Source organism: Anguilla anguilla, chromosome 2 (genome assembly GCF_013347855.1).
Source record: "Anguilla anguilla isolate fAngAng1 chromosome 2, fAngAng1.pri, whole genome shotgun sequence".
Taxonomy (NCBI): domain Eukaryota; kingdom Metazoa; phylum Chordata; class Actinopteri; order Anguilliformes; family Anguillidae; genus Anguilla; species Anguilla anguilla.
The window spans coordinates 43,441,446-43,684,027 of record NC_049202.1 but is presented as its reverse complement, the minus strand read 5'-3'; the positions used below and the strand labels follow the sequence as shown (position 1 = coordinate 43,684,027).

Below are 242,582 nucleotides of genomic sequence, written 5' to 3'. Positions count from 1 at the left end.
CGTGAAGATTAGGCAAATTAGCCCACTGACGCATGAAAAAGCGGCGTTGTCGTCGGTCCATCTGTCATATGATTTCTTCTGTAACCCCATACTACCACCGAAGTAGCCTACATTATTTTCTAATAACCGGGACAGCCCGGAGGGGTTTATTCCACTTATATACAACGAGTTACCAACAAGGACTATATATGGTTACTTTTGTATTTATTGATTTTTATCGATTTAATCACATGGAATTTAAATATTCTTCTGCAGCCGTTTGGGCATATTTTACCGCTGTCAAGCAAAACTGTCGTTGGTAGTTGAACTTGGACCGTTATGCAACAAATAGGATATAACAGGCTAATAGTCAGATTGTAACTGTTTTATATATCCTCTCAAATACATTCATTATGTTTTTTATGCGAACATTCGCTTTCATGTCTTGACATCCGAAGCGACAGAATGCATTCACATTTCCAATATAGGCTAACTGGCAACAACAGCAGAAAACATGCACACGTTGTAAACAATTTGCTGTTTGATTACTTTCTCATCATCAATTCCATATAGGCTAATCGCAAAATGACAAGAATAGAACGAAAACTCGGACTTGCGTGAAAATTTAAATTAGTAGTGGTACAGCCACCGTTTGTTTTCCTTCGAAGTTACTGCTAGCCGAGCAGCGAAGTGTGCCCTCCAGATGCGAACCATGCACCATAAATTAGTCCATAGTCTTCCTGGTCTTTTTGTGGAATTGAAGAATGGCAGAGTAAAATTACAGCAGTCTGGTACGATTACTAGAATTAACCTGTTATTTTACCCTGACAAAAAGTGCGGAAGGTGATTTCCAGTTTGCTTTTACTGTATCACCAATGTGAATTACGCAGAACTACCGCACACCTCACATAATGGTATCAAACGTTTTGAGTCAATTACAACGGGCTAAGAAAATCCGGAAGAAAATATTCAGCAACCGAATTAATCCGTTTGAATGTTTTAGTACGTAATATGCTGTCCCAGCACGAATGCTTAGCATTTTATAAAACGAATACTAAAGCAAGAAAAGAACAGAAGAGCACACGTTATAATTCCAAGACGTTGGCAGGCTATAACCAAAAGTAGGCTACCGCGCCGCATAACATACAAGTTTGATTTGAAGTTATTATGAAAATAAATTGGTTTGCGCCTGCATATTTTCAAACATGGCGCCTGAAAATAGACACAAAAAAATCCCGTGAGTACTCGACCAATCAGAAATGTTCAGCGCTGCAAGCTCCACCCAAAAGGTTCCTGTACTTTCGGAAAGTACTACCCCCCGAGCAGGAACCTTTTGGGGGGTAAAACAAAGCCCCCAGAACTAAATTTAGACCCTAGTTCCTGCGGTGGAAACGCACTGAGTTCCTCAAAAGGTTCCTAGTTCCGGGGTATAGTACCTGCGGTGGAAACGCGGCTTTAGTTGTCTTTGAGGTTGTTTTTCAAAGAAATGTCTGGGCCCTTCCTTTTCACTTGCTGCATTATTTGTGTTATGCACTCAGGGCCGGCCGTAGGATTTTGGTGGCCCTAAGCAAATCTGTCCGATGTGGGGGGGGGGGGGGGGGTCGCTTTATAAAATCCTTCTTACATTACATTGTTATGAAATGTTTGGTTGCCATTTCATTTAAAATTTATACCGCTAGTTCCACGATAGAGGATGAATAACGTAACTGCAAAACCTTAGATAGACCTCACCTTAGATAAACATTGGATTGTGTGGCCCCCCCTAGCAGTTGTGGCTCTATACAACCGCATAGACCATTTATGCCACAGGCCGGCCCTGCACTGACTGCAAATACAAGGAGATGAGAGTGATGAAGACGGAGGAATTGAAATGGTGCTCTACGTGATATGACTAGTGTAGCCTATATGGTGGATCTGACAGATCCACCACATAGGCTATAAATAGCAGCTCCAAATGACTATGTTAATGATACATATACATATATTGATTCAACTGTAATATGGACCACTAAAGAACACAACCTTTACTTTCACTGAGAAATCGGTAATATGCCTATAGGGAGCTATAAAGAGCTAGCTAGCAAAGTTAGCATTAGGTAGCGCAAGAGCTAGAATCATATGGCTACTAATTAGTGGTATTGAAATTAGCGGTATTACTCCATCCCTCCACCAGTTATAATGGGTCCTATGCCCATGACTGCATACATTCTCAAAACATTTCTTAATTTAGGTTCTTTTTGTGAAGGTCTCTTCAGCCGTAAATGCAAGGCTTATCTGTGGCTAACGCACACCCCCCGCTTACTTATATTTGTGCTATTAAGGCACCCAGTGTCTTTTTTAATGACCTGTTAAATGAAGTCAAGGCGGATTCTCCTTTATCCTGCTGCCCCAGGTTGCACCATGTGTGATGCAAGGCTCTGATGTTTGTGCTTCATGAGCTTTGAGGGCTGGGGGTTATGAGAGCTGCCCTGCCATGCCTGCCTTTCCCATCTCCATCTCTCTTTCCTCACTCTATTTCAAACACTTTCTTTCTATTGAAAAGTGCAGCAATATTGATGTGGGGATTAATTTTCTTATTCAAATTATTCACTGCTGATTAGCATGTGGGTTTTCGCCTTGTTGACTCAGCTGGTTCTGCATTTTACTAACAGGCACAAAAATGAAATTCCTAAAGAGCAATAACAGTTATTTTGCATCCCCTCTCACATTTGCTGAACTGTGTCCTTAAAATTCAGACTGATGATGTTCCAGCTTTAGTTTGTCTCTGCCGAACCAGCATTGTGATAGGACTGCTAGAACTATTCTCACTTTGCCACATTTGAAACATGTGAAAAACAAAAATGAGGTCAGAGCTAAAGTCAGATTCTATTGACCAGACATACAGGCATATCCACCCGGCTGGCTTCTGACAGGACAGTTTTACAGCTGAGTCCAAACAGAATGGGCCCTGAGTGCCTCTGCTTATTGCTCGGCCTGATATACAATTGGAAGCATGCTGCAGGGAGACTTTTAAGGGACTGAATCTATGGACCTTTCTCCCCATTATGGGAAGGAGGGCTGCAGCTGAAGGCTAGCATCCATACACTGCGTGTACCTCTGTCACTCCAGTGCCTGCAGCCTGGCTCTGTAAAACACATGGTCGACCATCACAGTGCAGTAAAATCTCAAGGATGTCAAACATGTCTCAGCTCTACTGCACACCCAGCAGGGTGAGTCACCAGATGCATCCAGCACTGGCACAGTGCTAATTCCTCATGAATATGTTTGTGGTTAAAAGTCAGTGAAGAGTCAGTGAAACACTGTCTAGGTATTCAGCTGAAAATCTGGCTACATTTAGTTGAAAAGTGAAAGTTTTCTAGCTGGCTAGGATGTCGCCTGGCTATATCCAGGAAAACCTGAGATATACTGTGGTTAACCTTGTCTATGATAAAACATCTCTCAACCTAGATTTCTGCCCCTCTAGACGTCTAGATTCCGGCTTTTACTCATTGGGATATAGCGGCTCCTCATGCAAATAGCAGCTCCGGAAAGTGGGTCTGATGCTGACTCACATAGAGAAAGAACGACGATATCAACGGAAGGAAAATTTTAGTTATGCAAAGCAACATAATCAAAATGTGCAAAACGTATTTTAAAACAATCCTGTACAGAAAGGGTTTATGATGATAGTGGAGGCTGACAGCATCAGATAAACAAGAAAAAGAACATTAATAACCTTACTGACCAGGGCAGCAAAATTTGTCAACACTTCTCTTTTTGCCTGCAATCCCATCAGACACTTATCACAGTAATATTACAGTATTTGGAATCCAGTACAATGCCAATTTAAACAACAAACATAAGTTCAATTCTGATTATTAAAACCTTTAATAGCTATACATTTCCTCAGACCACTTCCCAGCTAGTGGGGAAACATGCTAATACCTTTGAATGATGTGTTTGTCCTCTGACAGAGTATGCCAACATTATCCTTTATAAAACCTCTAATACCAGGCAACCTCTAGAACTACTGACCGGGATGCATGTCAATTATTCCAGAATGAAATCTGCTGGAAAGCAACTCCACACATTTGCAAACAAATGCCCATATGTTGGGCTTATTTATAGAGATGGTGTTCAACTATCTTTAAAAATAAATGGCTATTTGGGGCTTGGTTTGGGGTGCCAGGCATTGTGGTACCAGATGGCTTTTCTACATAAGCCTCTGGTTTCTCACAAGAGCCATCATCCAGAAAAGAGAGAGAAAGAGTGTGAGAGAGAGTGTGTGTGTGTGTGTGTGAGTGAGAGAGAGAGAGAGAGATACATCTTGCCTGCCAGGCAGTACTACAGCGTTCTTCCTTTGATATCTTTTCTTGGAAGGACCTGCCTTTTAAAAGATACTCTTGTTTTAGTCAACAGAAATCAATTGACAAAAGCATGTGATGATTCAGACAGGGGCACTATAAAAAGGTAGCAGAGATACTTTATTTTCCTCATGAGATTTATGTTACCAAATTTTTTGACAGCAATGTCATTAAGGAGAAACTAAAAGCATTGCCTGAGTAAGAGGTTTTCATCCATTTGAAATGGATAACAAAAATTTTTTTTTGGCTTTTCAAATGTTCCTGGAGACCGGTTTAAACCACAGAACAATGGAACACAATCTCAAATTGATGTTCTGGATTTAATACATCTTGGAATACATCACTTGAAGATATGACGGGGCTTTTAATGACAAAAAACCCACAATGACAGTACAATGACATCCTAAATAGTGCTGTAAGAATATGCATCTTAATATTAATGTCTTAATATTTTATTGCCCCAAGATTCAAAGCCCTTCATTATGACTGTATTTTTCAACCTTTTTTCAAGGTTTTCATTTTCATTGGGGTGTTTTCTTCAGTCTGAGGCGACTGATATATCTGAGATCAAAGAGAAGGTCCGATGACCTTCTGTTTCCTGAGGGCAGGTGTGGATTCGCACAATAGACTCCCTTTCTGCAAGAGGCAAAATAGCGTTCCCTTTTCTTTCTCGCCTGCTCCCCCTCCCGTGCTTACCCTTGTTCTCTGTCTTCCTTCTCTCCCCTTTCCTCTCCCTCTCCCTTCCAGATGCTGAGCTGTGTGCGCTCTACTTACGGTGTGCGGTAGGGGACAATCCAAGGACACTCATTGAGTCCCCCAGCCTTCAGTGACGCAGGGCAGTGGATGCAGTGACGCTAGCATGCGCAGGGGTGTGCGCTCAGAGGAAAACTGGGAAGCTGAAGGTAAAGGAGGGTATAAGGACTGACCCGAGGTTACATGCCCCCCCGCAGCGTGGCACAGCCTATTCCACTAGAGGGGGAATGGTCGACTGTTACTTCTCAGTTTTCTCAGCTTTCCGCAAAGATAAAAATGGAAAACTAGGCATCCTTCACTTGCGGCTATCGAGGCCAGTGCTTGACACTGTGCCGGATACAGATAAAAAAGAACAGTAAAAGTAGACCAATAATAAACCCTCTACTGGGAATAGGGTAAAGATAGCCGGAGCATCTAGACCTCGCTCAGACAGATGGTTGTTTTTTGTAATAAATCCAGTTCATCCCATTTTTCCACTTCATCCAAAGGCCTCTACTTCATCTTACTGATTTTTACACCCCATCAAATGCTTGTCTTCTTCTGTGTGTTGTAATTGTAATTTATTTACATTACTTCATTCATGATTTTCTTGCACAAACATATTTTAAAATAGTCTCTCTCATCTCAACGTATGCATCAGTGTGTTCTCTATGAGCCCAACATGACTCTTTATTCTGACTCTTCTGCCTGATCTGAGTTTCCTATTCCAAATGTGCTGAGTCCCATAGGGGCGGCTGGGTATTTAACTCAATCAGCTCAATCTTCTCCATTAATTGCTCTTGGCCGAGCCTTGCCTTTGGTGCGGGCTGAATTGCTGGCGCAGTGTTGTTTTGAATGAGTGGGTTCATTGGAGATTAATGAGGGGGAAGGCAGTAAGTGCTGAGGCCCAGCTCCGTAGATGCCAGTGGTGGGGCTGCTAATGGGAATAACAGGCAGGTCGTCCTGCCTCATGCAATCTCTCCGTGCCAGGCCGTTGTCCCCAGCAACATCACAATAATGGCCCATCCATTCTCCGTATCTCTGAGGTATGTAGGCACAGTTCACTGCCTCAGATTTGGCTCACAGTGATCCACTCTCTGGGCCAAATTTAAGAGAGGCGTCAGAACCCACAGATGACTGTGCCTCTTGTGAAAAATTATGCCTGTTGATGTGGTGTGCTGGGGCTCACGCTCGTACCCCTGGAAGCGGAAGCCTACGCAATGGTGAAAGGCCTAGCACAGATATAGAAAGTAATTGGGGTATCCTAGGTGCATGTTCTGTTCTGATGTTATCAGGTAATAATTATGTATAGCCACTTTAAAGATGGCGATGACACACATATACATTCTACACATAATCTCAAATATGAATTGCACGAACACATGTATATCCGATGCACACTGGGGTGGACTTAATCATCTTGTTTGAATATCTCCACAAGGGACTTTGGCCATATATTCAAATTATAGCTTCTTATGTGTGTATATCATCTCTTTTGTTTCCACTGTCTTATTAATGTTTGAGGAACCAATGGAGTTGTGCGTCACTGCTTCAAGGCCATGCTGACCTGTGGTATGATAGCAGGCACATGAACATAATTAGCAGGGAGCGTTGCCCAGGGAATGGGGCGTTGTTGACATAGAAGGTGATAATTGGTGGATAATGTTTTATGGGGTATTGAGTTTCAGCCAACCATAAACCATAAAGGTGGATGTGTTAGGAAGTTCTTTTGAGTTCTCTTGGACTGCCCTTGAGATGCTCTCCCTGTGTGCATTGGGTAATAAAGTGTCACTTATTGGACCTGCTGGCACTGTCTCATCTTTTGGGTCCCTGGAGTCTGTTCCTGGGGTGTTGGTCACCACATAATATGTTATGGTTCTCAGGTTAGCAGAGTATAAACTGAAATAATGAAGTCACTGAAGATTCTGTATGTTGTCAATTTACATATCACCAGCTGCTTTTCACAGCTATTTTTCCAGGGAGGATGGCTTGGCAATGGGTGTCATGATACTGGGGTGTATGGGGAATCAAAATGAAAGTGCAATGGACTATGTCAATAAGGTTCAATTTGAAAGCAATACGAATCCAATAGCTCAAAACATACTGTGCATTGTAGATGATAATACCTAGTTAACAGACAGCCTCTGTCTCCCAGCACCTCTTAATGTGTGTACATACTGTGTATACATACTGTACCTCATAGCTCACTACTGTTTTAGTACTCTGAGTACTTAGAGGTAATAGGGGAACACTGATATGATGAGGTGCAATATTTATAAACTGGCAGTACAGAGCACACCAGCACCTATTTGTTATTTATTGTTTTATGTGATGTATGTGGATTTTAACATGGACGAAGTCACCTGAATATTCTACAGCACATATTAATATGCCTATTCTTGACAATCGAGAACAAGTGACTGTTATAATATTCAGATGCATTTGGAAAAAAACATAATGAACATTAATGAACTTCCAGACAGTTTTTCTTTGCTCTTTGTTGCTATGCTTGCAATGAAAGCAACAAGCAGGACAGGTTGAGAGTAAGAGATTCACAGAGGGTACCCACTGGTAAATAATGTCAAAACATTGTCCAGAAATGCAGACAGACAGAAAGAGGCTATCAGTGTGACACTTGCACTGAGAAATAATTGGTTGCCGTGGTGACACACATTACCCTGACCCATTACTGTGTGTGCGTATGTGTGTGGGTATGTGTGGATGTGTGCGTGTGTGTATAGGTGCATGTGTTTCTGTGTGAGTGTGTGTGCATGTGCGTGTGTGTGCGTGTGTGTGTGTGTCTGTGCATGTTGTGTTTCAGGTTTATGTGCTTCCTGACAAAGACAGACTGCTGGTGAAAGCTGAGACATGTTTAGTCATTATAACACTTTGGCACCTCACAAAACAAGCAGCACCTTGGACCAAGGGGAAGAAATAAGAAAATATCAGCTTTCAGCTCATATTATCCTGTTTCTTCCCCATGTGCAGACTCAATTAAATGTGTCCCTATATCAATCAGACTGAGAGCAATTCAGTGCTCCGTCCAATTATTTTTTTATATTTTAAAATTAATGCCTCGCTGTCTTTGTTTTTTCAACACGCTGCTGGGTCAGGTACTGACCCGTGTCCTATATAGCATTTCCAACACACAATTTCATTTCTACCTCTCCCATTTTCTCATACCTTACATTGTTATTTTGCTTAGCATTCTCCCTCATCTTGGGCTCAACATACACTACATTTCCAAAAGTATGTGGACACCTGAACAACACACCCATATGTGCTTGTTGAACATCTCATTCCAAAAACATAGGCATTAATATGGAGGGGAACCCTCCTTTGATGTTGTAACAGCCTCCACTCTTCTGGGAAGGCTTTCCAGTACATTTTTGAACATGGCTGCGGGCATTCGCTTCCATTCAGCCACAAGAGCATTAGTGAGGTTGGGCACTGATGTTCGGCATAAGGCCTGGCTCATAGTCGGCATTTCAATTTATTTCAAAGGTGTTTCATGGGGGTAGAAGTCAGGGCTCTGTGCAGGCCAGTCACGTTCTTCCCCATCACACTCAGCAAACCATTTCTTTATGGACCTTGCTTTGTGCACAGGGGCATTGTCATGCTGAAACAAGAAAGGGCCTTTCCCAAAATGATGCCACAAAGTTGGAAGTGCACAATCCTCTAGAATGTCATTGTATGCTGTAGCATTAAGATTTCTCTTCACTGGAACTAAGGGGACTAGCCCAAACCATGAAAAACAGCCCCAAACCATTATTCCTCCTCCTCCAAACTTTACAATTGGCACTATTTTGGCCAGTACAGTTGGCACTATGCATTCCACCAAACCCAGATTCGTCCGTCAGATAGTGAAACTTGATTCATCACTCCAGAGAATGCATTTCCACTGCTCCAGATTCCAATGGTGGTGTGCTTTACACCACTCCAGCCAATGCTTGGCATTGCACATCTTAGGTGATCTTAGGCTTGTGTACGTCTGCTCAGCCATGGAAACCCATTTGAAGAAGCTCTTGACAAACAGTTCTTGCTCTGATGTTGTTTCCAGAGGTAGCTTGGAACTCTGTAGTGAGTATTGCAACCAAGGACAGATGATTTTTGCACACTACACACTTCAGCACTCAGCGGTCCTGTTCTGTGAGCTTGTGTGGCCTACTGTTTCATGGCTGAGCTGTTGTTGCTCCTGTATGTTTCCACTTCACAATATCAGCACCTACAGGTGACTGGGGCTCTAGCAGGGTAGAAATTTGACGTGTTGGAAAGGTGGCATCCTATGACTGTGTCACGTTGAAAGTCACTAAGCTCTTCAGTACAACCTTTCTACTGCCAATGTTTGTCAATGGAGATGGCATGGCTTTATGCTTGATGTTATGCACCTGTTAGCAATGGGTGTGGCTGCAATTAAAATTTACAACTTACAGTTGCCCACAGGGAATTTGAATGGCATTACTTAATATACACCCTGAAAGTAATCAGTAAGGCAGCTGTGGAAGGAAGCATCTGTGATTTCCCTCTGCCAGAACCAGAGTTGCTTTCTGGAAGAATGACATTGCTGACATTGATGCACTACAAGGACTTAAATAGCACACAGAGAATTATGAATATGGATGGTTAGCCCTGCTTGTCAAAGCGTCAGTTTGTTTAAATGATGCATATAAAGCAAAGGCTAGTCCATTGATGGAGGTCCTAGTCAACACATCACAATCAGCTGCTGTCAGTCCAACTTTTATATTCTTAGCACAAACGTACAATTCATTCATGTTAATCAGTTACCCCATAGCAAGGTATATTGGTTTTCTGTATCACTTCACTTTGTGCTCTTTAGGTTGTAAAGATTCACAGAAAAGAGTACAATGCAATACAATACAATAGACAGTTTGTGATTGGCTTATAGAACGCAAACTTTCTATCACATTACTTTGTCTGAGGGTAGAGAGTACTCAATGTGTACTCAATCAACTCTAAGGGGCCAGACAGAGCCAAATGAATCCACCTATATCTCAGGTGAATATTACAATTATGAGCAGGTTTCACAAACCAATAACTCTCAGCTGAAAACTGAACTTGATGTACAGTACACTTGCATTTTCAAAGCACCACACACATTTGTTTTCTGTGTTTTTTTTTTTTTTATGCTTTAAAAATTCTGCATCCTGCAAAATATGAACTACTTTGTCTAGCAGGACTACTTTGAAATCTTTGACAGTTTTGTCATAATCACTGCTCTTGACATAAACATGCTTTTCAACAATAGCATAGCCCACTGTAAAAATCAATTTCATAAATCTGGAAGGTTTTGAAATTGGTTTTATGCAATGTCTCTTTTTTTCCACCTAGGTTTTATGTGATGTCTCTTTGCTATTGGCCAGCTTTAGGTTTTATTGATATGACATGACTGAGCAGAATGAGACTGCAGGGTAGTATGTGTGCTGGCTTTTCCCCTACTGGTCTGAAAGTACTCAGAGCAGTAGACAAAAAAGGTCTGAGGCAATTCCATTTAGGAACCGATCATTCAGGGATATTAGCAACACATAATGACAGGCAATCTAATGGATTGGTACTCCAGTAGATATCAGGGCTTCAAATTGCCCTCCTATCAAGGTACCCCTGTGGCGCAGTTATTTTCAATGCACGTTTTGGCAGGAGTCAGGCACTGATCGCCCTTCACCGGAGTATTTACCAGGCAAAAGTGTCAAAATCTATTCAAAGGAGGAATCCTTTCATCTGGTAGATAATGGTTTTAAATGCACTTCCATTCATTTGGCCAAAAATCTCTATGTCTGCCATTCCACGACCAGTGGTGACGATGTATTTTTTAACTTTTAAAAAAAAATTTTTTTTTACATGGGAACAGTAATACCCTCTCCGCCCACAATTTAAATAAAAAGGCAAATTCACCTGTTTTACACTGCTCTTAAATAAAGCATTATAACTTTACACCAGGAACATGGATGATGCCATGGATGTTGGTTTGAAGGGCACAAGTGTACCAACAAGACTAAAGTATCAGAATGAGGAATTATTCATGGTACACACACATAACGTACTTAAAAATATAAAAAAGCACCTTCATAGACAATATATTTAGATATTTTAATGAATACGTAAGTACATTTTTTGGTTTGGTGCTGAATAGATCTGCTTCATGTACTACAGTGCACACATCAGCGTGCACTACCCTATCTAACTGGATGCATGATACATCTCCCCTACTGAACAGGAGGAATACCAGAAACCTCCCTGGTTCCTTGAACCAGATCCAAACAAGAAGTGGAAGCTGGGATGGCGGAGGGTGAGTGAAGCATGCAAAGCAGCGCAGCCAATAAGCAGCACTGGATAGATCTGACTGTTGGCTTAAAAGGGTGCTCCATTAGTTGTGTGCGCATGTGATTGGATGGATATGAGAAAATGTGTTGTGTGGATATGGGATTGGTTGATTATGGAAATGTGTGAGATTGTGATGGCTGAGGATAACCATTGGTTGGTGCAGCAGGAGTTTCCTTACCAAACTTGCTCTGCGCATTTTATGAGTGATGCTCATTCAGTCAGTGGCTTTATGGTTTTAAAATTATGGTTATGGTAATAGCATTAACCACTAAGGGGACATTTATTGACTAGCTGTAGCAATCAGCATCGTGGTCGTTCTTTTTCTCTATTTTTCACAAGTGTGGCCACGCTAAGCCATGAAGCTAACATGGTATTTTAGCTTCCAGAAATAGGCCAATGATCCCAGTATATTTTGCAGCACATCTTCACCTTGCTCGGTGGAAACATTTGAAGCTGACTACACATATACACAACACTTACAACACTCACACTAATATTTTTTCATGTAAAGTTATATGCAACAATGTAACTGTAGAAAGTATTTTTAAAAATACATTTTTGATGTGGTTTAAAGTGTAATGGGCCATTCAGGGATGAGGAGGCTTCTTTGTTATATTTCCCGAAGCTAAAGAAGAGATTAGGGAACGAATGGCCTGGTTAGCTTCTCCAGGTGGCTCCGAATGCAAATTTTTAGTGTGTTTGTCCAATTTATTTTAAAATCTTTGCATATCTGACGAGTCCAAATTGTGTGGGCGTCGGCGCCCAGATCACTAGGGAGCGGGGAACCAATATTTAAATCCCCAAGATTTCATAAACACATCCAGTAGATGTTAAAATATAATTGAAAATATTAGCATTTTGTTATTTACAGTTTTACCACATTAAACTGTTTGTTTAAACAATAATATAACACACCTTAATTTTAAATAGACTGGTGACAAACTAAGTTTCTATTTGGTTGTTGATGAAATGAGAATTTTTAATTGAATCCTCAGCAGCTTGTTCAGTGGTGAGGTTATAAGAGAATTTTATGTTCCAAACCTTGGGGCGACATAGCCCAGGAGGTAAGAGTGGTTGTCTGGCAGTCGGAGGGTTGCCAGTTCGATCCCCGCTCTTGGCGTGTCAAAGTGTCCCTGAACAAGACACCCAACCCCTAACTGCTCTTGAATGAAAGGCATCAATTGTAAAGCGCTTTGGATAAAAGCGCTATATAAATGCAGTCCATTTACCATTTGTTAGTGTAGAGGTCAAGATAATGGAAAAGGTGTTTGTGTGAATTATTGATTCATTTATTTATTTGGTGTTCCCCATTATGTCTCACTTAACATGTAGTTTATGGGTTAAATTTTTATTTGTTTTTTTTCTGGGGGGGGTGGGGGGGGGGGGGTGGTTGGCGGAGTTAATGAAATTTGGTATCACGCTGTGTGTTCCTGTAATGCAGTCCCTCAATTTCTGAGTGAGAACTGCATATTCGCCACCCTTTGACACTCCCCAGTCTGTTGTCCTTAATATAGAATGATTTTCCAGTGTTAATTAAACAATTAACACATCATTAGACTAGCATGGTGTGTCACAGACTTTCATTTAGCATTTGTTCCCTGACTAAGTTAACTCTTTCCGCTTAAAATGTGATATTAAAGATAGGGTTATTTTTCAGTGTGTTACTTTGAATAGTAAAACCGAGCTTTTAAATATGGCCACTTTTACAATTGCGACATAAATATAGTCACTTACCCTGCTTAATGCTCAGTCTACAGTAAATGGGGATACGATCTAAAAAAAAATTGTTTATGGGTCTTTGCTATAAATCAGAGGTGCTATAAATATCAACATGTGAATTTTAATCTTCATGGCATGCAAAGCTATTTCTGACATAACGGCTTAAGAGGGAAAATAATCCCTCATACGAAAAGCACCTAATTACTGTTAGAAAAATTTGCAGCTTGTTAAAATTATGGGATTGCGATTGTGGTTGGAAGAAAAAACCTGCATACACAAGGGGGATTGGGAACCACTGCTCTAAATCAACCAATGATTGTTTGATGTGCAGTCCTGGCTCAGGCATCCTACAATGACTAGTTGAGGGTGCACAAAATGGCATCCTATCCTAACGTTAGGAGAGACCACAGTGAACCTCAGCCTAACAGACCCACAGTGAAGGGAGAGAGTCCTCTTCCAGTTCATTCAGCGTCGTCTGCTCTCCTCTAACAAACTATTCAAGATGGGTTCAGCCCTGAAGCAGCTAAAGTAGAACATCTTTTCAGCTGCTTTTTTGTTATGCTCCCAGGGGCCTCCAGAGTCTGAGCCAGCTGAATAATGAAGTGACTCACTTGGCAGTACAAGTTGTGGCTGTAAAACAAAAATAACTCCGTTGATGGAGCTCCTACGTCATGAACACTGACGCGCACACAGGAAGCTTTTGTCAGGGTACAAAAATTTAAATAAACCCCCCCTCTCAGTAATATTCAAGAAATAGTAAAAAAGGACGATAAGCGTGCAACCGGCATTAAAACACAATTGTTAAAAATGATAATCACATCCCCTTTTGCATCTCCTTTAATAGGTCATTTGTCAATGAATGAAGCGTAATTTCTTTGTGCTTCCTTGTACCTAAAACTAAAAACGCCCTTTTAATCTCTGACTATTCACAGTGTGCCCAGTCAGCAACTCTAAGTGAATTTTCATACACACACGCATGCATAAAATCATGTGATATTTCTTCAAAAATGTTCCTTCATAGCCTGGGAAAAATTGAAGACTGAGCTAACTGAAGATGCACTTACTCGGACTGTCCTAATGATGTAATAGACCACCAGAATCAGACAGCAAGGAGTGTGAATCTCATTAGTATGATGCTCATAACAGATGCCTCGGGCTCGTGAGACCAGTTTACTATCTCTGTCAAATGAATAGTTTATTCCTCATCGGGTCCTGTTGCACAATGCATTGCACATTTTCTTTTTTATGCAAATTCCTGTTCATAAATTTCATTGTGCAAATTCAGTCCCTTCCAGACTTTTAAGGATGAGCAAACACCTTACACGCTCATTTGCTTTTTTATACACTCATGCTGTGCTATTTATCAAAGTTTGAGACAAAATGTATCAAATCAGGTTGTACCACAGCTATTTAAATAAAAAAACTGCTGTAAATAGCCAAGTAGGGGTACAGTGTGTCCTGAATTTGTATAGTCAAAAGAATGTCAGAATTAAGGAATAAAACCGGCCGTCGGTCTCCTGTCAAGCTAACAGAAAGAACACAGCTTCAGCCTGGCAGAGACGGGGTTGCTTACACAAGGTAACAAAAGTGAAAGACCTGATCTGTGGAATCGGATTCTTCATACTGAATCTGTTTCTAATTAACATGACCTTCAAGGGTTTCTTCTACCAATGGCTTTGACAGGTCCTGACTGGAACCTCTGAAGATCCAATTTAATGAGGTTTGTGAACCTTACTTTCCTTCAAAATTCATTAACAGATGAGTGGATCAGGCTTGCATTAATCAGCCGGCTTAACCAAGTGACAGAGGCAGGCTGAAAGGCCCATTTTAAATTCTCTGTACAGTAATGCTGTTTTATAGAATGTACCCATCATACCGTACAATAAGGTTTTAGCTTTGAAAGATGAACTTGAAAGGTGTCACATCGGCAGGCAATATTGCACAACTCATTCATCACCAGCACATTTGTGTGGTAGCGGATCAATCCAGGATTTTAATTGGCTCATCAATCACAATCCTCTTAGCACAACATTTTCTCAGCCAGTGCTCCGATGTCTCTCTCCATAATTAGGATATTCACGTTTTTCACATTGCATGAACCAGTTACTATATTTCACCAGTGATACGTATGGCACAATTAAAAGACCACATTGTAAAATAATAATGTTCATATTTCAACGCAAATAATTCAAAGTTTGGTTCGCTTTTCTCAAGCATTTCAGAATAATTAGCTCTTGCTGATAGACTAACTCTTGAAAATAAGGAAAGTACAACGTTATGTTTATCAAGCCTTCACGGTATAATCAACAATTGGAAAGTGAGATGGCAACTTAACTCTGGGAGCATTCCCAGGTATAAGAGAGCTTTAAGTATCTAGTCTTGGTTCCAAGCTTTTGATTGCCTTTGGAGACTGTTATTGGCATTTGTCAGATTTGTGCCAATGAAAGTCAAGAAAGCTAACACGAGGCTGAGAAATAAGAAAAAAAACAGTCAAAGACACAGGCCAAACCTTAAGCTTACCAAAGTCAGCTGTTTGGAACAACATTAAGAAGGAGAACACTGGTGAGCTCAGTAATTGCAGAGGGCCTGGTAGGCAACAGAAGACCCCTACAGTTGATGACTGAAGAAAAAACCCCAAACACCTGTCTGACAGATCAGAAACACTTTTCAGGAGGCAGGCATGCCTTCTTCTTCTTCTTCTTCTTCCTCCACAGAGGACTCAACATGAAATTGAAATGCTCTGACCACTAATACTGCAGCACTGTCTATGGCTGTGACTAAACTGTTCGATTTATGCCAGTAATAACTACGTGAAAAATTACTCAATCTGCTCCCAAAGCATCAAATTAACAGGGCAAACACATCCATTTAATACATTGGTGTTGATTTACAGAGAGCCAGTCATATCCTGTGACTGAGTGTTGTGTGTCAATGGAAGAGTTCCAGAATCCGCATCATGTGTCATGAACTGTCCTGCCGAGTGAAAAACAACCACCCCAGCAGGGGGTGCCTATTTCTTTTGGAACATAAAAATGCTTCTATCAGGGAAAGCAGGCCAATTAATACATCACTTCAAATGCCAACCCCTCAGTCCACTACTAGCACCCAACTGATTTGGACAGAGGAAAATAAAAACAGAAAGAGCAAGACATCAGCAAAATTCAATAACCCACAGTCATTATAAATATCAAATTGATAATGCTGACTTATGGGACTGGTGAATACACTGGTGCAACAAAAGGCATGCAGGGAGTGAGATGGTACATGGACAAAAACATCTTCATTAAAGTGAGCAATTGTACAACTGAGCAATTTGTCAGCCTGCCCATTGACAGTCAGGTCCAGAATTACTGGTATCCTTAATAGAGATTTTCATAGTCTATGGAAAACAAATAACACCATCATTGTGATTAATACTTGGTACAACCTCCCCTGACTAGGATCACATCACTGGACCATTTTATATAAAGTTTGGTTAGGTTGGATAACACTTTTGGATGGATCTTGACCCATTTGGCCATGCAGAACCATTCGAAATCCTTCATATACGCATATGAACTGAGCTCTTATTCAGACCACAGGTTCCCACAGGGTTTAAGTACAGAGGCTGTGGTGGCCATTGCAAAACACTGATTTTGTCAAAATCTGTAAAAATGCTATACAAATAAAATTGAATTTCACTGAATGTCTTTTTGGAAGGTCTACCTACAGCCATCTCCTAGCAGAGGTGACCAAGTTTTTGAGTAAAATGCCCAGGTATGCGGTTTGAATTTATTATGCCATCAGTCTTAACAAGATCCCCTGGACCACTGGCAGTAAAACCGCCCCAAACCCAAAGCATCAATGATCCACCACCATATTTAATTGTAGGTATGTGGTGTTTTTCTTGTATTCATCCCAATTTTGATACCAAACATGCCAATGGTGTACATGGCCAAAAAGTTCAGTTTTGATCTCGCCTGACCATAGCAAATGATTCCAGTCATAGTCCAGATGCTTGAATTTGTTGGTTGCTGTAAGTAAGGGCATTCTGTGTGCAACCCTTCCAAAGAGGCTGTTGGAGTGGAGTAACTAAACTCTGCAGTTCTTGGATTGTGATGGCTGGGTTCGTCTTTGCCTCCCTCACCCTCTTCCTCACTGCACATCACTCTTTTCTCAGCCTGCCCCCTAATCATCCCCCGGTTTAATTGGCCCCTTAAGGATGAGATTAAGTTAAAATATCAAGTATTGCACATTTTACTTGAGTTCATTTAAAATGAGCATACAATAAAAATATAGCTCATAATCTTTGTTTTTAATTTTTATTATTTTTTTAATTTTATATAGCCTTTTTTCCTCATTTTCAACAAGGATGCCTGACTATACTTTGTTAGGATTTGACAGATCATTGTGAGCAAAGTTAACACATATAAATTGATATAAATTGATTTAATTTGCTCTCTCACTTTACTCTCTGTGCATCTGGAGATCTTTGGAACCCTACTAAATTTTATTATGTATAATTATTACATATATTAATTATTATATATAAATTAAAAGATTAAATGATTGGGAAAAAATGCATCACATGATTCCCCTGATATGTCTTCACTTGGTTTTCCCTCTTTCATATATTTTGTGGAGCAGCAAGAGTATAGTCTGTGAAACTCTGTAGCCTATCCAGTGCTGGATGCTGGCCCTGGCCACGAGCAGATCTGATGAATGGCAGGATGGCATTGCATCTGCTAGGGCCAAAGCTGTCAGGAGGGAGAGAATGTGGGTGCTTTTCAGATTGGCATTGTGTGAAGTGTAGAATTATGATGCTTTGCATGAGGTCATAGCCCCTTCTGTCACCCTACACCAGGGCAGACCAAGGCCACTATCTGTTAGTGTTCAGTGTCCTGCATGAGAACCATTCAAATATTTTAGGAACACATGTTAATAGTCTAAAGCAAAACGTTATATGGGCTGGCACATCTTTGGCAGTTTTCATAACAATAATAGAGCTCTGGCCAAGGAAAAGAGAGCTGTGTCCTTCTCAATCTTATAAAAAATGGTGCCAATGTGAGCTCCTCTCTGTTCTTGTTATCAGCCAGGCCATCAACTCCAGCTCCCGACCATTCACTTGCCAAGATCATATGATGAATTGTTGTTACTGTGGGCTGAAAGCAACAAAGATACTAATTAACTACTAATTCTCCCTGTTGTTGTCGCAGTTTCCAATGCCATGTGGCTACATCGGTAGGCTTTCCTAATAAAAAATAGGGGATGATCTCTTGGACAAAACCAGAGATCAATTTCTACTGTCATCCCCTTGCTCTATAAACAAAATTTAATTCATGCTGCACAGCTGCAATCATTTCCTTCTCATTATGCAAATGTCTCATGGGGTAATTAAACACAGTGAGGCCAATTAAGGCCAGGAATGCTGCAACATAATACAGGAGCCCTGCAGTCCAAAAAGGCATTCCTATAGCTAGGAGTATTGTTGGGCCAAAGAATCCTGTTTCTTCAACATGTTGATAGTCTGATTGCCATTTGGGTAATTAAAGCCACTCACTGCCCTGTTTGGATTTATTTTTGATAATTTTTCCCAAAACAAACAAAAACAAGAATCATAAATTGCATGAAAGAGTTAATATTTTAAAAATTGAAGAAGCTGACATCCTTAACAGATGTAGAGTCTTTAAAAAGCACTTTACCATGTTCAGTCGGAGATTTCTAACAGCAAAGCTGAAAAGCTTTAAGTGATTTCTGAAAAAGAAATCTGGCTGCTTTTTTCAAGCATATTTTATTTAAAAAAATATTTTAGTCAACAAGATTTTCAGTCAACAACTTCTCAGTCAACAAATCAATGTCAGAAAGCAATCACTTGCATATTTCCCAGCAGTCAAGGAACTAGTACGCAAAGGTAAATAAATCCCTTCAGATCCCTTTAGCAAACTGAGTTCATTTTTTTTTTGTTTTTGTTGCAAGGATAGTGCAGCAGTAGTGCAGCCACAGGCCGGCGTGAAAGGGTTAACCGGTTGGTGCTGAATGGTCAGACATCTCAGCCCCTCCAAGTGAAACACTGTGGGCCGGTGCTTCAAAGCACGCAGGGACGATAAGCTAGCCAGATGGAGGCAGGGCTCCCTGGAGTGGGGCTTATTAAGCAAGATCACGGGATTCATAAAGCTCCATGCCTGCGACTGTCAGTCTTCTGCTACCGTTACCCCTCGCTCCTGCGCCGATCAAGCGGCAAAGTCCTGCGCCGCCGCGGAAACACGCCGCTCCCTGAAGGCTGTTCCCAGCTTTCCTTTGAGGACATATTTCCCCCAGCCTGCACCACAGCCTGATCACAGCAAACGGAAATAGAGGGGGTTAGGTGTGTGTGGCGAGGTGGGGAAGAGCTGTGAAACTTCTTTGCTTTTTGCATGGTTGCACATCACCAGACTGTCGCACCCTGTTTCTGTGTAATCCTCTCCGGGTAATTTGGATGCCTCAAACAACAGGCTTTTATGAATACAGTGTATAAAAGTTATCAGTATGCACACACTCACAGGCATGCTTAGTATTCCAAGGAGTGACTGGGAGCAAGCCTTTGGATGTGATTTTGGAATTTTGGAAACCGAGTGCTTCCCAGTGAGTTGCTATGGTGATAGCAGCAGGCAGACACTCTCTGGCCTGAGCCCCTGTTTGAATTTCAGAAGTGAATTGGGCTTCTTAAAGACACAGAACTGACATCACTCTCTGCTGTGACCAGATACATCTGTTAACCACAGATCCACACGAACCACATAATTTCACAGGTCAAATGCTCAGTTGATTTAGTCCTTAATCTACAAGACCATGGTTGCAAATAGCCATTGAACGCTTCAGTGGACTACCAAATGAAGGCATTTTCTTTGTTGAAAAGCCTCATTCCCCCTGTAACCTAGAAGTATAGTGTACAACATTCAAGAAGGCTAATGCTTTGAGAACACTTGCCGCACAAGCTCACCATTAGAGGTGTTCGAGACAACAGCGTGGGCTCGGGTAGTACTGCACAATCTACCAGCATGATCGCACATGCAGCTTTCGAGTGCAAGAGGATTTCCTCATTAAAAGGGCAGGAGCTCTAGTGTGAGTGCTGTTTAAAGGTTGCCTTAAATGTCACGAAACTTAAAATTTATTGCTCACTCTCAAACCTGCGCACAAACACGTACATTCATGTGTATTGCTGTTCACATCTCATGGTAATACGAGCTGTATAGATGAATAATGTCCATGTGCCCATGAAAGCCTCACAAATTTACATGAACACAACATCCTCCTGTCCTTTTGTCTTTGAAGGTATATTAGAATTGCCATTTAATTTTATTTATGTACCTCTGTTAATTTATCGGTGGTAGCTTTTACCTGAGTTATAAGTTATAACCATGTCTAATTTAACCTTTGCTATGTTTTGCTCGCATGTGCTTAAATGCACTTTTAGGTCAGAATACAGGTAAAACATTGAACTATCTGTACTGTACTTAAACCAGGTGAAAGGGAGCATTCGACCCCCACAGAAAACTTGGAAGGAAAAACAGAGTTTGTTCCCACTAAATGGAGTGATCCCACAAAGAATTTATTCAGTGCCGCAGCTGCTGTGTGGGTCCTCGTGGAAAGAAAACCAAAGTAGCTGTGAAAGGAGACAAATATCAGTTGGTCACGATCAGTGAAGGGGAATAGAATCATCCCTCAGTAGAACCCAGCTGTGATTTGACAGTAGAGGCAGCAAGGATTCTTTTCAGCGATGTGAAATACAAGCATTCACAGTTCTCACAGTTCTATAGCTGACAAATTGTGGAACGCCCGCCAGCAGTTGGCCACCACTGGCGCTATCTTTGAGTGGTGCCATCGCATTGAAACCTGTTTGTATTTCCTGCTTCCCATTCAGATGTGTGATACCAGCTATCTTTTTCCCTGAGGAGATGAAATAATTAACAGGCCTGCCTAATGTTACCAGATCCTAGCTCCAATACCGAAAAGAGGAGAGAGCACATCAACATTCTCTACATTCACTCAAACTGTTTCTGCAAATCTAATTATCCCACGCCTACTCTCAAAATGCACAGGCCACTTAACACCCAGGTAATTAACACCTGTTTCTGGAATTGTACAGTAGAAATCATTGATACATGTCTTTCAGCATGATCTTTCATGGACAATTTAAACTGTGTGCTTGCTTCATATAATAAATTCAGTACATTACCAAAAGGTAGACCTGATATGACAAAGATACATTGAATCGATTAGATTCCGAGCTTCTGGGGATGTGTTGTAGTGAAAGGTTTTATACTGTTGTATAGCTGAAAAACAGGGACCAAGTTAACCCCAGAAAAACAGGAATAGTGGACAGTCCAGTAGTGAGTCTCAGTTAGAACAGAGAGACAGAGTTACACAGAACCACTGTAAAATGCCTTTTGGTTAGAATATGGAACAAAATTAATATCTCAAGGCTACAGTGAACTCTGTCTCTGTCCAGCGAGCGACATACGGTGTAGAACAGCTGTGGCAGGAATGGGCTCAGCATTCCTGCCCCTCCCAGAACTAAAGGAATCCAATGGCCATGGGCTTACTTAATACAGCTATGTGTAGAAAAAAAACCTTAATTCCCCATTTTTAAGGTCTGTGCTCATCATATCAATGTCACAAAGTATAATCCCACAAGAGATGAGCAATCACACAGGAGAGGCAATGACCCACATTGTTCGAAGGTAGCGGGAGCTATAGGTGAGCACTGTGTTCCAGTTTCCAATTTAGCGTCCTTATGACTTTCTTCAGCTGTGAAAATATACAACTAAAATGTGGTGGAGCCCAGTTACTAATGATTCTCATTCTTAGTGTCACATTCAGATTGCCCTCATTCTCATCTCTTCTTTTTAAAGGAACAGATAAAACTATCCACTGATGTGTTAATTGGGCTTTCAGCAGGCAGCCAGGCTATTTTAACAGTCTGCACGACATTAAGGGGCAAAGACATTCAAAATGTGATGCATTTTTAATTACTTACGCTGATAAAAGTGGAGGGCTTGGTGGTTAGAGGAACACTCATTTCAGAACATTCAACCTCTTCTGCCAAACGCCGGGACAATAATACACATGCAAATGAGCACTTTAGCTATCACAACTTTAATTCTGGTCTGCTTCAAAGGCTACAGAGAACCAACACACTAACAAAATCAAAATAAAAACACTAAATTTTAGTACAGTTTGTAAAATGGAACCTTAGGCATCCTTAATTTTCTTTTCTAGTTTTAAGGTTTCTAGTATATAACAGGTCTACATATGTATATTGTAAATTAACATACATATTCACAGGTGAAAAACAAGCTGAGTTGGTACAATCAGGACACAACTGAGGTAAACAGGTGGTCACCACAAAATAGTTAATCTATCCCTTGTCATCTTCTATATTATTGCACTATTTGGAAACACCAAGGCCTAAGGCAGAAATAGCACATATTCCTAAAACCCTGCAGGAGCGTGAATGGACAAGCAAACACAAGCAGGTGGCTGGGAGGACAGCTGGCACTTTTAAAAACTGAAACAATGAAGTGACTACAGAACATGAGTGAGGATGGCAAAAACTCAAAGAAAAGTGATGGCATGCATGCTCACATGCACGTAGACACACACTCAGCCCACACCAGAGCCAAAGGAAACAAACTCCACGATCATTCTCCAAGAGATTTCATATTTCACATCGTGGGCCCTGTTTTAACAGTCAAGGCGCAATTGTCATACGCTAGCCCAAACACAAGATGCTGGTGCATTAGGCCGTATCCAACTCAATTTAGGTAATTTTGTGACACCAAGCTTCAGTGCAACTATAGCGAACTTGTGAAGAAGCTGGTTCAATAGGAATAAATTAACTGTGGGGGCGATGGAGGTTTGGTTTCATTATTGCCAATCAGAACGCCCCATTTCTTTCCCTTTAAAAAAAAGAACATTACCGCCAAGCCAACTGCTAATTTCACCATGACTGAACAGCGAGCGGATTATGAGAACCTGAAGGGATAGTTCACTTTCCAAGGGCTTTAAAAAAAATTTTTTATTTAGATATTTCATTGGCACAGACACGTTTTATGTGTGATGAAGGACATTTCAGACATTTACAGAAGTTTTGGATGACACACCAGGTTTAAAATGGCAGGTACAGGGCATTTGGGGCTTTGTTGTCTAAAGCAAGAAAATTCAAGGAACACTTCTAGGAACTCCACAGCTTGCATTGACAGTATGCCTGCAGAGGTTCTATATAAAGTAATGGCTCAAATTATGGAAACACTACATACAGAGTTTGACAACTAATGCAACATTTTGGAACAGTCTCTCTTTTTGGCATAATAAATGTAATATGTAATAAATCTAATATCAACATAAAACTAAAATTAAGAAATTAGTTGCATTTGTGTTATATTAATTTCCTTTCCTATATGTATTAGTTCATGCCTACATAATTGAGCAGTCTTATTTATCTTACTGTTGGAAATTTTATAATCAGCTTTTACATTTATTTCTTTGTACAGTATTTTTCTAAATAAAATGATAATATTGATACAAAGAAAACCTTTTTTGGCTTGTATATTTTACCACTTGTGGTCAAGAAGATAACTATCCAAAATATATTTTTACAGATGAAAATAGCTCTGAGAAGCAACAACAGAAGACAGGGCACAGGTTTGAGAGTACTGAACTTCTTTAAGTGCAGTGTTTCCACTATTTGCGCCCGTAATGTATGTATACGAGTTGATTATTTTTCAAGACATTATGCTTAAAATCTTTGGTTGGAACTCTTTCCTTCTGCACATGGAGCTTGAATGCGCTCAAGGAAAGAACTACCGACACAGCATAAATATACTGATATTTATGTGTATAAATGTGAAAACATATTATAGTTCTGTTCCTATGTACAGCCTGGAAATACAATGCCCCTATACCTGCCATTATAAAGCAGAGAGGTCATCAGAAAGTGAATATCTAAAATATCATTCACTGCACATAAAACCATCTGAACAACCAAAAGAAAAAACATACACAAAAAAAAAATCCTGGAATGTGATCTACCCTTTTATGTTCTGCAAAGCCATAAACAGAAGTAGAAATCTCAGATGTCTAGGAAAAAAAGAACATTTCAGAACAGTGGCAAAGCTTTCCAGACATGAGGTGAGATCGCTGTCCCAGGCCACGGGGGAGGGGGGGGAGGGGGGGGGGATGAATGATGGGAGGACAGATGGGAAAGTGAGAGAAAAATCAATGATGAGTCAGACAAGGTGGAATAATGATCTGAGCTGCAGCTGAATGAGCTCATGTTCAGGAAGACAGGACAACAGGAAACATTAAACCAAGCTGCTTTTCCCAAACCCATGGGGTGACTTGCTTATTTTTTGTGACTCCTATCACCTCCTGTCCATCACAACTGTTCTCTGCAGGCTGCTATTTCTAGTAAAACAAATGATTAACAAATGTATTTGTCCTTCCTTGTGTAATGTTTTAATATACATAGCCAGTACTTGTTTTTGCTACATACAGTGCATTTTTCTGGAAATCATCCCAAAACCCCACCCTCCCCTTTATCCCACCCTTCCCAGGTACCCATATCTTCTACTTCTAAGACACTAAAAATTTGATACTACTCCAGAGGTACTCCAACACAGCTGCTGTATTCTAGGAAGGAGGACCTACTGACTCTGTCCGTCCATGTGAGAGTTGCTAACAGATACTCCACAGCCTGTGATGAGTTTTTAATGGGATTCCAACTGTGCCTTTTCTATCCTAATTTACAAATGCATTTCATTTTGATCGCTACACATACAGTTACAGTGAACAGCGCTACAGCAATGTAAACTCCAGTGGGTTTGACTATTCGTTTTCATAAAATGACAACGCATGTAATAACGGCTGTGTTTAAATGTAGCAAATGACTAGGGCCAGAAGTTCACTGTCCCAGAAAGAAACATATGGTAGGGTATAGAGTTTTAGTTTTGAGGGTAGGAAGTGGTGAGGGAGTAGGCAACTCCTTAAAGAATTTTTCATTACTCCAATTGCTTGTGCTTTACAAATCATTTTTGCATACTAAAACTGACTTTGGTCACACTCACTCATTCACGCACAGAGTAAACATAATTAAATTCCCTTATCCAAAATTGATGCCCCTGTAAATCAAGGGGAAAAACAGAAGGATAATTCTGTTCTGAGTGTGTCACTCAACAAGATACAAACATATGCTTTTCTATACTGGGAGATACAGTAGAACACCTCTGAGGCACAAGCCTGCAGTACTGATTTAGCAATGAGCAGTTACTGTACCTAACCACTGAGTGCGCATATACAGGTCTTTGTCATAGTTCCTTTCTCAGACAGTAATGAGATAACAGGTAGAACAAAGAACCCCAGAACAGGAAGTCTGCCCCTGAGTGCCGTCCTGAGATTGGTTTGACGTGATCAAACAGAGGAGAGCCTTATTTGGGTGCACATAAAACAGTATCAGAGCACAAAGGACACAGCGGACAGCTGTCTCCTAGGAAACTGCTACATTTGCGCTTCATGTTGTCGTGCCCCATTAAAACCATCCCTTTCCGTGAAGGTTTTCCTCATCTGAAAGGTCCACTTGGTGGTTGGCTTGGAGATCGTATGGACGCCGTTTTATCAGTCAAAGTCAGAGCACCCCTGGAATCACTGGCCTTCCAAACAGTGGCATGCATTGTGGAGTACTTTACATGACCTAGTTAAGAAAGGCCTCCCCAAGGTGCAAGTCTTTATAGAGTAGAGTGCGTTTCTTTAAAACTCTCCTCTAGAAGTCCCCACTTGTAGGCAGGAAGTGTGGTTAATCAGCACACGCAGATTATTTGGGGATGAAGATTCAAAGGCATGTAGAGAACATTTCATATCATGATAAACTAGCATCAGAAACAATGGGATGAACTACACTCTCAGAAGAAAGGGTTCTTTGGCTTGTCTTCACAGGGGAACCCTTTTTAGTTCTTTACACGACCCTCCACAGCTCCCAACAGAGCCCTTGCACTACACGGGCTCTATGCCGACACAGAGGAGCCTTTTGGAACCCTTTCTTCTAAGAATGTATCAAGCCAGCATGATGTTCCCTTCCCTGTTGAACAGATACTTTGAAGGGCACACCGTTTTGAATTCTAGCTGTAAGAAGGTTCCTACTGCAGACCCTGATGCCGCTACCCCTGAACCCGCCCTAAACCCCGCCCTCTCTGCTGTCACACACAGATCTCGATTGCTGTAGCCATCACCACCTGCCCTTTGCCCTTCTCCTGCCGCCCGGGGGAGTGGTGCAGGCTGGGGTCCAAGCGGGAGGAGTGAGGGTCCGAGAGGACGGTTCTCTTGAGGGGGGCGGGCCGGAGGCAGGAGGAGGAGGAGGCGGGCGGGGTGGAGGGCTCGGGGTGTCTGTGGCCGGGGCGGGAGGAAGAGGAGGAGCCGCTGCCGCAGGAGGCCACGCCCCGCTCGGACCGCTTGCCCCTGCAGGAGGCCCGGCGGCGCAGCTCACTCATCAGCTCGTACTTGATGAAGTAGAAGACGTCCTTGACGCAGCAGCGCTTCTCGGGCTCCACGGCCAGCAGGCGCTGGAACATGCGCAGCGCGTCGTCCGTGAAGCGCCGCCACTGCGAGGGGAAGACGCCGGGCCGGCAGGGCCCACGCTGCCACCGCCAGAACTCCTCGTAGAAGGCGTCGGAGGGCAGCGCCGCCTCCCAGGGGAAGTTGCCGGTCAGCATGCAGAAGATGAGCACCCCGAAGGCCCACACGTCCAGGCTGCAGTCCACCAGGAAGCCCTCGGAGCGGCTGGCCTGGCACACCTCGGGCGCCGTGTAGGGGATGGTGCCGCTGATGCGCTTCACCCGGCTGCCCACCCGCCGCGTCATGCCGAAGTCGGCCAGCTTGATGCGCCGGCACTCGCGGTCGAACAGCAGCACGTTCTCCGGCTTGACGTCCCGGTGCACCAGGCTCTTGCTGTGCATGAAGTCCAGAGCCAGGCCCAGCTGCTGGATGCAGCGTTTCACCATCTCCTCCGGCAGGCCAACCTGGGGGGGGCGGAGCAGAGGGGAGGGGCATCGTGATTACATCGGCCTCATTTACATTCAGCCATCTCATTCTCTCCTCCAACACACTGGCCTGCTGCATCATTCTGTAGTCATGTAAGTTCATAGCAAACAGAAACAAACTGACTGCTTTAATATCCTTATTGCAATGCACACAAAATTGGGTGTATGGACAGAACTCATTTCGGACTGAAAAACAGACAAACAGATTATACGGATTACAAAAAATGACAAACAGATAATATATCAGCATTATATTCAGAGTGTTGTGATATTCAGTAAGATGATATTCACTGGAACGATCTATGGTGTATGCTTAATAATGACATTGGCTTTAGCATTTCCAGTCCCTGGATTCCCAATATGATGTGACATAAAGACAATCCCTTACACCTGAGAAAAGACTACTAGGCAGCCCCAACAGACTCATTAACTAAAGGGTGCAGCTGTACTGTCAAAGGATCCTCCTGGGTTATCAGAAGCCAGACATCAGGTGATATGAACCTGCGGGGATGAGCTGTACCTGTGGGGGGATGATGTCAAACAGGTCTCCAGCTGGCGCGTACTCCTGGCCAAACACATAACTCTCTTCCGTCTCGAACAGCACGTCCAGCACTTTTATGATGAAGGGGCTGCAGCTGAGGTCGCTGGTTATGCTATACTCTCGCAGGAAACTCTTCAGCTTGGTCTTGTTCTTGTTGACAAACTTCAGGGCCAGCTTGGTACCTGAGGCACACAAACACAAAACGCCGATAACCAGAGCCGCTCGGCCACAATGCAAACACCGACCCACATTTCTGGCGAGACTGTTACCGGCAAACACCTTAACAACCTGAAAGGCCAGGGGAGCCATTAGAGAGCTGGTGGGAAACTACTTATTCCACACAGCCATCCTATTTGTCGGCGCGATGAAAGCGAAGCAAATCCTAAATGCCATTACGCTCGCAGCGCCGCCGCCGCTATTGGATTGCGAGGCGGAGAGAAAGATCCCCACTGACACGGGCCAGCGTCGCCTCCTTCGTCAGCTGTCACGTTCGCCATCTGCCGCTGCTTCGGAGCGGCTAATAAGGTGCGCAGCCGCCGGCGCGGAGGCTCGGGGAGAAAAGGTCCTGTGCGCTAACGCCGCGCGACATCGCCTGGATTGCCATCAGCCCCTGACAGCGCCTCCCTTCCCTTAACAAATATCACAGGGGTCCGTCTTGTCACTACGGATTCCGCCGAACATGAGGAGGAGGAGGAGGGGTGAGGAGCGTTGCAGGACTGTCGCGCCCCGCTGCCTGTTACCGCCACCGTCCTCTCACTCGAGGGTGGGCTGACCTCCCACAGCACAGCGGAAATCGAATCGCTCTTTCCCCCTACGCCTGCCGCGTTCGCTGAAAGGACCGGCAGCACATCGGCGGTCTGTGGGTCCATGTTATATTAGGCATTACGCATCACCGCGCTCTGAATGACAGACGGGCGTGGGGAGCCCCACCCGCGCAGATCCTTGCCCTCGGTACTCACCCTGCGTGCGGTGCGCCACCAGGTCCACCTTGCCGTACGTGCCCTTGCCCAGTTCGCGGATGTGCTCGTAGCGCTTGTGTATGTCGGCGGCGGAGAGCGAGCTGATGGCCAGGGCCTGCATGTCCTCCACGGGCACCCCGCAGCAGCCCATCTTGCCCGTGGGGGACCCGCCCGCGCAGCCCCCTCCTCCCGCTGGAGACAGGCTCACCTTGGAACAGTGGGACAGACTGAACACAGAAGAGCGGGGGTCACGCGGCGGCGGCTACCACACCCTCAATTATTCACAGTCCCAGGTGCTGCGCTGAAGGATTCCTGCTGTCGTGTTCTGTAAAGCTAACAAATGGGACTGCATGTCCCATTACTAACTTCCCTGCTCTGCTCCTTCCCTCTCCCTCCGCATCCTTTCTTTGTCCTTTGTCCTCTTTTCTCTCTCTCTCTCTCTCTCTCTCTCTCTCTCCCTCTCTTTCAATTAAGATTACTCAGCTTTCCTTGCACAGATAGTGATAAATACTGCAACACTGACAATCAGCTGGGGAAAGAGAGAGAAGAAAAAACATGCGATTAGAGCTTCATTTCTTTGGCTGCTAGATCCCGTAACAAAATGCAAAATTACTGTACATTTCCAGCATTCCTTGCCCCTGGGCTTGGATTGTGTGTATGTTGTGGGGGGCATATTGTCCATAATATTTTGTTTTAGCAAACACAGCAACCAACCACCTGCCTTTCTACCACTGTATTGTTTGACATGGACAGCATAAGAAATTAGTGCATTGCTTTGCTGAGGCCAAACATACAGCAAGACCAGCTAGGATATAAACTGCTTATTTCACATCTCAGTTTGACTTTGGTGTTTATTTATAAATGAAATCGAAAGAAATGAGGACACAAAAAGCCAGAAGAAAAACAAAGCCCCTGCCCGCTGCCTTTCATCCCTCTGTCATAATAAAGACACCATGCCACTGTATTATGTCTTCCATGCGCTGTTCTCAACAGAATATGACATGCACCAAAGTCAGGCTTAATCACATTACATTGCTGAGGAAATGGAAAACAAATACATATCCCTCTTGCAGAAAATTATTTTGAATAAAGCAATTTCCTTTCGTGAATCTCATTCGATTTCCTAAGCTATAGATGGATATAAGCAGCACCTCAAAGCAGAGGATATTAATAAATAAGCGCTGGCAGACTATATATAGATGTCCCCAACAGCAAAGTGTCATTTGGGGAAGTAATCAATGTTTGCAGCATAAAATGAAGCAGAGGGAGGATCAGAAATAGAGCATTTGAGCCTTCAAAAACATAACTCGACAAAGAGCAGGCTAGCCTTTTAGCCAGCTCAAATTCAACTAACACAGATTTAACAAGGCTTATGGTTTCAGCAGTAAGGCCAATAAACGTCTAAAGAGGAAAGCAGTACAACAGGATATTATTCAGCAGGCTTTAATGAAAGTGTCATCGGTGAACTACGAACCTGTGTGTCGACGTGTGTGTGTGTGTATGTGGGTGTGTGTGTGTATGAATAAGCGGGAGGGATTAAACAAAAGTCTTGTTTGTTATTCATGTCATGATTGTGGTCCCAGGGAACTGGCCGTTCTGAGGTGAAGCGGGGAGGGGGGAGGGATTCCGGGAGGCGGGCAGGACAGCGGCAGTAGCTGAATGAAGGGAGCCAGTGTGTGAGGCGGCCCCCGACAGAGCAGCTGCAGCCTCCGGGCCCTCCCCCGTGGCTGTCAGCCCTCTTCAGGACGCAGCGTGCTCCTCTCGCTGCTCGTTCAGAAAGGTTATCTTCATGTCTTACAGTCCCGACAGCACGTAGCCCGCCCGGCGTGCCCAGCGGCTGCTGTATCACTGCACTAAAGCAAGTCCTCATTCCGTACAGCTCTTTTCATCCTTTCTAAGCGTCCCCATTGGTCAAGGACAAAAAAAAAAGTGTTAAATTACTTCCGGCTGCAGTGCCTAAATTCAGAGGGAAGTGCCTTTTGTATATTTTATGCTCTCGGTGAAATATGACTGATAAGAATAGACACTCCCATCCGGCCAAGACGCGGCTCTTGGTTTGAGGCCAACGGGAGCGTTAACCGTGAGGGCTGCAGCTGTGCTAAGAACAGCTGCAATGTTCATGGCTGTTGTGAAACCAGGGGGAATTCAGGCTCTCTTGCATGTAGTTCAGACCAGGTCAGGGCAGACCTTTCACAGTCAACTCAGACATGCTCAGTAAACCTGGGAATGGGAGCACTTCGATGGATTTCCCATGAGGACAAAAATGAAAATGTAAAAGTTTGAATCTACAGCAAGGAAAAATAAAATTTTCATAATCCGTGCGAAGTGTACGAAAGACTAAGAGGGGAAAACACTCCCAAAACTCTTCTGAATGGCTAAGCGATGCTTCCGAATATACTACTTAAATAATTAGACTGTTGTTTTCTATCACTGCACTACTCATTAGCATCGACTTGTTTTTCATTTCTGTTTATTTCAGAGTGTGCTATGCTTAATCTTTTACATCTTTATGCATTATACAGCTTAACCACTGACATCTGCATTTTATCTCCTCAGAGCCCTGCAGGGTAACAACAGCACACAAACAAGCTCTGCAGCAGCCACTGGAGATTTTAATTCCAATTAAACTGCACTATAGGCCACTGTTGCTTAACTGCTACAGCCACAAAAAACAGAGGGACTGTACCTAAGGTTCTGAGGCTTAACAAGTTTGATCAGTGTCCTTGACTTATTGAATGCACACCCTTCCTATGGTGCATGATACAAAGGACTGCTGTAGAGTCACATTGTGGAAACGAGCATACTATATGTACTGAATCTGCTATAATTGCACCAAGGGCCATGGGGGAACTGGGAAGCTGGCACGTTTGCTTCGAACATATTTCCACAAAGAGAATGCATGAATGTTAACAAATTCAGTGAATGGGCAGGTTCCTACAATAAGGAAAAAAGTAATAGCAAGTAATACAATGGGTAAGTAGCAATAGTGCTGAATTTCTGCCCCACATTATTCTTGTAGCTAATTATGCTAATTTCTATACTTTTTATATAGGGTTTTTCAAGACACAAATGCATGTGCACTGAATAATAATGCACTCATGGTGGGCACCTTATTTACATTCTCAGCCTGAAATGAAAAAAAAGACCACAGTGCACATGCATGTAGTATGTATAATCAACTCCAACTATGAATACTATATTCATGTTCAGTTCAATATCTGAAGATGGACACTATATTTCTGAACTTCCAATCTGGATTGTTTCCATTCTATATTTGTTGCTTTTTTACGTAATCCAATAAGTAATGTATGTTACAAACTGCTCAAAAGATTTCCTGGCAGCATGTTCTGATAAATTACTGTAAAACAAGACTGGCCTACTAAATAATGACAGTGAGAACGTGTTTATAAATAATGAAACGACCTCTCCCATCTGTCCGTATATATGATTCATATAGGGCACCGAGTCTGGTTGGCTTGTGTATAAACTGAGATTGAAATGGTCCAACAGGCTGTTGCAATGTGTTCCTGCAACAGCCCGACAGTAAGTGCTGTTTTACTGTCTGCTGCATGCCAAGCAAGCTGCCCTGCATATGCAAAACATCCTCTGTGGTACTACCGGAGATTCCCCTCTAAAAGCCCAAAAGTACAGCAACAGTTGTCTTCTCTATGTTTTAAGGGACAAGCTAGCTGATCCAGCAGTCTGAACAACAGCCGCTGGGTAGGTTCACAGAGTGAAGATACATATATCAAAGGGTAAACAGGCTGTCATACTGCATGGTAATACTACTACTCAGGCCTGGAACCTTTGATAACAGCCAATGAGGAAGGCTTCCTCTAGCACAACGAGTAAAGCTAAGATCTGAGGACTTCCCCTTTAATTAACTTATTACCTCTGTGTGAATGTACCCTTATGTGTGACATTTCACTGTTATATAATTGTAATATCCCTCATCGTATTAATATCAGATTCCCACAAAGCTTTGAGGGGTTTGGCCATGAGGTCTGCTTTCAAATTTGTCAAAAATGTGAACATTTGCACAAGAAAATCACTGGACACAAGTAGCACGAATAGCATGCACAGGGAATTATGGGAGTAAGATGAATCCCTTCTCAATGAAAAAGGGTGATAATCAGGTTTACAAGTGTAGCTGACTGTACTGCAATGGACTAATGGTCAGCTTTCTCACAGCTCTGATCCAAAATCTCATTATACCCGAGGAAAGAGCTGTCACTCTGTAGGACACCTGCAGTTTTATTCAAAACTCCACCCAGGGTTGCTTGTTAACCCAGGTCTTCTTCCACCTCCCAGCCAGGCCTCGACAAACAGGAGATTATACAGCTCATAAGACTTTGCTTCTGCTACACCATCTTTAGCCTAAAAAGCATCCAGAATTCTAGGTGTTAATGGGCCCCTGAGACTGTATTGGAATATTCACTAACCTGAGAAAGACACAAAGAATGTGGCTAGGTTGGAGAGCTTTTTTTTGGTTGGCACTTTTCCTGAGACTTTTACAGCAAGACCATTTGTAGCGTTTTTTGCTCATCCAGAGCCCTGCTGTTGATTGAGGTTTACATGCTTTTATTTCAGTCATGTAGACTCGAGCAGATTTTAATGAGCTGCACAATGATGTAAGCCTTGGCTCTGACCTTTGCCTCAGCCCATGTGAACTGCCCTGGTTTGGGAAGAAAAGGGCTGGTAGTAACTGTAGCAAGCAATGCCACTCGCCCAGTTGGGAACAGCCAATTTAGCAGAGGCTGCAGAGGAGGAAGGAGAGTGACACCTACCTGCAAGTTTTTATTATGCTCATTCCCCCTTTTTCTTTCCCAATACAGAAAGCTCAGTTGTACTGTGTGCATATCAACGCTCATTGCTGGAATCTCTGCCACTGATTTTGGCAGAGCGCAGACAAGCACATGCCCGAGCATGCGATGCCAAGCAACACTTACCACACCACAGCTCACAAGTCAGGCTTGCACGGAAATGAGGCACTTCAAGTGCGGCTTAACAGGTGGACTTGCAGGTGCCTGATTGACCAGTGGAGGTCGCTAGGGAGATACAGATCCATGCTGACTGAGCCCTCCCTAACCCCGGGCAACGTTGCTGCCAATTATGCATCACCCTCCTGTTCCGGGCCATTCATGCACTATAACTAGACTGGCACAACCCAGCAGCCCACCAGCAGATTCAGTTTAAATATAAACCTATGCATAGTCAGAAGAACATCTTCAAGCAATCTGCAGTTCTGATGATTAGCTGAAAGAATTGCCAGGGCCATGGACATGCTGCCTTGACTTAATGTTTAGTAAACAGTGTCAACACTGCATGCAGTATCGATCCTCTAATGGGCTAATAGGTACCTTTTATAGCTGAAAACCATAAATGAAGTTGCAATTATAAGACAGCATTTAAAAAAGGTATATAAAAGGTAATACTAATTAAGCTACAGCACTGTTTGTTCTGAGGATTATTAAGGCTATTTGCCAGTAGGGGCTGGCAGAAGGGGAAAGCACATTTTGAACATTACTTTAATAAGTGCCTTTTGTGCAAGGAGGATACATCCTACAGTTAATTTGAAATGTAATGCTTTGAACATTCGGTTTAGCCCCCCCCCCCCCCCCCCCCCCCCCCTCAGCACTAATTTATTTCAAAGAAAGTTCTCTCTCTCTCTCTCTCTCTTACACACACACACACACACACACACACACACACCACACACACAGATCAATCCCAACCACCAGTCACAAGATCCTAACCATGCTGACTGCTCAACCTACACCACTGGGCATGCCTCTCCTCTGCCCTCCATCTTACCCAACCTCCAATAAGCCCAAGTGCACCAATTAAGAATGGGCCATATCTGCCAGGTTGCTAGGTTACAGGAAATAAGGGAGCAAAGAGCAAATTCAAAGATAAAAGAGGTTCGCTTTAATTTTTAACAGAACCCAGACTAAGGAAAGACTAAGCAAAGACAAAGAAACAACACCAGCAGCCTCTCCTCCAATTTTCTTCATTTAATCAAAGAAAACAAGGTGAGAAACCAGAAACGACACAACACTGACAGAATATGTTTTGACTGCCACGGAACTGGCAAACAGACAATGTACAAAATCCCATGTGAGTTCTGGGAGCTGGCCTCAGGTATGTCAGCATCTAGCTGTAATAGATGTGTAAAATTACCTCAAGACATTGTGAGACATTTTACCAGACAAAGTGATGATAGATGGAGGACTTACAGTACCATGCTGCTGACACTGCTGTAGCTACACACTGCACAGACTGGGTACTTTAAGAGCAACTCGCCCCAGAGGGGAAACAGGTCTTAGCAGGATGGATCATGCTGTGGATCCCATGAGATTAGGAATATAAGGGATGGAATTAATTTGAGCTTAATTCCACTTTATAAGATTTTCTCAATGCTCCATCCATGCGATTTGGCATCTATTCCTATGGCTTACAAAATCATAATAAAAAGATTTTTTTAGCAAAGCTCTCTTCCATATAGGCGCAAGGATATCTTTAGGCATGTACTACATTTTTCTCATATCAGTAGAACTGGAACGTGCATCATAGAATGTGACAGCTACTGAAATTGCTCTCAGACAGTATGGAAAATATTGATCAATATAGTGCCACCTTAAATTGACGAACCCAGAAATTAAACTATGCGGCAATGGGCATGTTCTTCCTCTTGATCAGAGAAATATTTACTGCCTAAAACATAAATATCAAGCACCATCCGCTGCCAGGCAGAATTTCATCCTTTTTGCCCTGACCTCTCTTTGTCCATGACATCCACCCTCCTCACACACAAAAGCATCCAAGACTGTCCTTTCTGCAGGTCTGCCACTTAACATCTGAAAACACCGAAGATCTGAATTTCCACAGTGCACTTTATTACTGCTTTCCAATACTGTACTAGAGGCATGGCATCCAAGTGTTTTTCTTCGTACTTATGGAAATAACAATCCTTACTTATGTGTTCCAACTTCAAAATTTGCTTTGGCAAACCGGAAATGGAGATGCTATCTGTGCTCCAGGCTCTCAAAGTAAAGAATGGAAAACACATTATTCTGGTATGTGTTTTTGCACCCCATACTCACAGTGTCAACACTGCTTTCTAATGCTAAACTGGAACTTGATTCTCATCAGCCCTGGTTCCCTTGCTACCAGTGATCAAGTGTAAATAACAGGAGACTGAGTGCAAATGAGCTACAGCCACAAGAGGCTCAGCACAACTCTGGGCTCACTCTCAATCTATTTTTAAATGGCTGTCCAGTAGGGGGCGCTCATGGGCTGGCTGTATTTCGGACCAGAACCTCAGCAGGTCATTTACACTAAATGCCCTTTTCCCAGCCGTGGTTTTTGTTTGCTATGATCCCGTGACGTGAGTTTTCAACATGATCGCCTCTCACCACTCACTGATCTTTTCCACAAACCGTCAAAGTGCGAATGTGCCAAATGTACTAACAGTGTTTGCGTTCAAAGGTAATGATACTGAACTGCAGTGGGGAGCACTGGTACTTGAAGAATAACAAAAAAGAACAAACCAGGTGAGGTGTAGCCATGGACTGGAGGTTTGGTTTTTTTGGTATTACTTACTCATGACCCAATCTCTCATCCAAAACTCACAATTCAGCAGTTCTAAAAACTACATTGCAAGTATGAAACAAGATTTTTTTCTGAAAGTGCAAGAACAAAGAACAGTGATGATTCCACAGAATTGGGGCCACTTAACTTTCTGTATGGGAAAGGTCCAGCTGCACGCCATAACATAGTTATGTTTTTTTTCCTGCACTGACAAAGGCACTCCATGTTCTAGAAACAAGCTGTATGAAAAAAAACTGGGCTCTCAACCTGAGGTAAAAAAAAATCCCTTTCTGTAAAACTGTGCATGCTGCTCTGTTTTTCAGAGCCCACAAGTGACCGATTTCTGCTGTGTACAGCATAGCACCAGCACAGTACAGTAATCCACGCATCAAAAACCGAGATGCCCACCAGTTAATCCACATTCACCATTTTATGTTCAGAGAAAACATGGTTATGTTTAGAGAAAAAGAAAACCCTGACTTCCTTGTTCCTGATGGTACTGAAGTCATGCCTCAAGACCAAAACTGGCTCTCACAGCAGATCTCCACAGGAGATTTTCTTACTCCTGAAGGACGAGCTCTCGGAAACCTGGAATCGATACAGCGAGTGAAGCCCACAGAGCGTGAACAGACACGGCGTCCATGTCAATGCACTATCAATGCAGCCCCTCTGTGCAGCACAGAACTGAGCCTACAGACTCTGCAGTCAGGGCAGAAACTGACATGATACAATGATCAGCAGAGAAAGTAACTCAATCCCCTTCTTGTACATTACAAAGTATTTTTTTTTTGTTTTTTTTTTGGGGGGGGGGGGCTGCGTTGTAGAGCTGAAGCGAGATGTAGCCCATGTGTCATTCCACGTTTACACGTTACATGCAGCTCATCTACTCATCATTGTTTCCTCACTGTCTATTCCCCCCTCCCTGTACTGTTCTGTCTTTTTAAACGGCAATGAAGATCTGCCCCGCTGTTAATGATTAATGGCCCCTCTCTTATTATGTTTAATTTGATGTGCGGAGCACATGAAACATGCCTCTAACTCTTGTACTTATTTGATTAGGTGCTTGTCTGTATTCAGGATCAGCCCTGGATTACACTGCCGCGTGGGAGAGGGTACAAGAATGCCTTCGGTTTCCCACATTCAAGAATGATTTGGTGCCAAATAAGTCAACTCGAGCGCCAGGAAAACATTTGACATGGGAGAGGAATGATGAGTAACTCCATAGCAAGCCAACCAAATGTAAAAATAAACCACTGTTAATCTACAGCGTCTCATTTTAATGAAACACTTTCACGGATGATTCCACTTGCCGTGTCTGCCTGCAAAACCTACAGATCACACCTAGGCCTTCAGGACCTCAGAACTGCACTTCATTCCCAAATTTCCTGTGAGAATATTAGCCAGAATTGCCAAAACAAACAATGAAACAAACAAGCAAACAAATGCATACATAAATAAATAAAGCACTGTTATGAGACAGTCAATACTGAACCTGGCATATTAAAAAATTGGCCTACTTTGCTGTATTTAATTTGGCAACAATGCATCAACAATCAATAAATTAACACTGACAGCAGTGCATAGGAACTTTTATTGTACGGTGTAAGTTTCCACTTCGCCTTATCATTTCCCCGAAGTCTGAAGTGTATGAGCACTTAGAGGGAAAACAAATGTAGTGTAATAAGAGAAGGCCAAGCAATACTCACTGAACTACCAGGAGGGGAATAATGTCTGGCTTTCTCAAATATATTCAGTCTCAGACAATATGCTGGCGAGCACCAGTGCTGGCTGGAGAAAACACACACTAAGGTGGTTATTTCTTCGCTCGGCGGCACAGAGCCTATTACACTTCAAATTAGTAATATGGACCTGAGATCAATGGGTTCTGCCTTTATGCTCTTTCAGGACTACAGTACTCATTATGCCACTGATCGATGGCAACAGCAATCACATGCTGTCTGATTGTGTCCTGTGTACGCAGTGACACATCAAAGACTTTCCCTTTTTCCTCACATGCCCCCCATTGGTTCAGAGAGAACTACCTTCAACTGTTACAAATGCAGAATCTCTCACCTTCAAGTGCTGATTAATACACACCTGTTCACACTCACTTTTTTCCAGAATGCGGCCCTGTGTACTGTGACGTAGCTCTTTAAGTTAATATTTCCCCACTGTGATTATAGAGATGTGAAGTTTATCGTCATCTTGTAGATCATCTTATGGCACCAAATAAAGATTGTAATTAAAGGTAACATGGCTTTTATAGACCATTGTTAGGCTTTACATTCAAATAGTCTTTATGTATAATAAGCATATTGCTCTTAAGGACAATTTCTACAAATTGTTTTTTTTTTTTTTCAATTTATATTTATTGTAAGTACTGTTTTCCACATTTTTCATTTCATTTATTGTATCGGAGTTGTTTTTCTGTCTGTTATATTAGTCATGGAAGTCAATTCAGGAAAAAAGTGTATGACAAATAACATTATTATAATTGTTGTTGTTATAATAATAATAATAATTATTATTATTATTATTAGTAGTAGTAGTAGTAGTAGTAGTAGAAGTAGCAGTAGTAGTACCCAGATGAATAGTATTGTCATAATAACAATGCCAAATGAGGATCATATGGGTAAATAACATACAAGAATAAGCATCAGCATAATCATATAAACAGAACCTAGACTTGCTGGTTTTTTCTCTTGTTAAATTCAAACTGTCTCTACATTTGAGCAATCATGTACAGCTGACAGCAATCACAATGATCTTTGGCACAATGGAAAATTGCTCTTACAGCTGGGACACAGTCACAGGGTTTACTCATTGCCCTCTTGTGGACACATGGCCAAAGATCTGTCTGTCACTACAGGTAAACCCTGCAGATTGTCCTTGTTGCTACACAACCAAAATTCTACCCAGAATAAAGAATTTAAACCTATGGATAGACGTTGAATATATTATGCTTGTTTCATACTAGGCCTTTTCACAATGTGCAATTTGAAAATCAGAACAAGTTTTTGTATGGAAATCTAAAATTTAATAATTCCAATGAAATAGTACAGAAGACCTTCTGTGCATCTGTTCCTCAAATGTTTGCCAAGTTTCAGGAGCAAACATAAATTCACAACAGGGAGGTCTGTTATGTCACAGAAAATCTTCAGCCAGATTCATTCAGCTCAAAGACACAAACTCAGATTTAACACAGATTTAACGAAGCTCTGTGCATAAAATGCTTGCTTGTATATTTGGCTACCTTAACACAATATGGAGGACAATGCTCAATTGCACGATTGCACGGAGTCTCGTCTGAAGCTACCCTATCACATATAATTAAACTATTTAAACGCACGCACGCGCGCGCCCGCACACACACACACACACACACACACACAGACTCAATATTCACTCATGCAATTATTTCGCAAATCTTTCCAAATCCTCATACACATGCAGGATACTATCCAGTTGTCTAGTTATGCACAGATTTGGCACTGCGATACTAACATTAGAAACATCATTTGGCAATTGTAGCCCAATGAAAGCCAAACAGGAAAGACAAATCTTTATTTTATCATAGAAAACAAAGGCAATTTCGAGTATTTACGCTGTAACGTTAAAACTGTAGGCTACACTAAGTAGCTTGTAATTCATAAGAGAAAGAAAAGTGACAATATCGAAGTAGCCTACATTAGATGTATTGGTTTAATTATTACGTTAAAGTGTTGAGCTTAGCAATAAATAAATAAATAAATAAATAAAACAAACAAAAAAACACGTCTCGTGGATTTATACGGCCAATACGCCAACACAAGCAAGTTTAAGTCATAATTGGTTAGAATTTACAGTTTATGCCTCTTCAAGTTTTCTGAACGGTCTGACATTGTCTAATACATTTGAAAATAATGCGCAGGGGTATTCATTTAATAACTTACACAGGATAAGTGATTGTGGTCATGCGGCCAGCCTACATAAATCAACAACATTTAAATAACTGGTGATTGATATAGTCTATCTGCTTAACAAAAATATTTTGTTATAGTTCTTACTCAGCTCAAAATGTTACGTGGAGCGAGGAACTTTAATACAAAACACGAACGTGCAAAAGATTAATCGAACGACCCCCATGGTCTCCTCACCTGCTGGCGACCTGTCTTTCTCCCCCATGGTCCTGCATTCACTCGCCGCTCTAGGGGCACCTTTGCTCGTTCACTGACCTGGTACTTCCCCGGTGATCAATGGCAATGCTCCAAAATGCTCCTTATTTCTTATGCCTTCAGTTAATCTGGGTCAAAGCGTTCATATGGAACAGTATTGTCAAATGTACAGGATGTGCAGGTAGCCTATTAGGCTCGATGTACTTGTTGTAGAATATATCTAATTATCAGAGTTCTCAGAAGAGCATTAATAATTTTCGAAATGAGAGGAATTCGTTTTAGCTAAATATTTCTAAAGCACCAAATGATGCTCTCCTTATGCATTTGCACCCTTTATGAGTGCAAAGGAGATGAATTGCGACATGCATACAGCGCTCTACCATTGCGCGTATCCTCTGTGCTCTTCGCTTGATTGTCTGTCTTTGTACTCACGCTCTGCCGAGTTCAGGTTGCGAGTGCGCGGTCCAATATTCCGTACTATTTCTTAGCGGTTACTTGAATCGGGTCACTTCGTTGTTCGTAGGAGATGCCATCATGTGAACTTGTTCATTTCATTACAATTTTCAGAAGCATCTTTGTGTGCCAAATTCCGTGCGTTAAATCACAGTGGTGGCAACTGTCCACAGTAGATGTATTAACATTCGTAGCGGAGCAACCTCGCCCCCTTGTCAATCTGCTTGCCTGCGCGAGGCTGTCCTGGATTTTCGTCTGTGGGGCTGAAGACCCAGTTCAGTTCTTCAAAGACATAACCCAGTTTCCAAGTCCATGAATTTGCATTTATCCTTAAAATTAACAGGAAAAATAGAACAAATAATGTCCATCAAACCCCAGTTTTGAAGAACCTCAATCCAATTAAATTCTGAGTAAAATGTCTAGTAATTCAATATCTCTGGTTTTCTACTGATTTTGTGGACATCACCTTGATTCTTATCAGTTTAACGTTTATTACTGTTTACGTTAGTCTCGTGTTCTTATTTCATTCATTACAGAATTTAATTTCTGTTCCTTTTCATTGTTCATATGTCTCATGGTCTCCACCTTCCGGCGATTTGACGAGCGTTCACGTGCACTGGGTCCTAGTGCCGGGTGATAGTTGTAAGAAACGCAAATTGGATAGCGGGAATCCGCGTTTGTGCCCTGCTTGTTGTTTGTGTTATATTCTGTGAAATGCAGATCAAATGTATTAGTGATAGATTTCCGCAATGTTAAAACAAATGTATAAATGACTAAATTAAACTAAGTATTGTAGATTATAGAAGCAGCTGAATCGAATAGCTTCTAACTTAAGAGGACCATGCCAAAAAGAAAAAAAAATAGATCCGACTGGAGAATTTAACCACTTTACAGAGATAGGTATATTGACATCAGTAAGTAAACCCTCCCAATCATATGTGTCACCATCACTGGTGTCAGGGAGCTGCTAATGATCAGAAGGAATCTGTATGACAATGCCCCCCCAGTGGCCCCTCAGGGCCAAAGCACAGGCACACAACCACAAGAACAAGGAGGAATCAACCGACTCCTCTAGGTGGAACAGAGAAAGAATAGGAACCTGCCAGTGCAGAGAAAGTGCTCTGGGTTTAATAATGCCCTCCAGATATTCCCCTCATTCTTCCAATCTTCACAGAAGGTTCTGAAAGCGAAGGTAGGAAACATTATTTTTCTGGATTCTGTTTGTTTTTTCTGAAGAACCCCTTGCTCTGTCGTATTGAAAGCAAAACAGTAGGGCTGTCTCCTGAAGGTGACCTTGTCCTTTGGAATCAGCTTTAGATCGATCATACTGGAGCCCAGCTGCGGTCCATCGCAGTGGTGTGGATTGACCAAGAAGGAAGACAAAGCTGTCTTTGTAAGCAGTGACTGTAGAGCTATTCTCATGCAATCCCTGCATTGTCGTACTTTCTGTTCTAGGCTATATCTTTTGTCCCCGGTTCATACGATTGACCTACTCTGAATTTCACCTCTTCAAGCTGTGATGATGTCCTGTTCTTGTGCAGATTCATCAGAAGAAAGCCCAGGTGACAGACGTTGATAAGACAAAACATCCTTTGGTTATTCTTCACTCAAAAATGATTTTTTTATTATTCACTCAAATATGAAATTTGATGTAAAATCTGAAGTACAGCCATTTTGGCAATGCTGAAACCACTGAATAACTGAATTTATTCAATAGCTTTTTCAAGTGCTCCTCTCTCTGTCTGGGAATAAGTTAACTGTTGGAGCAACAAGAGGCACATTTAAATTTATTTATAAATTTAAAGAAAATACCTTGTCTGAAAAAGCTCTTGATTATCTTAAAACATTAATTAAGCCTTTATTATAAGATACCGTACTTCAAATGTTTCGGGAGAAATTATATTGCAGTTCAACAAAACCTGCTTTTTCTTACAAGCAGAGAAAGCATTGTTTGAGTGATCCTCTTAGATCATCCCTATATCTGGATATGCAGAATATTCACAGTCCTTTTGCTGTTTCCACTGGATTCAGAAACTGCTCCAAATGTGAAATATACTGACATTAGATGTGTTATCTTCTTTACTGTGTCCATACGGAAGCCAAATTATGTACTTTTATTACATGTTAATAATCTGTTTTTGTATTAATATGATACCCCATGTTGACATTTGCATGTCTGAAATTCTGATCATTTTGTGGTGTTTGAAATAATATTGTAGAAAATGAGTCTTCTGTATGGGAAAACATGCAATCCTTGGTTGACAGTCAAATAAAAGCAAGACTACATATGATAAACTGAAATCAGATCTAGTTTGCACACTTGCAAGCATATGGCTCTGAATCACCATCTACAGTGTGTTGCCAAAGCTGAACTACACATTAAATAGAATATACAGAACTAAATCAGATAAAAGGTCAACCACATAATAAAAACAGCAACAACGACGATACAGCTTTCATACATTTTCACTGATCAAATAGGACTGCGGCTTCAGCTCCATGTCATTTGTCAATGTTTTGCATTGTTTTGACAGGGGTGGGGTGGGGGGTTGGGTATGGGTATGGGTATCATGGGGAGAGACAAGTTGTCATGGAATTGGGTCAATCATGATTAGAGCTGCTGGTCTGCTTGTGTCATAGCAGAGCACTCTGGCAGAGCACATACTGTACTGTACATTATTATGCCTCCTTCCCTGTGTTTTTGAGAATGCTAAGGGTTACGCGCTATTCTCCCGGCTCTCTTGACAGCAGTGCGGAAATGATTTATTGCCTTCTAATCCAGGTATATAAGAGAGATGTGGTGCCCCAGATTCAGTGGTGAACCTCTCCCCCCCCCCCCTCCCCCCCGCTGTGTGATACAGAGGAGAGAGGAGTGGAGTGATAGAGGATGCAAGGAAAAAAAATGAGGGGACTGCATAGTCTGGTGCTCTTATTCCCCCATCACTTGAAGCACAGGTGAAAAGCCTGGCACAACACAATGAATGTCACCGACTTAGCATGCAACTATATGACAGCCTCTAGTCATCTCAGGTTAATGTGGGATTTCACTCAACATTTGACTGTTACTGTAATATTAATGAATAGATCAAGCACAAATTTAATCACAAAAAATGTCATTATTCAGAGTCAAGGAGAGCAAACTTACAGGGAAATGGCAAAATATATACATTTACTATAAATAAATATAAATATAAATTATTCATTTAAAAAAAATCAAGGCCTGCCGTTAAATGTATTTATATAAAAATTAGGCCAAGTTACAAGAAATTTAAACAAGTTGTATTCCAAAGGAATACTGCCCATAATTCTAAATTATTTCAATAACTTGGACCTGTGTTTTCTCATCTTACCAACTGAAGAGAATGTGATCATTCAAACTCTGTGTCTCATCAAAGTGTGAAATAACAAAATTAGCTTCATGGAAGAAGACATCATTTAAATTCATGTTTTAAACAGCTGATTACAAAATGTACACTCCAGAAAGGATATGTTTATACTTGATTGCCAAGTTAATTTCCCAAAATGTATTTAATTTCCCAAAAAGTTCTTGCATATTTGCAACTTAAAATAAATATCGTCGGTAAATCAGATACATTTTACAATGTATCTATTTTACAAAAAACAGGGTTATCCTGGTCTCAACACCACTGTAACATCCATAAATGTGCCACACATGAGAGTCCTTTCTTTAGAAGGGAAGGATTGCTCATAACATAATCTCTCTCCATCTTCCTTCTATCCAATAATTTGCACAAGATCAGAGCCTGCATGGTTATATTTGAGATGCACAAGATTAATAAAACAACACCATAAATCTTTCCAAGGTGCGATCATCTATCATTAGTGCCTTTATCAAATGTAAATAACTACAGCTGTTCACACTGCTTTGTGGGAAATTAATTGCCTTTGTCTTCCACTGTGCTCATGCCATACTGACAATCATTGTCAGTGGCGCATCAATATGTGTAATACTATGTATAGGTGTTAAGCGCTATAGTGCCAGAATGGGGATGCTGGGACTGGATACATGGAAGGTAGTGTCTGAGGGGTGGAAGGAGTCACCGGGGGAAGGGAACCTTAAGTTTTTGGATTGATCTGTATGCTTATAGTATATTACAATGTGTTATACAATCCTATTACATTACCATATAATATTGTTTGTTTCAAGGAAAATGAGGACAGCTGGAGAAAAGGGTGGTGGAGGGATTGTTTTTAATATATTTTCCTCTTCTTTTCTTAGGTCAGCTCAATAGAATTATTATGGGTATTCCTTCCATTTATTTTTCAGCAATCTATTTACTACACTAAAGGATGTACAAGGGCAGGTGAGTTATGTTGAGAGAACTTTAATAACAAGAAGCCATTGTCTGCGCTTTGCCTACATGCACTAGAAGGCAATCACCAAACTGAAAGAAACAACTGACCCCTGAAACAGGTGATAATAAGGCTGGGAGATTATGCACTTTCGTTTTTGCTTGTGCATGATCAAATGTCATTTAAGTCCTCCTCTGTACACATTTTCATGTTACATTATCACATTGCAATCTGACATTGGAAAATAGGGGAAAACAAAACCCAAATGAATACTGTACACTGCTTACCTTGTGTCCTGTGAATTCATATAATGACCACTGAGTATCACACACTTAACAAAGGTTGCGCATAGAGATAAGTGTTGATAATGGTTAAGATATCAAAGATGTATTAACAGTCATGTGAAAAGGAAGACCTTCAACATACCTCAAGGTTTTCATTTACTGACCTGCAATTCTTGTTAAGGTTACTGTTTCTAGTGCTTGAACAGAACAGACACAGGGACTCCATTCCTCCTCTATCCCACAGTGCACGTAGAAATTCGCTCTCCCATTCAAACACCCATGGAGAGTTGGTGAACTTTAGATGAAGAAAACAAAAAAACAGGAACTGAATGTTCTGTGAATTTTAATTGGAGGCATTTGGTGCCATAGATTAAAGAAAAAGAAGAAAGGCACAGATCGACAGGGTACTCTGTGCTTGTATGTTGCTCAGCACCCTGACAAATCGCTCATGGAGTCTGCTCAGAAGCAGATTTTCCAGTGAGAGCTTGTTAGCAGGGCAAGTTGGAATTGCAGCAGAAGTGGTGACAGTGATGAATGTTTGAATTTCTACAGTGCATAATAAAATGTGCAGAATTATTCACAAATGTAATGAATAAGAATAATCAACCATTTAATAATACAAAAAAACACTTTCTGAATTATATTAGGGCAAGAAACTCACATTTGTACAATTAGATGTATTTTTGAGTACTAATTAATTCATACAAATCTAATATTTAAATAAAATTGAAATTTAACATGGGACTATATTTGCAGTGTTCACATTTTGATTTCACATTATTTTTTTCGAAATAATTATGCAAAGGTCAAATATTTGGGAGAACCAACCTGAATTCCGAACCTTTTTGCTTAAGCAGAGTTGTAAACAGACGTCAGCCTGATTATTCTCAAACAATACTGCATTGCAACAGACCAGTTCTGCTCATTTCCAGTCCAGTGTAAGATAAACAGAGAAACCTGACACCCTGACCTTCCCAAGCTTCTGCAGAGAGAAGGAGACCTGAGCTCAGACCAGGAGAAACTGGAGCCTCAGGGTCTCTCTCCCTGTCTCTGCTGCTCCATCTCTCTATTTTTTTTTTTCAAAGAAATTCAAAAAATTCCCTGTAGACATAAAAACGTCACATTTCCACAGAATGTGTACAAATGTTTGGCCAAAATGTGGCTTTCAATGGAGGTGGCACATTCCTGCCACACGTACACAGTATGACCTCCAGTTTATTTGAAATGTATTTTAATGTATTTTTCATGATGTGGAAAATTCACATTCACACCTCAGGGGGAAAGGATTTCTCTTCATGCCCATAGGGCTAAACAGCATATCAAGCAAACTTTTCCTTTTCAATTCAGTGGAATCGTAAAGAACACGGTACAGAGTAAAGCAAGTACATTATATGTCCAGTATTTTATTTTCCAATCAAATTGTGTCGAATAAAGATTTAAAAGAATGTAAAACCTTTCTAATAACAGTCTGCCCCCGCATATAAATCACACATTGGCAAGCCATAATGTTACTGTAGGGGGCAATATTCTGGTAGATTAATTGTATGGTCCTGATTGATTACAATTTTTGTTGCTACCCAGTATTTTATAGGGTAATCTGATTCTCGTGTTTACCACACAATTATTAATAGTTGACATGATTACTGCATTTATTCATATTATTATTATTATTATTATTATTATTATTATTATTATTATTATACCTTCAATATAATTTGTTTATACAAGATAAAGAACAAATACAAAATTTGAACCCAAAACACAGCATTGCTTTTAAGAACAGAACAATAGAATAATATCTTTCAAACTGTCAATTGTGACATGCACTGTAATCATTCACATTAATCTAATGTGGAGCATTCAGAATGTGTGCCCTCACTGACTTTGCTCCGAATGATTTTGCTGAGCAGGATGCTTTGCATGGTTTATCACCTTTGACAAGTTAATTTCAGTAATTTGGCAGATTACAGTCATTGGCAGTGTTTGTCAGGTGATAACAGTTCAATTATCTCACCAGTCTGTTTAACCCCTTCATTGCATTTGGAGCCCCATGTTGCATCTAAGGGAACATCTACTACAAAATCTGTAATTCCCTCACTGAGGTATCAATAAACAATTCAGCCATTTTGTCTTGAGCTGCTTTGCACTATGCTCCTTCCAGTACAACGCCATTTGAATGAATTTCTTCATATTAATGACATAACAACATATTATCTACATTTTTCTAAAAGGAATTTAAATCAAGCTCACATTCAATCTGATTTCCTCCCAGGTGACTTATTTGACTTAGGTTAGCAAGTGCAAATATATTAAAGATTTTAATAAATGATACTTACCCATGCAAGGAAAGTTTTGATCCTATACGTGCACAAACGGTTCAAATGATATGTTGGGAATTTCAGATCAGACAGATCTCTTTGGCTCATGCAGGCTGATATAAAAATAGACCCCAAACCCTGAGTCTAAAGGCAAAACATCTGACTGAACATACCTGCTGCAACACATAAAATGAATCGTTCAAGTGGCTGCCCACTTATTTCTCAATGCCATTACTGTCCAAAACCACCTCCCATCTCAGCAAAAGCACCCCACCCTGAAAAGAGGGGCTAATTTTACCAGAAATCAGATGCAGAGGTAACAGTCTGTCTAAGTGTATTGACAGACCTGTGGTCCTGAACAATAGTAAGCAGGCATCATTTTGGCTTCTTGCATTCATCACCCCACAATAATGTTGCAGACGAGGCCACACGCTCCATTAGTACACGCCAAGCACTCTGATGTGTATTGATCTCAGGACCGTTCCGCACTCGCAGAGCTAATCTGGTGTCCATTTACATGCACTCGCCTTCCATCAAGCCCACGATGACACGTTGGCAGAGCATCCAAGCAACAGAGATTCAAATGAAGTTTCCGCTCTGCTGAAGGTAGGTTTTCAGAAGTCCTGGTTTGTACTTTTGTTGTATCTGCTGCAGCAAAGCACTAGAGAAGTTCATCGTCAAGTTCAAGTGGCTTCGGTATTAAACTGATTCACTAGGGCAATGGAGAGATGAGCACAACGGGGTTAAATTCTGTCATTAGGCTGTTTGAAACTCGCTATCAAATCAGTGTTTAGGATAACTCCCTTGAGCGCAGCATATAGTGGCAAATTAATTCCCCATTAAATGACTTGTGTTTGTCAGATGTACAAAACCAGTAATTTGAATCATTGGGACAGGGGAGACGTACTGCTGCAATGCAGTTCATGCTCGTTTGGTTCGAGAGACCTGAGCAGAATCATAATCTGTTCATTTGTAAGATATGTACATACCCTCACAACCTCACAATTGTTCTAGAGCAGGCTGAAGTACTGCATTTTGACCTCTCTGGTTGCCGTTAACAATTTCAGAACAATCAGTGCAAGGAGAAAAAACAAGCTTGCTGTACATCTATTTCCAAGCATCAGAGACTAACGACAGAACTAAATATTGAAGTCTCTTGAGTATATTACAGTCCTCCACAAGCTCCTTGTCCTCAATGTATACAGTACATTTGATTTCCCTCTGGATGCTAATATTCATCAAGAGTACTCAAATACTTATATGCTTGCTCTAAAGAGCACACATTTTTAATGAAATTATTGTATGGAAATCCCTCTGACCCTGTCATATCACAGGGATCCCTTCATATCACAGCTATGCAAATTCTAAAAGTGGGAGGCCAATCATTTCCATATGTACCATGCAGGCATTGTCCTTCCTGTGCACCCATTATGTTGAACCAGTGAACACATTTCTCAAATGTACCCTGATAGTACAATACTATTCTATTTTGGTACTAATAAGTACCCTTTACAGGCAAAACAAAAGGTACAAATGAATTATGTATTGCTGGCTAGGGGCACAATTTAATGTATGTATTGGGGGCCACCCCAGTGGCAAGTGCTTGTACCTTTATAAGCACTTTTTCATTCCTTTTTTTTGAGAGCACACTTAGCGCTTTAGATCAAATACATTATTGAACCTTTTGTTAAAACCTAAGTTTAATATTTTCAATAAAGCTGCAAGCAGCAATTATAGGGTTCCAAGCACCCATCACAAATATAGACAGAGAAAACATTATGGAGAGACAAGATCGACAAATAAGCAAAGGTTTTGTGATGATTGGGTAGGCAGTTGGTAAGTGTTGGTTAATTTGTGTTAGGCCATGACCTTTCGACATGTTAATGGCATCAAAAATCTGCTTTTTTTCAGCAACTTTGCCAAGTTAGTGTAATAACTGAATTTCCATGCATGGAATCATTAAAAAGCATTCCAATTGCAATGACAGTTCCTTGCAGGCTGGCTGCTGAGGTCTTGGAGATGGCATGGCAGCCTTGGAATGCAAACTGACAAGCTTGTGTTTCAAAAGCCTGGTTTTTATCTATAAGGTCACTCCCCAGTGATGGAGTGTTCTGACGGTCCAAGCTATGTTGAAAGCTGACACATCAACATTGGCCTCCTGAAGAGTGTTTCTGATCTGTTGGACATGTGTTTGGGGGGGTTTTCTTCATTATGGGAAGAATTCTTTGGCCATTAACCATCTTCCTTGGTCCACCAGGCCCTTTGCAATTACTGAGCTCACCAGTGCTCTCTTTTTTCCAAATGATGTTCCAAACTGTTGATTTTGGTAAGCATAAGGTTTAGCCTATGTCCCTGACAGTTTTTTTCTGATTGTCACAACTCTCATCTTGAGAAACTTCTAAAACAGACAAAAGCAATTAAAAGCCAAGAATCAAGACCAGATACTGAAATCTCTCTTACATTTGCACTAAGGAAGCAATTGACAATTTAATTGACACACACGACTAATCATGAACCCCTGTGAAGCCATTTATCGTAAACATTTTGATATTGTGCTGAAATGGGGGGGGGGGGGGGGGGGGTCTATGTATAGTGCTGTAATTTCTATGAGAAACCAAAATGTCTAAAATACCCTTTAGAATCCATACTTTCACCACATGTGAAGTGTCCCAGACAATATGGTGGGTGCTGTATTACATTGTAGTAGTTCTGTTTTTTACATTCTCTTTCAATGTAAAGCACCAGGAATCACCATGGAGGTGGGGAACAGGACATCCCACCACAGAGAACCAATGCATGTACACTCCTGGGCGAAAAAAAATGGGCCAAGCCCAAAATGGCAAAAAATTAAGCTTTTAAATGGTCTTAACAACAAATCATTGGCACCGTGCGGTGCCAGACATGCAGTAGATACTACAAGCATTGTTTCTCCTGAATATTTTTTCCATTGAGTTCAACAGTAAAATTAATCAGGAGAAACAATGCTTGTAGTTTCAACTGCATATCTGGCAGCAGCACGGTGGTTTGAGGCTCATTTGATACCTTGGACCCTTGATGACTTAAAGCCATTTAGCCAACAAATGTTTTCCATACTGTAGCAGCATAATTTACAGCTGAATATAGTCCCACCCCCCAATTCCCACAGAGATCCATTCAAATGCAAAGAGTTTTTGTATCGCTTGTAGGACAACCTGAAAATAAGATATCCTGACCCTGATGATGTTGATAGGTCACAGACATCAGGAAGTCATGGTATGCAAATGATATGCAACCAAATACAAAACATGACTGTTTTATTTGACATTATGTTAATTTGTCTACTGTAGAAGTGAATTTCCCTGTTTCTAGATTTTCCCCAAACAGTTCACTGCAGCAAAAATAAACGAGCAAATGGTGGCACAGGAGGTCTCAGGAGTGCATTTGTTTAATTCTTGCTTATTTTCTGACCAATGATTTGTTGTTAAGACCATTAAAAGCTTAATTTTTTGCCATTTTGGGCCTGGCCCATTTTTTTTTTTGCCCAGGAGTGTACAAGGAACATTTATGTATTGCTTTGTAATTGCTTATTTGCATATTACCTTTTCAGTCTCATGTTTAATTTCAGCAATAAATGTATTTACTTAACTTTTCAGTATTTCTCAAAGGACTCCTTGGTGATGTCAAACATTCAGCTGGACACCGAGTGGCTGGTGACCAACAGTCAGCGAGGTCAACGGCAAGGTGGAGACTGAAAGAATCCTGGAGATGGATGAAGTGGAGGCTTCAGAGGCCCTTGCCATGCTCAACTCAAGTGACAAGGCGACATAGCTCAGGAGGTAAGACCGATTGTCTGGCAGTCGGAGGGTTGCCGGTTCAAACCCCGCCCTGGGCATGTCGAAGTGTCCTTGAGCAAGACACCTAACCCCTAACTGCTCTGGCGAATGAGAGGCATCAATTGTAAAGCGCTTTGGATAAAAGCGCTATATAAATGCAGTCCATTTATCAAGAGAACTGTTCATGGAGGAAGCCAGGGACAGATAGAGGGGTTCAGTTGTCACCACAGTTATCTCAGCATTTTAAAAAAATCTTTTTATTAGGGGCCTGCATCTGGTGTCATTTTGGTCTTAGGTTTAATAGCTGTCTCACTGTAATATGTGCTTTACCCTGTCTGCACTTTAATCCAAAACATACAGATTTTCGCTCGCTATATATATTCATATGTAAAAATTTGTTGATAATTGAACGCACAGTAGAACAACTTGATTTCTTCTACTTTCATATCTTGTTTCTAGAATTACAAATTAATCAGATAAAAATTTCATTTGAATTGTCTTTGCTCGCTAAGAAATTGTTTGATAATGTTAGTGGTGTAAATACACGGCAATACATAGAATGTTAATTAGTTAATTTTTAATGAGTACATTTTTGAGAAATGTATTTCATAAACATTGCCGTTGCAATGAATGGCAACAGGATGTCAGTATAAGAGCAAAAATTAACCACATACTTATACATGCTTTCTGTTTCTGCTCATATATACAATTGATTTTAATTCATTCAAACTTTCTGTGTTCAGCTTGGAACTTCACATATTTAAATAATATCAGTAGAATGGGTCCTTATGCACCTATGTGTGTTAGCTAAAAGCACATTAAAATAATTAGCTTTCCAATTTAACCTAAATTAAATTGAGTAAATCACCTGAAATTCAGTATGCTGTTTCTTGGTCAAAGCTCAAGATATATGCTGCATGGACTCATTGACAAATAAGCAAACATGGCCACCATCAGCCAAGCAAATTTCAGCATTTATTAGACAGACTTATTGAAGTCCAAGCATTTTTTAATTTGCTACATATTAGCTGGTGCTAATGATTTACCAGTGTACAAAATTAAGTGAGAATAGCAGTAAGAATATACTAATACACCTGGTGCTGCAGTGACCCTCAAACTTAACAGTTTTTAAACAAGATTATTTTTCACTCTGTATGAACTACTGTCCTGAACTTCATATTAACATACATGTCTCTGACTGCGTAGAAATATGCCCCAATAAACCATAATGCCTGCCAACTTGATGTTCAGCCATTTTTAATTTTGTTGCAAAAGTTTGCAAAGTAACATGATTGTTTTTTTTTCTTCCAAGTTACAACCATTTGCTGGAGCCGCACGTATTGCTGCTTGCTAATTTTTTATGACTGTATAATTCGTAAGAATTTGTAATTCCTCGAAGATTAAAAACTCTTAACCAAATATAGTAACTGAGGCATGTTTCACATCATTTAAGTCTTTGTTATATATATTTTGTCTTGTTTCCTGAGGCTCACGGTGTGTGTTGTGGTACCAAATATTAAAACGGGTCTGAAATTAGATTTGATTTTAAACTGATGACAGGTCAGATGTAAAAACTGGTCTAGGTTCAGATTTGATGATACACTGACACCAAATGTAAACACAGATAATATTCAAGTAATGCCAGCAAACTAGGACAATGATATTGAGGGCAGTGATTGGACAAGGATTTGGGGAACAGGAGTGCAGGATAGGGTCAGAAAGTCAATCCTCTGGTCACTATCTAATTGCAATAAGAGCTGTAGTCTAGTCCTCCACACTGCATGTCTGAACAAAGAGGAGACTGACCACAGAGCCAACTAAGAGACCAATGGCAACTCTGAAGCAGCTGCATTTAGAATTTTGGCATGTACAGTAGGGTGGAAAGAAGGAAGTCTCGTGTTATTTAAAGGTCTTATTTTCAGTCTGTAATGCAAGAAAATGTAACAACTTTGAAAGGGTGTTTACACTATAGAATAAAAATCATAAGTTCAGATGGTGAAATTCACCTCATTGTTCATCACTGCGCCAAATGAAAAGTTACATCCACAAGTTAACTATTGTTCAATTACATAAACTCACATAAAAGCATACACAAAGTAACAAATAAACCACAATTAAGCTGACTTGTAGGTGATTTGACAATGATGAACATTCTCAAATGATATATGATCAGATATATTTTGGCATTAGATTAGGCTACGCAAATAATATGAGCAAATGTAAAAAGATTAGACTCGATGATGCCGTGTCGTTTATTCATCTAGAAGAGGTCTAAAACATGTATTTTTTATTGTTATTTGTGGTTAGGAGGAATTGGGTGGTCAGTGGTTAGAGTAGCATTGGTTATTCGATAATTTACCGTTAAATATAGCCTACCGTCCGCTACGCTGGTAACAATATACTACAAACACGTATTTTGCAGTAAACCATTTTATTTCTGTAGCATCCCCTTTAGTAAACAAAAAACGGTGAATCCCTTCCGACTTAAAGCTTCGGTACTGCATTTTCACCTCTAAAAAGTCGTTATTCTGACATTTAGAAAAGAATCACTAAAACAACAACGTGTATACAAACAATTTCATAATATTTCTGCAGGTCGACCTTTCCTCAGACCCATAAACCGCAGTCGATTCCATTCCATCCGGCTCAAAATGTACATTTCACTTCCGGCGGGGAGGGGCTGCTGTACCAAAGAGGAAGCAACAAGCCCTGACAATCGTGAGCATTGCAACCAGCTGAACAGATGACGACAGAAGCGTCCTTAAGGAGTTTGAAAAGAGGAGCAAATATGTATTGTAACTAATATGCGGCGGCCAGGTTTACTTTTACGTGTTAGAACAGTGAATTTATCGATGTTATTACTGTTACAGATGAGCTGTTGATATTGGTTGAGACTGGCGAGTACAAATATTACCAACGCATATTTTAGGTTCTTTCCAATTAAACGTTAAACTTGTCCAGTGTGATGGACAGACTGAACATCGCCGGAGTAAGTTAGACAACACCTCGCCTACAAACCAGCCGGGTGCGATTGAATCCGTTAACTCCGAACATGGTGAGTATTTAAAAAGGCATTCTTGTTTTTGACAAATGCGAATAATTTTCTTATGAGCAGAATTAGCTATACCTCTAGGGCAAATAGCAACCAACGCCACGGGTTCTACGTCTTTAAAGCCCTATGTTAACTGAATGTGTTCAACGTCTTGGTGTTTCAGTTGAACAGTGGAAACCTGTTGAATTCAAACACCAATTCTAAATTTCTTCTTCCCACAGGCACTTAATTGGAATTTTGTTATTTTGCTATAAGTTTACCTTGTTTCATTCGTTAGGCGTTTGAATTCGAATCATTTCTTCCTATAAACCTGTATTGGCTGGCCTACTTCAGACCGTATTTTCAAATGGGATACGTTAACCCCTTAAAACCTATTTAAAGCTCAGATCTTTTGTAAGAATCCCCTTTGTCTTAAACAAGCCCCGTCACCTACGAAAATTCATGCAGTACAGACAAGTTTCAAAGCTTAAAATGTAGAGCACATTTGTATCTAAATGACCAACTCAGCTGATCCTTCGGAGTGTCACTCAGTAAACTTTCAGGACATATTTATTCTGAAAAGCAACAAATAAATCCAAAAATAGTTTGCTATTTTTTTATTATGTGGTGGTTGCATGTACTTCTGATACTGGACGAAACCAGATATTCTTTATTTATCCATTCTCTCATTTTGACAAAGGCCTGTAGTTCAGTCACAAGGTGTCCTTTTGGAGAGCTTCTACAAAATGTGTTCATAATAGTTACTTACCACACATACTAAATTCATTTAAAACAATCTGACCACTTGGTTTTCCCTTGCTGTGTGCCCTGACCTGCGCTCAGTTGTCAGGCTGCTGTATGTCAGGCTTGTAAGTAGTAGGCTGCTGTAATTTACATATGCATTGCTTTGGAATAAAGCTTGTTTAATTTGTGTGGGCTAATATTGAGTCAATATTTTTTGTTGTAACATGGCCTCATTTTCATATAAATATTTTTAATGCAAGGCGTAGACTTTCCTAGTTTTAATTAATGACTTATAGGGTGTGCTCTGTGTGCTTGAGTAACAACAAAAGTTTTTTGTTGAGGTTATAAAGTACTATAATTATCACCTTGGGGGGTCAATTTAAGTCCTCTTTTGGGGAAGGGGACTGCCTTTTTATGTATTTATTTTTTATATCATGGTTTTACTGATCACGGTGGGTTGTTTGCATCAAAGTGCAAAGAGAATGGTTTACTGTTTATAGTGCTACACCTTGAATTTACGGCCGATAAAAGCAAAAACTTCAGAGAAGGTTACTGTTAGACGCCGAGGGCTGATTTCAAAGCCATTGGGCTTTAAGGTGTTCTTGTGTTGGGGCGCATGCAAGTAGATCCAGCACACTGGGTCTGGAATGGTTCCTTAACAAGTCCTTAACGTCTGTAACTCTAAAATGCATGTGCGTGTTGGGTGATCTTGACTTTAGCATTCTTTGGCTATTTTCCAGCCGCTTCAGAACCCAGAGCAGGTGTATCGTTTGATAAATCACTTGCAACTTCCGTAGTTCCGCGGGGAGCAACTATTTCAAGAATGTCTCAAATACCGTCCATCCTCTTCCTTTCTGTGCCTTGTTCTTATTTGGGGTCATTCATTTATCTGGACTGAATTTATTTTACATGCTTGTAAGGTTTCTCAACCTTGTTCAGAACTGTTTGTGAACTTCAACACACTTTTTGAGCTTCAGTCACAGAACAGGTGCAAGTTACAATGGGGGAGGTGGCTGTTTGTGACCGACTGTTGTAAATGGTTCTGTTTAGCCTTGTAATTTATTTAGCGAGACTAGCTCTCCAACTGGAGGTCCCCCCTCACCCCTTCCATCCCTTTTCTTTGGTGTTCATAGAGCTGCAGCTACATTTATGCTCAGATATAACAAATGTGCTCATTTCTAATAATAAAATGAAACCTGTTGTCAACCCACCGATCGTGTTTGCCTGTTCATTTTCAACAGAAATGTGTAATGTAAAATATCAACCAACCCTGGAAAATAATAAACATTACTTGCATATGGTATTTAGTTATAATAACTTAAATAGTAGCTTCCCAAATAATATTTAAAACTACCAAGTTTAGTGTGGTCTTCATACCCTTATTCATGTCGTATTAGCCAGACAAAGGGTTAAAAATAGCATATATCTTGATTAATACATCTGTGCCATGTGACTCCAACAAACGGCCTATATTGTTCTGTATCCGGATGTTTCGGTTGATTATACTGCAATAGACACTACTTCTGGCTTCTGTAGATGCTTTTTATCAACAGTGTGTCTAGCTAGTGTCAACAGTTGTGCCAAAACCACATAAGGAAGTGGGATCCTGCCTTAATAATCAGCTGAAGAAACTGTGCTGTCATTTGGGCCTTCAGTATGTTACGGTTTATATGCACTGAAGTGTCCTCTGCCAGAAAACTGCCGTTGTCCAAATCAGAGGTGTCATCACAGAAGGTAAAGTAGCTACATGGTGGTGCTAATCTTGCAGAGCATCCTGAACAAGTAAAGATTCGTTTAACTTGGGTTTTGTCTGCTGACTTGAAAGATGCCTGCATTGGTGTGTGAAGTGCAAGCATTCCATTATCCCTCTTCCTCACTGTTCTCTGTGCTTCCCCAGCACACACAAATCATCCTTCAGCCCTTTGGTTCAACACTGAATTCCACCCCCTGGCTCCTGGCCAAATGACATGTGACCCTGCATTAACAGCTTTGCTGCAGTGCAAAGACATTGTGATATGAGTCCAACTACAAGAGCAGCTGCCTGAGCTTAGTGTTTTTTTTATCTAGTTGTGGTCTATTGTCATATTATGCATTTGGTATGCACACACGTATGTTATGTGCTCTCTGGCTTAAGCAAATTATGGAATTAATCAAAAAGAAAGAAGCACCAGTGGAAATGAAGGAACTCCGAAAGGTGAAGTATCTGGTGACTCACTGATGCTGAAATGGAGCGTGCTCTGAGGAAGTAGCTTCTATACCATGTATGTCTTTCTATAGTATTACAGAATCCTGATTTCAAATGAATTTCTCCCCGTCCCTATAGATGCTTGTAATCCCATGAGCATGGCTTATGTTGGTAGAAGAGGGTTTGCAGAGTTTTACTGTGTGCAAAAGACAAGCATTTTTTGTCAGCTGTTCATAACTGCCTCTCATCTGCCTGTCTCTGTTCTGCCTCCACACCGTTCTTTCTGGTCACTTTTGTCGCATCCTGATCCCATCGCCGAAACTGGCCATGTCCAGGCGTCAGAGGAGGGCTCACTGCGTGCGCTGGAAAGTCTAATGTCAGAGTTCTTTCACAGCCGCACCACCAACGAGCGCAAGAGGGAGATTGGTGAGTCACGGCCGCCCTGCACTCCACATCGCAGACTTAGTCGAACTCCAGTTGAGACATGGTCACACCCATTATGAAAATGGGTACATGAAGAGAAATTAAACCTTGATTCATAATGATTTGGCATTTTGTATAACTCAATATGTATATATTTCAGGTTCATTGAGTTAATTGATAGCAAAAGGATATTTCTTCATGGCAGCCCCTAGTTGTACTGCTCACTGCTGTAAATGTTTTTGAAGTGCCAAGTATTTGGCATTTGATTTGAAGTTTTCAATCTGTTTTATGTTTGTTCAATGGTGAATCTTTGTCTTATTACATTGTGGCCTTGAACTTTTGATTTAATTGCTTTTTCCCTCCTTAATTTTCTGCAGAGGAGCTGTTGAATAACTTTGCTCAGCAGATGGGGGCCTGGCGGCACTGTCTCTACTTCCTCTCCAACACCCATAACGAGTACATCAGGATGTACAGTCTGACAGTATTTGAGGTGAGTGGTGCCGGACAACCTTCACAAATGTCTTTCTGATTTACTGGAAAAGTCCTTTCCTCATGTTCCCTGTTACTTTGTAGTAATGAGCTTCGCAATGAGCAAACTGGTTTCACAAATCCAATGCAGAAATTGCCGCAGTCTCTCTTCTACTGTACATGTCCCAGCAGTCTGGGGAGGAAAACAGTTTTATTAAATGTGCTCAGTTATAATTGGGATTTACGTGGGAAAGTGAGGGAATGCAGATGGTACCTCAATCGGCCATGCCCAGTTCTGGTAGCTGTTATCTATGGGCCCACTTGTTAGAAGACCAGGAACGCAGCCAAGTAACCAGGCATATTGAGGTTTTAAAAACATACAGCGCAGCTGACTCATTATTGCATTATTGATCACTTTACGATGTTCCCAAGCTTAATCCAGCATTACCAACCATGTCCTACATATTATACATACCTTGTTGATATTTATCACTTATGACTTAGTAGACTTTTGTTAAGAGGATTCCTGGGGTGCTAGATAGAGAAATTCCACACTAAGTTACAGAAAGCACCTTTGCTTTGTCATACATTTTCACATTTATTGACATTCAGAAAACTTACAACAATATATTTTTAATGATGCATAATGTAGACATTTGCATTCACATATGTACCATGTGATGTGTCAATGTCTCTTTTTATAGGCCTCTTTTAATGAGCAAAAACACTGCATCGAAAGCTATGAAAAGTGTCCGTATGCTAATGTACTTCTTTTTTTTTTAACCAAGAACAACTGTGATGTTGCATGTGATGTTGAATAGTATGCGTTTTAAGGCCATGGTTCATGGGTGTAGCTCCAGGAGAGTTGTGATGGTCCATTTCTGACCCTACTGGCCCATGACACACCACAGCTTCAGTTGCTCTGTAGAGGGCTTTGTGTGGAAGAGAACACGCTCACACAGCTCAGCCTTGATATCTCCCTAGATAAACCACAAAGATTAAAATAAGGCCATCTGCTTGTTCAGTAAAGGAGAAAAATGACTTCTTCATTTTATCACTGAAACTTTGACGTTTTGATCACTCCATACATGTCAAATTAAAGTCACCGACTGTTCTCAGTGTGAAACATCTCTTTGTTTAGGAAATCCCAGTCCACTCAATTATGTGGACTTTACAGATATTCTCGTGAGATGAGTGAATAAGGGAACTTCAAACAGTATCCACAGTTAAGATAATATGAGTGCATTGATGTAGTAGTGTAGTAGTGCTTTGAAGCAAGGTGTAATCTGTTGAAACGCCAACTAGTTCTGCAGAACAGATGCAAATTGCTGTGGGGGAGTGGTTGTTTATGATCTACTGTTGTTGGATTTGACATAATTGGTTCTATGAAACTATGTCATTTACTTTGCATAAGATATTTAAGAGTCTGGTCTTCGATTTTGGAACAAAATTGACCACCTGAGAGACACTGGATGTATAATATGTATGTGGCTGAGCCAGAGAGAACGGCATACCCCAGCCGCATGCAGATACATTCATTGTCCTGCTCTGACTTCCTCTTGCAATTCGTTGCACACATGCATTCCATTTCAAGCCTGTAAACCTTCTGACACTTTGCTTGGGTGCCAGAGTGGTGTGAGGATTTTTGTATTATTTGGCCTTTGTTCAATGCCGTCTGCTACTCTATCAATACTGAATATGGTATAGTCTGTATATTGAGTTATGGTATGTGCCTGCATGATATGAATTATGGAGGAAAAGCTGCCAGCTTCCTGCTTTGTGCATGCAATGCTCCATTTGTTTAGACCAGCACTATACTGCTGGTAAGTCAAGTAACAACTCTGCAGCCAATGATTAACTCCTTAATAGTCTTAAACTAGAATTGATCTTGTACGTCTTGTGTCTATTAATAGATGAATAAAGTAAAAATAAAATAAAACACAGTATGTTAGCAATTCCTTATTTTTCTTGCCTAAACAAAAAGACTGTGCTGCCCAGAGCACAAATATACAAACTATACATTTGTATGATTTTGGTTGGACACGACAGCCCTCTCAATCTCTCTCAATCTCTCTCAATCTCTCTCCCTTGCAGAACCTCATCAACAAGATGTGGCTGGGCTTGTCCTCGCAGGACAAGATAGAGATCCGCAGCGGCCTGCCCAAGCTGCTGCTGTCCGAGCACAAGTCCCTGCCCTACTTCATCCGCAACAAGCTGTGCAAGGTCATCGTGGACATCGGCAAGCAGGACTGGCCCGTCTTCTACCAGGACTTCTTCACCAACATTCTGCAGGTAGAGTGAACCCCGCAGCTGAGTGAATGCAAGATCATTTATTGCACTTCCTTCTGTATTGTGTTGATACTTACCAACGTAAGCTTGTTTCAACAGATGGTGCAATAACCATCAGGCACCATAATAAAAATCGTGCATGTGGTTTGTTGCTGACAGTGAGCAGATGTAGTTATCCACATTTGAGAAAGTGATGTCCACCCTTAATGACTTCAGTTTCTCTTACTGACTTCAGCCTCATGTTAGCCTCAGCTGAACATACTCTTCAAATGTATTCTCTGGGGCATGTACTGTCATTGTAGCCGAGATCTTGGTACATGGTAAATATTAACAGAAATATAGCTACATCAATTCACCATCACAAGGGATCACTCAAATATGGAAAAGAAAGGTCGCTCCACTATCAGTGTGAATAGGACAGCAGCAACAACCATGTTCAGTCACTGTTTACGGCCACTTCGTGGGAAAGTATACAAAAAAGGGAAGTTTTGTTCTTCATAGGCTGTGGAACAGTAGAGCCTAATCTGAGATATAGCCTGAATTATTCTGCTCACATTCATATTGTGTTTATTCATCATGTGTGAGCACAGTATTATTAGTACCACATGTGATATGGGGGCAAGGCCAAAACAGGAAGTCACAAAGGGGAGGGCTGTATGAACCACTTTTGTTGGCTCATTTGAACGTCCCCATGACCAGTGTCTGAACAGCAACACCAAAATAACGAAAACACCCCTGGAGCCGCGGGGCCTTACGCGCGCAGTGTAGCCTTCCTCATTCTGCGTCTCCCTCACCAACCTTCAGCTGGGTAGAGATGGGGGCGATGACAGATGTGCAGAAATGCAGGTGCTCATGCGAAGGAACCCATGGCTGTCTCTCTCCCCGTGGCTGTGTCCAGCTCATCCAGTCCCCCACCCTGGCCCCGCTGGGCCTGGTCCTCCTCAAGACCGCGTCGGAGGAGCTGGCGTGCCCCCGGGAGGACCTCAGCGTGACCCGCAAAGAGGAGCTACACAGGCTGCTGCTGGAGCAGGTCCCCACGGTGCTCAGCCTGCTGACCGGTGAGGGCCCGCCATTTTCCCCATTACTGACTTCTACCTGGAGCTAAAACCCAACCGAGGTGTTCTTGGACATGCTCTGCGTCCGAACCCGTGGCTTTGCGGTGGCTGTAAGCTGGAGGTGTAGCTTATGGCTCATGCAAATGGCCAGCATCCAAATGAAATGCTTTCAAATGGTTTTTAAATATATGCTGGCTGTCCAGGAAATATCACAAGCCCTATATAGATGAATGTGCGAAAGAACAACCCGTTTTGGCCTTTAAGCTGTCATGTTCAGGAGTGCATCTCATTAGAAATGTGGATATGCATGTGTCACCATGTAAATCCTGTTTGACTGTCAGACTGCGCTTATTGAAACATTGATTCTGTTGATTTTATTTATGCATTGTTTTTTATACAGTTTGTAAGCTGCCTTAGCTGTTGCACCAGCTTACACACAGTTGAAAATAACTGGGAAAAGTATTTTCTTTCTCCAGGGAACATGTATCTGTTATTAATCCCACCTGTGTCCTGTTCTCCTGCAGGGAGTGTGTTGTCCTGTGCTATAGATTAAGTGGGAGCTTTTGTAGCATTAATAATGATACAATTCAGTCTCACAGTTGAACTGGTATTTTCTACTGTTAGTGAGTCAGGTGTGGGAGAGTGTTGTTGTGTTTGGTGAACACTGCTCATTCACACAATGCGGAGTGCTTAAGTGTGGATAACATGTTAAAAACAAAATTTTCTGCCTAATTTCCTTTACCTCCCACATACTGAGCAAGGATTTATGTTCCTTCTACAGGTATTCTAGAAACAATTTGGGATAAACACAGCATCCCTGCCACCACACCTCCTCCTTCACCCACGTCTGAAGAAAGTGGTATGAAAGGGCTTTTCCATGGTCTGTTAGTGTTATCTTTTCAAAGCTGATGAAGTTGATGAATTTTTATCATATGGATGGGTGGGCACGTTGACAATTGCATACATTTAAAGGCATACTACGTAGGATTTCTTTCCTTGCTTTGCTCCTGTGACGCACCAGCGGAACGACTAGATATTTTGCTCTGGCTAGCTAAGTCGATACCTTTATAACATCATATTGCGGACTGCTGGAATCATGTCTCTTTCGAAAATACAGTTGTGTTCATACCAGTCAGGCAGTCACAAGCCAAAATGCTCGACTGACATATCTGATAGAATAACTCCCACTTTGCTGTTATATGCAGGGTAGCTAAGTTTAGATGAATGATGATGGAATGGGCCTACGCTAGCCAGCAGGTTTCAGTCTGCTCTAGCCTGGAAGCACAGCAAAATATAACATAAGCATGTGTATTCGCAAACACATCAATTCATTGTCGCTTTTATTTTTTTCATCTTTACATAGTCTAGCTTTGAGTATCTATTGCAGCAAAGTCTTATGCCTCTCTTGCCGGTTAGCTCGATAGGAGGCCACCTTCCCCCTTCAGCAGATCAGGGAAGTAGCCTAGAAGACCTCCAGGCTGCGGCCTACCAGTCAACCCTCCTGACAATAAAAGGCACACGACCGCACATTCACGAAGATATGAATTCAGCGAAAAATACATTGTCTCTGAAATCACGGATATTAGTCCCGAGTAATCAAACTGCAGTTGCATTTAACTCACCCTAACTTTTATGGGATAGTAGGATTTTCCAACTGGTGAACTATCCCCTTAATACCTAGCTATCGATTGCTAGCTAGCCCATATGAGCCGAGAGAAGTAGATTGGAATCTTATTCTCCAGCCTTAAGTTTTTTACTTTGTATAATATCGGACCCACAGAAAATTCTCAGGCCATCATAGCCAGCCAGCTAACGTTGCCAAACATAATTGAATTTAGTTAGCTAATAACGGCAGCTACCTAACATTACCGAACACTGACCAGCCACTTGGTTATTGTTAGTTTGCCACCAAGGCGACCCTATCTCTGCAGTACTAACCCAGCAACTGAAAATGCACCACTGTAGCCAATCTATACATGTTTCCTGTTCTTCTTCTATTGGTCACATGCTTTTCAGATGCAGCCCACAAAAAAGGGTCATGCCCAGAAACGTCCCAAACACTTTTTAGTATAACAATGGTATAGGCAGACAAGCAAGGACTGTGCATGAGTGCACACTGACACTGCATCATAGTAATAACTGAGTATGGTTGTTTTGTAATACTTTCAAGGTGAAAATCCTGGGTAGTATGCCTTTAAATCAAGGAAATGTTGAAGAAAAATGCAATGTGATTGTGTAAAGTTGGCAAACATGAAAATTTGATTGTGCTTATAAACAGTAGGCATCGTGTGACCATGGAAGCAGAAGTTGGTTTGTTTATGTTGCTCCTTTCTCTTGTGTAGGGGAGCAGATGACTAGCGTGTTCCAGGGTCCACCCTACTCCAATCAGCTGTCACAATCTCTTCCCCTGTTGGACCAGGAGAGCCTGCAGCTCTGCTCCCTTGCCTTGGAGTGCCTGGCCCATCTTTTCAGCTGGATCCCCCTTTCTTCCAACATCTCTCTATCCTTGCTGGCCACCATTTTCCACTTTGCCCGCTTTGGCTGTGACCAGCACCAGGGCAATCCGGCTCCCTCCATCTACTCCTCCGTCCCTGCCCCCGCAACTGGCAACAAACCGTGCCTTGGCCTCGAAAGTGACAGCACGCAGGTGCAGCGAGGCGGCCAGGTCGACAGGGCATGGCTTGGGGTGCTGGCCATGACCTGTGTCAATGAGCTGGTGTCCAAGAACTGTGTGCCCCTGGAGTTCGGGGAGTACCTCCTGAGAATGTTCCAGCAGACCTTCTTCCTGCTGCAGAAACTGACACGGGAGAACTCTGGCTATAGTCTCAAGAGCCGGCTGGAGGAGCTTGATGAAAGGTAAGGCCAGAGGCACGTCCCCCCCACCCTCTGCTTTCCGGTGTCTTCTGGCAGATACCCTGTGCTTGGTCAGTCTGTCTGCTGTCGATAGACTGACTGACTTGCGCCCGGTTGTCAGGAAATCTTAGGCGTGTGGGTCCCTGGTCCTTCTTTGTTGCCTTGAGGGTTATGGGCTCATGCCGGTTGACAAGCCTGGTCTTGTCACGCTTGTTTTTAGTGTGTCTGAAAGGGAAAGAGCAAAGGCCTTGGGGTCCTTGACTCTCTTCTTTGCAGGTTATTCCCCATAGAGCTGCTGCCTACAGGTGAGTGCTGGAGGTAATCTGGCATTGTGCACGTGTGAGGTATCTCTTCCTCTCCTTCTAGAACCCCCTCCCTTCCTCCACTGCTGTTGTACTCTAGGTGCTGTCCGCCAGGGCGAGCTCAGCGGAAGCTCGATGAGACATTTTTGTCTCGCCCACAGCAGGAGACGTCTGTGAGGTAAGGGGAAGGCTGCCACTTCCTGTCTTGAGTAGATCTGCTGCTCAAGCTGTGGGGGTTGCTGGTAGAGCGCTGCTAGGAAGACAAAGAACTTTGTAAAAGCTCCATACCGCCTGCAGTAATTGCATCCTGTGACCCCCACTTATTGAGGTTCCATGGCTAGCTACCCATTTGGAGAAATTAATGGTCTCCACCAATTGTTACTCACAATTCCAGGATTTAGAGTTCATGCAGTGACATGTATGGGGTAAAACTATGGCATACTTGCTCTCTCTTCCTCTTGGATCATATCTGTCCTTTTTTTTGCTTGTCTGTCCATGCGTTGAGGTCACCTTTGTTCATTTTTCCAAGGATATGGTGGCTTGAATTGATTTTTTTCCCTCAGTTTTCTAATACTTAGAGGGATGGAGGAGGTGGGGGGGGGACTTTAACTTCTGGAATACTTGCAATTAGATTTTAAATGCATGTTAACAGGGAGACCGTGTGGTGCAGCCTGTACAGCAGCAACCTCTCGACCCATATAGGCATCTACCTTTTTGGATGGAGTTCAGTTCCTCATGGTGCTCTTTGCATTGTAGTTCCCTCTCTATCTGCAACCCTCTGCTTTCCTTCTGTCTGATTAAACTGAACTAAGAAGGACAGAGTGTCTGCTCTCCTTTTAAATAAACTAATAAATAAACTGTAAGCCTGGTAAGCCTGTAGGCAATATGAATTTGACATGGTAAGTAATGGTCAGTACAACCCCACAAATAACCATGTGTTCCCATGTGATCTTGCATATGTGCATTCAGATATAAAATGAAAAAACCCCAAGGTTTCAGTGAACTATCTTTGGAGTTCCTATCTTTTGGTGTTTACTTCCGTAAGTCGCTCAGAATGCAGATCAGCAAGAACTTGCGGCAATATGCCTACACACCATGTGGAGATCATAGATAAAGCCATTTCTGCTTCAAGTGTTCTGGAATTCCTTCTAAATCGGAGCAACTGATAATGTTTGCTCATACCTCCAATCAGGAATTTGTCAGTAACTGATTTCCGAAATGGGATTTGAACACAGTTTCACCTGCTTTAAGTTTCAAATGACGGAAAGAACTATGGGAAACATTTCACAGTATGGGCCACATTAATAGGTTAAGAAAATGCATTCTTAACCTATTAATTGCACACCATTTGTCTGCAATGGTGGTTTCAGAAGGAGAGTTTGATACAGTAGTGCATTTGAAATCCAAATTAGGTTTGATATTTAATATTTTCATGCCACCCACAATCTTTCCGAGGGATTTATCTATGTTCTCCACTTGGCTGCTAAAGGCCCTTGACTAGCATGTTTTTTCTGCTGTATTTCAGGTGTGTTTGGAGTCAGTGGTTGCCCATCTCTTAGGTAAATGTTAAAGGGATTTTACTTATATTTAAACAGTTTCTAGTTTAAGATGTTTTCTTGTTTCATTTTATTTTTACTTTTATTGGCTGCCTAATACTTCAGTTTGTTTTCTTTTTCTTATTGTTTTGGCTGAAATCGAGCCTGAAACTGTGATGTTTTTCCCAATTGTAAACATTTGTTTTCTTCGCTCAGAAGTACATTAAACATCTTTTTCTTGTGAACATTGGATCTGATGGTGGTGTTTGTCCTCTTTATTGTTTGTTCTCAGCTATGTGCAGAAGTTCACAGAGTTCCTGAGGCAGTTCATCAGTGTTCATCTGAAGCGGATAGAGTCCAACACGCTGTTCCCCACGGTGGACTTTCTGGCACTGCTGTTCAAGTACACCTTCAACCAGGTAACACACGCACTGATTATTTATGTCTCTCATACTTGATTGCCCCACCATTCAATATTTCCACAAAATGAACTAAACACTGTCTTGTTGTTCTCATAATACTTGGCTCATTGTTTAGAGCTACAGCTGGGTGCCTATAGATAGTTTTGCTATTCTTGTGATACTTTCCGTTAGCACCGAAGAATCTACTACTGCTATTGTGAACCGCTCAGTTACAAGCCCAAAGATGCTGTACATGCATGGAAAGATTTTGAGGCCTGCTGTCTTTTCTGATATGAATGCCTTGTGCTGTGTATGATTTCTCCCGAGCTGTGAAAAACTGAAGTGGATGGTCTTTACCAGCTTTCATGGCTGTGGAATGTCCCCACAAATGTCCAAAGTGCTGTACAACTTTGCCTTATCATAGCAGTTCTACTTCATGTTCTAGTGTCTTGGAGAAGAAAACCTACTAGAGCAGGAAGTGCAAGTGGTTTTAGCCTTTAAAAAACCTTAATGCCTTCACAGCTTCCTGTTTCTGTTGGAAACCCCCTTTCAAATGACTTTCTAATGTAATGCAGGCTTACTGTTTTACTGAAATTAACTTTCAACCTTATATGCACAATTATATTTGTCTCTAGCCACATACTTATTGTGCTCATTTTAAAATGATCCTAATCTTGGAAATGTAACATGCAGGGTAACAGTCTGAAAGTTGGCAAAGAAGCACATTCCTGTGAGTAATTTTTTATTCCTTTAATATTGCTCTGTTTACAGCCCACTCTCGAGGGATACTTCTCTTGTCTGGATATATGGGCCATCTTCCTGGACTACCTGACCACAAAAATAAAAACCCGATTCACCGACAGAGATGGCATGCTGAACACGTAAAACATTTTTTAAACTTGAATTATGTTTGTGTGTACAATTCCTCATGTAATTATATGAAGCATATTGAGATGTTCTGCACAATTTGTGGATTTCTGAAAAGAACACACCCATAACTCCAAATGGCAAGGTGTAGCATATGGTGCAGTAAAAAGAGCACTGTAATTTGGACCTGGTCCTTTGTCTTTTAAGTCACTGAGGGAGCGCTACTATTGTATCCTACCCTAGTAAAAGCCCTGGTTCATAAATGGGTTACAAGTATGTCTAAGATGTAAAAGTCTGAGTGACACTCCTTAAGGGCATCTGTAATGTTAATAAATAATTGAACCTAACTGATGCTTAATGTATTGGGTTTGTGTCCCAGTGGAACAGCCTCCAGAGATGGTAAGCCTTTTATTTGTGAGAGGTTTGAGTTTGTAGGAATTGCTGTTCCCCTGCCCGTGCTTACAACACAGAGGAAATGATGTACGTGTTTTGTAACCTTTCAAGTGATAAGTGATACCTATTTGTGGTCTGCCTCTCACGGTGCTTTGCACGACTTCCTGCTTTCTCAATTTGCCACATCCGTCAGTAGCCTCAGGACATGTATGTCATTGATAGTCGTCAGTATTCCTCTGTTACTATGTATGCGTCATACTTACACAATATCAAATAATGTTATTGCCCTCTCCCTGTATTTGTGGTGTAATGTGTGTGTGCGTGTGAGGTGACCCATTCATTTCTGTTCCTGCTGTTGGACCTGTTCTTTTTTTATTTCTCTCTGTTCAGGTATAAGGATGTCTTGGCCATACTGCTGCAGGAGGTGCTGAATTATATCCAGTTTCGATATAATCAGTCGCAGCTGGAGGAACTGGATGACGAGACATTGGATGATGATGTAAGAACAATTGGCAGAACTGGAGATGTTTTCTGAAACACAGACATGTCTGCCAGTGCAATACAACACCATCCATTCTTGTGCAAAATGTTGTCCTTGATATAATCACTTTAATCGAACAATAAAGCTTTAGATAGGATTTTAGGGGGACATCCAAAAGTTTTGTATTTTCATGATTTCCATAGCAACAGACTGAGTGGCAGCAGTACTTGCATCGGAGTCTGGATATTGTTGCTAAGGTGACGGAGCTGCTGCCGTCTCATGCCTTCTCTACTCTGGTAAGTTCTGCCTCCTCATCCAGCCTACAGATGGCTGTTTGCTTTGAAATGGTTTCCCTGTTGTCTCTGCTATGAGCCTTCTCTGAGAAAGTCATCTCAATCCACTAGAATAAATGTTAAAAATATAAGATGCTTGAAAATTCAATTTTTTTGTGTAATTTGCACTAATTCTGCCTATTCCAATTCACTGTGTGGGTGTTTTGACTTCTGTTGTATTTCCTATCTCAGTATCCATTGCTGCAGGAGAATTTGAATGTGTACCTGGGGCTGCAGCAGTTTGTTGTCTCCACAAGCACAGGTAAGGAGGACCTGGATTAAGATGGTTTCTGACCGCCTTACTTGTCAAAATGTGACGAGTAATAGAATGTGTAACTAGCATGGAAAATATAGAGCATTCTTCATGTATATGTTGTGTTTTCATCAGTGTTTCTGAGAACTATGCTTATGTTTGTCACCCCCCTGCAGGCCGGAGGCTGAACATCAGCACAGAAAATGATTGCCGGCGGCTGCATTTTGCACTGCGGGACTTGAGCTCCCTCCTTCGGGCCACAGGCAGACTGGGCGAGCACTTCATCGGGCTCGACTTCGCCACCCGCTTCAATGATGCGCTGACGGTGGTGGAAAGGTGAGGGGGAGACGCAGAGGCGAACGCAGTGACTTCTCTCTCCTTCTCCACTCTCGTTTGTGTTCACCGCTGCCCGTTTCAAACTGATGAACGTTTCTTCTTTCACACGAACGAGAACCAAAAGCCCTCTCACCCTAAAAGCTTTTCAGTAGCTTTATAAAAAGTCCTCTGAAGAAAGTAGATGTGAACGTTCTGTTAAATTGCCAAGTCCGTGGGAATTACCTCATGGCTTTGTGCAGATATACATTGCTTATTTCATAGATCCGTTTAGCCTCTCAGAAAATAATCCTGGAATACTGGGTATTCATTTTCTTGCTTATTGTAGACTAAAGCTCTTTCAATAAGCTTAAATGTACATGTAATTTGACAGAATGTATATTTAAAATAATACTTCGTTTGTTTGAAAGGGTAATGATGGCACCATGGCATAATTTTACATTCTCTGAGCGTACGTTTTGAGAGGCCATATCTCAGCAGTTCCTACATCCTGCTGTGCTTTTCAGTGGTGTGTCTGCGTGTCCTTCTGAACACAGTGTCCTCCAACTTAATCTTGTGTAATTACCCCCCAAAATCAAATGGTAAGATAAATGCAGATGTAAATACATGCTCAGATAGAGCCCCGTGCTGCGCTTCTCCTGACTTTGCAAAGAGATTCGATAAAGTCCATTAAGTACCTCAAGTAAGGTTCATTAAGTTCAAGCTGATGTACAAAGACCTCGTGACAGCCGAGCTGAGGGAACAAAGTGTTTACTGTTCGGTTGGTTTGGGTTTTCATGGAAGTTGTGTGCCTTTTTCTTTGAACACAGGCTGGTTGAGGTGGCCTGCTACAGCTCCCAGACCAGTGTGCATGACCTGCAGACCGCCATGGCCTCTGTGCTGAGGCCAGATCTCATCGATGTGTGAGTCTACTGTGTTTGTGTCCCCACATGAGTCTCGCTGTGGGAGTGTGCACCTGGAAAACCTGATAGGCCTGCTTTTAATTACTTGCCCAAGGGAAATGCATTGTGCTATTAGGCAGTTTAATGATAATTCAAGTCTGACATGATAATAATAAGACAATCAGCCATCTAGATGGTGTTATTATTTACTTTGCCAGGCTCTTGTTTGATGTTTCTTATTTGTAATACTTTTGTATCTATGGGAGACCTGTGTGCGTGTGTAGACTGGTGGTGAAAGTGTTATTGTTTAACACTGCATCAGGGTTCAAGGGGAAGCTCAGGAGAGGAGGGTTGTTTTAACTGTGCCTCCTTCCTCCTCTTAACGACTTGATCGTTTGTGCCGCAGCCACGCCCAGTCTCTGGCAGCTCTTCAGGCCTACTCCCATTGGCTGGCTCGGTTCTACAGCGAGGTGCAGCACCAGAACCAGACGCGCTTCGTCGCCCTCGTCACCTCCGCCATGGATGCCGTCGCCCCCCTCATCAGCGCCAAGGTACCGGCGCGCGTCTTCCCCGAAGCGCCGCTGCCGTTTACCTGTCGTCACGGCGTAGCGCTCGCATCACAAACTCAGAGACGGGGCGGCGTCCGCGCGAAACGCCGCTCGGATGAGTTCGGATTCGTGTTGTTTTTCAGCCGAGGGGGAGAAACCCACCTCTGCCTTGTAACAGAGAAGCAATCCAGTCAGGAAAACACTTCAGACCAGATCCAATCACGGGGGTCTTTTATATCAGCCGAAAGAGTACGCCTGTCGACAGCGCCAACGCGGTGCTAAAGAGGGTGTTATTTACAGCCATCTTTTATATCCTCTTAGAGAGGCTGCGCGCCCCTTTGTGTGGGTACCGTATGAATTACATTTGCATCCATCTCATTAGGCGGGAAAATAAAACTTTTTGTCGGCCCCCTTTGTTACGCCTCGTACTCCCTTCTGCTTCCTGTTCAAGGCCTGTCGGGGTGGAGAATGGGACTCAGCCTCTAATATCTGGGCCCTCTGACTCACACTGTTGCTCAGCCAGCTTTGATTACAAGCAAGTTTGAATAGAACAGAATAAAATTGCATTACTGCCAAAATATGATGATAATAAAAGCGTGGATAAAAGCATGTTAATGCTTCATAGTCAGATGACTCAGGCTTTTCACGCAGCACCAGTCTATTCACTGAGAGAGCAGAATTTAGAGTGCGATTTAGGTTTTTTTTTTTTTTCAGAAAATCCCAATTCGCGCAAACCGCGGCCTGATGTTACATAAGTATGCGAATGAATCTTCCGAGCCCCGGTTTGTTGCGCTGTTGCATGCATATGGATATGAATCTCTCATTTCATTCAGCATTATAATTGGCTTTATGATGAAACCGTGGCGGGAGTCTTCAGTGTCGGTGCGGTGCAGATCCGGCTGGTTTTCCCTCGTTTGCGGGAAGCTGAAGAACACGTCGTCCTCGAGCGGCGAGGGTCTCCGGAGCCCAGCGCGCCCTCATTAGCGCGCGGGTTCCTGTTTAGCGTAAACAGGGAGCGCTAAGGGAGTGCGCGAGTGCCACGATGAGTCACCGATTTCGGGGCTAACGACACGGCCCTGCCGCTTGGGTGACTAATCGCGCTCCGGAGGACGTCTGCGTCGTGCGGGTCGTAAACTTTACAGCTCGCTGTACGGAATCGGGTCCCGCTTTAAAAAAAAAAAAACGTTAATCAAGCTGACGTCAAGGATATTTTTTTCCCTTTCCCTTGCCCTTATTTCTGCTGTAGAACTGCCCCCAAGCCTTTTGCTAGCTTTACAGTTTCAAACAGCAGTGAGCATTAACACAGCAGAGGCCTGTGTAAAAATGGAATCTCTAATTTAAATTGGAGAAACAGAATTCAAATGAAGAAATTAGCTGTGGCTTCACATATAATTGTTTATTGAAAGCAATTTAAAAGGAATGAATTGAAATGTCCTTTGAACGCACATCTTAGATTAGGGTTCTCAAACTTCAGTCCTGGATGGCTGCAGTCTCTGCTGGCTTTTGCGGTTTCCTTTCAGTCAGCAGCAAATGTAGGCCTTGGAAACAGGGTGTATAGACTTGAGCCAATCCATGATTTAAATGAAGCACTTAAGTGCAGGAACACATCAATAACCAGCAGAGACAGAGGCCCTCCAGGATTTGAGTTTCACTTCCCTGCCTTACTGTAGATCTTGGAAAAAGTTATCAGAGGTAACTGAGAGGCTTGTACACTGGCAGTCATCCCAGGTCGAAGTTTCCAGGCTCCTGTTTATTGGACCTTTTCCCTCTCCTGTCCCTCCCAGGTCCCAGAGAAGCTGCTCTTACCAGCCTGCCATCTGATGGTGTCTCTCACCACTACAGTACGGCCAGTTTTTTTGATAACTCTGCCTGCGGTGCAGAACCTCTTCAACCTGGTAACCAACGACTCTGCTGGCAGGCTCCCCCCGGAGGTCAGAACACAAAAATGCATCTGCTCTGTCACTGTTGACACCACAGCATGAACTCTATATTAGCGCAGTATCACAGGGATACGGTAGACATCCTCTGTTGTATCTCACTATAATTTTGACATTCATTTTTCCCTTATGAAATGTCAAATTTAACATTCAGCGCCCATACTAATGCACAGGGCATCCAGAAAAGTTGTTCAAATATGAACTCCTGCTGTTCTAACAACAAGAAACATTACTTTCACAGGTTTCTCGTGAAAGGTAGTATTATCCCATGTTCATGTTCAGGTGCTGACCTGCTTGCTGTCGGTACAGAGAGATGATTCTCACGCGAAGTGAAAGGTGCGTTTTGTTGAACTGTTGAGCCGAGACGGTAGCGCTGTTCTTCTCTTCCCTCAGGCCCTGGTGCTGGTGTGCAGAGCCCTGTCCAACGTGCTCCTGCTCCCCTGGCCCAACCTGCCCGAGAGCGAGCAGCAGTGGCACAGCCGCTCCGCCAACCACTGCAGCCTGCTGGCGGCGCTCACCCGCCAGTACCGCCAGCTGAGGGACGGAGCCGGCCCCCAGCATGGCCGCCCGGGTCTGGAGGAAGGCGAGTGCAGGCCGCCGCGCTCCCCTCGCTGCTCGGAGAGCCCGAGCAGCGCTAACCGCGCGCGTGCTAAAAGCGCACTAAAAGCAGGGCTTTCCAGGTCGATAATGGCAATGAGTACTCACAGCCCAGCCCAGTTATCGTTTCAATTACTTGGCCGACGCACTTAAGCAGAGCAAAGTATAGTAATGAATAACATCTGTGTTGCATCAACGTGAACCACACATGAAACCAGTAACTTTCCTTTTACTATTTACACATAAAAGAACATGTTTATTAGATCACATAAAATCTGTGAACATTTCAAACAAAGCATTGGTTTTCATCGTAGAAATAAGCCTATGAAAATGGCCTCCTTCTCCCAAAAGCTATTCAACACATATGACAATAAAGAGAAAAAAATAACACTAAAAATGCATGCAGCTCATGGACCAACTTTCATTTCTATCTGCATATTATATTCCTTTTACTGTTTTCTTTTGTTGAGTCCAATGTAAGGTTTGTTCATTGTTCAGGAGTGGGACTAGAAAATGGGGTGTGAGGCTTCATTGGAAAGGGCTGTTGGACTGTGTGTTACAGCAGTAAGGAGAGTGTTACTCTGTGAGGACTCTGTTTGTCACAACTGTATGATGAGTTTGAGTATAAGGGAACTGATCTCTGATAGGGTATATGAGTAAAGCCTGGCTGCAGCTCATATTAGAGTTTCTGTGTGTGTCTATTTAGTGAAATCGGTGGTGCACAAGACACTGTGGATACTCAGGGACATCGTGGAGAGCATCTCGGGGGAGTCCACCAAGTCCCGGCAGATCTGCTACCAGTCTCTACAGGAATCTGTGCAGGTGTCTCTGGCCCTGTTCCCTGCTTTTATCCATCAGCCAGGTACTAAGCTGATATATCCTCAGACCCCCTCCGCTTTCTCATGAGCTTATCAGCTTATTACATTATATTGACCTCATTCATCAGTCTGTAAGCTTTTATGTTTTCATGTTGCCAAATCGGTGCTATCATGCTTTCTCATAAATGAAAAGTAATGATATTTCATTTCAAGTAAATATTTTTACTGTGTCCATTGAAAATAATCAGTAGAAATGAGCCCTTTGCATATTGTCACTAAACCTAGGGCTCAGTTTCGCAAGGCATAGACATTTATCTGTGACGTAGTGTAAAGTGGATGCCTGCGCTCACTCCTCTGAATGTCCTTTTCTTTGCTTGTCTCTCAGATGTGACTGATGACATGCTCAGCTTCTTCCTCACCCTGTTCCGCGGCCTGAGGGTTCAGATGGGCGTGTCGTTCACAGAGCAGATAATCCAGACCTTCCTCAACATGTTCACTAGGTAAAAATGAGATAAGATAAGCCTTTATTGTTTCCAGGAGAAATTTGTCTTGGACATTCCCGAGTTACCGTTGGTCTCATAGCAGATTTTAAAAAATTACTAAGGGGGTAAAAACACACAGATCACTTCAAGATATTACATATTCCCCACAAAATATTGCACATTTCCTCCCATGCAGTATCCATCCAGTATACATTCTGTGCACATTCACAGGATATTGCCGGTTTCCTACCATATCATGCAATCCATGCACACATCCACACAAGTATGTTGCGCCTTAACAATACATTGCAAATTGCAGCTCAAAAGAAGTAATCAAGCTTTTACTATTCAGTAACCTGATTGACAGTGGAACCAGAGAGAATTTGTACCTATTCAGCTTACTGTTTGGTAGCCTGTACCTTCTTCCGGATGGCTTTGACAGCCTACTTCATCGCTGCCTCTTCAAATATTTCCCGAAGAGAAGATGGAGGTGACATGCCAATGATTTTCCCTGCCCTTTTAATCAAGTTTTATGTTTGTGATTCAGTGGCTGCTCTGAAGAATGATAACCTAACGCGCCGGTCCTCTCCATACACCCTGCGCCTCAGCAAAAAGGGCAAAGGTTAATTGATTTGTGCACAAACACTCTCAACCTGTCTGGCCCAGTTCTGATTAAAATCAAAATACACTCCTAAATATTTGTACACTGCAACCTGTTCGATTACCTCCCTGTGAATTGATACAGGGTCATGGTCACCAACAGACCTGGAATCAAAGACTATTTTCTTGGTCTTGTTCGCATATAACATCAGGTTGTGCCTCTCACGCCACCAAATGTATGTAAATTGGTGTTATTTGGTTTGATTGCTGCATGACCTGAACTTTAAATTGAGTTTTTTTGTGCTGGTAATTGAATCATTGCCATTATACAGTACATTTATATTGCTTAAGACTCCTGGGTTACCTCACTAGACTGGAGTGGAATATTTTTGGTACAAATTTGCACATTTATTTCATTGTTCCAAAGGGCTGTGAAGGCAGTACCAGTATCTGTCCTTGTAAATAGTCTTTCAGTCTTTGAGTGTGGAAATGAGAGAGAGACTGCAGGTCTGTGTTGAGTCAGTGTTCTTTGGGCGTGAAGCCTTTGGACTGAACCTGTTCCTTATGCTACCCTTGTTTCATGTTGTGACTGGAAAGTAGGGCTGGGCGATTAATCAAATGTTATTTTCACTTACGATATTTACTGACCAATGCAGGTTAGTCCCTTGCTCACGGATACAAAGGCAGTGCCCCACCTGGGAACTGAACCTACAACTTCAGTTAAAAGCCCATTTTCCTTGCCGTTATGCTACACTGTCACACCTGTGTTCCGCGATGACGAAAGTTGATCCGAGTCCCGTCATACCTTTGACAAGCTGGCGAGTAGGTCACACGGCCACATGTTCCAGCTGTGCTGAGCGGAGCGGCAGGAGGATGGGCGTCTCTCTCGCGTTTGGGCGATGTCCCGTCGCTCGCGGCGCGCCGCTGGCTTTGTGAACGCGAGCATCGCGTCTCGCTGTCGTCTGGCCCGCAGGGAGCAGCTGGCGGAGAGCATCATGCGGGAGGGCAGCGCTGGCTGCCGGGTGGTGGAGAGGTTCCTGAAGATTCTGCAGGTGGTGGTGCAGGAGCCGGGCCAGGCCTTCAGACCCTTCCTTCCCAGAATCATCTCCCTCTGCATGGAGCAGCTCTATCCCATTTTGGCCGAGGTGAGCACGAGGCCCTCATTTAGCACACATTCTCAATGGGGTCTTGGAAGTGATGTCACAATTCTGAGAGCCTGGCAGTGTCACAGTGATATGTCTGGTATTGTGACTCATGCTGCTTAGCTTTCTAATCAGTCCCATTGTGAGGTTACTGAAGTGAGGCATCTAGTGAATAGCGCAAGTATATTTCCTAGTAATGAAGATTAAAGGGATAGTTCACTCTCGGGATTTTTGTCATTTCAGTTTTAGTGTTTGCTTTTGATTAGCCCCGACAGCTTTCGTGTGTAATTAAGGGTATTTTAGACACTTGAAGTGGTGAGTATCTGGGCATTCTGTGTTCATGGTCATGCAAAGGAGATGCACATCAAGTAACTCCAAAGCAGCTTGTGCGGTAGCTTCATGCTTCCTTCCAGAGGTTATACAGATGACTATAATATTATAGCATAGTCACAATAATAAAAGTAAATATATGTTTTATATAATTCCAGTACCTTTGTCCTTCTCAGTTCTAACGCAGTGAGGTTCTTTACTCCCATGGACCCGTGTAGGAATATCACTGTAAGAAGCTGCGCCTTAATTTCCTTGAGCTTTGGTTGTATGGCCATAGGAAATGGCTCTGACCAACAAGCGTGTTTCAAAAAAATGAGTGTTGTGACGTACATGCCCACGTGTGCACGTCTGCGTCCGCAGCATTCCTCCCCGGACGTGAAGGCGGAGCTGTTTGAGCTGCTTTACCAGGTGCTGCACCACAACTGGAGGTACTACTTCAAGAGCTCTGTGCTCGCCAGCGTGCACAGGAACGCCCCCGAGGAGCCCGTGGAGAACGAGGGCCAGTTCACCGCTGCCATGCAGGTCTGTGGCCTCCATCTTTAGCCAGCCAATCACAACTGTTTTTACAACAGTGTGACGAAGTTAATGTTGAGTCTGTGTTGATCAAGAGCTGTGATGTAAAATATTTATGGCTGATCTGCTAAGAATAGCATCAGCTTTATTGTAGCTAAGATAATTATTACATTGTACTTACTGTACTTTTATGCCAACTGCAGAGAAGTACATGTTCATGTTTATATCATCCACTTGACTGAAAATGCAAGAGTTAAACCCTTGTAAATGGCATTCTCTGAATCTTTCCTAATGGTCTGCTTTCCCAGGCTTTCGGGCAGTCTTTTCTACAGCCAGACATTCACATCTTCAAGCAGAATCTCTTCTATCTGGAGTCCCTCAACAGTAAGCACAAGCTGTATCACAAGGTAAGTAACCCTTGATGACTTGATTTGACTGTCCATTCTCTACAATCTCAACACCCTAAGAACAGAGTGTCACACTGCAATTTCTCCACCCATGATTGCTGTACAGATACAAGCTGGAATCTGTAAACATGCCGTCTATCTTCAGGGACGGAACGGACCTGTTTACGCTCCGAGTTTAATTGTCTTAAGAAAAACGTCCTCCGGAAACTTCTTCCCTAAACTTCTTCAAGCACCGTCTCTGTCTTTCTCATACTCAACTTTATTCCTTGTGTTCTAGCTTGTGTTAATGCTGTCAGTTTTCATGTCTTCCATTTCTTGTATTTTTATGTTGCTGTCATGTTCATGTAATGCTGTGTTCTTGTTTTGTGTTCCTATGTGTTCGTGATGTATTTATATTTAATTCTAGAATTTACTCAGTATTATAAGTATATTTACCTTTTAAATCACAAAGGAAAATTGAAGCTCTTAAATTATTAATAATAATAATAATAATAATAATAATAATAATAATATTATTTTCCATTGGAACTCCTTGGCACTCCTACAGCACTTCACCTTAATTCATTCAAGATATTTTCAGGGTCAGCTTTTAGTGCGGGGTTGTCTCCTGCAACCTTCCCTAAACTCACTCGCGTTTCCTCCTGCAGAAGCTGTTCTGCACCTCCATGCTGTTCCACTTCCTCAATGTGCTGCTGCTGGTGCTGGTGCGCAGGAGCCATGACCTGCTGCAGGAGGAGATCGTGTTGGCCGTGTACAACATGGCCTCGGTGGACTTCGACGTATTCTACTCCACCTTCCTGCCTCAGTTCCTCAGCAGTTGCCATGGCATCGATGCCAACCAGCGCAATGTCCTGGGGTGTAACTTCAAGATGGAGCGGGTAAGGTGCCCTCTCTTGAATAGGCTTTACACACCTTCCAGTTTCAGGTATTTTGTGTACTAGATGTACGTACGATTCAGATGGCTTTATTACCTCTACCTCTGGCATGCAAGCACTATATACGATTTGCCATCATGGGTATGTGATCATTTTGATCATTATGACTGTGTTCTTGTGCTTGTTTTCCCTGTGCAGGACCTGCCCTCCTTCACACAGAGTGTGCACAGGCTGGTAAATGACCTGCGCTACTACAGGCTGTGCAATGGCAGTCTGCCCCTAGGGAGTGTCAGGCTATAGCAGGTCCTCCTTCCTGTACCGTTACCTGGACACTGTCGCTCAGCAGCAACCCTTCTACCGCTGTCCCTGACAGGCTCATCTCTGGCTGGGGAGAGGGTTCCAATGGGACTGCCCTGCAGGTTTGGAACCTTGTCACCTACAAATTTCATTGGACTGTCCACCACGTTCCCCCAGTTTCACACAGGAAACGGCATTATGACGCTGCAGGACCCTTTCCAGCCCCCTCAGGCAGGGCTGTGAGGAGCTCGGCACATTCCTCCTTCCCTTCGACGTTTCCACTTTGAGAAAATGCTCTGAGAGACGAGTTCCATTCCATTTAGAGGGTACAGAAATGACTCCTAAATAAAATGTGTTGTGCATACTTTTCTTTTTGTAAAAAGCAAAGACAGATTTTATTGGTTTTATTGGTCGTTTTTCATTGACTCATTTGTATTTTGTTATTTTAACTCGTGTTTTTATTTTTATTTTTTACTTCTGTATAGTTTACACATGTCTTATGTTAAGGTTTATTGAATACATTGAGAACTTTTTTTGCATCAGGAAAATGTAAAAAAACATTTTCCAGACAGGAAATTCTAGGGAAAATGAAAAGTCTTAAGATGACCAGAGAATGCCACTGTGCCTTCCAGTCAGATGGAAGAGAACAGATCACTGAGAAAATAATGTCAGTGTTGCATAATAATTCTTGTCATGGGGTGTGTTATTTATTTTGGATGAATTCCCCACTTTTTTTTGAGAGGACTAAATGTCCAAACTTCTGTGAACACAACTGGATGCCTGTGTACCTTCTGCAGGGACTTTGTGTGGAAAGCTTTTAAGCCCTCGGTGGCACGTTTTTATGCTGATTAACCCAGGGAATAAACTATATGAACAAAGATGGTGTGGTGTTATGCGAAATGTGTTGTCTTAAGATGTCTGAAAATTGTGGTGTTCATGGGAGACGTAGTGCGTGAAATGCCTTCTGCACCAGCTGTCAGTTTTTACGGGTTTATGCAGTCAAATGCAGTCAAATTATGTTGTAGTCAATGCTTTTGTTGTGGTCAAATGTTTGTTATACTTCTATAATGTCATTACTGTCACCAGACCCATCTTGTGGCTGGGCCCATCACAAGTTACAAATAAAAATAATTTAATCCAGTCAATAGCCTCAGCAGACACACCCACAGGCCGACCCCCAAATTTTGGGAAGATAATGATGCTGTGCAGCTGTGTAGATCTGTCATATCCTGGCTGTCATAAATGAATTATTGCACGCTAACCTCAGAATGGGAGATTACATTAAGTGTTCTTGTTGTGGAAGACATGGTGTGCCCCATTACTGTACCAAGAACCATCTAGCTCAGCTCTTAAACATGTTGTGAAGGAGACACCGTGCAGTACAAGGAATATGGTGGTATATTTAGCGCCTGAGAATTGGTGTGAAAGGTATGTTAAATGAAACTGCAGGTGGGTGTCACTTGTCATTGTCTTTTCGGTTGATGTGTGACGGAGATGTCTGTCAGAAATCCCAGATGGTGCCGTCCAGTCCTTGAGAAGTCACCTTTGCCGTACTGGGGAATGAGAAGAAAGGTGGTGTTAGACTCAGTACAGAACAATCTGTACATTTTTGTGCACCAATTCAATGCACATGGTGATGCTAGTGGTAAACCTTTCAAACAAAAAACACAAGCAGCTCAAAGTGCTTCACACTATAAAAAAAACAATATAAGGGCAAAATGCATACAGAATCAAGTAAGTAGCTCAGGTGTAAGACTGGTAGTCAGCTGCTCAGTGTCTGCCAAACAGCCAAATTGTAGATCTGTTTCATTACAATTAAAAGTACTTCAATAATGTGCTCTTTGAATTATAGATGTGATTTATGAGAATGCTATGGATTTGGAAAATTGCCGTTACCAGCTTGTCACCATTTTTAAAAATATATCTCGACAGGTATGGTGTGTATGATGGCTAATTGTCATAGGAAATTCCCAAACTGCTCTCCTGAATGTGCCCCCAGTAGGATTCTGTTATTTATGTATAATTGACTACATTTTTTATTCTGCTAATCAATTCAACTTGGTTCAGCTGAAGCTTGCGTTTGCAGTGTCATATTCAGGCAGTAACGGGTGATCTATCATTGGCCTTGACACTGAGGTAAATGACCCGTTGTTCTTGTTTTTACCCAATGGTACATGTTTGTCTGTCTCTGCTTATTTATGAGATGGGTACCTCACATATAGAATGTTGTATACACATGCAGCATATGTTTCAAGAGTTCAAAATGTCTTCCTTGTGATTACGCCTTTGACACGCATGTAGTAAGCAGAAACACGAAGGAATGTGTTTCGACTTGCCCTATAAAAATACAGGGATGTAGCCAGTAATTGCCACTTATAATATTGCACATATCGAGCAATCATTAACATCACTTGTTTTGCGCAAGTAATGTTATTGATTTTTTAGGTATTTGAAGGCTTAACCTGAAACGCGCTGGAAAAGTTAAACAAGTAGTGAAACAACATATGCAAAACTAGTCGGTCTCGTGAATAATCTCCAGACAAAAAAAAATTACCTGATGAAATAGACATGCTGTAGCTGTCGCACATAGCCTCGAGGGCTTGCACTACTGATGTTTGAAGCTTGGCTGCTCGGGGGTTAATATGACCCTTTAACCACCTTGGAAAGTTGCGCTTCCGAGAGGAGGTGGAGTTGTTGACCAAAAGGCAGCCAACACCAGCATTCGAGAGTTTATTTGAGGTTGTATGTTGCAAATTTAAAACTGCGGTGTCTGTGGATTTGCATTGCAAAGGGTGGACGGGACAAAGTCACAAATATTTGTGCTCTGAACAGGCTTTTATTTTTTATTTAAACTTAAACTGATATTTTTTAATTGCAGTAATTTAAAGGGTTGCTTTTCATCCGTCAATATTCGAACATGGTGCTGTTCCAACGTTGTTTGAGACACCTTGTAATTAGTCAGCGTGTTTCTAAGTTAAGTTATGTTCCTGCGCGGACTCCAACCAAATTCCATCAATGTCAGAACAGTAACTTTGGCTTCAGTTATTACTGCACCACGGCAGGTTTGTCTCGTTCACGACTGCCATGCAATCGTTTGTTATTATACGTGTCATTGGTTATGTGTGTTTTAGAGACTGATATAAAGCATACTAGCAGAGACTGTATGGAATACATGTGATTCTCCTTATAAGAATTCCTGCTTCCTTTGCAGCTATGTGGTGTCACAACAACTTGGAAAATATTTGTTTTCAGAACAGATCATTTAGATTAATTCAACATCGGATGCGTTTGAATTTTTATTTATTTATTTATTTATTTATTTATTTATTCGAGGTTAAGAAAGCATTTTAGTTCAACAATTATGTTGTGATTTTAGTAGTGTTTGGTAGAACCTGTCACAGAAACTCCAATGGGTGGCCTGAGGGAGATCGGATACACTTTATCTGTTCATATAGCCAGAAACTTGTACCTGTTTAGACCTGGCGTTCCCTTTTTGCATTCACAAACCCAAATCACCCTTGGATCCCAGTTTGAAAGTGCTTCATTTTGAGTACAGTAGACATACACTCAGTTATTATAACTTAGTAGCTATAGACGTCTTTACTGGTTTTTATCTCTAAATGAGCTTAATACAGGAGTACAAAATAGATAATATTTTTTATGATTTAGTGTACTTTTTTGTTGCAAATCCCCATCAACCACTAGCAAAAAAGTCCTGATAACATTTCTTACAGGTTTACATTATGGTCATATTGTGACTGAGATGCTGGTTACCATGCAGTGGTGCTGTACACTTCACTGAGAACAGAACGTACAGGGTGCATTTAGTGGTTAGCAATGTTGAGCCCAATTCATGAAAATCACATTGCCAGCTCAGATTAGAGGCCATTTGTTCTTGAGCACTTTGTTAAATGGATTTCCAGTAATTGAGCTGGACTAAATTGGAAAGAGCATGCACTGGCTCAGGATGTAACTTTCTGAAGGCTTCAGTGTCTTTTATTAATTGATCAGTAGAATTAAATTGACCATCTTGACACAGCTCACACTGTATATATAATAACAGCGTGTACGAAGAAAAACTGCTCAAAGGAATTTATGCATGTGACAGAGGTGCCGGCCTAAAAATAAATTAGAATGGGGATGTTGACCCACATATCAATCTCAAACTATTTGTGTGTGCTTGTGTGTTTGTGCACTGTATACATACACACGTGTGTGTGTGTGTGTGTGTGTGTGTGTGTGTATGTGCGCACTTGTGGTGCAGGGATTGCAGATTTGAGGGAACGCACACTAATTGCAGTGAAGCCAGATGGAGTACAACGCCGTCTGGTGGGCCAGGTAGTCCAACGCTTTGAAAAGAGGGGCTTCAAATTGGTGGGTCTGAAGATGTTGAAGGTGAGATCATATGGTGATACATATTAAAGACTACAGTTAAGCAATGACTGCAGTAAGCTCAGTTTGGGGACCTTATAGAAGCAATGCTATGATTGATAGTGGCATGAGGCTTTGATGGTGGCTCTACGGGGCAGTGAAGTGAATAAGTACCCTTGGAGTGATGTCTTCATTTATCTCCTTAGGCTCCAGAGGACCTGCTGTCTCAGCACTACCAAAACCTCCAGAAGAAGCCCTTCTTCCCTGAAGTGCTTTGCTACATGTCTTCTGGCCCTGTGGTTGTCATGGTGAGTGACCACGCTGATTATTTGATAATCAGTTATAAATGAGCTTTGTCATCAAATTCAATGTTAATGAGTTTGGACAATTTCAGGTTTCATTCTGATGCATGTCTCATGTATTTATTCTGAGGTACAGTTCTTGAAGATCTGTGGGAAGTATCTTCTTGTAATTAAGAATTAATTTAGAGGTGGGAAAGCAGGTTCACAACCCCCAGCTCTAAATTAATTCATAGTTACAGGCAGTTGGCATGTTCCAATGAACCTTTGGGTTAATGCAATGCATTAATCCTGGAGAACAGCATTTATCAATTGGTGAGTCCAGGGTTGGGAGCAGGACTTTTTCTGCTGGTTTTGAATCTAACTGACAGGACGATTTGCTTCACAAAATTGTGAATACTCCTCATATCTGCTTATAGGTTTTTCCTATATGTGATTTGGTGTCCTTAGAAAAGAGAAGAAAAACTATTTCTTTATTGATGTTAAATTAATGCCAACAAATTATAAATAAAAAAACTGGTACTCAGAATAATAAATTATACTAGTTAGCCATTAATTTGTTTTGGAGCACAGATTTGTTTACAGGAGGGATATTAAGAAAAGTCCTTCAGTGGCAATTAGCTGTCAGATGAGTGGTCCTTTAGCAGCTCCATCAAAATAATAAAAAATTAAATTGGCCAGAACAAAACCATCTCGTACAAGTGCCTCCACTCCAGGCTTGCGAATATTGTTTCATACTGTATAGGCTAAAGCTCTCGTACCCTGTCTGTTTGATTATTAGTCCTCTATAGCAGCACATAAAGGACAACATGAATAGTCAGCAGTAATCTTTATTTGACTTTCTTCCCTTCTGGAACGTAAATGCTAAAATCTTAAATGTCCAGACTGAGTAACTACTTTCATCGGCTGCTTGTCCAAACCAGCCAATCTGCACACAGAATTTAGATGGCGAGAAGTGCTCTAACAGATGAGAGAAAAGGCAGCTGTAGCTGAATGGTGATCACTGTAACCTCTTCCAGTTAAAATATTGTTGTTCAGTTTCAGGTTACTCTGTGGCAGCCTTGCCAATAGAAGTTTACCCTGTAGGAATTCTGTACATGTCCAATTCTCTGCCTTTAAGGTGTGGGAGGGATACAATGTGGTACAAACATGTCGCATGATGGTGGGGAAGACCAACCCAGCAGAGGCAGACCCTGGGACTGTACGAGGGGACTTTGGCATCCATGTTAGCCGGTAATGATGCCCGGCCAGAGTCTTTTTGGGGCTTTAAACTATATCAGCACAATTATTTTCTTAAAAGCCTGTCTTTGTGCTTTGCTTGTCTGAGCTGAATTCCAATTACACTAATTCTCTTTTTCTTTAGCAAGATGGGTGATGAAATTTGCATGTGCAGTCTGAAATCAGAACTTGGCTTAACAGATCAGGTATTGTGGCCTATCAGGTCTTCTGAGAGATGATAATTTACAAGCTACAAGTGAATACCGAACATTTTTGACATTTTTGCCAATTTCTGTTTAGCATTGTCAATGTGCCAACTGCCAGTGTGAAATAACCACTCATGAAAAGTTATTATTAATTCTTGTACAGCCACAGCAAAAGAAATTAGCACTGAGAGAACCAATGAAAAAGAAAAACACAGTGACAGAGACATACTCATTCAGCCAAAAATACACAGAGAACAAGTGGACTTTTTTGTGACTTCCTGTGTTTCCTGGAAATATAGTAAGGGCATTGTAGCCCTATATAGCAGCACCAGTGATAACTAGGCAGGACTGTATGGCTCTAAATCTTTTCAAGGGTATATGAATAATCGGATTCTTAACGTTTGTGAGGTGAATGTGTGTTTTGTCAACCCAGACTTGCCAGGTTTGGAGTTCGTGTAGCATGTGTCAGGTTCACTCGACAATTAATTTATTTCACTCAAATTGTAAAATGTGCTCTAGGCTTTAGACCACTGGTAACCAACCTGCTCCTGTAGATCTACCATCCTGTAGGTTTACATTTCAACCCTACTTTGGCACAACTGACTACTAATAAGCAACTCAACAAGATCTCTAACTGTTGAATGAGGTGTGCTTTGTTTCGTTAGAGTGAAAGCGTGCAGGATGGTAGATCTCCAGAAATATGGTTGGTTACCACTGCTTTAGGCAAATGGTGCATTCCATGTCTCCAGCTCATGGTGACCTTTCTTTTTTGTGTGGTGTCTGTCTGCCTGCTTCCCTCAGGAACGTGGTTCATGCCAGTGACTCAGTAGAGGGAGCCCAAAGGGAGATCCAGCTGTGGTTTGACTGCAAAGAGCTGATGGACTGGGACTGCTGTGATCACAACAAAATATACGAGCTATGAGAGACAGGGAGCAGAGTGTGCTGCCTACCAGAATTGCACCATGGCAACACTAGGATTACCTTTAATTGTGTCATTATAGGTCACACTTGTGTTTCCACTACCCAGCAGTCCAATGCAGATAAAGCAGGGAATCAGACTAAACCTGCAGCCTGGTCCCACAACTTCTTTTTTCTGTGGGACTAATACTTTCGCCATGAGAGTATTGAACAAGACTCTGTTACTCCCTGCACGCTGCTATCTATACCAAGGACAACACCCACCTCTCTTCATTCTCTGTTTCAGCATTACCCCCCCCCCCCCCCCCCCCCCAAACATCCGTGAAATTAACTCTTAATCCTTTAACCATAATTTCACCACAATCAGTACAATTCAGTACAATTTACTTCAGAATAAATAATTAATCAGAACACTCATTAGGTTTGTATTAGGTTTTCCAAGTCATGAATGGGGGTTTCAAAAACAACATTTTAATGGCTTGAGTAATTTGTGTCAGGTTTCAAAGTCTATAGCCATGGTTTCTATGCAGTACACATTTTTATTTTGGCAAGGGCACAGAGGTTCAGTGCACCCAATCAGGATTGTTTCTTGAGCCTGTCATACTGCTTACAGTGAAACAAAAGGAGACAAATATATAAACAGTCAGGTTTTTCCTCTCACAGTTTTTCTCTTGTCAGGAATATGTTCACAAATACTGTGTGACACTTGTTACTAATAAGCCATTTAAAGGTCTCTATTTTCTGACTGTTACAGGTATGTTGTCATTACAATGCAACTTCCTCCCTGCAGTTTTATTGTGATTTATCTCTAAACACTACTGCTAGACCATATTAGTTGTGCTTGAAGATCAAAATAAAAAAGAGTACCACAAGCTACAAAAAAAGACAATGGACCGAGATGAACCCTTCACAAGATAGCCTACATTTTAATCAGATAAAATTGCATTCTAATGTTTACAATTCATATAAAGTGTTTATGTGCTCTAGTTATTTAATAGGATTATTGTCATCTTAATTTAATCTTCAGATTAGAGATTGATTTTTCAGATGTAAATAATGTGAAATTGATAATGTTAGGTAATAATGGTGAATATACTCACATCAAAATCATGTTGGGATGAGTGAGCAACATAAACAATTCAGTGAACCCTGTGTACTAAAAATCAATATACACCTTTTTTCAACAAGAACATCTCAATCCTCTGTATATCTTTGTCTGATAAAACTGGTTTTGCCTGATGAAGATCTACATAGGATTGAAAGTTTGTTGTTGGATAAAGGTATATCAGTGTATGAGTTTCAGTGTGTGGACTTTACTGAATTGTTTAAATGGATAATGTTATCCATAAATTACATTGCCAAACATCAAAAGAATGTCAAAGAAAATACACCTGATAAACTTGAACAAAAGCAGTTAACTTTTCCTCTCTCGGTGTAATTTTTGTCTGTAAATATTTACCTAAACATCATTTTGGACTTCTGCGGTTGTCAAGGACATTGTCATGGAAAAGTCGGAGTTCTGGAAAGTGGTGTATAGATAAAAAGAAAAACTGACAAGTTCACCCCATCACCCTGGCCATGCTGAATAAACTGTGCCAAATTAAGAACCAATTCAGTATATAATATTGTAAATATTTGCCTTAATTACGGCAAGGCTATGTTGGATTTGTTTTTAATTATATATTTCCACTGAAATCATTGGCTGTGTGTTTATTGTCCTTTAGTGTATTTTTTTGGCAGTTGTATAGCCAATCTATCTGACTGTCTATTAAAATTTAAGTGTTGGCTTCAACAATTGGAATGTTAAATTATATTGGCTTGAATATGCCTAACAAGAAGAACAATGGTAATACAAATCAGTCTTTGTACTGTAAATCTTGGAACTTAAGTGATCTTTTAAAATGCACTTTTAGTACTCGTATACACAAAAGGGTGCAGGATGGGTCACTTTTTTATTATTTGCCTTATTTTGGTACTCAGTCCTAAGAGATTATTGTATACTGAAGCTCTAGTGCTGAAAACATAAACCAGTTTTTTTTTTTTTTAAATAAGAACTAACTTGCTGCTCTATTTTTCTCAAGTACATTTGCATTTAACTCTACATTAAACACAATATCTCATTAGCTACTTTAGAAAGTGTATGTTCCACTTTTATGGAAGACACACATACTTGTGCAACAGCCATCGAGATATATAAGAACATGTGCAGAACATGAAAGGAGCATGTTATTGCAGTGTTATCAGAGACTTTGCCTCTTCGGAGTTATTGTCGGTGACTGTAGACAACTACAACGCCCACAATGCACGAACGGAATTGTTCATTCGCACTACATTTCCCAACATGCACTAGGGATTCAAATATAGAAAATCTTGAAGACCGAAGTTCTTTGGCGATAACAAGGTGAGTACATTGTTAGTTTGCAAAATGAGGTCGTCTGTGTAGTTTTTAAACATTTTCTGAATATTTAAGTTCTTGTTTTGCAAGCTGTAGCTATTTAATTCTGGGTTACTTTGATGCGGTTGCATGTTATTTTTGCGTTTACTTCTGTTTTCTGCCTTCTGTTATCGAGCAAGGTATCGATAGCTGTCACTAGTTACTCAAATCACACCAATCACTGTTAGCTAGGTTGTCATCCATCTACTACAAGATATGTCTGTGGCCATTGACCATATTTTTATGCATGGAACTAGATCCTGAAATGCAGCACAATATTTCACTGCTCATTGGCTAAAATCTAACTTTAGCAAAACTTACATTCAGCTAGTGTATTTTTATTTGGCTTGCTACATTTTATGTAAGACATCAAAAAGTACAAACGTTTTATGCAGGTGGTTAGATGATATGCTACGTATAATGTTCTTTTACAGTTTCTCTAACTGGAGCGCGAGTGTGTCCAAACAAAGACCCATTGAACTATAGCTGCATATTGGTCTGCTGGGCAGCAGCGCAAGGATGGCAGAGGAACACACGAAGATATCTGAGTTGCCCGAAGACGTGGAAACAGATGACTGTATGACCACCTACACTTACATTTACAGCCCAGACTTGCTTAAGTAAGTAAAAAATCGCTGCACATTTACTCTGTCTGTGTGCAGTGTCTGTCAAAAATGTATATACAGTCCCCTCCAAAAGTATTGGAACAGCAAGGCCAATTCCTTTGTTTTTGCAATACACTGAATACATTTGGGATTGAGATAAAAAGATGAACATGAGACAACAGTTCAGAATTTCAGCTTTTATTTTCTGGTATTTACACCTAGATGTGTTAAACTACTTAGAACATAGCACCTTTGGTATCAGACCACTCAATTTTTAGGTGAGCAAAAGTATTGGAACAGAGAGTATTTAAGTAAATGAAAGCAAATAACACTTAATATTTGGTAGCATATCTCTTGCTTGCAATAACTACATCAAGCCTGCGACCCATTGACATCACCAAACTGTTGCATTCTTCTTTTGTGATGCTTTTCCAGGCTTTTACTGCAGCCTCTTTCAGCTGTTGTTTGTTTCAGGGGGGTTTTTCCCTTCAATCTCCTCTTCAGGAGGTGAAATGCATGCTCAATTGGGTTAAGGTCTGGTGATTGACTTGGCCAGTCTAAAACCTTCCACTTTTTCTCCCTAATGAAATCCTTTGTTGTGTTGGCAGTGTGTTTTGGGTCATTGTCTTGCTGCATGATGAAGTTCCTCCCAATTAGTTTGGACGCATTTCTCCGTAAATTGGCAGACAGAATGTTTTTGTAGACTTCTGAATTCATCCTGCTGCTACCATCATGAGTTACATCATCAATAAAGATTAGTGAGCCCACTCCAGAAGCAGCCATGCAAGCCCAAGCCATTTCCTCCACCGTGCTTCACAGATGAGCTTATATGTTTTGGATCATGAGCAGATCCGTTCTTTCTCCACACTTTGGCCTTTCCATCACTTTGGTAGAGGTTAATCTTGGTCTCATCAGTCCATAAAACTTTGTTCCAGAACTTTTGTGGCTCATCTCTGTACTACTTTGCAAATTGTAATCTCGTCTTCCCATTCTTACTACTGATGTGTGGTTTGCATCTTGTGGTATAGCCTCTATATTGCTGCTCTCTAAGTCTTCTTTAAACGGTTGATTGAGATACCTTCACCCCTGTCCTGTGGAGATTGTTTGTGATGTCACTGACTGATGTTTTGAGGTTTTTCTTCACAGCTTTCACAATGTTTCTGTCATCAACTGCTGTTGTTTTCTTTGGTCGACCTGTTCGATATCTGTTTCTCAGTACACCAGCGGTTTCTTTCTTTTTCAGGACATTCCAAGTTGTCGTATCCCCAATGCTTGTGCAATGGCTCTGATCGATTTCCCCTCTTTTCTAAGCTTGCTTTTCTCCCAAAGACAGCTCTCTGGTCTTCATTTTAGTTTATCTTTTATAACACAAGTGCAGTTTTCACAGGCAAAACCCAAGGCTAAAACCAAGAGTAGATATTCAGAACTATTTATTGTTTAACCAATCAATCTAACAGGACATATCGGGGCAACAAGAAACACCTGTCAGTCACATGTTCCAATACTTTTGCTCACCTAAAAATTGGGTTGTCTGATACAAAAGGTGATATGTTCTAAGTTGTTTAACAAATCTAGATAAAAATACCAGGAAATAAAAGCTGAAATTTGGATCTGTCATCTCATGTACATCTTTTGACCTCAAACTCAATTTTCTTCAGTGTATAGCAAAAACAAAGGAATTGACCTTGCTGTTCTAATACTTCTGAGGGGACTGTAGCTATGATTTTTGAATTCAGAATAAATACAAGATAAATTTCGGTTTCAGAGACCATGTTGCCTTCATAACTGGCGGTGGATCTGGAATTGGATTCCGAATTTCAGAAGTGCTAATGAGGTAATAACACTTTCTAATCCAGGATTCTACCTTTGCACCCACTTTAAACATGCATGTGTGTAAATTGTAACTGTACCTGCCTCACCATACTCATTACCCTTTCAGGCATGGCTGTGACACAGTGATTGGCAGCAGGAATCTGGAGAGGCTCACTGAGGTCTCAAGGCTTACTGATTAATTATTCATTCAATCAGAGAGATGATATCTCAGAGTAGAAAAGTTGGATAAAACATGAGGTCATAATAAGAATTTTGATTCTCAATTTCTAGTTTCAGATTACAGTTCAGTAGCATTAACCTGGACTCTGGTTTCAGTTTTAAAGATGTGTTTTACACGTTGAATTTGCATATTGTGTTATTCAAGCGAATTGACACATTTTTTACCTGACAGGCGGCTGAGAAGTTAAGTTCTGCCACTGGGCGGCGCTGCCTGGCTCTGCGCATGGACGTCCGACAGCCAGAAACCATTTCCGCAGCTGTCGAGGAGGCATTGAAAGAGTTTGGAAGAATTGACATCCTCATTAATAGTCTGTACCTCCACGTAGCTTACACACCACACCATAGGAGAGCACATTTCATCTCTGAATGCATGCCTTGTGAAACTTCAGCAAAAAAGCAAAGAGCTTTTTATGATTTGCTTGAAATTACTTTAAGACTGTGGTGACATAGGGATTTCTTCTAGAAAATCCTTACATTTGCTGGAGCTGTTTGGAATTGATTTACTGCACAGAAAGGACATAATAGTTTGTTTTTCACTGGAATGGAACTTGAGTGGAACTTTGGAAGGATAGGGTTAACTAAATTGCCTTCTTTAAACATTATCTCAGTGGCTGAATGGACTTTATCATGTGTTTAAATCCTTACTCATGAAGTTGGTGATAGTTGCTTTGACTTACAGATATCAGTTCTCAAACTCTTGATTGCACTGCTTTCTATTGCTTAGAAAAAGGTGGAAGTATGGGAGTTTTACATAGATGGGTGGTTGTTCATGTTCATGTTCTGAATATTTCTGTATCATAACTCTTATCATTTCAGACATGGCTGTCTGCTCTTTAAGATTTGACTGTTTGCCAGGATCATGGCATCAGTGTGCTGAAGGCCAACATTAGAAATGCCTTGCCTTCCACCATGTTCAAAAAACAATTCCTTTGACGTTTACTTCCGACGAGCTTGCTCATCATTTAGATGGATTGCATATGTTCCCTAATATTAATGTCATTTTGTTTGTCCTTGCACTTGCCTTCCTGGGCTTCTTTGATCTTGGGGTGGCAGTATAGTATAATGGGTAAGGAACTGGTCTTGTAACCTAAAGGTCACTGGTTCTTGAGCAAGGTGCTTAACCTGAATTGCTTCAGTATATATCCAGCTGTATAAATGGATGAAATGTAAAAGTTGTGTAAGTTGCTCTGTAATGTAATCTTGCATGAAGAGTGATTCTGTTGAGAAATGTGTCATCAGGAAGCACTGAAAAGCTATTTTCAGATCTGTGTTTTTTTCATTAGATGCTGCAGGTAACTTCCTGTGCCCTGCCACTTCCCTGTCCTTCAATGCCTTTAAGACGGTGATGGAAATTGACACCATGGGCACATTCAACACAAGCAAGGTGGTCTATGAAAGGTGGTTCAAGGTAGAGTACAGTGATGCTTGCTATAAATGTGAGGCAACCCTCTATGTTGTCCTTCACATGTAAAACAGTATTAGAATGAGTATTCAAACAGAATTATTTTTTGTAATCTTCACATTTTAACGTGTCAACAATAATCAGAAAATAAAAATCATAAAGGAGTTTTTTTAATTGGTTTTATCAAATGCATCTAGTAACAGCCTTGTATATGTGTCTGATTATCCAGGATCATGGTGGCTCCATTGTAAACATCTCAGCAACTCTGGGCTACAAGGGCCAAGCTCTCCAGGTGCATGCTGGGTCTGCAAAGGCTGCCAATGGTGAGGAGTGGGTTTAGCCATCCATGGATCATTTTACACATGAAATGCATTTTTTCGTAGTTTGCATAGTGGACTGATAATGTTTCTTTCTCTCCTTACTTTTGTGCTCTTGCTCTCTTTCTCTCTCCGTGCTTCCTGCTCTCATGCCTTGCCTGTCTCTCTGACACAGATGCCATGACTAGACACCTTGCAGTAGAATGGGGACCAAGCGGTGTTAGGCTCAACACATTGGCACCTGGTCCAATCTCAGGCACAGAGGGATTCCGCCGCCTGGGTAAATGGAGGTTGTGCATGATAGTGGTCCCCCGAACAGTGTGAAGAACAGATCTACCAATCGGATGAGGAAATTACTTTGGAAAATTTCTCCCATCAGTTTGGTCGTTTTCTCCATCCCGCCTTCAGTCTGTTTCCACTGTCTCTGCTTTGCCCTTCTGATTTTTATTTTTAATGTTTTTTTTATCTGCACACCCCTCTTTTACATCTGCACCCCTCCACATCCTTTCCGCTACCCTCTTCCCCCTGTCCATCAATCTCAGGTGGAATGGGGGTGGAGACCAGCAGTGCTTTCCAGACCATCCCGCTGCAGCGGGCCGGGAACAAGACTGAGGTGGCCCACGGGGTGCTGTTCCTGGCCAGCCGGGCATCCTCGTACGTGACTGGTGCCTGCCTGGTGGCGGACGGGGGCAGCTGGCTCACCTCTGCGAACAACCTGCCTGCACTCCTGGGTATAGCCTTCTCCCAATCTGCTAAACTCTGACTCTCAACTCGGCCATCCCAGGTGTGTAGGAGAAGGAAGTAGAGATTGGGCCAAGGCACGGCAGGGAAAGGAGGTCGTTGTGGAGATGTTGTTTAAGCCATGAGTGGGCTGGGTAATAGACCACCGTATAGACAATGTTGCGGTGTACCCCTATCCCAACCCCCAACTTTACCTCTTTTGCGTGTTTTACTGAAACTGTGCTTAAAGGGACAGATTTGGGATAAAATGACTAATCTGGTTTTGATTCATTTAATTAGATTTTAAAGATCAAAGACAAAGCTATGACAGTTGTCAGGTCTGTTGGCATTCCCATCACTCTAGTATGCTGAAGATGTATTGATAGTATGGTGTATTTAAAATAATGTGTTAATGGATCTCTGTCATTTGTGGATATGTGCATGTATAATATTTTTCAAACTGACATTCATGTATTTGGAAGAAATTAATCTTATGTAGCCCTATATACCCTGCTTAGAATAAATATTCCAAAATAAGACTAAAAAGATTAAACTTTTATGGCATTATAATATATTACAGGTTTGTTTAGTAAACATTCAGTTGTGAGTGACTAAGTCTTTGTTCAATATTTGGTAATGTTTGAAGGAATGTAAATAGTTTTTATACAGGTGGTAATGGTATGATGACTATAATTGATTATTTTGGCCAGAGCTACAGTTCACTACATTATAGTCATGTTCCATTTTTCCTTCTTAACTCCTTCTTACGGACCTTTTGCTTGTACATGCAATGTTCGTAGATGCTGCCATTTAAACTACAGTGGCAAGTATAACCTTATTTACTGTGTCGTAATTTTGTTTTATAATAATGTGTAATACACAGAATAGTACTTTTTGTCTCCTGATGAAATGTTGTCACTTGTTTTGTTTTAGATTACTGGTCATCTACACTGAAGAAAGACAAGTAAAAGACTAAAGAAAGTTACACTAACTAAATCCTTTGCAACATCAAATGGATGCTTCTGTTTCCCAATACTTTAAGCTTCCAAAAATAAGTAGAACGGGACTGGGAGAGAGTGAGAGAAAGAGAACACACACAGAGAACATCTTGGCACCAGACGGTTTATTGTAACGATTTTATTGTCTTTAGCATCAGAAATGTTCTCAATATCACTTTTAAAAGTAATTTTGTTGCTAAATTGCAACATGTAAGTGGAAGAATCTTTCTTGAATACCTCCAAGATCAAACAGTTACATTTTCTGATATGTATGAGGTACCTTTTTTGGCTTGGACTTCATTTTCGGTTTAGATTTACAGCATGCAAAACGTTGAGTCTTAATTCCCTGAATAAAATATCTAACCTTCTGTGTTTGTGCCTTTTTACATCAATTTTCCTTTGGTTATCTTACCATTATTAATTAACATAACAATATTATTATTATTATTATTATTATTGTTATTATTATTATTATTAAAGTTGAATAATTCAAGAATAGTGAAATTTGTTTATGAGGAAAAAAAAATTACAGTTATTTTCAAAATAGTGGGTAAAATTGAACTATCATGTTCATGAATTCTCCACTATTTGATGTATTTTGAACTATAAAGATGTATTTGCACAGTGCTGATAGTTATCTGTCTGGACATGAGAGTCCCATCTAAAGCATCGCCTGGCATTTATTTTGAAGATCTTACGAGTGAAACTACAGTAGACTTTCAATAAAAGAATCATGTTTCAATACTTACAGTGCCCTCCATAATGTTTGGGACAAAGACATTTCTTGATTTGGCTTTGTACTCCACAATTCTAGATTTGTAATTAAACAATTCACACATTCAGCTTTTATTCAAACATATCTTTTTATACATTTTGGTTTCTATGTGTAGAAATTGCTTTTATACATTGCCCATCTATTTCAGGGCACCACAATGTTTGGGACATATTTTATGTAAAAGAAAGTAGTTATGTTTAGTACTTTGCCACATATCCTTTACATACAATGACTGCTTGAAGTCTATGACCAATAGACCTCACCGGGTGCTGAGTATCTTTGGTGATGCTCTGCCAGGCCTGTACGTCAGGCATCTTCAGCTCCTGCTTGTTTCGGGAGCTAGTTGCCTTAAGTTTCTGTCTACAAGATCTTTTTCCAGAACTCTGCAGGGTCTTTAGCAAATGTAACCTGGCCATCATCATTTAACTAATGGTTTGTATCTTGCAGTGTAGCCACTGTAGCTCTATTCATGAAGTCTTCTGCAGACAGCAGTCACTGACACATCCACACTTCCCTCTGAGAGAGTGTGTCTGATCTGTCAGACAGGTGTTTGGGGTTTTTCTTCATTATGGTGAGAATTCTTCAATCATCCAACTGTAGAGGTCTTCCAGGTCCTTTGGACTTACTAATCTCATCAGTGCTCTTTCATTTTAATGATGTTCTAAACAGTTGACTTTGGAAAGCCTAAGGTTTGGCCTAAGTCTCTGACTGTTTTATTATTATTTCTCAGCCTCACAATGATATCCTTGACTTTCATTGCCACAACTAAGGTCCTCGTTGACAAATGCCAATAACAGATTCCAAAGGCAACCAAAAGCCTAGAATCAAGACTATATGCTGAAAGCTCTCTAATACCTGCTCTAAGGAAGCTATTGAACACACCTAACTAATCAGAAACAACTGTTACATCATTTGTTCTGAACATATTGGTGTCCTGAAATAAATATAATTTAATGAAAGCTGAGAATCTGCCTTTTAACCACGGGTGAATTTAATTACAAATCTTAAATTATGTACAAAGCCAAATAAAGAAAAGAAAAATACGTCTTTGTCCCGAACGTTATGGAGGGGTCTGTATGTAGTACTTTCAAGGAAAATAATTTACGGGAAAGCCAGCTCAACTACCAGGAATCGCCACATGGGGGCACTACTGTACAAAATACTGTACCAACAGGTAATACGGGGTTATTTGGGGGAGTCCACATTACATATAATTTGTAAACAAATTCAATTCAGCACAACTTCTTTATTATTGACTGCTGTTTTTGCTTAAACGTAACTCACCAGTAATTAGTGGGTTTCTGGCATCGTCTATTACGACAAGTGCCATAATAACAATAGCCGGCAAGAAACCTTAATATGTACCCTTCTTAATTTATATTTATCGACAAAATCGGAGAAAAATTCCATATAATAATGTAGTTGCCTCCCCTTATGCCACGGTGTTCGGTCTGTTGACACACTGCGGCGTGCTCATTGCGCCTGCGTACTCTAGGTCTCGTGACGTAGCTGTGAATGCGGTTGGTAACAGGGCAGCTGCTGATGAGAGCAAGAAAGAGCGATGGATGTGTGGTCGGAACCAACACTGGGAATCTAGCTAGCTTACGCGCTAACTAGCTGAACTGTATTACTCGTACTTTCACGCTGATGGTCATTTTCGAAAGACTTACCCACGACCGTGAAAGGATTACAGCTGGCTTGAAGAAAACATCGTAAGATATAGCCTCTTATACAGGTGGCCCACTGATGTCTTCTGAGTCTGCGGACGCTTTGGGAAAAGGGTTGAGTGGGACAAACAGAATTCTCGTGAAAATAAACAGAAAGAAGACTGAGAAGAGAACCGCAGAGAAGGCCGTTTCTGTTCCCCTGTTAAATGAGGAGAAAGTAAAAACAGACGGAAGCTGGACAAGTTAAATATTACCTAGCTAAGTTCGTGTCATTTTCGGGATACTTGTATCTATCGATAACTATCAGTGAATGTCTAGCTTGTATGGAACTAATATCAGTCTAGCTTTCACCACCGCGTTAGGTAATTAGCAAGCTAGCTATACAGGTAATCGCGTGATTGTTGCGTTATTCACGTTTTACATAGGTGTAAGTGGATTTGAATGCCAGATATTTTACTGTGCCGCCAGGGGTTGGTTATTAGCTAACGTTAGGTAATTTGTTATAAAGCTAGACTAGCAAACTGTCTAGATAGCAACGTTAACTATATTTCGTTGATAACGTTATGTGGTTGAATTAGTCTACATATTTACAAGATACGGCAGGCGAGGACTGACAAGCTGTCTAGCTAGTTTTCGCATGGTATGTTTCGTCTTTGGCGTGGGGGGAAGGGGAGGGGGCTGTACTGCCAGAATGTTTGAATTAGGTATTGATAGCTAGCTAGCACATGAACTATCTAGCGGCTAGATTCATCAGTGTGATTTCAGAAACTGCACCGAAAATTTAGCCTACGTCAACTGACACAGGCTACGACTGTTGGGTTTACATATCACTCAGGTGGTGCTTAGCAACCATCAGGGCTGTTCGGCTCAGCTTTCTTGCCAACTGGAAAGATTCAGTCAGGTGTTGAGGCTTTCATGTGTTATCAATGATCAGTAACGAATGAAAACAATGCAATTTACCTTTTTTGGCGAGGTTACCAGGACATGAATTGGTCTGTTAAATAGTTTTATGAATATAGCCCATGGAAAACACGCCGAACAAAATGAATTGTATTCGCTACATTTTTTTCATACCATAATGAGCAGCTAATAATGTTGCTTACTGGCATTTTCTAATACTAATGGAAAATATAAGCATAAACGCAACTCATTTTACTGTTTTCGAGAGGAAAATAAACTCGCATAATAAGGTATTTGAATGCGGAAAAATAAGAATTCGGAAAACCGCGTCATTCTTTCTGCAATGGATTTGAGATATTGGACTACTTTCCTTGAATCGTTGCTGAAACGTGAGAATGCTTTTGAACAACTTTTGAAGTGATAATTTCAGTTGAAAGTCGAATCACAACAACTTATATTCAGGCATACTAAGGATAGCTTTCAGTCTTTGCCTTTTCCAAGTTAATAACATTTCAAATTGTCTCAGGATACTAAGCAACGTTAATCATAAAAGCAAATGGACCAGTTTCTGCTGTCCAGCCCTGGTGGGCATGCAGACTGGGAATTGGAGCAGAAGCCCTCTTTAGGATTTCTAGTTTTAGATCCTGATAAAGTGGCTGCTTTGCCTAAGGGGAGCAAAGAAAGTCTGGAGTCGGGCTTGGATTTCCGAGAGACTGGAAAGGAGCTGGTGTCACTTAACCTGGATGAGATTCTCCAGGAAAATGCCTTAAATCTGGACAACCTTTTACGGAACTCCAGGTATTCCGATGCTGATCGGATCATGTCCTGGAATGAAAGGTCAGAGTGCCCTGTGCTGCAGTGGGAGAACCACTCCTTTCCACCCTTGCAGCTCACCGAGGGTGAACCTGCTGATGCGCCCAATCTTCAGGTCAGTTCTAATGAACAAATTGATTTTAGAGTTTCTACTCCTGTCCAGACCGTGGCAGGCAGCGTAATTGCTGAAAAAGACAATTCATCCTTTTTGCAACTAGATTTCCAAGACAAAGTACCCATGGAACTGATGAATATTCACAACAGTCCTGGAGAACATCTCAGTTTCAATAATACGCCTCCACCTTTGCAGGTTTTAGCCTGGAATGAAGAATCTAATAAGACCAATTTCTCTCTGCTGGAAAAATTCTTGTGTTCAGAGCCTGCCTCTTCCTCCATCTCCTCTTCCTCACCCTCTGCCCCACTTCCCAGTGGGGCTAGCCCACAGGGTGTCAGTGAGGAGCCATCTCTTCTCTCACACCACGAGGAGAGCAGCCGCAGTCAGGTGTCACAAGGCGGAGAGACGCTGTCATCTGAGACTGAGGACAAAGGTTTATTCTTAGAGCTGGTGAGGGATCCGCTCACAGTGAGTAACGCTATCCTGGAAGGGTCACCTGAGAGCCACCCGAGCAGCCCCTCCCACACCTGCAGCTCCGCTGCCTACAGCCAGACACTGAATGTTCAGGAAGGATCCAGACTCGTACAGAATGGAGCCAGCAATGACATCAGTGGCAGCCTTAGCTTTGAAGATCATGCCTTGCACACCTCTGAAGAGGGGTGCTTGAGCTCGCATGTGGATGATACCGCGGAGAACATTCCTGTGGACGCTCTGACCTTTAGTTTGCCCTTGAAACAGTGCTGTGAGGGTGACTTCTGTCTCCCTGGGCACCAGCGTTATTTAGAGGAACCCGAAGCCTGCGCATCCTGCCCTGATGGAGACGCCGCACACCAGGATGAACTGCTCAGAGGCCAGGGCTCGGATGGGGCTCTCTCAGTAGATTTAATGGAGGAGAAAGTTTTTCTGGGTTCAGCCCGGCAAGAAGAACACAAAGAGCTGATTGGCAGTAGCAGCCCGACTGCTGATGCAATGCACGACAAGGAAACACCCGATCCAAAACCCCCTGAGAGCACCCTACAGGAAGGACTTCCTGGTCTGGAGCTGAATGGAAGGAGTGGAGAGGCAGAGCTTGACCTGGATGCAGTCCTTCACACTCAGGACTGCCCTGAGGATCTAGCCCTGGAGTTGGATGGTTTGCCTTCTGGCAATCTGTGGATGACTGAAGAGACTGCAGAAGGCCTCTTGCTGTCGGAAGTGGGGGCATCTAATTCACTCCCAATGGGGGGCAGTGTTTCAGAAGGGGTTGACGATCTGTCTTCTTTGAAGGCTGTGTTTAATGCCCTGGACCAGGACAGTGATGGTTTTGTGCGTATTGAGGAATTTCTGCAGTTTGCCACTGCCTACGGAGCTGAACAGGTAAGACTACCTCTGGTTAGTTTCGTCTCATCTTTCTGTGCCTGGCAGGTTTTAATTGCTTTTTAATCAAGGACCCCATTGTTGTGTCAACAGAATTTGAAACAATTGCACTTATTCCAATCCATTTAGGCTTTTAAGTGGCAATTTCAGTTTCATGAACAGGTAGTAGGCTATAATGTGTCTGAATGGTGGCCACAATATCACAGTATTATTGTTCTCTTATTAGCTGAAAAGCCCTGAAAATTAGTTTTGTTTAAAGCAGCTTGAAGAGCTTAACCGTAGTATTTTGTTACTGAAGCCTTTCCAGCAGTTGGCTGAAATGAATGCTACACAGTGATTGGTTTGACATGTTCTTCAAGACCCCTAGCCTGAAATAGTGCAGTTGCGACACTTCTTTTTCATAGGCTGTAAACCCAAGACTGTTTCCACTTGCTCAATACCTGAGCAGTAATTTCCACTGCATTTAATTTGATCAAATCTAACTACTTTCCACACTTCATAGCGAAGGCTTATGTCAACTTGTAATAGAGCGGCTCTTTACTTTCTAATAAGAGATCAGCAAACTAGTTTCCACCAGAAGAAATCCAATCAAATCTGGCTCATTGCACCAACTGAGAAAGTCATTGAAACCATTAGAATACCGATATTTGTGTTTCCCCAGCCAGTGCAAATGGTAGTCTCCTCTAAAAGGGAGAGATGAGTGCAATATGCTGTGGGCACAACGCATTTTTGGTGAATGGTTATTGCACAGATTAAAGTGGATAAACACACACTGTCTCAGAAATGGTACACGGACTGCCCAGGTTCGCCCAATGGGAGGCCCCAACACTTGCATAAAGCCTGTATTCGGGCAAAAAAAAAAAACTCTCAAAATTGTGCTGATGAAGCGGGTTAGGGAATATAGGCCCTAGTTGTATTATTTTAACTTCATCCGGCACCTTTGCCTGTAAAGTGAGAGGGCAACAGTGGGGTAGTGTTACCACTAAACACAAAGGCACTAAAGAAACCTGAGCACATGGAATTCAGTGTACAGTGCCGAAGCACCATTTGCTTTATTATAACAGAGACCGAGAAGGCCCATTATTGTGTGCCGAAGGTTTGTTAATTTTGGTTTATTTTGCTATGCAGTCTGTCATGTTCTTTTATTCCCAAACAGTGGTAATGTACTGTATATTCTCCTTAGTAGTTGTTTTTCAACTCATGCCATTTCTGAAGAATGACCTCCAAAGACTCAGCTCAAAACCTGAACCTATCCTATCAGCCCTATCACTTATTCATCACGCCCAATTGGGACTGACTGGAAGGTGGCTGCTTTTTTTAGTTGGCCTGGCTTTGTCTTTTAGGTTGCTGTTTTTAGGTTGTGTCGCACTGCTTTATGTGCTATTTCTTTAATGATCTTTTAGTTGACTGGGAAGTATTGTCTTAAGTCTACCTGGCAATTATTACTAATTTTTACTGATATATTATTTTAATATGTACTAGGTTTAATGAATTTGTGACATTTTTACAGATGTAATTGTTTGCTTTTCTATTAAAAAATCATCTGGAAGCTGTCAACTTCAGCTAGCTACCTTTGTTAATATTATGTTAAACTGCACTACACATATTGCCAATGTAATGTTTTATTGTCAGCATGAAGTTGACAAGTTGAAGTTAAATATTGCCATTTAGTGCAGGTGTGCTGTGTCGAGGACAAGGGTAAGGTGCAATCAGGGGACAAGATATGCAGATTTTATTTTTTTAATCACACTGTTTGAATTCATTCAGCCTTGAAGCTGTTTTTAAGAAATAATGTTATTGTCACAAACCGGTGTAGTACATTGTAGTCCTGTTAATGTGAAGCATTATTTCCCCTGATTATGTAGGGGCCATGTGGAGAAATTTACCAGCAAACCCAGTGCTGAGGATTAACATGCATTTGTGTTATGAATCCCTGCTGAGTAGGAGCATTACAAACTCTGTGGTCATGATTGGGTTACACTAAATAAGTTGGCTGTATGGGTATTGAATTTTAAGGTCTACATAGAGTTTATCAGTGTGAACGTGACCTACCTCAGTGAGTCCGCAGTTGTCTCTTTATTTGGCTCTATAGGAACTTTGTTTCCAGACTGGATTATTCTGACGCACGCTCAATGCACAAAGAACATTATTACATCATTTGACAATATCCCATCGGACCTGTTTACGGTACCTTTAATAAGCAGAATGTTCTATTTCCTTTTTTAGCAACAGACATGAAACCTGAAAGGGGCTGAAAATATTTGAATGCAGGGCCTGATTTCATTGTTAACTGAAGCACTTCCTTTACATTCATATTTTCGTTGTGTAGAAGCATACTGGGTGGGGAATGTTTGTGTCATTGTCTGTGCCCGCTCAGTCAAAGCGGCAGTGGAATAAGTGAGAACCGCGTGTGGGTGTTGCATCACGTCTTTGATGCGACCTACTCTTTCTCTTTTTCAGGCTGCGATTCTTGTACAGGCTGTTACTGGCTGATAGGGTGTGCTTTGCTTTTGCGGTTTTATGCAGGGGGACTCTCCTTCCAGCGCCTCTCAAGAAGAATACCCTATTCAAAATGATTGTTTTAAAGACCTTGCAGTAATGCAGAATAATAATAGTAATAAAGTAATACTTTAAAAATGCTTAGATTGGCTGCTCTTTGATGTGAAATGATACTCGCAAATGTTTCCCTCGCCACAGAATGGTTTAAATTCCGCCACTAAAACTCCGACCATCTCACTGTCGTTTTCCCTTCCCTCGGTGCAGTTAACCATGATGCTTAGCGTTCTGTCAGTGTCATATGACGGCGTTCGAGGTGGGCTGGAAATGGCACAGGCCATGTTCCTGTGTTGTGTTTCCTCGAGGAAAAAGCCCCTCTCAGACACAAGCCGTGTACTGTGCTTGACTACAGTGCTGCACTGTGCTGGAATTTCCTCACCGTTTCCTCCCAGTTCTGCGCCCCCCCCCCCCCCCCCCCCCCTTCCTGCTGCGGACTCATTATAGCGCTGTTCCACTATGTCAGGCGTCTCGGTTCACATGTTTGTTTATGCAACATTCGCTCGGGGGTCGGTCTCTCCTGAGCGCTCTGCGCAAGGTGCGGGCGACGATGCCATCTGACCACAAAAGAGGTAGTTTTGCTTACTGTAAGCTGCGGTGTGTTTTCAGAAAAAACAGAAAGGAACACAACTGCTACATGTTTCACTTGGCTTCCCGGCACACCGCTTCCCTCAACGGCCACTTAAGTGGCGTGAATTCCTCTGTCCAGCCGCTCCCATTTAGCATACAGCCTGAAGTCTGAATTTTAAATGGGTTTTTCGAGTTAGCGTGTAGGCCTACTGAGGGGCACGCGGGGGTGAAATTGGTTGGTGTTCAGCAGGCTTATTTTGTGTTAGCCCGATTAGCCTGGGTTTTTAATTGCACATCTGTCATACTTTTGCGGTTCTTGACATGTTAGTTAAATAACTATAGGCAAGGCTTTTCTGAGCGATAAGGAGATTTTAATGATGTTCAAGCAGTTGCGGAGGCTGGAGTCAGTGAAAGGGGGTTATTTCTCTGTTTACATCCACTGGATGTTGGCACAGTGAGGAAGGTTTGATGTTTACTGTAGATACCAGCTTGTATGTTATGTCTACCTCAAATCAAACCGAGACCGTAGTGATTCATTCTGGTCCAAGGTTTTCATCAGTACTCTGTTTAGTGTTGTTGTAGCCTAGTTGGTATAGTTTGAGATTTGCAAATTGGATGTTGACCCTTAGGTTTGTCTTTGTGGATTTGGCTGTGCTACCCTATTGAGTATTTGAATGTGGACTGTCTGTTTGATTGCTTTGACTGCCTGAAATCTCCAACTGTACTTTCTGATAGAGTGTATAGTCATTTCAAAAAGAAGATGGTTTGGCTAGAAATCAAGAGTGATGACAGACAGCGAGAAAGGGTAACAGCCCCCACTGTCACAAGAATTGTGTTGGGCCAGAACACTACATTTAGGCTATTTGGCGCCAGCTAATTATGCTATTGTCTTTTTTGTGTATGATTAATTATTGACATTGTCAGCATTGCATATTCAATCTTTCTTTTTCATCCAAAGTCTCTTCTTTTCAGTATTGGAATATGCTATTTGGGTCAGAATTATGCTAATGCAGCCCCTCATAAGAAATGTTTCTAAACAACAAAATGTAGAAAATGGCTGCTGTGAGTATTATCACTTAGTAGTTCAGAATGTCCACCGTGTTAGAATACTTGTGAGGCATTGGACAGGACTTTACTTAATGGGTAATTTACTTAAGTGTACCCAAGCATGCCTACTTAAGTGTACCCAATCATGAAAATGTCTTTACTCTGCAATCAGATTTAGCCCTGTCTACTAACCAGTTTAAAGTATTGGCTAATATTTTACAAATTTTTCTGATGATTAGACTAATCCTTGAACATTTCAGTAAGAAAATCTGAGGGGTGTCTCGTGGCATAGTCTGTAGAGCACTGACCCCATACTCATTATGAGCTGCAACGTTAGCAGTTCGAATCCAGTCATGTGACCTTTGCCGCATGTCTCTCCCTCTCTCTCACTGTCCTGTCCTAAAAAAATCTATTTAAAAAAATAAAAAGAATAGGCTATCTGAAATTGGTAAACGGTCAGGAAATTGAAAGTGTGGTGCTGTGTCTTTGTGTGTATGTAGGCTATGCTATGCATGCCTGTGCACTTTCTCACTACTACTGTGTTTCCTGAAACTTAACCTAGTTTATTCTGTGGCTGCTTAACTTTATCACTTTTGTTTGCTTGGAAAAATGAAATATCCCCAGCCTGCTTTACTGCTGTCTCTGAGCTTGTTAGCAACTGACTCCAGTTACCAGTGCAATGCAAGATTTGCTATCAATGTTTATTCACAGTTCATGGCTAAGGCTGTTGATTTAGTTATTCAGATGAATGCCTGTGACAGCTCGAAATTTTCAGATAAAAGTTTAAATGTGTTTTGGAAATAAATGTCAGAAGTGGTTTCATTTCTCCTAGATACATAAGCAGTGTGTTTCCTTTGGCCTGTCATTAATTTCTTAGTCAGTGAGAAACTGAGAATTCTTGTAACTTCTGGAGTCATCGGTATGGTTTTAGTCCAGTTGTAGTGGGAATACAAAATGTGGAACATAGCCAAAGTTGCAGTGAAAAACATTTTTAACATTTTGTGGACATTCCCATGACAAACCATAAAAGTGGCAGGCTTTTGTTTAGGCTACAGCACATGATCTCATGTCAATGTCAGTGTTGTGCACAGTCTTTAAGGAGCGTGGCTACCTCATGACTAAGGAAGGAGCTAAATAATATAGCCTAATGGCATTATAAGTGATAAGTGTAACGACCTAAAGCTCGACAGCGCTATCCTGGCTGTACATCCATACGTGTCGTGTTTTGGTCTGTATTTGAAGAGAAGCTTGGCTCAGTAGTTTTGAGGTTTTAGTGCCCGTCATCAGGTGTTTTGCATTGTGAAGATGTCTTCATGTAAACTCATGAGACCTGGATTGGTGGGATTTTATCATAAGAATTGTAATAGGCCAGCATTTGCATGATGTTAGTTGTGCTAGTTGTCCATTCCTTGCCTGAATATTGTGGTGGACATTAGCACGCTAAAATGATATCCTTATGTTATGGATTGAGGTGAACAAGTCCACTTTGACTGAAGCTGGGGCTGCAGAGTTCTCTTGAGTTCTGATTTAGCCTCAGGTGTCCTCAGGTTTAGTTGTTTTACTCGGCTTTTCATTTTCATTGTTGCCACCCTCTGTGTTCGCGTGCAGGTGTCCACTATGTGAAAGCTAAAGGCTGTACCCTCTTGCTGTTTTTTTTTGTGATGATTTACTGCACTGAAAACCAGATGCTGTGAAGGCCCCAACTTAATTTGGGAGTCCGGAAGGATTAAGGCTATGTACATGACCATTGCCAAGATGGAACTGTGGTTACATTTTTTTGTGTTCAAATATTTTTTTTTTGGAGAGTCTGACCCAAGGCTCTGCAGTGAGTTGAGTATTTGCTTTCGATTAGCCATACTGTCTGCGCCTCAGCTAGTCTGATCCCTCTAATACGCCCAGCCCTGAGGGTGTTAAACTGGGCCAGAGACTGAGGCTGTCAGTGGCTACTTATGGGCAGACCGATGGGCACACCCAGCTTTAGTGGCCCCCATCAGCGTGGGGCAGGGGCTGTGGTGGGACTGGGAGGGGCCGTTGCATCCGGATTCCAAAGCGATTACACCGTTGGCCCCCCGAGTCAGGTGCTCTGCCTAATCCCCCCCCCCCCGAAACCCACCACTGCCTCCCGCGCTCAGCCTGTGCACGCCCGAGGTGTGCCAGATTTGAGGGGAGATTAGCTGGAGAATGTATTCCCCTGAGTCAGGGCGACTGGTCCAGCCTGCTTTCCATTGATATGGCCAAGCTGGCAAGCCTCATTGTCTGAGGGGGGGTGGGCTGTCAATCACACAGATAGCGTATGCTACAAATCCTCATCCCCACAGAGAACAAAAAAAAAGAAATCACCCAATGACTCCACGCTGTCACATTCTGTACTTCTGCACTCAGCGTGCTGTCTGCAGTTCACTCTGGCAATTGACCAATTTTTTTAAGACCACGTAACGGTAGCAGTAAAGTGTTTATGTGGTAACCTCAGTAGTATGGTTTTGTTACAGAAATTGTAGTTGAGCCAGCTCCGGAGTGATGGCTGTCTTTTCTCCCTGAAATAATGCCAAGGGGGAAATGGATTGTCTTCTGCAAAACAAAACGTGTATTTATTTTCCTACATTCCCTGTGTGCTCCCAGGGAATTTAAAGTCTGAAACTGAAGAGATTGGTGGGAGTTGTTGCTCCCCCTTCTTTCACTTTGTTCTACTGTGACTATGCTCTAAGTCATTTATCTGCATGACAGTCTACATTCAGGATCTGAAACTGAAAGACACAGGCAGATGGGACCTTGCTTTTTGCGCTGCAAGGACAGGTGGAGCAGGTTGACTTATCTCTTGTTTTGAGGACACTTTGCAAGGACCTTGTAGCAGGCTTGTCCCAAACACCATTAAACAAGGACTACTCCCTCCGGCAGTCTCCAGGGCCTGTGGTGATGATGTAATCAGATGATTTATCTGAAGCCTGCTTGTTCTGTGAGTGGGCTGGGCCTTGTCACTCCTGTCCAGCTGGAAGTGTCCCTTAGTGCTCTCTTTCTGTGTCCCTTAGTGCTCTCTTTCTGTCTCCCTTAGTGCTCTCTTTCTGTATCCCTTAGTGCTCTCTTTCTGTCTCCCTTAGTGCTCTCTTTCTGTGTCCCTTAGTGCTCTCTTTCTCTCTCCCTTAGTGTTCTCTTTCTTTCTCCCTTAGTGTTCTCTTTCTGTATCCCTTAGTGCTCTCTTTCTGTATCCCTTAGTGCTCTCTTTCTGTCTCCCTTAGTGTTCTCTTTCTGTCTCCCTTAGTGTTCTCTTTCTGTCTCCCTTAGTGCTCTCTTGCTGTCTCCCTTAGTGTTCTCTTTCTGTCTCCCTTAGTGTTCTCTTTCTGTCTCCCTTAGTGCTCTATTTCTGTCTCCCTTAGTGCTCTCTTGCTGTCTCCCTTAGTGTTCTCTTTCTTTCTCCCTTAGTGCTCTATTTCTGTCTCCCTTAGTGCTCTCTTTCTGTCTCCCTTAGTGCTCTCTTTCTGTGTCCCTTAGTGCTCTCTTTCTGTCTCCCTTAGTGCTCTCTTTCTGTGTCCCTTAGTGCTCTCTTTCTCTCTCCCTTAGTGTTCTCTTTCTTTCTCCCTTAGTGTTCTCTTTCTGTATCCCTTAGTGCTCTCTTTCTGTATCCCTTAGTGCTCTCTTTCTGTCTCCCTTAGTGTTCTCTTTCTGTCTCCCTTAGTGCTCTATTTCTGTCTCCCTTAGTGCTCTCTTGCTGTCTCCCTTAGTGTTCTCTTTCTTTCTCCCTTAGTGCTCTATTTCTGTCTCCCTTAGTGCTCTCTTGCTGTCTCCCTTAGTGTTCTCTTTCTGTCTCCCTTAGTGCTCTCTTTCTGTCTCCCTTAGTGTTCTCTTTCTGTATCCCTTAGTGCTCTCTTTCTGTGTCCCTTAGTGCTCTCTTTCTGTCTCCCTTAGTGCTCTCTTTCTGTCTCCCTTAGTGCTCTCTTTCTGTCTCCCTTAGTGCTCTCTTTCTGTGTCCCTTAGTGCTCTCTTTCTGTCTCCCTTAGTGCTCTCTTTCTGTGTCCCTTAGTGCTCTCTTTCTGTGTCCCTTAGTGCTCTCTTTCTCTCTCCCTTAGTGTTCTCTTTCTTTCTCCCTTAGTGTTCTCTTTCTGTCTCCCTTAGTGTTCTCTTTCTGTCTCCCTTAGTGCTCTCTTTCTGTGTCCCTTAGTGCTCTCTTTCTGTGTCCCTTAGTGCTCTCTTTCTGTCTCCCTTAGTGCTCTCTTTCTGTCTCCCTTAGTGCTCTCTTTCTGTATCCCTTAGTGCTCTCTTTCTGTCTCCCTTAGTGCTCTCTTTCTTTCTCCCTTAGTGTTCTCTTTCTGTCTCCCTTAGTGCTCTCTTTCTGTCTCCCTTAGTGTTCTCTTTCTGTCTCCCTTAGTGCTCTCTATCTGTCTCCCTTAGTGCTCTCTATCTGTCTCCCTTAGTGCTCTCTATCTGTCTCCCTTAGTGCTCTCTCTGTCTCCCTTAGTGCTCTCTCTGTCTCCCTTAGTGTTCTCTATCTGTGTCCCTTAGTGCTCTCTATCTGTGTCCCTTAGTGCTCTCTATCTGTGTCCCTTAGTGCTCTCTCTCTGTCTCCCTTAGTGCTCTCTATCTGTGTCCCTTAGTGCTCTCTTGCTGTCTCCCTTAGTGCTCTCTTTCTGTCTCCCTTAGTGTTCTCTTTCTGTCTCCCGTAGTGTTATGTTAGACCAATTTTTTTTGTTACATGTTTGAGGTTCATGGAGATGCAAATTCATGGTACTAAAGTCCAAACTACCATGGGCGACATCTCATCTGGTAGTAAAAAGGAAGTGAATTTCTTTATTTAAATATGTGGTTTTGCTTTAGGCTATATCAATCCATCTATGACAGGTTAGATAACACATAAATAACAAGTCATCTATGGTACTTCCCCTTCTGTGTTTATGTATTATCATCTGTATTAAAAAAAAAAAAAAAAAAGCTTTTTCAGGATAATGAGATAGAACTTTTTTTTGTTTTGGCCACATTGTACTCAACTTCTGTCCTGGTTCAGATTATGCTATATAGCTACCGCATCAAATTTATTTTACTTGCTTTGCGTGGGAAAATGCAGGTAGAAAACTGTTTTTTTTTCACGGTTTGTTTAGATTTTTTCTTTCTCTGTAAAGATAATTGAAAACAAGGCTGTCGGTTATATTTGCGGTTGAAGTCAATTATAATTTTAAATAGCGGGCTGTCGTGGGAGCACATTTATTCTCAGGTGAAATTTTATTGAGTTGTTTGCTCTGCAATATAACTTTTATTATTGTCAGGCCTAACCTGCATAGCTGAGGCTGATGTATGAGCCTGAGCTGTAGCAGAGGACATGCTGCTTTCATTTGCTGGAAATATCCATACGACATGAAAGTACGGCTGTTTACAGCAAACAGAACGGAAGCTGTAAACTTGAGCTTTTCCCAATATGGATAGTTCAGGAAGTAATATTAGCTTGCAGTGTTATTCCAGTCAGTGAGGACAGCCTTAAAGACTTAAGTATTTATTAGTTTTGTGCCTGAGCTGTTATCACCGAGCGAACCAAAGCCAGTCACATGTTCTCAAACCCTTGAGGGCTTTAATCAGTTTAAGTGATCTTGAGTGGTCTCAAAAATACACATTGTGCTGAAGGCGTGTAAACAGGGCAGGCTACGTAGGCAGCGTGCCCAGCCTGCGCTGAAGTCAGCCCGTGCACACCTGAGGCTGACTGAGGGCAAGGTGTGCTCTGACCTTGACTGACCTCAGCGCGCCGCTCCCAGCTGCCCACAGGACGCGGCTCATTTCGGCTGCTGTGAGCCGCGAACGGCACGCTGCACTCACCTCTGTCACAGCTGAGGTCAGATCTCGAAGGCGCGTCAATACACCGATGATTGCAGCCAGGACTTTATGCTGCTTTAAACGGGACTGCAGCCAGAAATGGCGCAAAGGGAGAGAAATAATTGACCCGCAGTTGTGTGGTTGGATGAAGCTTTCAGAGAAAGACACTTCTTCCCGCTGGCTGATACTGTTGAGAGCCAAGGCTTTAAGACTACAAATGTGAACAGGCCCAGACTTGGTTTGTCTGAATTGAGACTGGTTTCAGAGGCTCACAGAAGAAAGGACAGTTCCTTAAAAGAGAATACCACAGGAAAGTCCAGCTTTTTGTTGTTTTATACCTTAAGTATGATAACTGTGTACTTTCTTTTGTGTGAAAAATCCAATGATTTCATCCAGAACCAGAGCAGACCATTGGTACTCCAAATCTAATCTCCCTCTGTGGCTCTTTGGTGAATGCATTTTGTGCTTTTTGTGATTTATGTAGTGCAGTCAAAGTTCTAAGAATTGGTGCTTCCATCTCACTGTGACCCAGAAACACACGCTTACTCTAATCTCAGAATCAAAGAAAGACGACTGATTATTATAATAATAATCAAACTATTAATATGCCTTAACTGTCCATTTTAGCCGGGTAGCACTATCTTCACAATTGCTTTGAGGGCATGTAACCAACTTCCTCTTTCTTAATTAGCAGGGAAATATTCCTGAGTTCCAGCTCTCCAAGCCTAATGCAGCTTATCGTTAGCGTTTTCCAATCCCTGTCACCAAATTCCTGGGGGTGTGATCAGCAGGAGCAGTAGGAAGATGATTATGGTAGATTCACCCCATCAGAGAAGGGTTTAAATTAGCCTAAGCCCTGGTGTTCAGGACCAGCGTTTTGTTCGTTACACCCTTCACAACTTCTGTCTGAAAGTAAAGTGTGAAACAGAAAGCAAGCTTGGAACAATTTCAGGCAAAGTTTGTTCAGTTAAATTTGTGAATCATAATGAAAACCCTTGAGTTCCTCTCTGACTGGATGCAGGTAGTTGTGTGTCATTTGCTGTGATGAACATGAAAGTTGTTAAAGATCATCTTCAGACTAAAGTAAATGACTGGCTGAATCACTTCCTTAAGAATAACCCACCCAAGAAGGATTAAGATCAAGATAGATCTAAAAGAAATAAAGATGGAATGACAAAGCTGTATTCTGAAAATGTTGCATTCTATGGAGACATTATTGGCAAAAAGTGTCTGATTTAGTAGCCTATGTCTTGAGCCAAAATGAATTGTATAGGTGGGCCAACCATATGAGGTAGTAGCCTACATTGTTATCGTTTCCAGAGGTTTCCAGAGCTGGTTCTGTGCTGCTGTGTCAGTTTCCCTACCCAGCCAGCTTCTCCATGCAAATCCCCTCCAGTAAGCGCTCCAGGAAGCAAAGCCGTTAGGCTGGTTTTCAGGAGAGAGAACTGAGACTTGACTTTAGAGGTCTAGATAATGGTTTTAGACCATTTTGTACTTTTTCAAGCAGCTTGGGTAACTTGTGCTCTGGTGTGTCAGTGACACTTCCTGTATTCATTTCTCTTTTCCCATCTTACACCGTTTCTCAAAATTGTCCTGATTTATGAACGTAAAATGCTTTTACATCAGTGACCTTTTTGCCATTGTGAGCATAATTCCCCTGTGAAAGAGATATGTACAGAGTGTATGTGGGATTAGCCATTGGAAGCGAACAGTAGAAGTTAAATAATAATCAGCACAAATACTTTGATTTAAGACCACTTCCTCCTCCAGTATTGAAAGGGGAAAACCGAAAAGGCTTGCTTTTTGGCATTGTGGTAAAGAGGTATTGACCGTTCAACCCAAAGAAGGCTTAGGCTTTGCATTCTGTATTCCATTAGCTGAATGTGTTTGTAGACTGACGGTACGCTGTAAAACTATGCGCAGACTTGGCAAGGCTGTGTACAGTGCGAGTCCTTTGAAATTCTTCCTTTGAAAAAAAAAAAAAAGAAGCTTACATGAACAGTAAAATGGCAATAAACGAAGTCTAGCCTGTGTGCCATTGAAAGGGTTTCTGTAACATAGGAACCTAAGTGATGGAGTGAGTAGTTTTTAAAAAGTGGGTTTGAACTTTGACTGTGAAGTGATTACCCAGGTTGATTTGCACCGAGGTTGCTCATTAAACGTTATTGCTCCTGTAATGCAGCAGGTTTCTAACTTCATGAATGTGGCAGCGGGGGCTCATTCCGTTAGCTCTGAGCCGAGCAGCTCTATGGGCTGTGAGCTCCTGTCCAGTGTTAGGTCGGGATGCTTTGATGTGCGGTGGGGGGGGGGGGGTGTGGTGAGAAATCCCTGCCGGAATGTCCATTGTTTGATTCCTAGGCTTGGGTGTGCGGCTCTGGAACAGGACTCACCGCAGGGATCCGCACTCTCTCGCAGAGCAGCCTCCGCTGCGCCATAATTGTCTCTGTGGGTTTACCCTTTTTTGTCTTTCCCAATCAGAGTTGGGATAAATCCTGCACGGAGACTAAATGAGCACTGGAGCTATTTTGGAAGTAACAAACGTGACATCTGATCTCGTTAAACATCTTGGGTCCATGTGGTCGCGCCTGCCCATGGAATGCTACATCTCCGGAATGCAGGACATAGCAAAATTTGCGTTTTACACTAATTCACTTGCTTTATGGTGAAAATAACTACTTTCACATCACAATAATGGCACAATGAATGTATGCTGTTCAGAAGCAGGATGAAGTAGGCTAATGTTTTTACGTTCTGCTAAAAAAACTGATTTGCCACACAGGCTAATATGTAAAAACCCCAGGAGCGATTTCTGTTTTATTTACTCTTGTTGCACCAGCTGCAGTGGGGTAGGCAGAAACAATATTTTGGACAGGCCTGTGAAAAAGTGGGTAGGCTCACAAGGCAGGTTTTTCAGAATATATTTTCCACACACGCTATGCTCTGCTCTAGTGTTCCTTGGAGCACAGGCTTCACATAGGACCAACTGACACTCCCTTCCCTATAAAGTGCGTGCTGTAATTTTAACTTATTAGCCTTAATTAAGAGGAAATGGCTGAATTAAAATTGGACAGCTGATATTTACTCAACAAAGTTGAGTTAAAAGACCAGGAAACTTCTTTTTTTTACGACTCGGAGTAACTTTTTATTCTTTTAAATTATTGTTTCCTGAGTTTTAATTGGCCTCCCTCAATACAAAGTGAACAGAAACGCACAGAAAACAAATCCTATCTTGTTTTCGACTTTCACTTTCTCTTTGAATCTCGCAATGCTACTTATGGCTGTGTAAATGTTTTGATCAATAAACAACACAGAAGAAAGATTGGCTCAATCAATTTTGTTTTGGTTCAAGTCTGGGTCATCAACCTGTTGAAATTTTGTCTAACAACGACCAGGCAATACCTGTGTTTTTAGAACGCACTATATTTTTCTCTTTATTTTGTCTCTTCTTTAAACGTAAAAAATGCGGAATCTCAACCTCTGGGTCTTAACAATGAGTGTATTTGAAGACGTGCTGAATATCATGATTCTTCACCAGACTAATCTTGTTTATAGGCGTAATCATTACAGTTTGATTTTGGTTTCTTGTTGGATCTGTGTGGCATTTCTGTAATTTCTTCTACCCTTATTTGTTGCATTTACTTGCAGAAAAGACAGAAACCATTTCAGTTGATGTAATTGATTATAAGAAACTTGATGAAACTGTATCTTTTGTTTTGAATGCCTTTCCTTCTCTCTTTTTCCTGGAATTATCTGTGAGCTTGTGGGAACATTGTGGTGTAAGATACAGGCTCTAGTAAATACATGGCTTTGCCATGCCTCTGTGAGTTTTTTGCCTGGCTGTTTTTGGAGTGGGTCAGAGAGTTCTTGTCCCAGACACTGGCATCCCCACTGTACTCCAACCACCTCAGAAGACACTTGAAATGAGAGCGTAGCACCCGGAAGGTAAATTGCCAAAAACGGCATCCCGTTAGGAACTACCCATCCCTTACCCTGACAGAAAGCGCTGTTGAACCAGCCCAGAAACCGATCGGTTCCCGTGCGTGCCGTCCCCGCCCCAACGCTGGCGGGAAGGGGTGCGTGCAGTGTCGCATGTGCGGTTAGCATGTGAGTGAGGCGTTCGGGGGGGGGGGGGGGGGGGGGGCAGGGACGGAGGGCTGGTAAGCAGGCTCAGACAGACAGGAGTCCTGCTCGCTCTGGCTTTGTTTCGGGAGCTGAGCTTAATGAAGCTGTCCGTTGGCTGGGGCGGCAGCTCTTTGTACTCACGCCGGTCCGCAGCGGGAGCGACGTTAGAAAAACAGCGTGCGTAATTCACTCGTCCTCGTTTGTACCCCGAGCTGTAAACACGCAGACGCTGTTCTGTCGCGACTTCCAGAAACCGCTGCCTTCTAGTCCAGACCCCTTTCAGAAAAGAGGCTTCGCGCTCTGTTTTTGTGCCCAAGCCACTACTTGGTTCGGTGCTTTTGTTGAGTCTTTTGAAATGATAATGAGCACGCCGTCGGAGCCCTGTTGGAGGCACAGTTGGAGGTACGGTGTGGAACCTGTCACAACTAGAGTCTTTCCACATGGAGCATGTGTGCTGACAGGAGTACGGTGCTTGCCTGAAAACATGGAAACGTTGCATGGAAATGCGTTGCGTCCCTGTGGCCGCTTAGCAAGTCCTGTGTTTGGCATGCTCACTGAGATAGGGTGAGATCCTATCTGAGCTGCACTGGTGGAATGTCTTCACCTCTGTACCCACAGCTGCCATCGTCCTCTCTGATATGTGGGCCTACGTCAGTGTTTCAGAGCAACAACGTACATTTAGTAGTAAATAACATTTAGTATGATTCATCTGTATAGCCTATTTCAAAATTGTATTGTATGAATTTTGTTCTGAATAAAGTTGACGGTTGTTCATGTAGGCTGCTTTGTAGCCTTATGTAATATCAATAAGGGGATTAAGTGTAGGCCTATGTAGGCACACGGGAGCAGTGCATGTGTTGCAGCTCTAATCAGCTTCATCAATTCAATGAGTATCAGGGAAGCTGGCGGTTGCTTCGTTTTGCGTCTCTTGAAAGCCCTTTAAAAGGGAAACGAGATGAAGCCTTAAGACATGCTCCTTTAAGAACGCTGTTTTGATTGGGTGAGAGGGATGGCCGCGTGGTTTTGTTGCTTGCCCAGCTCGCCGGCGTTAAACGGAGCCCGTGGCGGCGGTGGCGGTGGCACTGCTTTCGCTATGAGAGGATCGTAACGTTCGAGGCGCTTCGTCAAAGGGCCCGTGGTTCCGCGGCGCACTCGGGGGGGGGTCAGATGGTGAGCCCCTCTCGGCCGCGGCGACCCCATTGTTCCGTTTTTAAACCCGAAAACTCCGCCCCGCTGAGCGGTGACCCGGGCCCCAACGGCCAGCGAGCGGGCCTCTCTCCCCCCGGGCGGGGCGTCTTTGTCTGGGGCGCGGTGCAGCCGAGCGCCCCCCGCTCCCTCCTTTGTCTCCGGCCTCTCTGAGGGCCGCTCAGCTGTCACGAGGAGTCCCGATCAAAGCTCTGCTCCTTTCTGAAGGAGGAGGGGAAGCCCTCCCGCCCTCCCCCCCTCCCCCCTGCCCAGGTTTTCTAACGCTAAACTTCAGCTTAGCGTGGCCAAAAAAGTTTGCACAAGGCATGTGAATAACTCATGATAAATAAGAAATAAATCATACATTTATTTCGCCAAATTTGTGCTGCTGTTGAATTTAATTAAAATATTTTGCAGTAACCGTTTTTTCTGATGCAACATTGTGAAGGTGATGATCTTAAAATAGCCCTCGTTAGTTGAAAACGTGTGCACTGTTGCCTACACAAGCAAAAGCTTTCTCTTTGTGGGCTGTGTGAGAGCAGTGCGTGAGAGTAGTGTGTTTCCCCCCTGAGTGGAGAGAACAGCGCTGGGTTTCCTGTGTGCTGTGGTCTGCAACAAGCACCCAGCACTGCCCATATACACACACAAACACCCAGCACTGCCCATATACACACACAAACACCCAGCACTGCCCATACACACACACACACCCAGCACTGCCCATACACACACACACACCCAGCACTGCCCATATACACACACACACACCCAGCACTGCCCATATACACACACAAGCACCCAGCACTGCCCATATACACACACAAACACCCAGCACTGCCCATATACACACACAAACACCCAGCACTGCCCATACACACACACACACCCAGCACTGCCCATACACACACACACACCCAGCACTGCCCATATACACACACAAACACCCAGCACTGCCCATATACACACACACACACCCAGCACTGCCCATACACACACACACACCCAGCACTGCCCATATACACACACACAAACACCCAGCACTGCCCACATACACACACAAACACCCAGCACTGCCCATATACACACACAAACACCCAGCACTGCCCATATACACACACACACACCCAGCACTGCCCATATACACACACACACACACCCAGCACTGCCCATATACACACACACAAACACCCAGCACTGCCCATATACACACACACACACACCCAGCACTGCCCATATACACACACACAAACACCCAGCACTGCCCATATACACACACACACACACACCCAGCACTGCCCATATACACACACAAACACCCAGCACTGCCCATATACACACACACACACCCAGCACTGCCCATATACACACACACACACACCCAGCACTGCCCATATACACACACACAAACACCCAGCACTGCCCATATACACACACACACACACACCCAGCACTGCCCATATACACACACACAAACACCCAGCACTGCCCATATACACACACAAACACCCAGCACTGCCCATATACACACACAAACACCCAGCACTGTCCATACACACACACAAACACCCAGCACTGCCCATATACACACACACAAACACCCAGCACTGCCCACATACACACACAAACACCCAGCACTGCCCATATACACACACACAAACACCCAGCACTGCCCATATACACACACACAAACACCCAGCACTGCCCATATACACACACACAAACACCCAGCACTGCCCATATACACACACACAAACACCCAGCACTGCCCATATACACACACACACACACACCCAGCACTGCCCATATACACACACACAAACACCCAGCACTGCCCATATACACACACACACACACACCCAGCACTGCCCATATACACATACAAACACCCAGCACTGCCCATATACACACACACAAACACCCAGCACTGCCCATATACACACACAAACACCCAGCACTGCCCATATACACACACACAAACACTCAGCACTGCCCATATACACACACACACACACCCAGCACTGCCCATATACACACAAACAAGCGCCCAGCACTGCCCATATACACACACACAAACACCCAGCACTGCCCATATACACACACACAAACACCCAGCACTGCCCATATACACACACACAAACACCCAGCACTGCCCATATACACACACACAAACACCCAGCACTGCCCATATACACACACACAAACACCCAGCACTGCCCATATACACACACAAACACAAACACTCAGCACTGCCCATATACACACACACAAACACCCAGCACTGCCCATGTACACATACACAAACACCCAGCACTGCCCATATACACACACACAAACACCCAGCACTGCCCATATACACACACAAACACCCAGCACTGCCCACATACACACACACAAACACTCAGCACTGCCCATATACACACACACACACAAACACCCAGCACTGCCCATATACACACACACACACACCCAGCACTGCCCATATACACACACACAAACACCCAGCACTGCCCATATACACACACAAACACCCAGCACTGCCCATATACACACACAAACACCCAGCACTGCCCATATACACACACACAAACACCCAGCACTGCCCATGTACACATACACAAACACCCAGCACTGCCCATATACACACACACAAACACCCAGCACTGCCCATGTACACACACACAAACACCCTGCACTGCCCATATACACACACACAAACACTCAGCACTGCCCATATACACACACACACACAAACACCCAGCACTGCCCATATACACACACACACACACCCAGCACTGCCCATATACACACACACAAACACCCAGCACTGCCCATATACACACACAAACACCCAGCACTGCCCATATACACACACACACAAACACCCAGCACTGCCCATATACACACACACAAACACCCAGCACTGCCCATATACACACACACAAACACTCAGCACTGCCCATATACACACACAAACACCCAGCACTGCCCATATACACACACACAAACACTCAACACTGCCCATGTACACACACACAAACACCCAGCACTGCCCATATACACACACACAAACACCCAGCACTGCCCATATACACACACACACAAACACCCAGCACTGCCCATATACACACAAACACACACACACACACACAAACTCACACACAATTACACACACACGCACTCACACAAATTCACACACACACATACACACATACGCACACAATTACACACATACACACTCACACTCATACAAACATACTCACACAAACGCACAAGTAGACACACACACACACACAAACACACACATACACACACACACTCATACACACGTGCATAGACACACATACACACAAATGCACGCAGGCACACACTCATACACACATGCATGCATACGTACACACATACAAACACACGCACACACATACGCACATGCACAATGCATATTGACACACTCGCACACCAGCTGGACATTATCAGCTCACAACAGTGATAACTTGTTCCCACTTCAAAAAGTCATTATCGCAGTTTGCTCTCACAATGTACCGCAGAACACGGTGATCTCATTTTATGGATTATGCTAATGTTGTTCTACAACCGGAGAGGCATTCATACAGCAGATATTACTCTGCACTTGTTCTGAACTTTTCAGGAACCACCTTTATTGTGCCTGTAACGTCTTTGCATAAACGAAAACACCTTTTGTGTTTTAACGTTCTACATGCACTCATATATGTGTCATTGTCCCTTTAACTTCAATGCAGTTCAACCCTGTTGTCGAGTTAGTTGATCTCCACTAGGAGATTATTTGGTCAGGAACCTTAAGTCTCCTAAGAAAACATGCTGACAGGGATTCACTCACAATTAAATTATTTTGAGTCATTTTTCCATAACCTAATTTAATGAGCCAAAACATGTTTGTGAGGAAAAAAGAAAGTACGTGCTTTTATTTGGAAGCCAAAGGGTTCGTTGAATCCCAGCCACTGTCCTTGTCATTACAAGCTTTGCGAGTGACTGAGCTTATAGAGTAAACAGAGTTATAGTCTGTGCTTCCGATTCACAATAGACGTCTTTCACAGTGCAAATTCATTCTTGTTAGAAGTGTTTGATTTGATTGGTTGTTTTGTGTTTGAATTATATGCTTTATTCTATCCACCCTTTGTTTTTAACCTTCCATTCTGAGTGTAGCTATTAAGAATTTTATTGCTTTTCCTTTGTCCAGAATGATTATCCTCTGTTACAGCATGCGAGCCCTCCCACTCTGTCAGGCCCAACATCTCAGTAGCTATTGCTCAGTAACTGTTCGTGCGTTGCTAGGTTACAGAGCGGAGGGTTACTGGGAAACCGATTAGCTGATTGTATCGAGTGTCATGTGAGTGCCTCTCATTAGGTGTAGGATGGCAGTTTGCTCATAAAGTGTGGGAGACCGGACCTGTGTATGTCTGCAGTTTGTGTAATGCTGAAGGAACTGGGATTTCATGCCGAAAAATTCCGATCTTTGGCCCTTCATGTCCATGTTTCATTTTTCTAATATTATTTGTATACTTATTGTTTCTCCCATAGAAAGTGAATTATGTCACATGATGTTGCAGCCTGTTATGGCCGGCTCGACTGGCCGCAACAAACCAAGTCCAGATGCACCAAAAACAGACAGAAACTGATCTAAAAACAAACCCAGACATTTATTAATCTAAATTACAAACTAAGGCACAAACGAAAACACAAAGTTCACAGAACCAAAGATCTCCACACAAACTACAAGCCCCAATAGAAAAACTCCCCTGCCTCATACTACTGGGCTTATATTGGGCCACAGGCAGGTGGAGGCAATCAGGCAGTTAGGTAATTAAGCAACTACCTCCACCTGCACTACCCAGGCAAGCAGAGGCAGGGGACGTAACACAGCCATATTTTAAAATGGCTGTCAAAGAGCTCATTGAATAATGGAGTGAATTTAGAAGGATGTTCAATGTTAATTCAGAGTTTTGAGCTCTGCGCCCTCAGCCAGTGACTGTGGTAGTTGAAGGGTGATTAATGGCTGAATGATGCATTCTGACTAGCGGTGGCCAGTACTCCCTACCCGCTCCCCCATGGTAAGGCTTTCTGCCTCCCGCCCGTGAGCTGCCTTCTTACAGAGCTCTAGGGCGGCTCGGAATCTCAGCTCAGTTCGGGTGTAACGCACGCCTCCCTGCACCTGCATTGTGAGGACCATCGGAGTCCTCTAAGACCCTTCGCCCGCGCAGGCTGTAGGCCCTGCATAGGCCTGGTGCGGGGACACCAGCTCGAGGCAGTCACCCCCTCGGGAATGTGCTTATGTCAGCAGTTATCTCCTAAACGCGCGGAGTCTAGCCTCATAAAAAAAAGAGACCGCTTATATGGGCCTGGCCCTCTCCTAGGAGCGTGGAGGTCGGAGCTTGCTGGGTCGAAGTCATTTTAACGGGTAGTTTGTTCCTCAGGAAACTGCTGATTTTCTCTCAAGAGGTGACTACAGGAACATTTTTATCGATCGGAGATTAGCAGGCTGTACAACAGCAGATAGTTTACGGCCTTCATTTTGTTTTTGGGTACGCATTCTTTTTTTTTTTAAAAAAAGGTATTGTACTCAAGAGAACAACTTGTGTCCTGGACATAAAAAGAAGTGGCCCTGGCCACACCCTCCCCTTCTGCAGTAGCTGCTGCGAACTTTTGTATTGTGGCAGCGGTGGCCTTGGCCGGGGCAGACACTGTTTATTCATTTCATTTGAATGGTTTCAGTGCGAAGCGAAAGTTTATGTCCCAGCCTTTGGGGCACATAATGGAATCCCCGTCACATGAAATGCTCATTGTGAATGACTCATTGTAAATTTATCTGTGATTATCGTTCAGCCTGACCGCAGACTCGTTTGGGCTGCTCAGCTCTGATTACCAGTGTATCAGTGCGAAGATCTGTTTCCACACTAGACCACGCAGCGTCGGCGGCAGAGAGCGCTTCTCCTACGCTGCAGTGTCCTAATGAAACCCCCTGTCTGATTTGTCTTGACAGGTTAAGGATCTGACAGGATTCCTGGATCCCAGCGGTTTGGGGGTTATCAGCTTTGAAGACTTCTACAGAGGCATTGCAGCCATCAGCAATGGAGGTGAGTCAGGGCATTGTTCTTCTGTGCTCGGACAGCCACTGGAGGACTAAACCAGAGTCACTTTCATTTAGAGCTGCCACTTCTTCCATCAGCGCTTGGCATGCCTCAGTGGATAACTAGTAGGGGCGCTTCTGTGGTTCTCTTAAGTGTTTTCTTGTAAGTCTAGGTTATGGACTCGTGCTCTCTCCTCTGCCCCAGTTCTTTCCAGAGATAGCTTGAATTGCAGTGCACAGGTTTCTATAGGTATGTAATTAAGCGTATAAGAGCTAATGCGTTTGACAAATTACACCTCTAACACCTGCTTCTGTGCAGACGGCTGCGTTTCTCACCCAGTAAGTCATCCTCTCTCGACGGCCCATGTAATTGGCTGGAAAGCTGCCTTCCTTATTGAGAACGGAAGAAAGCCGTTATGGCACGTGAATCCCCCAACTCATTACGTCCTCCCCACGAGCGCAGTGAATGCGAAGCTGCGAACGTCTGAAATAGATTCCGCGGCAATGTCAATATGACCCTGCAACATTGAGGCTCTTCATTAGGCGGGTAAAATGTTACCCAGAATCCCCCTGCGTTCCAGGGGCCTTGGCTGTTTTCTAGGTTACGCAGCTTCAGTTACTCAGCTTTTCAATTAATGATATACCGGCGAGCGCGAGTTACAGGAGCACAAGGGCCTCTGGGCATGTCTCAGATAGAGAGGGCTGCTCAGGTTTTCCTGAATAATTCACCGCCCTTCCCCGGCCTCTCCAGGACTGGCCTCCACACATAGGACAGCTCCTTCACGGCGCTAGCGCCATTTTCATTACGTTTCGGGCAGAAATGCACTTAGCGCGTTCCCCTGTAGCTGCGATGCCGTTTCCCATTACCGTGTCCTGATTCGGTTTAGATGTGATTTAGATCTGCGACACACTCGTTGCGTGCGTGCCCACACACACCAGCGCCGTGAAACGAGAAGCTTTTTCATTTTGTCAGAAAGGCTCGGCTGTGTGGGATCGGGGCCCGCCTCCTCGCGGTCTGTGGCCGCCTGTCTTATCTCGATACCGTGACCCCCTCGGACCCGTCTTGGGCGGGGGTGGGGGGGCGGGGCTGCTTCTGCGTACGGCCAACCTTCTGTGCTCTTCCTGTGAGACGTCTGTCAGCAGTGGGCTGACAGAGATTTAGGCCGGGGGTGGGGGGGGGCTCCCAGACCGACCCGCCATCGCTCGGTCCCCAGACTGGGCGGCGGAGGTGCTTTGAGAAAGGGGAAATGTGTGGGGGGTTCGCGTGCTGCTTTTACAGTCTGAGTGGAGCCCTTTGCGTCTCTCTCTGTCGGGACTGTCAGTTTGAGGACATCCAGGCCGACATGTCGTTAAGTATCCTGGGCCTGTCCATTAGCTGTCCAAATTCACCGTAGACCCCCCCCTGAATCTTGACCCCCTGATCCCTGACCTTTCCAGCGGCAAAGCCGCCCGCCCCCCCCCCCCCCCCAGTCAGTGCTGTTATCGCCCTCGCAGTAACAGCGTCTGCACGCTCCCAAGTTTACTCCCACACCCGTGCTGAGGAGCGAGGCTTGAGGACCGCTCTCCGCTGGAAGACAAAGGGAAAGATCGCAGAATGCGGTGAGGTGCCTGTGCTGCGCGTTTCTCGTGTGGCTTGTGAGGACGTCTCGGTGGGGGCCGCGTGTTTGTTTTTTGTGAGCGTGTGGAGGGAGTGCCTGACGTTTTTCGTTCGAAGCCGTCGCTGCTTTCTCGGAAACGCCGTCCTCTCGCCACCGGGCTGTGGATGTCAGAATGTTGCCGTGACTTCCAAACCCTCTTCACAGTCTCCTGCCAGAATTCCAGTCTGCCAGGCTCTTTTGGCTGCTTCTGCTCTCTCCTTCGAGCATGGAGCGTAGATGGTATGGACATCTACCCCAATACCGTGCAAGTTTTTGTTCCTGTCGAGTCAAATTGCGGTTTGGTCTACCTTTCCGAAACATACAGAAAGGCCCTTTTACTCCTCTTTTTCTTTCTGCCTTTTTTGGAGGGGCTTGTGGGTCTGATTAGCTAGCTGTTGCTGAAGGGTCCAGGTTTAGAATTTCCTGAATAAAAGGCGCCTTGTGGACATTTGAAATTCCTCACCCCCAGTGGTGGCTGTGGCATTCCGGTAAGCCACTCCGGCTGCGGTATGTTCTAGGAAGAAAGAAACAATGAATAGAAGCTGGTCCTTGAGGCTGTTGTGGCAGGCAGGATCGAGGCAGTAACTACAGTGCGGAATTCTGTCCGTGCAGAAACCCGTAACCCTGCACTGGGCGTGCCAACGGGCTTCGGAGAAACGCTTGCAGATGCAGTTTTTCCCATCAGCAGACGCATCGAGAAGGATTTCCTCACGTCGTCACTGGTATCAGGTTATTAATGTTTCACAGTGTTGTCCTCTGAGTTGCACTACGCGAGCAGAGGAAAGGCGGGATTGAGCGTGTGCGGTAAATCAAACTGCACTCACCGTAGAGTAATGCCTGTGAGGCCGGGCGGTTGAAGGCTGTGTTTACTAGATCGGGTGAGCTGAGTGCCGCTGTGATTGGCTGCTCGGTCTCTTCGGGGTCCTCGGTGCATCTCCAGCCTGCCCTTATTGATCCGGCTCGGGTTTCAGGCTCATCAGGAAGACGGGATGATTCATGGGAGAGCCGCAGACAGACGCCAGCGTAGCCTTACTAGCGCCCCTGTAATACCGCCAGGTACTGTAATTATTATGCAATGTTCTGACACGAGGCACAGCATCAGAATGACCTCTCCCGGCGTAGAACTAAACTGCAAAGCTCCCCCTGGCAGTGTGCACTGACCTGTGTGTGGGCCTTAGAGACTTTGGGGTAAAGCTTCTCTGATCAGTTGATGGCATCAGCCAGCGGGAACTCATAATCCCATGACTCAGAGGAGATGGATGGGTGACAGGAGCTTTGAAACGCTACACTTTTTTTTGTCTGGCTTGGAACATATCAGAAACTGAGCATGTGCATATCTGCCAAGACGAAGTTTCTCACGAATTAACGCTGATGGACGTCTGCTGTGAAATTGGCTGTCCTCATATGCAAATTCACATTAAACGGACCCCTCCACGTTGGTCTCACCAAATAATGTGCAGTGCAGAGAGTGGTGGGGGCATAGACTTTACCAAGATCATAGAACCTTATTGGCTATGTTACCTGCTCCACTTTTTTCCGGGCTTGTCATCAGCAGAATGTATCTGTGTTTTAGCTGTCAGAGGTGTACTCACCTGTGGTTCTGAAGTGTTCCCTGTTGCCTCATCCAGGCTGATTGGGATGAGGGAAGCACTTCACCACACAGCTCCACACAAAGCCTGCTTAGATCATCCTCAGTTATGCACTTGAGGAGAAGTCAAGTGCTGTTAAAGCCGTCTGCTTTTCTAAACAGTTTATTTAATATTCAGGATGAATATGGAGACAGGCAGGTTTAAATGTAATGCAAAAGGTGAAGTACTGGGTTCAAGTGGCACTTTTTATATGTTGATTCCTTCATCACGAAGGATGATGACGGACTGATTTAATGACAATTTTAATGAAAAAATGATTCTGATAGATTCTCTTGTCAGTTGACATGAAATTTTCATACCCCTGCTGTCAAGTCACCCACTAATCAAGCTCCTGTCACATTCTGATTTCTCCAAATAAAAACCGTAAAGACTGACTAGGCTGAGAAATGGTACTTTTGAAGCAATGACAGATGGGCCTCATCTTGTCGTGTGAGTCTGTGAGTGGCCTAACAGAATTGCCGATGTGCCTGATATCTGTTCAGTAACACTGTCCATCTGTCCGTTCATTGTTTTGTTTTGTTTTTTGCAGTTGGAGCCGTTGTTGTTTGGAGTTGTGTTTGTTTCATTGCCCTGTGTCTGGTTCCCCGCCCGCAGGCCCTGACCCTCGGCTGTGCGATGTGGGCTTTGACCTCGGGGAGGAAGCGGGGGTCCCCGGGGAGTACGACGACTACGCCACCTTCGAGGTGAGTGCGCCGCGTACGGCCGAGCGCTTGCCGCCGGACGCTCGCCTGCGGAGCGGCGTCGCAGATTACACGCTAACTCGCGCTCACGCGAAGTGTCATCACGGGCAGTTTGCTTCCTGGTTCTCGCATTAAACGCATCTATCGTGTCATCATCTCGGACTCGCAGCATATACTTTACCCTTTACGCACTCGAGCAAAATATCACAGCGGGGTTGTTTTTCCTCGCGCTAACGCGGAACGTCATCGCGGGCGACGCCTCCCGTGACACTCACGGAGACGGCCGCGCGTTTCTTCGCGCCCGCGCGGAACGTCGCCGCGCGCGACGCTGCCCGGCCACCGCGGCTGGCACCGCCCAGAGGAAATTAAACCCGACCTTTGTGTTTTTGTGCCTCCGGCTGATCTGTGTCTGCCAGCTGAACTCCGCGTGCACTCAGAGCTGCTCTCTCTGCGGCTAGCTGGGCTGTAATTATGATTCTGCGACCGTTCGACAGGCTAAACAGAAAGGTCTGGCGGTGAATAGCCTGACATCTGGCTGAATTTCTTTTACAAATATTGAATTGTTGAAGTCGAGATGTACTTTACATACGCGTGCCATTACCGGTTTTAGCCTTCGTCAGCATATCTGGAATTCCTGGCCTGCCTAGTGCGCGGACATGTATATTTAGTTTCAATTTCTGTGGAATTTATTTGGGTTTAAGTCTTCCTGGTTTATGTGTGTGCAAGAGTTAGTTCTGACCACTGTAATACGACCTGCCGCTCATGAGACTGCTGTGTGTCATTTGTTACGTCTGCTGTGTTACGGAGCAGCTGATTGGCTTGTGTAGCTATAGTACCCCCTTCTGGTGAGGTCATATATGGCAATAAGCTTCAATTAAGGTTTCTTAAAAAATGCTACTTGGAGTGTTCCACCAAACAATGAATGAATTAATAATAAATACATTTTCCCCCTCTGTACATATGTAACTTAATGTGCGTCACTATAGGCTTATGAAAAATTATTTATTTATGTATTTGCTTATTTACTTGCTCACTTACTTACTATTTGTGCTCGCGGTAGGCTAATCTATATTCATAGTCCATTTAATGCCTAAAATAAAATCAAGTGGATTGCAAGCAATAGGATTTCGCTAAAAGAGTAGCTGTATTGCTTACATGAAATGAATCCCGAGTGGTAAAATGAGTGATTTAAATCGTTTGAGTCCTTGCTGTTACTCGGCTCTTTCTGCAAAAGTAGGATATTGGTTGCGATGTTAAGATTTAAAGTGTATTTATTCATCACCTGAAAGGTAAAAAGCAGTTATAGTTTTCAGGACCTAGGTCTAATTCGAGTGGGGTTTTTGCACTTGCGGTGAACAGCTAAGTGGGGTGCACTGGTAAATTGAACCTTACAAATTGTAAATGTCGAGGTGTGTTTAGCAAAATGGTTATATATTTGTCATTGGCAACATATTATGTACCATTTCAATAAGATCTGGCCCTTAAACAAGTTGTTAAATCACACAGTATTACTCACTATATTATTTATCTCTTATTAACAATGCTGTTATTTCTAAACATAATAACAGAGAGTCAAAATGTATTGTTTAATAATAAATATATGCAGTTAATATATGGACTTATTACAGTTTTGTTGTCAATAAGGTAAACAATTATGTTTTTTTAATCCCTGAACAGCACTACTTTCGAATGAAATGTTGCTTAAAATATACATTTATCATTTTAATAGTATTTATTTATCAGCCCTTTTCAATTAACAACTATACTTCAACAATTTGAATTTTTCTTTAAAAAATGCTTTTGTAAATGTATTTGGTACCCTTTTTTAGAATGATAGCTGAATTTAAGTGTAATCAGCAGGACTTCATTGTGTCATGCAGGGATGCCAATTAGACGTGTTTTAATCTAATTAATTTCTTGCTCCAGCTTTAAGCAACAGGGTTGTATACTGTAGTGGTTGTCATATTGTCATATATTAGTGTTATATTTTGTCATATTTTCCCACCTCACTATACTGGACAGTATCAGAAGATCAGGAATTTATTGGGCCTTGGCAAGAGCCCTGGGGGTTTATTGAATCTATCTGCAAAGAGCTACCACTACAAACAATAGTAGTAGTAGAAAATAGCCAGGTAACAGCTGGTGACTTTGTTTAGTGCACTGAAATCTTTTATGTGCACCTTACTATATATATCTTTCCCATGAAGATGTGAAAATGAAAATGAAAATGCACTATTCTGCAGCATCACTGGGCAGCATGACACAACCCCAAAATTGTTTCCAAATCTGATGTGGTGACAGTACAGTAATTTACTATGAAGCATGTTGTGTCAGCTCTAACCTCGCTTTTCTGTGGATTTTTACTTGCAGTACACTTGCTTACAATTCTCAAGAAAAGATGTACTAGAAATTAGCGTTCACAGTCCAGAGCATTAAAGAATCCCTGAAATATGCCTCTCTGGTTTCTCAACCATAATGTTGACACTGGTGACAAAAAATTTCCTTTATAAAAAATATGCGCTTAAAATAAGGTAATTTATTGGTTACATGCATATTACTGTGTTAGAAGTTAAATTTGACGTCATTGAAGGTTTCGTTTCAGTTTTTTATGTGGAAGCACATTTGAAATACAAGGCAGCCATTGTGTAATGTTGAAAACGACTTGTGAAATTACTTATCTGGCCTGGCAGGTGACCATTGCATTAAAGAACAAAGTGGGCCATAGAAATTACTGAATGGGAAACATTCATTTATTACAAGCAGAACTTGGTTTTGCTATTAATGATGTAAATGTGCACATAGGGTTATAAAGACTCACTTAGTTCTCCTTACTTTTTCATATTGCTATCTGTGAAGACTGGGGTTCTGAAAAGACTGCATTGTGGTGTGTAGAGCCAATAAAAAGTCCTAATAAGGACTTTTCAGTGACATTCAATAACATCAGTTTAGGTGTTTGGGGGAAGTGGGCGCCTCTACCCGGATGCCACACCTGCGTCTGATCACGCTTGGGTCATGACTGCGCCTCGCTCTGGGCCTCAATGCGCCTGTTGTCTGGCTTTGTTTGCTTTCAAAACAAGTTGGGTGAGGTAGCTGGGTGGAGGACCTGCTGAGAACCCCACCCTCCTGTTCTGGGCTGCAGTAAACCCCCGACCGTAGGCTGCCCTTTTCGCTGTCACGGTAACCCAGCCCCTTCCAGTCACAACACCGCAGTTGTTGCGTCTCTGGCTGGAAAACAGAAGTCAGCTCATCTGGACGAATGCGCGAGTTTATATGCTGTTTGCAGCTCTGTGGACTGCGTGTCCTGCCGTATTAGTTTAGCTTTTTCCTCGGTCTTCATCTCAACCCGAAGAGCTTGTGAGGATTTAGCCTGAGCCCAGGAAGCAGTGTAGTCAGTCTGAACAGAGGTTTATCAGCAGCCCTCTCTCCACAGGGCACTGGACATGCCTCTGCTAAGCCGACTCTCTTCCTTGTTCTCTGCCATTGGTGTGGGAGCAGTCGCATCATTTCACAGTCAGGATGAGTGTAATAGAATGCCATGGTGGCATTATGACTGCTTAATGACTTCCTGCTCTGCTGGACACTCCTGAATCAAACTCCAGTTAATAAATACTCTTATATCTTCTGGTTTTGGCTTAGTTCAGTGCTTGTGCCTTGTGGATTAATCCCTCAGAATATTTACAAGCGGGATACCGGTGTTAAATGTACGCGGATGAAGCAGGACCTGCTTCTTGCTGGTGGAAGCAGAATGAAGAGGGAAGTTCTGCCAGGGTCAAGGTAATTTATTGAGCACAGAAAAACGGGCTGCATTGCTTTGAAATGTGGCTTGTTTAGGTTCTGTGAAACATATTGGTGAATGTATACGTTTAAGTTGGTATCGGTTTAATTTTCTGCAAAGAGTTGTTTTAGGAATTGTGTTTTTTTATAGATTTATAGAGAGTGTATGCTTGGCATATACTTTTGTTCTGATATGCATTTGAGTGATTCATATGGACAAGTATTGACCATGGGAGCTGTCAAAGCATGTCTAGTGTCTGATCTTGAGTGGATCTCAGCATGCAGCCTCAGGTTCCAAGGTGCCCTGGTTTGTACCTCAGAGTAAGAAAGGGGCGGGTCCCGACTATGGCCCCGCCCCTCTGTGACGACGCCGCCGCTCTCCACAGGAGCGCTGTACGCCTCCTGCCCTACGGACTTTCCCCTGTCAGAGCCCAGTGCGGGACGAAGCTCCGTCTCGCTCTCGCTCTCTCCGCTCAGAAGGGAAGGGAGCCCCATGATAGGCTTTCCTTCCTGTCCTTGACCCCTGGAGGATAGTATGGCTCTGGGCACGGCGGCCAGCCCTCAGGGCTCCGCACCCCCGCAGCCTCCGCACCAGCAGGTAGGGTCTGCGGCTCCAGCGACGGGTCGGCCGCCTGGACCACACACCTGAGGAAAGCTAAGCTAAGCTAAGCTAACCGTTGCGCATTGACACACCGGCAGAATCTCGCTGCTCATCTCTGTGTTTCAGTGCTTCTAGGCAGAAGTTTCTCAAACGGACTGTTAAATGTGCGTATGGATGAGTTCAGAGATGTGTGTTTTCAATTGTTGACGGGGGTTCTGTTGCGAGCTTTCAGCCCTGCTAGGCTGAGTGATTTGATTCGTTTTCATTGTGTGCTTTGAGATGGGTTTGGTGGTTGATATATGATGACGATAGCTGCTGTTCTGAGTGCCTGCTTCAGCGTATGAGTCACTCGGAGTATGTTCTCACTCGCCATCTGTACCAAGCTGCGTGTCTATCCATTGCCCTATCACTCATATGTTTCACATTGGCATTATCATTGAGGGAGTTTAAAAGACTGCGTTATCTATCAACAGTTTTGACTGTACATAAACCAGGCACATTTTCAAAGACATTGTGTGGTGCAGTGGTGTGTGCATTAACTCTGAACAGAACCTACGAAGCCGGATATTTTAGCTTTGTTTTTTGCCTTGGAAGAGGTTTATAAAGGTGTAAACAACAAAGGTGTATGCTCCCTTGCTTATTGCTTTTATTAAAGTCATTATTAAAGCAAGTTTATTACTTGTTACAGAACTTGTTAATCATTACAGCCGTCTCATTAAATGTTTTTATCAGTTCCTTTGGAACAATTCATAGATAAACCCATTTCCCTTTTGGCAAAATATGACGTCCTTTTTCGCATTAACAAAATATTGTAGCCTATGTATTTACGTAACATAATCATAGTCACGTACACAGTATACTATATGTACACTGTATGTCTACTTTTATTATCTGGATGCGTGTGTAATACACACACATACACGCAGATACATGGAACCTATGGCTGAAATATGACGTGATGTGCCTGAAACGACTGGTAATGTTGTGGGCGTTCCTCCTGCAGCAGAACGAGGTGACGGACAGCGCCTACCTGGGCTCGGAGAGCACCTACAGCGAATGCGAGACCTTCACGGACGAGGACTCGGGCGCGCTGGTGCACCCCGAGCTGCACGAGGAGGTGGAGACGGACAGCGCCATCGACGCCGCGCTGCACGACCCCGAGGAGACGGGCAGCAGGTGAGCGCAGGGCCCCGCCCCCCCCATACCCCGCAGAGCCCCCCCCGGCCCCTCAGGGCCTGCCCGGGCTACAGGGCCACTCTCCTTCTTTCGGGCCTCTGGTTTCCATGAGAACCAGCTGCAGCGGAGACCCTGTGAATGTTTTACTTCACACGTCGTCAAAGCGGTTGACTTTGCACTGCGCGACGCTGCCGGGGCACTGTGGGCCAGTCCGTTATGACTTATTCAGCTTGTTTTCTTAGCGCTGCTCCCTGGGATAGGCTGACTCCACTATTCCTGTGAAATACTTTCGAACCCCAGCCACCTTTGGTCACCTTTCTTTTTGTTATTTTTAGGAAAGGGCCAGTAGTACGGTCAAGGTCTTAATTTCCACGGGTGCTGGGATGTGTGTTCTATCTGTGTTTGCGCTGGCCTGTGTTTATGTAATGATACGGTTCATGTTAACAAACTGCCATCTGGAGAGACTTGACAGTGTGAAGGACTTGGCACTATGAGTAGCCGAAGAAGTTTTCGTGGACATGCAAATAGTTCAGCTGTGCGCATTTGTTATAGTGCTTCACATCACAACAGAACAGGATCAAAAATGAAATCACTTGATCACTTAAAATCAACAACTCATTTATGCAGACTTTTAGTAGGCAGCAGACTCATGTGTTATGAATAAAAGGGTAGATAACTCTTTTAAATCATTTGTCAGCGTGCGTATGCATTTGCTTAATTCAGTATATTGTGAGTGGTTTTTTTTGTCTTGCGCTGCCACCGAAATCTCCTCTAACAGAAGTCCAGATACTATGTAAAAATTAGAGGCCTTGAGCCAGATCTTTATAAAAGTCTAGAAATTTCCAGCACAGTCAGAGTACAATTTAGCATCGATCGGTGCTGTGTTTGCAGGTTTGTTTGCTGAAGCTTTTACGCATACAAGACCCTGTGTTTGGATTTCCCCCTCCCCATTCAGCTCATTACAGTTTAGCTGTTGGTACGGAGTTGTGCGTTCAGTGTTTGCTCTTGGAGTTGTCAGTACAGCTTTTTATGATTACTGAATTAATTCCTGCAAGTCACGTTTTCCTGTTTCAATGTACTGTAGGGTTCAGTGCCGGTACTTTGCTAGCATGTTTGCGTTTATTCAGTTCTTTGATAAAGCAGCAAAAAAAAGGCATTTTAATGTACTGATTGTGACGTGTAGTTGCTGTGTGCATTCAGACCCTTTGATGACTGTTTTCGAATGATCTGTAGGACTCAAATGGGAGCTCCTGGCTAAAAATGAGGCGGTACTTTAATAGTGATCACATGATCAGATTTACCACATCTTGTTAATGTGCAACTTTTATCACCAGCCATTAATGATCAGATGATGACTGTACTGCCTTTTCTTTTGCTTCTCCTCATAAACTCTTTCTTAAAAAAAATTTTTTTAAATAAAAAAAAGTTATCCTCCGGGCCATATCTGCAATTTGGAAGCATTAAACTAATAGGATGTAATTTAGGAAACTTTTATGAAAATATCGGACGTGCTCGGGTGCTAAACAAAACAAGATTTAGCTGTCTGAAGCTGCGTGTGATTACGCACCGTGTGGATACAGCTGCTGTAGCTTTGCGTTCTCCTTCAGTAGCACCTTTCCTGGTGCATGGTGCTGATTACGATACAGCGCCACATCAGAGTACTGCCGCCGCTGCAGTTACAAATGGCAGAAACGCACAGCGCAGCGCTTGTGTTTTTAATGTTGTTTCATGTCGACATTTTTGATCGAGATGACCGCCTTAGAATTCTCCATGCAGGAAAACCCTGTTTTCTAATTACTCTAATTGTTAGGTTAAATGGATAGATGGACACCACCTGTTCGATAGCAGCCTCAGACTAACCTCTTAACATCTTAGAAAACAATCCTGTATTTACCAAACACTCCTTGAGTCAATGTGTAAGCTACCCAGCTAGCAACATGTATTGCACTATAAACGCATAACTAGTGCTCTCCTATACATGTTTAACCTTCAGTGCCTGCGAAATGTTTGTTGTATAAGCGGGCTCAGAGTGCAGTGGGGAGTTCACTCCTCTCGCTTCATGGCAGTACTGTGCAGGGCTGTACTGGGCTGTGCATGGCTATGCTGGGTTGTGCAGGGCTGTGTTGTGCAGTGCTGTGCTGTGCTGTGCTGGGCTGTGCAGGGCTGTACTGGGCTGAGCATGGCTATGCTGGGTTGTGCAGGGCTGTGTTGTGCAGAGCTGTGCTGTGCTGGGCTGTGCAGAGCTGTATAAGGCTGTGCAGGACTGTATTGGGCTGTGCATGGCTATGCTGGGTTGTGCAGGGCTGTGTTGTGCAGAGCTGTGCTGTGCTGGGCTGTGCAGGGCTGTATAAGGCTGTGCATGGCTGTACTGGGCTGTGCATGGCTATGCTGGGTTGTGCAGGGCTGTGTTGTGCAGAGCTGTGCTGTGCTGGGCTGTGCAGAGCTGTATAAGGCTGTGCAGGACTGTATTGGGCTGTGCATGGCTATGCTGGGTTGTGCAGGGCTGTGTTGTGCAGAGCTGTGCTGTGCTGGGCTGTGCAGGGCTGTATAAGGCTGTGCAGGACTGTATTGGGCTGTGCATGGCTGTGCTGGGTTGTGCAGGGCTGTGTTGTGCAGAGCTGTGCTGTGCTGGGCTGTGCAGGGCTGTATAAGGCTGTGCAGGACTGTATTGGGCTGTGCATGGCTATGCTGTGTTGTGCAGAGCTGTGCTGTGCTGGGCTGTGCAGGGCTGTATAAGGCTGTGCAGGACTGTGCTGGGCTGTGCAGGGCTGTGTTGTGCAGAGCTGTGCTGGACTGTGCTTGGCGGTGCAAGGCTGTGTTGTGCAGAGCTGTATAAGGCAGGACTGTGCTGGGCTGAGCTGTGCAGCGCTGTGTTTTGCGTGCGGCGCGGGGTCGAGCGATGGGAGAGGAAGGCAGCAGAGAGGGCTTATCTGCTGACAGGCCGACCCGCGGCTCCCGGGACAGAGCAGCGCCGGCTGACGGACGTGTGTTTTTGTTTCCTGTCGGCCACAGAAGGCCTTGAATGGCAGGAAGTGCATAGCTGGCTCTTTTCTCTCTTTTTTTTGTAAGGTACCAGTTACAGCTCAGCACCCGTACGCTTCTGCCCCTTTCCTCTGTCCGTAGGAGGAAGCTGGCGGTTTTGTATGTCGAATTTTCAGCACTTAGCAAAAATTTTGGAAGGTCGTCCCGCTATCTCCGGCTCTGGGTCTAAACAGGATGCAGACGGAAGGGTCTGACTCGTATCTCGCTCTCTCTGACTTATGTCCGCGGCCCTGTGATTTACAAAAAATAAATGACCCGCTGACACGAGACTCGAGCCTCATGGGGCCACTCGGAGCGGAGCGGTCCTTTACGAGCCTCTCCGGCAGAGTGAGAGCTGGGCTGCCCTGCAGACTGAGATGTGCCGTCCAGTGAGAAGGGCGGACGAGCCCTGCTGATACGAACTGGCCAGGTGAATGGGAAAAAGTGAGAGAGAGTGGTGAGTCTGAGCCTGTCGCCTTCGTTTGTCTCAGCGATTCGTGGACAGTTGACTTACACCGTGATCCTGCCCATAACCCTTTAGTCTGTGGATGTGTTCATGTTTAGATTCATCTCATGATTTCCTGTCGGAGTCTTTAGTCTTTGCATTCTCCTTGGGATTATTATCCTTAATGTTCCAGAAGCTGCAGCTGTTCTGAATACCAATTGTTTAGCGCTACCCAGGCAGTAATGTGTCCAGCAGGAACACATTTTGAAGAGCAATCTGCCTCTCCAAAGTAATGGTGTTTGGGACAAGAGTTTATTATGTGTTGTGCTTTTGGTTGACTAGCCAACAGGCTGATGGTTTCTATCAAGGTGATCAGACAGGCTGACAGACAGTCCAATCTTTTTGTTTTTATCATGTGATGTCCAGTTTCAGGTTAGATTTATGTTTATTGAAAGCTGTAGCGGTGGTGCATCAGGTGACCCTGTGATAAAGTGACTGAAGAGCGATGCTAATTATGTATCCGATCAGCACTTTTCCAGTCATGCTCCGTTGTGTAACCTCTACCACTCACAGTGTAGAGGGGCCGCAGTAGGTGTGTATTAGATTCTGTAAACATTACCTGCTATTGCAACAGAACCTTCTAGCACTGGACGAATAGTTGACTGCAGTGTGTGTGTGTGTATGGGTGTCATTAGAAGTTAACCTTCTTAAGTTCACAGCTGTTCCTATGAACCAGAAATATGAGGTTAAGTTTAAGGTAAACAGACTTTCAGTGATAGGTTGCCAGGTCTTTTTTTTTTTTTTTTTACTATTATTAAATTAGGATACCTGTCTGTAAGTAGGAAAAACTTCCATTGTCCTGTGGCAACGCTGAATGACTTGGCATAAGAAACTTGGCATAAAGAAAAACTGGCCTGTTCACCATTCGGTCACCTGAGTTTAAACAATTATGTAGTTTAGTTTCTGTTGTTGTCTGTTCATCTATTTTGTGCAGTTTTACATCAAAGGGATGAGTGGGAAATGTGCTTTCTTTGGTAGAACCAATTGATTAGATTTTTCTGTGATTGCTGTAAATTGCTGTTAAGCATAGAGTAACATTACAGCTAAATGTACAATTTTACTACACAAACATGTGTGCAGTAAAACATGCTTTATGTGATGAAGCAGTCATGTGGGGCTGAGCTGGAGAAAATCTTGCACTTACTGTGCTGTTATATCATAGAATTTCTCGTAAAACAAGGAGAGCAAAAAACTGCTGGAAACAGCATGAACTTAAGAGGGTTAAACAGGATTACCCCTCCTCCTCCTCCTCCTCCTCCTCCTCCTCCTTCCACAGCCAATGCCTGGACCCCTCGCAGGATAGGGCAGTTCCGCTTAACGGTAAATCTGATTAACCCTCGGCCAATCGCAGCCGGCGTCTCACCGAGCCTCCGACTGGAAGGTACGGCTAAAGGCACGGCCAAAGACGGCTGTTTGTTTTGCCGCTGGCGTTGCGTCGCGTGTGGAGGAAGAGCCCGGGGCCCGTACTCTGTGGAGAGCCGCCCGGTTCCTTCGTAGCTGACGTGCGAAGCGTTGGCAGGCTGAAGCATGCGTGACCTCCCCTTGCCCGCGCTGCGTGGCATGGACCCCAGTACCTGTGCAGGGCTGGGTCGTGGGTAAGTGCGGGCATAGAGGCTTCCCCTGCAGTTCGCTACGGGCTAGGGTCGTCGTCATCATGGTCTTGATGCTGAGGCTCATGGGAAACGTGCGGCGGCTTTGCCTCTGACACGGGCCTGTGGGCGCTGGCACTGTGGGTGCTGAAGCACTGCACACACTGCTTATTCATTATGTAAAATGGCTGCCGTTTAACAAGTCTGACAGTCCATCAGCTTTCATCACAGCTGATAAACAAGTCTGATGTTCTCAAGTAACGGGCTGTTCTCAGAGCGAAAACCCAGCTCAGGGGAGGTTAAGGGTCTGTATTAAGTCTTAATAACTGGTAAAGAACAGGCTTTGTTGTTGCTAGGGAGCCTGTAGGATTTAGGCGAAATGGCGGGTTGCCATGTGAGACAAACGATTGCGAAACTTCTCCAGATTGTACCGAGTACAGCCGTCAGCTGTGATGTGAATCACTGCTTACATTGTCACTTTCCAGGGTTTATGAGTCAACCCGTACCATCCGCCTGCTTTTATCTGTTAACGTGCCATTTGTTTTGCAACTGATTTTTTTTTTTTAACTTGCTGAGTAAGTCCACATTATTTGGTAAACAACCACCAAGAAGAGAATCTGCAGTTTTCAGATGACATTTTAATTTTAAAAATGTAATTGTATACAACCTTTGTACTCAACGGAAGTGTCCTGTGATTAAGACCGGTCACCCATTGTAGGTGTTCCCCTTTATGGTTCTGCTCCACTTGTTTTTATAATTGCTTATCTGGGTCCAGAGTTGGGAGTGGTACCTTATTAATTCAGAGAGAGCCAAATCCGTCCTTTATGTAAGTTCAGCTGCAGGTTGTGTAAGGGTTTGGGATGGATCTCTCCAGGCCCTGCTGTATAACCCTACACGGCTCAGAGGTTTTCATGGGCTTAGCAGTGAAGATAAATACTGCGGTACCTCCCGAGCAGTGTTTGAGAACGGTAGGAGCCCTGTTCAGAATTCACATCAGTATGCAGGATACAGTCCAAATTGACACTGCGAACATTGACCCGTGGCAGTCTGTGCCGCGACTAGAAAATTATGATGGTTTAGTGAAGATGAACGACCTCTCCGGTTCTCCGGTAACAGCGGTGGTCCCCCTTTGGCTGGTGGTCAAGGGCATGCGCATCATTTGCGAGTTCCCATTTGTGGCCATACCAGGCCATTGAGAGTAGATGGAAAGCATGGAAGAGTCCTCCTGCCCATACTGAAGGGCTGTTTCCAGAGGTACAAACCGTTTGCTCTCAGGATTTTGATTCTTGCGCATGTTGTTAGTGTTAAGTATGTAATGTTCTGTATAAGGCTCCCACCTGGCACAGCATGTAGAGACGTTCATCGTTCTCCACCAACATGCTGGTGTTTTAGTCATTAACTGGTCCTCAGCTGTCAGGTGTGTCGGATTTAGGCCCTCCTGCCAGTGCCTGCTGCTGCAGGTGGATATTCCCAAAATGCCTCAGTGTGTCTCCTTTTTTATAGTCTTCTGTGTGTCAACACAGGTTAACGCAGGCCAACGCAGGCCTTTACAGGGACAATTTTATGCAAAGCAAGAGTGAAAACCCAGAATTACATGGATATTACTTGAACTGATGCACGACAGCCAGTGCAGTTAACAAGTATGCACATATTGTTTCGTTGTTCTTCTTCCAAATAACCCGCCCGGCCGGCCGTTTATATCTCGACTGTGGTCCTCTGGAGGATTGTGTGGGTTCGGAGCATCTGGAGCAGTGAAGTACACTATTAGGGTAATGGAACCGAGAGCAGTAAAACTAATGGGAACATTAAGCGTACTGAAATCAAGTGCCCCAGGCAGGGTGACCTACAGCACAGTAAAGATAACTATTCCCGCCTGTAGGGCTGGACGATATACCGCAGTGATAAAATGATAATTATTGAACGCTGTAAGGATCATCGCTGCCATGTGGTGTACTGCCTTTTTTTGTTGTCTTTTTCTCTTTAATTATACCTGATACTGTAGTAAACATCCAAACTGCAGAGGCCGCGTGAAGTAGATTCCACGTCAACACTGTTAGGCGTTGATAAGACAGCCAATCAGCAGCAAGGTCGTACAGCTTCCGTGTGATCATGTGTTGTGTTTAGGTCTATCACATGGAAGCTTATCAACACCCAACAGATAACAGTGATGACATTTTTTGCCAGGAAGCATTTCACGCGGCCTCTGAAGTTTGGATGTTTACTACCGCATCAAGTATAATTTAAGAAGAAAAAAGAAGAAAAGAAGGACAATACACCACACGGTGGAGATGATCGTTATTGCATTCAGCAATTATCCTCGCAGTATATCACCCGGCTTTACCCGCCTGCTCTCCTCTCCCTCTGACCACATGCCCACTTTTCCTTGACCACCTGGCCATTTACTGTTTGATCCAGCTGCACTTCATAGCAGTGCGTTTGAGTAAGTCATTCTCCACCAGGCTGGGAGGACATTAATCCTGGGATGCGGTAGCTCCATTGCAGTCATACATCTTGGTGTAAGTGGGGTTTTACATTACATTACATTACAGGCATTTAGCAGACGCTCTTATCCAGAGCGACTTACACAACTTTTACATAGCATTTACATTGTATCCATTTATACAGCTGGATATATACTGAAGCAATTCCGGTTAAGTACCTTGCTCAAGGGTACAACGGCAGTGTCCTTACCCGGGAATCGAACCTGCGACCTTTCGGTTACAAGCCCAGTTCCTTACCCACTGTGCTACACTCCGTCCGTTTTACTTGAACAAGGTTATACAGTGTAACACCGAAGTCTTTCAGAGGCGGAGGGGTTGAAGCGATGTGTGCACTCGGCATCACACGCGTTCGGTTTTATCTGCTGTACCGAAATGTCAAACGGAAATGAGGCGGACGCTGCAAGACGCCGGAGGAGACCAGGGTGCCCTGTTTAAGCGCTTCAGCGACATTAGCAGCTATGATGCGGCGTGCTGCCCCGCTCTCTCTCTCTCCTCTGTTCTCACGCCCGTCTCTCTCGCAGGCTGTCTCTGGGCTCCGAGCTCAACAGTCACTCCCTGGTGACGGTGATCGGAGGGGAGGAGGAGCACTTTGAGGACTTCGGGGAGAGCCACGACTTGGACCTGCTCCTGGAGAGCCCCGGGGCCCCGCTGGGGGAGGGCAGCCCCGCCGGCCAGCTGCACTGCTCCTCCCTGCTGCTCTCTCCCAGGTACCGAGTGCCACGCCCACTCCGCTCTGTCACCAGCACGTCAAGCAGAATGATTCTCCGCCTTTTAATGATAAAAAAGGTCCTTTTTTTTTACTCAAATAGTCTCCACAGAAAATGACAAAATGACAGTTAAACATAATATTGTTATACATAATACTAAGTAAGGAGGCCTGAGAAGACCATAGGCTTGTTCAGGTTTTTTTTTGTTGTTAAAACTAGTGTTGACCTTGTACAGATTATTTCTGTTTATAAGAATTCAGCACATCTAAAATAGAAATAGGAATTTGATACAGTTCAGATCACAAAGAGGCCACATAACACTATCTGTATGTGGCATAGCCCAAAGGTTGATAGAAGAATAAATGATCAAAGTAAATCTATGGCCATTAATGAAGCATGACTAGTACAGAAATGAACGAGGAGGGGATATCACATTAAAGCAGGTGTGCCTTCCCGAGCCACAGGCAGAGGACTAAATCTGGTTCCTCACCTGCGGCAGGACATACCCCAATTGGGCTTTCCTGTGTGGGGATTGTGTAATGGCGAGCATGAATTTCCCCGTGCATTCATGTGGTTCGGAGCATCTGGACTTCTGCCACTGCACCTTGGCTCTGCCCCCCCCCCCCCCAAAACACTGCTGCCCTTGCACTAATGAGTCACTGATTGTGTGGAAGCCAAAGGCTGCAGTGTCTCTGATACGGATCTGACCACCAGAGAAGCACCCACTCCGGCTGCTGTTCACTCTGACTGAAAGGTTACAGCGTTAAATGTGGTAGCAAGGTTCACAGGAAGACCCTGTAAATAATGTGACCGCAGATGAGATTGTAGTGCCGTCGGTCTCATGCAGGAGCACATCTCGGGTACTGAGCGACAGTCCGTAACGCAGGTGAAGGAAAAGCTCTTGTTCACAGGGGCTCCTGCTCAGATTAGAGCTGCAGTAAGGTCTGTTAAGTGTCTGTCAACACGGTGCACAATACACTCTGACTTCACCCTCTTCTCTCCTCTCCAGCCCTGAACTCTGACACCCCTGCTCCTCTCCACACTGGCCTCTGTGTTTATTTTCCCTTTTCTTACCCCCACTCTCCCTGCATGCACTGTCCGTGTTTGTTATCCGCGTTCTGTAATCTGGGCTAATGTGTAATTCCTATTAGAGCTCTAAAATGTTATTGAGCGCTCACCGCATCTGTTTTGCCAGGAGGTCCTTAGCCGATAACTGTCCGGCTAACAGCTTCTGCCAGAATAAGTAATTTCGCAGCATTAGCTGGCCGCTAATGGAGAAGAATGGCAGCCCGCGTCGATTCGGCCGGTATCAGTTTAGCCCTCGAGAGCATCGTGTCGGTACGGAGCCGTCGGGCGTTTTTATTGATGCAAATTTAGCTAAAAAAAAGCAGAGGCCTCCCTGCTCCGCCCGGCCGGAACGCACTCGTCAGGGGGGAGCAAATGCGTTTTTAATGACGCCCTTAAAGGCCCGCCCGCGCAGGGCGTTGTGAGGAGATTAGTGTGCGCGGCCAAGGGGAGTACGGGGCACCAAGGAGCGGAGCCTCGCCCGCTGATCACCCGCCCGCTCTGCGGGAGAACCAGGCGCCGCTCCATCTCCCCCCCAGGGTGAGGGGTTAGGGTGAGGCTCCAGTGTGCTCCCAGGCAGGATGAAGGCCTCAGCTCTCTTAGCAGAAACACTGCTAAGGGCAGTTTACAGTTTGGCGATGTTATAGTCCTTGCAACCAGCAATTATCACGTTTGGTGGTCAGTCGCAGCGACTTTTGCTTTGTACTCGAGTGACGGACGATTTCTCATCGTCGCGACCATAGCTGTGGCCATCACTGAGACTGAAATTGTATCGAACTTTGACCCCGTCACTGGCTCAGCTGTCGTGACGTTCTGGAACATTCTCATCCCCTTCAAATCAACTATCTTTAGCGTTGACGCCACGCTGGCTATTTGTTCCTTTATCATTTATGTGCTCGTACGTTTTATGAGTGACTGCATTTAGTATCAGTCGAGCGATATTGGGATGTTGGTGATCCCTGCGTAGTCATATCCGTTGGGCACCCGTACATCACGGAGCTGTGAAGCGCCCTTTACCACGCGCTGTGTAATTCACGGCTCGCGCTGATAGCGGGTTGCCGTTCCGCGCAGTCGGTCCTGAAAGCGGCGCCGCGGAGCCGCGGGGACCTTCAGACCCGCGCGCGGGAGTCTCTCCTCAAGGACGCTGCGAGAGACGGAGCGGAGAACGTCGCCCCGAAGCGCCGGAGCGGGCGGGGCCGACGCACGCGCCGCCGCCTCTCTGCCTTCTCGCGTTCGCCCGCTAGCGGTGCGGCCAGCGGGCGCGGGGGCGGGGCCCGGCGCTGGAGAGCGGCGAAGGGGGGTGAGCGCTCCCGTGGCAGCGCCGCGATTGGGACGGACCGTTCCCGCCCGCCCGCGCCGAACGCCGTGCCGAGGCACGCAGGGATATTACATAACCGCGGCGGAGCGCTTTCATAATGCACCAGCAGGACAGATCTGCAGCGAGGACAGCCTGCAGCCCTTTTAAAGGAGGCTGCGGCTCACACGTCTCCTCAGACCTACTCCTGTATTCATCTTTGTTTCTCAATTTCTGTGCAGCGACCTCTTTCATTCAAGTAATACTTTCTGCACTGTTCACTTCACGATTCATTGCATCTCTGTCCTGAAATTGCACATCACATTTCCTAGGACTGCACAGACCTTGGGTGACCCAGTTAGTAGTTCTGGTCTCCTTTCATTACCAATCCTTGTCTGCCTGGAGGATCAATTCATTTTTCTATATCGAGCTGATTCTCTGGAATGAGTTTAGGGAATTTGCCAGGGCTGTGTCCAAACATCTGCCAGGTTGTTTGTTTGGTGTCACTTTGTGTTCCCGAAGCTTAAGGAATGCCCTAATGAGGAATGTGTGAACTGGAAACAGTGTGAGATTGGCACCTGTGGGTTGTCCCCTGAGCTTACCCCTGCCTGCACGCTCGCTCCCAGAGGGAACGGGGACCCAGTGTCAATCCCCAGCATCCCGGGGGTTTCTCTGTCACTCACACCTCTTTCCCTGCTTTCCTCCCTCTCTCCCTCTCTCCCTCTCTTTCTCTCGCTGTCCTCAGAGCCGATCCTTTCCCCGCCAGCTTTCAGAGCTTTCTCAGGGAGGAAGCGCTTGACTTTTTCTGTAGCCAATGTCACAAACAGATTAGTCGCCTCGAGGACCTCTCCACACGCCTGAATTTCCTTGAAATGAATAGGTAACGCATGCTGCTCCACCCACCCCCCCCCCCCCCAGTCACCCGCACTCCCTGTGTGTGTGTGCGTGTGTTTTTTCGTGTGTGTGAGCTGTGGTGGGCATTTCATCGCATTTCTTGGACGTTTTTGAAACCGGTGTTGTTTTGGCTGCTGTCATGCTTTTATTTGTAAATATTGTAGTTCACAGAAAGTTTGCAGGTAAGTGCAGTAGCCATTAATGCTTTGCTGCTGTGTGGAACTTTTGCTGTGAAATTACAGACAGAATTTGACAGTTTTCTGTGCTGATGTTCTGAATATGGTCGTTGAAAATCTGTCCTTAAGATTTTCCATGAGTTTTTATCTTGGAACAAAGGTTTGCCTCTATGTTTCCCATTGTCATGCTTCTCCAGTCTTAAATATTAGCATTCAGGACTCCACTGTGTTTCCACCCATCATTCAAAATGGCTTCTGTACTCAGTCTTCAAGCACATATATACACATACTCATTCAAACACATATTTCTATCAGTGTGGCCTTATGACAGTTTAAAGTCTAAGTGTAAATGGCTTGTTGATGTAGTCTGATATTCAGACAGCACATTTTGTGCAGTGCTTTAAACGATAGTAATAAAACATGTACACACAGAGGTGTCAGGACCAGTTTTGAGATGAATTCCTCAGAGCCTGTCTTACCTCAGAATGCTCTCTTTGAGAAGGGAGGGGAGTTCCTGTACAAAGCATTTGATGGCTCTCTTCCAGGATGATTCAGCATAGATGTTATCCCTTTGTCGGTACTTTACAAAGACGAGCACAAACCAAACCAAATATAAGTTTTTCCTTAATGGTTCCCCTTTTATAGTAATGGTGTTCATTTATTACTTTATGAGGGGAAATAAATGTATCCCAAGCATTCTCAAGAGATATTGAACAGAGGCTGTGGGATGCGTTCCAGTCCATGTGAATTTTGACCTGAGACCTGTCCAGATCACACCAGGAGACAGACAGCTCTGGTGTGGTCGAGTCCAGTGTCTGACAGTGCAGCCGAGGGCCTCCACTGCATGCAGGACTGCTGTGTCATTGTGTGTGCTGCAGTGGTCTGCTGTGATTGGCTGTCTTCCTCCTGGCAGTCAGACCCTGGACCCTCTTCCATCGCCATCAGGCTGCTTTACCAGAAGGGGGGGTGGGGGGTCAGAGGGATAGATCAGTGGGAGAACTTTCTGTTTCCTCTCCCTCCTCCTCACTTCCTGACTAACGCTTCCTGTTTGCTTTTCATCCCTGCAGCTCCAGCAAGAGACTTTCCAGTAAAAAGGTGGCGAGGTACGTATTAGAGCCAGCCTGTTCCTCTCACATGGCTGACAGCGGGAAAACTGGGGGCGCAGGGAGTGCAGGGAGGGTGCCAGCTGTCAGCGGGTGGGAAATTACACATGAATACCTTATCTTTAATGTGGGAGGGGCCTTATCAATCATGTGACCCTGAGAGGAGTTCAGAATGTTGGTCATGTGTAATTTGCTGACCATCACACTGAATCACAGGCTAATCTCTCTGAGTCAGTTATCTGCTTCCTCTGGGAGAGAAAAAGTGCACTCATATACTAGATATCTGAGAGGGAGTGCAGGTGCCATTTGGGGACATACTTTTTAAAGTCCTAGACTCATGAAACTGGGCCTGAGACCTTACTAGAGAGGAAGAGAGCTAAGTGAGCTGAATGCAGAAGGGTAGACCTGAGGAGAGTCAGCGTCTGTGTGCTGACCTCCCTCCCGCTCTCCCTCCCTCCCCCTCCATAAACAGACACCTGCTCCAGAGCAGCACTCTGACCATCGACAGCATGGATGACCTGTCCCGGGACATGCTGGACCTGGCCGACACCGACATCACCGATAAGGTACGGCAGGCCGCCTCTGGCTCTGGCCTAGACCTCCCGCCTGTAAAACGGCTCCCCCTGCGGGCCTCCCGCCCTGTCCGGGACGGTGCCCTCGGTGAAGCCGCTCTGTCGTCCGGTGCAGGTGATGTTCCTGGAGAAGCGGGTGTCGGAGCTGGAGACGGACTCGGCGAGCAACGGGGAGCAGCACGCGCGCCTCCGGCAGGAGAACCTGCAGCTGGTGCACAGGGCCAACGCCCTGGAGGAGCAGCTGAAGGAGCAGGAGGCGCGCGCGGAGGAGGCCCTGCACCTGGAGGTGCGCAGGCACAAGGAGGCGCTGTGCAAGCTGGAGCGGGAGCGGGGCCTGGAGCTGGAGAACCTGCAGAGCAGGTCAGTGCACGCTATCTCACACGCTCGAGAGGGGCGTCTGTCTCACACACTCCAGAGGGGCGTCTGTCTCACACGCTCCAGAGGGGCATCTGTCTCACACACTCCAGAGGGGCGTCTGTCTCACACACTCCAGAGGGGCGTCTGTCTCACACACTCCAGAGGAGCGTCTGTCTCACACACTCCAGAGGAGCGTCTGTCTCTCACACTCCAGAGGAGCGTCTGTCTCACTCACTCCAGAGGGGCATCTGTCTCACACACTCCAGAGGGGCGTCTGCCTCACACACTCCAGAGGGGCGTCTGTCTCACACACACTCCAGAGGGGCGTCTGTCTCACACACACTCCAGAGGGGCGTCTGTCTCACACACTCCAGAGGGAAGTCTGTCTCACACGCTCGAGAGGGGCGTCTGTCTCACACGCTCGAGAGGGGCGTCTGTCTCACACACTCCAGAGGGGCGTCTGTCTCACACACTCCAGAGGGGGCGTCTGTCTCACACACTCCAGAGGGGCATCTGTCTCACACGCTCCAGAGGGGCATCTGTCTCACACACTCCAGAGGGGCGTCTGTCTCTCACACTCCAGAGGGGCGTCTGCCTCACACACTCCAGAGGGGCATCTGTCTCACACACTCCAGAGGAGCGTCTGTCTCACACGCTCCAGAGGGGAGTCTGTCTCACACACTCCAGAGTGGCGTCTGTCTCTCACACTCCAGAGGGGCGTCTGTCTCACACGCTCGAGAGGGGCTTCTGTCTCACACACTCCAGAGGGGCGTCTGTCTCACACACTCCAGAGGGGCGTCTGTCTCACACACTCCAGAGGGGAGTCTGTCTCACACACTCCAGAGGGGCGTCTGTCTCACACACTCCAGAGGGGGGTCTGTCTCACACGCTCAAGAGGAGCTGTCTGTCTCACACATTCAAAATGGGGCGTCTTCCATAGCCGCAGCTGCAGCCTTGCCTTTCCGTGCAACCATTTGGGTGGCAGATTCCTAGACTGGGTTTGCAGGTTACTGATGGTTTCCTACCCTGGTTGCCAAACAGCACCACAGAATTCACAAACACAAGGGAGAGAGTCACGTGATGACAGAGGTGCTTGCGTTGTTTGCCGCTGACTGAAATGGAATGCAACTGCTTCGCTGTTTAAAAACAGTGAAAAATGGACTGTTGATGCTGAAGGCATGGCAGTCACTGGCAGACATGTCAGTGTTCAACTGCTGGAGAATTTTTTAGAATGAACTGACTCTGGGTGCCATGGCACACTACTGCCACCCAATGGCGTAGAAAAGAACTGTCTACACTGAGGCCTGTCTGCGTTGTCCTTGTCTTTGTGTTTGAAACCAAGACCAACACAAGGAATACAGATCTCCAAGTCTTTATATTAGTCATATTTTTCACAGTGGTTTTGCCATAGTTATTCAGATGAACATTAGCCTGTTTGTAGGGTGGTCACTCTGTTATATTTTCATTTGCACTTGTACAATGGTAAATAATGTTTGTGATCCAAAGTATGAGTAGATGACAGTTGTCTAGAAATGGCTTTTAAGCCTATGTGTTTGTTAGATGTTGTGTTTTCTTGCATAGAAATGCTTCCCATTGACAACTGCTATTTAGAATTCTGAGAGAAAGCAGCTCTTGACAGGCAACAGTGGCAGCACATAAAGGTTTGAATGCTAGGAAATTTAACATTATCGCCTGACCATCGCTGCCAGGTCAGGCAATGGTCAGTGTAAATACCGTCTCAGCAAAAAAAAAGTGTGTCACTGCCCTGCTCTGAAGCCAGTGTGCCTGTGCTCTGATGCGAGTGTGTCACTGCCCTGCTCTGACGCCAGTGTGTCTGTGCCGTCTCAGACTCCAGCAGCTGGACGAGGAGAACAGCGAGCTGCGTTCCTGCGTGCCCTGTCTGCGCGCCAACATCGAGCGGCTGGAGGAGGTGAGGCCTGCTTTCACAGCCCCGCCCCCCCCGAGGCCTACCGCATCATCTCCTCTGTCATGCGTTCGCTAAGACTGAATGTGATTAACAGACTGGCGTTCCGTCTCCCCCCCGCTCCCGCAGGAGAAGAGGAAGTTGCAGGACAGTGTGGAAGACGTGACGGAGAGACTGAACGAGGAGCTGGAATCTCGCAGGAAGATGACGGACAAGCTGACACACGAGCGGCATAAGAATCAGAAAGAGAAGGAGTGCACACAGGAGGTGAGGCAGCGGGCTGACATACATACTGCAGCTGCCATGTTCTGTCAAACTAAATTACAGTCCAGTTATTATGTAATTTCCACATGCCATATTATTTCATGATTCAAAATTACACGTTTAAAGCCCTACTCTTAACCAATCAGACGTCCTTGCTTTCAACTAATAAGTATCATTATCAGTTCAGATCGGTGAATCATTTAGTAATGCTGAATAGCTCCACCCATTTTGGAGTCCATGAAGTCTTACTCTTCCTTCACAAGCTTGTCAGTCTATATGCTGTCAGGAGACCAGGTTTCCTGCTGTTGGTCGAGCAAAACTAGAAACACAATAGCGCTATCGGTGCCTGACGCGTGTGTTCCTGCAGCTGATCGAGGACCTGCGCAGACAGCTGGAGCACCTGCAGCTGTACAAGCTGGAGGTGGAGGCGAAGAGCGGGCGGTCCCCCAGTGCGGGGCTGCAGGAGTATCAGAACCGCACGCGGGAGGCCGAGCTGGAGCAGGAGGTCCGCAGGCTCAAGCAGGTAAAGCGCTTCAGGCGGCAGGGCGCTGGCGCGGGCTCACACGGCGAGGCCGCGGGCGTTGAGGGCGCCCCCGTGCGCGCTCCTTCCCACAAACCGCTAGCGCTGGCAGAAAGTCCGAATGAGAGGGGTTTTGACCCCGGCTGAAGTGATGATGTGATAGAAAGAGAGGCTCGCGCGCTCACTGGTCTGGAAGAGGAGTCGGCCATAACGGCTCGACCTTTCCCCGCAGGACAACCGCAGCCTGAAAGAGCAGAACGACGAGCTCAACGGGCAGATCATCAACCTCAGCATCCAGGGAGCCAAGAACCTGTTCGCCACCTCCTTCTCCGACTCCCTGGCTGCAGAGATCAGCTCTGTGTCTCGAGACGAGGTGAGGCCGGCTTGTGCTAATTGCTGATTTGCAGAAAGATCCATTTACAGTGCACTCGATAATGGAATTACAATGGGTGAAATTTTCTGATTTTTAGCCAATGAATACAGCCTCATGCACATACCTAAAAGGGATATGAAAATAATCATGTGGAGCTCTGTCACCATTCATTCCCTCGTCTCTCAGAGTTTCAGTTACTGTACTATAGTTTTCATCTGTCAAATCAAATTAATCTCCAATACTTATTTTATGGTTCTGAATCCCTGCCTGTCCCTTACTGAAGGTTTCTGTTGGTGTTTTTTTTCCTATTTTAAGTTAATGGAAGCCATCCACAAGCAGGAAGAGATTAACTACAGGTTGCAGGACTACATTGACCGCATCATCGTCGCCATCATGGAATCCAACCCCTCCATCCTGGAGGTGAAGTAATGAACCCCCACTTGCTCCCCCCCCCCCCCCGCTACACCATGGACACTGGGGGCTGGACCCAACACACGCCCGGATCGTGAAGTGAAGAGGGGGAAATAGTCTTTCTACACGCTCTGAAGACGAATTAGAAGATGTCTGCTTTGTGCCTGAGTGTTGCTGCTGTCCCTATGCAGTTTCACAGGGTTTGGCTTCCTGGAAACACTGTGCCCTGTGTGCGTTTTTTTGATTTGTTGCGTGTGTGTGTGTGTTTCGCATTTTGGTTCCTGTGAGTTCCCTGCGTACGGGACGGAGGGGCCTGGTGTTCCTCTGGCTCTCTCACTACGTGTTACTATTTATACGTACATGCGTGCGTGTGCTTTCCGCTGCCGGCCCTCAGACGCTGAAGGTGTTCAGTCATTGTGCGCACTGTATTACACACCCTATAAGTTTTGATGAGTTGGCGCAGTTAATGGTGGACGGCGTGATCTCTCCACAGGTGCATTACCCCACGTGTTAAACGTCCTCTCTGCTCCTGGGGCTCGCTCTCTTTGTTGTGTTAATGATCAGGGTAACTTCACAGGGATGTGAAGGTTCACGGGGATGAACAAATATCTGTTACTCCTACCTTTGAATATACTAATGGGGGTTGCAGGCTATAACATATCAGACAACGAGCTGGAGCCGTTCACTCTGGACGTGCAGGTTCTGCCATATTTATAGGCGCCATGGGTTCTGGAAAAGTCTTTTGTTGCCGTGTCCTTCAGAAGCGTGCCGCCGTGCCCCAGCAGCCCGTTTTGAAGCAGACCTATTTAAAAATGTATGAAGCGCGAGCTGAAGCCGACCCAGAAAGCAGCTGTTTTAAGTGAGCCCTGTTCATACAGGGAGAATGATCTGAAAGAGCCGCCTTTCTCACTCGGGCTTCCGGCGCTGAACGTAGTTAATCGTGTTCAGTTTGCTCCTTTTCCCGCAGGTTCACTCCTCCCGGTTTGTTTTTGCTTACGTTTGTCTGTGAGGGATTGTAACGTAGCCGCACGAGTCCAGCAGACCCAAGTGAGGGGCGGTTTTGAGGAGGAGGTGCCCTGAGGGTCGGTTTGTCCTGTGGTTTTTTCTTCTCAAGGACTCCCGTTTGCTGTGTGTGCATCTGCGTGTTTTGTGTGTCTGTGAGGGGGATGGACTCCATCCCGAATCTGTTATTTTACAGCAGCGCAAGCCTGTCGTGGGTGGAGTTGTTGGAGGAACGGGGGTGCAGTAATCTCTGTGCACTGGCCCCTCTTTTTCCCAGTAACTCATTAGCATAGAAGAGGCAGGATTCCCAGCAAAGGGTGGAGCAGTTTCTTCTCCAGAAAGTATCAATGACTCTGGAAGGCCGAGAGGAATGTGTTTTTCATTCTCAAGCGTCCGCTCCCTTGGAAAACCCTCAGTTTCCCTTGCTCTAAAAGACAATGTGCACTCTGTCTCTGATTTTTATCTTTCCTCAGACGTGCTCACAGTGTGTATGTGGCTCAGTAAGTGCTAACATTGTAGGGCTTGGCAGCTTTGAGGAACAGGAAGGGTTTCATTTACTGACACTGTGAAAGCCTGAAACCATTCTGCCAACTTCTGAAACAAGAACCAAGCAAGGGTCAAGTGTGAAAAACACCCCAGAGAGTAAGGACTTAACAGGATCATTTATATCTGTTATTTAATGAGGCTTTATAACCTACCCTGTCAGCTAAAAGCCACTCAGTCACCCACCTGCCTGTTCAACAAAGCTGTCTTTTGTCCCTGAGCTGAGAGATGCAATATGGGTAGTGCTGTTCTTTGGGGTAAGTCAGTCTGACTCTCTTGAATGCTGAGAGGCTATAAAGAGACATTACTGAGAAGTTTCTGGGAGTAATAATTTGGTCAGTATCTTGCTCTAAATAACTTGAGTAAATATTACCCTCTAATTATCACGCCATATGCAAATGCCATTTTCTTACAGGCTTGGATATTCTTCCATAGCATAGTTTTAAAACTAATATCAACATTATTAGCGGAAATCACACGGGCATTTTATTTTTTAACTACATTAGTAATAGTGTAGGTATCTTGATTTCTGTGATGGAGGTCACCCTAGGGATGCATTCAGAAGCAGTTGATCAGTTAATCAGCCAAGAACACAAAACTGTAATGCTTAGATAAACAGGAAAAAAGATCCAATTTTCAAGAATGTAATATTTGCAATAACTAGTACCGTGAGGGAGATTTAGAACACCATACACAAATGAGGTTCACAAACCTGGGCGGAAGAAATAAGAACAGACCTTCTTGGCATCTGACTAGGTCTTTACGCAACTCCAGTGGATTGATTTACGTGTTCAAGAGCTTTAAGACAACTTGCTCCTATATTTTTTGCATATCGCTTGTGATTGACACACCATGTCTGGAAATTTTGAGGCTGTATCTGTATATGTGGATGTATATTCGTGTTGACATTTAGCCGTAGCCCTGAGGATGTAGAGAGCTGTGGGGTTTTCCCCATGGGAGCGAGATGCGCCACATGGCGGTTTGACATATCACAGTATTAGGACACATCCCCACTCCCGCGCCTAGGCACTCAGTACTACACCTTTTCCTTTAATCAACGCTAAATAAAATGGCCTTGGATGTAAATTACTGTACATGCAAACAAGTTTTTTCTAACCTGTAGATCTAGCTATTTTTTTATTGTAAGAAGGAAGAATGACTTTTGTTTTTCTCTGGGAATTTTCCCGCTCCCATTGGAATGTCACTGTGTCCCTCCCCCGTTGTTTATTTGAATGTGAATAGACGTGATACGCGGGAAAGCATCTTGGTTTCCTTCTCCCAAACCCATCCCCTTGCATCTATGTAAAAAGCAGCGTCTTGAAGGGGATGGGATTGTATGTAAATATGTATTAGCGTTTCCGGATTCTGAAGGGAACTGAATTCGTAAGTGTCTTGACCCATTGGAAATGCTTTCTGAGCAAATACAAACGAGTAGGCAGGTTACTCCACCACAATGTCTTACTTGAGGGAAGCTGGTGGGCAAAGTACACTGCGGTCGCCAGTGTAATTACAGACTACGTTAGTTACGTTGAAGACCAGGTCTGTCTTCAATTACTTTTTATTTCTCTTGGCTCTTCGATGTTCTGTAACTGCTCACCGCAATGTCTTTGGGATAGAAATACAGACTTAAAACAGTCAATGTTTGCCTTTGACAAATTGTTTGTTTGCTGATATTTGGGGGCAAGGCTGCACTGAGAGAGACTGGACTACCTAATTTCATAATCTATATTAATCTATATGTGCATATTGTCAAGACATATTGGAGCATAATGCATGGAGACGCAGGACTACGAAAGGATCTCGCATCTCAAAACAACCACTGTCTCTTCAATATGGGTTTAGCTACAGTATATCGGAATAAGCTACAATAAACCATTCATGTTAAGTTGGAAATTGAATACCTGTTTTATTAATTGCTGGAGAGACCAGTAACGCAATTTCTGTACAAGGAGAGCAGTTGGTTACAGAATTGTGAACTTGTATTTCCAAAGCATTATGCACTTTAATCATCCTTATTATGAAGTTTATTTAAATCCTGCTCTCACTTTGCCAAAGAATGATTCAACTTTTGCACAATGAATCAATTTGGGTGAACACTGGTATAGTCTGTATTGCAAGTGACTAACAGGAAGTGGATTGTAAAAATATTCTTTTCCCAAGCTATATCCTGAGTATTTTGATCTTAATATCTTGAACTTTTGTACACAATCTCCTAACATGCAGCCTATGAGCATAGTTGTTGTATGTCTACGTGGAAGTGGTTTCACTGACCTGATACTACCTTCACAAAATCACTCCAGGCCAGAACTTATTTGCTCCAAAGTGTTGGTTTGTGGGTCCAGTACTCTCTCAGGATAAGCCTCATGCTAGTTTGAAAAAGACTGTGAGCAGTGTCAACATTTTTCAGTTTGTTAAATAACTATATACTGAAATGAACTGTGTATATGAATCATTTTCTGTCTGTAGGACAAAGCCTTTTCTTCACAGCCTAGCTTTCCAACACTCCAAAGAAAGTCTTCGAGGCAGAAAGATCACAATGAAGCTTTGCAGTAATGACTTGCCTGTAAAAAACATGAAAATATGAAGAAATAAAACGCGTCATTCACAATATGACTAATAATTGTATTATAAACTGAAGTGGGAGATATTGTTTTAATTAAATGATCAGTATTGTTTACTGCTGTATGTTACTGTATCTTTTGAAGGAATCCTGAAATATGTAGGCCTAATCATCGTCTGGAGAATTATAGGTTTTCCAATTCACTGTAAAAGGTGAGAAAAACATAAATATCAACTTATTGAAATCAAATGGAAATGTCTCCTGTTTTTTGTGTGGTTGTTAATCATTGAAATTTACATCACAAGAATTGCCACTGTTGACACATCTGCACTTTAACCCAATGCCACATTTGACTGAGCCATTGCAAATTTGCAGATCTCATCAGGCCAGAATCATTTTTAACCTTTAGCATACAAACAACAGCGTCCTGTTGCTGTGAACAAGTGTCACAAATTTTGAACAAAACAACACACCATCACAAAGTTCCATTTAAGATTTTGAAAATCTTTCTGACATTTTGAAGTACCCACTGTTTATTATTGATTAAAGCGAACTACAGTTTTGCTGCAAATCTACAGCAAAAGTGATGCTTGTTTTCACACAAATTGTTCATGTTCAAACTTAAGTGTTTTTTTTTTTTTGTAGAAACATGTACATGGGGTACATTTTTACCCCATTTTTTAAATTTCAATCACATTTCAACGATATCACGAGTGCTATTTAAACTGTCATGAATAGTATGATTACTTGAATGAAAATTATTTAATGAGGAAACGTGTCATAATTAAAATTTTTTGTGATGTTTAGTGTAGCCTTGTATTACGTAAATGGTCATACTGCTGTCTGCATCAGCACCAAAAAAGTCTATTTCCTTTCATTTCCACAGTCAAAATATTCCATATTGCTATAAGTGATAATACGACGTGTGCTTAGTTGAATAAAAATGAATTCCTAGGGAAACATATGACCAATTTACAATATAAAAACAGTGTAAAGCACGCAACGATATAATGACTACAATAAGCAAGTAAGCAGCGTATAATGAACGTCATTTTTAAATAAATCACATTGGATAACACCGTCTGTTAAATGTCTATAAAACGTCATGGACTAACACGTGATGTACTTTATTACAGTAGTTTTCATAATATTCGCACATACTCGAGCGGCTCTCAACTGCCTGCTCACTGCTCACTTGACCCATAGACCGTATGAACATAAACTTGACCACAGCTCCCAGTTCATATTCATATGGTTCACTTTGGGAGAGTTGCATACATACAGGCCAGTGCAAGTAACGCATCAATGATGAAGCCTCATGATGAAAACCGAGTACTAAGGTAAAATCATACAATAAAATCCGATACAGGCCGGTTTAAAAACACCTTAGGAAAATCTATCCTGACCTTATCTGTCAGCACAGAGCGCCTATGCGAATCAGATTTTAACATTTACATTTTAATATCAAAAGTAGTGCAAATACATGTACAGGAAATAAAACGTTGGAAATACAGCCTCATCTGAAACATCTTGCATGTATATCAATAATTACGGTAGGCCTTCGTTTCTCAAGCACATTGCCTGCGGAACCTTTTATTTAGATTTAAGATTTCTAACACAGGTCTTTTTAGCAGCTGCACCGGCATGTTTTGAAAATGGCGGCGCGCATTAAGAATGCCGTTATGGGGTTTAGGAAAGGAATATCGATATTTTTGTGCTAGAATGTGTCATCGTTTTAAAGTAAGTTTCACTTAACAGCCTTCAGATATAACTGTTATATGTGTGGTTGAGTTGCAAGTTCATTACGTTAACGTGGCTTTACAGATCGCTCACAAGTAGCAAGTAGTAGTCGTCGTGTTCGAGTAGCAAGTAGCCTAATAACAGTGAAATAAAATGTTGGTGCATCTAGCAAGCTGTTTAACGAACGTACAACCAACTAACCAACCAGGCTTCGCCTCGTAAAAATAATAGGCAAATCTAAGACGCTTGTTTACGAATTCGCCTGTCACGCAGTTGTGAATTGCCATGTCCTCGCTTTCTTTTACTGACCTGAAAGTTACAACACCGGGCATTAAAATTGGGTTTCGGTATTTTTCTTGAGTCGCTTCCATTCTCAGTTAAAAATTTTTACGCATGTTGCAAATAAGACGAGCACTACACCTGACGAAGGTGTACTTTACTTGCAGGTATGAGTTATGATCAGATCATTAATTTGATATGTTAGTAAACCATACATGAAAATTTCAGTTTTTAATATCATTTTGCCTGCAGGACTGTTTTTAAATGACGAACAAAGAAGCAAAGGTGCGTCTGGCGGTTAGCCAGTATATCAAATCTCTGTCTACCTCCCAGGATGTTCAGGAGGTGACAGACACCCTTCGCAAACTAGTTAGTTATTTGGACACTGAATCCCATGAGGAGATTTCACCCAGTGAGAGAGAAGAGTTCAACCGGACACAGTACACTGGTATCTTGAAATTTCTTCTTAGTAACCTGAAAACCAAATATCATATCCTCACTTCTGCACAATGTTCCGAGCTGTGGGATGGCATGTTCCTCAGAGGTCCACCAGACCAGGCTCTGCTGGTGCTAATGGACTATATTGGTTCCTCCAGGTGAGACTTTTTTTTTTTTTGAGAATAAGGAATATTAAAATGATTATGCCATTGCGGTTTGCTGTTGGGGGTCACATGCCACATACCGTTCTGTTCTGGCTGCTTGTCCTCCAGCCCAAGTGCAGGTCTAGACAAGGTTGTGGGTGTGCTGGAGCGATACCTGCAGAGTGGCCGCCTGGCTGCTTTGCTGTGGTCTCGCTGCCAGGGATCCTTCTCCCCAGACTCCCCTCAGCTCAGAGAGACGCTCCTGGGACGCTTGGTGTCTCTGCCTGACCTCACAGCCAACCGACTGCATCCGCATAACAGACCCCTCTTTCTTCCTGACCAATACTACCCCCTGCTGGCCAGGGTGTTGAGCACTACACTGGAGAGGACCTGCCAGGCTTTGAGAGGTGAGGCAGAAGCTCTAAATGTACCTTTTTGTGACTGTATGCAAGCTGTGCTGCCATTGATCCTGCTTACACACAGAATCCTGCTTACACACATACATGCTTTCACATGAATGGTACCTTGTGTAACCCTGTCTGATGCCTCTGTTGTGGTGTTGTGGGCATTTGTGCAGATAAACAGGACTGCTCCCTGAGCTTTGTGGCACAACTTCTGGGGAAGGCCTGTATGCAGGGCCATAGTGGTAAGTTGTGTCTGGCTTGGGAAAAACATTTGTGTTAGCGTCTGTGTTTTATATATATATATATATGACTTTGTGCTCTGTGTGTTCTGTTTATTAGAGCATATGTTTAAAGAGCTGGTGCCACGCCTCTCCACTCACACTCGCTCAGACATGGTGTGGCAGAGGGTGTGCTGGCGGCTGATGGAGGACGTTCCAGAGCGCTGGATGGAGAGCGTGGTCACAGGGCTGGTGCAGGCTGTGGAAGGGTGAGTGGTGCCACCCATGATAATCATGTCCTTGAACACAAAACTCCATTATGGCTCTGATTCTTGCTCGGTTTCCTTTTAAAGTGTTTTTAAGAGATTAATCTGATATTTTTCTATAGTAGTCTGGCCAGAACTGCATTTCAGCACAATAAAACTGCAGTTTTTGTTGTGTGTGGTTTTTCCAGTAGCCTCTTTTCCATTTCTTTAGACCATGGGCTCTGTCCAGGATTATGGGGAACATTGTGGTGAAGAATAAAAAGGCTCAGTTTGTCATCACTCATAAACTCCTATTGCTGCAGTATAAGTATGAGGTGAGACACTGGGTGGTGCAATACAAGCAAGTTTTCTTGTGTGTGTTTTCACAATTTGCCTGACCATGAGACTCTCGTTTCTCTTCATTTCTCTCAGACCAGAGCAGTGCGCTCCCTGGTGGGATATCTGGCACAGGACAGGGAACGACGGCCGCTGCTTGTTCAGGTCAGGAATGCCTGCGCTTTGTCAGAGGAGCAGTAGCGCTTTCTTCCGTGCTGAATGGTGTTTTGTGACGCGGCAGTAAGCGTTAGCCTGAGTAACAGTACTTTGCGTAATGGTGTGTACGAGTATGCTCTGTGTACCTCTGTATTTCTGTTTAGCTTATGGATGTATATAGACGTGCGTGTGTGTGTGGGTAGGTCCTGCGGTCGCTGTGCCAGACGTGGGCGAACAGCAGCGCGGTCAGGCACACCCCGGTGGAGCAGCAGCTGTACCTGAGCCGGGCCTTGCTGCTGTGCCTGGGGCTGCTGAGCGAGTCCGAGCTGCAGGAGCTCCGCCCAGGTCAGCCCCGTCAGCCCCGTCACCCTCATCACTGCTACCACCGCCCAGGCATCTCTCTGCCAGGCACTGTCACTCTCAATACGGTCAATACAGAGTTTTAGCCCCCGTTAGCAAGATTAGCGCTGACCTTGAGGATGACCTCAGTTCACGAGTTCCCCTTTCCTGACCCGTAGAACTGCTGCAGTGCATGCTGGGTGGGATGCAGTGCCACCTCGACAGCAGTGTGGTGCGGGTGCGCCGCGCAGGCATGATTGTAGGCGAGTGTCTGAGTGCCCGTTTGGACGCTGGCGGACCCCGACTCAAATTCCAGGTACCCTCCGATCCGCGGAACGCTTTGACTCCTTTTGACTTTAGGGTCTTTGGAAGCTGAAGCAACAAGTACAGAATGCATTTTGTTGAATGAGTTTATTTCTCCCAGTGGTATCTTTTACAGTGGCAGACCTTGAAGGCATGTTAGCAGGTGTATTGTGCTCATTCTGTCCTGTGTTTTCTGACCACTGCTTTCTGGTCTGCAGTATGAGGAGGACGCGGAGGCGCGGGAGCTGCTGTCCATGATGGAGCCGCTCCCAGCAGAGGGCGCTGTGCCTCATGACAGGTGATGTCTGCCCCCACTCAGTCAGACTCCTGTCTGCTCTCTAGCTCCATAACCCTGTACCCCTTTTAATCCAATTTGCCTCTGTCACCCTTCATAGACCGAGCCCTCTCCAGAATAACCAAAGGTCAGAGACCAAAGAGCGGAGTTCACCTGAAGTCGTTACGCCCCAGACCTCATCATTACCACCAGCAGACCAGGACTGTGATTCAGAGCTGGACAGGTGAGGATGGACAGACTGGATTCTGACACAGCCTCATGCACCACAGTCACTCACTGCTATGACTGTTTATAAGCCAGGGATACTCAGATCTGGCCTTTGGGGTCAGTAGTACTGTTGGTTTCATTCCCACCCTCTAATCAGGGACTGATTTAAACCTGAAGCACCAGGCACAAGTTCTGGCCAATCAGTGACATTATTGGACTATGGACTATCTGGCAGAGGAGAGACCAGCAGCACTACTCATCTTGAGGGCCGAATTTGAGTATCTCTGTTATAAGTAGGCCCTTGGTAAAGTCCTACATGTGCTGACCTGTGTGTGTATACTGTAGGTGTGTGCATGTATTTGCGTGTTCATGTGTGTATATGTTTGTATATTCCGATGAATGAAGTTTTGTAACAAATGTTTTGCTTCGCCATTTGCATATCCATGTGGTAGTGTTTGTACTGTATGTGTTTATCTGTGGTGAGTAAGTGTAGCATGTTTAAACTGATCCAGTGGCTTATTCAGGCTTTGTGCTTGTGTTTTGTACATAAGGTTTTGCATGTCCGTTTGCATATCCATGTGATAATGTATTCTGTGCAATGAGTAAGATTAGCATGTTTAAACTGACCCGTGGGTCTAATTCATTCATAATTTGTGTTTGTGTATTTGACAGCGATGATGATCTCACCCCCTACGATATGTCTGAAGACAAGGAGATGACCAAAGCCACGCCACCTCTCTACCTCAGAGACTGCCTGGAGGGTGAGCGTGGGGCCACGCCTTAGCCTGCTGGTAGAGCCGGGCCCTGCTGGTAGAGCCGGGCCCTGCTGGTAGAGCCGTGTGTAGTTCAGCGCTCTACCTCTCTCTCTCCTCCCCCCCTCAGCTCTCCTAACTTCTGAGGACCCGGAGAAGGTGGAGCTGAGCCTGCGTGCCGCAGCGGGGCTGGTGCGCAAGAACGTCTCCACGGCCAGAGAGGTGAGGGACGCGCCTGCTTTCACCCCTCCTGTCCCAGAGTGCCGTTTGGTGGCCTCAGTGTGTTTAATGTGCAGGGAGTGCTCAGTATGTGGGGTGTGAATACTCTGTGTGTTAATGTGCAGGCTTTGGGAAAGCTGTGTGTGTGCAGGGCGTGCTCAGTATGTGGGGTGTGAATACTCAGTGTTTAATGTGCAGGCTTTGGGAATGCTGTGTGTGTGCAGGGCGTGCTCAGTATGTGGGGTATGAATACTCAGTGTTTAATGTGCAAGCTTTGGGAATGTTCTGTGTGCAGGGTGTGCTCAGTATGTAGGGTGTGAATACTCACTGTGCTTCTCTGCAGGTGAGTGTCCAGCTGACCAAAGTGCTGCTGCACCTGGAGAACAAGTACAACCTCCCAGGGTTTCTAAGCCAGCGCCAGGCTGCCATGATCGCACTGACTGTAACGGACTGCATTCCGGTAGGACATGGTCCCCCTATCAGTCTGCACTGAGACCTTACTGACATCCAAACAATTTTATGTAACTCTTTCTGTCTGTTTTGTCAATCTCTCCCAGGTGACTGAGTTCTTGACCACAGAGTTCTACAGTCTGAATTACAGTCTGCGGCAGCGGCTTGATATATTAGAGGTGAGGCAGCAGAGTCAGTGCTAGACCACAGAATTCAGGTCTCTTGTGCTGTACGCTTTGTCATTCTTGTATACAGTGTATGGAGTTTCCCTCTGTGTGTCCTCTCTGTCAGATCTTGGCTCTCTCAGCCCAGGAGCTGTCTGAGCCAATCACAGAGAAGAATCGGCCTACCCAGGGGAATCAGCCAGTCAGCACAGTGATGCCCTTGGACCCCTCTGATGCTCCCTTGCACTGGCAGAAGGTTGTGGAGCGCCGGATTCAGAGCAAGACAAGACGCTTTGCTAAAGTAGGTAACCTAGCTACAGCGCAGGCCTGAATTTGTGCAGGTTAATTGTATTAATACTATTGTATTATTATTATTGTGAGTAAAGCTTCAGTAATATATATATTCTTATATATCACACTGCCATTCATGGAAATCGCATTTAACTGTGAAAGCAACTGAACTGCCTCTGACGACAGTCTTTTATAAGATCGCCTTGAATCTCCCAACACAAATGAAAGAAGTGCTAGGGGTGCTAATATAGAATTCCATTCCATGGGCAGACTGGGTCATGATTATGATGAGCGGTGGTGCCTGTTGTTGTCTGGCAGGGAGTTGCTCAGCCCCCTGCTAGTGCCTGTCCAAACCGCTTTGCCCCCGTCGCTGGATTCTTCTTCTTCCCTTTGCTGCGCAGCTACGACAGGTACTTACTGGATCCTGAAAGAGTGGAGGAGTCCACCGTGGTTCACACAATACTGTAACTGCTGGAGCATCTCTGTTTTTTAATTCATGAATATCAGCATGACGTTTTTTCTGTCAACACTGATTAATAAAACTTTGCTAAATTTATTGCATCACTGATTACCCATCTTCATCAATCCGGAGTAACTGCAGGTCTCTTTTGTCATAGGCCTCAGGTTACCTTTGACCTGCTGGGAAGTGACCACTTGGTACTTGGGAGACTTATCCACACACTGGGGCTCCTGATGCACCTGGCAGTCAATGCCCCGGTACAGCACTGCTAAACTGGCCTTTCCTTTTCAGCTATAAGTGGTTCTTTACAATGCAAACCGAGCCTTATCACTTTCTGCAGTGTCAGGTGTAATACCCATTATGTCCTGCAGGTGGCCACTCAGATGGGCAGAAGTTTGCTGGACTTTGTGTGGGCTGTGCGCTACCATGCAGACCAGTGAGTAGGCCAGGGGCAGAGGCCGCTGTTGTGGGTGGGATGGAATGTGCTTAGAAGAAATTAGGAGAACATGCAAAAAAACAACAAAAAAAACCCTAGTAATTCTGAGCTGTTCCTCTCACATCACAGATCTTTAATGCTTTACTGTCTGTATCGCCCAGATTATTTAGTCTTGCTGTGACATTCTGCTCCTCACATATCGTATCTGTTTAACTCTGTCACTTCCTGTCTCAGGGTGGTACGACGGGGTGTCTTGTTTGCTATCTGTTCGGTGTTCCTGAGCATGCCCAATCCGAACCTACTGTCAGAGCTCAGCGATCATTTGCTGGAGACCAGAGCCTGGCTGGCAGGTAAGACACTGGAGTAATAGCCATATGGGAGCCTATATGTACGTAGAAATAGGATATTTTTATGACAGCCAAGGCCGATTGCAAATATATGAAAAACGGATATATTGGCGAGTGTGACTCAGTCTTGTAGGCCTCTCGAACCGTATATAAAATCCTCCACAATCACACCGTCTGGATTATGATCCCTTCTCAGTGCATTACCCTTTCTCCTGCCTCAATAAAGCAAAAGAAAAACTGAAAGGAGGGCAGACTGTCTGCTCTCCTTTAAAAACAAGAAAACATATATTGTGTTCAGTGTATAATCAATGATGTATCAATATTTACTATCATATTGACTGAGTAATTCTGTTTGATTGTCTTTCAATTAGATATTTACATTCGTATCTTAGTATGTATAACCATTCTCATGTCAGATATATTTAATGTTCTCCCATGTTCTTATTTTTTGTGCCGTCAATCCCAGGATATAACTTAAATAGCTTTTCACCAGAGCAGGTTGTGGAGGTCAAAGATTTGTTCAGCATAGTACAGTAACATGAGAGGTTGGTCAGTGTAGCAGTTCAGTCAGGTTAAAAATACAGGACTGGGAGGAAGGGAGACTACAGAGCTTCACAGCTGCACTGGTTCTCTTAAATGACGGGGACCGCAGTCATCGTGCACCTTTCATAACCTGCTACTCAAGGCTGGTTCCTGGCATCTGGAAACTCTGCGTCAATCGGGGATGTCCTGGTCTCATTTTGGAGAGCGGCAGCCCAGCTGTATTGACAGGGGGGCTTCAGCGGAAATGGGGGACAGGAAGTACAGCAGAGGTTTCAGGATGTCCTCTGAATGGGGACTATCTGCGTGACGTGCTTTGTGATCCGGGAATCTTTCATTACCTGCTGAGTAAATTCCAGCACTGTAAAATGGACCGTGGTTTAATTGTATATTAAATCTATAATATAATAGATGTTAAATATACACATTTTTCACGTTTCTCCACATTTTTAAATTAGTAATTAAATCGTGTTTCTTTCAATTCATTGCTGGTCGAACAGACACAGAAGCAGTGTTGTCTCTCTTCACACGCCTTCTAGGAAGGTTAGAGTTACATTGCCATTAAATTCTGCAGTTGTGGTCTGTTTAGCCTTTAGTGGACCACAGCAGTGGCTCAGGGTCAGATTTAGCTTCCTTACCCATGATTGGTTGCTATGCTTTATGTTCATTTCTGTCTCCTGCTTCCTTTTTAAAATGGTTAATGTACTGATTGTGCTGACTCGTCTGTCCTGGGCAGATGTGGCGGAGAGGGACCCAGACTCTGACTGCAGGAGCCTGGCCATGCAGTGCCTAGTGATGCTGGAGAAGAGTTTGAAAGCAGGGCTGGAACACCCAACCATGGCTCTCCAGCCATAACAGGGGGCGGGGGTGCTAAAAAAGGTGGAGAAGAGGGGCTTGGGGGGCGGAGGGTTGGGTGGCCTTCTCGTAAACGGGTCTTCATACAGGTCTGTCGCATCCGGAACAGTGTGTCCAGCCAGAATGCTACCACACACAGTACGCACGCTTCTAAGCCATTTTCTTGCCGAAATATTTATAGACTGGTCAAGAGGATGGGAGTCACTGGGACAGAAATAAGCCTTTGGAATTTTAACAAGGAAGGAGGCTGTCTTTTTTCTCTCTTTCCTGTGCCAGAGGATCTGGCCCAAAATCCTTCTTCTGTACAGGTGTTTACAGAGGAAGTTGTGTCACCCCCTGCCCCCACAAACAGTCACATCCTTCTTCCTTACTGCAAACGAATGTGTATGTTCTATATGCCCCTCAAGTGTGTCCTTTTTTTTTTGCTGTTCATGGTAAGCGTTGCAATTAATTTTTTATTTTTCTTCAGTGATACCAACAGTAAAGTGATGGAATTAATGTATAAAAACCAAAAATGAATCTTGTGTAGAACAGAAAGACATTTTCAATAAAGAAAATATGATTGCACTCATTGTTTTCTAAGTGAAGAGATTTTTTTGTGTTTTTTTTTTTTTTTGCTGCTGTCGACACCAATTATTTTGTGTACTAAATGTCACCATACTGCAGTAACAGGTTAGATATGCAGATGAGCAAGGTGGTATATTGGATAGAATATGTTATAAGAATAGTGGTGGATTCCACCAGTGTGCCATGATACAAAGTATTGAAAAATGCTCAGAATGAATTTAAACCCACTCACTGTATCGAAAAGGTGCATCAGCACTTCAGTTGAAGGATAGTCTAAATTTGAAGGTTGGTCATTATTACATAAGGTCATCTCACAGTACAGTCATGTTGTGTTTTTCTCAGGTTTCTTTGATATTTTATCATTTGGCTTGTGAGAGATACAATATTCATGATATGCTAAGTGTTGCCTACGCTGCCAGTAGAAATTTCAGTATATGTAATGCACACTAGTTTTTACTATTATGTACTAAAGTCCTTTTGTCATAGTTCTGTAGGTGGGTTACATAATAGTAAAAAAGACAACATTAAGATATTGAGCAAGAATTTTTAAGCAAATGCAACTAGTTCGTTACGAACGACTGCATCCTTCAAATTAAATAAATTACTGGTTAATTACATTTTTTAGCTCGACCGCAACAGCGGGGACAGTCCTACCAACGCCAATGTCTGTGACTGAAAACCTACCGGTTTTCCGAACGTTCCCGAAATCAAATTCGACTGCTTCGGTAATTTCCGTAACTCCTCCCAGCAAATCTTTGTGGAGGTTGTCGGGGTAACGAGAAGCGACGCCGCTTCACAAGACTGAAAGAAAAACATTGGTGGAGTTTTGTCCATCTTTCGCCACGTTTATGTTCTGTATAATATCAACTTTTTTACTACCAGAGGACAAATTTGTTCAGGTAAACTTGTTAACAGTAGCTATTGCATTGTAACTAAGTTGATTAGGGAAAGACCCGCGAACCAAGCTAGCTTGTTGGCCATTTACTGCAGCAGGCCTGATAGCCATGTAACTGTTAGATTAACGTTAGCTATCGATGTAAAAGGTCACAACTATATAACTTACCTGTAATGTCAGCTCGATGCATGGTTTATTTATTTAAGAACGATATGAAAATACGTATTTGGCTATTTCTGACTGTGATCTAGTAAGCACGTAAGAAACGGTTGAAAACAATCTGAAAAAAAAATGTTACTTTCTGGCAGCTATACTTACCACAAATAGCTACGATAGCGGCAGCAAGCCAGATGGTTAGCTAGCTTGCTAGCTAATCTCTACTGTTTACACAGAATGATTGCTAATTTGCCAATACACGTAAACTCAGTTTAGGCAGCCGACTGGAAGATAGATTAGTACACTACTGGTTTGCTGGTTCTGTTTGTTAGTTAACGTTGGCTACGTTGTGATTTTTTTCTAAGATTGTTTGCCTTGAGGGTAAAGACTAAAGACAGAACCTAGCCAGCTCGTCTTAATAACCCAATGAAAACCTTCATCATTTCAGTGTAGCGTTAACGTCACTATGATACATCTAGCCAGCTGCAACGTTGCCCCTGCATTGGCAATCTGGTTAGGTAGCTAGATAGGCTTAAAATAGAGGAAGAATCGCAGCTGCTTTCACATTCAGATGATTAACTATAAGAGTTAGCTGTTATTCGTCTTCCATAATGTCTATTTTAGTAGATATTTAAGTATGCTAGATTTGCGTGTTTGGCCAAGTTTAGTACGTGGAAAAAACTTGCTTATTATAAGCGACCTACTGAATTATCCGATGCCATCAAGTTCAAGAACAGAAAGTATGTAAACACATTGAATTGTTATGGGAGCAATCATAAAGTTCTAGATGCGAGATTAAATGTTATTTAAACACGTGATTGTTCATATTTCAACCTGTAGGTCTTCATCAGAACAGGTTTCACAGTTCACACAGGCCTGTTAAAACAGTTCACCCCATGGATTCCATGTAACTGTTGAAAAGAGCAGTGCATAGACCCATAGACCCTAGGACACAGTAGAAAACGCATAGTTGAACGTGGGGGAAAATAAACTGTCAAAATAAAACTAAACATATGTGTTCAATATGGAGCACTATGGCATAAGGAGTAATTAACCTAAGTAATGTAGTCTCCTATAAATCTTTTTATGTAAACATTGGACCAAACAGCATAGGAGCAAAGACTACGTAAAGAGATGTCTTTAGGAGAAAAATAACACTGAAAGGTTAAAAGACTACACCATGTTAATGTTCGGGTAGTTAAATCCTTCATGGATTTAAGAACAAAAAGATAGGGTTGTATGAATGAAAAATGTGAAATATGAACATCAGATTGGAACAGTCTTGAATGTATGGTAATTTGTTGCAAGAAGAAATGAAAAATTGTTGAACAGCTAACATAAGGGTAAGCAAGAGTGAGGCCATGAAATAATCGTCAGGCTGTAAAAAACTACAAATTAGGAGTGTGTGTTGGGTTAGATTTTTCTTAACCATTGCCTGTATTTTCTTGTTCAGCAGCAGGGGCATGGCAGTGTACTTTGATCACAGAATTGAGGCCCCAGAGTCAAATGGTCCCCCGTGTCAAATCGCATGGCACTCCACACATCCCGTCTTAGCGGTGGCCTCAGCCAGTTCCACAGCTGGTGGCTGCGTCGATCTTTACCTCCAGCAGGTGAATCGCGCTTCAGAAAGACCTTTGAACTGGTGATGGGAGTGCGAGGCTTTTATGAACCCCATAATGGGTGGAGCTATGACAGCCATTACTGGCTCAGTCATCGTATTCAGAGTTTCTGGCTGGGTGAACATACCATATGATGGTCAGTGCACATTGGGGTTCAAGAGTCCTCACTCTCCCAGCAGTACTTTTAGCTATCTTTCAAGTTTTGCTTGTTTTGGCTGGTATTGTATTCTGTAATTTTATTTGCATTTATCTTTGTCACTATTTGCAACCAAAGTGGCCCTTGAATAATGGAATATAATATCATGATAAATAAAATGTAAAATTATATGGATAATGGATTTTCTCTTGTGCCATAATGTCTTTGTTTCCTGGCTCCGTCACACAGGGAGAGCATGTCGCCAGCTGTCATGTGGAGCGCTCCCTCCAGCCGTCAGTGCTGCGCTGGCACCCCAGCAGGTCGACGCTGGCCGTGGGCTGGGAGTCGGGGGAGGTGCTGCTGCTGACTCACCCCGCCGGGGAGCAGAGCAGCCTGCCGGCCACTCACAGCGCCTGCGTCACCCTGCTGGACTGGAGCAGCACCGGGAGCCGCCTCGTCACGGGAGACCAGGTGCGCTCATCCCCAGGCCCCGCCCACGCTCCGCCTCTCTGTGCCCCGGAGGCCTGCCTTCCGCAGCTCAGTGCTGCTCCTCGTTCATTTGCGCTGCCTCTGTGTTTGTCTGCAGATGGGTGTTCTGGCGCTGTGGAAACTGGATCCCCGCGGGAGGGTGCAGGGCTCTTGCATTGTCAAACACGAGTACGGCAAAGCCCTCACCTACTCTGTGTTTCGACCCTTGCCCCCAGGAGAGTGAGTATCCCCCAGCGCTGTACCACCAGCAAAGGTTTCATGCACAGCAGTGCTTATTCATGAGTCATGTGCTGCAGTTCAACGCGTCACATGAAAACACATATGTGGTGAAGGCTTTCAACTTCCCTTGGCTTTCCATGAGCTTAAAGAATGTTACCATTTGAGAGAGGGCTTGGTAGTCTTTATTGTTACGCAGAACGCAGCTCTGACAAAAAAAATCAAAACTTTATAGCAAACAGCTGTTTTGCAATTCATTTCTGAGGATGAACTTGAGATAGGTAATCTCAGGATAACTCAAAGATAAGTATTATGTCAGTAATGGAAAAGTAGATAGCTAATATTACAAGTATATGAATTTAACTTACAGTATATTTTCTACTGGTAGACTGTATGCCATCTTAAGATAGTTCATACTTCTCAGTTTGGGAGAAAATATGGTGGATTCACGACTGTGCATTTGCCCTTCCTGTGTGAGAGGCGTGACTGCTCTGCTCTGCTGTGCTGTGCTGTGCACAGGGACGTGATCCAGCTGGCCCGGGCAGCGGTGAGCGGAGACGAGAACGCGCTGGACATGTTCAACTGGAGGAAGGCCGGCAAGGGGGCCTCTCTGAAGCTGGGCTCCCTGGAAGGCCTGACTTTCTTTGTCAGCACTGCTGATGGTCAGACCAACTGTCCCCCTGTGTCCTGTTTCAAAGTACCTGCTGCACAGCTGTTAATTAAGTGCAGAAATAATACTAAAAATGTGTATTACCTTCTGGTCCCTTCTGGTGTGTTATGATGGGCTGTGTGGATGAGTGAGGTGATTGCTGTAAAGCTGTGTTCCCTCTGTTCTGGTGGGATAAACTGTATGTGAATTTGTGTGTGTAAACCTGTGTTTCCTCTGTACTGGTGAGGTGAACTGTGTATGTGTGTGAGATTTGTGTGTGTGTTAACCTGTGTTCTGTCTGTACTGGTAGGGTAAACTGTATGTGAGTGAGATGTGTGCGAGTGTAAGCCTGTGTTCCCACTTTACAGGACACGTGCACTGTGTGGATGAGAAGGGCAAGAGCAGCCCTGTTTTGACTGTGGACAGCCCTGTGCAGAAGTTGCTGTACCTGGAGAAGCGAGACGTGCTGGCTGTGATCACAGAAACACTGATGCTGTCGCAGTACAGCCTTGGGCCTGAGGGGGGAGCCCAGGAGCTCATAAAGGTACCAGTGATGTCATGACACACAGTCAGGGGCTTCTGTAATACCAGCACCATACAACACATTGCATCACTAAATAACCTAACTTTCATTTAAGAAGCCATTAGTTAATTCAGCAGACTGAAATCTTTTATTGTATAGCCACACAGTTTTGGTGGGTTATTGTACTTCTGCCTTAAAGCTTGTTGTGTTATCCGTGTGTGCTACTGTGTGAGTGTGTGTGTTTGGTGTTTGCTGACAGGTGAAGCTGAGCGGGAAGAGCGGGCAGTTAGCAGACATTGCCTGGGCCAATCACGGCCTCCTCATCACTGCCACGGGGGATCAGGTCATCAGGTAGGGAAGGGCAGACAACATGGCAGCTGCTTCACTGCCAGACATGCCTCATTTTAACAGTCACCCAGGAGGCAAGCAGCACCATTTTTACAGTGTGTTTGTCAAATACTGTGACAGAAACTGACTATTGTGTCTGTGCAAGTGCTGTTGTAGACTGTGAAAATGCAGTTAACCTCTCAAAATGTAACTAATGTGGTTATATACTGAATTGTTAATATAATTTTATATATATAATCTTATGTATAATTAACAGATGAAGAGTAGTTAGGTGATTTAACCTCACATAGCCTGAGAGGAGTGGTTTGTGTCGTAGACTGTGGGACCTGGAGAGGGATGACAACTACGCGCTGTCTCTGGATGAGGGCCTGGGCTTCGAAAAGGGCGAGGCGCTCAACTGCGTGTCGTACTGCGCGGCTAAAGGTAAGCGTGACAGCCCCGAGTTGGCTGTCTGTAATACAGGAGAGATGTTTTGTTATGGCTGGACAGCACTTTTGTTATGACTGGACAGCACCTGAATTGAAGCAGTTTATTTAGGTTCTGATGTACTTTGGGCGATAGTGAGCTATGCTGGATGTGTAATTTGTCATCGGTCCCTTCGTAGACATCATCGCTGCAGGAACAGGCCGGGGCCGTATCGCCATGTGGCAGAAGGTGTCTTCCTTGAGCCTTGGGGAAGAGGCCCAGGGCCAGTGGAAACTCCAAACACCCACTGAGTTTGAAGGGAACATCACCCAGCTGCAGGTATGGGCACATTTCACTGTGAGGCATGGGTTCAGGGGGACGCATTTCACTGTGACGCATGGGTTCAGGGAGACGGACACCTTTTGGGGAGGCAGACACTTTTTAACACAGGGCTGGCCATTCACCTGGGTTACAGTGTAGTCTAATGAGTAGCAAACTGGGTTTATAACCCTATAAGGTTGTTGGTTCTATCCCCTGGTAGGGCACTGTACTGTCGTTGTATCATTGAGCTGAAGGTCGCTCTGTAAGTTGTGTGAATGTAAGTCGCTCTGGATAAGAGCATGTGCTAAATGCCAGTAATGTAATGTAATGTAATTTGGAGTACGTATGTTCTCCCTTTCTCCATGAATGAAACCTCTGACCTCTCTTCATCCTTCTTTCTTTAAATATCTCCATGGAAACTGGCTTGTGTTTGTCTGCGCTCAGTGGGGCTCCAGCCTGAACCTCTTGGCGGCCAACGGGGTGAGCACCGTGCTGATCCTCTGCGAGCACGTCATGTCCGCCCACTTCAGCCAGCAGGTGGCGGCGGTGCAGCTGACTCCCAGCCAGCTGAGCCTGCACAACTTCGGCTCGGGGAGCCAGCTCAGCCTGCGCTGCGACTCGCACGTCAAGGGCGTCTGCGTCACCAAGGTAGGACCGAGGCCCCCCCCCCCCCGCGCTCGCCCTAGGGCCCGCCGGTAGAGCGGTCCGACCCGGCCAGGGAGCTCTCGGGCAGCCTGTGACCGCCTCTCCTCCCTCTGCAGGACACCGTGGCCGTGTGGAACGGGAAGCAGGTGACCGTCTACGAATTGTCGGGAACGGCGCTGCGCAGCGCAGGTACAGCACAGCACAGCACAGCACAGCACAGAGACACTCTGCGCATTCTGATCTTACGCCTCTACACCTCCTGTGTCCCAGATTTCCGATTATAATTCTCCCGTTGACGGTCACTGTGGGTTTGCTGTGTTTGTGGTGTGTAATCCCCCGCCTCTCTCCTGATCGAACGCAGGCTCTTTCCCGTGTGAATCCCAAGCCCTTGCCATGTATGAGGAAAATATCTATACTGTAGAGCCCAACAGGGTGCAGGTCCGCACCCTACAGGTAAGTCTCCTGTACGCCCCCCCCCCCCGGCCCCTGTCCCTCATTCCCACCCCCGTTCCTCCACCAACCCTGGGCTAGAACACAACCTGCCTGTCTGAGTCAGCTGTTAGATCTTCTGGTTTTAATGACTTTCTGCTTCATTGTAACATTATGAAATGGGTCTGTTCGTGCTTGGGTCAATAGATACACTAGATACTCAACATAAGACATTAAGCCTCAGTATACGTGTGTGTGTGTGTGCGTGTGTGCGTGTGTGCGTGTGTGCGCGTGTGTGTGTGTGTGTGTGTGTGTGTGTGTGTGCATGCTCCTGAGCCCTGTTCTGTTCTCTCCTTTAGGGCACAGTGAAACAGCTCCTGGTGTTCTCTGAAGTGGAGGGGAACCCGGTTCTGTTGACCGTGTGCGGGTCCTACCTGGCAGTAGGCACGGACACTGCACACTTCAAACTCTTTGACTTATCCCGCAGGTCAGTACAGAGAGCGTACCCGTGGGCGTCCATTTTCTTTTCCTGTACAGGCAGCCGGGCAGCAGGGCTGTGTCCATCCCTAGATCCCCTATCCCTTTATTCTGCTCCTCCTCTGTGCAGGGAGGCCAAGCCGCACTGCAGCGCTAAGAACCTGAGTGAGGTCGCGTCGAACGTGGGAGCCCTGCTGTCAGTCAAGTGCAACGCCAACGGCAGCCAAATCAGCATCCTGGTCGCTCAGGTGATTAAGGAACCCGGACACAAGTACAGCCTCCTCAGCAGCCTTCCCCCGAACCCGGCCTTAATGCTCCGTCTGGCTGCGTTTCCAGGTGAGCGGGAGGCCTGACCACAAAGTCTACTTCTACGACGTGGAGATGGACACGGTGTCGCACTTTGACTTCTTCACTGGCCGACCACCGAGCGGGGTATCGCAAACAGAGGACCCGGAGAGGTAAAGACGTTGTGTTGATACACATTATAGTTCTGTACTCTGTACTGTACAGGTCACATAAACATACTGTATTTTGTATTTTTGAACTTAAATGAAATCTACTCTCGATACATCCATTACTCTAAAACCTTTCAGAACTGGACCACAGTGCTGTTGTCTCTTAGTAGTATATGTCAACTATACGTCAAAGTATTTTTCAATATATTTTTTGAATGTGAAACATTCACTTCAGTTTCTTATGGACGCAGATGGCTTGACCGGCAGCTGGTTGTGTGAAATGAGTGTAGCTTCTCGGCCTGCGTGTCTGTTGCAGTGGCCCGTCCCAGAATGCCGAGCTGCGTGGCCGCTGCCCCATCTCCCAGTTCTGGGACGAGAGCGAGCCGCGGCTGTTCGCCTGCGAGACGGTGCGGACGGCGGACCCCCGCCGCTCCTCCCTGCCTGACGGCCTGGGGGAGGTAGGAGCGAGCCCACCCTCCCTGCCTCACACCTGCGTTTCATCCTTCTGCCTTTATACACACTGAGGGCCTGATTTACTGGGGCCTTTAACGTGTAAACAACCTTTTTGCACACACAAAAACCAATAACACAGCCAATGATTGGTGCAAAACAAATGCCATGACCAATCATTGGTCATGTTACTGGTATGCTTTTTGTCCTGATTTGGAATGGCAAAACTGTATTTGCATCCTCATGCCTGTATTTGGTATGATGTCCAGGCGAGGATAGACTGGCGTACGCATCCTCCACCCCTGCTTTTCACTGCAACCTGCATCAGCTCAAGTGCACAGACATTGCATTGCAGGACTGCTCCTCGTTGAAAGCTGGTGGCTCCTCTCCCTGCAGGTGGAAGTGCTGGTGGTGTCCTTCTTCTGCACCCAGGAGCACGGGCTGCTGCTGCAGGACTCCTACCTGAAGCCGGCGGGAATGCAGGCCCTGCTGGCGCTCGACGTGCCTTTCTATTACTTCTCCTGCAAGGTAGGGCGAGGAGCGGCCGTCCCCAGCCTCCCCTGTCCCGGGCTGACCCCCTCTCCGTCACAGGTCCCTGTGTCCTCTCCCATACCACGCTCTTTATCACTGCCTCAGTCTGTCTGTTCTGTTATTTTTTGGATTTGAAAACTCTGGGGTGCTGTTTCCTTTCCATTTCACTGCTTGTGTTATTTTCTCCATTTCGTCCTCCGTTTTCTCCATTTTGCCCTCTGTCCTGGGCCTGTCTCTTGGGGGTCTGTGTTCTGGGGCGTCCTCTCTCCAGCTGCTGTTTCGGAGGGGCTCTGTCTTCCTCCCGGTTGTGAGTATCTCCCTCCGCAGGTGGGCGCTGCCGCCCCGGCCCGTCCCTCCCTCCCTCTGAGCCCAAACACCACACCGCTGCTCCCCAGCGCTTCTGTCTCACCGCACACATGCTAGTACACATGGAGCACGCAGTGTCAGCAGAAGTTTGCTAATTTAGCATTTTTGTTACGTTTCCAAAATATAAGAGGTCAGCTGCTCTTGCTTGCATTCCATTCCAACGCATTTCTGTTTGCGCAGGCTTTTATAGTTTGTAGTGTGTGGGAAAGATTGAAAGATACTGGAGCGTGGAAACCAAATAAAGATAAAAGGCTGTGCATATGCTGCTTTGCCTCACACTGGGAAATGAGCAAACCTGGCGTGAACATGTGACTGTATGACTGAAACTCTAGGATAAAATGAGATAACCTGGTGTGAACAGGTGACCATATGAGAGAAACTCCAGGCCAAACTGAGATAACCTGGTGTGAACATGTGACCATATGAGAGAAACTCCAGGCCAAACTGAGATGACCTGGTGTGAACATGTGACCGTATGACTGAAACTCCAGGCCAAACTGAGATGACCTGGTGTGAACATGTGACCGTATGACTGAAACTCCAGGCCAAACTGAGATGACCTGGTGTGAACAGGTGACCATATGAGAGAAACTCCAGGCCAAACTGAGATAACCTGGTGTGAACATGTGACCGAAACCCTAGTCTAAAATGTATATATACTTGAATCCAGTATATTGTATTACTTTGTAGTACTTTTTCTACATTCCTGTGTGGCATTGAAAACCATTTTGATGAGGTTTTCAGCTGCTTTTGTAGGCTCAAGAAGCTTTTTTCTTGTTTACGGTGTACTGTGTTTGGCCCCAGGTCTCCAGGCAATATGTTATCCGAGTATTTTATCTTTTATTTTCCCTCATATCCCAGTGTACTCATATCTCAGAACTCTAAAGTTCTGTAAACAGCCAATCCCACACAGCGAGAAATTCCCACACTAAGCCTTTTTCCAAAAGTAAGGTCAACACCTTCCTTGCCGTATAATCATATTATTTTTCTGAAGTACTTTGGGCTACAGATCAGTGTATGAAAATGTGCATTATTATTATTATTATTATTATTATTATTATTATTATAGTCAGTACATGCAGTCAGTCAGTGCTGTCCTAATTGATTGGGAAGTGCTTTGAAGATCAGTTATAACAGATGAGTTTTATTATTCCTACCTTCACTCCTGCTTCTGTGTCAGCCTGGAGAAGGAGAAGCGGACAGCGAGGAGCCTCCTGGCCCCGCCCCTGCCCCGGCCCCGCAGTCCTCTGCTCCCCCCGGCCCGCAGGCCTCAGGCCCCCCCATGGTGTCTCGCAGAGCGTTCCGAGACTTTGTGGGCCTGGAGGAATGCGACAAGCCCACCCGCGACGCCATGCTCAACTTCAGCTTCTACCTGACCATCGGAGACATGGACGAGGCCTTCAAGTCCATCAAGCTCATAAAGAGGTAACAGCGGGCGGCGATGACTCCATAGGAAACGGACTCAGAGCCGAAATGGCCGCTAGTATTTGCTCTCTGACTGAAGTGACTTGATATGTGAAACGGCAGTGGACACGTAACCTCGTGCTGTGGTGCTTTGGGCTGATTGAGGGTCAGTGAGACAGGATTGGGTGAGACAGGGTGGAGGCGGCTTGGCAACACTGGACTCAGCGGGCGGAGGGGGGGAGGGCGGTTTGAGGGGGGTTGGGACGTGCCGGGCGCCACGCGCGCTGGGCATTGTGTGCCGCTGCGCCTCTCTCTGCGCCGCTTTTCAGGACAATCCGGGGAAACATTAAGCCCGTTCAGTCGCAGCGTACGCTTCAAAGTGGGAGATGTATTTTCTGCAGAGTATTCATAGTGTGGCCTTGACTCTCCACGCACAGTCTCTGTGGGCTTTCATTGTTAAGGTAGCCAGAGCCCAGCTCCTATGCACAGACGCACTTTGTTGTAGTTTCTTTTGATGATCTCTCACTTACGACTGTCAAGCCAAAAATAGATGGAACAGAAAATGTCTTAGATTCTAAAATAGTTTCTAAGGCCTCTTTGGGCTCTCTACGATGTCATCAGAAATCATCATTTACGAACAAGCGCACACATTGCGCACGTGCACACATACACGCGCACACACGCGCTCACATGAAGACGCACACGCCCATTAGAAGCGCGCTAATAGCTTGGATATGAAATATGTTTTCCCTTGGTCACATAAATACTCGGTCACATAAATACTTGTAGATATCATTTGAGTTCTTAGCTTCTCAGGAACTTGCGCTGCCCTGTCTGGAGCATAACAGCAAGCATTTATAAAGACCTGATAAATAGTTTTCAGCTGGGGTCATAATCTTCAGCCAGGAAACATGGCGTGCGATTTCGATACCGAAGCAAGTCAGCCAAAGGGCCTGCATAAATTCTGTTTACCCGACTGCTTTATGTCTTGTTATGTCTGTGCATATTTGAGCAGAAGGATGAATCATTACCACGTATCCTTTATGCTGGGGGCTGAAGCGCGCTGTCCTGTACTTGAGGAAAAAGCAGTTTTATTAAGTCGGGTGTGTAATAAATCTCCGCGCGCTCGCCGAATGAGGCAGACGTCGGTTTGCGCCGGGTTCCGCTCGGCCGCGGGTCGGGAGGGTTCGTTGCGCCGGGACGAGAGCGAGCGTTTTCTCAAGCGTGCCGTTTCTTCACCTGGACGTTCGGGAGTTGAAAGCACTCTGAGAGCGCTGTTGAATACAGCCGTTAAAATACGGAGAGCAAGATGTAAAGGTAGCGCGTCCGGTTTAACGGAAGCTGCGGAGCTTCTGTGGTTCTGAAGGCGGCCGTAATACAGTTCCCGGCCGACGGCTATTTTTATCGGCGGGACAGACGCGGGAGGCATTGTGCCGGATTCCCGAAAGCCCCTGCGTGCTGTCTGACACGGCGTCTTTGTGTGGCCCCGTTCCCGGGGAAGTGGCCCGCAGACAACAAAAAGACATTTTTTTTTTTTATAAAGGTTTATCGGCCTCAGACACATCCCTTTATCTTGCGGCCGCGAGCCGTGCGAACAGAGCTGGACCCTCTCTGCCGTCTCCCGATTAGGAATGTGGATTCTGCGGCCAAAAAAATCGATCGACGGGCATGCGGCGATTAGAGCGCCGTAATAACCGTAACCGCGGTGATGGTGTATTCCTCTGCGCGGTTCGGCTGATGGTGAATGTGCCGGTGCCGGAGCCGGGCAAGATCGCATTTACTGACGCTGTTACTGACGCCGTGCGAAGCTGGAACGGCAGAAGCTGTTTCGCCTCAAATGAACATCCCCTGAATCAGATGGTGATGGATTTTCTGGACTCTTTCTGGATCCATCTAGTAGTCAATGCTCAAAATGAGCTGTGCTTCTTTGGGTGAATGCTTATTTAAGGATATTTCACTCCCGTTATATTTCAGAAAATTATCAACAGCAAGAAGCCTTTTCTAAACCCTACATTTTCAAACTTTTCTAGATAGTTTAATGCATGTCTGTAATGAACTATTGTAATGTCAGAACTGAAAATTAAATTTTTATACACATTTGCTGTCAGTGGCAGAATATTTAATAATTATTCCCCTGTATGTAATTTCTCATTTGGACTCATAAATTATGGTGTTCATATAATGGCTGTGCCACCTGCACAAAAAACTGTAGTGCATGTGTTACGCCCGCTTGTGAGCCAGGTGAGAGGCGTACCCCTAACAGAGAACAGCTGGTAGCCCGTGGGCATCTGCCATATCTTTGGAAGGAGGCAATAGAGTGGAAACCAAAGCGACCCGAGCTAACTTAAACCCGCCCTGCCCCTGGCCAGACCAATCAAACAGCGTCCCACTGCTTTGGACAGCCATTCATAGCTTGTTCATTTACTGCCTGAGCCAGTCAGGATCCGCTGTGTTAGTTCTGGTTTGAATTTGCTAACTTTACGCAGTGGAGCCCGTGGAACGCCGTACAGAGCCCTGCGTGCGATACCTAGGCGAGCAGTGCTGTGCAGCGCGCTGCCCCCAGAGCAGCGTGTGCGATGAGTTCATTCACTCGGGCCTCCTGTGGCATTTCCTTTCATTGAGCACGTCCTTGACTCGCGGACGAGCCGGAACTGCAGCTAACCGAGGGGTTATCAGAAGTCTCAAATACAAACGACTTCGCTTATTACTTTTCCTCTACGATTGTTCCCAGGTCACGTAATTATAGGCCGCTTCCTTTGGCAAACAAGCCCAAACAGTATGTATTCCCTAGGAACCCGGAGGTAAATTGACAAATCCAAACAATATGTACTCCCTAGAAACACGGACGTAAAATGACAAATCCAAACAATATGCGTTCCCTAGAAACACGGAGGTAAAAGGACAAACTAGAACACGATGTATTCTCTAGAAACGCATAATGTTTACTGCCCAGGGGTGGCCAAAGCAGCTACCAGTTATTGGGTTCATAGTTTCTGCATGTTGTGTCCATGGTCAATCAGACCTAATAACTAACAGGATGGGCTACTCAAGGTCAGCTTGAGTTCGTTCTTAAATGAAGGAAGGCAACAGAGGAAACGGGTCAGTTGAGTTACATGGTTACAGTTGAACAAACCACAGTAAATGCAACAGACAGATTGAGATTTCATGTCAGGTTTCTGTTGTATGTTTGATTCTACAGGTTTGACTCCCATATGTAGCTGTATATTCTTAGCTGCACATGAGAGTCATTTCTGTCGAAAGAGAAACTGAGCACAGGTAATCTGAATCCCCACCTTTTTAGATTTGATCTTGGCCATCATTTCAAATCCTCAATGTTCAGACATTTAGCGTATTGGTCAAGAAACTTTTAATGTTGGTGACTTATACAAATATGTTCATACAATTATTATATCTGTATTATTTATTATTTTAATTTATTTTCTTTTGTCACAGCGGAATTTCTGCACCAAGTAGTATGTAGTATGATATAACAGCAATTAATACAACCATACTGAATTAAATTAAGTACATGTACCACAAGCGAGCAGATTATCTAAAGGAGCACATCCATACTAATGTGAGTTCATCTTAGTGTTGCTTTAGACCTGTCTCCTCGGCCTTTCTTCCTTGGAAATCTCAGACAATATGTGGGAAATAACCTTGAGATAGACTGTCCAGAATGTTGGGCTTTTATCTATCTTTAATTAATTTGCCTGTTTTGAAAAATATTTTGCAATGAAAAACTGTGGGGAATTACCCCATTCTTCCATTAATGCTAATTCAGGGATCTTAAATCTCAATTCTTTTCAATATAAAAAATAATAATAACACTGCAAGAAATATGTTAAAATAAGTGCACATCGAACGAAACGTCAAGATCCAGCTTGATCTTTTTTCAGTAGAACCATTAGGGGTGGAGGGAACATTTGGCTTGGAAAATTTAGAGAAACTTAGAGAAAAACAGCACCAAGTCTTACTGGACAAAGCTGTCGGACTTCATGCATGTCTCCAGTAGACCAACTTAAATTTAGAAGTTTAAAAGGGACCTGATCAAAGTGTGAGCATAGAAAGGCCTTGCTTTTTGAGGTCATGGGTACTTCCAGAATTTGAGTTTTGAGCGTCAGAACTGTCCGTAATTGGGTTACTCTGAGTTTGCAAGCGGATGGTCCATTAGAACAACAGAACGTCCATTCCTCTGATGTGCATACAGCCATGAACCAATCCACCAACCCCCCCCCCCCCCCCCCCCACCCCCACCACACACACGGGTATTTAGGAAAGCACAGCAGCAATAGGAGTTGGTTAAAGGAAAGAAAATGGCCCCTAATGTCTTTGCTCCTCCCCCTAATGTCTTTGCTCCTCCCCCAGCGCAGTCTTCTCTGAGCGCTGTGTCCCGCCCGGGGGAGGAGACTGGGGCTCAGCAGGGCGATTCCACATAGTCATTGTCGAGGCGCGGGTGGAAGGGCGTGGTGAGCGAGCTGCTGATGACGATGACGCGCGGGGCCAGGCAGTCGTCGCGCCTGTGCAGAATGTTCCAGATCAGCATGGCGGCCGCCAGCGTGGCCAGCAGGCAGGCCGCAATGTTCACGTAGCAGGAGTAGGACAGGTACGTGTACGGTCCGATCCGCGAGAACGTCACCAGCCCGATGACCAGCACGAAGCCTGCAAAGGGAAGTAAGAGCGCTAAGTGGATGGCTGAGAGAGTGTTTAGTACAGGAAGTACACTCACAATGATGCCCAACACCACTGTGCCGCATCATTTCAAGATCAATTATCCTTCATATTCCTTTCATATTTGTTTACCACATTTTCCTCAAAGTAGCCCTTTGAAGAATTAATGCACCCCAAATCCTGATGCTGCTGTTTGTTTTGTTATACACAGACCATCTACTTTAAGTTGTCGGTTCTTTTTCACAAGAAGTCACATGGTCAGTTTCCTTTTCAGCCTCATGCCTCTGAAATCGTGTTGCCCAGTTTCCCTGAGTTGTTTAGCCTACCTTCTCAGCGGGATGTGATTCAATGAAGAGGAACAGGCCCTTTTTGTACCATGTACATTGACAAAAGCTTTCAGAAAACGGCTGTATTTTCATTTTTTATTTTTTAAACTTTGTAACCGGTAACCAGTGAACATTAAGAGGGCAAGGGCTTGTATGTGTTAATTTACAAGTCTGTCTTCTGCAATACCTGAGGTAGTGATTTTGAAGGGAAAAGGTACATTGCAGCAGTACCAGTAACATTGGTTGAAAGCTAAGCTTAGCATTTACAGGCAACCATCTGTAAGTGGGCCTTGCTGAAAGGAACCATGAATATTTAACCATGAATGATGTCCAGCACAGGGATTTAAATTAGCTAAAATAATTACCTTTGCACCAGAATTGTTTCATTTATTTGTTTGTTCGAAGTTGTACCTTAAAGACTACCACTTCCTGCTGCCTCAGATTGTACAGAAGCTAAGCTTTCTTTGAAGAGTTCATTCCTAGTTCTAGAAAAGCATATGATTTAAGCTCCCTTGCAGTCAAGCTGTGATGAAAATGGTTTAACATTAGTCTGAATGAAATACATGCAGACTTTGGGAACAAGGCTGTGTTTGGTTTCAGCCGTAACTTGCACTGAATCAGTGCTGTTTATTTTAATGTTGAAAATCCCTCACTGTGGAGTGTTTATTCCTCGTGAGTCTTTTGAGATTAGACCCGCTCAGGGTTGGAGGAGCATTGTTAATGGAAGGAACCTCCCAAGGAGGGTGCAGGTATATTTGTGGAGAGCCCGTTGCTGAAAGTTAGAGACAGGAGGATCACTCACTGGCCCGACAGCAGGAAATGGGAGCACAGCTTCCTCCAGGGCCCAAAATAAACTCCCATTTATTTCGCCAAATAGTTTCCCTTCACAGGCCCTCTGCCTGAACCTTCAGCGGGGAAGCTGCAGTGTGTGTTAAAGGCCTGAAGAGATTACCTGCCTTTACAGAGTAGAGCTGGACCAGCTGCCAGTCAGCTACAGCTACAGTCTGCCATCTGAATTAAAGAGGGTATTAGATTGACTCTGTGGAATCACATATTTGAACTGATATCTCATGTTTAGTTTCCATTTGTAGGAATTTTTTTCACTTGGAATTCTGTAGTATATGGCTGTTTTTTTTTTTTTACTGCTTGTCATGTTCTTGTTCTATTCTTTCTGTTTATATTTCTACCTTCCTTTTTTAACTGTAATTAGTGTCCGCAAATAAAAGAACTTTACCGGGAACTGGGCATGTAACACTTCCCAAGTTCATATTTAAAGTTTGAACAATGGAATAAACAACGGAACCAGAAATATATATTGGAAGAAGAGGATGTGAGTGTATTAGGATATGAATCAGTTTGTTTCCTGAAATAGAGTCGCCGGCGGGCGTGTTGTATTTAGGGTTATTTTAAAGAGCCTGCTTGTCCGCGTCTGCCTCCTTTTCAAAGAAAAATAAAAAGCCCACCCTAAACTGTTGGCTGGGCTCAGACAGTGAGCTGTGTGAAAGGCTTTATTTTGGCACAGTGGAATCTCCCTGGCTTCATTCATTCTCTTTAAGTCTTTCCATCTTTCCTTCCTTCCTGTCCTCACGCCCTTTTTTTAAGGTGATCAGCCAGTGGAAGCTCTCTATCAGACAGCCAGATTATAGGCTCCAGAGCAGAGCCTCCGTCTTCACAGGCTGTCAGAGAGAGCGTCCTCACCCTGTGTTTGCACCCGGAGCCCTTCGCCTAATGGGATTGGCACGGTTCCTCGAATTCCTCTATTAATTAGTCAGGCCCGGCCTGTCGTAAACAGCTCCGTGTTTTCTCTTTCTTCCCTTGTAGAAGAAGCGGACGCTTCTTGGTGCGCATTGTTAATTTGCAGAATGCCGTTCCCCGTTGAGATTGGAGGCACAATAGTCAAGGCCGGAGCCAGGACGGGTGCCAGCGGTGCCAGCCGCGTTTCCTCTCTGAAGTGCGGGCGGAATGTTCGCCGCGGCCGCGGGCCTCCGCGCGGCGTGCAAAAACATCCACCGCGATCCCTGACCCCCGACCCCGGCGCTCATCCGTCCTGTCCCGCTTAAGCGCCTCCTGCGCTGTTTTCGCCCGAGATGAAAGAATTTGAATTCGGCGACATGAGCATTTCGACAACGTTTTTGCCATTTCCTCTCCTCTCTTTCCTCAGCAGCTTTGCTATGGCAAAAATGCTCCCGCATCAGTGATTCACCTTTTGCCCGGATGGACCATTGAAACACAACGCCGCACACAATTGACATTGTTATCCAAGCAGAAGCATGCGATTTGCTGTGGTTTTGGCACTCCAGAAAATGAAAACAAAACGTGCCTGACACCCAACCTGGATAACAATAACTCCTTTCATTGCTGAGACCCATTCACTTTTTTCCTGCTAGATGAAGGAGCATTGAATCACTCAATAATGCAATTTACCTCCAGACCATCAAGTTTGCCTACTGTCTGGATTAAAATCCTTCATACTGTACATTTTTGTTTCTTGAGTATTTTAGTGTTCTTGGTTGTTTCATAGAGGTCAGGAGTTTTCAACCTTTTCTGATGCAGGGACCTCCTCCAAGGCATCCTGGACACCCATTATAAGTTAAAAAGGGTTATATTTAAAGAAAAGGTTTTCGTATTTTTAAAATGTTTTTCCGAATCTATTTATAGCTATTTCATATCAAGTCTGACCAGGTGCCGCCTTCTGTACCTTCAAGGACCCCCCTGTAGACAACCCATATAGATATTTTCTGGCGGACCACTAACAGTAACAATACTGCAAACTAGAAGTGATAAAAAGAGATGCGGTAGCTATGTCTTACATCTTATTTATCATTTATTTTGCATAGATATGGAGGTGTTGCTGTTTGAACAGGTTAAACTAGTATCGTATTGCAGCTCTGTAGGTGAACTATAATGGCAAATATTTTATATGAGCAATAAGTATACAGTGCCATTTAGAATGGTCTGTACATTCAGGCAGGTAATTATTTAGTAGCAGCAGTTTATATAGCAATAGTTATATTAGATTAGAATTATTGATCAGTATCGCTGCCTCTTTAGCATTTGCCGTTATTGGAAATGTATAAATATGAAATCACAACATCCGGTAAGTGCAGGTTCTGTTAATATGGAATATACAGTAGTCTAATACAGCAGGCGTGGAAGGGCAGGGTAGGTCAGTGGTTGTGCTAGCCCATGGAATGTTGTGTCTGGAATGTAGGACATTTCAAAATCTGTTTCACATCAATTCACGTGCGCATTCATAAAATAATAACTATTTTTGCCATAACATGCCAACTCACATAAGTTATGTCGTTCATAATTATGACTATTGTAACAAAGGCGGAATGGGATTACCGGGATGAAAAAAGCTACAAATAATGTTTTGGGGTTCTTACTAGTCCACGCATGTTAATATAATTTTTTTTAAACCCTAGGAGCGACTTCTGTTTTAATTTAATCATGCTGCGCAAGCTAGCTACTGCGTTACATCTCATTTTCAACTGTTCATTCAAATTAAGCGCTTTCTCTTTGAATCTCACAGTGCTGCCAGCGTCTACGTAAATATTATGATCAATAAGCAACACAAATGTCAGACACCGAAAGACCCTTGGCTCAAAGAAACAGGAGTAATTATTGTGGTTCAAGTCTGGGTCAACGTCTGCTGTAATCTTAAATAAAAAAACCTTGGAATATCTGTGTTTATAGAAAGCAGTGTTTTTTCCCCCTGTGTTTTGACTCTTTTTTCTGCATGAAAAACAATCCTGCATTGACCCGACTACTGGGGCATGTTAGGGTAGCTAGTGAATATTACGTATGGTAGAGAATGACAGCCTCTCTCTCAGTAGAACATTGTAAAATATATCATAGCAGAATAGTTTAGTAGGTCATTGTCAAGAGATTAGCTGTTGTAGGTTAAAAAGATTGCATTCCCTGAAAAGGTAGAAAATGTGGGTTGATAGCAGTATGGTAGACATTTTGTTTTAGGGAAAGTATAGGGGGACAGGTATATCATGAATATTAACAGTTCAGTAGAATTTATGCATCTACAGCTCTTGTTTGATAGGAGTAGTGTGGAATCTGGTTGAGGTACTGTTGAGGTATGAATGCTTATATGAGAAGTTGTGAATGAAAGGTTGACAGGAAATTGCTTGTTTAAATGTAAACTACTAAAAGCAGAGAGCTGTGCATTTTTGGTTTAATTTTAGTTTGCTTGGTGTTTTTCCCGATTAAATTTCCATTGACCAGATTTTCTGTAATGTGTACTGTAACAATAGTTTGGCTCGACTGAGGCTTTATTTAATCGCTGAATGGGTGTATCCCGTTTCAGGATTCCTGATAACTCCACACCCGAACACTGTGCGTGCAGAGAGAGCTTGCGTTTTATCTAATGTCGTGAAGGGACACTTTTTTTTCCTGATGTGTTCCTGGACGATTTGTAAACAGGAGTATAAAAGACAGGCCTGCTTATCTGGACAGCAGCAGTTCCCACCCCACAGTGATCTGTGAGCGGAGGTCTTTTCTAACACCCAGCGACACCCCCCCCCACCCCCCACCCACCCCCTCTCTCTCTCTCTCTGTCTCTATCCTAGCTTCCCCACTCTCGGTTTGCATAACAGGTAGTAACAGACATTTCCTCGTCCTGAGCAGGGATATCCTGGCGCCCAGCAGTCGCTCCCCGTGCTTAGAGCCGCTCCTGCCCACCGGCCTGCACGCGGGCTAAAATTAGCCGGCCGCCGCGCAGTGCCACAATGGCGCAGGCCCGGTCGCAAACAACAAGCCGAAACAGACAGCGCGTCACGCTTCCTCACGAGGGGCACTGGGACAGGCGCTGCCTCGGACAGGGCCCCGCGCACCAGCGGGGGCCACGTGGGCCTCCATTTATCGTCTTTCCCCTGCGGGTTTGCTCCTGGTCCTCCTCTGCTTTTAGGACTCTCCAAGAAAAACTGGGTCCTTATCTCATTAGGGTCAGATGGTCTGCCTTTAAAGTTTTTTTTTTTTGTCTTGCTTCTCACCGCTTTCTTTTTTATTGATTTTGTTCAAGGTAATTTGTGAGTGTTCTTCCCTCAGCGAAATCCTCAAAGGTCCATTTGGAGACTTAGTGGAGACAGAGGCTCCTAGAGCAGGAAGCTGTGGTGCTGTATATTGATTGTTATTTACAGTAAAATAAGCAGTTTTTTTTTTACTGCCGTCATAGTTACAGTAGCCATGCAGTGAACATCTCTTTTCTTAGTATAGTTATACATTTCTCTGGGAAACAGTGGAGGTGCTGAACTCTGGGTTTGGAGCATGCCTGGTCAAGGCAGAATTTAGCAAATGCTATATCCGCCATCTCAATAATTACTACATTGGCAGAAATTCGTATTTGATTTATATAAAGCTATCCTACTCCTTACGGCAACATATTCAGAGTATTGTGACCTAATTTCCTGTAATCGCTGCAGTTTCTTTTTTAGAAATATTTAAATTTCAGCTAGGTTTTGTACTCAGATTTGGCTAAAACGTACGACCGTGCTGTTAACTAGCAATGCCATCGTGCTAATTCAGTTTTATGGCTATTTGCATGGGCCATCCACCTGCCCCAACGGTGTTTAAAAGTTTATAGTGTTTGTCGATTTTTTAAGATTCATAACATCTGAGGAATTTTCAAACCTTAGTTTGACTATGTTAATCGCATTTCCTCCTAAATTCTTGTTACACTAAAACGGACATGGACAGCACGAAAAGTAACCTATTTAAGCATCAATCAATGGAAAACGTGCTATCCTTTCACATGTACATTTGTATTGTTTTTGCAGATATTTGGTAAGATTCAATATGATGAGGGTGGCAGTGTAATATAATGGGTAAGGAACTGGTCTTGTGACCTGAAGGTCTCAGGTTCGATTCCTCGTTGTACCCTTGAGCACGGTACTTAACCTGCATTGCTATATATCCAGCTGTATAAATGGATGCAGTATAAATGCTATTTTAAAAGTAGTTAAAGTCGCTCTGAATAGGAGCGTCTGCTAAATGCCTGCAATGTAGTGAGTGTTTCCCTTCTGACCTGCCTTGCACAAATCCCGGGGCTGAGGGTCACAGGGCACGGCTGCAGTCTGCATCGCTGCCGTTAGCCGCGAGCGGCTCTGTGATGGGCGCTTTAAGCAGCCCCCGGAGTGCGTGACTGCATGGGAGCGGCCCGCCCGAGCCGGCCGAGGGGAAAGAGGTGCGGACGCGCGAGCGCTCACTCACTGGCCAGCTGGAAGAGCGCTGCGATGGCTTCCTCCCACCACTGGGAATCCTGGGTAATGAAGGGCAGCTCCACCAGCCCCAGCAGGAAGATGAGCTGGCCAGCAGTCAGGGCCACCGTGGCCAGCAGGTTACAGGCCCGCATCATGTCAAACTGCACTGGGGGGGGGGGGGGGGAGAGAGAGACGTTAGAGCGGGACCAGCAGCACACACGTGTCACCTGGATTTACTGCACGCTCGTAGTTAAAAGGCTTCTAATTGCGACTTTTTACACATTGTTTCCCTGATCATCCTGTACGTGTATTCAGAGGTTCCGTTCCTCGTGTTAAACATTTCTCATTTATTTAATAATCGATATTGACGGCGCTAATAAAATGACACCTGGCATTTTCACTGGGTTGACAATAATAACGCATTCAGTTTAATGAAGACGTTTTTTTCCATCAAAACATATAATCTTAAATTTTTGAATAAAACATAGTGTTTTTTAAATATTCTTGCTTACCACAGATGTGTACAGTTGTTATGCATGCTAAGAATTCCGCAAAACCTGAAATTGATTTTTTACTGCCTGGCATTGAAAAGTATAGAGTGAAACAGGCTTCTTAGTTACTATTCAGTTGAGTATTTCAGTATTTTTTTAGCATTCATAGCAAATTGCAAGAGTATTTTTCACATTTTCCTGCTCTGAAATGTTTTTGAGTGTTTTGTGCTTAGTGACAGCAGGTAGCAGAAAAGTGTGCAGAATCAGAGGGTCTGAGGGTGCGGACTGTATTGCCGTTTACTCTTGGAACTCATACTGTTTAGCATTTAGTACCCAAGCATTCATACTGACTACACGTTCTTTTACTCGCATTACTAGTCTGGGTTCCATTGAACAGTGTACTAGCACACATTTTGAGCTGCAGCGTTACCCATGTCCATGTATCAGTTGCGCATCAGTGAAAGACAGAGGGTGTCCTCAGTCAGGGCTGTACGCTAACATTTTTTCCAAGTAGCACATGTGCTCCGAAGTTGAACATTTTAGGAGCACACTAATACATCCCAGTTAATCGATGGGCTCCTAAATTATTTTTCCAGTTAGCACGCCATGTTTCAGGAGCAAATGCTCCTTAAATGAGATCACCGTAGAGCCCTGCCCTCAGGCATTGTCTCCTGGATGCTTTGCAGCCAATAACCATAATATCAAAACAAGGAAGCCAGTACCATATACTACAGTATCATGACAAGAGTCACAGTGTTTTTACCAACACATTTTGCAAGTCCCCGTTAATATTTGCCTGAACTGTCTGAATGTGGGAAGGTGTAGCGAGACGTTTCACCTCATATAAACTCATCATTGGTCACAATCTAAAAATACAGCCTCACAGTACCAACAGTAATACCAGTCAGGTTTGATGAAATATCGAATCGCGTGTGATGGAGTTGGGATATTAGAGAGGGTGTAAGGAATGCTCCCCTCCTCTCGTGTCACTCACGCTTGACGGTGCTGCGGGACTCCTGGCGCCCGGCGATCTCCGAGCCCCAGCCCACAGCCTCGCAGTGTGGCTGCGGGGTCTGACCGTGCCTCCCTCCGCCACCGCCGCCGCCGGCCTCCTCGCGCCCGCGCTCGCACGTCCTCCACAGCCCCACGCTGCGCTTGCGCCCGTCCTCCAGCGCCTGCAGCACCCAGCTGGGCGTGAACGCCGCCACGTTGTTGAGCGCCAGGGACAGCAGGGCCACCGCCACCGCCGCGGTCACCAGCCGCTGCGCCGCCATGCGCCCGGCCCCCCAGCCGCGCTCCCCCCGGCCCAGGCTGCCTCTGCTCGCCCCTGCCCCTGCCCCCTCCTCCTCCCCCCGCTCCTCCTCCTCCACCGCTGCCGGAGCGGCCGACGCTCGGGTGAAACTCTAAAGATGGCAGTCTCAGCTAGAGGACATCTCCGTTCATTCTCTGCCGGGGGTCTCCTCTGGCGTCTTTAGCCCTCCTCTTCGGACTGGGGCGGGTTTATCCAGCAGGCAGATAGGTCCATTCCCCTGGCTTCGAGCAGTCGCCGCTCTGGCTCCCTCTCCTCTCCTCTCCTCCGCTCCACTCCTCTCCTCTCTTCTCTGGCTGCTCGGCTGGGCTGCTTCAGAGACAGGCAACGCGGGACAGCACACACTCTCTCTCTTCTGACTCTCCCGTTCTTCTCCCGCTCTGTGCGGAGGACAGGAGCCGTGTGTGCCCGAGGAGCTCCTGCGCTGTCAGTACTCCGTACTCTCTCACCACTCCCTCAGTGCTCCCTCTGTATTCTGTCAGTGCTCGGTCAGTACTTCATCAGTACTCCTTCAGCACTCCATCGGTTCTCCCTCAAAACTCTGTCAGTACTCCCCGGCGCGACTGAGCTCCAGGCACAGCACAGGGCTCTCTGTCTGTGGCTGCAGCGCTCCTGGGTAGAGCAATCCCTCACTCGGCGTACGTGTGGTGTGTGCGGTGCGTGCGGTGCGTGTGCGTGCGCGCTCTGAGGAGGAAAGCGCAGAGGATGGCGAGTGTTCGGGAAAGTGTAAGGGCGTGCTCTCGCTCCCTCTCCCTCTCTCTCTCTCTCTCTCTCTCTCTCTCGCTGCGACAAACACTCTGCTCCCGCTGTCAGCCAGCAACAGGATGCATTTCCTGAGAGGAAAAGGACCAGTGGGGTGGGTGGGGGGTGTGGGGGGATGACAGATTTCAGATACACCCCCCCCCCTGTCCCCACATGTCCCTCTCTCGCTGTCCAGTCCTTTAATCCCTGTCCTGTGCGCTGAAGATACGGCAGAATGGAGCTGGAGCCTGACCGCGGTGCCTTCTGTGTGAGCTGTAGCAGGGCTCCCAGTGCCTTGTGCCCCCACGATGTGCTGATGGAGACGGGCTGGGGCCCGGGGCCCGGGGCCCAGGGCCAGGGCTGCCCCACTCTGCCCCTCCCCGCCAGTCCCAGGGCCCCTAAAGATTTAGGGGAATTTCCTGCTGCTTGGAAACAGCACCACGTTTGTATCTGGTTGAGAAGAGGGAGGGGGTTGGGGGGGGGTGAATAAAACGAAGCACATATGGAATTAGGGACTGGCGGTAGTTCAGGGGGGTAAAGGAGAACGGCGTTTGAAGGAGTACAGGCCCGTGTTTCTGTGCCCGCTCCCATGCCGCCACCCCCCCCCCCCCCCCTTCCGTGGCTCTTCCTCGTCTGCACCAGGTCCTCTGGCTCTTCCCACTGCAGGCATTTGCCTCCAGTTAGAATGACCATCCCCACAGAGCTTTACCTTCCGTTTCATTCTATCAATGTGATGACATTTTCAAATCAATTCAAACCAAACTTTATTTATATAGCATATTTCTTTTAATACGTGAAGTTCAATGTGCTTTACAATTAAAAACATAATAAAATGAAATTTAAATAAAATAAACATAAATAAAATGGAAAGATAATATTTTTAAAAATAATTAACAGTTCTAAAATAATAATAAAATCACGAAGGCATACAATCTCATTTTATGCTGAATGATAGTTTTAGCTAATTATTATTATTTTTATTTTATTTTAGAAAACTTTACATGACATAGACACTTTACTTTCTGGGTGGCTACGGCTAGTCCCTGAATGTCTCTAGTTTGTGAAGGAATTTGTGTGTGAAACAGTCCTGCCTCGGGTAGTGAGTGACTCCCCGGGCAGTGCCCCTGCAGCGTGTGACCTTTGGGCCCCTCCCCCCCACAGTGAGGCAGTGTGGGAGAACATGGCGCGGATGTGCGTGAAGAGCCGGCGGCTGGACGTGGCGCGGGTCTGCCTGGGGAACATGGGCCACGCCCGGGGCGCCCGCGCCCTGCGGGAGGCCGAGGCGGAGCCCGAGCTGGAGGCCAGGGTGGCGGTGCTGGCCACGCAGCTGGGCATGTTGGTGAGGCAGTGCGCCTGCTCAGTGGAGCTACTCAGGCCTGCTCTGTTTCCCTAAGGCCTGCTCTGTTTCCCTAAGACTTGCTCTGTTTCCCTAATGCATGCACTTTAACTGTGTGTGTGGCTGAGTCACTTTAATATAAAACCGCCTTAGAGTATTTTAAAGTGATTAACTGCATCAAGTACATTGGTATAAACTTTTTTTTGGAAGATAATGTAATTCCAGACTGTTTGTGTTGAGGATTCTTCAAAAACGTAATAAATGCAAATGTAAAACAAGGTGAATATATGTGCGTTTAGTATGTAGATACTGTATGTGAACTGTCATTACCCATGTGCCTCTGAACGTGTCCTCTGCTACACTGAGGTGTTGTGTGTGTTCAGGAGGATGCAGAGAGACTGTACAAGAGCTGCCGGCGCTACGACCTCCTGAACAAGCTGTACCAGGCCTCGGGCCAGTGGCAGCGCGCCGTGGAGACGGCCGAGACCCACGACCGCGTGCACCTGCGCACCACCTACTACGGCTACGCCAAGCACCTGGAGGCCACGGGGGACCGCAACATGGCGCTCGTGTAGTACGCTCCGCCCCCCCCCCTTTCGCCCCCCCGCGCGACGCCGCCGTCGTCTTTTCACTCCCGCTTCCCGCGGGCGTCCTCGTCTGACCCTCCCTCTTGCTCTCTGTCGCGCAGCTACGAGAAGTCCGACACCTACCGGTTCGAGGTTCCCAGGATGCTCTTGGAGGACGTGCTGTCTCTGGAGATCTACGTGAACAAAATGAAGGACAAGTAGGTTCAGGCGTGCGGAGGCGAGAGTTCCTGATTGGATGTGGTGTAGTCACAAAAACTAGAGGAACTTACTGCCTAGAATATAAATAGAATTTAGGTCTTAGAAACCAACTTACTGAATTGACTTGAGTCTCCTTTTGATGATCAAGTGAGTGTTGTTCCCTCTGCATGATTATTGTAATGGAAAGCTACAGCACTGCTTCTTCATAGCATAAGTCTCATTCTACACTCAGAAGCTGGAAACATGCTAGGTCCTTGTAGATAGTGTATATCAGTTTAATACCATGTGATTAACTCCAGTGTATTTTCGTGCCCGGTTTTGTTGCTTGTTAATGTGCCCTGTGATAACGTGCCCTTGTGTGATGCAGGAGCCTGTATAAGTGGTGGGCTCAGTACCTGGAGAGCCAGTCAGACATGGAGTCGGCGCTGCGCTACTACGAGTACGCGCAGGACTTCCTGTCCCTGGTGCGGGTGCACTGCTACCTGGGAAACATACAGAAGGTAATGTGCCGCTACAGCCTGTGATGATGATGATGATGATGTAACCGAGAGCGAGGGAAGTTAAGTCTGAGCCCGGCTGCTTGCAGGCGGCGGAGATCGCCAACGAGACGGGGAACCGCGCCGCCTCGTACCACCTGGCGCGCCAGTACGAGAGCCAGGAGGAGATCAAGCAGTCGGTGCACTTCTACACGCGGGCCCAGGCCTACAACAACGCCATCCGCCTCTGCAAGGTAGGGAAGCTCCTCCTCCTCCTCCTCCGGCTGCTCCCTGCCGCTGCCGTGGAAACGCGGCCTGTTCCGTGTGGTTATCGGGAGAGTGGATCGCTCCGATTCAAGAGCAGGCATCAGCTTCTGCTGTTAATTTATGCGCTTTTCCCGGGTTCTGAGAAAACAAGTCATTTTGGGCTCTGTGGCTCTAGTGTAGCAATGTACACTGTGGTCTGGGATTGAATTTCACAGAACAGCACAGTGATAGAGGATGTGGCTTTGGACAGGCCCATGAATATGATTGGGTACACCGAATTTGAGGAATATTGAAAATAGCAAATAAAAATAGGTCTGAAAAGAGAGGGTCCTTTTGAGTGTGGCCTTGGTGGACTGCACGTGAGAACGGACTCCCAGGAAAGCGCTGTTTCTGCAGGAGAACGGCCTGGATGACCAGCTGATGAACCTGGCTCTGCTCAGCAACCCAGAGGACATGATGGAGGCCGCTTGCTACTATGAGGAGAAGGGGACTCACATGGACCGGGCCGTTATGCTCTACCACAAGGTACTGGGACGACAGCCCTGTGTAGCCAGACCCATCAAGTCTAATGAAACTATGAAGAAGTAGAAATGCTCAGTGTGGTAAATGTGCATGACCATTTCATTTTCTTGGTGCAGAAACAACATTGTTATCATTTTTATTTCCATTTTGAGAATTTCTGAAATTTGTTCATCTGGTCTCAGCATTTTGCATACAATGCAGTTAATCTGACCATTAAATAAATAAAAAGTACTTTTTAATTTTGTGCAGGCAATCTGAACAAATGACTAAATGCATAAAACTTGGGATTTCATACTTTTTTAATGTTATGAATTGAAGATATTGGAGACAGGCACTAAAATATACTGTATGTGCCAGAAATTTGTAATGGTAATATTTGCCACAAGGTGTCCTCAGTTGACAACATCTGGCACTGTGCTTGTACCGGGGCCATCCCAACCACAATAATATTTACTCCACAAACTTTTATCATGTGGTGAAAATACTGAATGGAAATATATCTCCTAGTATTCACTGGAGGGTCATCTGTCACAGCGGTAGGAGAAGTAAGTAGAGCCCGTGCACAGGCATAGACGACGCGTGTCACATGAACGTGGACGCTGGTCTCTGGGCCTTTCTGACCGCGTGCCGTTTGCCTCGGCCAGGCGGGCCACTTCTCCAAGGCCCTGGAGCTGGCCTTCTCCACCCAGCAGTTTGCAGCGCTGCAGCTGATCGCCGAGGACCTGGACGAGAGCTCGGACCCGGCCCTGCTCGCCCGCTGCTCCGACTTCTTCATCAAGCACTCCCAGTACCAGAAGGCCGTCGAGATGCTGGTGGCGGCCAAGAAGGTATTCATCTTTCTTTGTTTTTACACTTTAGCGTGTATGATATTAAACCCCGTGCTGGTACCCAATCCTGGTTGAATATTCCACCGTCTGCTGTTTCCTTTATCCTCGTCCTCTTTACCTCTCATCCTGTCTCTGTCTGGTTGTCTGATGCCCAAGGTGTGGTGGAGAACCTTGTTCTAATGGTGAGGTGTAATCCCCTTCTTTGACTCCCAGCCAAAGGCAATTGACATAACACGGCATAATTTAATAGTCAATTGCGAAACTCCAAGCGGTTTATGGGAAAATCCTTGCCTCTGAACTGAATTTGAATTGACTGGCTTGCCACCAAGCTTCTTCAGGCCCAGGGCCCCTGTTCGCAATGCTGACTTGGCGCGTTGCTGTGTTTTTGCCTGTGCGCTGCTCAGTACCACGAGGCCCTGCAGCTGTGCCTGGACCAGAGCCTGACCATCACAGAGGAGCTGGCGGAGAGCATGACCGTGTCGCGGGACTCCAAGGACCTGCCGGAGGACGCCCGCAAGGAGCTGCTGGAGAAGATCGCCGACTGCTGCATGCGCCAGGGGAACTACCACTTAGCCACCAAGAAGTACACGCAGGCCGGCAGCAAGCTCAAGGTCCGTCTCACCGCCTCCACTGTAACCCTGACCCAGCAGGGTTAGGCAGGCTTTAAACCTTCTGTTATATTCTTTATCTGTGACATCACTGATCTGTTTCCTTTTCAGTTTTTCCTATGGGAAAAGGATTTTTTGTTTGTTTTCTGTTATGTTTCAATGTATGAGCTTTTAAGTGAAATGGTTTGCGAATTTTACTGCCGCTTGAGGCTGGTGTCACTCGTGACCTTCAGTTGTCACGGGAACCTTCCGGAAACATTCCGCGCTGTGCCCCGCAGGCCATGAGGGCGCTCCTGAAGTCCGGAGACACGGAGAAGATCGTCTTCTTCGCGGGGGTTTCCCGCCAGAAGGAGATCTACATCATGGCTGCCAACTACCTGCAGTCGCTGGACTGGCGCAAGGACCCCGAGATCATGAAGAACATCATCGGCTTCTACACCAAAGGGAGGGCCCTCGACCTGCTGGCCGGCTTCTACGAGGCCTGCGCCCAGGTACAGCCGTGGCTCCGTGCCCTTTCACTTCCCAGAAAGGGTTTTGGGTCACGCTGTGTATGTTTACCAGCTCGGCACCACTGTACCATCATACCAAAGCTCATCGCTAGTTCACCCTGACATTTGGGCCAGCGGTTTAGATTAACCTTGCGGTGTATGCCCTGGACTGACTGGTCGAAACGCTCAGTCCGCTTTTCCTTACGCCGTTGCAGGTGGAGATCGATGACTACCAGAACTACGAGAAGGCCCTGGGGGCGCTGACGGAGGCCTACAAGTGCCTGGCCAAAGCCAAAATGCGCAGCGCGGAGGAGCAGGAGGGCAGGCTGGCCGAGCTGCAGCACAGGATCACCCTGGTGAAGAGGTTCGTCCAGGCACGCAGGTAACAGCAGCACTGCAGGCCGCCTTCTCCTAACGGCTGACCGTGTGATTGGTGGATACTTAGTGGTTAATAGGTTCTCTGTGGGCTTGTGTGAAGTGTATTGTCTGTGTGTAAGAATGTTTCTGTGTGAGTGTGTCTGTGTGTTTGTGTGTGTGTGTGAATGAGTCTGTGTGTTTGTGCGTGTTCGTGTTTGTGTGTGCGTATAACGGATAGCCTCCCTTCCATCAGGGTGTATGAGGAGGACCCAGGGGAGGCTGTGCGCTTGTGTGACACGCTGCTAGAGGAGGCGGATCTGGACCCTGCCGTCCGTATCGGAGACGCTTACGGCTTCCTGGTGGAGCACCACTGCCAGCAGGGCAGCTACCAGGTGGTGAGTGTCTGTGTGTGCGTGTGCCCTGCTGCAGAGGCCAGGGAGGGCCTGAGCAGAATCGCGTTCGCTACAACCGTGGCTCGTTTAAACAGGACGCTGCAGCGCCGCCTGACCGCTCTGTCCCTCTGCTCCACAGGCCCACCGCAAGCTGGAGGAGATGCTGAAGCGGCTGCCCTCCGTCAACGTCAGCTACTACGTGAGCCAGCGCAGCCTGGAGGCCCTGCAGCTCGCCATGGGCGTGGCCCTGGGTGGGACTCGGGGGCCGCCGGGGGGGCGCAGCGACCGCAGGGACAGCGGCGGGGAGGAGGACGAGGTGGAAGAGGACGAAGCTTTGGAGGCCCATCAGGGGGACTGAGCCTCCTCGGGCTCTCCTCCTCTTCCTCCTCTCCCTGCCTCAGCTGGGGAGGCCTCCACATGGCAGCTTGCGCAAGCTGCACAGGGGCCCCCTGCCTTACCAAGGTGCCATCTGTGATGAAGGGGAGGTCCTCACGCTGAGGGTGAGGCTCCTAGTCCTACCAGACCCCTGGACAGTTGTGTCCCGCAGCCACCCTTGGGAGAGGGGGAGAGAGACCACGTGAGCACCACCTCTCTATACGTGGAACAGGACCCAGAGCAGTACACCGCTTTGACTGGGAGCATTATGCCAACACCAATCCATCAAGAGAAATGCACAGGAGAACCAGAGCGCCTCCGTTTTCTTCCACCCAGCCTCCCTTAATCTGTCTTTTATATTCAGCTCTCTCTGAAGGGATCTTTACTGTTTGCATGCCTTATCCCTCAGTCGTTTGCTAATGAGACTGGCTCTGGGTTCTTTAGATAAGACGAACATCTAAATATTTATTTTACTATACGTATATTACATCCTATACTTTCCCTGTAGAAAATGTTGCATTGGACAAATCAAATGTAAAATTACCCTCGACCTTATCGAACCGCAACAAAGGAAAATAATTGACTTGACTTTCAACTTAATTTTGAAGGGAAATTCCACTGGAACTAATCATGAACTTAAAATACAGAGAATGCTAAATTTGGTTCTTGTTTAAAATTGCTTACTTTCTAATTTGTGTTTAAAAAGGCTGAGGCCTTTGTTTAAATACTCAGTGGAGATGCACTATGGGATATCAGGCTTTCTCTCCGAAGTGTCCATTTTTGAAAGGGCTGCCAACTGTTCTCATTTCCCATGGGTGTCAACAATCCAGGGGTACCAGCACTCCCATCATGCATTGTTCCTTTGAGTTTGCAAAGGTCACAGCCTTGATGAAAATGAGTTTTAAAAAAGCAAGCAATTTTGAAACATCAATTCAAACCATAAATTCTTAATTCTTTTTTTTCCTTTTCCCTTTAAATGTTTGCATGTCTGTTTCAAAAGCATTTTACCTTTCTTGCACCGGTCTACTGTTTGTCTTTTCCAAAATGGCTTTAATTAATGAATCCTTTACGAATCTTGCCATTTCTAGAGCCTGGGTATTGATCCGTCTTTTTTGGGAGGCACCTGCATTGGAGTAAGTATAAGATTCAAGAGCCAATGTTTCTCCCGAGCATGTACATTGATACTTGTTCTTCTCCTTAATTAACCCTCCAAGTGATCTCAGGGAAACCACAAGGTCTATATACCAAGGTCCCCTTCAAATCATCGCTGATGCAGAAAAACCTTGATTTTTAATTCACTACACATAAACTATGTACTCAAATATGAATATATAAAGTACAGTGTGTCAGATGTTTACACAGTTTCAAATTGTGTGCATTGTGTGTTCATTCTTCTTTTTATACATGTGCAGCAATGTGTCTGCATTCTGGAAATGTAGAGATATTTTTAAAGTACGTACTGTACAGTATTCAATTTTTTCAATAAAAGTTTTTCTTCGGTTCCTTTGTTGATGTAAAAATTTTATTAGTGAGCTTATTTCATGTATGTCTTAAATCTAGTAGAAAATCGAATCCACTGTCTTCATTGTATAAATGCTTATTGTGCTCACAGTCTTTGTGCTGTGATTTAAGCTGAAGCCTGACTGAAACATCTTGTTTGGAAAAGAGTAGGTTAGAAATGGGATTAAGGTTGCTTTAAGTTCTGTTTTTAAGAAGACGTTTTAAAAATAAAACTGGAAAAGAAAAAGAAGATTCAAATAAGTTCCAACACAGGAAATGGACGGAGGAGACCGTAATGCCAAGACTTCTGCTGAAAAATCTATCCAGTGTGGGCGTTATGTCTTGGTATGTTCATATGCATAATAATATAGAGGAAATTAGCTCTTGCTTGTTACCCCAAACTTACATACTTCACCTTTAAGTGCACTATGGTGTTAATTTACAAAGGTGCAAAAGTGAGGTGATTATAGAGGTGTCTATATACAATAATGTTTAGAACAAAGACACAATTGGTAGCACAACTGGAGCAAAAAAGAGGTAGAGAGAAAGAGTAGAGGTGTTGCCAAAGGAAAGAACTCAAAGCCAAATACACCTAAAATAGGCCGTTTTAGGCCTTTTTGCATAGGACTACCAAAACAAACAAGACCTTATCCACTCTAATTAACCAAACAAAAACAGAGTGGGTGGCAACCACTTCTAACCTATGTCTATAACAGAAAACCAACTTGTGTGCTGTGGGCAGGGTACCCCAAACTTACCTAGTCCCTCTTCCAGAGGAAAAAGAAACAGAACCATAAGGGACAGAAATAACAACTTGAAAGAAACAAACTACACAATGGAGTGCAGAATTACAAAGTATACAGGACACAAGGACAACAGCAAACAAGGCATCAGAGAGAAGAGATAGATCCATGCTGTTTCAGGTGGGCTTTATATCTTGAGTGAAGCAGGAAACAGGTTGATGAAGAATGGCAAGAGACCAGACCAAACACAGGAGACCTTAGAGTGAATTAACAGAAAAAATATTTAAAGAGACTAGAACAAAACCACATATTACAAGCCAAACCCAGAGGAGATTGCTCATTGACCAGAGCATCAGTCTCAAGGTAAAAATCCAGCATAGCATGCCTTTAAGTTTAGCTAAACAGTGAAATAAGTAGGGAACAACACTTTAACAAGCATAAAATGTATTTTTCTTAAAATAATTTCCCTGACCCTTTGCACACTTTTAGTACTAAACATCTGTAACCTATACATTTTGGGGTTACTTGCTCCAATTGTTTAGGTAGTTATACTTAAGCCTCGTTAAGCGAACCGTTTGGAACATTCCAGCCTTGGCCATTTTTATGCCTTCAATAGCCTTCAAAAAATTAGGCTAGGTGACATACGTCTAGAAAGCGCGTAAATCCTCATTTTATCTCGCGCTTACCGGAAGTACTATTATTTATTGTGGCTATCATTACTTCACACTCCTCTTTCCAGCCTATTAGAATTAACTAGTTATTATAATTTATGAAGTGTATGACATGATCCCTAACATTAATATCATTAAGATGAATTGCAGATGCTCTTTAATTATCCCCGTAATCACAATACCGGGAACTACAATTTAGGGAAAACGAAACCTATGGTCCGCTGTTTATCTAGAGACCGCCTGGGTTCATGAAAAACAAGCTAAACCAGGAAGAAACTTTTGAAACAGTCCGATCGACGCCAAAGGGCGCTTCTCTTTCGTTTATTAAAACGGTAAGATAGGAATGAATGTATGTTCTTTTTATACATCAAATGCTGGTTATGAAAATGCGCCTTGTTTGTATTACTGTAGTTACAGTAGCCTGGACTTTTTCAGATTAGGTTGGTACATGCAACTCTTAATCAACTAAATAATATTACAGCCGTAACGATAACAAAACCATGTTAAGAACGTAAACTAATAAAGACACAGATAATGTACAGATCGTATCGTTTACGCCTGTGTGTTGTTTTTCTGATTGCAGTATGCTGGAAGTTATTAATGTGAGCATGACGATTTCTCATGTATTTTGTGATGTCCTGTAGCATGTATCATGACCATGGGATAAGGCTAGTTTCGAATCAATATCGAAGCAAAACTCTTGCTCATGTCTACCTTAACTGATAGTATCCTTCTTATATAATAAGCCTGCGTTCTGTTTACAACCATTTTGTGTCCAGTGTTAAAACCGGCACATGCACATACCCAGCATTGTATGAAGTCAAACTATCCGTGCTTCTGCGTCTGCGAGCAATGCGGGGTTGAATTTTGTGTGCGTTTACAGTAGCTTATTTAGGCTATTGTTCTGGGCTCATTTACAGTTTTACACGGCATGCTTCGCGGTCGCTGCAGCTACGTGGCACAATCTGTTCACAGCATTCTCTTTCGGTTCTGTTTCCAGAGCTATCGCATTGTCAATAGCTAGCTTGACCAAAATTGTCAGATTTCAGTAATATAGTTACTTGGTAGGACAGACTTGCCTTTAACTTAGTATTCAATATTCAGAAAGCACTTAGTTGCCACAATTGCTTTATTTGATCTGACCCTTGTTAATTATCTGTTGTACTTGGCTTGTTAAATTAACTGGTCTTCTAATTGTTTGCACTCTTTGAAAATTACTGCACACCATACTGAGTATAATATTTTTGTATATAGGGGACCAACACCATGGCTGAAGGTAAAGGCAACATCTCAGAGAAAATAGAAGAGGAGTTCCTGCAATGTAAGATCTGTTTTGAGGTGTACAGGACACCTCGCACCCTGTCCTGCCTTCATTCTTTCTGTGAGCCATGTTTGGAGCTGCTGCTGGACAAACAGAAAGGCACAGTGACCTGTCCAGAGTGCCGCGCAGTCAGTGACCTGCAGGGCTGCGTCCGCAATGCCAAAGCCAGCTTTTTCATCAACAGCCTCCTGGACCTTTTCCGATCCAAGACCACCGAACAAACAGCCTGTTCGCTGTGTCCGGCCTTGGGTAAGTCTGCTGTGCCCGCCTCCTCGCGTTGTTTGGACTGCGCCGACTTCCTGTGCACGGTCTGCGCCCAGGGCCACTGCCTCTCCAAGCTGACGCTGGAGCACCGAGTGGTGAGTCTGGAGGACTACATTGCTGGGCGCTACGATGAGGAGGCCAGGAGAAAGCAGGAGCGCCACTGCCAGAACCACCAGGAGCCTCTGCGGTTCTACTGTAACACCTGCTCCAGCACCATCTGCAGGGACTGCCGCATGCTGGAGCACTTCTCCCACGAGGTGCTGTCCCTGGCCCAGGCCACCACAGCCAGGAGGCCCCAGCTAGAAGAGCTCATCGGCAGCCTGGACGGCAACATAAGGAGCCTGTCTCAGCAGGAGCAGGAGGTGGGCTCCGCCATACAGCAGCTTAAGGAGGCAGAGAGCGTCATTATAGACCAACTCGCAGGACACATATCACTTATAATGGAACAGCTGTTCACTCAAAGGGATGCTGTTTCTAAGGAACTGTCCGACTTCATCCAACAGCAGGAGCAGAAGTACCTGTCGATTAAAAGTGATCTCTGTGATCATGTCAACTCAGCACAAAATACCAAAGACTTCTCCTCACAAGTCATGCAGAAGGGAAAGGACTATGAAATCCTGGATCTGGAGCAGACCATTCAGGGGCAAATTGAGAGACTTAAGAAAGTCAGCATCCCAGTCGTTGAGACGAAAACCCCTTTGCTGATGATAAAGGAAGATATAGACTTGTCCAGTGGAATGTTCCAGTTAATGTTTGACGTACACGCGGATTCACAGAAGAGTCCAAATGTGTCTGACACCGGCATCAAACAAGAGCCACAGACATCGGCTCCGAAAACTGCTGAGACATGCGCTCAAGCAAGCTCATCCACCCCTCCTCAAGCTCAGCCAGCTCAGGCCATGCAGCAGATCCCGCCTCCAAGTCCATGCGGGAACCAACACAGCAACATTCCAAGTTCATTCTCTTTAATCCGTTCTTTTGACACAGATGATGACGAGAGCAGTAATCAGGAGAACATAACCGGCATTAGTCTGTTCCCAAGCCGGGACATAGTGATTGCAGATAACAGCAACTTCAAGATCAAGAGAGTAATCCGAAATGGACGGATTAGGGAAACCATCACCACTGAAGACACGGGCTGCAATGACATCAACCCTTTCAGTGTTGCGGTGTGAACGTGGACGCTGGTCTCTGGGCCTTTCTGACCGCGTGCCGTTTGCCTCGGCCAGGCGGGCCACTTCTCCAAGGCCCTGGAGCTGGCCTTCTCCACCCAGCAGTTTGCAGCGCTGCAGCTGATCGCCGAGGACCTGGACGAGAGCTCGGACCCGGCCCTGCTCGCCCGCTGCTCCGACTTCTTCATCAAGCACTCCCAGTACCAGAAGGCCGTCGAGATGCTGGTGGCGGCCAAGAAGGTATTCATCTTTCTTTGTTTTTACACTTTAGCGTGTATGATATTAAACCCCGTGCTGGTACCCAATCCTGGTTGAATATTCCACCGTCTGCTGTTTCCTTTATCCTCGTCCTCTTTACCTCTCATCCTGTCTCTGTCTGGTTGTCTGATGCCCAAGGTGTGGTGGAGAACCTTGTTCTAATGGTGAGGTGTAATCCCCTTCTTTGACTCCCAGCCAAAGGCAATTGACATAACACGGCATAATTTAATAGTCAATTGCGAAACTCCAAGCGGTTTATGGGAAAATCCTTGCCTCTGAACTGAATTTGAATTGACTGGCTTGCCACCAAGCTTCTTCAGGCCCAGGGCCCCTGTTCGCAATGCTGACTTGGCGCGTTGCTGTGTTTTTGCCTGTGCGCTGCTCAGTACCACGAGGCCCTGCAGCTGTGCCTGGACCAGAGCCTGACCATCACAGAGGAGCTGGCGGAGAGCATGACCGTGTCGCGGGACTCCAAGGACCTGCCGGAGGACGCCCGCAAGGAGCTGCTGGAGAAGATCGCCGACTGCTGCATGCGCCAGGGGAACTACCACTTAGCCACCAAGAAGTACACGCAGGCCGGCAGCAAGCTCAAGGTCCGTCTCACCGCCTCCACTGTAACCCTGACCCAGCAGGGTTAGGCAGGCTTTAAACCTTCTGTTATATTCTTTATCTGTGACATCACTGATCTGTTTCCTTTTCAGTTTTTCCTATGGGAAAAGGATTTTTTGTTTGTTTTCTGTTATGTTTCAATGTATGAGCTTTTAAGTGAAATGGTTTGCGAATTTTACTGCCGCTTGAGGCTGGTGTCACTCGTGACCTTCAGTTGTCACGGGAACCTTCCGGAAACATTCCGCGCTGTGCCCCGCAGGCCATGAGGGCGCTCCTGAAGTCCGGAGACACGGAGAAGATCGTCTTCTTCGCGGGGGTTTCCCGCCAGAAGGAGATCTACATCATGGCTGCCAACTACCTGCAGTCGCTGGACTGGCGCAAGGACCCCGAGATCATGAAGAACATCATCGGCTTCTACACCAAAGGGAGGGCCCTCGACCTGCTGGCCGGCTTCTACGAGGCCTGCGCCCAGGTACAGCCGTGGCTCCGTGCCCTTTCACTTCCCAGAAAGGGTTTTGGGTCACGCTGTGTATGTTTACCAGCTCGGCACCACTGTACCATCATACCAAAGCTCATCGCTAGTTCACCCTGACATTTGGGCCAGCGGTTTAGATTAACCTTGCGGTGTATGCCCTGGACTGACTGGTCGAAACGCTCAGTCCGCTTTTCCTTACGCCGTTGCAGGTGGAGATCGATGACTACCAGAACTACGAGAAGGCCCTGGGGGCGCTGACGGAGGCCTACAAGTGCCTGGCCAAAGCCAAAATGCGCAGCGCGGAGGAGCAGGAGGGCAGGCTGGCCGAGCTGCAGCACAGGATCACCCTGGTGAAGAGGTTCGTCCAGGCACGCAGGTAACAGCAGCACTGCAGGCCGCCTTCTCCTAACGGCTGACCGTGTGATTGGTGGATACTTAGTGGTTAATAGGTTCTCTGTGGGCTTGTGTGAAGTGTATTGTCTGTGTGTAAGAATGTTTCTGTGTGAGTGTGTCTGTGTGTTTGTGTGTGTGTGTGAATGAGTCTGTGTGTTTGTGCGTGTTCGTGTTTGTGTGTGCGTATAACGGATAGCCTCCCTTCCATCAGGGTGTATGAGGAGGACCCAGGGGAGGCTGTGCGCTTGTGTGACACGCTGCTAGAGGAGGCGGATCTGGACCCTGCCGTCCGTATCGGAGACGCTTACGGCTTCCTGGTGGAGCACCACTGCCAGCAGGGCAGCTACCAGGTGGTGAGTGTCTGTGTGTGCGTGTGCCCTGCTGCAGAGGCCAGGGAGGGCCTGAGCAGAATCGCGTTCGCTACAACCGTGGCTCGTTTAAACAGGACGCTGCAGCGCCGCCTGACCGCTCTGTCCCTCTGCTCCACAGGCCCACCGCAAGCTGGAGGAGATGCTGAAGCGGCTGCCCTCCGTCAACGTCAGCTACTACGTGAGCCAGCGCAGCCTGGAGGCCCTGCAGCTCGCCATGGGCGTGGCCCTGGGTGGGACTCGGGGGCCGCCGGGGGGGCGCAGCGACCGCAGGGACAGCGGCGGGGAGGAGGACGAGGTGGAAGAGGACGAAGCTTTGGAGGCCCATCAGGGGGACTGAGCCTCCTCGGGCTCTCCTCCTCTTCCTCCTCTCCCTGCCTCAGCTGGGGAGGCCTCCACATGGCAGCTTGCGCAAGCTGCACAGGGGCCCCCTGCCTTACCAAGGTGCCATCTGTGATGAAGGGGAGGTCCTCACGCTGAGGGTGAGGCTCCTAGTCCTACCAGACCCCTGGACAGTTGTGTCCCGCAGCCACCCTTGGGAGAGGGGGAGAGAGACCACGTGAGCACCACCTCTCTATACGTGGAACAGGACCCAGAGCAGTACACCGCTTTGACTGGGAGCATTATGCCAACACCAATCCATCAAGAGAAATGCACAGGAGAACCAGAGCGCCTCCGTTTTCTTCCACCCAGCCTCCCTTAATCTGTCTTTTATATTCAGCTCTCTCTGAAGGGATCTTTACTGTTTGCATGCCTTATCCCTCAGTCGTTTGCTAATGAGACTGGCTCTGGGTTCTTTAGATAAGACGAACATCTAAATATTTATTTTACTATACGTATATTACATCCTATACTTTCCCTGTAGAAAATGTTGCATTGGACAAATCAAATGTAAAATTACCCTCGACCTTATCGAACCGCAACAAAGGAAAATAATTGACTTGACTTTCAACTTAATTTTGAAGGGAAATTCCACTGGAACTAATCATGAACTTAAAATACAGAGAATGCTAAATTTGGTTCTTGTTTAAAATTGCTTACTTTCTAATTTGTGTTTAAAAAGGCTGAGGCCTTTGTTTAAATACTCAGTGGAGATGCACTATGGGATATCAGGCTTTCTCTCCGAAGTGTCCATTTTTGAAAGGGCTGCCAACTGTTCTCATTTCCCATGGGTGTCAACAATCCAGGGGTACCAGCACTCCCATCATGCATTGTTCCTTTGAGTTTGCAAAGGTCACAGCCTTGATGAAAATGAGTTTTAAAAAAGCAAGCAATTTTGAAACATCAATTCAAACCATAAATTCTTAATTCTTTTTTTTCCTTTTCCCTTTAAATGTTTGCATGTCTGTTTCAAAAGCATTTTACCTTTCTTGCACCGGTCTACTGTTTGTCTTTTCCAAAATGGCTTTAATTAATGAATCCTTTACGAATCTTGCCATTTCTAGAGCCTGGGTATTGATCCGTCTTTTTTGGGAGGCACCTGCATTGGAGTAAGTATAAGATTCAAGAGCCAATGTTTCTCCCGAGCATGTACATTGATACTTGTTCTTCTCCTTAATTAACCCTCCAAGTGATCTCAGGGAAACCACAAGGTCTATATACCAAGGTCCCCTTCAAATCATCGCTGATGCAGAAAAACCTTGATTTTTAATTCACTACACATAAACTATGTACTCAAATATGAATATATAAAGTACAGTGTGTCAGATGTTTACACAGTTTCAAATTGTGTGCATTGTGTGTTCATTCTTCTTTTTATACATGTGCAGCAATGTGTCTGCATTCTGGAAATGTAGAGATATTTTTAAAGTACGTACTGTACAGTATTCAATTTTTTCAATAAAAGTTTTTCTTCGGTTCCTTTGTTGATGTAAAAATTTTATTAGTGAGCTTATTTCATGTATGTCTTAAATCTAGTAGAAAATCGAATCCACTGTCTTCATTGTATAAATGCTTATTGTGCTCACAGTCTTTGTGCTGTGATTTAAGCTGAAGCCTGACTGAAACATCTTGTTTGGAAAAGAGTAGGTTAGAAATGGGATTAAGGTTGCTTTAAGTTCTGTTTTTAAGAAGACGTTTTAAAAATAAAACTGGAAAAGAAAAAGAAGATTCAAATAAGTTCCAACACAGGAAATGGACGGAGGAGACCGTAATGCCAAGACTTCTGCTGAAAAATCTATCCAGTGTGGGCGTTATGTCTTGGTATGTTCATATGCATAATAATATAGAGGAAATTAGCTCTTGCTTGTTACCCCAAACTTACATACTTCACCTTTAAGTGCACTATGGTGTTAATTTACAAAGGTGCAAAAGTGAGGTGATTATAGAGGTGTCTATATACAATAATGTTTAGAACAAAGACACAATTGGTAGCACAACTGGAGCAAAAAAGAGGTAGAGAGAAAGAGTAGAGGTGTTGCCAAAGGAAAGAACTCAAAGCCAAATACACCTAAAATAGGCCGTTTTAGGCCTTTTTGCATAGGACTACCAAAACAAACAAGACCTTATCCACTCTAATTAACCAAACAAAAACAGAGTGGGTGGCAACCACTTCTAACCTATGTCTATAACAGAAAACCAACTTGTGTGCTGTGGGCAGGGTACCCCAAACTTACCTAGTCCCTCTTCCAGAGGAAAAAGAAACAGAACCATAAGGGACAGAAATAACAACTTGAAAGAAACAAACTACACAATGGAGTGCAGAATTACAAAGTATACAGGACACAAGGACAACAGCAAACAAGGCATCAGAGAGAAGAGATAGATCCATGCTGTTTCAGGTGGGCTTTATATCTTGAGTGAAGCAGGAAACAGGTTGATGAAGAATGGCAAGAGACCAGACCAAACACAGGAGACCTTAGAGTGAATTAACAGAAAAAATATTTAAAGAGACTAGAACAAAACCACATATTACAAGCCAAACCCAGAGGAGATTGCTCATTGACCAGAGCATCAGTCTCAAGGTAAAAATCCAGCATAGCATGCCTTTAAGTTTAGCTAAACAGTGAAATAAGTAGGGAACAACACTTTAACAAGCATAAAATGTATTTTTCTTAAAATAATTTCCCTGACCCTTTGCACACTTTTAGTACTAAACATCTGTAACCTATACATTTTGGGGTTACTTGCTCCAATTGTTTAGGTAGTTATACTTAAGCCTCGTTAAGCGAACCGTTTGGAACATTCCAGCCTTGGCCATTTTTATGCCTTCAATAGCCTTCAAAAAATTAGGCTAGGTGACATACGTCTAGAAAGCGCGTAAATCCTCATTTTATCTCGCGCTTACCGGAAGTACTATTATTTATTGTGGCTATCATTACTTCACACTCCTCTTTCCAGCCTATTAGAATTAACTAGTTATTATAATTTATGAAGTGTATGACATGATCCCTAACATTAATATCATTAAGATGAATTGCAGATGCTCTTTAATTATCCCCGTAATCACAATACCGGGAACTACAATTTAGGGAAAACGAAACCTATGGTCCGCTGTTTATCTAGAGACCGCCTGGGTTCATGAAAAACAAGCTAAACCAGGAAGAAACTTTTGAAACAGTCCGATCGACGCCAAAGGGCGCTTCTCTTTCGTTTATTAAAACGGTAAGATAGGAATGAATGTATGTTCTTTTTATACATCAAATGCTGGTTATGAAAATGCGCCTTGTTTGTATTACTGTAGTTACAGTAGCCTGGACTTTTTCAGATTAGGTTGGTACATGCAACTCTTAATCAACTAAATAATATTACAGCCGTAACGATAACAAAACCATGTTAAGAACGTAAACTAATAAAGACACAGATAATGTACAGATCGTATCGTTTACGCCTGTGTGTTGTTTTTCTGATTGCAGTATGCTGGAAGTTATTAATGTGAGCATGACGATTTCTCATGTATTTTGTGATGTCCTGTAGCATGTATCATGACCATGGGATAAGGCTAGTTTCGAATCAATATCGAAGCAAAACTCTTGCTCATGTCTACCTTAACTGATAGTATCCTTCTTATATAATAAGCCTGCGTTCTGTTTACAACCATTTTGTGTCCAGTGTTAAAACCGGCACATGCACATACCCAGCATTGTATGAAGTCAAACTATCCGTGCTTCTGCGTCTGCGAGCAATGCGGGGTTGAATTTTGTGTGCGTTTACAGTAGCTTATTTAGGCTATTGTTCTGGGCTCATTTACAGTTTTACACGGCATGCTTCGCGGTCGCTGCAGCTACGTGGCACAATCTGTTCACAGCATTCTCTTTCGGTTCTGTTTCCAGAGCTATCGCATTGTCAATAGCTAGCTTGACCAAAATTGTCAGATTTCAGTAATATAGTTACTTGGTAGGACAGACTTGCCTTTAACTTAGTATTCAATATTCAGAAAGCACTTAGTTGCCACAATTGCTTTATTTGATCTGACCCTTGTTAATTATCTGTTGTACTTGGCTTGTTAAATTAACTGGTCTTCTAATTGTTTGCACTCTTTGAAAATTACTGCACACCATACTGAGTATAATATTTTTGTATATAGGGGACCAACACCATGGCTGAAGGTAAAGGCAACATCTCAGAGAAAATAGAAGAGGAGTTCCTGCAATGTAAGATCTGTTTTGAGGTGTACAGGACACCTCGCACCCTGTCCTGCCTTCATTCTTTCTGTGAGCCATGTTTGGAGCTGCTGCTGGACAAACAGAAAGGCACAGTGACCTGTCCAGAGTGCCGCGCAGTCAGTGACCTGCAGGGCTGCGTCCGCAATGCCAAAGCCAGCTTTTTCATCAACAGCCTCCTGGACCTTTTCCGATCCAAGACCACCGAACAAACAGCCTGTTCGCTGTGTCCGGCCTTGGGTAAGTCTGCTGTGCCCGCCTCCTCGCGTTGTTTGGACTGCGCCGACTTCCTGTGCACGGTCTGCGCCCAGGGCCACTGCCTCTCCAAGCTGACGCTGGAGCACCGAGTGGTGAGTCTGGAGGACTACATTGCTGGGCGCTACGATGAGGAGGCCAGGAGAAAGCAGGAGCGCCACTGCCAGAACCACCAGGAGCCTCTGCGGTTCTACTGTAACACCTGCTCCAGCACCATCTGCAGGGACTGCCGCATGCTGGAGCACTTCTCCCACGAGGTGCTGTCCCTGGCCCAGGCCACCACAGCCAGGAGGCCCCAGCTAGAAGAGCTCATCGGCAGCCTGGACGGCAACATAAGGAGCCTGTCTCAGCAGGAGCAGGAGGTGGGCTCCGCCATACAGCAGCTTAAGGAGGCAGAGAGCGTCATTATAGACCAACTCGCAGGACACATATCACTTATAATGGAACAGCTGTTCACTCAAAGGGATGCTGTTTCTAAGGAACTGTCCGACTTCATCCAACAGCAGGAGCAGAAGTACCTGTCGATTAAAAGTGATCTCTGTGATCATGTCAACTCAGCACAAAATACCAAAGACTTCTCCTCACAAGTCATGCAGAAGGGAAAGGACTATGAAATCCTGGATCTGGAGCAGACCATTCAGGGGCAAATTGAGAGACTTAAGAAAGTCAGCATCCCAGTCGTTGAGACGAAAACCCCTTTGCTGATGATAAAGGAAGATATAGACTTGTCCAGTGGAATGTTCCAGTTAATGTTTGACGTACACGCGGATTCACAGAAGAGTCCAAATGTGTCTGACACCGGCATCAAACAAGAGCCACAGACATCGGCTCCGAAAACTGCTGAGACATGCGCTCAAGCAAGCTCATCCACCCCTCCTCAAGCTCAGCCAGCTCAGGCCATGCAGCAGATCCCGCCTCCAAGTCCATGCGGGAACCAACACAGCAACATTCCAAGTTCATTCTCTTTAATCCGTTCTTTTGACACAGATGATGACGAGAGCAGTAATCAGGAGAACATAACCGGCATTAGTCTGTTCCCAAGCCGGGACATAGTGATTGCAGATAACAGCAACTTCAAGATCAAGAGAGTAATCCGAAATGGACGGATTAGGGAAACCATCACCACTGAAGACACGGGCTGCAATGACATCAACCCTTTCAGTGTTGCGGTGTGTGACGACACCATTTTTTTTACATCAGGATCTAGGCTGTTCAAGGTCCCAGAGGACAAATGTGATGACATAGTTCAGGTCTGCAACCTGCGAGGGTCCCACAGCGAGTACTGCATTGCAGCTTACCAGAACGAATACATTGCGGTGAGCGAAGGCACTTCCTGCTCTCTGTCTCTGTACGAACCCAATGGCGTATTAGTGGACAGAGTTAATCCCGACTATGAAGGAAAATTTGTTTTTTTGGCGGTGAACAGCATGGAAGAGTTCATCATCTGTGACACAATGAAGAAGTGCATTATCGTCCTGAACCGTGCAGGGCAGATTCTAAACACATGCAGTTCTGCTGATTCTTATTCTTTTAATCCCAGGAGTGTCTGCGTGGACAAGTGGAGCAATATCTATGTCGTAGAGGGTAAGAGGATCGTGCTGCTCTCGCCCAGTGGTGATTTTGTACGCCAGCTGTTCAGCTTCTCTGGGTACACACCGAAGCTTATAGCTGCAGATGATCATGGACACCTCATAACGGTCAATAGAAAAGGAAATGTCAGGATCTACAGAGCCCAACTGTAGCTCATAGTATGCACCAAGCTGCAATGAGCAGATACGTTTTTGTTGTAAAACACAGACTATTTTGGCTACAGATGTACATATTGGTTATCGCCTCAGCAGCGCAAACAGTCAACAAGGAATTGTGCCAGCTGTGGGAATTCGGACCAGTGTGGCTCTTTCCTCAGGAAGAGCATTGACATGGATCATCAGTATGAAGTATAAATCGTCGTTGTTTATACTGCTTACATTCCTGTTTTTTTTAATAGACAAATCACTATAAATAATTACTTTGTTCAAAGATTATTCCCATTTTGTCATATTCGGTTACGTTTCTTGTTTCATTATGTTTTCATGCCGTTTGTGTTGGTAGCATGACAAAGTGATGTAGAAAACTGTAACACAGAAAAAGAGAAGGCTATCTTTGTTTACAGTTGAGGCTGTAACTTTCAGGAAACAGATAAATAACACACATCTTGGGAGCACAAGCCACCATGTGCAGCATTTTCAGTTCAGTCTACCGACACATTACAATTTTTATGGACCAATTCATATTTTAGTTAACTGATTTTTTGCAATTATTACAGATAATAAGAAATAATCACAGTTATTTGTTGGCATCTCAGTGTTGGGCCAAAAAGTTTCTATTCTGTTATGTTTTGTCAAAATCTAAAATTTATTGAAGATTATTCTGCTCTTTAAAAATAAGACAGAGGCTTGTGATTTATTTTGCAAATCATACATATTTTGAAAGCAGCTTGTTAAATTAGTATTTGTAGAAAAGATTATGCTGTATACTGGCAGTTCTGCTCAATAAACTTGATTTCTATGATGTATGCTTGTATATCCTGCATCATTATAATCGTCTGTGTTTATTTGGGAATCTGCATAATTAGTTTTACAGACTTTAAAATTTTTATAGCAGAAGTTATGAAACAAATTGGTTTAAAAACATTGAAACAAAAGTTTTTTGAATGGCCACAAAGAGTAGGCATCCTAACATGAGCAAGAAAGCAATGCAATTAACAATTTCAAATGCAAAAAACGTTTTTCAAGGGAACTACATTTGAAATGAAGTTCTAATTAAATTTTAATTGAATGCCAGTGACTTGCAATTGTTAAGGACTGTTTAGGGAATCTACTGGCCCTGTTGTAACTATAAAAATGACAAACTTATGTTTACCTAATATTTATTACATGTATCTGCTACAATATTATCCTGGTACAAGTGTGTGTGATACAAAACAGATATGCATGTACAAAAAAAAATAAAAATAAAAATTTGACCCTTTTTAGTTAGAAAATCTTTTGGATACTCAATTACAGGAACTGACAAATGCAGTGAAAATATTGTAAACATTTACATGGCTTAAAGCAACAGTTGATTGAACTAATATTCTGTAAAACATTTAAATGGATTTTAAGAGTCGACCAAGTTGAAAATGTGGGGAAATAAGAGCACTACAGCACACTGAGCACTGGCAATGCCCACAGTGACAAAAGTCTATACTGTACTTAGACCACATATGACTGCATTTCAGACAAAAATGTGTCCTTAGCTTAGTAGATCGGTATGGTATGTTGGTCAGGATGGAACCCGCTGACTGAGCCATGCTTTTATTTTATTTTTTGAAGAATTATCTATATGGATTTATATTTCACAGCTAGCTAGCTGTAAATCTGGGAGAAAAATGCTTAACCATCCTTGGAGGTATGCCATTAGCTGAGACTAATGTGACTAATGTTTCCCATATTGGTCGTTTTTAAAGTAAAATTTAGAAAATACTAAGAGGATTCTTTTTTACAGTCTCTCAATCACAGTCATTAAATTTTCACTGGTAAGAAATTTGTTTTATAAAATACGTTAACTACCTTGTGGCCATTTTTTTTCTTTTGTGTCATAGATGCTAAAAGATCAGTTGCATTCTCTGTGGACTAAATGCTTTGTGGCATGAAGGTCTGTGGGCTCCAGCTGTGCTTATTTTTATTTTTTGCTCACATTTGAAGTCACGCAGTTAAGGATCCCAATTTGAATTCCGTGACTACACTAAAAGAACAGCTTTTTTGGGGACATGCAAATTCATCGTACATATGTGAAATACTTAAATAATGTGACTAGGCAGCTCCATGGATTGATCAGTTAGCTGCAGGTGTGTCTTTTATAGTTAAATTGAAGGGAATTATTATGGTTAATCTGATTAACATTTAATTTTATGAAAGGTAAGTGGTGATGATGTTCAACAGCAGGGGAAAATGCATGTCCTGCTTTTGTTGGGAAAAATGTATTGTATATTTGCACACTATGGCAAAGGGATGTGGTCACTCTAAAGCTACTTCACACAAGCACAACATATAAGACTCACCAGTATCAGTATCTGACTGTTGGTGTGACTGATCAACATGGCTTGTATGAATAGCACCCCAAGGCATCACCCTGTTTCACAATACAATAGCCCCTTGGCTATTGGCAGTTTTGCACTATAAATAGCTCTACCTAACTGGACTTTCACCTTGTCAATCTACCTGCTTACTGTCAACATTCAATAAAACGCAATTCAAAAAGGGTTTCTTCTAGGCAGTTTATATACTTTACCTCAATCTTCCTTTGTTTGATATGTCCCCTTAAAATACAGGCTACATAGCAAAATTTCCAGCGTTAAATCAACTTTCATAAAATACATTTTAGTCGGATCCGTTTGAATTCACAATCTTTGTTAGTTGTACTGATACTGAATATTTTCTGTTCGATAAATACAGTTTGATTTGACATTTTATGTATGCAGCCTAATTTTGCAGTTTGACTAATAATATTTCCCGTGTGCCATGACTACCCCGGCGTGTTGGCCGGGAAACTCAAAACACTGAAATTAGTTGCACGCAGTACCGGTTCACTCCGCACGAGTGTGCTGCTGTGACACACTTCGCTCTTACTCTTTTTGCAAGTTGGAAGTCGCTCGCACGTATTACCAGAACATCCAATGTCTAAATTCGAATTCGTGCGTATATAACGATATAAATTCTACCTAGGACCAGAACTCATAAAAATACATAACTTTTAGAGTTCACGGCCTTGGACTAAGCACACGAGTATGTGTTCGACAATATTTGCGTAACTCTGAAAAGTAGCATGTTCATTGGGATGGGCAGCCCTTAGCAACAGTTCAGGATTTGTTTTTGGAAACACCAGCGCGCACGCAAGGCCATTTCTGCTCCCTGCATGAACAATACACGGTTTAACTACCCTCATGAAATGGAATCCCGTGAAGATGGGTTTGTCAACGAACTTGAAGACAGGGTTCGGTTTCTCACCGACGAAAATGTAAGTTTGTTGACTATAAAGAAATAACCCAATGCAAGTAGGTATTTGCTGATCCGGCAAAATAAAATTCAAAGCGAAATATGAGGAAGAAGGAATAAATTACCATCGACATGAATATAAGATACAACGGTTAATTAATCTGGAGTGTGGATTACACAGATAATTGTCAGTAGATTTGAATAAATAGGAAATATTAGAGTGGATGTAATAAACCCCAGATCCGGTGTACATCATCAAATTACTTCTGAAGGTACAGCTGCGGGACAAGAACGAGCGTCTCTTCAACAGACTGGGTAGCCTGCAGTCTAAACTGGGTCAGCTGGCCGGATCAAAGACCGACCTCTCTTCCAAACTGGTCAACTGCGAAGAGGAGAAACTGAAGGTGTGATAAATGTAGAGGTGTACAGAAGGATATTTTGCTAAAGAAAACCATTTGATTGCTACATGCTCATGGATGGGTTTGGGCTTAATTTGTTCTCTGTTCTATTTTAGATGGCAAAGGATCTAATTGATGTCCAGATACACACTAATAAGATGAGGGAGCAATATGAAGCAGAAACATTTGAGCTGAAAAACAAGGTCACTGCAACACAAAGCCTATGGTACAAATATCACTCAAATGAAAGGGACAAATCAGAAATTGAGATGCACATGATGGATTCTTATACATTTTAATGAAATTATATACTGTGGATTATTCAGATGGATGAATTGTACATTAGTTTAGTTTTTTTTGAAGTATGTTCTGCTGTCCTCTCTCTACACCCCAGATTTTGTTTCAGGAGAATCAACTCATGGAAATGGAGATGGAGCGGGACAGGCTGCACAGAGACATCCAGCACACTAGGGGGCGTCTGCAGGTGGCTGATAAGAGTTACAAAGAGCTGGTGGATGAGTACATCACTCTGAAGAGCAACTACTTGGTTCTGAGTGAGTCTCACGAGAAGGAGGTCTGCAGGAACGAGGAGCTGAGTGCAGAGTTGCTGAGCCTGGCGAACGCGCAGGACTCTCTCCTCAGGCAGCAGGAGAACCAGGCCCGCTCCCAGGCTGTGTACGGAGAGACTGCCCACGAGCTGGAGAGGGTACGGGCTCTCGTCAGCAGGATGTCCCAACACAGGGCGAGGGTGAGTACAGAGCTTCCTCACTGGCATCATGCCACAAGTGGTGAAATGGGCAGTTTATATAAGACGAGGGTCAAATTCTTAACACCGGGAGTTTGAGATCGAGAACTGTGGTATCCATTTAAGGATGAGACAGTGATACATTTTAATTTGTGTATGTTTAGCCTCCATTCACAGCATGTGTAGATACATGTCTTTTTTTAAGCTTTTAACCATTTTGTCTCTCCAATTTGCTAATATGACATCTCAGCCAACTGAAGGCCTCCCTTGGTGACGCTTGTGCCAATTGTGCATGGCCTTGTGCGGCCTTCAGCCACAATCGGCGCTGGCACACTCGGGATTAGAGAGGAGCACCCATGTACTATAGCAGTGCTGATCGCATGAGCTACCCATCAGCTCTGTGTCGATATGCTTCTCAGTTCCATTTCACCTTCTGTCTTAACAGTCTGAAGAGCTGGCAGCCTCAGAACAAGAGCGGAAAGCTGTTGAGAGAAGTGTGAGTCTCCCCATTAACCCCCCCCCCCCCCCCCCCCCCCCCCCGGGTTTAACACCACCACTGTGCTGAACACAGTTCCTCACAGTTTCTCATTCTATCATGCAGAGCACTGTACTGTCTGTGAAACTTACATATATTTATGAACAGTGAGCTGTTGCATCATTATGAGGTTTTAAGTACAGTATATACAGTACTTTTGTTACTGATTAATTACACGTAATGCTTAAACAGTCTACTGTGTGACCTTTCCCTTGCCAGATTCTTGGAAACCAGGATCAGATTAAAGAAGAGCTGGAGAGGATGAAGAAGAGCTACGAGGAACAGCAGCGCAGGCTGGAGGAGAAAGTGTGAGTTTGTTAGGTTGGGTGACCAGTGCACCAGACCTCTTAGCTGGAGCATAGCTGGTTAAAGTTAACATGGTGTTAATGTGGTCTCCCAGGGTGGCAATGGGCAAGGAGCAACAGGAGAACAAGAGAGCCATCCGCAGCACCCAACACAAACTGGCAGAGCAGTCTGCAGTGAGTATACCTCTGTGTCCTTCACATTAGCTTAGTGGGTCCTCCTCTCGAGGATATAGATATCCTTAAAATGGCTGCCTGTTTTGGGTACATCGCTTAAAATGTTTTGTAACGTAGCAGCTACAATATAATTCATTCTGTAGAATTGAAAAAACCAAGCATGCATTGGATGTATGTGCACATATGTTTGTGTGTGGATGCATACCTTTTGTGTGCGTGTAAAAACGCACGTTGTCAACACGTGTTTGCATGTTTGTTTGTGCTGCAGGCTCTGCTCAGCTCAAAGAGCCAGCTGAAGGAGGTGGAGGTGGAGAACTCCAGGTTGCAGATGCAGGTGAAGGAGCTGAATGAGGAATACCGTGCTCGGCTGGTGCGCTACCTGACGGACCTAGCGGTGAGTTCACAACCCCGTTCAGCATGACGAGCGCCGTTAGCCGCACAAGCCATTTAACCACTTCGCACAAACGCGGTGGCAGGGTTTACACTGTTCAGCGCTTTGGCTAGTCGGCCTTATCAGGGTGCCAAAGTCTGTTTGGGCCAGGGCTGCACAATTAATCGTAAATGAATCCTGCTCATGGTTTTGGCTTCCACGGTACATGAAAAGTGATCACCTGCGATACTGACGCATTGTTAGAATGTCTGCTCTGCTGTACGAAAACTCCATTATGCCGAAAAGGGGGCAGGAGGGATCTGGATTCCCTTATTCGGGCTGAAAAAATGTCACACGTGTCTCTCTGTGGACTGTTTTAAATGGACTGCATTTATATAGCGCTTTTATCCAAAGTGCTTTACAATTGATGCCTCTCATTCGCCAGAGCAGTTAGGGGTTAGGTGTCTTGCTCAAGGACACTTCAACATGCCCAGGGCGGGGTTTGAACCGGCAACCCTCCGACTGCCAGACAATCGGTCTTACCTCCTGAGCTATGTCGCCCCTAGTTTTAAAAACTATAGTGAATTCAGCAGTGTAACAGAGCCCTTGCTGCCGTGTCCTCTGCCTTCAGGAGTATGTGGACGGGCTGAGTGACGGACAGGGAGCCCAAAGGCCTCCAGAGCGTGCCCAGATGAAGAACTTTGTGGACAGCATGCTGCAGGACGTCAGGGCCTCCTACAGATCTCGGGAGGAGCAGCTGTCCAGTGCGGCCCGTGCATACAAAAAGAGGCTGCAGAAGCTGGTCAAAACCCACGAGGCTCTGCTCATTGCATACAGGTAGAGCGCTCTTATGTCCTGCCTTGAGAAAGAGGGGCTGTATAGGCTGTAGGAATGGAGACAGGTCTGTGCGGTGGCCTGGAGTAGATCTGGACTCTATACTCGCCAGCTCTGTCTTCCTCCCAGAATGCAGCGGGAGCAGATTCTGGCCCTGGGTGAGCGCGGGCTGGACCCGGGGCCCCCGGAGGCTCACTTCGGCCTGACGGACAGCGAGCTGCAGGTGGAACAGAGCAGGGAGCTGCAGAGGCTGCGGGAGGACAAGGCCAGGCTGGAGAGCCAGCTGAGGGATGCACTGGAGCAGGTACAGCATAGCACAGAGGAGAGGCCATTAATGCACCAGGTACTGTTCAGGACAGGTGGCAGGTCTTTCCTAGTGTGAGTACTGTGTGGAAAACCAGTTAGGAAAAGGGTTGCCTACAGTTCACATGACAGTTTGAGATAGGGAACACACCATAGAGATTCTCAGTACAGATGTTCATACACCACATTAAAGCCTCAAAAATCAAGCCATTGAATGGCAATGTCCCTGTACTTTTGTCAAACACATTGAAACACATATAGATAGCATGCATTTAGGAAATAATACGATCAGTTTCTTCTGCAATGAGGTGTAATGGCTGCCTGCAAACCATATCAAAAATGCATTACTGCCACCTACTGCACTGGAGTATGGAGACTATGCTGAATCCTCTGGGCTATTTTTATTAAGCAGAGCATGATGTCTCTGTATATAGGCCTGAAGGCTAGAACCCAGGGACATCACGAGTATAGCTCTCTGACTGTGCTATAGGTGCTTCAGTGCTGAGCATAGGACATAGGGGGAGGAAGTAGTCAAATGTCTGCCCCTGCTCTTGTAATCCCGCAAGCTCCACCATATATACTTTTACCCTGCTTGTAGTCTCAGTTCTGAGTTTGACATTAATATGCTCATGACCCTTTTTATAGCTTATGAATAGCCAGCATGTTAGAGAAAATTCCATCAAAAACCTACATGAGCTTGGACACAAAAAATCAGACTTCCACGATTCACCTTTCTGATCAGATGTTTAACGTGTTGTTGACATAAAGATCTAAAATAAGTCTTTATCTCTTTCAGAAGAATGTACGTTCTCACCCTGTTCAGAGTGTCAGCTTCCAGGAGTGAGTTCAGCAAATGCATCATCAGCATATGCAAATAAAGCTTAGTGCAAGTGTACAAAATGCATAATGAGTTTTTAAAATGTTTTAAGGAGGTTTTTCAGTGCGACATACAGCATCTCTTTCACAGGTCACGGAATTCTGGGAAAATCACAGAAGATGGCTGGTCTGATATTAGGAAGCAGCTGAGGGAATTCACGCATTCTACTCAGGTACATACAGCAACAAAAAATTTGCCACTTTGATAACTGACACGTTGACTTATACACAGGCAGATTTTAACAGATAAGGTTGTATTGAACAGTTTAAAGTGGCATATCATATTAAAAAATGATGCATGCACAGGAACTTGCTAAAAGAGCAAGCAACTAAAATCCAAAAATGCCTTTAAAATTAGGTTTTATATGTTGCTCAATATTACCATGTCTGTTGTTGGTTGTCTCTAGGCAGAAAAATAAGCACTTTTGTGACCACCAGTCTCCACAGATGTCGCCAAACCCACCAAAACGGAGCAATTAAGTATTGTCACTGTAAGATGTCCTGTGGAAATCATGTAACACTTTAAATCTTTCTAAACAGGAAGAGCAGGAAAGGGAGCGTGCCCAGCTCATCACCCGGGCCACAGTTGCTGAGGAACAGGCGTTGGAGCTTCAGGACTACGTGGATAAGCACCTTGGCAGGTATGGTATGTTGCACGCATTGGCACCAGAGTGCAAATGGGCATGTTACTTCCTGAAGAAAAGAAGCACCAGCCAGTAGAGAAAGCTCTGCTTCCTTCAGTTCAGATGTGAATCCCTAATTTGGGTCTGGATGAGATGCTATTGAAAGCCTCCCCAGTGTGTCTCATTAGAGCAGGCCTTAACGCAGTCTCCTCTGTGTGGCAGGTATAAGCAGGAAGTGACGCGGCTCCGCAGGCTGTTGCGTACGGAGGCGGGCCGAGCCCATAGTGCACAGACCCCTGAGCCCCGAGCTCTGCGCCGCTCGAAGAAGACCCCCAGCTATGAGATCTGAGCGGACCAGGTGCCTCCTCACACCACCGGGGCTCCACACTGGAGCCAAACACTAGGGGACCCTGCAGCACCTCTCACTGATCCATGTACTTTCCTCTGGAAGGAGCAGTGGAGAGTGATTGCACGCCCCAAAGTTATATGATTCCATGGTGTACTGCTATAGCACCCATATGTACCCATATGTCTAAATCCCAATTAGATCACAATTTAACAGTTTCCAACGCAGGCACTGGCAGACCAATGTATCCGGACTTTACAGAATGACAGTAAATCAGATCACATGTTTGAGTGAAATTTGCTTTAATAATTAATCTACTATTACAACAAGTTTTGAATTTGTGAAAAGGTTTACATATCGATCTAATGCCAAAAAATGTCATTTCATAATGCTTCCATCAATGTAAATTAATAAAATGTTAACCATTAGTTAAGGAAACCATTGCACTTCTTGTATAATGATGTTTAAATTTTGAATATATCATAAGAGAAATTGAAAGAACTGCAGCATTTGGTTATACACCTTTCATAGATAAAATCTCTATTTAAGTGCAGTTGAAGATGAGGTCAGGTGCTGGCCTATTACTGGTGCTCCTATAAGAAGGGGACATTCCCACAGCGTCTTTGACTGTGCTCCTCTTTTTTTCAGATTGTTGGCATCAAATGCAAAGGCAGTATGGCATTCAGTTTACAGTGCGGTAGTATATTTAGGTGTTCCTGAATAAGGACATGTTGAGGGCACAGTGTTCTGAGTTGGCTGCAGAAGTGAAAAGGCCAGAACAAGCATGAAACAGTCATTGTGTTCACAGACCTCCGGATGTTTAGTTTCAGAGAACAGTACACAGAGGAGACCAGTTGAGATTTTCAAAATGGCCGCTGTTATTTTTCTGTCTGTCAGGGGAACACATTTCAACACCAGGTGTCACTCATGCCCCGGGTTCTCGCAATGGAGAACCAAGAGAAGAGGCATAGGGGGAAAGAATGCTAAGAATTTGGGGGGCTTACATCAATTTCACATCAGCTCCAGAGCAGAAAATGCTTTGGCAATGTTATCTGGTCGAAAATAATTTCACCTTGTCACATGATCTGGGCACACACTGAATACATTTTAGCTCAGGATTAGACTTGTGAAAGACAGTCGTAAAGGTAACTGAATAGAACTTTCTGGAAGAATTGTGCTGTGATCTTTGGGCATTGGGACCCAGAGTCTTAGATGGCATAAAAGGTCCTCAGCCATCGATGGTGGACTGAAAGCAACTGAAAGCTTTTTAAATCCTTTCATCAGAGCAACAAGGAATCTGCCCTGCAAGAGTTCTTCAGAAACGTGCAGTGCCAGAGCAAACAAGGAGCAATGCAAAACACACCGACCAAAGCACTGTGGCTCAGCCAGTTTCTTTTTAAACGACGGGCTCTGGTGTTGAGAGAGATCCAGCCAAAAATGGGGAACATTTCTTTAAAATGAGCAAGAGTTTGGCACACACTTTAAAATAGCAGCTGCCTGTGTCAGGGAAGGACAAAATACTGGTGAAGGAAAATAAGGGAAAAAATGAGTGTGACTGCATTTGTACTTTTTTCATTTCTCCGCGTTTGTGGGGTGAGGGGGATCTACAGTGGTCATTTGGATTTTGTCAGGAACACATTGCCTCAGTTCCCTTGGGAAAGTAGGGGGCATGGCCGGGTAATCTCTTGCCAATAATAGAGAGGCTATGCCCATGGTTGGTGTCTAACATACTGAACACCAGTGGAGGTAGGGCTCCTCCTGTCCACTTCCCTGAGCAGCAGTTTGGGGTAAGAGTGACATTTGACCTTTGATGAAAATGCCAGACAACAGCTGCATTTACCCACCCCAAAGGCTGATTTCCATTGGAAGATGATAATCATGTTCCTCAGTTTTTTTTTTCTTCTTTATTTGTTGTGACAGCAGAAACTTCAAAACATTTGGGTATAGATCTGATATTGATTTGGTGTTGTGTGTGTCATTGGGAAGAAGCATTGCATGACACTGTAGGTACTTTGCACACCTGAAGGGAATGACAAACCTCACAAAAGCAGATTTCAGTGGTTCATGATTCCTACAAATTCAGTTCACCAAACACTCATTGCACATGCTCATGGTCAGTAATCACAACTGAAAACTTTATATCTTGGTATAACACAGTTTAAAAAATATCACATTGGCATCAACCAGATATTAATGACTAGCTATGCTACGGAAAATGAATTCATTAGATTCTCCTGAAATAGGCCTACATTTGGACCAGTTTACTACCTCTACACAAAACTATACTGTAAGACACCATAGATAGTTCTGCACTTCACCTTGCGATCTCCTTCGAGTCTGCTCGGTGCATGCGTGGCAACACAAGCTGTTGGACGTGGGAAGTAGGTGGCACACATACACCCCGGACCAGAGTGAGTGATGGGAAAAACCCTCAGATGAACTGCTTTTGTGAGGTGGGAAGCGGGGTGCACCACTTCTCCTGCTGGAAAAGGAAGCGTCTCATATTGCCTCTGATGTGCGCCATTGAAAGGGGGCCTTTGTTTTAAGGGCCGTCGCTTAATTGATACAGTATTTACTTCATGAAACCCCATTTGCATTCCCAAGAGAACCCGGGGGAAAGCCGGTAGGAAGTATGCTGGGAATGCCCTGGGAATACGGTCCACGTGAAAGCCCAGTCAATGGGGGCTGAAGGGGGCTGCGCGCTGCGTGTTTGTTCGTACATAAAGTAATCGGAACGGACAGGCCTTGTTAGAGGAGTAGCGGCGAGAATGTGTTCGCAGGAACGGAAAGCGAGTGGGAGAGAGGGAGGCTGAGAATGAGGGGGTGACAATAGGCAGAAAAGCAGAGAGGGGTGAGAAAGGGAAAGTCAGAAAAATCAGCCGGTGGGAACTTGCGGTAAATATGAATCTGATCTGTGAAGAGATGAGGTTTTTTTTTTCCCTGTCTATTTTTTTTTCTTTAATATTGAAAGGATAGAATGAGTAAGAAGTCTTATAGAACTGTGTTTTTAGAACAGCATAATACCTGTGAGGTTATTTGTGTGTGAGTGAGTGTGTGCGTGTGTGTGTTAGGTAGGGGGCAAGGGCTGATTGTGGATAGAATTCCATCTATTCTTATCACAGATCAAAAACCTTGTAAAATGCTTTTAGGAAACACAATAGTTCCTTTAACCTGGAGTACGTTTAAGAACCCATTGTTCTTAAAAGCTTAAGAGGGTTGGAGAAAGTGTACAGCTGTGTAATCATTACGATTGTAGCATTTATCATTTGCAGCATTTTACACTGCAATTACCTTCTTAAGGTGTTTCCATCTTTAAAAAAAACAGGTTCTAGCACATTATTCTGTGTCACGTTGGAAATTCAGTAACTTCACCTACCTATCCATGGGGCTGGAAAAAGGGTAAAAGAAAGAGTTTGGGGACACCTGCTCTGCTTTTGTTCTGCACAATTCTGAAATACAAATTTTGGCAATTCTTATGTCACTCGTCAGTGCCTCTCAAAACACCTTTTGAATGTGAGCGTTGGAGAGGCAGGGAGAGAGACAGAGCCAGAGAGCACAGCCACTTGAGCAGGTCTGGAACAGAGAGAGAGAGAGGGAGGGAGTGGGAGAGTGAGTGAGGGTGAGGGTGAGGGAGAGAGAGGGAGAGCGGCGACCGCACTCTTTCCCACACTCCGGGCAGTTCCCACAGTGGGCTGCTAATCCCTGTCTTAATTAGGGGAGCATTCCAGCCCACAAGGACCCTGGGCAGAGGAGCACAGCTCCAAGCAGTAACAGGTGGAGCCAAGCCGGGCAGATTTGTGCTCACAGGCGCAGACGGTATGTAAGAGGGAAGGGTTAGGCTGGCGGGTGTGGCAAGACTCTCCAGCACACACTCCCCCTTTCTCCCTCCCTCTCTGTCTTTCGCAGCATTACACACGACCAGCTGAGGGCCAGTCTGGAACTGTGGCCCCCGTCCACACACCTGGATCGCCCTGGCAGTCACCCATCTCTCACTGCTAACTTACTGGGACTCTGCAGCACTGCATTGCTGGTCATTCCAGTTCCATATATAGTCAGGGTATATGGGAACATAGGGCAGAACGTTGCCTCAGAGCAAAATGGTTCTGGGTTCAAATCCAGGGCTTTTCTGTGTGTGGATTTTTCATGTTCTCCTTGTGTCCATTTGGGTTTCCTCCAGGTACTCCACTTTCCTCCCACAGTCCAGTGACATGCAGGTTAGGCTAATTGGAGGGATTAAGCTGCATGTCTTTGGCAACCTGTCCAGAGTGTATTACTGCCTCTTGTCCAAAGCATGCAGGGATAGGCTCCAGCACCTCCTGACCCAGACCAGTAATAAACAGGTATATATAATGGATGAACAGATATGGAAATATACTGTCTTTACAGGATTACTTATTTATTAATTCATCTGTTTATTATTAATTATTGGTTCTCTTGATAAAGATGCACAGAAAGCTTATAAAAACAAATTACACCATTACTGCGTTATATTGTAATTTTCTGATGTGGAAAAATTATACTTGATTCAAAGGATCCTTGTCTGATCTACAACCTGTGGCCCCCAAATGGTGACATGAGCTTCCCACTTCAGTCAAGAAAATATAAACCCTGCCCATCTCACCTCTTCATGTTGCACTATGGGTCCCCTGACCATTTTTAGCTATCCTTTCATTCTTTTTGGATTCCTTTTGTGATAGCAATGTTATAGGTGTGGCAGGGTAAAAATGGGTAAGCTGTGTGTTTACTTTTGCTTACAATATTTTGGTTTGTTTGGCTACCTTATTGATTATAAATTAGTCTTCTGTTTCTTTTTGGTGATCCTTGTCACTGATGCTCTCTACTTTTCTTTTGGAAAAGAGTGCCTGCTATGTGAACATTATGTAATTATTTAATAATAAAACACTGGTGTGTTAGCTCAATTATCAGTACTATTCAGCTAGCTAAATCAACAAAATTTAAACTGATATCAGAGAGCAGTCAATTAAATGTAAAAAGGTTTGCTAAACATCTAAACGTGTGTCAGTTGGGGCATACTTCACAAATAGGATACAGAAATAGTAGCTAGCAAGCTTGTCACTAATGTACTAGGCTGCATGATATATTGCCTCAATTGTTAATAAATAGATCATCACATCTGAGCTACTGACTTCCTGTTTGCCGTCTGGATTCTGGGGAGAGGTTGTGAGTTACGTACATAAATTATGTCTAAGGAAGTCATGTCAAGGTCATTTAAAGGTGAAAATAACCCCAAGGTGTGAAGTCAATGCAATGTTATATTTGAATTAAGTTTAAAATGGATTAACCCTGCAGTGTAGGGGATTTGTCATTTAGGTCAGAATTTGTGCATATTGGAACAGAGTTTCATGGTACGTTTTGTGGAAATTTTCTGATGTCCACCTTTGGTAGATTTATTTTTATTGTAATCACTCAACTACCATTGTGCCGTGATTGCAAGAGAGATGATGTATTTAATACTGTGTGACCTTGGCCGTCATGGCAATCAGCTCATTGTCCTGCACAAATCAGACAAGTTTCTTGAGTTCATGAGCGGATGTGCCGATTTTCAAGCTTTTTTAAGTATGGCAGAGCAAACAGGGACGCAGAGCAAACAGGAGAATAACAATGGATTGCCATGTAGCTTCGGTGCTCTTCCCCTTAATAATTGAGCGAGAGAAAACAGGAAGATTCAGGCAGTAACCTGAGGTGGGTCTGCGTCAGAGAGGGAGGAGAAGCTGGGCCAGACTCCAGTCATTACAGGATTAAGGGCAGAGGTTAAAACAGCTGTCTAAAGAAAGTGAGGGGCCAGAGGGGTCACACACGCTCGGGGAACTTTCTGTGTCCATTGTTACCGTTGGCCAGGAGCCTCACAGACAGTTCTCCTGTGGAAACCTCAATCCTCCCTTTTAACCTCCGGGCTCATGCTGAGGTGGGAACAGGTGTGACTCCCCACTGCAGATAGAATCTGGGAGCCGGGCCAGCAGTCCTGTCTATAACTTTCAAATGCTATTTACAAAGAACTTTTTAAAGAGGACAAAACTAAGAAATAGTGTATTCAGTTTTAAAAATATTTCAGGCACTGTAAAATGTGGGGTGGTAAAATTGATAAAACCAAAGTCTTCAGGTCCTTCATTTTGCCTAGCTTATGTCTCTAAAATATTTGGTGTCACTTGCCTGTGAAACTCCATAAAAAGGTAGCATGCAGCAAAAAAAAAAAATCCAATAAAGCATGTGCCCTCATTATTTCAGCATGTGGACCACTCATATCCTTCAGACGCCATCAGGACGACAGGAGAGGGGTTGGGGTGGGATGGGGGCAGCTTGGTGCAGAAGTGAAACCCAGTACCAGGCTGTCCCTCGTCTGTCTGCAGCAGTGGGCCAGCAGCAGGTGAAGGGTGGAAAACAGACCCTTAGCCCATCCAGCCTGCACACACTCACGTGTGCAGGATTCTTCCCTCTGGCCATCTCTTCTAACCAAAAGGCCAATCACAGGGGAGTCAAAACAGGCTCTGTTTTTTAAAATATTACATAAATATGAATTAATTGCTACTTTTCTGTATTTCAACATTTTTTTTATTTTGGGATACTATTTTTCCATATATTGCTTTTTATCGTTAGGAAATCCCTCTTATATTGCACATTACTAAATGTTCTCCCCATGTCTTTCATCGCTGATTCTAAACCACGCAAAATTGTTTTTTTTTCTGAAAGCAAGGAACATGGGATGCATCTATGCTAGCATTTGTGATAAACAGGATTACCCAGCAACACCCTATGAAACAAAACATTGCATGAATTTGTACATTGCATGGAAGGTCAAAAAATTGAGTAATTCACTTTACTTAAAAAAAACAACACTCAAAAGACTAATGGAATTTAAAGGGGACTTAAATTCATGTTTGTTTTCACAATTTAGAGGCTGAAGCTGGAATACAAAGAAACCTCAGCTGCAACAGCCACAGCCACCAGTAGCATTACACCACAGATGTTTTAAGCATCTCACGGAGTTAATGCCTGTGAAGGATTGACAAAAGTAGCAAAATGGTGCAAACCCTGCACACTTACTTTTCAATAGTAGATGGTGTGTTGACCTAATGTAGTCACATAAAAGGAGGAATAGAGGAGGGCCGCAGTTTTACATGCAAATATAAAAAAATGGATTTATTAAGCGGACTCATCAGAGCTTCATCAGAGTCAGGCATTGATACTAGGAGTGCGGGCCGTCCCCTATTTATATTTTTATGTGACAGATTGGCACAAATTATGTGCAACAGTAAGGGCGCTTCCCTGTCAACATCCCTGTTTCCCAGCGAGGACTGATCCGCACGCTTGTAAAGTGTGAGAATTGCCTCAGCCCTGGTTTCAACTCTTTGTGGTTGTTTTTGATCCAGCCCCCGCAGGTTGCTCATGAATCAAGCAGCTTTGCCGTCTCAGAGGTAGCAGCTGTCTGCGGCCGGACGAAGAGAGAGGGGGAGCCCAGGGCGATTCATTCATGCTGCCTTGTCTTTCATCGCCTTGTCGTTTTTGGCGGGAAACTGGACCCATTTCCTTCTTCATGTAAAGACCCCCCCACCATGAAACTCCTTTTCTTGCCTCTTTAAAGCCCTTTGTCACCCTCCCGTGCTATACCCACCCCCTCCCAGCGCACACACAGGCGCACACACACACACACACGCACACACACATACACATATACACACAAGCCACCCGCACCATCACAGCACTCTGATTGATTCTCCACATTCTACAGAGGATTACAGCCATCTGCAGCCTCTTGAGGAACAAAAGTATACCCTTGCACTCACCCCAGCTCTTCAGAGGGATAACACGTCCACATAAATGCACTCTCGCCTGGCATCTGAGGCGCTGCTTTGACCTCTCCTGTCAGCTTCAAGGCTGACCCCCATTCATCAGGCTGCAGCGATCTGGGATCCCCTCTCACGGAGCTAGGCCCAGAGATGAGCCACAGACTGATTCCAGATCAGTCAGAACTGCTTTGGCTGCCTGCATTGGTTTTACCACGCGTGAGATTACTGTGAGCTTGAATAAGCTCTGTTTTGCCTAAGCACATGTCTCTCATTGTCTCTGCAGCAATACCTGTCTGACTGCACCGCATGTGCACCCATGATTCCCATACCTGTGTATCTAGGCTTTCCTGCATTTCTGCATGATTCAGTTATGGTTAACTTAACTTAAAAAAATCGTAAGTCTTTCTTTTTTTTTTTTTTACAGATGCTCGACTGCGAAAACCTGGACTTCTTACCACAGGGCAATTCTTTCAGACCACTTGAGCATTTTGAAACAATATGCGAGTCCCTTGGTGTGCCAATAATTCATACTTCTGAAGTGTCTGAGATGCACAAAACGCACAAGCATGTGAAGCTCCCAGCTCAATCCCAGCTCTAGTCTTAGCACCTTACATGGCCCATCCTAGCCTACAACACTTATCTCTTTCCCACTGTACACTTACGCTTGGACCCTGGTATTATGATATTACCATGCTCTGCTTTCCCGTGCTTTGTATTAAGTTAGATGTCTGGTCTACCTTTTTAATTGTGCTAAGTGTATATGTATGTTCTGTACTCCTTGCTGACAATTTACTTCTTGGAGGTTAATCATTGGCGCTGCCGGTGTTGAATATTCACTCCTGATACTGGACGACTTTGGAGGTTGCTCTGGAAAACACCGTCAGCTAAATGCCAAATATAAAATTGTCAGCTTATCTTTTATAACACTGACAGACTCCACATTTGCTGTTTTCTGTGGATGTCAGGCTAGAATGTTCATCTGTAGCTCACCCTTCCATTTATCATGGTCCATGGAGAAGAGCAAGAACAGGGGTGCTGGAAACATAGTTTTTATGTTAAAAAACAGCAGGCCGGCCTTGTGCCAGAGCATGGCTGATTTCAGTTTTATTCGGCTGTTTTGATCGCTATCATCATCTCCGCAGCACAAACAGAGTCATGTGGAGCCTGCCCCTCCCTCTTCCTGCCCACGCTCTGCCCCTGCTGCCGGGCCTTATCTTGTTTGTTCAAAGTGGGGTGCCGGGCCCAGAGAGCCGGCCACCGGGCGCACGCAGGGCAGCCCCCGCTGCCAGCGCAGAGCTCAGCGGGCATCGCGGGTCAGAGGGGGCGGGCAGACACGAGGAAGCACACCTTGAGGAAGACAACACCAGCGAGGAGCCCAAACAGCTGCACGTAGAAAGAACAACAGCAGCGCTATGACACCATGAGAAAGAGAGAGTGAGAGATAGAGAGGCAGCGAGAGGGAGAGAGAGAGAGAAAGAGAGAGAGAGACCCACTGAAATAAAACGAGACAAAAACAAACAGGCTTGCCTTTGGGAGAAGAAGAAAGAAAAACAGTTAACAGTGGGTTTGTTCTCTCTTTGGGGACTATTATTCAGAAATGATCCTGCACAAAGCATTCAAAAGCACTTTGAGGCAATTTGCTTTGATATGCACTCAAAAGATATTTTGAGAGAATGAGCAACCCTTCAAACAACAAAGAACTACGGTTTGAACTACCAGCAGCAACTACCAACAGCAATGCTACGGTATCTCCCAAAAGAATAAAATAAACCTGATTTCAACATGTGTGCCATCCCAACTACATCATATCTCTGTCAAAGCTGTTCACTACCAGGAGAAGAGTGGCTGATGGTGGTTACACTTTAATAGGCTGTTGTGCATATGCAGGGAGTGTCCTGAATGACTCTGCCCAGCCTGCCTTCACTGCTCAGGGGCTGGGCTCCTTCCACTTCCCCCCCGACTCCCACTGGGGCCTACGGAAGTCCGCACCCCTCCCAACAATCCCCGCCTCCCTGTCTCCCCCTTCCCCTCTGCTTCCTGTTTTTGACATCACCTCAACTGCATGGAGCTTCTGGCAATTTAACATTTGCTCTTGCTGCTGTTGTTCAGGAACGTAACACACCCCATGAACCGTGCATAAACATTCAAACGATTCTCTCAACTGGCAGTCTGTCTCTTGAAAAGGGGACCGCATGGGCATGATTTAATGAAGACAGATCTGGGCAAGACTTGGAGAGGGAATCTGGGGAATGGAGAGAAACCAAGCCACAGAAGAGGATCCAACACAGTTTATTCAATCAGAAAGAGACAACGGGACAGGTTTAATAGAGTGGGAACGACCAGGGAATTCAGACACTTCTATGAGTGTTCGCCCGCTCTTTTCAGGCAGAGGGGGACTTTGCAGGGGAACTGGAGCATGCAGGGGACTAGCGGGCACTTTCTCCCCGCTAGCTCCCCTCGCCCGCTGGGTCAGTCGAGCCTCTGGCAGGGCCGGGGCCCGAGCCGCGGCGGTAAATCGCCGGGGCCATTGACGTGCCGCTGAAAAGGGAAGCCGGCTTACGTCCCCGCTTCCAGGGACTGCGTGAGCTGGACCCAGTCCAGGAATCCTCTGAGTCTCTTTCTTTTCGGCGCTTGTGTGTGAGTGTGCGTCCCCCCCCCCCCCCCCCCCGCTTTATCTGTGAATGGCAGCCGGGCGGGCACGCCGGCAGACTGGGCGACTGTGTGACTGCTTTCCTCTGCTTAATAGCTGCAGCAGAGTCCCTTAATGGGAATTTATTGCTTCCTGATTCCTGAAAAGGAAAAAAAAAATGGCCGCGCTGAACAGGCTCCCAACGGTCATTTTTTCTCCTTTTTTCCCCCTCACACTGTGGCCTCCAGGGGCCGGTTTTTTTGGATGTGAGTCACACACTCACACACATTCAGCATCCTGAACACTGTGTTCTCACCCTTTTTTTTCTCAGTCTAAGCATTCTCCAACGCACCAACTTTCTCCACACAACAAACCAAACCCTTCTTGGGAAATAGGCATATTACTTTTGTAGAATTTCCTTGCCGTGTGGAAATCAGGCAATGGAAACATTGTTTCTGTTTCAAGTTATATTTGGATCTCAGAAATTACAACTAACCCTGAATATACATGGAATGGAGCATATTTGAGCTAAAAGAGACCAGGAAAATTTAATATTTTTCATTACTTCTGTTGTGAGATTGTCAACTAGCGCACCCCTGGAGTATCTGGAGAAACTGGACATTGGCTGTCTGTTCCCAGTATCTGATTTTTTATCCATCTTGGGATAAAGTTGCATTTAGTTTTAGGCATAATTGTTGCATATTTCACTCAGCTTAGTGTGGCTTCTATGGTCATTGGTGCAGAAATATGTTATATTTGTAACTTCATGTTCATTTTCATGGTCGCAAACCACATATGTGGAAAATATGTATTTGATCAGGTTTATCATATTTAGTTTATTATGATAGTACGGTAAAAAAAAAAAATTATTCATAATTGTTTCAGGGGAAATTCTAGGAGCCACAAAATATATTATTTCTTCACCTAAACTGAGAGATATTCATTTTTCTAACAGAGACTGATCTCTGATCTCTTTGGAGCAGGGGTGTTTGATACATATAATTCTATGTGCCATGAACAAAATGAAGACAGCCCCTTTCTCGTGTGAACAGTCTTAACGAATGGGGGAGGTAAAAAGAGGGAGAGTGAGGGTCAAGTTGTGGTTAAGAGGTCAGGCTGTTTTAATTACTCATGGGTAAAATTAAGCCAGCAAACTAATTCAGGGTGAAATATTTCATGACCTCATAAACATCATACAATAGAGCTGAGGCCCACGATGGGAGAAGATACTGCAACTTTGACAAGAAATCCACAACGGCTATGAGGTTTTCAGACTTTTATAACATATATCACAGACAAACACCTCACAACATATATACAGCACAGTATTTTGTTTTTACATTTCTTATATACAGTATATTTACATTCACATTGAAATCATTACACCTTCCATTTAGCCAGTTATGATAGAAACTGGAATGAAGAAAAAAAAAAAACAGAAAAAAAAACGATATTTGCAAAACAACATAAGCAAACTGGCAGTCTTCAGCTCTTTCAAAAACATCTACAACACACCTCCCTAATTTGGTATATCCCCATCCCTTCATCAATTTAGTGCACATTAAAAGCAGAGTGAACAGACAGAAGTCGGCTCATGACAATTTAATTCTTCTTGCGCCGGCCCCCCCATCGTGTTGCATTATACGGCATTGCTTAGAGTTTTTATGACTCTGTGGAACACATGAAGACAGACTGACCTTTGCCCTGATACACACTCACCGCCAGAGCGAAAGCTTGGGCAACGGAGGTCACGTTTCACGCTGTTCTGCAGAACACTGCCACAACAACCGAACCGCAACTCACGACCGCCTTTTTTCACTCGACAACCGAACCGCAACTCACGACCGCCTTTTTCACTCGACGTAGAGCCGTCTCCAGGGCAGTGGCTTTCAAATGGCTAACCGCTTAAAATTACAGGAAAACTCTGATGGACCACAGAAAAACAGAGAAAAATAAAAACGAATTTCAGACCTCAGATCCTGTAACAGCAAACAATTCAAAGTTCACACTGAGCAATTCAGTGTATAACATGCTAACACAAACTGGATATTGTTATGGTGTCAAATTCCTAATTCCTATAATCGTGTACCCTTTCCTTGGACCACTGGACCGGAGTCTGCGGTTCCTACACAACAGTCTGAGAATCACAGCACATGTCTAACAGGCCAGTACCTTCTTCTTTCAGAGCAGCAGCACTTACTCTAAGGCCTCTCATTTACTCTCAACTGACCTCAAAGCAATCGCTGTCACGCAGAAACTCCGTTCCTCCAGTTTCTCCCGTCCTCCTTTTGGTGGCATTCAAAAACACAACTGATGACAGCAGATCTTCATAGGCTTAATTTACAATAAATTCAGATCGCAAGACTTTTCAATCCAGCTTCAGTGATTTCATTTTGACATGAGAAAAATTCAACTCAGCAGGTAAAAAATAAAATAATGGCAGACGAGGAAGTGCACGGATTTTATGGTCAACAAGAAACAGAATGAAATAAAATAATACCAACGATCAACCACATAAAACTTAAAAACAGTACACAAAAAATAGACAGTTCTGCAGTAGTGAAACACCATGTCATGGGAAAATTTTAAATTTGGAGATTTTTAACTGGTCTAAATAGTACTGACTGAGAGATATTATACTTTATGCACTTCTCACATAAGAAAAAAAAAATAAAACAGAAACACAAAGTTATTTATACAGGGTTTTCATAATGCGCAAAATGCCCTGTGTACAATTAGAACACGATGAAATAAAACAATAAGCCTGCAGGGTAACCAGAAGACCGGGCACAATACCGTTTGTCTTTTAACACTGCTCCACCCAGCTTCACAAGCTCCCAAACTCACAGCCGTAGATGGTGTCACCATTATATATTAAATTCGTCTAGGCTACATATAATCAAATTTTCTTTTGGTTTCCAGATTCTTCAGTGCTCACAGCATCCATCCTTCCTGCTAATTCCCTTTTCTTCAACAGTGCAAATCAGAATAATTCAACTCTCCCCTCCCCCAGTATCCGGGTAAAAATCCTTCTCAAATACAGAAATTGGTAAAAGGGGGAGAGAATTGCTTACTTATAACATATCAGTTCTCAACCGCTTTATAAAACAATGATAAAACTATATCCTGCAACCTTCTTAGATGTTAATATAGGCCATTTCAAAACAAAATTTCATGACTCATGAGATAATTCCAGTTCTCTACCACACCAGCCTTGCATCACGAAAAGCTCCGGGCTTTGGTAGGTGGATAATGTGGTGGGACACCCACAGATATAAACAGTGCAGTACACATCCAAAGGTGGCATAATAAACCTACCAAAGTCATCTATTTCCTGAGTACATTGACCTGTTTGCCACAGAGCGTAACCTGTGGAAGATGTAGCTAATTCGCTGGGTGATGAGCCTTAATGCAGGTGTCCCATCACTGTCATTATCCAAAAAGGTCATAGAAATGTCTTAACCTGCCAAACTGCAGCTCTTCCTCATGAACACAAGAGCACCTGTCAGTACTCCTGTATTCATTGCTGGACAACCCAGCAACTTCATGACTCTTCACCTGGAATACCTCTTTAAATGTCTCGTTCTCAGAAGGTCTCAGCGTTCAGAGAGTGCCATGCTGTACTGGGAATGTCCTGTTGCGTCCAGAGCTGTCCTTCCCCATTATCTTTTAGCGATAGAAACCGAAGGGGACGAAGTGGTGAAACAGGAACTTTGGCCTTCCTCTCTTGCCATACTGCGGAGAGGCGGGCCACACTCATGCTGTTCACACTGGCAGTTCACAGTTCATCCTCGCCCTGTTCCCAGCAGGCCTGACCCGGGTGGGCAGGTTTGGCAGTGCATCCTGGGAAGCGGTCAGTCAGACGCCAGCTCGCAGGGGATCTGTCTGGCCTCCTTGGCCAGGCCGTAGGCCCGCTGGAAGTCCTTGTACCGCGGCGCGCACCCCAGCCACGCCTCGCCGAAGTGAACCCTGCCGGTGAAGAGGAAGCTTCCGGCGCCGTCCCGGACGCCGCACTCCAGCAGGGTGCGGATCTCGCCGGCCTTGGTCAGACGCCCCGCCCCCGAGAACAGCGCGTACTTCTGCCGGAACACCCGCGTGGCGCTCACTTTGATCACGGAAACCTGCAGGTCCTCGTTCTCCAGCACAGAGCGAATGTTCCCCCGAACCACTGCAAACACACAGGACGCGCGGGTTACACACAAGTTCAGGGACAGACAGATACAGGCAGATAGATAGACAGACAGACAGTCTATCTAACTATCAAATGTCATCATTTCACTTATAGCATTCCGTGTGTTCAAAGGTACATTTGAGGCCTTGCATGTTTTCACTGTATGGAGGAATGGTGGTTTAACTTTAATTCGAGCGGAGAACAAAACAAGCTCTGCTAAGCTCTTGACTATTGCTCACGGAGTGTTAAAATTGCAAGCCCTCTAAACGCAAAAAAACAACAAGTTTCTCAGTGTATCGCATAACAGTAGCACCGCCAGCCGTGAAAAGAAACTAGGATACTGGAATGCATTTCTTTGAGTAGAATGGATTTAAGAAGCTAATGCTCCCAGATACCCCCCCAGACCTTGTTGCCAAGGGCCGTCCGCTCGCTCGGCTTCTGATTACGTCTTAATTAAGGTGGTCAGGGGCACCACCGTGGTGTCTGGAAGCGGTGGACCTCTGGGATGGTGTGGGTGAAGTACTGCTGTTTCACCTCTGGCCCTCACATACATTAGGAGCAGGAGGATCAGCGGGATTAAGTGCGCGTTGTAGTCGCTTATTGAACTTAATCCTCTGTTTTCATCCCCTGGGATGTCGGCCTGCCACTCCAAAGCTTTGAAGTGCTCACTGGGTAATCGCCCCGTATTTTTCATTAAACTACATTACACTCATCTAGAAAATGGCTCTTATCCAGAGCAATGTGCAAAGTAAAAGAACCGTACACGTAATCACAGTTTGATTCTGGATTTTTAATATCAGGATATCTCATTTTCTTCTTCTTTTCAGATAGGATGTAGATCAAAAACCCATGAGAACACCCCCCCTCCCCCCACCCCACACACAAACACACACAGAGGAACAGTAAGCGGAGTGGGACCACTCTTAAGCAAACGCAGGGGAAACCTTCATTGTTTTTTCCTTTTTAAATCATGCATTCGAGAGGATGTTCCAGGGCCCTGCCCAGCCCCGCTAGCAGTAAAATGCGTTTGGGTGTGTGTTCCAGGAAGGCCCAGAAAACAGCTTACCGAAGTCACTGGTGCAGACGGCCATCAGAATCTCCGTGTCATTGCAGGGCCTGCAGGCGCCTGTGGAGAGACAGTCAACAAAGTCTGAGCCAGGAGAACAAAAGCAGCCCCACTAATCACACTCACTGAAGCCTAAGTAGTAAAAAAAAAAAAAAAAGCAAAAACATCTCCACTTCCAGAAAATGACCACGCGAGCAGTTCCCTCACATTTCGTCAAAAAGCACACCGGGTTCAATTAAGCTGTTAATACTACACCACAAAAGTAAAACACAGCAGTAGTGAGTTGGTTCAGATGGGGATAATAATGTAAAATGAAGTTTAGCCAGAATATGTGCCCTGGACCCTGGTCACCGTCTAGGGAGGGGCAGGGGACAGGTCCACCACCCAGATAGCAGACAGCTGTTTCGTTTTTACGGTGGCGGTCTGGCGGGCGCTGGAGACGCGGGGCGGGAAGTCCAGATGCCCGCCCAAACGAGCGTCCTTCCAGGCGAGACGCTTTGAAGGGGTCGTAAAAACACCTCCGCGGCCCACGCCGTAAAGGCGCCGTCAGCACTGCCCATTAGAGCCGACCGGGCAGAGGCGTGAAACGCCTCAGCTAATCAAACGGCCGCCAAATATAGCCCAACCCTAACACGTCCAACAGGCACTTCCTCTGCTGCCCAGACTGCTGGGCCCACAGCTGTTTCACAATCTGGGGAGTTCAAAAGAAAATGTGCTTTTTAAAAAAAAAAAAAATAGGGGGTGGGGTGGGGGGTTGGGGGACAAGGTTCCTTCTTAAATTACATAGGATTCATGGCTAGTCACAAAAAGCTGGCCAGCGAGGCACCAGCGTTTGATTGAAGCTTTGAAGCCACAGAAAGAGAGTGAAAAAAGCAAGTTGGACCTTTTTTAGATGGGCCTGCTTTGCTGTTCCAAGAAGTCTTTTTTCCCCCCCTCGCCTCCATTTCGGAGTGCCCTTCACACTGTCCCCTCCCCTTGGTGAACCCCCCCCCCCCCCTTTCCCCCAGTCACTAATCAGACTGGGTGAATTCCTGGAGACAAGCATCCCTACAGAGGAAAAACAAAACAAAGGGGAGCATCCCAGCTGATGAAAGGCCTCGCTGTCGCCAGGGCAACTCGGCTAATCCCTGAACTCTCATGCGCCTGAATGAAAGGCCTGGCTCTGTACAAGGCCCCCCTCATACTGGGCCATTGTTCGGGGCCCCCCACCCCTGCACAGAAAAGCCATTCTCCCAGCAGCCAGGGGAATCATCCTCAGGCCTGCAGGGAAACTCCACTGGGCCTTCTCTCGCCTAGAGGCTTGTGCGAAAGAAGAAGGCTTTGCCAACGGAGTCCAGTAACAAACTACACCAGCACCAGAAGGGCTCTGGTGTAATACAGTCTGTAACAGGGTAGAGGATTTGGGCCCAAATTAATTTGTAATAAAGTACTGGTAGTCAGTGATTAGCTGAATCTGTAATCGAAAAAAAGATATATTTCCTGTTTTGTGACACCTTAGCAGAATAAATATTTCTGCATTATACATTCATTTTTATGATCCCCAAAAATATATATATATTTCTATAAAGTCCTAAAGCTTCTAAAATTATATTTTAAAAACTCCTTTACAGGGCTGTCAGGGGGCTTGTCCAGCAAAAGTGGACAAGCTACACTACAGTGAGGCACCCAGGCCAGGATCCCAGCCACGCCAGTACTGGTTTTGGCTGACAGCCCCACAGTAGAGTGGATAGTTAGCCCAAAGCAGTGTAACCCAGGGAGGGAGGGTTACTGTTGGCAGGGCAGGGTATTATCTGCCTGCACCAGCTGCATTAGCGGTACAGTCACCCAGCACAATGCAAGTAATCTGCAGAGTGAAATGCAACGACGGACAGCTACAGGCTAACCAGCGCTCTCCAGGACTGACAGAGGACACTGCAGCAGTGGACGTGGCATCCCAATTTAAAAGAAAAAGAAGAAACGGGGCAGAAAAAGGTTTGAAAGTCCTGCTAAAGCGCACACTCACCTTCGTTGTTTACAGGATCGGAGTCCAAGGACAGGCGTGCGTTCCAGACTCCTCTCAGCTCATAGCGGAAGGCGGCGATGCGGCGGCTGATGTCCTGATGCGGGGTGGCCTGCAGGAAGAGGGCCACCCGCTCCCCGGGCTGCCGGCTGAAGCAGCGCACCCGCGGCGGCCTTTGGGCGTCCGGCCGGTCGCCTACCAGGAGCTCCAGGATGCCGTCCCGCTCCAGGTACAGCTGGGCCCCGTGGAAGCTCTCCGCGGGCTTCACGCAGGCCGTGATATGCCCTGAGCCGCTGTGCCCACTGCCCCCCGCGCCCACCGCCGCGGAGGGCAGGCGGGGGGAAAGAGTGAGCCGCAGCGCCCCCTTTGGGTAAAGCCACTCCAGGGATCCCTCCGCGCAGTGCAGGGAGATCTGCTCCACACTGCCCGGCTGTTGAGACAGACCACTACGAGGGAAAGAGACAGAGAGAGAGAGCACTACATTAAAAACCATGTCCCATCCATAAAAACTGCAACATTACATTACATTACAGGCATTTAGCAGATGCTCTATTCCAGAGCGATTTACACAACCTTTTTTTTACATGGCTTTACATAGAATCTTCAGCAGAACCAGCCTCCACCCTCCAAGACAATTGAAAACGTCTTGACTTTTACAAACATGAGCATGCAGGAACACTGTGGGTTTCCAAAACAGAAATGAAATTCCACCAAACACTTTGGATTTTATATATATTTCAGATGCATGTAGGATTGTCAGAATCACTTCAACATCAAACAATAGCACATAACCAAAAAAGGAGGGTTTGTTTGAATTTTTCCAAGTATTTGTTCTCTTAAGTCGCTATAGATGGCGTTTGCCATTTCAGTGGACATCCAGGAATATGAAAAGGCGCCGCCTGGTGACAACACAGCAGAAAACGTAGAGCTTGTATATTGACAGTAGAACTAGAGGCTTCAGCATGAAGACAATCTGAAATGTTGTTCAGTTATATTTTTATGCTGTCTGAGAGAACACTATATTACTATACAACATTACGTTGAAACGTTGTATCGGTTCTCACCGTGGTGAAAGCATTCATATATCGTATCCTTTCATATCCTTTCATCTACTCACTTCCCCAAGTTCTCTTTCAACTTTAAAGAGCTCTTTAAAGAGTCAGGTGAGAATTTCAACACCCTGTTTGAGTGACCCCCACTGAATTTAAGAGCACTTCTTTTTAGGGCTCCTCGCCTTAATAGTCACACCGCAGTGATAGAGAAACAACAAAGAGATAAGCCGCAAAAACATACACCTGTCCAAGAGCGGTAACACAGAAACTGATATAGAATGCCATAAAGCGTTATGCAGTAGCCTACATTCATAATGATAATGCAAGGCGACTACGATAGATGACTAAAGTGAAAATGCTTGGAAAAATAGGTATTACGTGTCAAATAAATGTATACAATTATAATTACGCTACAAAACACTTAAATTTGGCTATCTTCTTGACAAAATTATAATCTAAATCTTCATCGAAACTATGCTGTGAACGGGAGTACGTTTTAGAAATTCATTGCGACGAATATTGACTTTTAAAAAACAACGTTCAATAAACTACTCTAACTGGTCAAAGACCACTTTCAATTGCTTCAGGTCTACGGTGAACCGTGCCAAATTTCTCTAACATCGGTTCTACCGCGCTGACTCATCGATGTAAGTCGAAGCAGCAGTGCCCGAGGTTCCAACTTCCTGGCACTAGCCTATGCACAGACAGAACAGCAAGCCATCCCTTTATAACAACTGTAGCCTACTGCGCGATAAGTGTAAAAGCACGCATACTATCAACTCCATATCACATTAGCCTACATGCAAACGTAAAATCTGTGCTACTCTTGTTGCTGAAACTAAAAATGACATCCATGTTAGGCGATGGCACAGCATTGTAGTCAAAATAAAACATTTTATCACGATCATTAGAGTATACTGTGTCCAGATAGCCAACCCATGCAATTATGTGAATTGTACTTGCCTCCCTTTCCAGCTGCAATGGTCTTCTGAGGAGCTGGACAAAGCTCTGTCAAAAATTGTCAGCAGTGGGATCCACACCGTGTAAAGCCAGAAAAGCAGCATTTTCTTCTCTGAAGTTACTCTGGGCAATTCGGTTTGGATGCAGCAGAAGTGGTGGTTAACGTGTTAATAATAGGCTATTTGCCGAGCAGCCTATTTTCCTAAGTAAGTATCAATCAAATCGTAAAGTTCCATAGCTCGACATCGAACTCATCCTGCGTTTACAATCCACGAATGTTAACAGCGACGTTTTCTGTACTGCATGACTCCCGTATGCAACCTCACTGATCCATGACTGTTTCCTAACCGACTCCAGTGAATATAAAGACGTCCGAAGTTATACTGTGTGGCAGAGAAATCCGATGTCCAATTGCAAAGAAGAGGGGCGAAACTTTTAACCATTCACAGAGCAGATACGGGGTACCAGAGGTGTGGCTTGGACAAAACACTGACCAAGAAGATTAAACTTCCACGTAAAAACACCTAAAACTGAGATTAAAGCAGATTCTTGGAAGTGCGTTTATGGATAGGCTATTCATTGCCTCGATGACTATTATCCTAACCGTGTTTTCAAAATTTAATACGATGGTAGTCTCGTTAAATAAATAAACAAAAATTCAGTAGACATTCCTATACAAATGACTAAATTCGTATAAGCAGTATAAATAACTTTAAAAATGATTTAAAGAAAGATTTTAAAAGGACAAAGAGGTATTTGTTAAAAATGTTTGCGTTTTTTTCGTGCAGTAGGCTAGAATCAAATAGCCTGTCAGCATTCGTCTTTGATAACATTGCAATCACATTAACTCGTCAGACCCATATCATGATTAATGTAACCTATAGCAGACTGTAATTCCTCTCCTAATAGTTTTTAGTTGCAGGTTATACAAGTATGCGTCTCAATGGCTGCCGTGCTGACTTTATTCACTGTTTCTTTTGGAACAAGGCCTGATGAATTTTTTTTTTTTTTAAATCGGCGATCAACCTTCTAAATGTTATCTCAGCCCGATTAAACAAATGAAACAATGCAGATGACATCAGATGGAGCTGGGTGAAATAATCTATTTAATTAATTAGTTTGAGATCCACCCTAGGACACGTATAATCCAGGCTGGTTGCACACGCAGCTGGGTGCATCTGGGGAGCCTATATGCATGGCCAAAACAATTGTCTGAGCAAACAACACATGAAATAGAATAACTGACTAATAACAATCAAAAGAGAGGCGTACTTTGCAATATTTACTATATTTAACGTAGCTTTTCAATCCTTTTTGCATATTAACAGGAGTCCATTCAATGCATCAACACAGGTAATTTAGAACTATTTTTTTTATTACAGTCCTTTTAATAAACAATAATCCTATAACATGACGATTTTGGTCTCTGAATACAATGGCGATATCTGATTTGAATAGACATTTTAGATTGAAATTGGCAGATTATGCATACCATGTTATAGCTATTTAAAATATTAAAGCTACATCTGTTTATTTGTTCTCTTCACCTTGAGAGGCAGAGGACCACAGCCATAGGTGTTACTAGGTATCTTTAAAGCAAATGTAAGCATAATCTTATCTGTTTTCGGGCGAGATGCACACTGTTTTCCGCTTCTGCGCACATTTAAAACTGATTACAAAGTCAAATAGCTTTGGGTATTCTGCTTTCTTTCAGGCACCAGATGTTTCTCGTATCTCTATTGAGTCAAAAACTGAAACCTGCGCGCCAAAAAGTTTGAATTAAAAAGCGCAAAAACTTCACTGGGGCGACCCCAGACGGGTTTTGTTGGAGGGGTGGACAACTATGTAAATTAAGCGCTTTAGCGTGCAAGGAAACGTCATTCTCCCCTGTAGCACACAAAAAGGGGACAGGATTACAATAAGAACGGTGACACTCGTGTGATTTACAGTTGAGAACCCTTCGCCCCATAAACACCGATTATATCTTAACATTTGGTGTATGTAGAAACAGCAACCTTCGCTTTGGAAATTTTGTTTTCACTGCGAAATCTGATTACTGAGGGATATTTTAAAAGAACATTAACCTATTAGTCAGTAACCTCGCCTAGGCTATCAGTCTGCCATTCTACTGTTGAGCCCGCCTTATCTAGGCCTATATCACTGGACAGAGAAAACACTATAGCCTAGCCTACAGAATCTAATATCAATAATATATGGACTGTGAACTTGATGCTGCTGTAGTGCACCCATTGCTGTTATTAAGGTATCCTACTTTTGCAGCATCCAGGTGGCCGTAACAAGGAGTAATTTAAGATAGAGAAAATGATCATAATTGATAGACTTTTTAAACCTTTCCCATTAATGTTCTCCAAATACACATAATACTGTCTGCGTATGTTTCACTTTCCTAGTTGTGTTATGAAGTAAGCTATGATATAATTTTTCAACAAGTTAGGCTATGCTATAGTTGTACATTAACGTGGCCTTTAAAAAAAATGTTTTCATTTATGTGTCACATGATGCATTTGTCGGTGCTATCAGCAAATAAAAAATAAATAATATAAAAACAGCATATTTCATTATCAACAACTGCACTGAATATGCAGTGACATATAGCTGCAACAATATCCTTGATTATCTCCTGTCGCGCCCAATTATCGCGCCCAAACTAACAAAGCCGAGTAGTCAGCATTTTTTACGGTGCTACAAGTTGCAATGCTCACTCTAATTGGCCTCCTCGCTTTAACTTTTAAAAGGCATAGAGGGCATGCAACCCCCCGTCCTCCCTCCGAAAAGGGAGGGGTGCGGACCAATCCTTGCCTCGGTCATTGTCTTTGAGCATTGTGTGCAGCCCAATAACCTAAAGCCCCTTGTAGAGTCTAAATCAAATATTTAAACATTCCCGCATAGCGCCCGCCAAAATTTAACACAATGCAATAGATCTCGGCATCTGCTGCGAAAAAACCGTCACAATCAAAACAGCAGCCGCGTACTTAGCATTTAGTTTTAATTGCGATAAAGGCCCAATATCTTTGTTCATGATCAGTTTTACGTTAAGTAAAATTAAAAGACAATTCGACAACATTGCTATATGCTAAAAAGAATCTGAAGCCTAATGACAAACGTCAAATTAAATACATTCAATATAGTATAAAACTGTTTTAAAAAGGTTTTAAGATTATTTATCCAAAGAAAAAGAAAGAAAGCTTGTTAATAGCGTGCACAACTTTGTGTGGATAAAATCGATACGCATCCATCGGTATGTGGATGCTTTTGCACCTTTATTATGACGTGAGATCAGGCACATAAAGTAAATTAAGAAAACAATGCAGACAGTATTATATATTCAAACCTTAAATCAGTTAATTTAAATGCGTGTGTTCACTTGTTTGCTGCATAAACAGTCTGTCAAGTTCAGAAAATGTCAATCCCAATGAATGTGTTTACAATGAAAAATTCAGGCTTGCATTTATGCTTCAGTTAAAGTATTGATTGGCTCTAGGCCTTAATAATATTTTAATTGGCTCAAAAGTCTGAGTCTCTAAGAAAAAGGAGGGAAAAGACAGACAGAACAACAAAGGCAGAGACTGTTGAAAGATGGAGAGCAAGTCGAGGGGGAGGGGAACCCAGAGATCCTCCACTGCTTGCAAAAAAACCTGTGGCATCACCCCTGGCCATAGAAAAAATGGAGGGCACCTTCACTGGCACCTCTCCCCTCTGACCCCCTCCCACTCCCCCACTGAGTGTTCTTTAAGCTCGTGGTATTAGAAGTCAATAAAATATTCTTTTGTGTAGTCGCTGCCATCCATCTTCATGCAAAGTGACTTTGGGGTTGGGGTGTTCGGTTGCGTGCTGAGGCTGTCATTTGGACCACGCTAACATGCCATGATGAAACGCTCGTCAGAGCTGCAGAGGCCCTCCAGTCAAGTTATGACAAGGCTTCAAACCCCGACAAAGGCACATGTGCAAAAATCCAGCTGCTTCATTGTCTGCTTGAAGAGGGGGGCTTGTCCTGAGCAGGGTGTTTCAAAGGCTAGGAATCTGAATGGTGTATGAGGCAGCTGGAAGTGCCAGATAAATTTGAATTTAATAAGAACAACAATAATAAAATAAAGAAAGTTAATAACCACCACTTCAATTACTGATATTAATCCACAACCTATTCTCACAGGGAAATGAGTATAGGTATGAAGAAACAGTGTGCATTAGTCAATCCACACTTGTAAGAGCTGAAGATCGCAGGCCCACTGTAATAACTGTAACGATTAATGACTAACTGCAAGGGCCAAACAAAGGTTTATAAGTTACAAAGGGGAAAGGTTTCTGCTTTATGATAGCAGCCAGCGTAAGTGTGGTGTGGGTTTAACCTGGAGCGGTGGAATGCAGCAGTGTTGTGTCTGTAGGGCTAGCGGAGTGTGTGCTGCGGGAGGCGTGTTATGAGAGGGGACGGAGGTGGCGGTGCAGGAATGCGCCGTCGTGTGAGGGGACGGGGGCGGCCGTGCGGGGGCTGCTCCCTAAAGCCCAGCTGCTCTCCTCAGGAAATGAGAAAGTACTGAAGAGCACTATTATATTGAAGGACTGTGGTGCTTCCTGGGTGGATGATATCACAATCCATCTCTCCCCGGTTCCTTTGGGGCTAGCTCTACAAACGCAATCCTTCGTCCTCTATTAAACTGAACCGTCTCCTTTTCCATGCATAGAGAATACAATGAAGAGCTACACCATGTCTTCTACACCATGTCTATACACCAGTTGCAGAAGCATTACTCAGACTTGGGCAGTTCTAGTATATTCAAATTGATCTAGACTAGAGCACCAACATAGTGGCGACAACCTTTTATGACTAAAAAGTGAAGTCTGGTTCTGTGTCCCCAGAATGCTCTGTGCCTCATACCATCCTGCTCCCACTGAAGCATTTTGGGCCATTGTGTCATTCAGCTGTGACCTCTGACTCAGTGGTAATAATTTGATTACATTCATGGGGTGGATAACTGATGGAGAGGGCAAGCGGAAGTCTGGAATAGACAGGCGTGGAGTGGGGGTGGGTCACTTTGACTCCCTTACAGAACCTGGAACACAGGTCCAGTGTTGACGACACTCATGGGGCTTTGGCCTCTACCTCCCCCTTTTCTTCACTCATGATGGATGATGTCTGGACGCCACGGCAACAGGGATAGCTGCTGCCCAGCCCGTAGTAGAGGAGGACATACCATTTCACTTGAGCAACGGCTAAACGCCTTCCTCTCTCACAGACACAGAGCACTAACAGCAACGACTAGGGCTTTCCTCTTAAACAATGACAGATCTATAAAAAAATTAGAGTGCACAATATAAAAAGAGCCAGAAAACTAGCGTTAATTCTTCCACTGAATAACCACTCAACCATTACTTGTGTATCGAGTATTGGCTGATTGCCCTGTGAAATAGACCCCACTCGATTTTGTCTTACTCATCAGGATGCCTTGGAGCTTAAGTCCACAGAGAGCAGAGTGGGCTGAAAGTGTTCATGGATATGGAGACTGCAGTTCTCACCACCAGGATGCCTGTGTTCATTAGACGGCCATTACTGACTCAGTATTTCTTTCCAATGGTGATTTCAGACTATGCTGCGAGCCACTGGTGCCTAGGAAGGCTTTTAAAGGCTTTTTTTTTCTCAGCGACCATGCCTCGGCGAGCAAGAGCTACTGGAATTAGTGAAAGTTGAGAACAGCCCCTTGGTGAAAGCAGCCAGTTGTTCACTTTGTGAGAGGCCCATTGAGTAAACAGTTGAGGGGCACTGAAGGTGGGCAAAAACTGCCCTTATTAGGCCCTGGAAACTTCCGGTATTCCTGCCTCCTGTGGTCCACTGGCTGGCCATGTCGCCGATTAAATTCACTTTAAAGGCTTCGCTTGCTTGTGTGAAACTGTGTGTACCCTCAAACCAGCACTCTGTGGGTCCCTCTCAGCACTCTTACAGACAGCCTTCAGAATGGGTTCTTGAATTACCTCCCATACTCACAGGCTTCTCCCACCTCAATTCCGTGAAAGGCTTCCCTCAAGTGTAGCTTTAGAGGTTCCAGAAGCTTTGGGTTCAGTGCCATGCATTTGGAGGCACTAACTAGCAAGAAATGTATTTTGGTCAAGTGCCTGGAATCTGCAGCTTTGCCAAAAACTTTCCTGGATTCAGCCACAGTGAAAATATCTAGACATCATCAAGTGTTCCGCACAACAGCTCTAAAAAAGGCATGAACATGTTCCGAAAACAAATTGGACCCTTTTTGTCCTCTCAACTAACGGATCTGCAATAATGTAATGGTAAGAATACCACGGTGCCAGTCTGAGTCAATGGCATGAAAGGGACCACCAGGTTTATGGGGAAGCCTTGAGTTTGCCAGTCTGTCCCCAGCTGTGTTTGCAATCTGCTCTCCCCAGTGTTTACAAGGGAGGGCCCTGGAAACAGCAAACTCCCATTAGAACGTAATGACACATCCGAGA

General features: G+C 44.3%; 13 protein-coding genes and 1 long non-coding RNA gene across 23 annotated transcripts; 11 read left to right on the top strand and 3 right to left on the bottom strand.

The window, feature by feature from the left end:
* Positions 1-22,207: 22,207 nt before the first annotated feature.
* si:ch211-183d21.3 (serine/threonine-protein kinase SBK1) lies at positions 22,208-41,444 on the bottom strand. The gene is given in 6 exon segments (XM_035406449.1): positions 22,208-26,401; positions 26,404-26,568; positions 26,570-27,139; positions 27,681-27,883; positions 28,661-28,887; positions 40,387-41,444. Coding segments are annotated over 6 exon segments (1,284 nt in total). The 5' UTR covers positions 40,425-41,444; the 3' UTR covers positions 22,208-26,320.
* A 445-nt stretch (positions 41,445-41,889) lies between these two features.
* Positions 41,890-43,148, top strand: LOC118221745. Its single transcript, XR_004764170.1, has 2 exons — positions 41,890-42,049; positions 42,169-43,148. It is a non-coding gene; the product is annotated as an uncharacterized LOC118221745 (long non-coding RNA).
* An 11,136-nt stretch (positions 43,149-54,284) lies between these two features.
* On the top strand, positions 54,285-79,837 carry LOC118220293 (exportin-6-like). Its single transcript, XM_035404097.1, has 24 exons — positions 54,285-54,640; positions 57,881-57,971; positions 58,346-58,458; positions 60,531-60,728; positions 61,624-61,783; positions 62,562-62,639; positions 64,123-64,636; positions 66,763-66,889; positions 67,643-67,752; positions 68,522-68,630; positions 68,816-68,908; positions 69,137-69,206; positions 69,374-69,533; positions 70,340-70,432; positions 70,818-70,962; positions 72,744-72,890; positions 73,290-73,479; positions 74,200-74,355; positions 74,697-74,811; positions 76,367-76,538; positions 77,226-77,387; positions 77,687-77,785; positions 78,433-78,663; positions 78,859-79,837. Exons 1-24 carry the CDS (start codon positions 54,638-54,640, stop codon positions 78,958-78,960), a joined length of 3,438 nt encoding a protein of 1,145 aa, XP_035259988.1. The 5' UTR covers positions 54,285-54,637; the 3' UTR covers positions 78,961-79,837.
* Positions 79,838-81,539: 1,702 nt separating this feature from the next.
* On the top strand, positions 81,540-87,664 carry LOC118220294 (nucleoside diphosphate kinase, mitochondrial-like). 2 transcript variants are annotated; one of them, XM_035404099.1, is made up of 6 exons: positions 81,540-82,019; positions 83,222-83,352; positions 83,535-83,636; positions 84,748-84,860; positions 84,991-85,051; positions 85,853-87,664. In XM_035404099.1, exons 1-6 carry the CDS (start codon positions 81,875-81,877, stop codon positions 85,871-85,873), a joined length of 573 nt encoding a protein of 190 aa, XP_035259990.1. In that variant the 5' UTR covers positions 81,540-81,874; the 3' UTR covers positions 85,874-87,664. The 2 variants fall into 2 exon arrangements, with proteins under 2 accessions (XP_035259990.1, XP_035259989.1); XM_035404098.1 differs by lacking the exon at positions 84,991-85,051 and having other exon boundaries at positions 81,562-82,019.
* Positions 87,665-88,282: 618 nt separating this feature from the next.
* On the top strand, positions 88,283-94,865 carry decr2 (2,4-dienoyl CoA reductase 2, peroxisomal). 2 transcript variants are annotated; one of them, XM_035399280.1, is made up of 10 exons: positions 88,283-88,370; positions 88,838-89,023; positions 90,774-90,842; positions 90,948-90,999; positions 91,233-91,368; positions 92,344-92,468; positions 92,692-92,785; positions 92,955-93,059; positions 93,322-93,510; positions 94,433-94,865. In XM_035399280.1, exons 2-10 carry the CDS (start codon positions 88,923-88,925, stop codon positions 94,465-94,467), a joined length of 906 nt encoding a protein of 301 aa, XP_035255171.1. In that variant the 5' UTR covers positions 88,283-88,370; positions 88,838-88,922; the 3' UTR covers positions 94,468-94,865. The 2 variants fall into 2 exon arrangements, with proteins under 2 accessions (XP_035255171.1, XP_035255180.1); XM_035399289.1 differs by having other exon boundaries at positions 93,322-93,563; positions 94,433-94,513.
* Positions 94,866-96,773: 1,908 nt separating this feature from the next.
* On the top strand, positions 96,774-152,640 carry rab11fip3 (RAB11 family interacting protein 3 (class II)). 4 transcript variants are annotated; one of them, XM_035404714.1, is made up of 14 exons: positions 96,774-100,123; positions 121,407-121,500; positions 125,374-125,462; positions 130,841-131,010; positions 139,148-139,333; positions 142,438-142,572; positions 143,830-143,865; positions 144,338-144,431; positions 144,553-144,797; positions 146,643-146,724; positions 146,848-146,985; positions 147,350-147,505; positions 147,735-147,875; positions 148,191-152,640. In XM_035404714.1, exons 1-14 carry the CDS (start codon positions 98,396-98,398, stop codon positions 148,302-148,304), a joined length of 3,408 nt encoding a protein of 1,135 aa, XP_035260605.1. In that variant the 5' UTR covers positions 96,774-98,395; the 3' UTR covers positions 148,305-152,640. The 4 variants fall into 4 exon arrangements, with proteins under 4 accessions (XP_035260605.1, XP_035260604.1, XP_035260606.1 ...); XM_035404713.1 differs by having other exon boundaries at positions 130,838-131,010; XM_035404715.1 differs by lacking the exon at positions 142,438-142,572 and having other exon boundaries at positions 96,775-100,123; positions 130,838-131,010.
* Positions 152,641-154,017: 1,377 nt separating this feature from the next.
* telo2 (TEL2, telomere maintenance 2, homolog (S. cerevisiae)) lies at positions 154,018-162,579 on the top strand. Its single transcript, XM_035398952.1, has 21 exons — positions 154,018-154,131; positions 154,663-155,006; positions 155,121-155,398; positions 155,569-155,637; positions 155,735-155,882; positions 156,091-156,193; positions 156,291-156,359; positions 156,554-156,695; positions 156,869-157,005; positions 157,211-157,290; positions 157,388-157,510; positions 158,167-158,255; positions 158,377-158,468; positions 158,809-158,925; positions 159,023-159,094; positions 159,207-159,380; positions 159,689-159,780; positions 159,988-160,087; positions 160,202-160,266; positions 160,501-160,616; positions 161,890-162,579. Exons 2-21 carry the CDS (start codon positions 154,675-154,677, stop codon positions 162,006-162,008), a joined length of 2,517 nt encoding a protein of 838 aa, XP_035254843.1. The 5' UTR covers positions 154,018-154,131; positions 154,663-154,674; the 3' UTR covers positions 162,009-162,579.
* Positions 162,580-163,333: 754 nt separating this feature from the next.
* LOC118218280 (intraflagellar transport protein 140 homolog) lies at positions 163,334-194,774 on the top strand. 2 transcript variants are annotated; one of them, XM_035400851.1, is made up of 30 exons: positions 163,334-163,474; positions 165,083-165,236; positions 165,631-165,852; positions 165,968-166,089; positions 166,606-166,748; positions 167,104-167,279; positions 167,518-167,609; positions 167,923-168,029; positions 168,211-168,350; positions 168,777-168,980; positions 169,094-169,166; positions 169,339-169,430; positions 169,766-169,893; positions 170,014-170,131; positions 170,220-170,341; positions 170,655-170,796; positions 171,185-171,316; positions 172,866-173,110; positions 188,001-188,178; positions 188,559-188,749; positions 188,864-188,959; positions 189,328-189,460; positions 189,547-189,690; positions 190,100-190,228; positions 190,870-191,052; positions 191,457-191,663; positions 191,939-192,151; positions 192,364-192,530; positions 192,759-192,900; positions 193,037-194,774. In XM_035400851.1, the coding sequence occupies exons 2-30, from the start codon at positions 165,090-165,092 to the stop codon at positions 193,253-193,255; spliced, it is 4,407 nt and encodes a 1,468-aa protein (XP_035256742.1). In that variant the 5' UTR covers positions 163,334-163,474; positions 165,083-165,089; the 3' UTR covers positions 193,256-194,774. The 2 variants fall into 2 exon arrangements, with proteins under 2 accessions (XP_035256742.1, XP_035256750.1); XM_035400859.1 differs by having other exon boundaries at positions 163,343-163,474; positions 165,080-165,236.
* On the bottom strand, positions 176,440-186,098 carry tmem204 (transmembrane protein 204). Of its 2 annotated transcripts, XM_035400943.1 has the most exons (4): positions 185,899-186,098; positions 185,784-185,862; positions 184,309-184,464; positions 176,440-177,751 (listed from the first exon to the last, which is right to left on the bottom strand). In XM_035400943.1, the coding sequence occupies exons 1-4, from the start codon at positions 186,061-186,063 to the stop codon at positions 177,507-177,509; spliced, it is 645 nt and encodes a 214-aa protein (XP_035256834.1). In that variant the 5' UTR covers positions 186,064-186,098; the 3' UTR covers positions 176,440-177,506. The 2 variants fall into 2 exon arrangements, with proteins under 2 accessions (XP_035256834.1, XP_035256825.1); XM_035400934.1 differs by having other exon boundaries at positions 185,784-186,097.
* Positions 194,775-196,206: 1,432 nt separating the features above from the next.
* Positions 196,207-198,971, top strand: LOC118218317 (E3 ubiquitin-protein ligase TRIM56-like). Its single transcript, XM_035400912.1, has 2 exons — positions 196,207-196,518; positions 197,441-198,971. Exons 1-2 carry the CDS (start codon positions 196,435-196,437, stop codon positions 198,944-198,946), a joined length of 1,590 nt encoding a protein of 529 aa, XP_035256803.1. The 5' UTR covers positions 196,207-196,434; the 3' UTR covers positions 198,947-198,971.
* Positions 198,972-199,050: 79 nt separating this feature from the next.
* On the top strand, positions 199,051-202,905 carry LOC118218327 (intraflagellar transport protein 140 homolog). The gene is made up of 6 exons (XM_035400922.1): positions 199,051-199,183; positions 199,588-199,794; positions 200,070-200,282; positions 200,495-200,661; positions 200,890-201,031; positions 201,168-202,905. The coding sequence occupies exons 1-6, from the start codon at positions 199,163-199,165 to the stop codon at positions 201,384-201,386; spliced, it is 969 nt and encodes a 322-aa protein (XP_035256813.1). The 5' UTR covers positions 199,051-199,162; the 3' UTR covers positions 201,387-202,905.
* A 1,433-nt stretch (positions 202,906-204,338) lies between these two features.
* Positions 204,339-208,456, top strand: LOC118218290 (E3 ubiquitin-protein ligase TRIM56-like). The gene is made up of 2 exons (XM_035400870.1): positions 204,339-204,649; positions 205,572-208,456. Exons 1-2 carry the CDS (start codon positions 204,566-204,568, stop codon positions 207,642-207,644), a joined length of 2,157 nt encoding a protein of 718 aa, XP_035256761.1. The 5' UTR covers positions 204,339-204,565; the 3' UTR covers positions 207,645-208,456.
* A 2,087-nt stretch (positions 208,457-210,543) lies between these two features.
* Positions 210,544-216,854, top strand: ccdc78 (coiled-coil domain containing 78). Of its 3 annotated transcripts, none has more exons than XM_035400891.1 (14): positions 210,544-210,939; positions 211,190-211,321; positions 211,432-211,518; positions 211,710-212,063; positions 212,506-212,556; positions 212,815-212,903; positions 212,996-213,074; positions 213,343-213,468; positions 214,076-214,281; positions 214,408-214,582; positions 215,378-215,421; positions 215,549-215,630; positions 215,998-216,098; positions 216,303-216,854. In XM_035400891.1, the coding sequence occupies exons 1-14, from the start codon at positions 210,838-210,840 to the stop codon at positions 216,427-216,429; spliced, it is 1,755 nt and encodes a 584-aa protein (XP_035256782.1). In that variant the 5' UTR covers positions 210,544-210,837; the 3' UTR covers positions 216,430-216,854. The 3 variants fall into 3 exon arrangements, with proteins under 3 accessions (XP_035256782.1, XP_035256774.1, XP_035256791.1); XM_035400883.1 differs by having other exon boundaries at positions 214,408-214,621; XM_035400900.1 differs by lacking the exons at positions 210,544-210,939; positions 211,190-211,321 and having other exon boundaries at positions 211,432-211,541; positions 214,408-214,621.
* Positions 216,855-228,121: 11,267 nt separating this feature from the next.
* On the bottom strand, positions 228,122-236,492 carry metrn (meteorin, glial cell differentiation regulator). Its single transcript, XM_035407162.1, has 4 exons — positions 236,112-236,492; positions 234,100-234,542; positions 232,098-232,157; positions 228,122-231,028 (listed from the first exon to the last, which is right to left on the bottom strand). The coding sequence occupies exons 1-4, from the start codon at positions 236,210-236,212 to the stop codon at positions 230,715-230,717; spliced, it is 918 nt and encodes a 305-aa protein (XP_035263053.1). The 5' UTR covers positions 236,213-236,492; the 3' UTR covers positions 228,122-230,714.
* Between the last annotated feature and the right edge of the window lie 6,090 nt (positions 236,493-242,582).

Bases quoted from the DNA above. Each gene is read 5' to 3' on its own strand.
- LOC118218317 (XM_035400912.1), top strand. From the start codon at position 196,435: ATGAAAAACAAGCTAAACCAGGAAGAAACTTTTGAAACAGTCCGATCG. The intron at 196,519-197,440 runs GTAAGATAGGAA...TTTTGTATATAG, and splicing joins CTCTTTCGTTTATTAAAACG to GGGACCAACACCATGGCTGA.
- telo2 (XM_035398952.1), top strand. From the start codon at position 154,675: ATGACGAACAAAGAAGCAAAGGTGCGTCTGGCGGTTAGCCAGTATATC. The intron at 155,007-155,120 runs GTGAGACTTTTT...CTTGTCCTCCAG, and splicing joins GACTATATTGGTTCCTCCAG to CCCAAGTGCAGGTCTAGACA. The intron at 155,399-155,568 runs GTGAGGCAGAAG...GCATTTGTGCAG, and splicing joins GACCTGCCAGGCTTTGAGAG to ATAAACAGGACTGCTCCCTG.
- LOC118218327 (XM_035400922.1), top strand. From the start codon at position 199,163: ATGCTGGTGGCGGCCAAGAAG. The intron at 199,795-200,069 runs GTCCGTCTCACC...TGTGCCCCGCAG, and splicing joins AGGCCGGCAGCAAGCTCAAG to GCCATGAGGGCGCTCCTGAA. The intron at 200,662-200,889 runs GTAACAGCAGCA...CCCTTCCATCAG, and splicing joins AGGTTCGTCCAGGCACGCAG to GGTGTATGAGGAGGACCCAG.
- rab11fip3 (XM_035404713.1), top strand. From the start codon at position 98,396: ATGGACCAGTTTCTGCTGTCCAGCCCTGGTGGGCATGCAGACTGGGAA. The intron at 100,124-121,406 runs GTAAGACTACCT...TTGTCTTGACAG, and splicing joins CTGCCTACGGAGCTGAACAG to GTTAAGGATCTGACAGGATT. The intron at 142,573-143,829 runs GTAACGCATGCT...TCATCCCTGCAG, and splicing joins AATTTCCTTGAAATGAATAG to CTCCAGCAAGAGACTTTCCA.
- LOC118220294 (XM_035404098.1), top strand. From the start codon at position 81,875: ATGGTGCTGTTCCAACGTTGTTTGAGACACCTTGTAATTAGTCAGCGT. The intron at 83,353-83,534 runs GTGAGATCATAT...TTATCTCCTTAG, and splicing joins TGGGTCTGAAGATGTTGAAG to GCTCCAGAGGACCTGCTGTC. The intron at 83,637-84,747 runs GTGAGTGACCAC...TCTGCCTTTAAG, and splicing joins CTGGCCCTGTGGTTGTCATG to GTGTGGGAGGGATACAATGT.
- LOC118220293 (XM_035404097.1), top strand. The intron at 61,784-62,561 runs GTGAGGGCCCGC...TTCCTTCTACAG, and splicing joins GGTGCTCAGCCTGCTGACCG to GTATTCTAGAAACAATTTGG. The intron at 77,388-77,686 runs GTCTGTGGCCTC...CTGCTTTCCCAG, and splicing joins AGTTCACCGCTGCCATGCAG to GCTTTCGGGCAGTCTTTTCT.
- LOC118218280 (XM_035400851.1), top strand. From the start codon at position 165,090: ATGGCAGTGTACTTTGATCACAGAATTGAGGCCCCAGAGTCAAATGGT. The intron at 189,461-189,546 runs GTAATGTGCCGC...GGCTGCTTGCAG, and splicing joins ACCTGGGAAACATACAGAAG to GCGGCGGAGATCGCCAACGA. The intron at 190,229-190,869 runs GTACTGGGACGA...TGCCTCGGCCAG, and splicing joins CCGTTATGCTCTACCACAAG to GCGGGCCACTTCTCCAAGGC.
- decr2 (XM_035399280.1), top strand. From the start codon at position 88,923: ATGGCAGAGGAACACACGAAGATATCTGAGTTGCCCGAAGACGTGGAA. The intron at 91,369-92,343 runs GTCTGTACCTCC...TTTTTTCATTAG, and splicing joins AATTGACATCCTCATTAATA to ATGCTGCAGGTAACTTCCTG. The intron at 92,469-92,691 runs GTAGAGTACAGT...CTGATTATCCAG, and splicing joins TCTATGAAAGGTGGTTCAAG to GATCATGGTGGCTCCATTGT.
- tmem204 (XM_035400934.1), bottom strand. From the start codon at position 186,063: ATGGCGGCGCAGCGGCTGGTGACCGCGGCGGTGGCGGTGGCCCTGCTG. The intron at 184,465-185,783 runs GTGAGTGACACG...CCCCCCCCCCAG, and splicing joins GTCCCGCAGCACCGTCAAGC to TGCAGTTTGACATGATGCGG. The intron at 177,752-184,308 runs GTGAGTGAGCGC...TTCCCTTTGCAG, and splicing joins AGCGCTCTTCCAGCTGGCCA to GCTTCGTGCTGGTCATCGGG.
- metrn (XM_035407162.1), bottom strand. From the start codon at position 236,212: ATGCTGCTTTTCTGGCTTTACACGGTGTGGATCCCACTGCTGACAATT. The intron at 234,543-236,111 runs GCAAGTACAATT...TTTCCCTCGTAG, and splicing joins CATTGCAGCTGGAAAGGGAG to TGGTCTGTCTCAACAGCCGG. The intron at 232,158-234,099 runs GTGAGTGTGCGC...GTCTCTCCACAG, and splicing joins CGATCCTGTAAACAACGAAG to GCGCCTGCAGGCCCTGCAAT.
- LOC118218290 (XM_035400870.1), top strand. From the start codon at position 204,566: ATGAAAAACAAGCTAAACCAGGAAGAAACTTTTGAAACAGTCCGATCG. The intron at 204,650-205,571 runs GTAAGATAGGAA...TTTTGTATATAG, and splicing joins CTCTTTCGTTTATTAAAACG to GGGACCAACACCATGGCTGA.
- ccdc78 (XM_035400883.1), top strand. From the start codon at position 210,838: ATGAACAATACACGGTTTAACTACCCTCATGAAATGGAATCCCGTGAA. The intron at 213,075-213,342 runs GTGAGTATACCT...TTTGTGCTGCAG, and splicing joins AACTGGCAGAGCAGTCTGCA to GCTCTGCTCAGCTCAAAGAG. The intron at 216,099-216,302 runs GTATGGTATGTT...TCTGTGTGGCAG, and splicing joins GTGGATAAGCACCTTGGCAG to GTATAAGCAGGAAGTGACGC.